This window comes from Callithrix jacchus, chromosome 5 (assembly GCF_049354715.1).
Source record: "Callithrix jacchus isolate 240 chromosome 5, calJac240_pri, whole genome shotgun sequence".
Taxonomy (NCBI): Eukaryota; Metazoa; Chordata; class Mammalia; order Primates; family Cebidae; genus Callithrix; species Callithrix jacchus.
In genome coordinates, this window is record NC_133506.1 from 33119779 (window position 1) to 33408136 (window position 288358).

Sequence of the window (288358 nt, forward strand, 5' to 3'; positions counted from 1 at the left end):
CAAAGGTGCTTTCTCTCAGCACTCCCTCTTCTTCTGGGCCCATGGACAGACTACATCTCCTAACCTTGCTTGTATTTAGGATTGCTTTCTGGGTAACAGGATGAGAGCGAGAGTAAAATATACCACTTGCAGGCTATATACCTCTTGGTGGTCTTCCATGCTCTTTTTCCCATCCACGGATTGGAAGCAAAAGTCTTCAAGGTCCTAGAGGATAGTGAAGCCAGAAAGTGGAAAGAAGCTGAATGAATGCCTGAGCCAACGTGTGGAAGGCCACATGCCAAGCATTCTACATCAGATTGTTGCATCAGGAAGAAATAAACATTGATATTGTTGTTTATTACAGTAAATGACTAATACAGTATTTTTATCCACATTTTACAGATGGCAGAAAAGAGACTCAGAAAGAAATTGGCTTTCCTAGGTTTGTACAGCTACAGCCTGCAGAGCTAGGATTCTGACTCCAGAATATATGCAAATTGTAGCTGAAGCTGCTTTTCATGTCATAGGCTTTCAATTAATACTTGTGAAATAAATGCAGTTAAAAGTCTTGATTCCCTAGCCTTTACATTGAGAACTTAGAGGGAAAGTAGTTCAAAAATAAATCACAGTGACAAAAAAAAAAAAAAAAAAAAGAAAGAAAAAAAATCAAGATGTTGTGATCTCCTGCATTAGATGGTAAGTTCCTAGAAGACATATGTTTTTTTTTTTGTACTCATTTTTAAAACTTTGCTATGCCTAGCACAATACTTGGTACACTGTGGGTGTGCAAACATGGCTGCTCAGTTGAATTCTCAGAGACAGCATGGACTGGGTGATCCTCAGCTTTTTCAGATGGTAGTCAAGAGTACTTTTTTTAGACGGAGTCTTACTCTGTTGCCCAGGCTGGAGAGTAATGACCCAATCTTGGCTCATTGCAACCTCTGCCTCCCAGTTCAAGTGATTCTCCTGCTTCAGCCTCCCCAAGTAGCTGGGATTACAAGTGCATGCCACCATGCCTGGCTAATTTCTATATTTTTAGTAGAGATGGGGTTTCACCATGTTGGCCAGACTGGTCTCAAACTCCTGGCCTCAAGTGATCCACCCACCTCAGCCTCTCAAAGTGCTGGGATTACAGGCATGAGCTGCCGTGCCTAGCCAAGAAGTACCTTGATGTCATTGTCTCTCTTGCAGATAACCATGAAATGGTGACAAATTAATGTTAAAACAAGTAAATATATAACCTTATGTGAAATCAACTGACATCTTGTACTGGGTTCCACCATAAAAAGTGGAAACAGGTATGAAAGTTGGGGAACGTGCACTGGAGAATAATCACAAATGAAGGCACTTCTTCCTTCCATCCTTCCCTCTGGTGAATTGCCCTAAGACCACCAGTCCTCTGCTACTGGATTTTAGTGGCTGGGTCTAGTTCACAGAAGTATTCTACAGGCACATAGTTTGAAAACCAATAGATGATCTGGTTGGAGTAGGGGGGATCAGTTAATTAATGGACAAAGTTCTGTTTTCATATTTGCTTATTAGCAGCTTAAAATCAACTCGTGACCTCCCCAGAGCGCACCAATAGAACTCCCTGCAAGCGCTTCTGTATTAGCTCTACTTTACTTCTGTCTCTGTTTTATGCTCTTCTCTGAGCTTTTCTTTTCTCTCTCTCTCTCTCTCTCTCTCTCTCTCTCTCTATATATATATATATATATATATATATACACACACACACACACACACATATATATGTATATACATATACGTGTATATATATACGTATATATATATATAATTTATTTTTTTCTTTTTTTGAGACAGAATCTCGCTCTGTTGCCCAGGCTGGAGTGCAGTGGTGCATGCCACCATGTGGCTGCACCCTTGCCCACATCCCCTGACCCTCACACTTTAGTGTGTACTGGGTAGACTTCCAGGCTCACTGCAACCTCTACCTCCCGGGTTCAAGCAATTTTCCTGCCTCAGCCTCCCGAGTAGCTGGGATTACAGGCACCTGACACCACACCTGGCTAATTTTTTGGTATTTTCAGTAGAGACGGGTTTGCAACATGTTGGCCAGGCTGGTCTTGAACTCCTGACCTCAGGTGATCTACCCGTTTGGCCTCCCAAAGTGCTGGGATTATAGGCATTGAGCCGCCGCACCCCCTTTTTTTCTTTTTTGATATGATGCCTCGCTCTGTCACCCAGGCTGGAGTGCAGTGAGTGGCACAATCTCGGCTCACCACAACCTCTGCCTCCTGGGTTCACATGATTCTCCTGCCTCAGCCTCCAGAGTAGCTGGGATTACAGGCACTCGCCACCACGCCTGGCTAATTTTTGTATTTTTAGTAGAGATGAGGTTTCACCATATAAGCCAGTCTGGTCTTGAACTCCTGGCCTCAGGTGATCCACCCGCCTTGGCCTCCCAAAATGCTGGGATTACAGGTGTGAGGCACTGCGCCCGACCAGCTTTTCTTTTTCTATCTTGTTTTCATTTATGCCATCTTGTTGTGCTGTATGTATCTTTGTCAGCAATCTTCAATCCTTTCTGGAATAATGTGGTGGTATAAATAAAAACATACAACATAAGTATAAATAAATATAAAATGTAACAAACTCTATAAAAACCTGTTCCTGAAATATCAATAGTGGTTGTGGTTTTTTGCAGAAAGAAGTAAGATGATTAGAGATGTGTTGGGGGAACGTGCATCCTGTGAGGGCTGATGTGTGTGATTTTACAAAGTCCAAACATATGCATTACAGATCACTTTAAGAAATACCATGGAGATTAAATATATATATATTTTTCCTGGTTTTTAAATTTTATTTATTTATTTATTTATTTATTTTGAGGAGTCTCGCTCTGTCGCCCAGGCTGGAGTGCAGCAGCGCGATCTTGGCTCATTGCAACCTCTGCCTCCCGGGTTCAAGTGAGTCTCCTGCCTCAGCCTCCTGAGTAGCTGGGATTGCAGACATGTGCCACCATGCCTGGCTAATTTTTGCATTTTTAGTAGAGATGGGATTTCACCATGTTGGTGAGGCTGGTCTCGAATTCCTGACCTCGTGATCTGCCCATCTCAGCTTCCCAAAGTGCTGGGATTACAGGCATGAGCCACCGTACCCAGCCCAGTTTTTTTCATTTTTTATTTTTTTGAGGCAGGGTCTCACACCCGTCAGTCTGGCTGGAGTGTAGTGGTGCGATCACAGGTCACTACAGCCTCAACTTCCTGGGCTCAGGTGATCCTCCCACCTCAGCCTCCCCAGTAGCTGGGACTACTGGTGCATGCCATGACACCCACTTAATTTTTTTTTTGTTTTTAGTAGAGACAGGGTTTTGCCATGTTGCCCAGCCTGGTGTGGAACTCCTGGGCTCAAGCAATCCACCCGCCTCGGCCTCCCAAAGTGTTGGGATTACAGGCATAAGCTACCACACCTGGCCAAAAATTGTTTTCATTATTTACTTTTATAGGTATAGATTTAATATATTTCTTTTATTATTTAATTCTCTCATACTTGTTCATGGTAGAAGTTGAGGAAATACAAATAAGCAAAAATGAAAATAATGAAAGCCACCCGTATCTCACTGGTCAGAGATCACCACCATTAACTTCTTTAGGTAAAATTTGGATGGGGGTAAAATTTTTGTATTTTTTGTAGAGGTGGGGTTTTGCCATGTTGCCCAGGATGGTCTTGAACTCCTGAGCTCAAGCGATCCTCCTGTCTCAGCCTCCAAAAATGCCAGGATTACAGGCATGAGCCATTGCACCTGATCTTTTCACTTTCTTTACACAAGATTTGGAGAGAGGTTCCCAGCAGGGCTTGGAGCAGGGCTTGGAGTCTGATGGATTAATGCTTCCCCACCAGGTAATGGGGATGATGATGAAGAGGAGGAGAAGGAAAATGAGTACTGGAGGAAGAGGAGAAGGAGGAGGGAGAAGGCGATGATGGGAAAGGAAAGAATCTTTGAGGCTTGTGTGTGTGCCTTTGAGGCATCTGAAGGTAAATTGGGAATTGAGAGGACAAGACAGTATCTGCTGCCTGGTCTGATTCAGGGATGAACTTTAACCCTCATAGAGTGAGATGCTGTGGACAGAAGAGGTGAGAAACAGGTATAAAGAGAACTGCCTTGGTGCCCAGACAAATGTAACTCAGCACTGAGGATGGCTGCCCCTACCCCATGTTTCTACAGGGTGCAGTATGGCTCTGCAGCTGCAGTGGGCACCCAAGCAGAAGGCCAGGCCCCTTCAGGGTCCTGCAGCTACTGGAGTGCCTGGGAGCAGTGCCCTAGGTAGGGCAGCAGTGGCAGGGGTGAGGCCCCCTTTCAAGTGACATGGGGGCTGCAGATGCCAAAGCAGAGCCTGAGCAGAGGACCCCTAGAGAGGAGTATACATGAGCCAGGAGTATACATGAGCTTAAGCACATGAAGAAAGAGCATGGTTGTTCATGACAGCTGGGCTCAATTCTTTTCCTGGTGCATGTGGAAGCTCTTGAGTGAGAGAAAGTTAATGAACATCAATGTAGCATCATTTATCTGCTCAGAATGTCAGGCTAGGAAAAATTTAGGTCTTTTAAATATCTACATAGGCATTTAACTGATTACTTTAGAGACAAGGTCTCACTCTGTTGCCCAGGCTGGAGTGAAGTGACACTGCTAGCTGTAGCCTCTAACTTTCAGGCTCAAGCCATCCTCCTACCTCAGCCTCCCGAGGAGCTGGCACTCCTCGGGAGTGTGTGCACCACCATGCCTGGCTAATTTTTTTCTAAACAAAAACTTGTGATTTCTATGTTTTCAATGTCAGGTTTATTTTTAAGAAAATGAAAGAACAAGAAAAAAATGTGCAATTTTCTGAAACTTCTGAGGTTGAGGTGGATCCATTTTTGTTTAGGTGTGTCTTTCATAACACTAGTGCTACAGGATGCTATTAGGTGTTACATGAAAAATGGCTTCTGTTGTCAAATGAGCTTGGGTGAAACAGCTAAAACAGTTTTCTTCCTGCAAGACTGCACAGAACTTGTCATATACTCATGTGTATTATGAGTCTCCATGAGAAGAGGTGAGTTGAACAGCTGCCCCTCTTGCCAATCTGGGGTGTGGAAACATTTATTGCTTTCATTGTGGCTGGTGTTAATTTCATTGGTAGCTGCTGGGATTGGTTCAGGGCATCTAACTGGTGTCCATCAATTGCTCTATCTATGAATAGGTCACAGCAGCCACCAAGGATAGAAATGTTGGCCAGGCACAGTGGCTCGTGCCTGTAATCCCAGCACTTTGGGAGGCTGACAAGGCAGATAACGAGAACAGGAGATTGAGACCATCCTGGCCAATACAGTGAAACCCCATCTCTACTAAAAATACAAAAATTAGCTGGGCGTGGTGGTGCATGCCTGTAGCCCCAGCTACTTGAGAGGCTGAGGCAGGAGAATCGCTTAAACCCAGGAGCCGGAGGTTGGAGTGAGCCGATGTTGCACCATTACACTCCAGCCTGGTAACAGAGACTCCCTTTCAAAAAAAGAGAAATGTCTTTTTTTGGCACCTAACCTGTTGGACTTTGTATATCTATTGCTGCACAATAAATTACCTAAAAACTTAAGAAGTTAAAGCAACAAAAAGCATTTATTATCTCACTGTTTCTGTGGATTAAGGATTTAGGGTCGGCATAGATGGGTGATTCTGGTTTCATGTGTCTCATGAGGTTGCAGTCGTCTGAAGGCTTGACTGGAGTTGAAGGCTCCACTTCCGGGATGGTCCCAGTGAGTCTCACCTCCTGGTATTTGTGCCCTTGTGTAGTTCCCTCCCATAATGAATAAGCCTGAACTGTCTACCCTGTAGGATATCATAGAAATGATGGACTGTGAATTCTGAGGCTAGATCGCAAAAGTCACTGTAACTTCTGGCCTGTTCTCTCTTTGATCGTCTTGCTCTGGAGGAAATCAGCCACCATGTGAAAACACTCAGCCACCCTGGTAAGGAGACCTAGGCGTCAAGGAATTGAGGTCTCCGGCCAACAACCAGTATAACTTGCTTTTCATGTAAGTGAGCTATCCTGGAAGTGACCGACATCTTTTTTTGTTGTTTTTTTTCGTTTTTTGTTTTCTTGTGACTGGCATCTTGACTACAATTTTATGAGAGACCGTGAGCCAGGACTATTCTGCTAAGCTGCTTCTAAATTCCTGATTCACCAAAACTGCATGACATAATACATGTTCTTAGTTATTTTAAGCCACTAAGTTTTGGGATAACTTGTTACAGAGCAATAGATAGCTAATATGCATACTCAGCACCAAGGCTGTGCAATAGACAGCCGATTCAGCTCACCAGCTAAGGAATCTTCTTACTTTCCAAGCCAAAAGTGGTCTTGACCAATATGCTTTGACTGGCCCCAACAGAGAGAACTACTGGTGATAGCACAAATAGTTCTCCCTATCCTTTCATACTAAAGCATCTCTGAATGATATGACTCATGAGGGTCATTGGTGTGAGCATTGATGAGTGCTACTTCTCAGAATTAGGGGTTTATGAAATTTGTTTGATTCTTATGAGTCATTGTGAGTCTGGTTTCATGGTTTTTCCAGCCCATCTTTTTTTGTTTATTTCTTTTTTCAAATTGACTTCCTTAGGTTGACAGCCCACTTTTTTTTTTTTTTTTTTTTTTTTTTGAGAAAGGGTCTCTATCGCCCAGGCTGCAGTGCAGTGGTACAATCACGGCTTACTGCAGCCTCCACCTCCCAGGCTCAAGCGATCCTCCTACTCAGCCTCCCAAATAGCTGGAACTACAGGTGTATACCACCACATCCAGCTAATTTTGGTAGAGATGGGGTTGTGTTATGCTGCTCAGGCTGCTCTAAAGCTCAGCATTCTTGGCCACGGAACACTTCCTTTGAGCATTCCTTCTCCCTTCTTTCTAAGAGACAGCCCCAGGAAAAGATGATCTTTCTTATTCTTCTTGCTGTTTTTCTTGGAATTGCTGCTGTCATCCTATTTCCAGAAGAATAGTAAAATGAGCTCCCATGTATCTGTCACCCACCTTTGACGGTTACAACTCATCAATAATTCTCTCATCTCTACTTCCACTCAAATCCATACCTCTCCCACCTCTGATAATTCTGAAACAAATTCTAGTCATCACATTATTTCATACATAAATGTTGGCATGTATCTTTAAAAGATGAGGACTCTTAGCACGATCACAATTCCTTTATCATACCTCAGACTCCCTTGCCCTCCCACACCAAATAATTCCTTCTCATTGCATATCCCTGATTACTGAGTTTGTACTTGGCTCACAGTCTGTCTAGGAACATAAATTCTCCTTGTGTCTAATCGAGACCTGTGCCTGCTGGGAGAGATAATTACTCGTTAGCAGTCAATAATCTCCTGTGCCTGGATCATAAGTATCAGTACTATTTGAAAGGTTAACTGAGCCCAAATCCCTACTGTGAAATGTGTAGTCAGACAGACTTGGATTGGAGTCTTGCCAGTTACTATGACTGTGGGCAAGTAGATTATCTGCAAATCTCAGTTTTCACAATTATTTAAAAATATCACAGTACAGAGGATCCATGGACCTGGATATTGGGAATAAGAGAAAACGGGAACAGATTCCTCCTGAGTCCCAGAAATTGCATTCTGCTCCCCAGAAAACAGGTTCCCCTTTCCATTGCCCATTCTGTAACTCTTCCCCACCCATTCAGTGCCTGAATGGAGGAGTCAGGATTTCCTCGGTAGTGTTGTATGTTTCAAATCAACCCAAGATTGCAGGGTAGGAGCTTGATATTGATCAAAAATATATTTTGTGAGGTTTTTTTTGAGAATATTTTCTTAAAGGTTGTTCCAATAAATAATTTATTGGGGCAATGAAAAATGGAGAAGGTGACTCCAGTTACACTTTGGAGCATCTAAAGCATGACGTTTAAGGAACCTAGGCAGCCTATGGCTATTTTAAAACTTTCTGGAAGGGATAATTCTTCCCCATTTCTTTAAAAGGTTACAGCCCAGCAGTTGGTCTCTTGAATGGTGCTCTTCTCCCAGCTCCCTCCTGGATGCCACTCTGAAATCATTATCGTCACGATTTCATTCTGCTTGGTGCATAGCACATAGCTCTTCTGAGCATTCTTTTTTTATCTTTAACATTGGAATAGTCACATTGTTAGGATTTGGGGTGAAGATTCAAAAATATATATATATTTTTGATACAGGGTCTCGCTCTGTTGTCCGGGCTGGAGTGCAGTGGTGTGATCTTGGCTCACTCCAGCCCCAACATCATGGGTTCAAGCGATCCTCCCACCTCAGCCTCCTGAGTAGCTGGGATTCCAGGCACATGCCACCACATCCAGCTAATATTTGTATATATTTTTGTAGAGACGGGATCTTACTTTATTGCTCAGGCTGGTCTCAAGCTCCTGGCCTCAAGTGATCCTCTTGTCTTGGTCTCCCACCGTGCTGGGACTATAGGCAGGAGACATTACACCCAGCCCTTGGGTGAGAATTTGAAGGAATTTGAGATTATTATGACCAGGAATTAATCAATCGTAGATTCAGTGGTTCATTTATTAAATCAACAACTATTTAGTGAGTACCAATTAAGCACCAGGTACTGTGTTAGGTTCTGAGGTTACTGTGGTGGTAAATGAAACTGCAATGTTTGACCTTCTGGAGCTTAGAATCTGGAAATGAAAGCAGTCCCCAAATGAGTAAAAAGCAAACAAATATAAAACAAAAACGATACATGTTCTGAAGATAATAATGGTCAGGAATGCTGATAGAGAATCTTGAAGGGGAGGAACTGTCTTAAGTCTTGTGGTCAGGAAAGATTCCTCTGATGTGTGCTGTTAAGCTGAGACCTGAAGAGTGAGTGCCCCATGTCTCATCCCTGGGAGGCTCTCAAAGAATTATTAATGGACACTCTCATCAAGATAAAATGAAAACATCTTAATCTGTCATTCAAATTCCTCCAAGATTAGGGCTGCCGGATAAAATAAATAACACCCAGTTAAATCTGAATTTCAGATAGGCAACAAAAAATTTTTAGTGTGTTATTAAATATTGCATGAGACAAATTTATTAAAAATTCATTGTTTGTCTGAAATTCAGATTTCACTGGGTGTCCTGTATTTTTATTTGCTGAATCTGTTAACCCTCTTCATGATCTTTCTCAGCCAACTTCTCTTGCCTACTCTCCACCATTTCTTCCACACATTTTAAGCTCTGTCTATAAGAGCGTAAAATGTGTGGAAGATCTTTCCCAGCCAACCTAATCTTTCCTAGCCAACCTCTCTTGCCTGCTCTCCACCATTTCCTCCACAAACTTAAGCTCTGTCTATAAGACCTTTGCCTTGTCTTTGCTCATGCTGTTCCCTCTGCCTGGGTCACCATTACACACCATATCTTCTTGGTAAACTCTTCTTCCTCTTTAAAGCCCAGTCCAGATGATACTTCCTCAGGTAAACGTTCTCTAGCAGAACACATTATCCCCAGTCCAGGGTGCTCACCAAACCCGGTTCTCATAGGAGATTGCCTTGTAATTCTATGTTTTAGAACTGGCCTCTACAAAAACACTTTAACAACTGGCTTGGCTGGGTGCAGTGGCTCATGCCTGTAATCCCAGCACTTTGGGAGGCCAAGGTAGGTGGATTGCTTGAGCTCATGAGTTTGAGACCAGCCTGGGTAGCATGGTGAAACTCCATTTCTACAACAACAAAATTAGCCAGGCATGGTGGCGTGCACCTATAGTCCCAGCTATTTGAGAAGCTGAGGTTGGAGGATGGCTTGAGCCACGGAGGGGGAGGTTGCAGTGAGCTGAGATCCTGCCACTGCACTCTAGCCTGGGTGATAGAGCCAGACTTTGTCTCAAAAGCAAACAAAGAAACAAAAAACCTTACAGATGGCTCTCTGGAAAAATAACAACAGTAACAACCCTGATTTGTAGTATTTGCTGATTTACATTGTGTAAATACTCCCAGCATGGCTGATTTCAAGCTATCAACCTGGTGTCAATCAGCTTGCAAGTTTCCTGCAAATTTAACCATGGGCTTTTGTAAGTCTGTCTATACAAGCTGACATCAACATACCATGAACTAGATCACAGGGGTCTGTGTCCAAAGGGTACACCCTCACCATTACTCTCTCCCGTCTTACTGAACAAGGCACAGTCTATATATTCTTGTAGAATATAAGCAGGAGGGGAAAAGACACCCAAATAAACTGAATTCCATGCAGATTGCATAGGTGATTCTTTAAACAATAAGGATCAAACAAAATCACAAAACTACCTTGTTAAAACTTTCCTTATGCTGTTAGCATAAAATCTAATCTCTCTCTCTCTCTTTTTTTTTTTTTTTGAGATAGAGTCTTGCTCTGTCACTCAGGCTGGAGTACAGTGGTGTAATCTCACCTCACTACAGCCTCTGTCTCCTGGGTTCAAGGGATTCTCCCGCCTCAGCTTCCCAAATAGCTAGGATTAGAGGCTAACCATGCCTGGCTAATTTTTGTATTTTTTAGTAGAGATGGGGTTTCACCACGTTGGCCAGGCTGGTCTCAAACTCCTGACCTCAAGTGATCTGCCCGCCTTGGCCTCCTAAAGTGCTGGGATTATAGGCGTGAGCCACCACGCCCAGCCACGCCTGGCCAAAATCCAATCTCTTTACCTTGGCACACAAGGCCCATTATGAAACCTCTCCCTCTAGTAGGCATTGTACTAGGCTTGGAGGATACAGTAGTGAACATGACATACACACATCCTGCTTGCATGGAGCTTGCAGTCTAGTAAATAAGGCTGTCAAGAAACAAATAGTCAACCATTAAACACAAAATTACAGATTGAGATATATACACAGTAAAGAATAATGAGGAGAGAGTTTGCTTACTTTGACTGAGGGTGAGTTGAAGAAGCCATTCTAAGAAAGTGACATTTGAGACCGGAAAGATGAGAGAGTTGGATGAGATGTGGGGCTGATAGCTAGACAGAAGGGGAGAGGATTTGTCACTTTGAGGAATAAGAATAATTTCTGTATAGTTGGAGACAGTGGAGTTAGGATGGGGACCAAAATTATAACTATGAAGGGCATATAAATATAATACAACATATAAATATAAATATAAAGGGCAGGGCTTATGGAGAAAGGTTTAATTTCCTTTGAAGATGGAGCCTTACATCCCAGGAGATTAAGATGCACAATTTGAATGATACTCTTCCAATTATGGGCAACTTTCTCCTCCAGAAACCTTTTTATATCGCCTGGGTAGCACCAGGTTCATCTAGTTACTGTCAGACTTTGCATAGATGAATAGACAGATGTCTAGAGAGGGACATGTGATCCAACAGTTTCTCAGCCAGTAATAGTTGTACAGCCTTGGGACAAGTCACATTTTGAGCCAGCCCTGTCTGATAGAAATTAGTGGAAACCACAAATGAGAGCCACATGTGTAATTTAAAATTTTCTACTAACCACATTTAAGAAGTAAAAGGAAACAGGTAAAATTCATTTTATAATATATTTATTTGACCCAATCTGGTGTGTATTTTATTTACACTTACAGCACATCTCACTTTGGAGTAGCCATATGTCAAGCTCTCGGTAACACGTGGCTACTGGGTTAAAGTATTGGATGGTGCAGTTGGGAGCATCAGTTTCCTTTTCTGTGAAATGAGGACAAGTCACTTCAAATACTACGGAGAGCGCACACTAAGCACCCAGCGCTCCGCTCTGGACACGGGGGGCGCGGAATCAAGTTTGGTTTCTTTCGGTTTCTGCTCTTCTCCTCCAGTCCCTCCTCTAAGTCTCCGCCCCTTTCCCCGCCCCCTCAGGTTATAGGCGGAAGCAGCCAGGTTCCAAATACAGCACACTTTACGGCGGCGCGGCCTTTTACCGCGGTGTGGCCTGCTCGCTTGTCGCGCGCGCTTCTGCTCTATTGGCTCTGAGGCCCCGCTCGCTGCACTTTACGGCAGTGTGGCTGGAGCCGCGGCAGACGGGCCCGTGGTCTGGCCGTGAGTGGAGGGGACCGGATTTGCTGGGTCGGGTACCATGGACGTGGGCGAACTTCTGAGCTACCAGGTATGAGGGGCAGGGAGGGCCGAGCGACCGCCTTCTCACTTGGGCAAGGGTCGCAGGGGCCAGAGCCCCTTCATCTCACCTCCTTTCGCCTAGCTCCCGGGCCCCCTAACTTCTCAAGTCACCTGGAGTCCTAGCCCCTCGTTTTACTTTCCTCCCGAGGCCCTCCTGGGCCCTTTCGATTCGTCCCTTCTCAAGACCTGAGCCTCTCACCTCCTCTTCCTCACCCCGGGGCCTGGTTCCCTGAAACTCCTCTGAAACCCCAGACTATCCCGTTTTCCCAGCCATGTCCACTCAGCTCTCATGTCCCCCCAGTCATTGAGGTGATGGTGGTGGTCATGGTGGGAGCGCACTTGGATCTCTCTTGGGTTTGAGCTCCAGCTTCTCCACTGACTGGCTGTGTGGATTTTGGACAAGTCATATCCCCCTCTTTGAAACAGGTTTTTGTGTCTATGTGGTGGAGACACTAATAGCTGCCTTAGTAGGGTTGTTTGAGGACTGTACCAACTGATGGATATGAAAGCTGGTTTTAAAGTGTGGAAAGCTGTGCTTGTGTTTACTGCGATTTGGAGGAGATGTTGGGAATTCTAGGAATGGAACTGAGTTTCTAGGAATCTTGCTCAGGGCCCCCCGTTGCATAGGATACTTGTGGGGAAACTGTGAGGGACCTAGAGAGCAAAAAGGATTTGTCCGGTCACTCAGAAACAAGGAGCTGGAATTTGAGCTCAGGTGTCTTGACTTCCACCCCAAAGGGTCCCCCCGGTCCCCCGCTTTGATTCCACAGTAGGCTCATTGTGAGGGGCAATAGAGCTGCACTGCCCAGTGTGGTAGCTACCACATAGGCTGTTGAATGCTTGAAATGTGACTAGTCTGAATTGAGAAGTACTGTAAGTGTAAAGTTACATTTAGGTTGGAGACTAGTATGAAAAAGTAACATTTTTGTATTGATTACATGATCGTACTGATTATATTAATTACATTGGTTATTGGTCATATTGATTAAATGATCATATTTTGGATAATGGGTGAAATAAAATATACTTAATTTTTAATTTATTTTATTGTTATCTAGAGACAGGATATTGCTCTGTCGCCCAGGCTGGAGTGCAGTGGCACAATCATTGCTCACAGTAGCCTTAAACTCCTAGGTCTAAGGTATCCTTCCCAGTAGCTAGGACTGCAGGCGGGCATTACTATGTTTGGCTGATTTTTAAATTTTTTGTAGAGACAGGGTCTTGCTATGTTGCCCAAGCTGGTCTCAAACTCCTGGCGTTAAGTGATCTTCCCATTTGGCCTCCTAAAGTGCTGGGATTACAGGTGTGAGTCACCACACACCACACCCAGCAAATAAAATATGCTTAAAACCAATTTTTTTTTTTAGTGCAGTGGCACAATCACTGCAACCCCCGCCTCCCGGGTTCAGGCATTTCTCCTGCCTCAGCCTCCTGAGTAGCTGGGATTGCAGGCCTGCGCCACTACACCCAGCTAAGTTTCGTATTTTTAGTAGAGACGAGGTTTCACCATGTTGGCTAGGCTGGTCTTGAACTCCTGACCTCAGGTGATCTGCTTGCCTCGGCCTCCTAAAGTGCTGGGATTACAGGCGCGAGCCACCATGCCCGGCCTTCAAACCAATTTTAACTGCTCCCCTTGACGTGTTAATGTGTTTACTAGAAAATTCAAAATCACGTAGGTAGTTCAGCTTACATTTTTGTTGGACAGCTCTGCAGTCACGAATAGGTGATTAAGAGCCATGAGTCTGGACCCCTAGGTTGCTGGCAGTCTCTGGTTTGCTACTAACTGGCTGCTATAAATTTGAACAAAATACTTAACTTCTCTATGCCTTGGTTTCCTCATCTTAAATGGGGGGAAATGACAGTAGCTGCCTCACAGGGCTGTTGTGAAGCTGTTGAGAAATGTAAAGTGCTTAGGCAATGCTTGCCAAAAAGTAAACATTCAGTAAATATAAGCAGTTATTTTCCCACCACTCCCTCAGCCAACATACGAGAAATTGACCCCGGACACTTAAGACATCATGGGAAAGAACAATTAAGCAATGGAGAGCTGTAGAGCCAAGAGAATTTTCTTTTAAAGACAGTTTAATTGATAGTGAAAGACAAAGGGAATTAGGCATGTTGTTGAATGAGTGATTGTATGCTTGCTTGGAATTTCTAGAAGGGCTAGCCCATTAAAGCTAGAAAAGGCTGGGCTTGGTGGCTCACGCCTGTAATCCCAGGACTTTAGGAGACCAAGGTGGGTGGATCATGAGGTCAGGTGATCAAGACCATCCTGGCCGATGTGGTGAAACCCCGTGTTTACTAAAATATACAAAATTAGCTGGGTGTGGTGGTCCACACCTGTAGTCCCAGCTACTCGGAAGGCTGAGGCAGGGGAATCTCACTTGAAGCCAGGAGGTGGAGATTGCAGTGAGCTGAGATTAGGCCACTGCACTCCAGCCTGGTGACAGAGCAAGACTCCGTCTCAAAAAAGAAAAAAATTCATTTGCTTAACACCTACTATGTTGCTCAACAAATATATATTGAACACCTACTGTGTGCAAGGCAGTCTATCCACTGGGTATATAACACTGAATAAAAGGCAAGATTCTTGCTTTTGTGGAGCATCTGGTGGGAAGTTACAAGATACTAAGTAAACAAGACGTTCAGATTGTGGTAAGTGCTAGGAGGGAATATAGTAGAGTATGATATAAAATTGCACTGCTTGGTATAGTAGCCTTTAGGCACGTGTGATTATTGAACACTTAAAAATGTGACTCGTTTCTAACTTAGATCTGCTGCATGTGTAAAATACACACTGGATTTCAAAGATTTAGTATGAAAATAATGTAAAATATCTTACCTTTTATGCTGATTACACATTGAATAAATGTCAACACTTAGGATATATTGGATTAAAGAAAATATATTATTAAAATTAATGTTACCTTTTAAAAAAACTTTTAAAATGTGGCTACTAGAAAATGTAAAGTTAGATAGGTGTTTTGCTTGTGGCTTTTTTTTGTGTTTTTGTTGGACAGCACTCCTGTAGAGAATAACCCCTGGGAGTTGAATATATATTGGACCTTTTACTTTATGTAATGTGGTCGAGGAAGGACAGTAAAGGACTGGAGGTTGAGAGGGAGCCAGTCATGTGAAGGGAGCAGAATGATGGAGGCACAGAGAATAGCAAGTGCAGACATAGGCTATCGGTAGAAGCTGGTGCAGCCTCTTAGAGGACCAGAAAGAGGATCGATGTTGCTGCAGCATGGGAAGTGAGCAGAGGAATGGTAAGTGACAAAGCTGAAGATGTAGGCACATGACAAGACTATGTAGGCCTTCCTTGGGGGCCATGATAAAGACCTGGCCTTTTATTTTGAGAAATACTGTAGGTAACTTCATTCAACCCACTTGTTTATGGATGAAAAGTGAACCTTAGTCTGATAAAAGGACTCACCTGATGTTGTGGGCCAAGATGGTGGCCAGAGTTGAAACCAGAATCTTGGTCTCATTATTTTTAATGTTTACACATCTTATCACATTTAATCTTTTTTTTTTTTTTTTTTTTTTTTTTTTTTTTTTTTTGAGGCAGAGTCTCGCTCTGTCTCCCAGGCTGGAGTGCAGTGGTGCAATCTCAGTTCACTACAACCTCTGCCTCCTGGGTTGAAGTGATTCTGCTGCCTCAATCTCCCGAGTAGCTGGGACTACAGGTGTGTGCCACCATGCCTGGCTAATTTTTTGTATTTTTAGTAGAGACGGGGTTTCTCCATGTTGGCCAGGAGATCTCCATCTCCTGACCTCGTGATCCACCCACCTTGGCCTCCCAAAGTGCTGGGATTATAGGCATGAGCCACCACATCCGGCACCACATTTAATCTTAATGACATATAATATGTTATATGACAATCTTAATGACAATAATATATTAATATGTTAATATAGGAACCTTCATTTTAAAGATGAGGAAACAGGTATAGAGAATAAAAAAGTGTCCAGATTCACACAAGTGAAACGTACCTCAAGGATTCCAATCTAGGGAGCTTTGTTTCATGATCATAAACATTTGTTTATTGTGTTATTCCAAAAGTATTTTGCTGTGTCAGTCTGACCCCTTCCCCCTCACCAAGAGCACATGTGCCTAGCCGGTCTACAGGTAGATTGGGGTCTCCACAGGTCAATTTTCCTGAACTACAAAATATTACTTGCCTTCCTTATCCTGGAACTTGGCCTTTACATTTTCTATTGTATCTGAGGGTTCAGCCTAAGAGTTTTGAAATGCAAATATGTTGGTTGCACAATAAGGAACTACCATAGTAGATCTTATTTAATTCAGGTTGACAACACTGAACTGAACCTGGTGATAGGGCTGAAGCCTCCTAAAGCTGCTACTGGAGAGCACCTTCATTTTGCCAGCCTAGGGTTGGCGTGCTTCTGTCCAGCTGGCCTGCCAGGAGCATCTTCCCCATTGCAGGTCCCCCGCTTTGGCTAATTGACTGGCCAGAGCCATTCGAGAGGTGAGAGGCCCACTCCTTAGGCACCGAAAACCAGTTCTAGGCCCTTGCTTGGTGAAATATGCTCAATTCAATGCTGAGTTTCAGAACGCAAATTCTGAATCATGGTCTAAGGCTTGGAAAGCAGCACTGTTTCCAAAATCCACTTCTGGACCTTATTCAGGCCCTGGCTTCCTTACACCACCTGGCTTGTAGCTCAGAATTCTGGTCTTCTTATTTCCAGCCCTGTTCATTTCCTACATGTGCCATCCATTCAGTTTCCTTTTTGTAAGACCCAGGACCACTCTTCCTGTTCCTAAAAGATGGTATAGTCTGCAATCTAGTTCATAATCAGCCACACCCATCCTTTTGTAGAAAGTCATGAGTTTATGGATGCAAAAGCTCTTTGAGGCCAGGTGTGGTCATTCACTCCTGTAATCCCAGCACTTTGAGAGGCCGAGGTAGGCAGATTGCTTAAGTCCAGGAGTTCTAGACCAGCCTGGGCAACATGGTGAAAACCTGTCTCTACAAAAAGTTCACAAATTAGCTGGGCGTGGTGGTGTGTGTCTGTAGAGGCTGAGGAGTGAGGATCGCTTGAGCCTGGGAAACAGAGGTTGCCCTGAGCCGAGATTATGCCACTGTGTAAGACCCTGTCTTCAAAAAAAAAAAAAAACCCACCTTGAAAACAGTAACATTGTATAGACATGAAAGGTGCTTTACTTACCAGCATGATCTATCTAAATCCTCTTAACAATCCTGTGAGGAAGGTACTGTTTTCCTGAACTACAAAATACTACTTGTCTTCCTTATCCTCGATCTTGGCAGCTAGATCATAGTCCCTACTGTATAGATGAGGAAACTGAGGTACAGAAAAAGCACCTAACCTACCTTAAGGTATCTAGCCAGGTAATGGCAAGGCCAGGGTACCCAGACCGTCTCATTTCATGGTTAGAGCTCCTAACCACTGTGCTTTACTGCCTGCCTGCTGTACGCCAGATGCAGAACCAAAGTGTTTTCAGACAAATTATCACATTTAATTCTCAACGTGCCCTCTGAGGTAGGCAGCATGCCTGTATTCTAGGAAAGGAAACTCAAGCTAGAGTCGTCAAGCTGCCAGACAGGCAGTAAGGGGCAGGGCCAGAACTGAAACCTACTGAACAACCAGAGGTAGTTTTCCATTTTGTTTTCAGATTTGAACATTTTAAAAATTGAGGTATAGTCCACATGTAGAGGAATGCATACATCTTATGAGCCTTTGTTTATGATTATCATTGACAGAGTAGACTCAGTGTGATCACTGAAGTTTGCTCCTTGGGGACATAAGGGAACAAAATTGAACATCCCCATCCCTAGAGTTTGATTCAGTCTCCTGTGGGACTTTAGATTCGGCGTTTCTAACCAGATCGCAGGTGATGCTGACGCTGAGCTTTGTGACTCCCTGGTCTAAAATGGTCCACCTTCCTTTAAAAATTTCCCCCAGCCAAGACATTCTCCTCCCCTCTTGTGGGCCTTGGTTTGCAGATTTGGGAGCTTAAGTTGTATTTTTTCCCTGCCATTCAAGATATTGAGAGCCTATCACTTAATCTTTCTGGGCCTCAATTTCTTCATAAGGGATTAAGTAACTTACGACTCTCTCTGAGGCCCCTTCTAGCTTTAAAATTATGTGGTACTAATTATTTAGACCAGGGGCTCCAGAGGTTTCAAGGGATAAAAAAACGCTTCATGTGGTAGACTGAGTGGGGCTGAGAATCTGGGAGATTTGTGTTTTAATCCCACTTTTATTGTTACTTATCTGGGTTACTCAGGACAAGTCACTTTCCCACTCTATACATTGTTTTTGTTTTTCAGTCACTTGTAAAATGAGGAAACTGGTCAATATGACTTCTGGTTCTTTTCATTTCCAAAATTCAGAAACTAAGATGTATGCCGTTTCTAAAATTTAGAAACTAAACCAGGAAAAATAGCAGGCAGTGTCAAGAAATGTTTATTAAAAGTATTTAACATTTTTTTGAGTACTTGCTGCCTACCTCAGAGGGCACGTTAGGCAACTTGGTGGGAAGATTCCAATTTTCTGCTGAGATTCGTTCTTCTACAAGTAATAGAGATAGGCACTGAGTGCCTCAGTGTATGCCATCTATCCTTGACATATGTTAACTATTCATTTGAGAAGACAGGAGAATTACAATATGGGCAGGAGGTGGTGGAAAAAGTCTTCAAGAGGAAACCAGTTATGTTCCCAATATGGAAATGTACTTTTTTGATGCCTTCAGGCTGAGACATCTCATCAAGAAGTGTGCCCAGCAGTGCCTTGGCTGAGAAGTTTCTGCTGCCATAGGTGCATCTATGAACTCCAGGGCACTCTCATTAATTCTGATTCCACAGATGTGTGGAAAAAGTTCTTGCCTCTGAAGTTTTTCAATAAAGAATTCACATTTAGTGCAGTTTGTGACATGAGAGGTATTCTTTTTGAGACAAATTGGGGTCAAGGACCCATGGTTTTGGTGATATTGCAGACACCCCCTCCTCTTGCCATCTGTCAGTAATATCTTAGCATATCTCTTGGATTGCAAGGGCTTACAGAAATATCTAAACTTGCTCCTTTCCCCCCTCTTATTTTTTTCTTTCGAAATAAAAATTTAAATGATAATAAATGAAGAAACAGTGTTAAAGAAAATGCTTGAGAAGAGGAAAACTATATCACCCTAATTCAGTCAATGCTTTTCTCTTTTCACAGTCCTTATGTATTTTGCGAGGCTGAAACTATTGCATATATGCTATTTTATATTCTATGTTTTTAATTTAACATTGCCAGGAGTATTTTCTGTGCTTCTACATAGCCTTCATGTTATTTTTAGAATTTGCATACTTTTTGCTTGAGTGATAGACCATTTTCCCTAAATTGTTCTTCTATAATTGGATATTTAGGTGATTTTCAGGTTTTTGCTCTTGGAGATAACATTGTAGTGAAGTTCTTTGTTCATGTAGCATTTTTTTTTCTTTCCCATCTGTCATTAGTAATTACCATGTGCCATCTCCTATGCTAAGTATTACATGTACTAAAATTATTATGACATGGACCATGGACCTTAAAGAAGAATTCATAATGTAAGGAGCGAGACAGACATTTAAACAACTGACTGTATGAATAAAAGTATTATGGGAGCACAGTGGAAGGAACGATTAGATAGGGAAAGGGGATGTATTGATGGGGATGGATTTGGTTTGGTCATTGAAGAAAAGGGAGATAACACTGGAATCCTAGCCTTGATGAATGGGTGGGAATTCTGTGGGTGGTAAAGGACACTGGGATACTGGTTCTTGACTGGGATTATTAAGAACAAAAGCAAGGGAGTTAAACGTTCAGGGCATTGGGTAAATGCAGCAATGAGTAAAAAGTAGGGAGTGGCTGGAGAGCATGGGGTTATCTCAGCTGTAGATGTGTAAACACAATACGTAGTACCCACATGAAATGAATTCTTGATCAGCTCATAGTGCTAACAGTATGTGTGTATTCCAATTTTATTACAATCTTTTTCTTTTTTTGCTTTTTTTAAATAGAACCAGGGTCTCCCTGTGTTGTCCAGGCTGGTCTTGAACTCTTGGACTCAGGTTATCCTCTTGCCTCAGTCTCCCAAAGTATTGGGATTACAAGTGTGAGCCACCATGCCTGGCCCCAGTTTTATTACAATCTTGATAGTACTAGTTGTCATACTTTATTTTTTACACGAATCTAGTAGGTATATAAAAGACTAGTTCAAGGTTGCTTTAATAAGCATTATTTTTTCTTGTGTGAGTTTATCATTTGTATTATATGCTTCATAAGGTAGTAGTTGTAATTTTGTAATTGAGCTTTTCTGTTTTTTGGGTTTTTGTTGTTGTTGCTGTGTGTATATGAAACATTACAAAAATCTGAACACCGATGGTCAAATGCCTCCATTCTGTGAAGGCCTCTTCCCTGTAGCCCTAAGAATATGATTCTAATCATGAAGTCATTTTATATAGGCTCTATTTTTGCATGTCTGTTTAGTACATTTTGAAGTTACTTTTTGTTAGCAGTGGACTATAACAGATAAGGAGGACCAGAACAGATACAGAGCTATTCGCATTGATAACATTTCAGACTGTTTTTCTCTTTCATCTCCTGAGTGATTTTTTTCAAGTCTGCTTCCTCTCTTTGCATTCTTCTCATCATCTCTTTCTTCTGGCCCATTCTTCTCACACTTATGAAACACATTATATTTATATGCCTCTGTAGACTTAGAGGCGAGGACCAGTGCCTAGCAGAGCATTTCAGCTGTAGTTAATGTCTAGTACATGGTTGTTAATGATTGAATGAACCGGGTCGTGCCTTCAAACATGCCCTGGTTGTTTCCCTTATCTGGAAAGCCCTTGCTCTACTACCTTGTTAGCTTGTTGGCCTACATCTCCATGCTTTCGTGTCAGACTTCAAGAAAATTGTTCACACCTGATTCTTCAGTTTCTTAATCATTTTTCTCTTATTATTATGTCTTGCCACCCTTGCTACAAAACCTGTGTTCTTTGCTTTTTAACTTTTTATTTTGAATTAGTTTTAAACTTAGAGAAAATTATCAAAATAGTACTTTCCATATATTCCTCATCCAGCTTCCCCTAAAGTTAACATATAACCATTATATAAAGATCAAAACTAGGAAATCAACATTCATGTAATACTGGTAACTGCATACTTACTTTAGATGTCTTCAGAGTTTTCACTACTGGTCCTTTTTCCGTTTCAGGTTGCTATCCAGGATCCCACATATCGTTTGTCATATTTCCTTAGTCTTCCCTTGTCTTTCATTTTTGAAGAGTACTGGTCAGTTATTTTGTAGAATGTCCAAAACCTATATTCTTGGAGCTGTCAGTGCTGTCTTTTGCCAGGGATTTTCTTGGGCCTCATTATTCTTGACTCTTTACTAGAATTTGACTCTGTAACCTCTTCTTCATCATTTTAGAAGAACTCATTCATTCTTCTCCTTTCAGCATCTTTTTGCAGACAGCTCTAAGTTCACTATCCCTGATTAATGTTTCATGTGTCTACTGAACATTCTGGCCAGATGTTCAGATATCACTTAATTCTCTGCTTCCTCCCCTGCCTGTCCTCATGGTGTACTTTGCATTTTAGTCAGGGGTGTCGACGTTCAGCAGACTTAAAAGGAGCCTTGGAGCTGTTTCTCAAAGATAAAAGGGCTCAAAGATGAAAGACAAGGTTCTTTTCTTTTTTTTTCTGAGATGGAGTTTTGCTCTTACTGCCCAGGCTGGAGCGCAGTGGTGCGATCTTGGCTCACTGCAGCCTCCGCCTCCTGGGTTCAAGCGATTGTCCTGCCTCAGCCTCCCAAGTAGTTGGGATTACAGGCATGCAGCACCATGCTTGGGTAATTTTGTATTTTTCATGGAGACAGAGTTTCTCCATGTTGGTCAGGTAGGTTTCAGACTCTTAACCTCAGTTGATCTGCCTGCCTTGGCCTCCCGAAGTGCTGGGATTACAGGTGTGAGGCACTGTGCCCAGCCATGGTTCTTTTCTTCATGGATTGTACAAGCTCATGAGCACAGAGCCCGCTTCTCTGTCGGGAAAAAGAAGGTGTTAGGATATGAAAATGATCAAATCACAATTTTTGCTCTCTTGGAGCTTGCAGTCTAATGGGGGTATAACCCAGATTTGAAATCCAGGTACAGAGTGTCAGTGCTGTTATGGAGCCATGAACAAGATGTGGTGGCACAAAGGCGCAAGCAGCTCTGCCGTTGGGAAGTTGGGAAAGGCTTTATGGGGGAAGGGCTGCATCTTCAGGAGGCTTTTCTCCGTCCCTTCCCTTCTGTTTCAACCACTGCCACCTTAGTTTAGACTCTTAAGAATTTGTTGACAGGGCGTAGCGGCTCACACCTGTAATCCCAGCACTTGGGAGGCTGAGGTGGGAGGATCTCTTGAGCTCAGGAGTTGGAGACCAGCCTGGGCAACACAGTAAGACCTTGTCTCTTAATAATAAAAATAATAATTAGCTGGGCTTGGAGGTGCATGCCTGTAATTCCAGCTACTTGGGGATGCTGAAGTGGGAGGATTGCTTAGACCAGGAGGTTGATGTTGCAGTGAGCGGTGATCACACCACTGCACTCCAGCCTGGGTGACAGAGCTAGATTCTGTCTCAAAAAAAAGAGACTTTGTAAAAAGTAGCCTCCTGGGTGGTCTTACTTTCATTATAGTGGATCTTGTGTTGGCATCGTGAATGTGGGTTTATTTCCTTTATTACGCCAACAGAGAACACTCTTGTTTAGTCACAGACTTCAGTCCCACCTATTTCAGCTTCCTTGGAGATAGCTTCCTTGGTCTTCTTACTAAGTTGCCTTGCTAAGTTTGAAGGTGAACTTGATGAAGACAGCCATACCTTTCTGCAGTCTCTCACTAGTTATCATTGTTTAAATTGAGGGATTGAATGTATAAAGTTTAACCCAACAGAAAAGTTTTCCTGTATAAAAACGACTTCATTGGAAAATGTGGACGGTTCACAATAGCTTGTCAGCACTGTTGGAGAAAATACTTCAAAGCACTTGCCCTTCTGAGTTTGCCTGGTAGGCATCCTTTAATGTTTAGTGTAGAGCATGAGCACGAACTCTGGGTCAGACTGCCTGAGTTGGAATCCCAGCTCTGCCACTTGCTAGCTGTGGGATCTCGGGCCAGTTAATTAACCTCTTTAAGCCGCAGGTCTTCATCTTTAAAATAGAGATAGTATAATAGTGTCTGTCTCTGTGTAACCATCTTTTAAAATATTTCTGCTTTACCATCTTTTTTAAAGATAAAGAATTCAATGAGGCAATTTGGATAGTTCTAAGTAGTACAGTGCCTGACAGTAAGGAAGTGTCAAGCATTAATTTTCGTTATTTATGTCATTACTAATAACACATGTGCTACAGTAACATGGCAGATTTAAAAAAAAAAAAATTCTACAAAGTTGCCTCAGTATTCCTAAAGTCATGGGTCCCTTGGAGATTAAGGTTTAGAATCCTGTACAAAGAAGTGAGAACAGTTTGTTACCCACACATGCCACAGTATAGAAATGTTCACAGTAGGTTAAAATACAACCTTAGTCCCCCACAGTTAGCAGTCATTGATATCGAGAATTATGTCATCACCACAGTAATTCTTTTCCCCTGGTCTCTTTAATATTACTGCAATGTCTCAGTTTTCCTATTTTCTAGCACCAGCAAATCTCATTTACAAATTACTCCTTCCTTTGTCTTTTTTCCCCTCATTAAGCGTCCTAAAGGAAGTGGTTGGGTTTGGTCTGAGTCTTGTATAGCTGTAGAGAAATTGGAATTAGGAGAAGATGTAGTAGGAATTCTGATACTCCTTTTACCTTCTCCAAGGTCAGCCATTTAGCTCTTTAGTATTTCAGCTGAATATCAGCATCCCTTGGAGACATTGAGGATATGGTTCCAGACCACTCCAGTAAAGCAAGTCATACGAATTTTTTGGTTTCCTAATGCATATTGAAGTTCTGTTTACACTATACTGCAGTCTAATAAGTGTGCAATGTATTATGTCTAAACAGTGTACATACTTTAACTAAAAATGCCTTTTTAAAATTCTTTTTATTTATTTATTTATTTATTTATTTATTTATTAATCTACCATGCAGCTTGGTATAAAAATACTTTGTCGTTAAAAAATGCTAACCATCATCTGAGCCTTCAGCAAGTTGTCATCTTTTTGCTGGTAAATGGAGGGTCTTGCCTCCTTTTGATGGCTGCTGACTAATTAGGGTAGTGGTTGCTGAAGGTTGGGGTGACTGGCAATTTCTTAAGACAGCAATGAAGTTTGCTTCCTCTGTTGACTCTTCCTTTCATGAAAGATTTCTCTGTAGCAAGCTGTGCTGTTTCATAGCGTTTTACCCACAGTAGAACTTCTTTCAGAATTAGAGTCAGTTCTCTTAAACCGTGCTGCTTTTTTATCTAAGTTCATGTAATAGTCTAAATCGTTTGTTGTCATTTCAACAATGTCCACAGCATCTTCACTAGGAATAGAGTTTATCACTAGAAGCCACGTTCTTTGCTCATCCATGAGAAACAACTCCTTATCCATTCAAGTCTGATCATGAGATTGCAGCAATTCAGTCACATCTTCAGGCTCTGTCTGTAATTCTAGTTTTCTTGCTGTTTCCACCGCATCTGCAGTTACTTCTTCCACTGAAATCTTGAACCCCTCAGACATTCAGGGGGATTGGAATCAACTTCTTCTGAACAACTGTTAATGTTAATGTATTGCCCTCCTCCCATGAATCATGAATGTTTTTGATGGCATCTAGAATGATAAATTCATTTCCAGAAAGTTTTCCATTTATTTTGCCCAGATCCATTAGAAGAATCACTATCCATGGCAGCTATAGGCTTATGAATGCATTTCTTAAATATTAAGTAATAAGAATTGAAAGTTGACATTATTCTCTGATCCATGGGCTGCAGAATGGATGCTGTGTTTGCAGGCATATAATTAACATTAATCTTCTTGTACATCTTTGTCAGAGCTCTTGGGTGACCAGATGCATTGGCAATGAGCAGTAATATTTTGGAAGAAACCCTTTTTTTCTGAGCAGTAGGTCTTAACAATGGGCTTAAAATATTCAGTAAACAATGCTGTAAACAGATGTGCTGTCATTCAGGCTTTGTTCTATTTCTAGAACACAGGCAGGGTAGATTTAGCATAATTCCCAAGGGCCCTAGGATTTTCAAAATGGTAAATGAGGATTGGCTTCAATTTAAAAGTCACCAGCTGCATTAGCCCCTAACAAGAGCATCAGCCTGTCCTTTGAGACTTTGAGGCCAGGCATTGACTCTCCAGCTGTGGAAATCCTAGATGGCCTCTTCTACCAGCAGAAGGCCGTTTCGTCTGCATTGAAAAATCTGTTGTTTAGTGTAGCCACCTTCATCAATGATCTTAGCTAGTTCTTCTGATTAACTTGCTGCAGCTTCTATGTCAGCACTTCTGGGTTCACCTTGTACTTTCATGTTATGGAAGTGGCTTCTTTCCTTAAGCCTTAAATAAGCCTCTGCTAGCTTCAAAATTTTTTGTGCAGCTTCCTCACCTCTCTTAGCCTTTATAGAATTGAAGAGAGTTAGGGTCTTACACTGGATTAGGCTTGGCTCAAGTGAATGTTGTGACTGGTTTGATCTTCTGTCCAGAGCACTAAGATTCTCCATATAAGCAGTAAGTCTCTTTAGCTTTTTTAGAATGATAAGTCTTTTCCTATTTATCATTTCCTAAGACTTTACCAAGCAAAGTATCATGATGCTTTCCTCTGAATATATCTGACTTTATTCTGAAAGCAGGCATGATTAATTAGTGAACAGTTTTTTTGGCATTATTATTTTTATTGCAGATTCTAGCTTCATGTTTGGTGTTATTCATGTGCTCATTCTGTTAATACATAAAATTGAGGGTTGATTACATTTCTTTATTTGAATCCCCTCTTTCTAGTTAAGAGCATCTGAGTTTAAAAGTTCTTTTGCGATCTTTGATAGTTAAACATTAGCAGCACATCAGTCCTCTCCTGTTATATAATGTTGGAATGTGATTTTCTTTGCAGCTTTGCATAAAAAGAGACAAATTGTGTTTTGCTCTCAACATCAGTGCTTCTGTAATAGGATTAATGATGAGGGGAACTTTTGAGCATCTCATGGTTACATGGTTATTCACAGAGAAGCTGAAACATGAAACGTGGGCTCTGGCCAGGAGTCCCTCTGTTGAGCAAGGGAAGGTAGAGATGCCAGAGGACTAACAGAATGCTGAAACTTGCAATAAAGGAGGACAAGAAAAAGACATTAGGATTGTTTGAGGGTTGTAGCTGAAAGAAACCCATAATGAGGTTCCTTTTTTAAAAAGGTGGCGCAGGTTGTATTGAATTGTACTAACTCCTTATTTTTCTGGTGTCTTTGGAAAATGTGGTGCTCTTCAGAAGCAGACTTTCTAGGTAACTGAAGCTTTTAAGTGGTGTCAGAGAGCTAGAACAGGTTGCATCCTAGAGATGATCTATTCCAGCTTCCTCTTTGTATACATAGGTAAACCAGAGAGCCCAGAGAGGGAAGTAACTGTAGGACCCCAACTACTTGGTGACAAAATGGGATCCAGGGCAGTGCTTTGTTCATGTTGAAGCTTCCTCTTTCCCATGTGCAAAACATGTATTTGTCATCATTATGTATGGAGATCTTTCTAAAACATAAACGTTCTTGCATTTCTCAGTAGGACACACTGGGTCATAGGAGCATCAGTATGAGTACAGCATAGTTGTGCCTGGATTCTCTGATGACCTTTTGAAGTGTGGAAAGCTTTTACTCCTGCACTCTGGAATAGTAGGGATTTCGAATTCTTGCACCTACTTTGTGTAGTTTGCATTCTCTTCCTTGGTGTCAGTTGTCACTCCTTAGTGCTTGTTTGAAAAGATATCTAACCTCTGAGGCCTTTCTTGCCCATTCTTTTAATGGTGTTTTGAAAAGTTGAGGTGGTTGAATGAATGAAGCATTACTATTTTTGGTCATTTTTGGATGAACTGCAGAACTTTAGAGCTCTGCTGCTAGATACCCAAAGTCTGTGAGATACTAGAAATCGTTTTAGCCTGAGTTGTCTTTATTTTCCATGTAGCTTTTCCTCCAGCATCTCTTTGCCCCCCACTGCCATCTTGGGGACTAGAGAACATCTGAGCAATTACTGTCATTCACTAATCATGAGTCTTTTAAGAGAAACTAGCACTCACAAATAGGGGCTTACCCTGGCCTTCTGTGAAGTGCCCCTTTCTTTCATGGTTGCTTATCTTTCTGTAAAGTAGCCATTTACCTGTCTGATTGCCTTAACCCGGTATCTTTTAGTCAGCCTTATATCCAAATACATACACCCACAGGCCCATGGAAGCTAACTGTATCAGTCACCTGAGACCCTGTCTGCTTGTTCACCAGTTTATGCCTCTGCTCACTTCTTGTCTTGTTCCTGACTCTTGACTCTATCATATCCTACCTTTCCTTTCCTATCCCTCCAACTTACCCACCAGTTTCTTTAGGCTTGGTATTTATATGTGCTCTCCGAGTCCAACCCAGAGTCCATTATTAAGGACTGCATTGTTGGGACTGGAGCTGCCACATACAGTATGGCTCGTACGGTGTACCCTACCCTAGCTGGACCTTTAAGACCCAGTCTTTGGCCCTAGACCATTATCTGGCCCATCAGATCCTCCTGTGAAAGGACAGTTTGAGCAAAACCCTGCCCAAGAAGCTTACAGATTTTCCAGATCTGTAGCTTTGACAGTCTGTGAGTTCTCCATCTCGGTCTTATCTCTCTTTGCCATAGTTTCCTCGTCATTCACCAGGGGTTGATGAGGAAATAGAATGTTGTTTACCATTGTTTCTAGGGCATTGAGACATATGCTCCTAGTCAGGCTGTGAGACAATCCAGATTTTGGGGGGTTAGCAAATTTCATTTGGATTAGTGCTCCATATTGAACCTGTCGTTCTTTAATCATTCTGCACATATTTGTTAAATGCCTACTAAATGTAAGGTATTATACTAGACACTGGGAATAGAGTGCTAAACAAGACAGTTGTAGCCCCTGTCTTTATGGAACTTAGATCCGGGGACACAAGACAGACAATAAACGACAATACCTAAACAAGCAAGCACATACTAGATAAACAAGAATGAGGGAATTTTAAATAGGATCATGAAGGAAAAAAATAGGCTCATGTAATAGAGTGATGGGGGAGCAGTGGCTGTTTATTTTGGAAGGTTCTAGAAGGCCTCTTTGAGAGGTGGACATTTGAGCTGTGAACTAAACAATGAGAAAGATCCAGACATATAAAAAGCTGTGGGGCTAGCAGTGAAGATCAAGGGAAAAATCAAAACAAAAACTCTGAGGTGGGAACAGACTTGTCATGTACGGAGCTTGGTGAGTGAAGAGGGGACAGCTGAGATAATGACAGAGGGGTCAACTGCAGGGAGGAGGGAGAATCCTAGCGTTTTTGAACTTTATTCCTAGCACAATAGGAAGCCATTAGGGGTTTAAAGCTGTGGAGTGACACAATTTGGTTTATGTTTTAAAAGATCGCTGCATCTGCAGAATGAAGAATTGTAGAGAAGCATTCTGGCCAACTTAGCTGTTTAAGGGTGTGGAATTCACTTTTGTGCTGCAGAGGGCCACAGTTGAAGCTGTGCTGTCCCTGGGATAATTGCTTTCCCGCCTAGGTTGTTTTCAGAATCTCCACTTCTAAACATTTAATCTGTGTTTTGGCTTAATCAAGAAGCAGCTCTCTCCTAGTGCCAGGCTTGGCTCAGAAAATGTGGGCATGGTGCCTTTTGTTGAGCACCCTGGCCTGGAGAGAATGAAGAAAGCAGCCCCTCGTGGCCTGAGGACAATACAGCTGACCCTCAGCACCTGGTAACTTGTAGGAAGCTTTGGAACCTGTAAACTTGATGTGCTGCTGCAAAACAGTTGCAGATGGTCTGAAGTGATGATTAAATATCGCTGCCGCTTTGCCCAGATCTGCTGTGGCCATCCCCTCCATGTCTGGTTTTACATTACAGTGAGTAATTAAGGGGACAATAACCATTTCTGGTTACTTCCAGCACATCTTTTTCAGTTGGCTTATGGGGAGATGACAGTTTCTGTCAGTTGTGTAAGTGACTGTCTTGAGCAGCGATTGTGAATGGCTACTTTTTGTGTTCAAAATAATACTAATAAATACAAAACACCCAAACTTAAAAAGAACTCTCCCTAATGAAAGGGAATAATTGCCTGGCTCTGCTGTCTCTGCTGGGTCTCCGGTGGGGGTTCTGCCATCAAACTTGTCAGAGTTGGTTGGCAGGGACTTTTTCTCCTGAGTTAGCACTTAGAGGTCTGAACAGCCAGAGATAACACAAATTAGCGAAGATGCAAGCGTATCTGCAGAGGAACAGATTTCCTTCTGACCAGAAGTGCCATTGGTGGACATCACCCTAATTTTCAATGCATCTCTTAGGGCTGATGACAGGACTTTTCAGCAAATTTTAAAAAATGGCTTAAGCACCACCTGAGCTGGGCAGTTTTTATAAGATTTTAGAGTTTCAAAGGGCCTCAGGCTGCTAAGCCTGCCAATGTAAAGTCACTGAATATTATCTCCCTGGCTCCTCACTGGGGATCCTTATACCTCACTCAGCATGATGAACTTGGAGACAGAAATTCGTATGCTTCTACCTCTTTTTTTTTTTTTTTTTTGACTGAAGAGTTCTTCCATTCCCGCAGAACTTGCAAGGACACAGAAGGCTCAGTGGGGGAAAAAGATGGCATGTGCCTCTGGCTAACATGACTTGTGCCAGTGGTTGCATGGGGATTCCATAATGAAGATTGCAAATCATTTCTCATCCTCTTGGAGCGTGTCCCATAATTAGAAGATTAAACATTTTGTTTAAATTGGTAATTTTTCCCCCTCCCTTCTCCAAGTGCTTGAAACTACCATTAGAGCAGGATGGAGACTGGTTAACTGTCTGATTCTGGGCTCCATGTTCTACTTGTGATTGTCAGCAGGCGGTTTAGGAAGTCTTATTTTAATTAAAAAAGCAATTCTTAGCTGTGTGAGGCAGAGGCACCTCTGACCATGTGAACTTTCTGATTGCTGAATGTAGTGAGCATAGTTTTTCTCAGGAGCATGACACCAAGCCTAGTCAGATAATAGCATGAGGTAGGTGTGCAGCTGGCCTTAAGGTATTGCCTCTGCATTAATGGCAGATTTGCCCTTCATTTGACAGGTTGACTTTGTGTTTATGGGAAGGGCACCACTTACAGGGATGACATGCTCCTGAATTGAAGTGAGTGCAAAGCAGCTTATAGAGGAGCATGGAAATTTTCCTACTTTTTTTTTTTTTGAGACAGAGTTTCACTCTTGTTGCCCAGGCTGGATGCAATGGTGCAATCTCAGCTCACTGCAACCTCCACCTCCCGGGTTCAAGTGACTCTCCTGCCTCAGCCTCCTGAGTAACTGGGATTACAGGCATGCGCCATCATACCTGGCTAATTTTGTATTTTTTGTAGAGATGGGGTTTCTCCATGTTGGTCAGGCTGGTCTTGAGCTCCCTGCCTCAGATGATCTGCCCTCCTTGGCCTCCCAAAGTGATGGGATTCCAGGCGTTAGCCACTGCACCCAGCCTTGAAAATTTTCCTACTTTTAGTGAAATAAAAGAATATATGTTTTCTCCTTCCCATGAAACCCAGCCAAAAAAACAAAACAAAGGGGCTGGGGTCTACTCCGTATCAAAGCCCACTGAGAGCCAGGCTTCATGCTGTTCCATTTTTGTATGTCATTCCATCTCATCCTAAAGGCAACCCTGGGAAGTCAATATTCTTAGTTCCATTTTGCGGATGAGGAAAGGAAGCTCACAGAGGTTTAGTCACTTGCTCAAAAATACCCAGTAAGTAGATGGTGGAGACTTCTTCCTAGAAGAGGGCTCCAATGGATGAAAGTAGGTGAAAGTAGAGAAGAACAAGAACAAGGAGAAAGGAGGAAGAAGGAAGAAAAAAGTAAGAGGGGGTGAGGGGGGAAGGGGGAGAAAAAAGAAGAAAGGACCTTCAAGAATAAACTGCAGCAGAATCCTACAATTACTGTACCTTGTACTTGCCTCCAAGTCTACTCTGCCTGTCATTCTCTGTTGGAATTACTTGATTACGTACCTTTCTTCTCGCTGGACTGTGAGTTGCTCAGGGACAGTGACCAGACCAGTGCCTGCTATGAGTTAATGTGCAATGTATATCTCTTGACTAAAGAAAGGAAAGGATAAGGGATGAGTGAATGAAGCAGTGAATCAATGATTAAGTGACCGAATTTGAGTCTTCTCTAGGTATCTTTTTACATTGAGGCTTAGCACCTCCCCAGTTGCCTTTTTTCTTGCCTTTTCCTTTATGGGAGCAGATTAAGGTGTGTTTTGAATGATAGTAGCCCTAGTCATAGATAACTCGACGTTGAGTGAATCTTGTTTAAGGTAATAGTAGATGATCCTCTTAAAAGGCTGATTCTATTGTGTGATCTGAGAGTTGATTGGCATTTCTTTTAAAGGCTGCTGTTGTCTCTGACTCTAAAGCAAGAGCTTGATTGATTCATTCATTTATTTGCCAAAGATTTGCTGCAAGTCTACTGTGGGCCATGATTTCTGTTTTCTCTTTACCCAGCTATAGGCAAAAAATAAGGAGTCATACAGAACAACAAAATTAGTTTGTATTTTGTGTTGGTTGGATCTGGTATATCCATTTCCATTTGATATTTTTCTTTCTTTCTTTAAACATTTATTGAGTGCTTTTTCTGGGTTAGGTACTTCCACAACACTACTACCTCACAACAGTGGGGTGGCTTTTTCCAAGGATGAAACTAAGGCTGAAATGGTGGTTATTTATCCAGGGTCCCACTCTAGTAACAACAAACCCAGGTGTTTTTACTACCAAAGTCCATTCTCTTTTCACTGCACCACATGCCCCTATTCAGGGGACTAGTTTAACGTCAATTTCTTATATGTTTTATGTTTCTTATAGACTAGGACAAACGGGTTTCTAAAGCAGAAAGTACTAAAGCTGCTAACAGTTCACTTGAGTTAAAGGAACCTCAGGAAACAGATCTATAGTAAACACAGAAACCAGTTACGGCAAGGGGATTTCTCAGTCTCATTGTGGTAGCATCATGTCATAGAAGGAACTCTAGGCTTAGACTGACAGGCAGCCTTTGAATCCCATCTCCACTATTTTCTAACTCTTTGATCTTTGGCAGTTCGCTAAGCAAGCCATGCACTTTGGCATCCTCACTTGTAGAAATGAGGAATGGTGCCACCCATCTAGAAGAGTTGTGTGAAGGTTGAAAAGATAATGAAATGTTAAGTTCCTGGTACAGAGTAGGCCCATAGATAATAGTAACTGTTGCATAGTTTGGATGATCGTTTGGTGAAGAAGCTGTAGGAGGAATTCTTTATGGTTTCCGTAAAGCCCACAGTGCTGTGATCTTGGTGCCTCCTAAGAAGTTACTTGTGAGATTTATGTCTGACTTTGCCTTTTGAGGCGATTCTGGCCACTTATGCAGCTTTATTTAAAAGAAGTGGCCAAATTCCCTTGTGTACAGGGTTTTTCAGGCCATGCATCTTTGTGTTTTTTGGTGTGTTTACTGGAATTCTCAGGTTTCTAAGTAATTTCAGTCTGAGACAAGTGAATAGAATTGATGTCAGGCTGCTTTAACACAGGTGTTATAAACAAGATTAAGAGGTTGTTGAAAAGATATCAGTGGAGCTCTGGGGCTAGCTCTCTGAAGTCATTCTAAATTGACAGCTAATGGGTAGTTTACCTTGATGGCTCTCTTTGAGTTGGTTGTAACTGACTGGAGATTCACCCACAGAGGAAACTTGATTATGAAAATTCACTTTACATTCCTTTATCAGAAAGTAAAGCTATAGTAATATGTACTTCTGTCTGTGTAATATATTTGGATACATTTTTTAAAGGCAACCAGTTTTTAAGTATTTTTGATACCTTAAGCCTGCCAAGCTTCAAAGAACACTTTAAATAGGGGAAGATGGATCAAAATAATTATTTTATTCCACTATGTATTTGTTTATTTTATATATAAGACACTTACTTTCTTAGTTATGTTACCCTTGATAGAGTTTCTTCCTGCCCAGCAAGGTATGCATTTTGCCTATTTGGTCCACTGATGTGCTTGCTAGGAAATTGAGTATCTTAAAATGTTATTGAAGTGAGCAAGTATTAATTTAAGATCACTTTGAAATCAACCTTATAGGCTCCCTGAGAGAAAGTTGTGATGGTGTGGATAGAGCTGGTAAGGAGAATTCGTAGGTGGCCAAGATGCATTTGCCCAGGCTGCCAGAGAATTCTTTTGGTCACCCACATGGCCAGGAAAGCAGGGTTCTCTTTGTTGTTTTCCAGGTGGGGAAGTATTTCTGACACTGGATTGTCTTACCTAAGAATAACTCATTTACCATCCTTGTCTTTATTGGGAATGGAGGTATTTTGCTAACTTTAGTGGTTTGTAAAGCTTCTAGAAATAGTAAAACCTTTGAGTTGAGTAAAATAAAGTGCATCTTACACAAAAGCAGACGTGAAACCATATCTTTTCCTTGTCTTTGATGGACTCATCAGCAGGCATGTATTGAGGCCATAACACCGGATACTTCATTCAAGCTGAGAGGGATAGGTAAATCAGCGCTCAAGTGCTGGAAAGTATATTATATAATCTTGCTACATTTTCAGACTCGAAAGTATTGCCCATAATGTTGAAAAATATTCTTCTTTAACAAGATACTCAAAGGGAAGTTCCATGTGCATTCTGTCTTCCTTGAAATAAATGTGGCAGCTATTGAATAACAGACTTATATGGGTAAGTTTTAAGCTTTTGAAGAAACAGTGGCAATGTCTAAGGTCCTAAGGCTTCTGAGACCAAAACCGTATAAGAAGTCTTAAGGAATGAATGAGCAGGTGTTTGTAGGTGAATAAAATGGTTAGTTTCTCACACATGATCTGGTTCTCACTCATTCAGTCCTGAATCATTCATTCCCCACTTCCTATTTTCTCAAAACATCTTTTCTTCTTTTTTCTGTCTCTGCTCCTTTCCCCCCAACCATTCCTGTTTGCAAAAGTATCTTGGCAGTGACCTCAGAGACAGCTTATAGAAAAATAATTAAATATTTCTTTGCCCCACTTAAGTCTTAATAAAATCATGCATTGCTAGAGGCGGTATTCCACTGGCTGGTGACTTCTCTGTTAGCAAGTATGTCTTGTAACTTGCAGAACCATTGTGTGAGTTTGCTGGTTGCAGAATGCATACTCCACCCTCCTCCCTTAGAAACTTCTAAAATATCTAGCATTTGTGTCATCCTAAATAGTAAATTTGTTGTATCTGAGTCTTGGTTTAAACGTATAAATAATTTTAAATAGCTTTCCCATATTAATTTGTTATTTAATGTTTAAAGGTTCAGAGTGAACTAGTGTCCATGGTAGGTGACCCAGTGCTCAGTGTGGGTTCTTCCAAGTGGTATGGGGGAGGAGTTCTTACTGCAATCTCCATTTAGACAGATGATACTAATCTCTTCTGGGTAGCAAAATTGCATATAGGCAAGAACAACTGCAGAAAGAACTCACCTGACTAAAAGCATGGGCAGAAAAGCAGCAAAGGGGTTTTGGTGTTGGCTGAAAGATGGTAGCAGGGAATGCTGACGCCAAGTATGCGTTGAAGATGAACATTTCTGAGGTCTTGGCTGAGGAATGGAGTCTGGGGGTTGTGTAATACTGCTCCTAGTTAGATGAGAGTTAGATTCCAGGCCCAGTGCTACAGCTTCAGGCTCAAGTATTGTCACTAATTTGAGTCTCAGTTTACTCATCTGTAAATTACAGGGTTAGACTAATATTCTTAGTCTGAATCTGAGTTTTACTATACTTAGCCTCTGAATATCACTTGATGCCAGCATTGGAAAATTTGCCAGATGATAGAGATAGCCCTGTGTAGTATAAAGTAAGTAAACATGTAGATGCAGAAGAGATGTATTCTGCTTGGAGAATTCTGCGTAATGGCCCAAGGAACTTGGATGAATTCTGCTTGACTACAGTCACCCCAGTAGCCCAAGGAACTTGGAGAATTTGCATGTATTTGCTAATAGTAAATTATTCCTGGTGAGTTCATTGGTTTAACTTGCACTCTCCGCTTGAATTGTGCCACCTTCCATGATCTCCAGTCTGATACACATATACCCCATCCATGATCCCTTTGTTCTCTGTGCACACTCAGCCACAGCACTAACCAGAAGGTTCAGTAATCCTCCGTTGACTTGTCAGTGTTGCAGTTGGTTCTCAGAAGATTGAAAGCGCCTTGAAGAAAAGAACGTGCCTGTTTTGTTCTTTGTTTCCTAAGCCTTGTACTCCTGGCATGGAGCTGTGTAGGTGCTTAGTAAGGGTGCTCTGTAAGCTCAATGAAGACAGTTCCTTTCTCATCTCCCCTTCATGTTCACAAGGGCTCATATAAATTACACTCATTGGTTATCAAGTGGGATTTGTCTTACTTTATTTTTTTTTTTAGACAGAATTTCACTCTTGTTGCCTAGGCTGGAGTGCAGTGGTGCAATCTCAGCTCACCACAACCTCTGCCTCCTGGGTTCCGGTGATTCTCCTGCCTCAGCCTTCTGAGTAGCTGGGATTACAGGCATGTGCCACGACACCCAGCTTTTGTATTTTTAGTAGAGATGGGGTTTCTCTATGTTGGTCAGGCTGGTCTCAAACTCCTGACCTCAGGTGATCTGCCCATCTCAGCCTCCCAAAGTGGTGGGATTACAGGCATGAGCCACTGAGCCCAGCCTGTCTTACTTTTTAAATGTAATAACCTTAGAAATGTTAGAAGATATAATCTGTAGACAGAAAGATTTTGTTTTGTTTTTATCCTGTATTTGTTCATGGCTGGTATTATACAACTTGTTTTTCTTCATTTTCTTTTTTCTTTTTCTTTCTTTCTCTCCTCTTTCTTTCTTTCTTTCTTTCTTTCTTTTCTTTTCTTTTCTTTTTTTGAGGCAGGGTCTTGCTCTGTTGCCCAGGCTAGAGTACAGTGGAGTAATCTTGGTTCACTGCTGGGCTCAGGCAGTCCTTCCATGTCAGCCTGCTGAGTAGCTAGCTGGGACTACAGGTATATGTGTGTACCACTGTGCCTGGCTAACTTTTTTTTAAGTTTGTTTTTTGTAGACATAAGATCTCACTGTTTCCCAGTCTGGTCTTGAACTCCTGGGCTGAAGCAGTCCCCTTGCTTTGGCCTCCCAGGTTACTGGTGTGAGCCACCATGCATGGCCTATACAACTTAAAAACATTTTCAACAGGATGGATAAAATAAATTATTTTAAATTTTAAAAAAGGCTGTGGTAAATTACTGCTTTGAAAAACAAAACAAAACAAAAATAGTTTTCATTTAAGTTGGGTTAAGGCTCAGACATTGAGTACAAGAATCTTAGAGTTCTAGAGTCCATCCAGGTGAGCCTGTGGACAGCAGCATGACATATAATTCGGACTCTGTTGGGACCCTTTCAGTGAATGTGTCTATTTTTGTCTTTTTCACGTTAGTAGGTATATGTATATGCTAATATATATGGAGCCAAAAATCTGTCTCTCATTGATTTAGCAGCATAGGTTAAGTGCCTGCTATGAACAAGGTACTCTTAGGTGCCAAGATATTTGTTAGGAGCAAGGGTCATATCCTAGGATCCCAACTCTTGAAAACCTAGTTCATGATTTAGTAGAGGAAATAGACACTTATTAATACATATATTGTGTGCTGGCAGAGCTCTGATACACTGCTGAGGAAGCTCACAAGTCTTAGTGGAGTATGTCAAGGACTCTCAAGGGAGGTGACATTTTAGCAGGGTCTCAAGACTGAGTGGGACTTGTCTAGCTGCAGTGAAGGGGTATGGAAGGCGATCTGCCATTTTTTGTAGCACTGTTTGCATTTACTCTATTCCAAGGCATCCGTTTAAATAACTGATGGTGATTCACTCTTGGGTCCCTCCCTGAATCTTCTTGGATTCCTTTATTGATTTTTCCTGTAGCAAGATTTCCAGACCCTCTGCTATCCTGCTCATACATTCTCCAGTTTGTAATGTCTCTTTTAACGCCCAGAAGCTAACTCACTGCTGCCGAGCTAGGTTGAATTGGTTTTATGCTTCTAAACGTGCACCCTCAATATGCATTAGCTTTAAAAATAATTAAAGTTGGTCATCCTGTTGACTCATTGAATAACTCTGTGAGAGGTCTTGTTGACTGTAAGGTCCCCTGTGAGCATTGTAAATCCTTAATCAACAGTAACCACAATAAAGAAGCACAGCTAGTTGGGCATGACTTGGTCTGCCTGATCCCTGTTAGCTTCTGATGGTACCCCCACAACCGTCTTTCTCTTCCAGGTGTGCATAATCATCACATTTGGCCAAATTTACTTTGGCTCTCTAAGAAATAAAACATTATAAATACAGATAAAGTCTCTTTTGCACCCTTCCCCAGTCTCATTTTGCCGAATAGCCCTCCCTAATCCAGTTTCTCTTTTGGCATCCTTTAGAAGCAATCACTGTCCTGAATGTGGTGATTATTATCCTCATGTATTTTTTTCTTATGGTTACTATTTATGCATGCATCCATGGATCATTTAACTGTGTTTCTTATTGTCCAGTGATCATTCTTTAAATAACTCCTTGTGCATATGTGTGAGCATTTCTCTAATGTCTAAGTCCTTAGGAATAGAACTACTGGGCTAGTCATAGAATACATGCATCAGTGGTATTAGGCCTCACCAATTCACGTGTGCTCATTTATACTTTACTATCAGCAGGTATTAACAGTTCTCGTTTCCCCATATCCTCACCAACACTTGGTGTTACCAGATTTTTAATTTTTTCATTTTTGTCAATCTGATGATAAACAATGGTTGTTTTTTCTTTTTCTTTCTTTCTTTTTTTTTTTTTTTTTAAGGGTTTCACCATGTTGGTCAGGCTGGTCTTGAACTCTCGACCTCACATGATCCACCCACCTTGGCCTCCGAAGTGCTTGGATTACAGTCATGAGCTACCACGCCTGGCCTAAATAATGGTTTTAATATGCATTTCCCTGATTTCTAATGAGGTTGGGCTACTTTTTATATGTTTATGGGCTACTCAGTATTTTTTCTTCTATGATCATATACTTATGTTCTTTGTCAGAAGCTGTCTTTAAGTAATCTTTAAAGTCTAGCCAGGCATGGTGGCTCATGCCTGTAATCCCAGCACTTTGGGAGCTAAGGCAGGTGTATCATTTGAGGTCAGGAGTTTGAGACAGCCTGGCCAACCTGGTGAAACCCCATCTCTACTAAAAATACAAAAATTAGCTAGGCATGGTGGTGCACGCCTGTAGTCCCTGCTAAGGGAGGCTGAGGCAGGAGAATTGCTTGAAAACGGGACATGGAGGTTGCAGTGAGCCAAGATTGCGCCGCTGCACTCCTCCTGAGAGACTGGGCGAGACTCTGTCTCAAAATAAATAAATAAAGTCTGTCATATATACAGGACTTTGCAGTTTGCAATCATTAAGAGAAATTGAATTCTGTGCTTGCTTTCTTTCAAAGTCCTGTATTTTTATCTAATTTAATCTTCCTATCCTTTAGCTTACTAAAGTTAGTGCTGTGAGGTAGCAAAGCGAGGACTGAGCATTTTTATAAATGCAGCATTGATAAGTCTAATGACTTATCCAAACTCACGTGGCTCTTAAGTGATTTGCCACTAGAACCCAGATTTTTCTGATTATTGGTTTGCTGTTGTTTGCACTGTACCACAATACTTCTTTTAGATCAGTGCTGTTTTGTTGTTAAATTGATGTCTAATAGTCCCTCCAGCACCTAATAGAGTGATGTTCAGGTTCTTTTAGCTCAGTAAATACTTCCTTAATGAATGAATAGATGCTCATGGTTCTGGTGTAGCTGACAAAACATATTCATAAGTGTGCTAAAATGGAGACAGCTTGCCTTCCAATAACTTTACAAGTAACCTGCTTATGTTAGTTTTGATAAAGAAACTGAATCAACATTCAGTTTTCTGATGTAGCTGTAGAATCAATCAGAGCAGATGTCAAAGTCAGTCATGGACATTAAAGTGTAGCTCGTAGTTCTAAAAAAGAAATCTATACATCCTTTGGCAGTGAGATGAATATATATTCAGGCTTTAACAAGGAATAACAATTTTTTGGTAGGAAAAACGGATTAAGTAGTCTTCATGACTAGTGATTTAAATCATAAATCACATCCATCTTAGCTGTCAGCCAATCAAATTACAGGTCATAAGTGAGGCTGTTTGTAATTTTGATTTTGGATACATTGATATTTTCCCCTTCATTATGAGCATTGATAAAGACCATATTCTCCAGTAAATACTGTGGTCTTGTAGCCTGTAATTTTTTTAAATTGGGAATAAATGGTGGTTCTGTTTTATATTTTGCATAGACTCTGCTTTAGGATTTTGAGGAGCTCTTGATACCTATTTTTTTCCTCCAGAAGAAAAGGTAGTAGGTGGACATAATTCATTGTTCTTTTTTTGAAGCTAGTCTTGCAAATTTGCAGAGGTGTAATATATATTTATATGTGACTATCTGGAATTTTCACTTAGACATTTCCTAAAAATACGATAACACCTTTCATTGGTATAGCGATTTACAGTTTACCTAGGGCACCTTTATAAGGTGTATTGTTTAATCATCACAACAACGCGTTGAGGTGGGTGGAATTTTCTGTCTCTGATTACTTTGATCTCTAATTACGAACTTTGGCTGATGATAGTTGCAGCATTAGAGATTGTGAGCTTTTTCATTTGTGGTGCCTTAAGCAAATTTGCAAGGGAGCCCTGATGTTAACTTTGGCAGATTTCATGCCTGCAAATATTGATTGAGCCAGAAGTCCTAGTTATAAAATGTCACCAGTGAATGTGCAGCCAGTAAAGGCAAGGGAAAACTCATTACTGCATCTCCTCTGTAACTTCTGGGTCAGGCCACTGACTACCATCTGGTAGAAATGAATGTTTGAAAACTCCCTTTTATTCTGACAAAAGGTAATCAGAAGAGGTTAACAGCAGATGATTTCTGAATATTTCAAATAGGTTAGACCAATCCATCCACAAGCTTGGATTTGCAACATTCATATGTCTAATTATTACGAGAGGTATTAGAAAGCTTTCAAATTATGAAATTCCAAAATAATGGTAGGAAGGAATGTAATTATGTGTGTACCCCCGTCCTCTATTCAGTTGCCCCCTGCCCAACCTTCTTATTGAAAGTATTTATTCTGAAAAAGTAAAGGCAATTGGAAAGGAAGAAATGAGTCAGATTGCTATCTTGAAAAATGTATTTTTTTTTTTTTTAATGTGAGCAAGACTTGACATGTTTTACATTTCCTTAAGGAGAAGGATTAAGAACCACAGGAGAGTGTAAGTTGAAAGGTTTCTCCTCAATTAAATGAGCTTCCTAACCGAGTGATTCAGAGGCGGTGGGGGCACAGTTTAGGGAGGACTGGAGGTGTTAAGAAAGCCCTGGCATATGCCTGGCCAGAGATGTTAAAAAGGATTCTAACCTAAGATAGATGATTGGGTGAGATCAAGGGTGCCTGAAGCCTGAACTGTCTCTAGATCCTCAGAATTATTGCAAGAAGTTGTGGATCCAGATGTACACAAGCATTTTCTGAGAAATGAATACATAACCTCTCTCCCTCCTTTCTTTTTTGTCAATGTGGATATTAAAAACACAAATTCACCAGGTGCGGTGGCTCATGCCTGTAATCCCAGCACTTTGGGAGGCTGAAGCAGCTGGATCACCTGAGGTCAGGAGTTCAAGACCAGTCTGACCAACATAGAGAAATCTGTCTCTACTAAAATTACAAAATTAGACAGGTTCAGTGGTGCATACCTGTAATCCCAGCTACTCGGGAGGCTGAGGCAGGAGAATCACTTGAACCTGGGAGGCAGAGGTTGCAGTGAGCTGAGATTGCACCATTGTATTCCAGCCTGTGCAACAAGGGTGAGACTGTCTCAAAATAATAATAATAAGTAAACCCAGCACTTTGGGAGGCCGAGGCGGGTGGATCACAAGGTCAACAGATCGAGACCATCCTGGTCAACATGGTGAAACCCCGTCTCTACTAAAAATTACAAAAAATTAGCTGGGCACGGTGGCATGTGCCTGTAATCCCAGCTACTCAGGAGGCTGAGGCAGGAGAATTGCCTGAACCCAGGAGGCGGAGGTTGCGGTGAGCCGAGATTGCACCATTGCACTCCAGCCTGGGTAACGAGCGAAACTCCGTCTCAAAAAAAAAAAAAAAAAAAAAAAAAATGGAGGTCAGGGGCGAGTGGTCCTGTCAATTTTTTGTTTGTTTTTTGAGACAGGGTCTCTATGTGTCACCCAGACTGGAGTGTGGTGGTATGAACTTGGCTCACTGCAGCCTTCTGGGTTCAAGTGATTCTCTCACCTCAGCCTCCTGAGTAGTTGGAACTACAGGTGTGTGCCATTATGCTTGTCTAATTTTTTAAGTTTTTTGTAGAAGTGGTTCTCACTATGTTGCTCAGGCTGGTCTTGAACTCCTGGGCTCAAGTGAGCCTCCCACGTCTGCCTCCCAAATTGTTGAGATTACAGTCATGCACCACTGCACTTGGTCGGTCTTGTCAAATATTTTGACATTAAAAAGGGATCCACATTGAAAAACCTAACTATTAATGATCAGAGTTCTTTCTAACCTTGAGCCTCTTTGATTTTTTAATCAAATATGTCAGAGAGAGATCGTGAGCTCAGTGTGTTGTTTTCTATGGGCCAAACTGCTCTGTACTTTAGAAACGCAGGCCTTTGGGCTGGGCACAGTGGCTCACGCCTGCAATCCCAGCACTTTGGGAGGCTGAGGCAGGCTGATCATTTGAGGTCAGGCATTGGTGAAACCCTGTCCCTACCAGAAATACAAAAATGAGCTGGATGTGCTGGCACATGCCTGTAGTCCCAGCTACTCAGGAGGTTGGGCCAGGAGAATTGCTGGAACCCGGGAGATGGAGAATGTGGTGAGCTGAGATCGCACCACTGCATTCCAAACCTGGGTGACAGAGCAAGGCTCCATCTCAAAAAAAGAAAAGAAAAGAAACATAGGTCTTTATGTACATACATACATATATGCATAAATGTCTGTGTGAAAGTGGTTATTGTTCCTAGTTAATAGACAGAGAAAACTGAAGCATAGAGGGAGTAACTTACTTTCCAGGACTGCTGAGTAGAGGTGCCAGGTTTTGAATTTAGGAAAAATTGACTCAAAACTCATTCCCCATGCGGGATATCACCATTGCAAACAGGTTAGGCATCATTAGCTCTAGCAATGATGGATTGAAAGCAAAGCCTTTTTCTGTTGATGGTGGTTTCTAGTTTAGCCTGTCTAAAATAGCCCCAGTCTGTGTTCTTATATTTTAATAGTAGCTTTGTTTATTTACTAGTGACTTCTTCACAGTCCTCTTATTTTCTTTCCAACCAGTCTTAAGTTAATATAGAGAAAAAAGAAAAGCACAGTGTTGGGATTTAGAAACCTTATAGTCTTGCTCACCATAAGCAAGTTGCTTAAACTCACTGGGCTCAGATTTCCCTATTCTATTAATATAAAGAGAGACAGAGACTAGATTGTCTCTTTCTTCCAGCTCAAATTACTGAGTCTTTCCTGTTGTTGATATCTAGGAAACTGTACTTCATGCCCCACTTGGAAGATCCTTTTCTGAAGTTAGCCGAGCTGCTAAGTTCTAGGTGAACAATTCTTGGTTTATTACAAGGTTTAGAAGGTTTCCTTTGATTTTTCCCATTTTCTTACTAGAATTGGACATCTTTCTTCATAAAAGTACCTTTTATGAATTATCCCCTTTCTTAGCAAGGTAACTTGGAATGTTGAGCTATATTTAGACACACATGCACACATTTACACTCTTGTATTCTGATATGAATGCGCTCTTCACATTAATAATTGCATTGTGTGTTTTCATAATTTATCATAATGATACTATTATTGCTCATTATAGAAGTTCTCTTTTTCCCCCCACCCCCAAGCCTAATTGAGGTCGAGACAGCCCATAAATGTGATAATATAGATTGCATGCTCAGAGGAAATGGAGTTGGTTTCATACTGGAGTTTTAATTTAGGATTCGTTCTGGTGATGTAGCCTCTTCCTATGGTACATTACTTTGAGCTCAATATAACTGCATGTTCCCACAGCCCCTCATTATAGCTATGGCTTCTCACTGCTTTTTAATTAAAAAAAAAAAAAAAGAGGGAAAAATGAAACCCAAAGCTTAGGTTGGATATTGTCTGGGTACGCAGGGAGTATCCTAGGCAGATTGCTTATTTAATTTTTTAACTCCTTCAAAGCTTTCATGAAGATGTCTTGATTTCTGTTTTCAGGTGCATGGATGGAGACATACACATACATGCAGTAGGCCTCAAGATTATTGGCAAATAAAGGCATCTCTTTATTACCGTGAAGCCTACTCTGAGCTTTGAATGAATGGGAATCCTTTATCCTAGAAAGGCTACCAGCTGTGTGGTTGGATGGTGGGAAATGCTTAGTGAGCTTTTATACCACTCACCGCCTATTGGGAGTAAGGCAGGGAATTGTAGAAGATTGTAAAAACCCTTCAAGGCTGGTGTTCAGAAGTTAAGAGTTAATCATTTTTTCTCTAGTCCTGTGGGCAGCAGAAGCAGAGAAATGACTTTATTAAGAAGAGTTGCTTTTGTCATTCCTTCATCTTGAGGGATTCCAAACACCTTTCAGATACCAAAACAAATTAATCTCCAAAGGTGACTGGTAAGAATGGCTTAAGCCTCTTGGGATTGGTTGTGTAAGACACAGGGAGAGCTCGGCCTGAGCTGTTGAGCTCTGTGACAGGCTGTGAGTGTTACATTCTTTTTGTGGATCAAGAGCCCTTTGGCTTCCCTTTAGTGAAATCAGTTTGACAGCTCTGAGCTGCTTCCTTGCTTACAATTCTTGTTTTGTTTTATATAACTAGTCACTCTCTCAGTGGTGAATATTGGGTAAATATAAATTAGGAAGTTTATTTCTTGGTCAGGGTATTGAGTTACCTTCATAATTTTTAGTGTGACTCTTTCACAAGCAGTCAGGACTTCAACTTCTTGAGTCCATATTTCATTCAATGTTGCTGGAAAGGCAAGTCCATTTTGACTTGTATCAGGGAGCTGGAACCCTTCAGGTGGAAGTCCCCTAGGCCTTTGCTGTTCAGTACTATAGCCACTGGCCTCATGTGGCTGTTGAGCACATGAAATTGGGCCAGTCTGTATTGAGATACACCATCAGTGTAAAATACATACCGGATTCCAAGGACCTAGTGTGAAAAACATAATGTAAAATAACAAATTAGTGAATTTAAAAATATAGATTACATGTTGAAATGATAATATTTATGATATGTTAGATTAAATAAATATATTATTACCTGTTTCTTTTTAAATGTGGCTACTAAAAAAATTAAATTACGTCTATGGCTTGTACTATATTTCAGTTGAACACTGTTCTAGATTGTTAAGCTCTGATAACAAGGCAGTGTTGTCTTGTTCACACTCACATCCCCAGTATGCATCACAAAGTTGGCACTTTGTTGAAGAAATGAATCCTAACTCTTACTATTCAGAGTAGTCAAATCTCAGGAATGATTGAAAGTGTCTCTTTTTGCAGTGTTAGTGTTTGAAAAAGAGACTCTTGAGGGTTAAGAAGAGAAATGAAGTTCTTAAAATTTTTGCCTTTTGGGCCAGGCGCGGTGGCTCATGCCTATAATCCCAGCACTTTGGGAGGCCGAGGCTGGTGGATCACGAGGTCAAGAGATCGAGACCATCCTGGTCAACAAGGTGAAACCCCATCTCTAATAAAAATACAAAAAAAAAAAAAAATTAGCTGGGCATGGTGGTGTGCGCCTGTAGTCCCAGCTACTTGGGAGGCTGAGGCAGGAGAATTGCTTGAAGCCAGAAGGCAGAGGTTGCAGTAAGCTGAGATCATGCCATTGCACTACAGTCTGGGTAACAACAGCGAAACTCCGTCTTAAAAAAAAAAAAAAAAAAAATTTTTGCCTTTTGAAGAGAAGTGTGGACGTAAACCACATCAGGGCCTTTGCATGGCTTACCGTCTATTGGAGAGGGAGGTGGGAGCTGCTGTGTTGCTGAAGGAGTTGTAGCAGAGCATCGTCATGGTACGGCTCTGCCACAGAGTTTTTAGGAGGAGCAAAAGCTAAAGCTGAGTACCTTGTGTGAGGGAGAAGGTTGGAGAAGCGGTTGGTGAATTTAAAGGTAGCCCTCTTAGGGATGGCATACTTAGACTGTTGATAAAAGCTAACAGAGTTATTCTTGTCTCAAGAATCCACACTGGCCCTACTTATCCAACTGTGTCCCTATTTATACATGACCCTTTTGGAAGCCTGGGTCTGGCAGCTGATTACGTGAAGACCCTTCAAGCCTTAGAATTCTTTAATATTTGTGGGATTGTTTAACAAGTGTTGTTTTAACTTAAGGTCTTACATGACATATTTATAGGTAAATGTTTTTGCCTGAAAGTTTGTCAGATCTGTCTCAGTCAAGGTCCTGGAATCTTGGTAGATGAGCAGTTTTCCAGAGATCAGATTCAACTCTGAGAAGGGACCAGATTGTCTTTGCACAAGTTTATTAAAAGACCTTAGGCATCTTGTTTTCCTGCTTATAAAACAGAACTGGTAAGTACTTCTCATTGTGGGAGATGTGGTAAAGATTGAAGTTCTGCAGAAGGAAAGTACTATTTTTTTTTTTTTTTTGAGTCGGAGTTTTGCTCTTGTTACCCAGGCTGGAGTGCAATGGTGCAATCTCGGCTCACTGCAACCTCTGCCTCCTGAGTTCAGGCAATTCTCCTGCTTCAGCCTCCTGAGTAGCTGGAATTACAGGCATGTGCCACCATGCCCAGCTAGTTTTTTCTGTGTTTAGTAGAGATGGGGTTTCACCATGTTGACCAGGATAGTCTTGATCTGTTGACCTCGTAATCCACCTGCCTCGGCCTCCCAAAGTGCTGGGATTTCAGGCGTGAGCCACCGCGCCCGGCCCAGGAAAGTACTATTTTAATGGGAATTTAATAAATGAAACTTCTCCCCTGACTTCTGAAATGTTTGTTTTAAAGAGGAGGATTGGAAGATGTGTTCAAAAGAGACCTTGCTGGTGTTTTTTTTTTTTTTTTTCTTTTCTGTTTTGCATTTCTTAACTGTGGCAATATTTAGCTTTCTCCTTTTAATTGTGGCCCACTGCCTTTTCTTTCTCTCCTCAGAGATACAATCTCGAAATCTTCTTTCCATGGAGAACTATGGCGCTCATGCCTTGACTTGGCTGCTGCAGTAGGTTCACGCTAATCAGAATCACAGCAGGGCTTATTTTATGAGCTTGAAAGAATTAGTGTTCCCAGAGGGCTGAAGTTCCTTACCTGCTGAGGAGCTACAGATTTCCATTTGGAAGGCTGCCCTCCTTTAGGATGAAGCTACCTTCCCTATCTCTTCTTTCATGAAAACCACCACCTCCTTTTTTATTGTAGTCTGTCTGTGGGTACTGGCATGTTGCTTTCTTTTTTACTTTTCTTTTTAGGGTAGAGCAGTAATGATGATAGCAGATCCTTATAATTTTTGTCCTTATGGAAAGTAGAATGTGTTCATATGAAATTCTAATCTATCTTAGAGAGACTAGGAAGAGAGTGAAAAATAGCAGGTGGTACCCTACAGACTAAATTGTCAAATGTGAGTTTTCTAAACAATGTCATATGCTCAAACCTACTAAAGCACCTGGTATGTGGAACAAACAGGAAACATGAATAAAGAGGAATGGCTTTCTACCACTGGCAAAGTACAGTTCGATAAAAGTCAAAAGGTGAGAGGTGAGAGGTATAACATCTATAATAGAAATTGTTGTGTTATTACCAAACAACTTGGCAGGCTGGCAGTGAAAGTGGCATTTTCTTCTGTTTGGTAGTAACACACCACATTGCACCCAGCATATTGCTGGTGGGTGTGATTACTATATCAGATAAAGAAAATCTCGTTGAAGAATCTACATAAATGTTTTGTTGGAGAAGAGCGAATCTTGTGGATTACTTCATAGTGACGATTTTATTTGTTTAGTACCATTATGGTTTGGAGTTCTTTCACTTGAAGTTCCTCATTTGCAGATGAGGAAAGGTTTAGAGAGGTAGGTGATGGACCCAAAGTCCAACCAGGAGTAAGTTGAGCTGAATGGAGACCCTGGGCTGTTTGGTGTCTGGGCAGGGCCATGTCTCCAGCTCCAAAAACCCTGTCACTACTCCTCTGTTTTATTCTAATTTAATGGAAAACAACAGTAAGAACGTCTTCATGGATTGCATTGTAAAAGGCAAAAATGAGTCGGTTGCAGTGGCACATACCTGTAGTCTCAGCTACTCGGTAGGCTGAGGCAGGAAGATTGCTGGAGCACAGAAATTCAGGCCCAGCCTAGGCAACGCAGTGAAACCTCATCTCTGAAAAGTAAACAACAACAGCAAAAGGCAAGATGAGGTCTCATCAGAGTCTGGTAGAAAGGGCCTTGGACTCGGAGTCTGGAAATGCCGGTTCTATTTTCAGTGGTGCACTGATGGTTTTGTGATCTTACGTAATACTTTGTTTCTGGGCCTTTGTTATTACTTTTGATTTTAAAAACTTTTATTTTTAATTAGCAAATAATAATTGTATATATTTATGGGGTATAAGGTGACATTTTGATATATGTTTACAGTGTGGAATGATTACATGAGGCTAATTAACAAATCTAACACCTTAAATAATTTTTTTTGTGGTGAAAGTATTTAAAATCTGTTTTATCAGTTTTTAAATGTACAATGCATTGTTACTTATTATATTCAGCATTCGGTGCAATAGATCACTAAAGCTTATCTTCATGTTTCACTGAAACTTTCGACTCTTTAGTCAGCATTTCCCTTCATCTCCCTTCCTCCCCAGCCTCTGGTCGCAATCATTCTACTCTTCTACTTCTGTGAGTTCAGCTTTTTTAGAATCCACGTGCAAGTGAGATTACAAGGTGTTTGTCTTTCTGTGCCTGGCTTATTTCACTTAGCTTAATGTTTTCCGGGTTTATTCAGGTTGTCTCAAATGACAGAATTTCCCCACTTTTTAGGGCTGAGTAGAATTCTATTGCGTATGTATTCATTTTCTTTATCCATTCATCTAATGGCAGACACATAGGTTGATTCCGTATCTTAGCTATTGTGAATAATGCTACAATGAACAGGGCAGATATCTCCCCAGCTTACTGAAATCATTTCTGTTGGTTACATACCCAGAAGTGGGATTGCTGGATCATATGGTAATTCTGTTTTTAATTTTTTGAGGAACTTCCATATTGTTTTCCATTATGACTGTATTAATTTGTATTTCCACCAATAGGACACAGGGTTCTCTTTTCTCCGTACCCTCAATAATACTTTCTCTTCTTTTTCATGATAGCCATTCTGATAGGTGTGACATGATAACTCATTGTGGTTTTTATTTGCATCTCCCTGATGATTAGTGATGGTAAGCACTTTTTTTTTTTTTTCCATAAATCTGGCCATTTGTATGTCTTCTTTTGAGAAGTATCTGTTTAGGTCCTTTGCCCAGGCTCTGGGCCTTACTCAGCTCCTCTGTGAAATAAAATTGGGAGTGCAGTGGACATTCAGAAGTTACATATGTAACATTTTATTGTTTGGACTACTTGTGAGTAACTGTAACTTTTTTATTAGACATTCAGAAGTTATATATGTAACATTTTATGTTTGGACTACTTGTGAGTAACTGTAACTTTTTTGGAGTGTAAAAAAGTTACAGTTACAAGTAGTCCAAAAAGTTACATGTAATGTGAAGACATTCAGAAATTACAGATGTAACATTTTATGTCTGGACCACTTGTAGGTTTTTAATCTTTTGTAGATGGGAAGTAAAACTAGGTGCTAAGAGGTTGGCACTGGGAGTTACATCTTGACTGGTACGTGAGCCTAACCCAGTGTCCCTATCTCAAGGTGGCCTTGTTGCTATTTCTGTATACATAGGAAGTTTTGTGAAGTGGCAAAACTGCATATAAAAGAATTCCCACTGACTTTCATGGTATATTTATAGAATCATTAAGGATCTGAAAAATGACCACCTAGAGCTTTACTCCATGTGGTGGGTAAAATTGTATTCTAGGTGCTTTTCAGTCAGAGAATTCTTAAAACCTTTTAGGATATTTGTTGTCTATACCTTGCTAAGTCTTTTTTTTTTTTCCATATTTTTTGTAGAGTCAGGGTTTCACCATGTTGCCCAGGCTGGTCTCAAACTCCTAGGCTCAAGCAATCTACCCACCTTGGCTTCCCAAAGTGCTGGGATAATAGACGTGAGCCACCGTGCCTGGCTTCTATGTCGTGTCCAGCTCTAAAATCCTGTGTTTCTTTTTTCTCAGCCCAATAGAGGCACAAAACGTCCCCGGGATGATGAAGAGGAGGAGCAGAAGATGCGTCGGAAGCAAACTGGTACTCGGGAACGTGGCCGCTATCGAGAAGAAGAAATGACTGTGGTGGAAGAAGCAGATGATGACAAAAAAAGGCTGCTTCAGATTATTGACAGAGATGGGGAAGAGGAAGAGGAAGAGGTAACACGGCAGCGCTGGGTGGGAGCTGAGATGGCTGGCCCTGCAGAATATAATTTTGGGCCAAATACTCAGCTTGTCTGAGCTTCCCATCTTCATCTGTAAAATGGGGTTAATAATTCTTATTTCATCGTGTTAATGTAAAGGTTAAGTGGGCTAATGCAGTTGGGAAAGCATCTTGCGAAGTGTAAAGAACATGACAGATAGAATTTTAAAATTATTCCGTATTATGTCCTGTGGGGGGGGTCAGGGCAGGTTTCCTGGTTCTTACTGAGGACACATAGAAGGCACTTGCATTCTTAGCTTTGAAAGAGGGCCCAAATTTTATCACGTGGAAGGAAGGGCTTCTTGGGCAGAGAAAATGGTATTAGCAAAGCAACAAAAGTGGAGAGGTTGAAGGGGTGCCACAGTATCGGGTATTTAGGTATGACTGCAGAACTACAGTTTAAGGAAGGAGATACCTCAGGGCCTCTCTCTTTGCTGTTCTTCAAGACGCCTTGGGACCTTCGCGCTCATTCTTGCCTCTGGACCTTCAGACTTCTGTGCCCTCTGTTGGAATGCCCTTCTTCCTTAATGCTTTGTATGGCTGGTTTCTTCACACTCAGGTCTCAGTTCAGATGTTCCTCTTCCAAGAAGTCTTTCCTGTGTAGCCCTGCAAGCTGCTGTCTCATTCCCCTATCACTTTATTCTGTATATTGTTTGCATAGCACATACCATGATTTGAAATTCTAGTTTGTTCGTTTTACTCATTGCTGTCCTCCTTCCAACCTCCCATGAAAATAGAGACTGGCTCTGTTCTGTTCATAGCTATATTTTGGCAGCCAGAGCAATACCTAGCTCTTGATAGACCCTTAGTAAATATTTATTGAATGAATAAATGAATGAAGCTGGGAAGAGGAGAGGTAAAATATCAGTGATTAAAAGCAAAATGCCCTTACCTCTGTGTCTTTTTAAATCTTTAAGTGTTAACTTGTATGTTATTTCACTCTGGCATTTTGTTCAATATGAATTATGGAAATAGAGTCTTAAGAGCCAGCTGTTTTTTTGGTTCTCTCAAAGACACGATGCTAAGTTTGGATTTAAAAAATGAGACTGGTGTGTGAATCTGAGAAGAAAAAACAGATTCCTATTCTGAAAAGGTCATTACTGTGTGTGACAATAGCTCTCTCCTCATTAGGATTTGTACTAGTGCTAATCTGGGGGTTTGCCCCTAAAAGACAATGGCACTTTGGAAATCTGTGGTGAGAGACAGTCCTGAATTTCTGAATTTCCTCTCTGAGGGCAGCAGCCTTGCCAGGGCTTCGACAAACGGTGTGTGTAGCACATCCTCCCTCCCTCCCTTCCCTCCTCACCAGCTTCTGCTCAATCTGTTAGCCCTGCAGCAGCAGTTAATTGGCAGGTATAATTCCCATGTAGGGCAAGGCTGGTACTGGAGGATTAGGTTAGTAGCTGTCATGGGTAAGTGGTTTCTAGCCTGGGAGACAGAAATGTAATGTGGGACCAGCCCTTCTGTTAAGGGACAGGGAAAAAGAGATCACTTTGTAAAAATGACACATGGAAGGCTACAAGTCCAGGAGTTATTTTCTCACTGCCACCAAAGTCCCATCTGATGAAAAACAAGTGATGTTTGCCCCTGTAAAGTCACGTGAACTTGTAAAATATTGTTGTCCTTTTTGTGCTACCTCACCAGCATTCATCTTTCTGAAATCTCCCTCTGGTTTCTGACGTTGAGCTATTGGAGATACTGCTGTGGCTGATGACTAAGACTGATAATTCAGTTTCCCCGCCCCCCAGTGCTGGAGAGAAATTAAAGGAGGGAAGGCCAAACCCTGGAGAGGCTAGGACTTCAGAAATCCCATGAGAGCTGTGCTAATACTAATACGGTTTTTCTCCAGTGTGGGGCAAGATGTTAGCTAAGAAGAAGAAAAGTAGCAGATATTGAGCTTGCTTGAAAGTCATTTAACCCTTTCCTAGAAATATTCGATTATTTTAGTTAAATTCTAGTGGTATGGTGGGTATATTGTGCCTGTTGCTAATAATAACCATAACAGCTTGCATTCATGTGGTTTACAAATCAGTTTTATGTACATCCTTTCTTTAGGTCATCTCTATGACCTTGAGAGATACAAGTAACATTTTCCTCCCCCACCTCCCCTCCTCAGATCTTCACTGAGTAACTGCTGTGTGCCAGACACTGGAGAGTCTACTTGTGCCAGAGAAGAAGTAGACATGGGCTAGCAATGGGGGTCTTTGCCCTGGTTTGGGGTTGGAGAGATTATCTGGGCAGATCCTGTCAGACCCTTATATAGATCATGTGAGGAATTTGGGGTTTTATTCTAAGTGTGTAGTGGATGAATTCAGGAAAGACTTAGGAGATAGAATTAGCTGCACTTGGTGAGGCTTTGAGGAATATATTCAGCAAAGTAACATTGTCACACAGCTAGTAAGTAGTGGAAGTAGGCTCTGAGTCTTGACCGAGGCAGTTTTTATCGTGTCAGGGAACCTCTCTTTAAGCTGTAGACCCCGGGGAGGAGGTAGGGGTTCAATAGAGAACCTTGGGATCTAGGAGTCATTGGTATAATCTGAGAAATGTGTCACGCCAAAAATGAATTTATAGTTAGCTCCCACTTAAAGCCCAGTATGTGGAAATAGAAATTTAATAATAGAATAATAGCTAACATTTTTGAGAACTTATAAAATTATGGTATGATTCAGTGCTTTCCAAAAGGATCTATTTCAGGTTCTTAATAGCAGTTTCTTTATTGCTTTTAGGTGTGAGTTGTGGTCAGTGACTACAGAGCTGTGAAGCTCTGAGTTGGGATAGTATTAAGAGAAGAGGGCGCATCGCAGCGCATTAAACCGGGAAGTAAACTGAAGATAAAACGTGTGAAATTTTAGTGTAGATTTTTTGGAGAAAAATGATTTAATTTTCAAATATTCATTTTATTTACTTTCATAGGTATGATTCCAATGTATGAAGCCAGAAATTCTCTGTCGTCTTCTAGTTTTTTTCTGCATTCTGTAAGCAAGGTTACTAAATTCTTGATGAGACTTCAGGATTCAAAGTACCTGTCTGAATTCCTTCTTAGCATCTAGTAAGGATCAGGCAAAGTAATACATAAGAAATGTTGACTGGTTGTGGTGGCTCACACCTGTAACCCCAGCACTTTGAGAGGCTGAGGCAGGTGGATCACGCGGTCAGCAGATCAAGACCATTCTGGCTAACATGGTGAAACCCCATCTCTACTAAAAATACAAATAGTAGCCAGGCATGGTGGCAGGGCCCTGTAGTCCCAGCTATTCGGGAGGCTGAGGCAGGAAAATCGCTTGAACCTGGGAGGGGGAGGTTGCAGTGAGCTGAGATCTCACCACTGCATTCCCACCTGGGTGACAGAGCAAGACTCCATCTCAAAAAAAAAAAAAAGAAAAAAAAAAAGAAATGCTAAGCAGTGACTAAAGCTAATTAACAACCATTCTTAGTTTATGCAGTGTGCAAAAACAGGCAGTAGGTTGGATTTGGCTCATGGACTGCAGTTTGCCAACTTCTGCCGTAGGAAAAGATTGAAGGGTCACTGTCACTGACTCGGTTTGACTTTAAACAATTCTTTTAAACCTTTCAGTCTTATTTTACATGTACAGCAAAGGAGGACAAGGTAAATGTAAAGTAATATTATCTAATATTGTTGCTTATTCTGTGCCATACAGTGTGCTCAAGAAATATTTGTTGAATGAGTAAGTCTTTAACATCTTGTCTTTTTTTTTCTTTGAGACAGTCTCCCTCTGTCAGCCAGGCTGGAGTGCAGTGGCATGATATTGGCTCACTGCAACCCCTGCTTCTCAGGTTCAAGTGATTCTCATGCCTCAACCTCCCGCATAGCTGGGACTATAGGTGTGTGCCTGTATTTTTATTAGAGATGGGATTTCACCATATTGGCCAGGCTGGTCTTTAACTCCTGACCTCAAGTGATCCACACATCTTGGCCTCCTGAAGTGCTGGAATTACAGGCATGAGCCACCATGCTTCGTCAGTCTTTAACACCTTAAACTGAATTTTCTGTTACAGATAGTAGGCATTATGTAAGACACCCAAAGTGATATACTCAAAAAGAAGCATGTGATTACAGGCCCTTAATCCTCATTGTAATTGGGGAGATAAAGTATGTACTGTGGCTGGGTGCAGTGGCTCATGCCTGTGATCCCAGCACTTAGGGAGGCTGAGGTGGGTGGATCACGAGATCAGGAGATCAAGACCATCCTGGCCAACACAGTGAAACCCCATCTGTACTAAAAATACAAAAAATTAGCCGGGCATGGTGGCATGTACCTGTAATCCCAGCTACTCTGGAGGCTGAGACAGGAGAGTCACTTGAACCTGGGAGTCGGAGGTTGCAGTGAACTGAGATTACACCTCTGCACTCCAGCCTGGTGACAGAGCAAGACTTTGTCTCAAAAAAAAAAAACCACAAAGTGCGTACTATACATTTAACCTAGAAAGGTCAATGGCAGAGTGAGGTGGGGTGTAAGAGCCACAGGAAAGTAGTGGGCAGTGAATGTGAAATCCCTGTGGACTAAAGTTGTTGTATTTGTCTCTTTGTACCAGGAAGAGCCATTGGATGAAAGCTCTGTGAAGAAAATGATCCTCACATTTGAAAAGAGATCATATAAAAACCAAGAATTGCGGATTAAGTTTCCAGACAATCCAGAGAAGTAAGGTTCTGCTCTACTGATATCCTGTTTCCTCTGTGGCATGTTGTTGGCTAATTTTGTTTTGGTTTTGGTTTGTTTTGGCTTTTGTGATTTGGGCCAGGAGTCCCAGGATGATCTCCATGTTCGGGAATTCACTAGAAGGACTCCTTGGACTGCCAGTGATACTCAGGGCTGTGGTTTATTACACAGGGTGCACAACAGGATCAGCAAGGGAAAAAGACACATCAGGTGGCACCTGGAGAAATTCAGATACAGGTTTCTTATGTTTTCTCCTTCCTGGTGGGTGGGGTCACACAGACATGCTGCTTTTCTTTACCAATGAAATGCATCAAAATGTGTCCATTGATGCTGTCCAGGGGAGTCCATTTGAGACTCTTGAGTTCAGAGTTTTTATGGAGGGCTGGTCATGTAGGCATTCTCTGCCAGTAACCACTACCAAAATTGTAGACTCCTGGAAGGAAAGCAGCTGTTAAGTGCCCTGGGCTGGCAAAGCAGCAACCTTATCACTTAGGGAACATTTCCAAAGCCAAGTTCCCAGCTGCCAGCCTCGTAAGCCAGCCCTTTTCAAGATCAGCCCTGCTATGTTAACTCTCTCCTGCATTATTCTTTTCAATGCCCAAAGAAGACTGATCATGCCTACCATTAGTGATAGCTTTACTGTGGAGATATGTCTGAGGCTCTGAAGTTAGATAAATATTGGTGTGATATGCACATGCCTTTGAGTAAGTCACTTCCCCTTTCCTAGCCTTGCGTGTCCCATCTGTATAAGGAAATAATACCTTCCTCACAGAGTTATATGAGGATTAAAGGAGAATAATGTAAGTGTTTAGCTTAGTACCTGGCACATAGTAGGTGCCCATGATATGATAGTTAATGTGATTTTTACTACACTGGCACCTCAGTGCACTCTGAAGTGCTACATGAGGAATCTGGCATCTTTTAGTCAGTCTTGAATCCTAACCAAGGGGACTCTCACATTTATACGATTTTAATGTTCTAAACCTCTTTCTCTCCCTGTCTTTGTCCCTCCCAGGGCATACAATTTTAATGAATCTTAATGTGCCCAAGGTCCCCAGGCAATTAACAGTTGAATAGTACAGTCTTTGCACTCAAGTTTATGGGTTACTAGGGAGACTAATTATAAAGGCAAGGTAGAAGGAAGCAGGCACTTTAAAAGAGATATAAGCAGAGTTCTGTGGGAACATAGGAGAAGAAACAGTAAATACCAAGTTGGGGGCTACTAAGGGCTTCACAGAAAAGAAAGTAGTTGAGCTGGGGATTGAGGCATTTTTTTTAGGCAAAAAGAACAAAGAAAGGCATGCCAGGCAATATGAGGAGCATGAACAAATGCACAGAGGTGTCAGGGGGCACAGAGTCTTCACAGCAATCTAGTGACAGCAGCATGGTCAACTATGTTGTACCTGTGCCGTGGATGAGAAGGCAAAGTGGGGACAATGTGGTTAGTGGGCCTAGGGCCACAGTCCTCTTTGATAGTAGGAGTAGTTTATCAATATATCAGGGCCCAGCTTGCCTAGCACCAGAGTCCTATCAGGGTTTTGTACTGATCTCTACCATACAGAATCACTGTGTGTGTGTGTGTGTGTGTGTGTGTGTGTGTGTGTGTAATTACACAAGTAATGCATGAATAGACTGTCATTCTGAAAAATACCAGGGGTGCCTGAGTAGACTGAAAAATGAAAGTTCTTTCCATTTCTCTGCCTAGAGCAACCTTGTGAACATTTAATTATGCAAATGTATTTGTTTCTGCATCAATCATATTGTTCATATGCTGCACCTTGGTTTTTTTGGGTCATCTAACAGATCTGTCCATGGTAGTACATGCCTATCTACCTTGTGTTTTTTTAACTGGTATATAGTATTTCATGGTTTGGAAATACTATGGCTTATTTAATTATTTTTCTATTGATGGACATTTGATTATTTTAAATATTGGCTTTTATGAAAAATGCTATAGTGAACCCACTTGTACATGTGTCTTTATGTACATGTGTTTCCATAGGATAGATACCTAAATTTTGAATTCCAGATTGAAGGGTATGTACATTTTAATGATAGCGACTGCCAGTTTTTTTCACTGTATTTTAAAATTCTCCCTCCAGCAGCATCTCTTTTCTTGTGTTTTTGCCCACAGTGCATGTGATCAGTCTTTAGCTCTTTGCCATTTGTTTTGTTGTTATTTCTGTGCTCAGTGGTTTCTGCATTAGACTCTATTCTTTTTAGGAGATACACTGGGTCTTGTTCCTGTCTAGTGCCTGCCACAGTACTTGCTGTGCTGTAGGTGCTCAGTAAACATGAGAGAGCTTATGTAGTCCCTGTCATCTTTATTACGTCCCCATTGCTTCAACCTAAGGATACAGTATGAGGAAGCTGTGCTGCAGACTAATGACACTGGAAATTTAAGAAATTCAGTTTACTTTTTTGAATACCAGTATTTCCTTTGCCCACTTGGTAGATACACACCTCTCAATTTGGAGCAGTTTCTGCAGATTATGTTCACCATGTACATCTTAGGTACCTTAGAGTTAAAGTTCATCAACTGGTTTTAAGACAATGTGATTTTATTTTAAAAAGTCAGTAGTGTTTTCCATTCAGACAAAATGTGTATACCATTTCAGTTTTAAAATCTGAACAGAATTGAAATTATGCATAAAGAAACTTTTTTTTTTCATGTCAAAAAGCAGTTAGGAAACTACATTGTGTTTTAACCTTGAGTTCTTGCATTCTTACTGGTGCAGTGTCTTTCATAATTCTCTAGACCAGCGAGGTGCAATTAAGATGAAAATTGCTAGAGCGTATTCAGATGAAACTTTGCAGTTGAGATCAGAAACATTCAAATTTATTTTCCCATATATCCAATTGTCATTTTGATCGCATACCCAAAATGCCTCACTTCCTTTGACTGCATTTCAGATTCAGTTGACAATTCACCTGATGCAGCCCCCACTTCGCACTGTGTGCTCTTTCTCCCAAACACCACGTTGACTAGAGTGTGCTGTCTCTCTAGTAAGTCTTTAACAGTTTTTCTCTTCATTTTTGCAGGGACAGAGTTACTTAGTTTACTGATTTTCAGCCTTTTTGGTCTCAAGATCTCCTTGTACTCTTAAATTATTGAATATCCCAAAGTGCTTAGAAAATTCGGAGTACACAAGCACACATTCATTTATCATCAGGGCAATGATATCATCGTGTTATGTCGCCCTTTGGAAAACCCCACTGCACACTCCTGAGAGAATGAGAGTGAAAAAGGCAAATGATGTCTTAGTTTTATTATAAAACAGTTTGATCTTATAGTTCCCTGAAAGGATCTCCAACCAGTCCCCTAACCCCATCCTGGGGTCCTAGGACCACACTTTAAGAACTGCTGATTTATTTGGAGGGAGGGTAATGTTCCCTCAGCAGTGATTGCATTTAGGACTCATCAATTTCTGTTGCTTTCCCGGTGTTTTTGAGCTTTGCTGGTCATTTGCTGATACTCACCCTTGTGGTTGAAGGAGAATATCCTGCTGGTCTGAAGCAAATGCATATGGGCAGGCTAGGAGAATATTCTGTCATATCAGATGGAATCGATGACCCTATCTCAGCTTGGGTTACTGTTTTAATATGTTGCTCTATTGCTTTCCCGTCACCTCTAACTTGATCCTTTCCCCCAGCTGTGAGTCATCTATTGCCGAAGGTATGCCTAATTCCTAAAGACAGTTCTCCGCAAATCTTAGTGTGTGCTTTAAATGAGTAGGCTCATGAGCAGGCTGTGCTGTGTCAGGCCAAGCAGAAGAGGATTGTTATGGTATAACAAACTTGAGGGTACACAGATTCATTGATTACTTACTATGTGCCCACTATTACTAGGCACTGTGTATTTATTATCTCCTTTAATCCTCACTGAGGAGAGGATTCTAAACTTTTTAAGTTTAGAAAGATAAGGAAATCAGGGTTTAGAGATAAGTTAGTTAACACTCTGTGTCTTCCTTCATCAGGTTGGGACACTGCACTCTGTGTTCCAGTGACACTTCTCTTGGGTAGTACCAGGCACCTTTATCATTAATTGTTTGTAATAGATTGTGCATATTTAATGGAGGCCCGAAACTGGGATTGTTTTATCTGTTGTGTCCTCAGTGTCTAGCACAATGACTGGCACCTAGTATGTTCCCAGCAAATATTTGTCAATTCACTGTTCATGGCCACACATCTAGTAAACGGCGTGCCTGGGAGTATGACCCAGGTCAGTCTCATTCCCTAGTCCAGTATTTCTCACTATACCTTGTTACTCATGTAACACTGGACTGAGTATATTTTTGTAATATTTCCCTGCTTGCAATTTTATTCTCTGCTTGTTTGTTTTGTTTTGATAATTTTCTGACTTTCTAAACTTAAAAGCCTTGGGTTAAGACCATATTTGAAAGAACAGTCTCAAAGTTGGAAGAAACTGAGAGGTACCATCTAACTCTTGTTTTTGTTTTGTTTTGTTTTGTTTTTTACTGTCACCCATTTATTAACTATCCCAGTGAGAAGGATCTAACTTTCCAAAGAAAGCCATTCCATCATTTGGCAGCTTGGACTGTTAAAATTTCAACTCAGAATGAGAAAGCATTTCAGCAAATTCTCCTAGGAAATGAATGTAGACTCCTTAGAATCTTGGTTGTTTCCCTGAATTGGTTTCCACATCCCTCCTAGAAGTTGGTTTCTCTAACAGGTGTCACAAAGTTTTAGGGTCACAATACAGGATAACTCTGTATTGTTCTCTTTTAAGTACCCCAGAACCACCGTACCACTTATGGCAGCTGTTTTCATCTGTGCCCCCATTTACAGGGATCTCCCAAGTTTCTTTGTTGGACCAAGGCCTGTGTCAGGTGCCGGATGACCAGAGATGAATAAGAAGTTGTCTCTGGCAGAACTGTCTCATGTTCTGGTTTCTAGTTATGGTTCAGTAAAGCCATCGAGTTCAGGAAGAAACACAGTACCTTTATGAAACTGTGTCTCTCCCAGCCCTCACATTTGTACTTGACTTTTTGTTTCACTGCAATTTTCTCTGTGGATTCCAGGTAATTTTCCTTTGGTTAGATTTGGTACATCATTATTGCCTGTCAGGAATTTTTGAATTGATTCTGTCAGCTGGTATACTTACTGTTTCTTTAAGCTTTGTGTCATGAAACATTTTTTTCATCTTGCCTTTTATATATCTTTGGTCATGATATTGATCAAAAAAAATAATAAAATACTTGATCTAAACAGGCCTAAGGGACAGAGCCCTGCAGGTGACTGGCATTCATTCACTGTTTTTTTTTTTCTTGTTTTTTTTTTTTTTTTTTGAGACAGTCTTGCCACATCGCCCAGGCCAGAGTGCAATGGCATGGTCTTAGCTCACTGCCACCTCTGCCTTCTGATTTTAAGCAGTTCTCTTGCATCAGCCTCTCAAGTAGCTGGGATTACAAGTGTGCACCACCACACCTGGCTAATTTTTGTATTTTTAGTAGAGACAGGGTTTCACTGTGTTGGCCAGGCTGGTCTCGAACTCCTGACCTCAAGTGACCTGCCCGCCTTGGCCTCCCAAAGTGCTGGGGTTATAGGTGTGAGCCACCACATTTCGCTGTTGATCACCCAACTCACCAGATCTTATTTTGCACTCAGCATGGTATTGTTTCTTACTGTTTAGTGCCCAGTCTCCCTTGCCAGTTCTTCCAAGTGAACCAGAAAAATCTTTTGTCAGGTTATTCTCCAGAAATCTTGTATATACACACTCACATGGGGCAAATAAGCCTTAGAGGTTGAGGCCTTTGGGTTCAGGGATTATATAGCTCTCCTGGCCCATGGAATATTTGAATCCTTCTGCACTAGCCCTATTGAGTCATGATTCTGATTTAGCTTCCACACTTCAGGTGATCTAAAAAAGTAACCTATTTGCAAGCAGAGAAGGGAGCGTTTAAAAAAAAGGTATTGGAAAATCTTCTAAAATAATTATGAAGTTTACTTGGAATAATAAACAAGTGAGAATAGGCAAGGAAACACTGAAAAATAAAAACAAGGGAGTGTTTTGCAGGAACAGACATAAAACATACTATAAAGCTATAACTGTGTGAAAGTGTGGTCCTGACTCAGGAATTTACAGATGAATCAAGGAAATGGAGTGAAAAGCCCAGAAACGGATTAAATTACACATGAAAATTTAGTTTATGATAGCGGATATTTCTTTAAATCTGTGGGGAAAGGATAGATTATGGTATTGGAGCGCTTGGCCAAACATTTGCAGAAAATAAAGTTAGATCTGTGCCCTATAACAATACACTAAAATAAATTTCAGATGGATTGAACATTTAAATATATATAAACATAAAAGTACACCATAAAATATGTCTTCTTTTAGCATAGAAAATATTTTGCTCAGGATTCATGTAGAATAGAGTTCCTAAAGGCAAAGGTTTTGCTACTTGAACTTTTCAAAACCTTTATGTCAAAAAGCACAATGTACAAATTAAAGGGCAAACACTTTTCTCTGATTTATTTTTTTTTTGCAGCATAGGATAGAGATGAATTTCCTTAATACACGGTGTTTATAAATCTATAAACAAAATGAGCATCTTAATAGGTGTGGGCAAAGAAGAAATACAAATAGTAAACATTAGAAGAATGTTAACCATCTTCCTATCAGAAATGCAAAATACAAAATGAATTGTCTTTTCTATCTTAAATTGGAGGAAATACTTTGTGTGAAGAGGGTAAGGGGAAACAGGTACTTCATGCACTATTGGTACTTTCCTGGCAAAATGTATCAAAGTCTGTTTTAAGTCATGCATACTCTTTGACTTGGCCCTTTCCTTCCTGGGAATTTATTCTGACACAGTAATCAGGAATGCATACATCTTGGTGTCATTGTTAAAGGCAAAGAAATTGGAAATCATCTGAATGCCTGACAAAGGGGGATTGGTTAATTAAATCACAGTATGTCTACTCAAGGGAATACTATGTGGCCATTAATCTATTATTAAAACAGGGATTGTAAATAAGCTTAATCTGCCATACCCAGCCTATGACTGATTCATAGTCTTCCTGAAACACTGTGTGGAGAAGGATTCTGAGGCCAGCCATGTGGGCTTAGCAGGGTAGAGTGCTGCCGTGAGTGAGGGATTTTACCATGGGAGAGGGAGAAGGACCTATAGCAGTTTGTCAGGTATTGGCTTCTCCTATTGTAGAAGAATAATGATAAGGGGAATTATTTAACCTACATTAACAACAGCAGCAAAAATGGAATATAGAACTATATACTCTAGGCTTCTTCTTTGCGGGGGAAATGTCCGTGAGTTCAGAAAAATGACTTAAACATACCGGCAAACATACATGGTATTGGAGCAGTTGGTCAAACATTCACAGAAAATAAAGTTAGATCTTTGCCTAAGATAGAATTTAAAAGTCTGTGAGTTGAGAAAAAGGTTTAAACAATACAGAGTATAATCAATGGTTATTTTCGGTTAGTAGGTTTATGGATGCTTTGTTTAGTTTTCTGAGGGCTTGTTTTTCTCCCCTGGTTTTCTACAAAAAGTATATTGTGACTGGGAAAAAGTGTCTAAGCCTTAGAATTAAAAACAGTAATGGGGAAAAACTACTAAGAGATGTTGTCTAAAATGTGGGCATGTTTTAAAGAACGTTAAGTCCCTAGATTTTCTTTCTTACCAACTCCAGATTTCCAGAGAGGCTGTATCTACCCAGCCCCACAGCATCTGGAAGTTGATGAATCTTGTGTGACTTCAAGAGTCCCTGCTTGTGTTCCTTTTCTTTGTGCCCTCAATTTAATTAAGTAGGCATCTGTGGATATAAGAGACAAAGATATAGTTCCTGTCTTTAAGAAGCTTACTTTCTAGAAGAGAAGATAGACATATTACAGTAATAGTGGAGCACTTACATAGTACTTTTTATATGCTAGACATTGTTCATTGTGCTTATATGTCTTTATCATTTACTCCATACAGCTGCCCTGTGAGACAGGTAACATTATTATTCCTATTTACAGAAGAAACTGAGGCAGAGAGAGACTAAGTAGGTGGCTAAGCCAGGTTCAAACCCAGATAGTCTGGTTCCAGAGTCAATTTAACCACTGTTTCCTCTCAGTCACTCTCAGTCAGGTGTTGTTCAGTTGCCTTATACCAGATTAGCTCATTTCCATCTCAGAACAAACCTTCCTGGTCTTGTTCATCTAAGGCGTAATCAGCATTTCTTATATGTCAAACATCAGGGGAGGGCATGCAGAGTGAATGCAAAGTAGTTCTGTTCTTAGTGCCTGGGTATAGGTTTGTTGAAAGGTTCGGGTGTGGAAATGTGAGTAAAGTATTATGCTGCGTAAAGTATAGTGGTGATTGTAGGATGCCAGAGACTAGGTCTGCTTTTCTTTGGGATCTGCTTCTAAATCAGCTCCAAAGAGGAGGGAGAAGGAGGGTATTTTTGGATACAGAAAATCTTCTCTTCCTTTGGGTAAGGGGGATAACTGGCCCTTGATCTGACGTAGGAAGAGAACCCCTTTTTTGGATGGGTAGTAGGATAACTATGTATGGGGCAGCAGAGCGAACTGCCACACCAAGATGTCTTGGTAGCTAATCTGTAGAACTGGTGGGCAGATCGTTTAGTGCTGCAAAATGCTTTGGGAGCTTCTGAGAGGCAGCTTGTGACTGTAAGATTAAGGGAACTCTGTAATGAGATCTGAATCCAAGATTGATTTTTGTAATGAGGAAATCGATTTCCCAAGGAAATTGTGTGACAGTATGATGTTTGGATGAGTGTACTTCTTGGTTGGTCTGTTGTAGACACTTTGACAGATTGTCTTGTTCTCTAGATTGTTGCTGTTGGCTCCTCATTGCTGATAGTGCCCCTTTCCTTCTAATGATGTCTTGTTTTCCCTCCTAGGTTCATGGAATCTGAGCTGGACCTAAATGACATCATTCAGGAGATGCATGTGGTGGCCACTATGCCAGACCTGTACCACCTTCTGGTGGAGCTGAATGCTGTACAGTCACTTCTCGGGTTGCTTGGACATGATAATACAGATATCCTTTCAGATCTGTGCTCAGTAGGAAAGCTGACATGGTGGGGAAGTACAGTTTACTCTCTCTCCTGTCTCTCTGTAGATGTGTGCTGTAAAACCTGATGTTCTACTTCCATTCTAATTATCTTCTCTCTTGAAACACACAATGCTTTTTACTCATTTGAAAATCTGGTTTTTCTCTGTTAACAAATCGTGCAATTCTTGGGCAATCATTAATTGTCGTGTTTCCTCTTATTAGTACTAGAATTAATCATGATATATTTCTTCATACATTAACAGCTTTACTTTTCAGGATCTGAGTTGGGCAAGGCCAGACAGATTTGTGTCTGTTAGTCTAGACATCTTTCTGCTAACTGATGGCCCAGTGTAGTTGAGACTAGAGGAGGTAGTGAACCATAAAGCACATTTGGATGTCCAGGAGGTCAAGAGCTATTCTATTTTGTTCATTCCTATATTTCTAGTTACTAAAAACCAGGCTGGGTGCGATGGCTTGCATCTGTAATCCCAACTCTTTGGGAGGCCAAGGTGAGTGGATAGTAGTTCAGGAGTTTGAGACTACCCTGGTCAACATGGCAAAACCCCATCTTTCTACTAAAAATATAAAAATTAGCCGGATGTGGTGGTACATGCCTATAGTTCCAGCCACCTGGGTGGCTGAGGCAGGAAAGGCTCTTGAATCCGGAAGGCAGAGGTTGCCGTGAGCTGAGATCACACCACTGTACACCCCCAGGCAACAGAGTGAGTGAGACTCCGTCTCAAAAAATAAATAAATAGCACTTAATATTAAATGAATAAATAGCATTTATATAATAAATAATCACATTTATGCAAAATAAAGAGCATATATACAAAAATAAATAAATAGCATTTAATATTTGTTGAGTGCATGTTAGATCTAAAACAGACAATATAGGTTTGACTTCCAGCCTTATTTTTGTGTGAAAGGCAGTGCCCCTCCATAGCTTAGTATTCTTATTAGCAGGTTGGTAGAGTTAATAGCTTTTGTCTTTCAGTGTTATTTTTATTTTTATTTGTTTTTAGAGATAGGGTCTCGCTTTGTCACCATGACAGAAGTGCAGTGGCATAATCATAGCTCATTACAGCCCCAAACTCCTAGGCTTAAGTGATCCTACTCCTCAGCGTTCTGAGGGACGACAGGCGCATGCCACCATGCCTAATTTTTTTTAATTAATTTTTTTTTTTTTTTGGAGATGGATCTTGCAGTGTTCCCCAATCTAGTCTCAAACTTCTGGCCTCAAGTGATTTTGCCTCAGCCTGTGGAATAGCTTTCTGTGTTATTGAGAGGATCAAAGGAGTGGATAAGTGCTAAGCACAGTTCCTGATACATAGTAGGCACTTAGCAAATGTTCCTTGTAACCGAATCTGAATCGTGACTTCCAAAATCATTTTATACTTTGTCTTGGCTATCAGATGTGCAGTAGCTTTATTGCAAAGGCTTTTGATGTGCCTGTGAACAGGGTTATGTTCATTAAACCAAATTCTCTCCTAGTAGTTGTTCTGTTTGAATCCAGATTTCCAAAGGTAAGAGACAAATGTAGTTAGGCTGCTTGAGTGATATTCACAAGGAATCTGCCACTGCTTCATGTTATTTTCATCTTTCTGGTAATCTCTCTCCTGAGAGCCTGTCTGCCTAAGTTCTTGCCTGGCCAATAATTCTCATAGAAATAAATCAGCGGATAATTTTAATGCAGGCTTCTTGAAGGGCAGTCTTAAGACATTTCTGATGCTTCATGTAATGTTAGATAGCATCAGGAATTGATCTGTTAGCTCCCAGATTTATGACTTTGTTCACCAGCGTTTGCTGTGGGGTTCTGGGTTGTACAAGAACCCTAGTTAGTTAGCTTGTTGCTGGGTGAGCTCAGTTTATGGTCTCATGAAATTCATTCAGTAGACCTGCTGTGAGTGTTCATGATGTACCAGGCACTGTGCTAGGCCCTTAGGAACCATAAGCTGTGCTGGTTGCTCAAGCAGCATCAGTCAATAAGCATATGTTGGGTATTTTCTTGGTCTGTTTGGGCTGCTATAACAAAATACCATAAACTAGGTGGCTCATAAACAACAAAAATTTATTTCTTACAATTCTAGAGGCTGGGAAGTTCAAGATCAAGGCACCAGCAGTTTTGGAGTCTGGTGAGGGTCTGCTTCCAGGTTCGTAGATGGTTGTTTCTTCACTGTGTCCTCACATAGTGGAAGGAGCAAGGGAGCTCACTGGGTCTCTTTTAGAAGGGCATTAAGCCCAGTGGTCCCACCTCCAGGTACCATCACATTGGGGATTAGGCTTCAACATATGAATCTGTGGGAGGATATAAACATTTTGCCTTTGGCAGGTAACTGCCATACGCCTATCTCTATTCAGGGCACGAATAGTCTTCACAGATTTAGTGACTAAGAGTTCTAGTTGTTACTTCATATTTCAGTTCACCTACAGAAGGTAGATTTCAGAATCTGATCAGACCTTAGAGATGACTTGGCACTCCAAGCCTGTGCTTTGCAGTCCAGTGTTCTTCCAGTGCACCTCGAGTCTTCTGTGGGATTTATGGCATTGCTGACAGAGTTGCATGGTCGCCTGTTACCCTGTATATTAGTGCAGAAATTACTTATTTTCTTTCTGGAAACACCACTCTTTCTTTTTTCTATTGCTGCTAACTCTAAATAATAGTAGCAGCTTTTGGAAGATACTGACATTTTGCTGATTCACCAGCCTGGCTCCTGCTGGGGAGAAGACTGACACGAGACGTGCTGCTCGACATGGGCATATTTGGGAAAGGCAAGGGCACAGATGTTCCAAGTTGTTAAGTTCTGGTCTTTAAAAAGGGAAAAAACACATCCCCCTCTAATAACTGACAGATTGCCATTTCCCTCCTGTTTTCTGAGAGTTAAACTGTTTTTTTTCCCTCTTGTATGCCAACCTTCACCCTACTGCCCTAATGATATTTTTTAAAATCTGATTTTTAATTATGTCTTACATCAAATTCAAAGTGCATTTGAAATTTTTTTAATCATGTTAATTTTAATTATAGGCAGTAATTAGGGTAAATGTCATCCTCCTGGAAGTGTGACTCTTCTTGAAAGCGATTTCAGGAAAGGGTAGGTCCTCTTGACTCGCATCTACCATGTCCTCTATCGGTTGGAACAAGAAACGTTCCCTGCAACATTGCGCTCTGCTCCTTGTCTTATCTGTGATCTATAATGGAAATTTTTCTTCAGGAAATGGTTGTTAACAATTTACTGTTGTACAGCTGTAACTGCCCAAAACACCTTACCATGAATAAACAATTTCATGGCAGTCATGACTTAAATTTTTAATCTTTTTTAACTCTTCATTTATCAACCAAGACCATACATGGCTGGTTATGTTCCCAGCAAGTACGGGTCATCTTTGCTTTGTCCTCCCTCTGAGAAAACATAAACTGTAGGGGTTTTAATTGGATCAGAGGCTGGTTTGTTGTAACCTTAAGAGGCAGAGGATGTGAGAAAACAGCTTGTGCCTCATCCTTTCAACCGTGAGAAGCTGCTTCAGAGTTTATTCTGGCGCTCCGCATCACTGCTGCTGGTGAGGGCTTGTCAGCGCTTCTGTGCCTCATCTGCCCCCTCGAGAGGCTGGAGCCCAGCCATCGGTTGGCTGCAGAATGGATTCTGATCTGCGGAGAACATATCCTGGGGGTGGGGAGCACACACCTCACATGGTTTTGGAGAGTTACTCTAAATGCAGTTGGAGGGAGCAGAAAGTGGAATCCAGCAGCTGCTGCCTTTTCAGAATAATGCTTTTAAAACACTTTTTCCTTTAAATCTTTAAACATGTTTAGAGCTCCTTGCTTGTGAACCTTTTAGAGTGTTTCTACAGAAAAATAAAACCAAAGGAACATTTAAATGTATTTTCTTAAGGTATTGCTAAAAAATCCATTTTTGTGGATTGCCTTAAGCCAGATTTACTCAATTGGCCCAAAGGAACAAGGAGGAATAAAACAAGAGGAAGATAAACCCCAGATGGTGGCTGATCGCCCCTTCTGCTACAAAAAAGGAAAAAAAGAAAAAGAAAAAAACAGACCAACCACAACAACAGTCACACGGCACCAAATTCATAAATATTCTGTTTTTATATGTCATTTGCCATGTTCTTAATTTGAGTGGTCAGTGGAGTGCCTTCTAAAGTTTTTTTTGGTAGGTCACTGTTATTTACTGGGTTTCTCCTTTGTATGATAAATGTATTGGATGCTAATAAGAAATAATAAGTCCAGTTTAGAGCAAAACCACTCAAATTACTCCCCATACGGTGTATGTGGAAAGTGCCTTCGGAGAAGTATGCTTAGGAAATACCACTGATTGGAACTCTGAGAAGGTAGGGGTCATCTCTGGCTTGGGGGTGTGGGAAGTGGAGATGGGCAAACTTTTGATAGACGTGGAGATTAGCGTGCATTGTAGGTTGATTTTTGTAGTCTCTCCCTTTGCAATGGAAATTGCCATTTCTCATGCTCCGAATGGAAGCTGATGTGGTCTTGCTGGCTGCTCATGTAGTCACTACAAATTTATCAAGATAGCAGGTCCATGGCTTAATTAAAAAAAAATCATGACTACTGCTTCCCAGCTAAATGCCTTATTCTATAATAATAATAATAATAATAATAATAATAATAATAAATATAGTGTCTAAACCCAGTTTATTCAAAGTCTGCTTTCCCTCCATCCCTTTGTGAGTCAGCATGTTAACTTAAGGCACCAGTACATGGGCTGCATGTAGAAATTTCAGTTGCAGAGTAGATCATTGTGCTAATGGGGCAGCTCTTTTTGGTGTGGAATAATTTTAGGGAGTGATCATTAGCACCATTCTTTTCCAAATGACCGTTTAGTTTTCTTCTGATTCTAGAAAGCCAGGAGAGCTTACAGAGTGGTCAAGTGAGTTTTATGAAGAATTCCTGTGGGAAATTGGAAAATAAGGAGCAGACAGGTTTTTTAGACCAACGGGGATCAACTGCGCAGTTTGGGTCTGAGAATGCTGAAGTGGAGCAGACTGAGACTCGCCATGTTATCTCAGAGGGTGTGTACAGTAGTCAAGGGTGTCTTGTGTTACAGACCCAGTGCTAACAAGCAAGAATAAGGCTTGGAAGCGTTTGAGCCTCCTAAGGGGCTTTCTTCTAATTGGACTGGGAGGGAGTTGGTATTTGCTCCATTGCTTTTCTGCAAGCACTGTCTAACAAGACTTACATATCTTGAGCTGTTCTTTTGCTAGAAGCTTTTTCGGCTTGATATTTCCAGAATTAAAATTACATCTAGAAGTAAATTTACATTTCCTTTTTTTCTCATCTGTCATTTGCCTTCCTTGATAATATGTATTGATTAGCCACTTATTTTTTGGAGCCAGTTAAATATGCTCTGAAGATAAACACATTAGGTTAGAGGTGCCAAAATTGCAATGTAGAAGGACCTTTTCATGTAACTTGAAACAAACAAAAACCTGGTGCCAGATTAATGTAACTTTTGGTCTTGTTTATGGGTTTTAGGTGAAATCTATGTCCCTGGAAGGGTAGGGTGGTTGTAGCCTGCTTTGGACATTTTCCCTGTGGCATATTACTCCCCACTGGCATTTAATAAGGACTTAATAAATGTTGAATGAGTACATTTTCTTTCATATTAGTTTGATCTAGGATTTGGATAAGAGACAGGTTCGTTCTAGGTAGCTTTGTGCCAGCTGATTTAAAAGGAGAAAAAGACCATTTTGTCTGTTTTGAAATTCATCTGCATAAATTGAGCTATATCTAATTACTGTCCTAGTATAGAAATTAAAGAAAAGAGTTTTTTTTTCTTTTAACTCACATTTATTGCATTAATCAGTTAAATTCTCTGAATCTAGACTGGTTTATTTGTCTTAGGAAGGCCTTTTTGAAATGACTTTTAAAAAACCATCTGCCTAATATATCTTATTTCTCGCTCTTTGTGGTTGTTTTTTTTTTTTTTTTTTAATAATAACTTTGTTCCTGTGGACTCATCTCATTGGAGATTAGTAAGATTAATGCTTAGTTTCTGTACCAAGACTCTGAGTGGGATATGGACCCCAAACAAATATCCAGAGCCAGAAAATAGAAGTAAACACCACTCTTTTTTTCTAAGAGCCATTGTGTTATGGACCATTTCGTGCCCAGCTGGTCTTTTCTGCTTTACCTATTATTACACTAACTTATTGCCCCAGTAGTGGACAGGTACAGAGGGAGTGCGTGGGTAGCCTTTCTACTCGACATGACAAAATAGGCTATCAAAAACTGTGTTTTAGTAATTCACGGTGAGACAGGCTCTCTCTTTTCCTATTATACTTGGACAGAAGAGCCTTTTACCTTGTGAAATGAAATTGTAACTACAGTGGAAAAACCTATCACCCATGCCCAGAGTCTGCTTGTGAAGAAATGCTGGAGGGATGGCCAACCATGCTGAATTTTCTCATCAAGATGGAGAGTTTGTCTGTCTTTAGTTTTGATTCTCATTCCTCTTTCTGGTCTTCAAATGACCCATGTCTTCTGTTTCATATTATATTACCCAGGAGTTGATGGTGACAATTACAGACTTATTACTGCCTTGCTGAAGTGCTATTTTGTGAGAGTTGGGAATTTATATAAAATCAGTTAGTGGTGGGATTGATGAGATGTTTACCAGACCTGGTAGGTAGCTGATTTCTTGTTTGAATTCTCAACTGAGGCAGGAAAGTAGGCAAGGAGCTATCCACTGAAACCTGATAAGAAACAAATTTTCCGGGAAAAGCCATTTATGCTCTTTTATAAAATCACTTTTATCTAAAATGTTTCTTATTTTTTTTAAGTTTCTAGGTTTCACACAACACCTTGGTGAGCATGGTATAAGACTAATCAAAGAAAAATGTGATATCTGGCCCACAAGACCTTAGAGGCTGAAAAAGGACTTGATCAGTCTGAATCTCTGTGGCAAAGCTGAAATACAAAATTAGATTTTCCAACCCACTGTGACCCAGAAAGGCAGGACCATGCGGTTGTTAGCTTAAACTTTAGATTTTAGAGGCTTTTGGAAAAATGAAGGCAATAGTAGGGCTTTGGGCATTCTGTGGGAAGACTTGGCTAACAACCTGTATTATAGTGCTTTTATATTTCTTGAGTATTTTAACTTCCTTGGCCTTAGACATACCTGATCTCATTTATTCCTTATAGCTACTGAGTGGAGGAGGCTGGGCAGAGACTATTAGCCCAGTTTTACAGATGAGGAAATTAAGCTGTAAGGAAATAAAGGGGCTCGCACAAGATTACATGGCTAGTGATAATTTGGGGACCATTTAGATCACTAAAGATGTGAAGCAAAGATGAATATGACATGACCCTTGTCCTCAAGCTTGCTTTGACTCTTCATCTGTTGGTCTTTCTGATATACTCCATTTGTCTTTTTGAGGCTATTGTTTAATTAATAATCATCACATGCTAGTTAATAAGTATTTAATCATGCATGGTGTTAAGAGATAGAATGACAACACTACTTACTGCATGCCTGATTTAGATCCTTGTTCTGTAGACAGCTTATCATTTATTTATTTGCTTATTTATTTATTTAATTTTTTGTAGAGACAAGGTCTCCCTATGTTGCCCAGGCTGGTTTTAAACTCCTGGACTCAAGCAATCTGCCCGCCTTGGCCTTCCAAAGTGCTGGGATTACAGGTGTGGGCCACCATGCCCAGCCCACTTGTCCTGTAGACATCTGACTCCACAGTGGATGGAGGGCTGGATGGCTGGATGGATGTTAGGTGAATGTTGACATGCATATTAAATAAGTGTTTGAATGCATTATGAACTTTTCAGGAGAATAAATACGGGAGTTTCTTGGAAGAACAGGGAGGTGTTAACATTTTGTTCTTTTCCCTGAGTCTTTTACTAATTTATGGTAGAATTAAATGATAGTTCTTTTCTCTGGGGTTACAGGAGGGTCAGTAGCTAGAATTTATCTGAATGTAGCCTTATTTAAACTGAGTATATATCCCCCTGTGCGTTAAGATGAAGTATAGTTGGAAATAGCATTGTTGTTGAAATCAGATGGAACTAGCATTCTCCCTTACTGTTGCAGTGACCTTTAGATCACTTCTGTTTTTTTTCGAGACAGGGTCTCACTCTGTTACTTAGGTGGTAGTGCAGTGGCACAATCTCAACTCATTGCAGCCTCCACCTCCCAGGTTCAAACAATTCTGCTGCCTCAGCCTCCTGAGGGATTACAGGCGTGTGCCACCATACCCAGCGAATTTTTGTATTTTTAGTAGAGACAGGGTTTCACCATATTGGGCAGGCTGGTCTTGAATTCCTGACCTCAAGTGATCTGCCCACCTTGGCCTCCCAAAGTGCTGGGATTACAAGCATGAGCCACCATGGGCCAGAGAAGTTAACCACTACTAGCTTTACCTTTCTTATCTGTTAAATAATGCTTATACCAAAAGAATTTCAGTAGCATGGCACCAAATATGGTGCTGTGACTTTTAAAAATGACAGTTATTATGATGATGACTATTTTAGTTTTAGAGAACTGCTAATTCCTACTAGTCAAGGGTAGCTCTAGGGTTTCTAGGAGTTAGTTTGGTAGCCTGGTTAGTTTTGCTGTTATTTATTCTGTTTGATTCCAATAATTTGTGTGTTTTGGTTTACCATATATCAGGCATATGTTGACTCTGTCAACAGCTTTCTGATTATTTTTTAGATGAAGATGTTAAGCATGAAGGATTTTTGTCCAAAGAACTTTAAGCTCTTTACTCATATTAAGTGTTTGGTAAATATCACCTTCAAGAGTGAAGGAGTAAGACACAGAAAGCTTCATTGCTTATTTATGATGGTCAGCTGGTCAGAAATGAGTAAAGCAAACCTTCAAGTAATTTTTCTTTCAGCAGAAGACCTTCATGTAATACCCAGAACATCGGTCATCAGCTAGCAAGTCCTGTCATTCTTGTTAATATGTTCTGCATCTTTTATTTATTTATTTATTTTTAGTGAAACCGCCCTGATTCCGACCTTTGTTGAATCTTCTTTCTGTTGTATGTAGTTGCTTTGGAATAGGTCTTTCTCTCAGGCCTGGCTCCCACAGCTGCACACACATGCTGTCCACATGGTGGCTCCTGTGTGCCACCACCATCCCTTGTGCCCACACATGGTGGCTCCTGTGTGCCACCCCCATCCCTCGTGCCCACACATGGTGGCTCCTGTGTGCCACCACCATCCCTCGTGCCCACACATGGTGGCTCCTGTGTGCCACTCCCATCCCTCGTGCCCACACATGGTGGCTCCTGTGTGCCACCCCCATCCCTCGTGCCCACACATGGTGGCTCCTGTGTGCCACCCCATCCCTCGTGCCCACACATGGTGGCTCCTGTGTGCCACTCCCATCCCTCGTGCCCACACATGGTGGCTCCTGTGTGCCACCCCCATCCCTCGTGCCTACAGTGTTTTAGTGCATCCTGCACACAGCTTTTAACTTAGTCTTTCAAAATAGTATTTTCTTCAGCTAGTTACAATTTTCTCTCCCCTTTCTACTTCCTTCCCCTCTCCCCCAATCCTTTCTTCTCTTCAAATGCCTTTGTACATTCCATTCTCTTTGCTTTTATTCTGGTGATTTTGCTTTCTAGTCAGCCTGTCCTCGTGTTTGTAATTGCCCGTTTTCTGAGCAGTCTTCCTCTAGCCAGTTGTTACTAATTCCCCAGCTCCATCTGATTGCTCCCTTCCACGATGTGTGCAGTTCATACTGTCTGTGTGTATTCTTCATTTGTTTACATGTTGGTTATTGCCTGTGGTGTATGGTTTTTAAAATTGTTTTAGATTATCTGGCTTTCTCATTTTACAGATGAGGAAACTGAGGCCCAGAATGACGAGAATGGATTGGCCTTTATCATGTTCAGTGCTTTAGTCATCTTGGGCATTCAGTAAATGCAGTTTGCTGGAGCAAGGTGGCTTGCGTTCGTTCGTTCTTTCTTTCTTTCTTTCTTTCTTTCTTTCTTTCTTTCTTTCTTTCTTTCTTTCTTTCGTCTCTCTCTCTCACATTCCGTGTGTGTGTGTGTGTGTGTGTGCGTGTGCGCGTGCACAAATGTGTTTGTGTGTGAGAAAGTATGTGTGTTTTCAGGGGAGGGAAAGGAAGCTTAGTTATAAGTATAGTTCTGCCATCCAGTTTCCAAATATAACTCTCCATCATGTTACCTTTTCTTTATACTTCCCTTTCTTTTCTTTCTCTGTCTTTCTTTTTTTTGAGACTTTCACTCTGTTGCCCGGGCTGGAGTGCAGTGACGCGATCATAGCTCACTGTAGCCTTGATCTCCTGAGGTCAAGCAAGCCTTGCACCTTAGCCTCCCAAGAAGCTGGGACCTCAGGCATGTGCCACCACACCTGGCTGATTTTTTTTTTTTTTTTTTTTTTTAATTTCTAGTAGAGACAAGGTCTCACTATGTTGCCCGAGCTGGTTTCAAACTCCTGAGCTCAAGCAGTCCTCCTGCCTTGGCCTCCCAAAGTGCTGAGATTGTGGGCATGAGCCACTGTACCTGGCTCTGTACTTCCCTTCCTTTTCCCTATTTTTGCTCGATTTTAAATTCTCAATTCTTCTTTTTATATTCATAGCAGTGTGACATTTGCGGGGACAGAGGTTGGTGGGGACTAGCCCAATTCCATATAAATCTTTCCCTTTGTTGTCAAGCAATTATGTCATGTCCTGATCTTTGAAGACTCCTTGGTGAACATTGGCTGCCTCTTCTCAGAAATTATTACTGCCTTCGATGGTGAACTGTACAAGGTAGTTAAGATTATACTGAGTTTCAAGAATTTAAATTATGAGATGAAGTTGAGGGTGTTGGCCTAATTCTCACTGGAAAAGTGACTTCCCAAGTGATCTATTTAAAATTTTGAAATCTGTGAAAATTCAGTGAACCTACAGAGTAAGCATCCAGGAAGGCAGCATAAGGAAGGAGACCGAGTGAGTCAGTTAACATTTAATGAACACCCACTGTGGGTGGAATCTTACTGAAGAGATGTTAATAAAAGCAGAGTCTATTACACGTAAATGCCAATAAAGCAATTGATGAGGAAAAGGAAGGGAACCAAGGATTTTAATAAATATGTCAGTTGCGTTTCACTGTGTATGTTACACCCTTAACATTTTTCACATGTGTCGATAGCCGTGGTCGATTTGCTTCAGGAATTAACAGATATAGACACCCTCCATGAGAGTGAAGAGGGAGCAGAAGTGCTCATTGATGCTCTGGTAAGTTGCACATCCTCTGGGGTTTTGCAGGTTTGTACAAGTTGTTGGCATCACCACCGCCATCTCTGAACGTGGGAACCAGGTGGAATTCCACGGTGATGCTGGAAGGTGGTGAGGCCAGAGTGAATGAGGAGAGTCAAAAAGTAGGGATGTGACCAGGGCAGTGCTTTATACTTTGGAACTGTGTCAGGTGAGGGGTGAGAGTCCTTGCCCTTATTAAGTCTCTGCTGTGGGCAGGCCATTTCTCATTTTTCTCACCCCATCAAATCCTCACCACATCCTCTCACATGGGTATTATTGCCGTTATTCCCACTTACGCCCGTGAAGCTGTGGCTTAGAGAGGCAAAACAAGTAGCCCACGGTCCTGCAGCGGGGATTTGAACCTGTGGTCTCCTAGACTTTATGTTTTCTGCCCCTTTCTTTCCTCCTCTCTTTCGTTGCTACTGACCTTTTTGCAAAGAGCTTTCACAGATGTGTTTCTCTTCTGGACTCTCTAATCCCAAGTGCCAGTGAGAACAGGTATTATTATTATTATTACTTATTTTACAGATAGATCATCAGAGAGAAATTGGAGAAGGTTAAAAATGAGAACAAACCTAACAGCTCATTGGGGCCAGAATGGCATTTCCTGCCTGTAGAAGACAGGGCATTTGATTTCTGCAGTCTTTTGAGGAGCCTAGGCAAGCCTTCAGAATCTTCCTCAGCTATTGATCCATGCAGCAGCCAACCCAGAGGAGTTGGTCTGTGAGGCACAGCTGTGGCCTGGTGCCAGCTAGTCAAACCGCCTTACATGCAAGGAAACCCAGATGCAGAAGTGAAGCCTCCCACTGGGCTGCTCAGCCAGTCTATGACAGTCTATGATAAAAGAGCCTGCATGTTCTGATCTCCACCACAGTTCTGTTTCCACCACTCCAGATTCCCTAGTTTGCTGGTGATCAGAGAGGGCCACAAAGCTGAAAAGGCACCCCAGGTGGCCAGTGGCCGAGGTGGACCTGGTCCACTTCCCCCTAATACCACCTGGGAGCTCTGTTCACCTGCAGAGCTCTGTCCCTCCTCAAGGATCTGTTGACTTTTCTTCCTTCTGTTGTCTTGTCTTTTCTCTCTGGTAAGAATGTTAGTATTGGTTTTGATTCAGTTAGCAGTTTATCAGAGATCACTACAGCCACTTATATTAGAAGGACCTGGGGTGCTTGTGTGGCTCCTTCTAGTCCTACCCAAGACGCACTGAATCAGAATGGCTGGGCCTGGGGCTCCAAATGATCCTGAAACCCCACAGCTACAGTGCCCACCCCCTCCTCACCTTTTCTCATAATGTTCTCAACACTAGAAATTTCCCATGTGCAGTGTGCGCTGCTGGCATTTGGTGTGAATGAAGGGGTTGTGAACCCACTGGTTATGAAGAACTGGCTCTTAAAGAGAGTGAGGCTGGAGTCCAGCAGGGCCATTTATGACTGAGCATAATGAAAATTTCTATGGCCATTTTTCTTTCAAGCTCCTTTAGAGAGCAAACTGCTACTTTTGTAGAATTCAGGGCCTTTATTTTTCCTTTGAACCACTGTGCAGAAAGAAAAGGATGTTGTTGGGGTGTCCTTTTGTTTTGAGAAGCATCTGAAGAAAGACTCTGCGTCCCCACAGTGTCATTTGTGCAGTCTTACCTTCCAAAGGTTGATTACGTGGCCCTGAATGAGCCTTCCTGCCTGGTTCCTGGGCTGATTTTAATTACCATCCTTTGCCTGTGTGAATAGGGAAGACGAGAGAGGAACAGCTAGCCTGGCTGTTGCATGTAAAATGTACCCAGAAACAGCAGTTCACACAAAAGCCCCCTTTGTTTTTTCCATGTTGCCAAGCCCACCGACAAAAGCTGCATCTTGGCAGATTTCATTGTTTGTTTGGAAAGGAACAGTTCACCCTCAGTCTGGGGAGCCATTAGGTAGCTGCTGTACGGGATGTTCTTCCTGTGTGTTTAGTTTAGCTTTAATTTTTATTATTATTATATTAGTTTAAGATTTTTACTCTTACAGGTTTATCCTTGTGGGGCTGGTAGGAATCACAAACATTGAGCATTCCTGGACTCCAGTATATTATTTGCCTGTCTGCAACTAGTCAGAAGTCATCAGTAAATATCAGAGCACAAAACCGGCAGTGGGCTTCCACTTACTTTGTTTTACTCTTGTGCTGCATTCAGGAAGAAGTTTGATAAGTACTCTCATATTACAAGGGTTGGGTTGTCTTTGTAGTTTTAATTTGGGGCCAATATCTGAGGCCTGGAATTGCGTGAGCAGAGGCTAGAGGGCACGCGGCGGCATTTATTGTGTGTGCAGTTTGCAGTTATTGCTTTGGTCTCTTTCTCAGTCGGAAGTCCTAAGCAATAGGTTAACACATTTGTGGGAAAAGAACACTGTCCTGGCATTCTCAGGGATCTTTGGGGTTTTAAAATTTGGTTCATATCCACCACTGTCAAAAGGCGAATATTTGTGCTTTCTAACAAGTCGATTTGGTAGCCTGGAAAATGGGCTTTTTTCTGAAGAGTGGTAAATGAGAGCGTATATTGCTTTGATGGCAATTCTCTGGCTTACCTCTCTACAGATGACTTTAGACTTCTTGAGAATGATGATTAAATTACAGTCATTTTTCTACTTGCCAGTCCCAGAACTTACCATGTGGTAGGTAGTCCCATGCCTTTGCTCGTGTTCTGCCTTCCACTTGCCTCACCTTGCTTCTCTGGGGCTACCTGGAATACTCCCCCTCATCCTGCAAGCCTGACTTAAACTTGATCTCTTCCCATTTGAGTTTTTTCCAGACTCATCACCGCAGTAGGATGTGTTGTCCTGGCACTTTGCACATCCTGGTACTTGTCACATTGGATTATAGACGCCTGTTTATAAGTTTCTCCTTCCTGAGGTGTGATCCCCATCAGGGGAGTGGTCAGAGCGGTGGCTTTGTCACTTACCACTTCTGTCCTTGGGAAAGTTACTAACCTCTCCGTAATGCTCTTCTGTAAAATGGAGATAGCAGTAGTGCCTATTATAGTTCCAAAGTGAGGAACAAGTGCGATATTTAGTAAGCCTTTTGAACAGTATGGCACCGAGTAAACAGCCAGTAAAAAAATACCCATTACCATTATAAAGGTACTGTGCCTGGCAGATATTAAGAACTTAGCAAATGTCAAGTTAAAATTGTATGTATCATCTACCACACAGTGAGGTGTCTGTGAATACTGAGTTCAACAAACATTTTTTTCAGTTCAAACAATATTTCAAAAACATTTTGAACAAACACTCAGTAAAACCACATTTGAATGGTGTGGGCCTAAATAAGACACGAGAGGATAGAGCTTTAGTTTAAAAAATAAAATAGAGGCCGGGTGCAGTTGCTCACACCTGTAATCCCAGCACTTTGGGAGGCTGAGGCGGGTGGATCACAAGGTCAGGAGACTGAGACCATCCTGGTCAACATGGTGAAACCCCATCTCTACTAAAAATACAAAAAATTAGCTGGGCGTGGTGGCGCGTGCCTGTAATCCCAGCTCCCAGGAGGCTGAGGCAGGAGAATTGCCTGGAGGTGGAGGTTGCAGTGAGCCGATATCGCGCCATTGCACTCCAGCCCGGGTAACAAGAGCGAAACTCCGTCTCAAAATAAAAATAATAATAAAATAGGAAGAAGAAAGAAATGATAATACAAGGCAGAACGCTGAGAATAGCTGTGAGAGAGGTGCACTTCTGTGGACGCTAAGGGGAGGGAGCGCTCACTTCTGATGGGAATAATCGGGAAGGGCTGCACAGCTGCAGGTGTTGGTGTTGGCCTCTGAAGGGAGGCTTTCATAGGAGAGAATGTGGAGGTGTCCCAGCTGGCAGAGATGGAAGTGTGGCTGGGTGGTGGAGCTGGCCAGTGTCTAGGAGCCAGCATTTGCTTTATAGAGTTACACAAAAGTGGCTTTGATGTGGACTGCCAAGGAGCTACCCTTCATACCCATTCCTGCACTCAGTTAACCCTACTGAAATGTTAAACTTTGAAGCCCCAGCTTGGTTTGGCTTGGACTTGGTTGGCGCTGTATTTGTGCTGCCCAGGTGAGGCTGAGGTTGGCAAGGTTTGTGTTGCTGTAAGGGCACTTATACAAAAATTTCTGGATCCTATTCCTTCCCGTTTCCATTCATGTTCTCACCTTCATCTGTATTTGTTCCAAAGCAAAATTCATGTGTTCATTCATTCACTAAATGTTGGTTGAGCACTCTATGTGTTCCTGATTGTAGGAATCAGGTATATAGCTGTGAGCAAGCCTGACAAAGCCTCTGTCTTTGTGGAGCTCATATGGTATGAGTGTAGGGAGAAACAGTAGATAAATACACAAGAAAACTATCAGAGAGTGGTTCTCTGTTAAACAGAATTAAAAGAGAGTGATGTGCTATAGAGTGGCTGGGAAGTCAGGTTGGATTAAATAGTCAGGTGAGGCCTGAGTTCCAGATGACAAGAAACCAGCCATTCAGAATGATCAGCAGCAGGATGGGAAAGGGACAAAAGACCTAAGGTAGGACGGAGCTTGACATATTCACGGAACAGAGACGGGGCCAGTCTTGTTAATGTGCAGCTGGGGTGAGGGGAGAAAGCAGAGTCAGGGCCAGACCACGTTGGGCTCTGTAGGCCTTGGTGAAGAGGTTGGGTGGCATTGCCAGGGTGAAGGGAACTGATTGGAGGATGTAAGCACGGGAGTGGTAATGTAGCCTGACCAGCGTTTTAAACAGAGCATGCTGTCATGTGAATAATGGACTGGAGGGTCAAGAATGGAAGCTAAAAAATTAGATAGGATACAACAGGCCTGAGTTTTGCATTATGACCATGTTACCATGTGTATTCTCAAAATTTGTTTGATCAAGATTCAGTGGGTGTGGGGTTTTATTGTTATTATTGTTTATTAATATGAAATTTCTGAAACTCCTAATAGGCAGAAAAGTTCAACCTAACTCTTGAGAAAGCTTATTGGCACATCATACTAGATAGAAAAAGAATCCTTCAAACCCTCTCATCTGTCTCTTTTTCATTTCCTCCTCTTCTCTTATATCCATCCTCTTAGGTCAAGTGGAAGATGATGTCTGATCATGCCCCTGAACTTCTCTCAGTAGGACTTCCCAGAATATTGTTTGGGAAGCCTGCTAACAATCAGAAATAACAAATGACTTATCAGAAAACATCACGCCCAAGACAGTCCTCATTTCCAAGGCAAGGGTTGGTTGATCTTGCTGATGCTTTAATCCCTAAGCAGGATTTGTTTTTAGTTTCAGACTTTGTCACAGGTCCAGAAAATTGGAGCTAGACCCAAGGGGTTAGAGGGAGTAGAACAGAATGCTAATTTGTACTTTTTACTGAGCGATATCCAGAGCTATGCATAATATAAATATTTTTCGAAGGGTTTTCTAAGCTAAATTTATTTCTACTGCTTTTGGCCTTGCTGCAATCAGATAAAATTGCATTTAACCCAACTAAACATAAAGTTTCACACTTTGCAAGCTTAAAAAGGCTGCCTGTTAGGTGTTGAATTTCCATAGTAAGCAAAAAGATTTTCCTCTAGCCCAATGCCCATTAGCCATAACCATTCAGCTCTAGGAGTTAAACGCATTGCTCACTGACAGTATCCCCACCACCTTCCAGACAGCAGCGAGGGAAACATAACTAAGAATCAAGGAAAGGGGAAAAAAATGATGCAGATAAAACAGCAATAAGCAATTGAAACTGGAGAAGCAGTTTGCAGAACTGACAAGCCGTGTGATACCCAGCAGAGCTGCGGTGTCTGCTGCTTTAGGATTCAGGGAGATTATAAGTCAATCAGGGTGATTTAGGGAAAAACATACTGTGACATGGTTCATATTTTTCCCCCAGATGTTTTTCTGTTTTCTCTCACATACTCAAATTGTCCAATTAATTAAGGAAAACATTGTGGTGGCTTTCTTTAGTGACGCTTTTTGCTGGCTGTGAGATTTGAGAGCAAGATTGTATAGCTCTTGGCACAAGATGGGAAAACAGTACTCTCTGTATTTACAGGCTCCCAAATCTAGCATCAGTGTTCTGTCAAATAGTATCTCCTCCTTGTTTCTCACACCAGAACATAAAGGAGAGCCTAGAAGAATCTAACTCATTTGTGATTCAGGTATCACAAATTAGTGCATAATTTCACCTTTCCCATGTTCATCCATTTCCCTTACGTCTCACCCAGACACAGTAAAGAGTCCATGTTTCAAGATCTATGCTACCTGCCATTGCTTGCCTCCTCAGGCTCGTTTTGAATTGTGTCTATAGGATACCTTACACGCAACTGCTCTGGAAGTATCGGTTGGATGAGATCATTTCCTTCTTTTTTTCTCCCTCCATTCTTTCCCCTCATTGAAACAGTAGGGGATTATGGGAAAAAATAGAGTTTTGGAGTTGGGCACTTCTGCCACCAGCTTCGTGACTTTGGTCAGGCTAATTAAGCTCTCAGAACCTTTGCTTTCTCGCCTGTGAAAGATGTACATGAGGATAAATGGAGCAATTACAGTGCACAAACTATGTGTTCCATCAGTTTATTTAAATCTAGCAAGGTTTACTGAGTGTCTGCTGTATACAGCATTGTAGTAGACCTTGAAGGGTATGCAAAGATGAATGAGGTGAGGTGCCTGACTTCCAGGAAGTTGGCTTTTTCTTAGCCAATGAGAGAAAGGAACAGTGAATAATCAGGTATCAGCGGGGTAAACAGCTAGATTCAAACTTTATACTTGATTCTTCGAGCAGCTGCCATGGACTAGACCTAGGGTAAGGCCTGTCACATATTTTCATTTACTCTTTACAACTTACCACATTTCATAAGTGAGGAAACCAAAACGCTGAGAGGGAGGATAACGCAAATATGCCGTAGACCATGTCTTCAGATGGGACTTTACTTATTGGCTGTGCTTAAGAATCTGTTACCAGATGGATCATCCCTTCTTGAGGATAGAAAACTAGGTGATTCCTTAGTTATCTTCTCCGGTGTGCCTCAGGAATACCTAAGGGCAGTCTCCCAAGAACACACATTGTGCACAGGAGGTAGCATGAGGTAGTAAAAGCATTATTTCACCCAAGGAGAAGGAAGCCTGGTTTTTGCCTTCACCTCCACTGCTCAGTAGCTGTGTGGTCTTGGCTGTGTCACTAACATCTTGAACATCAGCTTTATGGTATGGCTACTGAAAGTTTCCTATCTGTCTCAACATGTATGACTCCAGTAAGAGAAATACAGTATCTCTCTATGCGTTCACTGTCATACTAATAGAAGATATTTTATTGTGTTGATTATTCTTTTTAAGAGAGAACTATAAACTCTTCATAAGTAGTAGTTTCATAAAAGCTTAGCAAGAAAACTTAGGAATGTTTTGAGGTCAGTGTAAAATGTGGCTAGTGAAGGTTCCAGCGAAGCATCTGGTGCATTGGCCTAGAAACGTGTTTTGGCTTGAATGAACTGTTGAACTGACTTAAGATGGCATTATGTAAGGTGTTTAAGTACGACAGAGAAGGAGAAAGAGCACAGGGCCTGGTTTCAAATGGTCTGTGTTCGAGTGCGAACACTGTCACCAGCTTCTTAACCTTGAATTTTACTTTGTCTCCTTAAGCTCCAGTGGACTTATCTGAAGTTAGAGATAATGATGCCTGCCCTTTACTTGCCTCAGGGTCACTTTAAGACCCAAAAGAGATTATGGGATGGGAGAGCACCTTGGAAACCATAGACGGTGCTTATTTGCTTACTCTGTTCATTCAAAGAGTGGAGAAGTAAGTATGGGAATGGGAATATTTTGGGGACCATTTTGTGACATCCCTCTCTCCTTTTGCTTTGCCGTTCCTGCAGGTGGATGGGCAGGTGGTAGCGCTGCTGGTACAGAATCTGGAGCGCCTGGATGAGTCTGTGAAAGAGGAGGCAGATGGCGTCCACAACACTCTGGGTGAGAGGAAGGGTACTTGCCATTGCCTGAGTTGCTTTGTGTTTGTTTTGGGACTTTGTGCTCATTTCCCTTCCTCCTTCATAATAGAGTCAATAGCAGGCGTGTTTTCCTTCCTTCTGCTCCCAAACTGCCTTTTCAGAGATGAAGACCTTTGTGTAAATTTCATATAACTGCAGCTTTGGTTTGGCTTGTAGGTAATAAAAGCAGAAATCCACTAAGTAGGTAAACTTCCTAGACAAAAGCAACTGGCTCTGTTTAGCAGGCCTTCGCGTCCAAAAGTTAGGACGAAATTGATGCTGGTTAATTTTGTTTCCTTTGGAATATGTATATTTAAACATTTTAAATCATTTTAAGTTGGTTTTTCTTATCACTTTCCATCAGTGGAACTGTAAACTTTTGGACCACTGTATACCTTTGTAGGACATTTTATTTGAAAAAGAGTTTTTCTTTCTCTTCTTAGGTATAGACTACCATGTAAACTGAGTTGAAATATTGCTACTACTTGGCTGCCTGTACATCAGATTTTTATATAAGTGGATTCCTTTGTAGTGTTTTCCTCTTCCTTCTTCTCCTTGAATCTCCCCAGTCTTTCCTTTTGTAAAGTTGTTGAACCAATATCCTATTTAAAATTGGGTTTTGGGGTACCCCTCTTTATTACTGGTCTCTGTCTTATAAAACCAGAAGTGACATATCTGCAAGCAGAGCTTGAAAAATGGACGAGGCCAAGTGGAAGCAGAAAATTTGATGAGATTAGATTTTCCTCTTAGCTCCTTCATGTACCACGGATTTCTCATGTAGTTCTGGACTCTCTTCCATGAGGATTATCATAAAGAAGGGGAAAGAAGGGCTCGGTGCGGGGGAAGAGGAGGAACCCAGCACTCCGTAATTTGGGTTGGCTGTAGTCTAGAGCCAGAATTTAGCATTGCCATTTGTTAGCCAAGTGCTGGATTTTGCGGTATCAGAAGTTTGTTGATTGACTGCTAACTGTTTGTTAATAAAAAGTATCAGCCTGCCAGTCTGCAGAGATCTGTTTGCAGCCCGGTGAGCTACTGACAGCTCAGGAGATCTTCCCTCTCTCTCCTAGTGTTTTTCAGGCACTGTGCTAGGTACTAGGGTGGATTATGGTGAAGTAGGCATGGTTCTGCTCCTGACAGAGCAGATGAATAGGTGAGTCTCAAAAAAAAAGGAAAGACAGTGCCGGGTGACAAATGGTATCATAGGAGTCAGTGAAAAGCACTGTGGCAATGAAGAGGAAGGGCCTCCAAATACTAGATAGGAGCAGCGAGCTCCTGTGCATGACCGTGGCTGTTTATGAAGACAGCTGCCTTTTGACAGATGGAGGAGTGGGAGAAGGGCCCTCAGGCAGGGGAGTATCATTTGCAAAGTCATAAATGGGGCTAGGATTTGAGGAAGACTAGAAATGCCTCATGACAGTCAGAGGCAGGAGATGGAACTGGAGGAGTAAGTTTGTCCAGATAATGGAAGACTTTGTAAACCATAGCAGGATGTTTGGATTTTGTTTGAGCGAACAATAGGAAGCCATCTAAAATAGAAGCAGAATAAGATAAAGGCATGGAAGATTAAAATGAATGAGTTGATTTTTGTAGAAAATGTCAGAAAGTAATTCAGAGTGTTGTAGTGCTCTTCATCTCACAGGGTTTCATTGCTGCTCTGCTCCAACAGCGTCGTACTTCCCCTACCTGGTCATCCTTTAACTTGCCATTGGGGAGGCTGTTGGGCAAAGGCGTGAGGAAGAAGGTAGGAGGTGTGGTGACCTCTTCAGCCCTTTCTCCTTCAAAATTCACACCCAGTGTGTTCTGGGTATTGTGCTTAGGGAACACAGAACTATTATTTGTTTCATGATAGTAGTATGTTCCAGGATATGGGAAGGGGGGCTGAAAGAAATGAAAGTATTTGATATTGAGGACTCTAGGTAATTAAAAGAAAAAAAATTCTCCTTTTTAGTATCATAGTCATGCAATGACTTTTTTTTCCCTCCTAATTTTTGATTTTTCTATTAAGCAGCACTTTGGCTGTTGTAGGAGATAGCAGGGCCAATTATATTTGCTTCCTAGTACCTGGGAGTTACCTCGCCAGCATGGCCTTTCCCCTCTGTGCATGTTGTTTTGTTCAATTAAAAAGACCATACTTTCCTGCTTTGCAGTATTCTTGCTTCCACCTGATGCAGGGAAATAGAAGTGCAAATGAATGAATCAGGAAAGGAAGAGACTCCGAATTCACCAGCCCCTGATTTTTCCCTAAGGCTTCTGCCTACCTCCCTGTCTCTTTGGTTATGGGTTTCTGGGACTCTGGTACAATCAGGACTGAGTGGGCCTTTTGTGTTCTGCTCTAGTTTTGTTCCCTATTAGCATAGAAAATCTGTCACTTACTCCTTTTGTGAGTTCCACCATTTTCAGTCATGAGTTTCACTTGTAGCATAACTGGAAGAAGAAAACCACAACAACTCCCTGGTTAATCTAAAAATGACAACCCAGTATCTGGCAGGGAGGAATGCAGGGAAGTGGGAAAAGGAATAACATACCTGTCATGGGAAGCAAGCTTGTTGCAGATGCAAACCAAGGTGTCCTCTCAAATGACTAGTGTCTGTCTTCCTTCAGCTATTGTGGAAAACATGGCTGAGTTCCGGCCTGAGATGTGTACAGAGGGTGCACAGCAAGGTCTTCTGCAGTGGCTGTTGAAGAGGCTGAAGGTGAGTTTGGCTGTGGGGAACTGCAGCTCACACCTTTCTTTGCTCTGGGCATGATTGATGCTGGGTTATTGGCATAAACGATGCTGCTGGGCCATATGATCTAGTTTGGGAAGCTTCTTGTACATCTTGCTTCTTTCTTCTCCTTTTTGTTTGTTTTAAAAGGAAAGGCTTTTTTTTCTTTTGAGACGGAGGTTTGCTCTTGTTACCCAGGCTGGAGTGCAATGGCGTGATCTCGGCTCACCGCAACCTCTGCCTCCTGGGTTCAGGCAATTCTCCTGCCTCAGCTTCCTGAGTAGCTGGGATTACACCATGCCCAGCTAATTTTTTATATTTTTAGTAGAGACGGGGTTTCACCGTGTTGACCCTCTCAAAGTGCTGGGATTACAAGGAAAAGGCTTTAAAAAGAGTCTTTAGTACCTCTGAAAGACAAACATGTTATACATACAAATTCATGGGATACAGAAGGTATAAAACTGAAAACCTCCCCTCTGCTGATCCTTTGCAGTTCCACTTCCCAGAGACAGTCACTTTAACATTATTATATCCATTCTCCCAGAAATTTTCCATGTATATGAGAGAGTGTGTTTCAAAACAGAATTATATATTTTCTTAGGCAAGTTGATTTTCTCACTGAACTGTCTGTTGCCTGGTTAGTATTCCACCACACTGATGCACCAAAATTAATCTAATCATTCCCACTTGTAAGTTTGTGCTGTTGTAAACAGTGCTACTGCGAATACAGTAGTCCCCTCTTATCTGTGGTTTTGTTTTCTGAATTTTATTTACTCACAATTAACCACGGTCTGAAAACAGGTAAATATAAGGTATTTGAAAGAGAGACCACATTTACAAAACTTCTTATACAGTATATTGTTATAGTAGTTCTAGTTTATTATTATTATTATTAATCTCTTACTGTGCCTATTTTATAAATTAAAACTTCTTTTTACTTTTTTTTTTAAACAGTCTCACTCTGTTACCTAGGGGTGGAGTACAGTGGCATGATCTCTGCTTACTGTAACTTCTGCCTCCTAGGTTGCTGGGATTATAGGTGTGTGCCACCCTACCTGGCTAATTTTTGTATTTTTTAGTAGAGACAGTTTCACCATGTTGGCCAGGCTAGTCTCAAACTCCTGACCTCAAGTGATCCACCTGTCTTGGCCTTCCAAAGTGCTGGAATTACAGGCATGAGCCACTGTGCCTGGCCTATAAATTAAACTTCATTATAGGTACATACAGGGGAAACAAACATAGTAAATATAGAATTGATCTGTGGTTTCCAGCATCCACTGGGGGTCTTGTATCCTATCCACCACAGATAAGGGGAGGACTGCATATACAAGCTTCTTAAAATACCCATTTTTTTTAAGTTCTATACAAACTTCTTAAAATACACATTTGTCTCAGTTTATCTGTACGGTAAGTTCATAGAAGTAGAATTGATAGGCCAGGGGGTATGCACATTATTCGTAGTTTTGCAAAATTATTCCCACTGATTTATCATATCCTACTGATAAATCAGCTGTCCTACTGATTTAGAGTTATCGGTTTGCCTCTGCTTCTAGTTAATCTGATAGTGAAAACTGATATTGTTTTAATTTGTAATTTTAAAATCAAACTGAGTGTACTGGCTTCTTGTTGATATAGCCATTTGTATTCATGTCTTTCAGCTTCATATTCGTATTTGTATTTCAGCTTCATATTTATATTTTCATATTTATATTCTTTGTCCATATTTCTTTTTTTTTTTTTTTTGAGACGGAGTTTCACTCTTGTTACCCAGGCTGGAGTGCAATGGCGCAATCTCGGCTCACCGCAACCTCCACCTCCTGGGTTCAGGCAATTCTCCTGCCTCAGCCTCCTGAGTAGCTAGGACTACAGGCGTGCGCCACCATGCCCAGCTAATTCTTGTATTTTTAGTAGAGACGGGGTTTCACCTTGTTGACCAGGATGGTCTCGATCTCTTGACCTCGTGATCCTGCCTCGGCCTCCCAAAGTGCTGGGATTATAGGCGTGAGCCACCACGCCAAGCCCACTTTGTCCATATTTCTATTGGGTTGTTCATTCTCTTTCCTTCATAGCATAGTCCTTGTGACTGTCTTTTTAACAGTTAGAACTGTCCGATAGAGTAAATGAGGAAAAGAAAGGCAAGAGCTCCTCTCAGAATAGTTTTAACCAAAGGTGTGATTGGAAGCAGTTTGGAACTGCTTATATGCTACTGAAATCGTCCTCAGGCAGGCAAGGATCCCAACTTTTTGGTGAGAAGGAGGCACTTTTTTGTAGCTAGAGTGATGCTCTAAGTAGTTAATGGCCTTGCTCTGCTTCAGAATGTCATAAACATCCAGAAAGTCTGGGGTGTATCAGGTCAGATTTGTCCTCCACTGTCTTGGCAAAGCTAAAGGAGAAAGTTCTGCCTAAGATATCATATGCCACGTGGTTTTCTCCCTTTCTGACAGTATAGTCTTCTCCAATCCTACTTATTCAACCATTTGTTCCTATTAAATCTGTAACCTTGATTTATGTAACATATTGGCTCAAGGATGCTCAGCTAGCCCAGCTGCTACCATCAGTGGGTAAGGGCACATTTGCCCAGCAGGGGTCAGTAAACTGTAACTCCCTCCAGACCCCACCCCTCTTTCCTTTCAGTCTTGCATTCAGCAAGTAGTTAATTCGTGCATTGCCATTTGCAACTTTCCCTTTGACCTCCTCTCTTGAGTCTAAATATCCTTTGGTTTTAGAACTTGACTTGTTTCTCATTTAATTTCCTTTACATCTCTGTAAACTCAGTTACTTCTCTTCTTGATATTCACCACATTTTTGTTCTCCAAAGCCTTGAGACATTTTGGGAGCAACGAGTGGTGGAGAGGAAAGTAGAGCACCCAGTTTTAAGGGGACAGCATAGTGTCAGGGGCCAGAGCTGTTGGCAGGGCAGCCGCCAGCTGGGGACCCAACCTTGAAATAGACCAAGTAATTCCAGAGTTGTTTGTCTCTGTTATGCCAGGACAAATCTTTCCAAGTTACTTGAGACCTAATACTGATTCAGGGATCTTCATTAAACTAGAATGTCAGACCTTTTGCCATTTGAAAGTTGTTAAAACTCGCCAGTCTTTTTTTTTTTTTTAAATTGGTAACATAGGAAGGGAAATTGACATTTGAGTGTTTGGCTTGGATGCCGTTACCCTTCTGATAGTAATGAAGGGGCCCATTTGATAGTTTAGGAAGCTGTTGACTCTTGCCACATAGGCCCTACACTGGTGTTATCCTTGGGGCATAAATAGCCGTGTTGCTGTCTCTTAAGCAGTTTTCACGCTTTTAGGGATATTTAAACATCAAAATGCGATTTGGGTTTTTTTACTGGTAAGCAAGTGCCTTTAGAAGAATACTGTGCTGCCCAGGCTTAATTAATTAGTTAATGAAATAAAGTCCTGCTTAAGGGTGAGGCCAGCAAGAGGGCTTGTCTTTAGCAGCAATGCCTTGCTCTTATTTCTCATAATCTAGGGAAATACTTGTTATAATCTTCATTCTCTTCAACATCATGATGACTCTTACTGAGTACTGGATCCAGATTCTGACTTGCCCTTACTAGCTGTGTGATTGTGGCTAATGGCCTCTTAACAGTTTTCTCCTTTGAAAAATGGGGATCATACTCCCTGCCCTTCCAGTCTCACAGGGTGTCGTGAAATCAAATATGACAATGCTTTTAGACTGTAAAGATGTTACAGCACTGGGTTTCAGCTGAGGGTTTGAATTAAGATCACCAGTGGAACTTAAAAAATACAGATTCCCACACTGCACCCTAGACTATCTATCTCAGTCTGTCCTTGGGATATTTTAGAAAGGTTTCACATGTGATTCTGACGTAAAACTCTCCCGAGATCCACTCCCTCTGGAAATGTAAACTTTCTTGTTAACCATTTTACTCTGGAGACTAAGTTAAAACTCCATTTTCACTATGCCATTCCCTGTTCAGAAACTTACCTGGAGTGATGCTGTGCCTTCTACATCAGATCTCACCTTCTCTAAGCCTCTTCCCCTGGCCCAATTTGACCTTTTCATTTTTCAGTTTTGAAACATTGGCTTTTATTACCTTTTCGATACCTTTTTTTTTTCTTTTAACCTATCCTCTGCTCTGCAAAGGTCTAAATTATGTTGACCTCTGTATCTGGCTTTTCTCATGCTCCTGACTCTGCCAGAATGACTGACTCCTGATTGTATTTCTAAATTCTATACACCCTTCATGAAACAGCTTAAATCCCTAATCTTCTGCATAGCCTCCATCACTTTCAGAACTGAAAGGAAATCTGTAAGTTCTGTTGTAGATAAAAAATTTAAAATTGAGACCTATCGATATTAAATGCCTTGCCCAAATCCCTGTAGCTAGAGATAGAGCCAGGATTAAGACCCAAGCCTCCGGAATTTTCTTCATACCCCCTTTCCATAGTACTTTGTCCCCAGCCTATACTGCTCACTTTCTTTTATAAAAAAATCAACCCCTTCATTTTTATCAATGGGTTCTCTTGTGAGAGTTAGCCTATCTGGGTTCCAGCATCTCCCCATAACGACGTGACCCAGCATTTCTCTCCATCTGTAAAGTGGACATGACTCCATCATCTGGCCGACTTTAATATTCTTATGTGTGCTGATTTTCTTTCTCCAAATACCCCTACATTTTATAATTAAAAGGACTATGTCTTTGCCATATCTGTATCTCCTCCCAGTTGTCCTCAAGCTGTGGTTCCCAGCCAGGAGCATCTGTATCACCTAGCACCTTGTTAGAAACGCAAATTCTTGAGTCCACCCAGACCCACCAAGTCTGCGAAGTTGGAGTGGAGCCTGGCAGTCTGTGTTTTAATAAGCCCTCCAGGTGATTCTGATATAAGCTAAAGTCTGAGAACCGAGGTCCTAGAGTACTTATGTCTAGATTGCTTGATAAAACCTTATGATTTGACTGATCATCCCATATTTATTCAGTAATCCTTGAGTAATTCTTAAGTGGGTGACACATGGGTGACAGCATTCTAGTGTTGGATTTCTCCTTTTTGAACTGGTAGCCTAGCAGTATATAGAGATATTCATGGATCTCTTCAACAAATCCAAACCTCACTAATTTATTCTGATGAGGATAAAAACCCATTGCAGATGATTGTATTAAATGGATTAGCAGGTAAGTAGGTAACAGTAGTGTGAGAGGTGCTGCATCACAATTAATGTTTTTAATGGGGAATACAAGCTTATTAGTATGTTTTGTACTGTTGAAAATAACAGCAAAACCTAAAGAAACAAAATTAAGATTCCCTCGTTACCCAGTTAAATCAGTGCTTCAGAAACAGCTGCAACATTCAACTAAGTTATATTACAGGTACAACTGGTTGATGCTAAAGTCCTTAGCCTCTATGACCGGAGGTTGGGATTTTGCAGGGCACAATCTGCTTTGACAATTGTACAGGGCTGTAGCTGTGTCTGAACCTGCTCCATGTGTTCAGGTACCAGAGGTGAGCTGCAGATATAACCTGCAGCTTCTGGCTGTGGGTGGTAGCATAATTGTTTTGTACTTTCCAGAAAAGCAGCAGCTCCCAAAAAGGTGAAGTTTAATTTTATTCAAAGCTGGTACATGCTGAGTACAAACCTATGCATGACTCTAATTACTCTGACAGCTGAAAGATTTAAGGGAGCCAGGCTCCTGGATAGAAGAGAGCCCTACAAGTTCCAAGTCCCACTGATTAACTTTGCAAAATCCAAGAGACTGTATCTGCTAAATAAAATCTCCTTTCTCCTGATTTTGATCAAATGTCGTTGTAATTTGGCAGTTTGGTATTGTGCAATCTCTGGCTAAGATTTAAACAGAAAGAAAATATCCTCTGTAAGTTTTGTCTTTGGCTAGACATGAAAGAATCCTTTTCTTTTTTCCCACCCGGCCTGATTTCTTCTATTTCTTTTCTACCAGATTAAAACATTTGGTTGTTAACATCATGATCATCATCACTAAGTTTTCACCGTCTGATAGGAGTTTTATGTATTGACTGCCCACTACATGCTAAAGTGTTGTTCTAGAACCTTCTTTCCTTCCTTCCTTTCTTCCTTTCTTTTTCTTCTTTTCCTTGCTTTCTGTCTTGTTTTTTTTTTTTTTTTCCAAGGCCAGATCTCACGCTGTTGCCCAGGCTAGAGTGCACTAGTGATTGGTGTGATCACAGCACACTGCAGCCTCAACCTCCCAGGCTCAAGTGATTCTCCAGCCTCAGCCTCTCATAGCTGGGATTTCAGGTGCATGCCACCACATCTGGCTAATGTTTGAGTTTTTTTCTCTAGAGATGAGATTTCACTATGTTGCCCAGGCTGGTCTTGAACTCCTGGGCTCAAGTGATCCTTCTGCCTCAGCTTCCCAAAATGCTGGTATTACAGGTGTGAGCCACTGCACCTGGCCATGTAGATTATTTCTAATCCTCACAAACAACTCCGCCAAGAAGATATAGCCATCCCTAGTTTACAGATAAAGAATCCCAGGGCCAGGCGCGGTGGCTCACGCTTATTATCCCAGCACTTTGGGAGGCCAAGGCGGGTGGATCACGAGGTCAAGAGATCGAGACCATCCTGGTCAACAAGGTGAAACCCCATCTCTACTAAAAATACAAAAATTAGCTGGGCATGGTGGAGCGTGCCTGTAATCCCAGCTACTCAGGAGGCTGAGGCAGGAGAATTGCTTGAACCCAGGAGGTGGAGGTTGCGGTGAGCCGGGATCACGCCATTGCACTCCAGCCTGGGTAACAATAGCGAAACTCCATCTCAAAAAAAAAAATCCCAGAGAGAGGAAACGGTGTTGCCCAAACCACATGGGAACCACGTGGGAGAGCCTGTGAGTGTTGGGCCTTGACATCTCTGAAGCCATCTCCTCTTGCCAAGCTGCTTCCCAACTGGCACTACTTTTAGGTTCTGAAGCATTGCAGAGCTCTGCTTTGGGGAGTTATTGGGCCTCATCATTTTGGTTTCCTGATTAAATTCTCCTGTCATGCCAATTTCTCAATCAGATAACTTATATTTTAATTTAAAAATGATGAAGTTATCAGTCTGATTTTTTAAAAACTTACTTTGGATAAATTGGAAACTCTTAGTAGTGTCTTACAGTAAAAGGTGGAGATTTCCTGCAGGAACCAAGAATTCTCAATAGCAAGAAACTCAACTGGTGGGTGCCTGTTATGTACACATCAGTTCCTTTAGCACAGCCACTTCATGAGGAAGATACTAATCTGGCCAGTCGCATAGCTGGTAACTAACTTTTAGAGCTGAGATTCTAATGCAGATGTTTCTGGTTATGGTTATCAGAAAAACTTGGGTTTTCTGTATACCTACTGTATGTTAGGTACTTTCATACTATGTTTTTAAATTCTCATAGTAACTCTCCAAATAATTGTGTTGTTTTCTATTTTTTTCATGTTAATGCTTTTAATTTAAAAAGTGTTATTTTTTATTTCCATTTTGCAGATGAGAAAACTGAGACCAAGAATGTTTCTTCGGTCATATTTTCCCATTGTCAGTTCACGGCACTCTTAGTGTCTCAGTAATTTTGTTTTTATAGCAGCCCTATGTTCAAAAGTACCTCATAGTCTCATTTATTAAGTAGTTATGTCCAAACTATTTAATATGTATTTATATCCAGACAATTTATTAGCTATTTGAGAATATAATACAAATTGAAAGAAAAATATTTTTATTTCATTCTTAAATATGATCGTTACTTCCTAATGTTATGTGTGCCTTTTGGTACTGCATGAATCCTCAGACCTTAGAATCAGATTGAATGCCACCATCATTCTGATTTCACACTGATTTTCACAGTTATTTTTGTCAGAGCAGCTATCCAAACGCAGCTCCACAAAGCTATGATGTCACCAGAAAAAATGTACCTCGAGCTACTAGTTAATGCGGTGTTTAAGAGATGTCACATTCCACTGTGTTCTCCTTGAAAATTTAAAATATCTTGTGGCAAATTCAATATGGCGCCCTGGTTGCCACAGCACAAGGTTGGAGAACTGCAGACTTGTTGACATAGGTAGTGGTGTGCTCATGAGTCAGCCTTACGTGTGTCTGATCCACATCCATGTTTGGTTTTTTCTATTTTAAACTTGACTGTACTAAAAAATTAACTTTAATTTAGTGTAAGGTTTTTAAATGCCACAGCAGTAGATAGGGTTCATGTCTAAGTCACCCCTGTTTGTTTTCTTGCTCAATTCTGTGTCTTCCATATAGCAGATGCCCAATAAATATTTATTGAAAGGAAGAAAAACTCTCCCCAACTTGAAAACAGGAGCTTACAAAATTGAATAAAGGACAGGAAGTATTAGATCCACAAAAAGGGCCATGGCCCTAGTGACCTACTGTCTTTTGGCTTTTTTCCATTAAGTATCTTGTTTCAAGCAAGAACCATGGCCCTTGCAAAGCTAAAATATAAGTTGGTGTGACTTAAATCTTTTAAAATATAATAGCAAGACTTGGAACTTAAATAATTTGAGTGGGAAATTTTATTAGCGAAGCCTTGATTTTGATAGAGATGATTACTCCTTGGCTTTTCACCTTATGTTTTGATTTTTATTAATATAAAACCGTTTTTCTTAAAGTGAAACACACCACAGTTTGCATTAAGCCCTGACTATTATGCTGAATTTCTTGAAACAAGGCTTCAAGCTTGCCCACGGAGCATACCTTTCAGTGAGCACATGTAAGACCTTGCATTTATAGATCTTTTAACCTCAGATGGTCATACTTGGTCGACCTCCTGAAACCCTGTGGGGTGCACTTAGCTTGATGAGGAAGACGTGCCCAGAAAACTGAAATGATGCTGGATATTGCTTGATTAGGCACAACTCTTCCTCCTTAAGTACTAAACCAGTGTCTAAACACATCCGTGAATCTGTGGCAGTAAGGTGACTGAAGTGTTAGTTCCAAGATAAACACTCCCCTTGTCTTTTCCAAGTACAGAAATTCTTTGTCATTTCAAAAACACAGATAGGTAGAAAAGGTTGCTGCTGATTAATAGTCATTGTTTACATGCCTGCATTTTAAGGATCATGAGCACCATAAATAAAAACACATCATTGAGACTCCCTCCTCTCTGTACACCTTTATCCAAGGGGCAGTGATAATGGCAAGATATTTAAGTCTCTTAAATATTTAAGATATTTAAGTCTACCGAAGCAATAGTGTGGCCAGCCATGAAAGATAGTCTGTGCAGTAGTTGTGCCCCCTCTGAAACTCCTAAGGAGCAGAGCATGCAGCGGGGAAAGAATTGTGGGTAGTAATTTGGGTTTTAAAATATTAACACATTTTTGCATATTTAATGTGGTTTCCTTTTTAAATAGTGGGCAGATTATAGCATGCAAGCAGATAGGTTTATGATTTCAAATTAAATTTTAAGCATTAAAAAAATCCAGAAGGAACTACTCTGTGATAAATACATTCAACTAATCAAGAATTGCTTTCTTTTCAACTTCTGATCATATATAAAGTAATTTATAGCCTAATTTTATGATTGTAACTTGTGAATTAAGCTTCATGGTGAGTTTTAGTCTTAAAAGTTCAAAACTCTCATTCATCTAGTTCACATTGAGTACTATGGGCTAAATATATATATATAATCCCTGGACTCAAAATGGGAAATCTTGCAGCCTTCACCAAGGAGGTAACATGAATACCTGGGCATGAAGAGAGTGAGAGCCATTGTTTCAATCTGTCGCTTCTGTCTTGACTCCATGGTACTTGGTTGTGGACTCTTGAGAGCAGAGGCAGATGTTTTTACCCTTTACCTGCCTTTTCCCTCTCTAACTTCTGCTTCTAACTCAGATCACTCACAAATTTATGAAAAATTTGTCCTGGGGAAGGAATCAAGACCCCTTAACATTTTTCTCATTTCTCCTATTTCTCCATAGGCAAAGATGCCTTTCGATGCCAACAAACTGTATTGCAGTGAAGTGCTGGCCATATTGCTCCAGGACAATGATGGTGAGGCGCCCTCTCAGTATTGATATTCTGTTAGGATAGGAGCCAGGCTTGTTTCAGATCATGACAGCAAGCTCTCTTGCCTTTGGCATCCCCTTGCTCTCCCTCTCGCTCCCTGTGCTGCTTTTGTACTCTGTCAAGCTGTATTGATTTTGTTTGCTGATGTATCAGTGTTAGACGGCTGTAAAATCTGACAGTTAGGTTCATTTTTTTTCTTCCTCTGTTTTTTTCCCCCCTTTTAGAAAACAGGGAATTGCTTGGGGAGCTGGATGGAATCGATGTGCTTCTTCAGCAGTTATCCGTGAGTAATTCTTATGCTTCCTGTCTGCTGCAAGATATATGGCCTGCTTTGAATGGGAGGTGGAGCTGGAAATTGTGGGAAGGAATAAGCCATGTGCTGCAAGCCATATGGAGCATGTTGGCAGGTTTGAGGGTTATATGGAGGGATGTGGTTCGCCTCCTTTCCTTAGTCATTTGCTCTTTATGACCAGACATCACTGTGTACTGGATATGGACTCTCTTTGTCTTCTGATATGATATTGTCAATTCAAAAAAGATGTGCCTCCTGCTTAAGTGTGTGTGTTCTGGGCCAAGCATACCAAATTATTTTCATTTGACCCACTCCCAAGATTATTCACCAACTTTCCTTGCAATCTGCTGTGAAAACGGAGTATGTTCATTTAGGATCCAAATGAGCTCAAGGAGTACAAGTTCCACTGCAGTAGGGTGGGGGTCCAGGGGAGGATATAGGAGAGGATGTGATGCTGAAGGCTGGTGTGAGAACTTGGAAACTGCCATTTTCCAACTGTAAGAAATGTAAATCCAGTTGAAATGTTATTCTGCTGGCATTCTGAAAATACCATTAAGATTTCCTCTTACAAACTTCATCTGTGTTATTCTAAAAACAGGATCGAAAATAGATCACTTGGATAAAATCTTAAGAGTGTTGGGAGAGTCTGAGATGTCAGTTTGCATACAGCTTCCATCTTGGTGCCAGCAGCCTGAGTGGCTTGGCCTCCACCCCAAAAATAGAGCTTTGAAATGTGAATTTGTTTCCAATTCTGGGAATGTGCTTAGTCCTTTTCCTGTGAGATGATTGATCTTCTCATAGTAGATTGTATGGATATGCATCTATGGTTCAAAGGCTTCTGTTAACATGCCTTACATCTCTGGCAAAAGGAAAACTTCTGTAAGCCTTTCCCATGAATTAAAGCCCCAGCTCCCATGTAAGGGAATTGAATAGCCTTGATTGTCAGGAAATGCCTTCTTATATTGAGCCACAATTCACCCCTCTGGATTATGGTTGCTTCTAGAAGGGAAAAATATGAGACATGGTTGGGTTGGGCAAGTGGAGGGCTTTGAGGGTAGTTGGCAAAGTTATTTCTCATCCTGGATAATGGTTTTCGGGGTGTCCACTTTATTCATTTAGTTCTATATGTACTTTATGGATTTTTTCTGTATCTGTATTATATTTTACAATAAAAAGGTTTTGGGTTTTTTTTTGGTTTTGGTTTTTTAAAAAATCTGCTTGCCTGGAGCTGTCAATTACTGATGGACCCGGTGGTCAGTTGAGTGTTTTGGTGGGTTTTTTGCATTTATTTATTATATGTGAATCATTTCATTTCTCTAAAATGGAAACTGATGAGAATTTTGTTTGCTGAGCTTCTGTTTCCTCAACCATAGAGTTATGACCCACAGGTTTTAGAAATGGTTGGGTGGCGGCTCATGAAAAGACATTCTCTTACAGCTCTGTGCTTTGTGGTGTTTTGCTTGACAGGTGTTTAAAAGACACAATCCCAGCACAGCCGAGGAGCAGGAGATGATGGAGAATCTGTTTGATTCCCTTTGCTCCTGTCTAATGCTTAGTTCCAATCGTGAGCGCTTCCTGAAGGGCGAGGGTCTTCAGCTGATGAATCTCATGCTCAGGTATGTTTCGAATACCCTATTTCTCCCAATTTTTTTGCCTCACTTTAGCCTGAATTCAAGAGCATGTAGCTATGGTCATTTATTCTGTTGAGTTTCCTCGACTAAATCCTGAAGAGTAAAGACTTCAGGCATGGGGATGTGTTTATGTATGTATGTGGTCTTTCCTAAATGGGTTTTTTTTTTTAATCCTTCCCATAACGTGTTAGTTTTTGGGAAATCTAGCCATTACTTCTAAACTTGGAGCAATTTTCTGTATATATCACATAGACCTATCTATGCCATATGTTTGTCTGTATTTTTATTGAAAGCAATATATCCTTCATGTTTTTCATTCCTCATTCAGTAATGAGTTGTACATGTGCTGTATGCCTAGCATAGGAAATATGAAAATGTTTAAGATAGTTCTAGAACTTTCATTTATAGTACTTTCCTTATACATCTTATTATTTATAGGCTAATGCCTGAAAGTGGATATCATATTAGTTTCACAGTTATTTTATAGAATCCTAAAGTCAGAAGCAAAAAGGGGAGAGGAAGCTTATATTGATAACTCCTGAGACTCTGTCTAGGAAAGGGAGTAGAGAAGTGTATGGGGGAGGGCTGAGGGGATAACCAGAGTGTGGTGTAGGGTCAAGGGACTTTTTTTAAAAAAAATTGAGCATGTTTATATGGTTGGAAGATTCTAGTTATTATGAAATGGTGCCCTACAGAAGGAGCAGGACTGAGATTTAAAAAAAACAAGAAAGAAGTTGAGCCAGAGTCTGCTGTCTTAAAACTTCAAGCACACTGAGAGTTCTGTTGAACTAAGATATTTATTTGAAAAGGTTTTTCAGAAATGTGACATATATTTTCTAAACAGAATTTGGAATACAAACATACAAAACTTCTATGAAAACATCGATAAGGTACTTGCTAAGGGCTGGGCCTACACAGAAATATGTAAGACAGAATTTCTGTCTCCATGAAGTTAGAAAAACAGTTCTGTGACCCAAACACAGCCTGTCTTTGGGTATATGTTTTCTTCTAGTCTTTTTTCTATAATTTCTACCAATTTTTTAAGCCTGCCACACATACAATTTTCTATATGGCTATTTTGTAAACATCACATGCTGTTTCCCATGCTGTATATAATCTTCATGAATTTTCAGTAACTCCATAATGGCCTTTAAAGGGACTGTAGCTTAGTATTCTTCTGTTGTTGGCATTGAGGATATTTCCAATGTTTTGACGTTATAACAAATTCTACGACCATTTTTATGTTTAATGTTAGGGTTATCCAGGTATAGTAAGTCCTCACTTAACATCATTGATAACATTCTTGGAATCCACACCTTTAAGTGAAATGATATATAATGAAACCAATTTTTCTCATCAATGTTATCACGGTGTTATTTGAGGATCTGACCTGCTGTATCTTGTTTCACTTAAAATTGCAGTTTCTAAGTCTGTCTGTGATGTTAAGTGATGACTTACTGTGTATGTTTCTAAAATATCTTATATTTAAAAGGCTTCTGGAGGGCTGGAGGCACAATAGATCTCTTCATTTGTCCGGTGTGTACCAGACCTTGCATTGACCAAAAGTCTTCCTTTGAGTAGTTGCTTTTAAAAACATTTTTTTTTAAGTGCTAGAGGGACATGAGAAATTACTCAGAGGGCTTTTGTGTTTAGCTGATTTGTGCTAGCTTTGCTCTCTTGAGTCTTCTGTTTGTTTATCTCCCTTGCCCTTCTAATTGCTTGTCCTTTTATTGAAATGACCCACCTTCTCTTAAGTAAATAGCATAAATAGAAGATGCATTTGGCTTCTTCAGTCTTCTAACCTTAACACAATGTTCTGAAGGGACTTTTTCTTAAGCTTCTTAAAGGTCTGAATTGCCAGTGTCTTTGGATGGTTAAGTGCAAACATGAAGTGATATATTCCTGCAGCATATGGTTTGGTATTGCATAGCAGTGGGGAGCTGAATAAATAACCAGAAATATGGATTATTCAAACAGGAATGCTGAGATTCAGGGAGGCTAATTAAAGGAGAGCTCCAAAGGACTTAGAAACTGTACCTCTCTAAATCTCCTAACTTTTCATTTTTCAATGCTGAAGTTGCTGTTATATTCATTCTTTTGCATTAATTAGCTATATTAGCAGATTCAGCATTTCCTTTTTTCTCTTTTCTGTACTCTTTGTTCTATGTTATTTCTCTTCTTCAGCCTCCCAAATGGAAAGTTTAATTGGGGATGGAATATTTTTTCCCTACTGTAGTCACCCTTTCTGATCTTCTAGTAAGAGCTGCCAGGTGGCTCGCTGTCTAGAGAGAGCCTATTCCAGACAAAGAAGCTATAACACTAGGAGTTCAGGAAAATTGCTGTGGTTCCATTGCCCCTAAATACAAATCTTTACTTTGACTCAGTCATTCATCAGACAGTTGTGAGATGCACATGTGGAGAGGGGGCAGTATGGAGCAGGTGGAAGAATGGGCCCGGGACTTGTAAGTGTGGGTTTGGAATATGCTCTTTTCATTTACAGTTCAGCATATCTGGTGAGTTACTGTAACCTTTGTGACCTTCTCACCCTGTTTTTCATCTGAAAAATGGGACTGATAATACCAAATTTACAGGGATTTTGACAGAATTAAATGATATAAAGTATCTGGGAAAATTCTACAGTTGCAAAACACTGATAAGGTACTATGTTAAATTTCTATGTTAAGTGCTAGGTTTATACAGATGAACAAAATCAGGGTTCCTGCCTTCAGGAAGCTCAAAGGCTGGTGAGGGTTGCACACATTAAATAACTATGTTATTTAATGTGGTAGCTATTCAGAAGAAAAGTTACTTTTGCATTTTTATACTCAGTGAATTTTATTCCTTTCTGATTATTGATAAGGAAAGATCACAAACAAGGTACTCATTGAAACACCCTCCCTCTTTCCTGCATATGCCCTCCTTCTCACGCCTATGTGGACACACTCACAAGCATATATTCACTACCAATTTAACATTTTTATCTACTTTATTGAGGCATGATTTTTATACAACAAAATGTACGCATTTTAAGTGTAGTTTTGACAGATGTTTCCACCACCACAGTGAAGGTGTAGAACAGTACTCTCCAGTTGCAATGTAATGTGAGATAGGTAATTTTATATTTTGTAGTAGCTACCACATTTAAAGGGTTAAAAGAAACAAAATTAATTTTAATAATGTATTTCATTTAACATAATAAATCAACAGTTATCTCAACATGTAATCAATATAACAATATTAGTGAGCCATTTCACATTCATTTTTTTGAGACTAAGTTTTCAAAATCTGGTGAGCATTTTACATTTACATCCCAATTCAGTTGCTAAATTTTCATCAGAATACTTGATTTGTATTTAGATCAGAGTTGAAAATATAAATTCTCATACCTAAGTTTGTCCAAAGAAACTTAAATGTTTTCCATTAGGTGTCAGTTTTTAAATTTTAAACTTAAATTTATTTGAATCATAATTAACATTTAGTTTCTCAGTTACAGTAGTCACATTTCAGATGCTCAGTAGCTATATATAGCTAGCGGCTACCATATTGGATGATGTATATACAGATCCTTTTCATCACTCCCAGAAGTTCCCTTGCATGCCACCAGGCCCGGCTAATTTTTAAAAAATATTTTTGGCAAACACAGGATTTCACCATGTTGCCCAGGCTGATCTTGAACTCCTGAGCTCAAACGATCTGCCTGTCTTGGCACCTCAAGGTGCTGTGATTACAGGTGTGAGCCATTGCACCTGGCCAAATGCTTCCTTTTTCATTTTTGATTTTATTTATTTGGTCTCCTCTCTTTTTTTCTTAGTGCGGCTAAAGATTTGTGGATTTTGTTTATCTTTTTGAAACCTAACTTTTCATTCTGTTAATCTTTTGTCTTTGTTTTGTTTTCATTTATTTCTGGTCTGATCGTTATTATTTCTCTTCACTACTAATTATGTGTTTGGTTTGCTCTTGCTTTTCTAGTTATTTAAAATGTATTGTTAGGTTCTTTATTTGAAGTTTTTCTACTTTTTTGATGTAGGTGTTTGTTGCTATAAACTTTCCTCTTAATACTGCTTTTGCTTTTTCGCATAAATTTTGGTATGTGTGTTTCCATTTTCATTTGCTTCAAGAACTGTTTCCTTTGTCAATTTCTTAACTGACCCACTGGTTATTCAAGAGCATATCGTTTAATTTCTGTGTTTGAATAGTTTCAAAAATTCCTCTTGTTACTGATTTCTAGTTTTATTCCATTGTCATCAGAGAAGATACTTGATATAATTTCAGTTTTCTTGAATTTTTAAAGACTTGTTTTGTGGCCTAAAATATGATCTATTCTTGAGAATGATCCATTTGCTAAGGAGAAGAATGTGTGTTCTGCAGCTTTTGGATGATATGGTTTGTCAATATCCATTAGGTCCATTTAGTCTATAGTGCAGATTAAATTTGGTATATCTTTGTTGACTTTTTGTCTGGATGATTAGTCCAGTGCTGAGTGTGGTGTTGAAGTCTCCAGCTTTTATTGCATTGGAATCTATCTCTCTCTTTAGCTCTAATAGTATTTGCTTTAGGTATCTGGATGCTCCAGTGTTGGGTGCATATATCTTTACAGTTGTTATATTCTCTTGCTGAATTGGCCCCTTTACCATTATCTTTGTCTCTTTGTCTAATTTTTGTCTTGCTATTTTGTCTGATTTAAGTCTAGTTCTTCTTGCTCTTTTTTGGTTTTCATTTGCATAGAATATCTTTTTCATCCTTTTATTTTCAGCCTATATGTGTCTTTATAGGTGAAGTGTGTTTCTTGTAGGCAATGGATTGTTGAGTCCTGTTTTTTAAATCCATGCTATACGTTGTGATTGGAGAGTTTAGTCCATTTATATTCAATATTGTTATTGATAAGTAAGAACTTACTCCTGCCATTTTGTTACTTGTTTTCTGCTTGTCTTGTGGTCTTTCCTTCTCTTCATGAAGGCGATTTTCTCAGATGGTATGTTTTAATTTCTTGCTTTTTATTTTTTGTGTATCTGTTGCATGACTCTTGACATTACCATGAGGCTTGCAAATATTATTTTATAACCCATTATTTTAAACTGATGACAGGCTTAACACTGATTGCAGAGACAAACTGACAAGCAAAGAGAAAACTAATAAAAACTCTACACTTTAACATTACCCCTCTACTTTTTAACTTTTTCTTGTTTCTATGTATATCTTGTTATATGCTCTGTGACTTGAAAAGTTGTAGTTATTTTAATAGGTTCATCTATTAGTTTTTCTACTCAAGGTATGAGTAGTTTATACACTGCAATTACAGTGTTATAATATTCTGTGTTTTTCTGTGTACTTATGGTTACCAGTGAGTTTTGTACCTTCAGATGATTTCTTATTTCTCATTGGCATCCTTTTCTTTCAGGTTGAAGAACCGCCTTTAGCATTTCTTGTAGGATGAGTCTGGTGTTGATGAGATCACTCAGCTTTTGTTTGTCTGGGAAAGTCTTTATTTCTCCCTCATGTTTGAAGGACATTTTCACTGGATATACTATTCCAGGGTAAAAGGTAGTTTCTTCAGCACTTGAAATATGTCATGCCACTCTTCCCTGGCCTATAAGGTTTCTACCGAGAAGTCTGCTGCCAGACATAACATATTGGAACTCCTCTGTATATATTATTTCTTTTCTCTTGCTGATTTTAGGATCCTTTGTTTATCCTTGACATTTGGGAGTTTGGTTGTTAAATGCCTTGAGGTAGTCTTCTTTGGGTTAAATCTGCTTGGTGGTGTTCTGTGACCTTTTGTACTTGAATATTGATATCTTTCTCTAGGTTTGGGAAGTTCTCTGTGATTATCCCTTGGAATAGACTTTCTACCCCAATGTCTCTATCTCCTCTTTAAGGCCAATAACTATTAGATTTGCCCTTTTGAGGCTATTTTCTAGATCTTGTAGGTGTGCTTCATTCTTTCTTATCTTTTTTTCTTTTGTCTTTGTGTATTTTCAAATAGGCTGTCTTCAAGCTTACCAGTTCTTTCTTCTTCTTCATCAACTCTGTTGTATGTCAGTTGCATTTTTCTGCTTGATTCTTTTTAACTATTTCAACATCTGTTAAATTTATTTAATACAATTCTGTGTTATCTCAAATTTCATAGAGCTTCCTCAAAACTATTTTGAATTTTTTATCTGAAAGCTCACATGTCTGTCTTCCTGGCATTGTTCACTGGTGCCTTATTTAGTTCATTTGGTGAGGTCATGTTTTTGTGGACGGTCTTGATGCTTATGGATGTTTGTTGGTGTCTGGGCATTGAAGAGTTAGGTATTTATTGTAGTCTTTGCAGTCTGGGCTTGTTTGTATTCATCCTTCTTGGGAAGGCTTTCCAGGTATTTAGAGGGTCTTGGGTGTTGTAATCTAAGTCTTTTGTCACTGCAGCTGTGTCTGCATTAGGGAGCACCCCAAGCCCAGTAACACTGTGGCTCTTGTAGACTTGTAGAGGTACCATCTTGGTGGTGTTGGGTAAAATGGAGAATTCCCTGGATTAATAGGCAGAAACTCTTGTTCTCTTTCCTGACTTTTCCCCAAACACATGAAGTTTCTTTGTGCTGAGCTGCCTGGAGCTGGGGGAGGGGTGACATAAGCACCACTGTGGCCACCACTAGGACTGTGCTGGGTCATTCCTGAAGCCAGCACAGCACTTGATTTCACCCCAGGCTCACACTGACCACTGCCTGGCTACCGCCTGTGTTCATTCTTGGCCCAAAGGCTCTGCAATCAACAGATGGCAAACCAGCCAGGCTTGTGTCCTTCCCTTCAGGCCAGCAAGCTCCCCACAGCCCCAGGCTGTTCTAGAGATGCCATCTGAGAGCCAGAGCCTGGAGTTGGGAACCTTAGAAATCTACCTGATGCTTTATTCTATTTTGACTGAGCTGGTTCCAATTGGATTCATTTTTTGGAGGGCATCTTTTCTTAGAGAACCAGCTCTTGATTTTGATATAAATATGTATATGTGTATGTGTGTGTGTGTGTGTGTGTGTGTGTGTGTGTGTGTGTATGTGTGTGTGTGTGTGTATATGTGAGATATAAATATGCATATGTGTGTGTACATATATATTTATTAAAGTATAGTTGACAGAATTGTATATATTTATGGTCTACAATCCTTATAGCATTTTATGTATTTGTATACTTTCCCCTGCCTTTAATTCTTTTTTTCTACTTTTTCATGTATTTTGTTGTCCATTTTCCAAGTTTCTGAGTTAAACACTTAATGCTTTAAAAAATAATTCTCATATTTAAAAATAAAAACATTTCAGGTTAAAAATTTCCTTTTACTATTGCTTAATTTTATTCTCGGTTCCCAAGTAATTAAGTCTTATTTTCTTTTTTTCTTTTTTTTTTTTTTTTTTTTTTTGAGATGGAGTTTCACTCTTGTTACCCAGGCTGGAGTGCAATGGCGCAATCTCGGCTCACTGCAACCTCCGCCTCCTGGGTTCAGGCACTTCTCCTGCCTCAGCTTCCTGAGTAGCTGGGATTACAGGCACACGCCACCATGCCCAGCTAATTTTTTGTATTTTTAGTAGAGACAGGGTTTCACCATGTTGACCAGGATGGTCTCGATCTCTTGACCTCGTGATCCACCCGCCTCGGCCTCCCAAAGCGCTGGGGTTACAGGCTTGAGCCACGGCGCCGCGCCTTAGGTTTTCAATTCTAATCACCTTTCTTCTCAAGGTTCAAAGAAGTCCTTCAGGCAGATTTGTGGTCTCTGAGTTTTCGTTTTCGGGAGCTGTTTGTGAAGCGCTAGTACCTACTCGCCCTTACCTCCCAGCCCCTTTCTTCTGTAGTTTAGTTTACCCTGTCACCCAGATGACTTTTCTCCATTCCTGTGTTCAGACTGTCTGGATTTCACAGTGCTTGACAGAATCAATAAGAAGGAAAGCTTTTTTGTTTTTCCCTCTTTGCCAAAGGACAGATGAAGACATCTTGGAAAAGAAGAGAAGATTGTTGAGGTGATGTTTAAAAGTGGAACTCATGCTGTGAAAAAAGCAGCAGGCAGCCATCCTAGAGTATAGGAACCAAAAAAAGAAAAGGGATTTCTCATTTGTCACATCACTGTTTTGATAAATGAAAAGAAAAGATGAAGTAGGGGTGGAAGACACAGAATGTCTGAAACAGTGGAGAACTGTGTGTTGAAAGGCAGAGAGGACCAGAGTCTCTGATGTAGAAGCAAATGCTCCTTTGTGCATCAGGCAGCTCAGCCTCATTCTTTGGGTTTGATAGTCAAGAGTTAGGTTATATGAAGGATATTTGGATGCTTTGGTGAGCAGCAGAAGAATTAACACGTGATCATGAACCAAGTGGTAGTTTCATAGTCTGGGATGTTTGAGAGTAAAATAAAATTCAGTAAAGTCATAGTTTATTGTGCTATTTAACAAAGTGATCAGATTCAGAGGGTTCTAATCCACAAAAAATAAGACAAAATTATACTTATTTGGGGATGGAGCTCTAACAGTGCCCTCATTGTCCCTGGAGGGAGACTGGTTTGCCATTTCCGTTTCTTCATTACAGATACCGCTCTTTGGTGAGATGGTTGCTACAAATAGAAGATTCCAGTATATCAGGTTTAATTATAGCCTGCACTCTAAATCGTTTGCTTCTTGCCATCACAAAGCACTTTTTAACAGTACATTCTTGTATCAGAATACTTCAGTGTTCTTTAAGGAGCAGCAGAGCCAGTGGGAGACAAAAGAATTATATTGTCAGTTTCCTTGAAAATGTTGACATGAAGCTTATTACTTCTGCTGTAAAACCCTGTTCCGGTTAGAAAGAGAAGAGACCACCGTGATCCCAGGGGATGTGTACAAATGCAGCTTTGGGTTATGTAGCATAAATACAGTGAACCCATCTTGGTTATTAACTGTAAAGGCAAAAAAAAAGAAAAAGGAGATACACAGCCACATCTGTTCCAGCAACCACCAGGTTTTTTTTTTCCAAAGGTTTTTCAGTAAGATTTTCCTTAACCTGAAGAAAAATGTCTCTGATAAAGAAAACAAATAAAATGGCAATGCTATAATATGTGCAGAGTAAGTTTTTGCAGGCCCAATTCTGAACTCTGAGCTTATGGCAAAGCATATAGATAGGCCAGCCTGGGGAAATTTAGATTTTTATTCCCTTCTTCTTTTTTTTTTTTAAATTTTTTATTGGATTTTAGGTTTTGGGGTACATGAGCAGAGCATGCAAGACAGTTGCGTAGGTACACACATGGCAGTGTGCTTTGCTTTCCTTCTCCCCTTCACCCACATTTGGCATTTCTCCCCAGCCTATCCCTCCCCACCTCCCCCTCCCACTGGCCCTCCCCTTTTCCCCCTAATAGACCCCAGTGTTCAGTACTCCCCTTTCTGTGTCCATGTGTTCTCATTTTTCATCACCCGCCTATGAGTGAGAATATGCGGTGTTTCATTTTCTGTTCTTGTGTCAGTTTGCTGAGGATGATGTTTTCCAGATTCATCCATGTCCCTACAAACGACAAGAACTCATCATTTCTGATTGCTGCATAATATTCCATGGTGTATATGTGCCACATTTTTCCAATCCAGTCTATTATCAATGGGCATTTGGGTTGATTCCAGGTCTTTGCCATTGTAAACAGTGCTGCAATGAACATTCGTGTACATGTGTCCTTATAGTAGAACGATTTATAGTCTTTTGGATATATACCCAGTAATGGGATTGCTGGGTCAAATGGAATTTCTATTTCTAAGGCCTTGAGGAATCACCACACTGTCTTCCACAATGCTTGAACTAATTTACACTCCCACCAACAGTGTAAAAGTGTTCCTTTTTCTCCACATCCTCTCCAGCATCTGTTGTCTCCAGATTTTTTAATGATCGCCATTCTAACTGGCGTGAGATGGTATCTCAATGTGGTTTTGATTTGTATCTCTCTGATGACCAGTGACGATGAGCATTTTTTCATATGATTGTTGGCCTCATATATGTCTTCTTTCGTAAAGTGTCTGTTCATATCCTTTGCCCACTTTTGAATGGGCTTGTTTGTTTTTTTCCTGTAAATCTGTTTGAGTTCTTTGTAAATTCTGGATATCAGCCCTTTGTCAGATGGGTAAACTGCAAACATTTTTTCCCATTCTGTTGGTTGCCGATTCACTCTAGTGACCGTTTCTTTTGCCGTGCAGAAGCTGTGGAGTTTCATTAGGTCCCATTTGTCTATTTTGGCTTTTGTTGCCAATGCTTTTGGTGTTTTGTTCATGAAGTCCTTGCCTACTCCTATGTCCTGGATAGTTTTGCCTAGATTTCCTTCTAGGGTTTTTATGGTGCCAGGTCTTATGTTTAAGTCTTTAATCCATCTGGAGTTAATTTTAGTGTAAGGTGGTTTCTTGGTTTCTCGTTTTATTTCATTGAGTTGGTCTTTGACTTCAGATATTCTTTCTTCTGCTTGGTCAATTCGGCTATTGAAACTTGTGCATGCTTCGCGAAGTTCTCGTATTGTGTTTTCAGCTCCTTTAATTTATTCATATTCCTCTCTAAGTTATCCATTCTTGTTATCATTTCCTCAAATCTTTTTTCATATCTGTTTTCAAGTTCCTTAGTTTCTTTGCATTGATTTAATATATGTTCTTTTAGCTCACAAAAGTTTCTCATTATCCACCTTCTGAAATCTAATTCCGTCATTTCGTCACAGTCATTCTCCGTCCAGCTTTGTTCCCTTGCTGGTGAGGAGTTTTGGTCCTTTCTAGGAGGCGAGGTGTTCTGGTTTCGGGTGTTTTCCTCCTTTTTGCGCTGGTTTCTTCCCACCTTTGTGGATTTATCCACCTGTCGTCTGTGTAGTTGCTGACTTTTCGATTGGGTCTCTGAGTGGACGCCCAGATTGTTGATGATGAAGTATTTCTGTTACTTGGTTTTCCTTCTACCAGTCTAGCCCCTTCACTGTATGACTGCTGAGGTCCACTCCAGGCCCTGCTTGTCTGGAGTGCACCTATAGCAGCTGTGGCACAGTGAGGGATGCTACCAGTTTCTTTTTCTGCTATCTTTGTCCCAGGATGATGCCTGCCAAATGGGAGCTGCTTGAGGAGACAGTTTGTACTTTTTAGGAGCTCAATTGCTGAGCTGTGAGCTCTGTTGTTCATTCAGGGCTGTTAGGCTGCTACGTTTGATTCTGTTGCAACAGAGCTCATTAAAAAAACCCTTTTTTTCTCAAATGCTCTGTGTTGGGGTATTCGGGCTTTATTTTTGGATGTCCGTTGAGGTGTCCTGCCCAGCTAGGAGGCAGACTAGCCACTGTTTGCCTGCCAAGGCTCCGCCCTGCTGTTGTGTGGTTCGCCCTGTTGCTGCAGGCTCTGCTGTTCTGCTGTGGTCTCCGCCACGCCCTGCGGCGGAGTCTCTCTGTTGTAGCGGGTTGCCTTGGCAACGGCAGGCTGCATCAGCAGTGGGCGTGTATCTCAGTAGGGACGGGTTGCCTCGGCAATGGCTGGCTGCGTCAGCAGTGGGCGTGTATCTCAGTTGGGGCGGGTTGCCTCGGGAATGGTGGACGCCCCTCCCCCACAGAGGGTCTCGGACCGTCTGCACGGGGAGCATTTGAAATCGTGGTTTTGTTCGTCCCACTCTGTCCCTGCAATCCCCTGGGTTGGCCCACTGTCCAAGTCTGGTTCAGTCTCAAGTCCAGCCCTCTCAAGTCTCAGGTTGCCGGTTCAACAGGGCACCCGGACAAGCGCGCCCTCTAGGGAGCGCTGGGTAGGGCCAGCTGCCGCCACCCCGGCTGCCGGCTTCACCAGGCAGAGATACTGCCTGGCGTCCCGCGTCTCCTGTATACTTGGGAATTTCCACGTTCTGTGGGCAACAAAGATCAGTCTGGAAATGCAGCTCCGACGCACCTCTCCGCGGATTCAACGAGCCTTTTTTTTTTTTTAAGACTGACTTTCACTCTGTTGCCCAGGCTGGAGTGCAATGGCATGATCTCGGCTTACCACAACCTCTGCCTTCCAGGTTCAAGAGATTCTCCTGCCTCAGCCTCCTAGCTGGGACTACAGGTATGAGCCACCACATTCAGCTAATTTTGTCTTTTTAGTAGAGACAAGATTTCACCACAGTGGTCAGACTGGTCTCAAACTCCCGACCTCAGATGATCTGCCTGCCTTGGCCTCCCAAAGTGCTGGGATTACAGGCATGAGCCACTGCTCCTGGCCTCTTACTCTACTTTGCTTTTCTTCCAAATGAACATCTGAAGGTCCAGACTACTATATTATATTATTCTGTCGTCCTTTACAGTTTTTTTTCTTTTTCTTTTCTTTTTTTTTTTTTTTTGAGACGGAGTTTCGCTCTTGTTACCCAGGCTGGAGTGCAATGGTGCGATCTCGGCTCACCGCAACCTCCACCTCCTGGGTTCAAGCAATTCTCCTGCCTCAGCCTCCTGAGTAGCTGGGATTACAGGCACGCACCACAATGCCCAGCTAATTTTCTTTGTATTTTTAGTAGAGACGGGGTTTCACCATGTTGACCAGGATGGTCTCGATCTCTTGACCTCATGATCCACCCGCCTCGGTCTCCCAAAGTGCTGGGATTACAGGCATGAGCCACCACGCCCGGCCTTGACAGTTTTTCTTTTCTTTTTTTTTTTTTTTTTAATTTTTTATTTTTTATTGCATTTTAGGTTTGGGGGTACATGTGCAGAACATGCAAGACAGTTACATAGGTACACACATGGCAGTGTGTTTTGCTTCCTTTCTCCCTTTCACCCACATTTGGCATTTCTCCCCAGGCTATCCCTCCCCAGCTCCCCCTCCCACTGGCCCTCCCCTTTCCCCACCAGTAGACCCCAGTGTTTAGTACTCCCCTCCCTGTGTCCATGTGTTCTCATTTTTCATCACCCGCCTATAAGTGAGAATATGTGGTATTTCATTTTCTGTTCTTGTGTCAGTTTGCTGAGAATGATGTTCTCCAGATTGATCCATGTCCCTACAAACGACAAGAACTCATTATTTCTGATTGCTGCATAATATTCCATGGTGTATATGTGCCACATTTTCCCAATCCAGTCTATCATCAATGGGCATTTGGGTTGATTCCAGGTCTTTGCTTTTGTAACAGTGCTGCAATGAACATTCGTGTGCATGTGTCCTTATAGTAGAACGATTTATAGTCCTTTGGATATATACCCAGTAATGGGATTGCTGGGTCAAATGGAATTTCTATTTCTAAGGCCCTGAGGAATCGTCACACCGTCTTCCACAATGGTTGAACTAATTTACACTCCCACCAACAGTGTAAAAGTGTTCCTTTTTCTCCACATCCTCTCCAGCATCTGTTGTCTCCAGATTTTTTAATGATCGCCATTCTAACTGGCGTGAGATGGTATCTCAATGTGGTTTTGATTTGCATCTCTCTGATGACCAGTGACGATGAGCATATTTTCATATGATTGTTGGCCTCATATATGTCTTCTTTCGTAAAGTGTCTGTTCATATCCTTTGCCCACTTTTGAATGGGCTTGTTTGTTTTTTTCCTGTAAATCTGTTTGAGTTCTTTGTAGATTCTGGATATCAGCCCTTTGTCAGATGGGTAAACTACAAACATTTTTTCCCATTCTGTTGGTTGCCGATCCACTCTAGTGACCGTTTCTTTTGCCATGCAGAAGCTGTGGAATTTCATTAGGTCCCATTTGTCTATTTTGGCTTTTGTTGCCAATGCTTTTGGTGTTTTGTTCATGAAGTCCTTGCCTACTCCTATGTCCTGGATGGTTTTGCCTAGATTTCCTTCTAGGGTTTTTATGGTGCCAGGTCTTATGTTTAAGTCTTTAATCCATCTGGAGTTAATTTTAGTGTAAGGTGTCAGGAAGGGGTCCAGTTTCTGCTTTCTGCACATGGCTAGCCAGTTTTCCCAACACCATTTGTTAAATAGGGAGTCCTTTCCCCATTGCTTGTTTTTGTCAGGTTTATCAAAGATTGTATGGTTGTAGATATGTTGTGTTGCCTCCGATGCCTCTGTTCTGTTCCATTGGTCTATATTTCTGTTTTGGTACCAGTACCATGCTGTTTTGATTACTGTAGCCTTGTAGTATAGTTTGAAATCCGGTAGTGTGATGCCTCCCGCTGTGTTCTTTTTGCTTAGACTTGACTTGGCTATGCAGGCTCTCTTTTGGTTCCATATGAAGTTCATGGTGGTTTTTTCCAGTTCTGTGAAGAAAGTCAATGGTAGCTTGATGGGGATAGCGTTGATTCTGTAAATTACTTTGGGCAGTATAGCCATTTTCACAATATTAATTCTTCCTAACCATGAACATGGAATGTTTCTCCATCTGTTTGTGTCCTCTCTGATTTCGTTGAGCAGTGGTTTGTAGTTCTCCTTGAAGAGGTCCCTTACGTTCCTTGTGAGTTGTATTCCTAGGTATTTTATTCTTTTTGTGGCAATTGTGAATGGCAGTTTGTTCTTGATGTGGTTTTCTTTAAGTCTGTTATTGGTGTAGATGAATGCTTGTGATTTTTGCACATTGATTTTCTATCCTGAGACTTTGCTGAAGTTGCTTATCAGTTTCAGGAGTTTTTGGGCTGAGGCGATGGGGTCTTCTAGGTATACTATCATGTCGTCTGCAAATAGAGACAATTTGGCTTCCACCTTTCCTATTTGAATACCCTTTATTTCTTTTTCTTGCCTGATTGCTCTGGCTAGAACTTCCAGTACTGTATTGAATAGGAGTGGTGAAAGAGGGCATCCTTGTCTAGTGCCGGATTTCAAAGGGAATGCTTCTAGTTTTTGCCCATTCAGTATATTTGCTGTTGGTTTGTCATAAATAGCTTTTATTACTTTGAGATACGTTCCATCGATACCGAGTTTATTGAGGGTTTTTAGCATAAAGGGCTGTTGAATTTCATCGAATGCCTTCTCTGCGTCAATTGAGATAATCATGTGGTTTTTGTTTTTGGTTCTGTTTATGTGGTGAATTATGTTGATAGACTTGCGTATGTTGAACCAGCCTTGCATCCCCGGGATAAATCCTACTTGATCATGATGGATAAGTTTTTTGATTTGCTGTTGCAATCGGCTTGCCAATATTTTATTGAAGATTTTTGCATCTATGTTCATCATGGATATTGGCCTGAAGTTTTCTTTTCTTGTTGGGTCTCTGCCAGGTTTTGGTATCAGAATGATGTTGGTCTCGTAAAATGATTTGGGAAGGATTCCCTCTTTTTGGATTGTTTGGAATAGTTTTAGAAGGAATGGTACCAGCTCCTCTTTGTGTGTCTGGTAGAATTCGGCTGTGAACCCTTCTGGACCTGGGCTTTTTTTGTGTGGTAGGCTCTTAATTGCTGCCTCTACTTCTGACCTTGTTATTGGTCTATTCATAGTTTCAGCTTCCTCCTGGTTTAGGCTTGGGAGGACACAGGAGTCCAGGAATTTATCCATTTCTTCCAGGTTTACTAGTTTATGTGCATAGAGTTGTTTGTAATATTCTCTGATGATGGTTTGAATTTCTGTGGAATCTGTGGTGATTTCCCCTTTATCATTTTTTATTGCATCTATTTGGTTGTTCTCTCTTTTCTTTTTAATCAATCTGGCTAGTGGTCTGTCTATTTTGTTGATCTTTTCAAAAAACCAGCTCTTGGATTTATTGATTTTTTGAAGGGTTTTTCATGTCTCTGTCTCCTTCAGTTCAGCTCTGATCTTAGTTATTTCTTGTCTTCTGCTGGGTTTTGAGTTTTTTTGATCTTGCTCCTCTAGCTCTTTCAATTTTGACGATAGGGTGTCAATTTTGGATCTCTCCAGTCTCCTCATATGGGCACTTATTGCTATATATTTTCCTCTAGAGACTGCTTTAAATGTGTCCCAGAGATTCTGGCATGTTGTGTCTTCGTTGTCATTGGTTTCAAAGAATTTCTTTATTTCTGCCTTCATTTCATTGTTTATCCAGTCAACATTCCAGAGCCAGTTGTTCAGTTTCCATGAAGCTGTGCGGTTTTGGGTCGGTTTCTGTATTCTGAGTTCTAACTTGATTGCACTATGGTCTGAGAGACCGTTTGTTATGATTTCAGTTGTTTTGCATTTGCTGAGGAGTGCTTTACTTCCAATTATGTGGTCAATTTTAGAGTAGGTGTAATGTGGTGCTGAGAAGAATGTATATTCTGTGGATTTGGGGTGGAGAGTTCTGTAAATGTCTATCAGGTTTGCTTGCTCCAGGTCTGAGTTCAAGCCCTGGATATCCTTGTTGATTTTCTGTCTGGTTGATCTGTCTAATATTGACAGTGGAGTGTTAAAGTCTCCCACTATTATTGTGTGGGAGTCTAAGTCTCTTTGTAAGTCATTAAGAACTTGCCTTATGTATCTGGATGCTCCTATATTGGGTCCATATATGTTTAGGATCGTTAGCTCTTCTTGTTGTATCGATCCTTTTACCATTATGTAATGGCCTTCTTTGTCTGTTTTGACCTTTGTTCCTTTAAACTCTATTTTATCAGAGATGAGAATTGCAACTCCTGCTTTTTTTTTTTTTTGCTCTCCATTGGCTTGGTAAATCTTCCTCCATCCCTTTATTTTGAGCCTTTGTGTATCCTTGCATGTGAGATGGGTTTCCTGGATACAGCACACTAATGGGTTTTGGATTTTTATCCAATTTGCCAGTCTGTGTCTTTTGATTGGTGCATTTAGTCCATTTACATTTAGGGTTATATTGTTAAGTGTGAATTTGATACTGCCATTTTGATGCTAGCTGGCTGATTTGCCCGTTAGTTGTTGTAGATTCTTCATTATGTTGATGTTCTTTAGCATTTAGTGTGATTTTGGAATGGCTGGTACTGGTTGTTCCTTTCTATGTGTAGTGCCTCTTTCAGGAGCTCTTGTAAAGCAGGCCTGGTGGTGACAAAATCTCTGAGTACTTGCTTGTTCGCAAAGGATTTTATTTTTCCTTCACTTCTGAAGCTCAGTTTGGCTGGATATGAAATTCTGGGTTGAAAGTTCTTTTCTTTAAGGATGTTGAATATTGGCCCCCACTCTCTTCTGGCTTGTAGTGTTTCTGCCGAGAGATCTGCTGTGAGTCTGATGGGCTTCCCTTTGTGGGTGACCCGACCTTTCTCTCTGGCTGCCCTTAGTATTTTCTCCTTTATTTCAACCTTGTTGAATCTGACAATTATGTGCCTTGGGGTTGCTCTTTTTGCGGAATATCTTTGTGGTGTTCTCTGTATTTCCTGCATTTGAGTGTTGGCCTGTCTTGCTAGGTGGGGGAAATTTTCCTGGATAATGTCCTGAAGAGTATTTTCCAGCTTGGATTCATTCTCTTCGTCACATTCTGGTACACCTATCAAACGTAGATTAGGTCTCTTCCCATAGTCCCACATTTCTTGGAGACTTTGTTCATTCCTTTTTGTGCTTTTTTCTCTAATCTTGGTTTCTCATTTTATTTCATTGGGTTGATCTTCGACTTCAGATATTCTTTCTTCTGCTTGCTCACTTCAGCTGTTGAAACTTGTGCATGCTTCGTGAAGTTCTCGTATTGTGTTTTTCATCTCCTTTAATTCATTCATATTCCTCTCTAAGTTATCCATTCTTTTTATCATTTCCTCAAATCTTTTTTCAAATCTTTTTTTAAGGTTCTTAGTTTTTTTGCATTGATTTAAAATATGTTCTTTTAGCTCACAAAAGTTTCTCATTATCCATCTTCTGAAGTCTAATTCTGTCATTTCGTCACAGTCATTCTCCGTCCAGCTTTGTTCCCTTGCTGGTGAGGAGTTTTGGTCCTTTCTAGGAGGCGAGGTGTTCTGGTTTCGGGTGTTTTCCTCCTTTTTGCGCTGGTTTCTTCCCATCTTTGTGGATTTATCCACCTGTCGTCTGTGTAGTTGCTGACTTTTCGATTGGGTCTCTGAGTGGACGCCCGGATTGTTGATGATGAAGTATTTCTGTTACTTGGTTTTTCTTCTACCAGTCTAGCCCCTCCACTGTACGACTGCTGAGGTCCACTCCAGGCCCTGCTTGTCTGGGGTGCACCTATAGCAGCTGTGGAACAGTGAGGGATGCTACCAGTTTCTTATTCTGCTCTCTTTCTCCCAGAATGATGCCTGCCAAATGTCAGTCTTTTGGATATAGAGGGGTCAGGGAACTGCTTGAGGAGACAGTCTGTACTTTATAGGAGCTCAAGTACTGAGCTGTGAGCTCTGTTGTTCATTCAGGGCTGTTAGGCTGCTACGTTTAATTCTGCTGCAGCAGAATTAAACTCATAAAAAAAAAACCTTTTTTTCTCAGATGCTCTGTCTCGGGGGGGTTGGGGCTTTCTTTGTGAGTGTCCGTTGTGCTGTCCTGCCCAGCTAGGAGGCAGTCTAGTCACTATTTTCCTGCCGAGGCTCCGCCCTGCTGGTGTGAGGTTCGCCCTGTTGCTGCAGGCTCTGCCCTGCTGCTGCAGTCTCCACCCTGCTGCCACAGGCTATGCCCTGCGGCGGAGTCTTTCTGTTGTGGTGGGTTGCCTTGGCAACGGCAGGCTGCATCAGCAATGGGCGTGTACCTCAGTAACGGCGGATTGCCTCGGCAATGGCAGGCTGCGTCAGCAATGGGCGTGTACCTCAGTAGGGGCGGATTGCCTCTGTAATGGTGGACGCCCCTCCCCCACGGAGCTGCACCATCCTGGGTTCAGCTGTGCCCTCAGGGAACCTCTTCACTCAGAGCATTTGGAATCACCATTTTGTTTGTCCCAAACGCTGTTTGCCTGGAATCTCCTGGGCTGGCTCACTGTCCAAGTCCCATTCAGTCTCAAGTTCAGCCCTCTCAAGTCTCAGATTGCCGGTTCAACAGGGCACCCGGACCAGTGCGCTTTGTGCGGAGCGCTGTGGAGCGCCGCTGTGCTACAGCGCCAGCCGCCGGCTGCACCAGCCAAAGCCTCTGCCTGACGTCCCACGTCTCTTTTATACCTGGGAATTTCCCTGTGGGCAACAAAGATCCGTCTGGAAATGCGGCCCTGACTCACCCTCTCCGCACCTTTACCGAGAGCTTCAATCCTGGGTTGTTCTCACCGTGCCATCTTGAGTCCCCTCCAGTTTTTCAAGAAATAGTCTTTTGTTCTAACCTCCAGTCTCCCAGGATTCAAGTGCAAAAGCAAAATAATAATGGAAATCTTTTAGAAGTCAGCTGTGCTTCTTGATGGGGCCATATACAGGTTGTGTTCCGAGCTGTACCCTCCTTTGTCTAACAAGGAGCGTTCTCTTCCTGCTTCAAGCTTAATATTACCATTCTCCCTTAGATGGATAACAGTAGTTTGCACTTGTTCTCTAGGAACCAGAAAAATACTCCAAAACCACAAAGTAATCCTTCTAACAGTCCTCCAGGCTGGCATTACCTTTTAATAAATGGGAAAGTGCTGTGGTGAAGAAGGCAGATAAACTGAATCAAGATTACCTGGCAGGAAGTGGTGTAAGGGCTGTCTGAACTCTTCCATCAGACCTGATAGCTGTTCATCATTCCAGGGTAGTTTATATTGTACATAGTTAAAGTATACGATTTGGTGAGTTTTGCAATATGTATAGACCTATCCATCATACCCTAGTGCAAGCATGAGAGTGAACATATGTCACACCTGAATGTTTCTTTGTGCCCCTTTGTAATCCTCTCCCCCTACCTCAGTGTCTTCAGGCCACCATTGATTTGCTTTCTGTCCATTATATATTAGTTTGCATTTTATAGTATTTTATGTAAATTGAATCATATAGTATGTTCTTTTTTTGGTCTGACCTATTTTGCTCACTAATTATTTTGAGATTTGTCCATGTTGTGTATCAGTAATTAGTTCCTTTTCCACTGCTGAGTAGCATTACATTATATGGATATATCACAGTTTGTTTATTCACTTGTTGAAGGACATTTGGGTTTTCAGTTTTTTGCTCTTATGAATGGTTCTGCAATGAGCTTTCATGTGCAAATCTTTGGGCAGACATTTTTAATAGCTCTTAGGTAAATACTTAGTTAAACTGCTGGGTCGTATGTTGGGTATACAGTTAACTTTTTAAGACACTGCCAAAGTGTTTACAAAATGGTTGTAGCATTTTAAAATTCCGCAGCAGTGTGTGGCAGTTCCAGTTGCTCCACGTGGAGCAGTACAGTCAGTCTTTTTTGTTTTAACCATTGTTTTAATTTGCTTTTCCCTCATGACTAATGATGCAGGTGTCCTTTCAGGTCCAAATTTGCCATCCATATGTCTTTTTTGGTGGTGTTTCTTCAAATATTTTGCCCATTTTGGGGGTAAGGGCTTATTTGTCTTACTGAATTTTAATAGTTCTTTACATATTATATGATTTATATCAGAGGTTACCCCCTGACCACCCAGACTGCACAGCAGAAAGTGAGCAGCAGGTGGATGAGCATTACTGCCTGAGCTCTGCCTCCTGTCAGGTCAGCAGTGGCATTAGATTCTCATAGGAGTGCAAATCCTATTGTGAACTGTGCATGTGAGGGATTGAAGTTGTGCGTTCTGATGAGAATCTAATATCTGATGACCTGAGGTAGAGCAGTTTCATCCCGAAATCATCCCCTGCCCCTGGGAAAAATTGTCTTCCATGAAACTGGTCCCTGTTACCAAAAAGGTTGGGGAACACTATATCATATAAGACCTTTTGTCAGATACATGTTTTATAGATAGTTTCTCCCAGTTCATGGCTTGCTTTTCATAACAGTGTTTTGAACATTTTTCAATTTTCATGAAGTATAATTTTTCATTTGTTCCATAACCTTTTTCTATTGGTGTCATTCAAGACATTTTTTTTTTTAATTTATTATTGGATTATAGGTTTTGGGGTACATGAGCAGAGCATGCAAGACAGTTGCGTAGGTACACACATGGCAGTGTGCTTTCTTTTCTTCTCCCCTTCACCCACATTTGGCATTTCTCCCCAGGCTATCCCTCCCCACTTCCCCCTCCCACTGGCCCTCCCCTTTTCCCCCTAATAGACCCCAGTGTTTAGTACTCCCCTTTCTGTGTCCATGTGTTCTCATTTTTCATCACCCGCCTATGAGTGAGAATATGCGGTGTTTCATTTTCTGTTCTTGTGTCAGTTTGCTGAGGATGATGTTCTCCAGATTCATCCATGTCCCTACAAACGACACAAACTCATCATTTCTGATTGCTGCATAATATTCCATGGTGTATATGTGCCACATTTTTCCAATCCAGTCTGTTATCAATGGGCATTTGGGTTGATTCCAGGTCTTTGCTATTGTAAACAGTGCTGCAATGAACATTCGTGTACATGTGACCTTATAGTAGAACGATTTATAGTCTTTTGGATATATACCCAGTAATGGGATTGCTGGGTCAAATGGGATTTCTGTTTCTAAGGCCTTGAGGAATCGCCACACCGTCTTCCACAATGGTTGAACTAATTTACACTCCCACCAACAGTGTAAAAGTGTTCCTTTTTCTCCACATCCTCTCCAGCATCTGTTGTCTCCAGATTTTTTAATGATCGCCATTCTAACTGGCGTGAGATGGTATCTCAATGTGGTTTTGATTTGCATCTCTCTGATGATCAGTGATGATGAGCATTTTTTCATATGATTGTTGGCCTCATATATGTCTTCTTTCGTAAAGTATCTGTTCATATCCTTTGCCCACTTTTGAATGGGCTTGTTTGTTTTTTTCCTGTAAATCTGTTTGAGTTCTTTGTAAATTCTGGATATCAGCCCTTTGTCAGATGGGTAAACTGCAAACATTTTTTCCCATTCTGTTGGTTGCCGATCCACTCTAGTGACTGTTTCTTTTGCCGTACAGAAGCTGTGGAGTTTCATTAGGTCCCATTTGTCTATTTTGGCTTTTGTTGCCAATGCTTTTGGTGTTTTGGTCATGAAGTCCTTGCCTACTCCTATGTCCTGGATAGTTTTGCCTAGATTTTCTTCTAGGGTTTTTATGGTGCCAGGTCTTATGTTTAAGTCTTTAATCCATCTGGAGTTAATTTTAGTGTAAGGTGTCAAGAAGGGGTCCAGTTTCTGCTTTCTGCACATGGCTAGCCAGTTTTCCCAACACCATTTGTTAAACATGGAATCCTTTCCCCATTGCTTGTTTTTGTCAGGTTTATCAAAGATTGTATAGTTGTATGTATGTTGTGTTGCCTCCGGTGCCTCTGTTTTGTTCCATTGGTCTATATCTCTGTTTTGGTACCAGTACCATGCTGTTTTGATTACTGTAGCCTTGTAGTATAGTTTGAAATCCGGTAGTGTGATGCCCCCCGCTGTGTTCTTTTTGCTTAGAATTGACTTGGCTATGCGGGCTCTCTTTTGGTTCCATATGAAGTTCATGGTGGTTTTTTCCAGTTCTGTGAAGAAAGTCGATGGTAGCTTGATGGGGATGGCGTTGATTCTGTAAATTACTTTGGGCAGTATAGCCATTTTCATGATATTAATTCTTCCTAACCATGAACATGGAATGTTTCTCCATCTGTTTGTGTCCTCTCTGATTTCGTTGAGCAGTGGTTTGTAGTTCTCCTTGAAGAGGTCTCTTACGTTCCTTGTGAGTTGTATTCCAAGGTATTTTATTCTTTTTGTAGCAATTGCGAATGGCAGTTCGCTCTTGATTTGGCTTTCTTTAAGTCTGTTATTGGTGTAGATGAATGCTTGTGATTTTTGCACATTGATTTTCTATCCTGAGACTTTGCTGAAGTTGCTTATCAGTTTCAGGAGTTTTTGGGCTGAGGCAATGGGGTCTTCTAGGTATACTATTATGTCCATTTTGTCTGTTGTCAAACTTATTGGCAAAAAGGTGTTCATAAATATTTTCATATTATCCTTTTAAAATTGGTAGAATCTTTAGTGATGTGCTGTTTCTTATTTTTGATGGTAATCTCTGTCTTTTTTTTCTGATCAGTGTGGTTAAAGGTTTATCAGTTTTACTGATCTCAAAACAGTTTTTGTTTTCATTGTTTTTCTGTTTCCTATTTCAGTAATTTCTGCTCGGATCTGTATTTTTTTCTGCGTGTGTGTATGTGTGTGTGTGTGTGTGTGTGTGTGTGTGTGTGTGATGTGGGGTGTGTGTGTATGATGGGTTCTTGCTATATTGCCCAGGCTGACCTCTGACTGCTGTGCTCAAAAGGTCCTCCTGCCTCAGCCTCCTAAGTAGCTGGGTCTATAGGAACATACCATATTGCTGGACGTTTAATCTCATTATTTCTTATCTTTACTTAGTGTTTAATTTGCTATTCTTTTTCTTACAAACTTCTCCAAAAATCTGAAACTGTTTGAATATCAACATGATATTCAAAGGAAATGCTTATTGGAGCATTTTTAATTTTAGATTTTCTGATTAGGAATGCTCAACCCGTATAATGCAAATTATTGCAAAACTGGGGAAAAAAAACAAAATTTGGAACACTTCTTGTTCCAAGCATGTCGGACAAAGGATACTCAACCTTGTAGGTATTTACTGCTATAAATTTCCCTCTAATTGCTGCTTTAGCTGTGCCATATGCATTTTGATATGTTGTATTTTTATCTTTGTTCAGTTCAAAATACTAATTTATCTTCTGATTTCATCTTTGACCAGTGAGTTATTTACAAGTATATTGTTTATTTTCCAAGAATTTGGGAATTTTCTGAATTTCTTTCTGTTATTGATTTCTACTTTCATGCCATTCATTGTGGTCAGAGAACATACTTTGTCTGATTGGAACCTTTCAAAATTTGTTAAGACTTGTTTTTGGCCCAGAATACACTCTTATGTTACTAAATAATCCTTGTATACTTGAAGAGAATGTGTATTCTGCTGCTGTTGGGTGGAATGCTTAATAAATGTCAAAATGTCAAGTCATCTGTATTCTTACAGATTTTCTGTCTTACTCTATCAATTATTAAACCTCTGACTATAGTTCTGGATATGTCTGTTTTTCCTTTCAGTTCTATCACCTTTTGCTTCATGTATTTTGAGTTCTTTTAGTTACTTAAACTTTTAGGATTATATATTCTTTTGTTTAATTAACCCTTTTATTATTATGCAATAACTTTCTTGATCCCTGGTAATGTTCTTTGATCTAAAATCTACTTCATTTTATATTAATATAAACACCACAGCTTTCTTAATTAGTGCTAGCATGGTATCTTTTACCTTCTGTTATGAACTAATCTCTGACCCCTCTCTCCACTCAAATTCATTTGTTGAATTTGGAGATGGGACTTTTAAGAAGGTAATTAAGGTTAAATGAGGCCTCAAGAGTGGGACCCCAATCCAACAAGACAGGTATCCTTATAACAAGATGAGGCACCACAAGTGCATGCACACACCTCTGGGTAAAACCTTCCAGGAGTGAACTTCTATTTCTCTCTCAGGTTTTTATGCTTCTGTTGTCATACATTTTTATTTTAACATGTTATAAGCCCTGTTATTCATTGTTGTTATTTGTTTAAATGGTCAGTTATCTTTTTAAAAGAGATTTTGGAAAATAAAGAGAAAAAGTCTTTTATATTCACCCACTTATTTGCCATTTTCTATACTGTTCATTGTTTTGTGTAGATTCACATTTTCATCTGGGGTCAGTTTCCTTCTGCCTACCTGACTTCCTTTAACATCTCTGGTAGTTGCTGGTCTATTGGTGATGACTTCTGTCAGTTGTGGTATGACTGAAAAAAGATTTGCCTTCATCTTTTTCTTTTCTTTTCTTTTGAGACACAGTCTTGCTCTGTCACCCAGGCTGGAGTGCAGTGGCACAATCTCAGCTCACTGCAACTTCCACCTCCTGAATGCAAGCAATTCCTATGCCTCAGCCTCCTGAGTACCTGAGATTATAGGCATGCACCACTAGGCCTGGCTGTTGTTTTGGGGGGTTTCTTTGTTTGTTTGTTTGTTTGTTTTTGAGGCAGTCACACTCTGTCACCTGGGCTGCAGTGCAGTGGCGCATTCTTGGCTCACTACAACCTCTACCTCCTGGGTTCAAGCGATTCTCCTGCCTGAGCCTCCCGAGTAGCCAGAATTACAGGTGCCCACCACCATACCTGGCTAATTTTTTTTGCATTTTAAGTAGAGACAGGGGTCTGGCCATGTTGGCCAGGCCAGTCTTGAACTCCTGGCCTCAAGTGATCCTCCTGCCTTGGCCTCCCAAAGTGCTGGGATTACAGGCATGAGCCACCATGCCTGGCTGCCTTCATCTTTGAAATCTATTTTTACCAGGTTATAGCATTCTAGGTTGATAGGGTTTTTCTGGTTTTGTTTGTTTCCTTTCAATACTCTCAGTTGTTCACTGCCTTTTGGCTTTCTTGGTTTTCAGTAAGAAGTCTCCTGTCATTCATATATATGTTATTCTATATGTAATTTGTCCTCCTGCCTTTTTTCTGGCTGTTTTTAGGATATCCTCTTTATCGTTGGTTTTGAGTTTGTGATGTGCCTTGGTGTCGTTTTTTTTCTTGTCTTTGGTGTTTGAGGTTTGTTGAGCTTCTTGGATCTGTTTTCATCACAGGTGGAAATTTTTCGGTTATAATTTTTTTTTTTTTTTTTTAGACAAGGTCCCACTCTGTTGCCCAGGCTGGTGTGCAGTGGTGCAGTCTCAGCTTACTGAAGCCTCTGCCTCCTCCTCTGCCTCTTGGGCTCAAGTGATCCTCCCACCTCAGCCTTCCAATTAGCTGGGACTACACAGGCATGCACCACTGTGCCCAGCTAATTGTAAAAAATATTTTCAGTAGAGATAGAGTTTTGTCATGTTGCCCAGATTGGACAGTTCCATTTTTCAAACATTTTTCTTGCCCCCATCTGCCTTTCAGGGAATATAATTATATGTATATGGTACAGTTATATAATTATAAATTGTGTTACAAAATATAATTACATGTATATTAAGCTATTTGAATATTCCCAACCACAGTTCACTGATCATTTGTTCATTGTTTCCTGTCTTCTTTTCTCTGTGTTTTATTTTGGACAATTTCTATCATGTTCTTGAGTTCAGTCTTCCTTTTCTTCTGCAGTATTAATCTCATCTACTATATTTCTCCTTTGTAGTTGCTCAGTTTGGTCTTTTCTTTCATGTTTCTAGTTAACATGCTGAAGTTTTTCTCAACCTTCATTTTGCATATCAATTGTAGTTAAATTACACTTTTACTGTCTTTGTTTTCTAATTCTGCCACCTGTGTTACTTTTAGTGATTTTTTTTCCTCCTCCCTGTAAGTCATATGGTCCTTTGAGTCCCTAGTAATTTTTTATGGAAATTCAAATATTGTGAATTTTAACTTGTTAGCTGTTGGATTTTTTTTTTTTTTTTTTTTTTGGAGAGATATTTCTATAAATATTATGGAGCTTGGTTCTAAGATAGAAAGTTACTTGGAAATAGTTTGGCCCTTTTGAGACTTACTTTTAAGCTCTGTTAAGCAGGACCAGATTAGTCTGTGGCTAATAATGCCCTGCTGCTGAAGCACACTACCCATCTTAATGCTCCACCTGGTGCACCGTGAATTAATCAGGTTTTTCTACCGTAATTGGTGGGAATACAAACTGTTCCTGGCCCTCTGTGAGTTCTGGGATCGCCTTCTCTTCCTTCTAGGCATCTTCTTTCTGCAGCTGTGGTTAGTTTCCTCACATGTTTGTGGTTGTCAGTACTGGAGACTGGAAGGGGGCCCTCTGTAGATCTCTGTGCAGCTAAAGCTCCGCTGTGGTCCTCTGCGGTGGCCCTGTGAACTAGCTGCATTGGTCTGCCTGGACTCCAGCTCTGTCTCTTCCCTTCTCTGAGGCCTGGAAACTCTCCAAGGAGTTAGATGGGCTCATTGCATGTGTTGCCCTCCCACAGGGATCACTGTCTTGTGCTGCCTGACGTCAGGTGTCTAAAAACCATTGTTTTGTTCTTTTTTTTTTTTTTTTTTAACTTTCAGGGTTAGGGAGGATGTAAATCCAGTTCGTTTTACCCCATTTTGGCCCAGAGTACAAGTCCAGCAGTATATGACACTTTTTAAACTATATTTCCTTATTCTTTATTCCTGTGGATAGTAATGCCATTAGCATTTGTGTATTGATCTTATATTTAACAACTTTACTCTATCATGTATCAGACATCAGTCAGAGCATTGTTAATTGTTGCAATAACAAACCTAAAATTTCAAGGACTTTCAATGACAAATGTTTATTTTTCACTCATGGTTCATTCATCACCGGCCATCAGAAGCTCAGTTCTACACCTTCATTTCAGGACTTAGGCTGAAGGAGCAGTGCTTCATGGTACATGCCTGTCTCATGGGACAGAAAAGAGACCACATAATGCAGTAAATCCTAAAACTTCTCCTCTGAGGTGTACATGTTACTTGCATTCACAGTTTATTGGCCACACACAGTCATGTGGCCAAGCGCGAGGCCTGTGGTGGGCGGAGGGGTGAGATGAGCAGTGATGTGTTGGAGCTGGCTCATATAGGTTCATGGGCACTGATGGTGCACATCTCTTCCTGTCACTGCATTTAGTGGCATCCTCTTGACCATAACAAATGCTCAGTATGCCTATGGTCATATTTACTATTTATTTATTTTTTGTTTCTGTTTCTCTTTTTCCACCCATCCCAGCTTCTAGCTGTGGTCGTATTGATCTTACCGTCTAATTCATAGAAATCCTGGATTCTGTAACGTGATCTTATATTTTAGGTTCTGTAATGTAAGTGAACTTTGTCATGCACATTGTAAAGCAAACAAAATATAATCTCCTATGGTGTTATCCAGATTTTTTGCCAGGGCCAGTTTATGGTTCACAGAATCTTTTAAAGAACACCTTGCTGCTTTTTTTTTTTTTTTTTTTAATTATTCAGTCTCCTTTGTCCAAGAAAGGAGAGAATTTTACCTCTTTCACTTGTCCTCCAAATAAGTTTCCTTCAAGGTCCTAGTCTTCTGTTCTGAATATCTTCTGTACCCTCCCAGGGTAATCTCATTCACACCACGGATTAATTACTGCACATAGATTTGATGACTCTCTTTTGAAATTTTCCCTGTTGCTAACTTTGTTACTGGACTTCAGACATGTAGTTCAAGCTGGACATCACTGCCGTGTCCCACAGGCATCTCAGATTCAATCAGAACTCAGCCCTTTGCACCTCACCTCTTACCAGTCTTTCTGCCTCTAATATTGTTTCTGTCTTCCTTCTGCTCCCCCATCCCCATTATTATCCAACACACTGTGGCAAGAGTAATCTTTCTGATACTCAAAAATCAGCCTGTCTTATGTTTTGCTGCTGCCTGTCCCCTTACTCTTTATATTCTAGCAGTATCATGCTTCCCTGAATGTTCCATGCTTACCCATGCCTTTGCATGTGCTCTTATAGAAGGAATACCCTCTCCCTCTCTGACTATGCAAGGAAAACATCCCCCGAGGCTTGGTTCAGGCATCGTCTCCTTTGTGAGTCCTCCCTCCCTGACTCAGACATGGTCAGCCCTCCTTCCTGTGTTCACTCTGCTTTGCATATACTGCTACCGTAGTACTTAGCTTTTCTCAGTCTGCCCATTCTCTGCATGTCTGTCTCCCCTGTGGACCAGACTCCTCTGGAGCAATGAGCTATGCCTTGTCTCTGCATCCTGGACTTAATATCTGGCACCTGCTAGGTACCTCATACATATTTGATGAGGGAACAAATGAACAAAGAAAATCATACTCAGAATCTATGTTCATAGCAAAAGTATTTTTGCATAATAAAGAAGAAGAAGCTAATTAAAACTACAACAGAAAACATTTCTCCCACATCAGAAGGCTCACTGTGAGCAGAATAGGGAGCAGTGGATGACTCTCAGCCATTTCCCACTACCCCCCGGTTTTATAGAGGCTAGCATTCACATTGGTCCTGGCATGATCGACAGCCTGATGAACCCAGACAAGACTAAGATAAACTACTTGTCCTCCAGTAGAATAAATATTTCAAATAAAGTCAACCCAAGAAAGTCAGGCCAAACAGCTATTGATTGCTAAAAGCCTGAACTCAAGCCCAATGAATATTCCAAAGTTCACCTCCATGCTGCTTGCCTAAATGGTGATCAATATGCAATTACTGCCCCCTCTAAACGTGTCTTACACTGCCTACCTGAAGAAGGGTTTTGCTTTTAAAATCTTTTGTTTGTTGAATTTGCTTAGACAGGAAAAAAAGAGAGGCTTGGCTAAGCCAGAGTCTTTTGAATTGTATTTCAATCAGTTCTGTGTTATTTGTGAAATGGTTTGAGCGTATGCTGAGTAGTAACTGAAGGTGCCCTATTTTATGACGGCCATTCATTTCCAGAGGCCTTTTCCTGAGTGACTAAACAATGCAGATATTATATCTCAATTTCCTAAATTTTGCTCTAAATCTGCCCTAGTCATGACCTTTATAAATTCAAGCTTGTAAGATGCTAAAGTCCAGCTACAGTGAAAACAAGTTTCTGTTAGAATTTTCATCTTAATACAAAAGTCCCTTCCTCCTGAGTTTGGAGGCTTGTTTACCTGGCTCCTAATATTTAAGATTTCATATTTCTCTCAAATAGGCCTTTTTCATACCATTGCTGTAGTTAAAATCTCTGGACATTTCTCATTTTTGTTGTTGCCAGAATCTCCTAACTGTCCTCCCTTACCCCCAAGTGATGTCATTCCCATCCCTTCTTCACACTGCTGCCAGATTAAGCCTTCCAGAGCCCTCCCTTGTCTGAAATTCTCATGCCCTCTCATCATCTACAGGATGGAGCCTGGGTTCCCTGTGGAGCCTGTCATAACCATGTTCCTCCCAGCCTCTCCTCAGTCATCTTCCACCATTGGCCATTCAGAACTACCTCTCGTTCCCTGGCTGGCCCGCTCCTACACTCTGCACACACCTTTGCACGTGCTGTACACACACCACTGCCACCAGTGTCATCACTCTTCCATCTCTGCCTGGCAATACTCATTCCTTAGACTCAATACAGAAGTCACCTGCCATTTGACACCTTCAGGACTTCTCCCAGATAAGGCAAATTATCTCCTCTTCTCACCTCCTTGGACTTGATTTCCATTGTTCAGGCTTTTGAAATCATCATTTTTGTTTACCTTTTCTTAAATTGCTTAAAGAAGAGGACCATATAATTCCTAGCTGCTAGTATAATGCCAGCTGCATGAAGACATATGTTCAATAGTATATGCCTTTTTTTCTTTGAAACTCAGTAGTTGGATTGAAGGTCATTTGTAAGTATCTTTGGATTGTTTTGATTGAGCCACAAGGGAAGTGAAGATAGGAATAGGTTAGCACGAAGTAGGGTGGCAGCTCTCTCTGTTTGCCCAGGATTGAGGAGTCCTGGGGATGAAGCTGCTCTCCTTTCCTCCACTACTGGGACCCAGTCCTGGCTGGCTAGTCTGACCCAGGATAGCACTCTTTGTGACCAGTAGCACTTTAATAGTGCAGTGTTTTAATAGTGTTGTGTCTACAAAAGACTGTCCAAAGGGTATATTATTTCTGATTCCTCTTCTTTGGCTTTCACACGGAAAATTGCATGAAAGGCTCCAGGTTGTTGCCCCATTTTTTTTTTTTTTTGAGACAGAATCTCACTCTGTCACCCAGGCTGGAGTACAATAGCACTGTCTCAGCTCACTCCAACCTCCACCTCACAGTTCAAGCAATTTTCCTGCCTCAGCCTCCCAAGTAGCTGGGATTACAGGCACCCACCACCACATCTGGCTAATTTTTGTACTACCCCACTTTTTATGAGTCTTGCTTTCTCTTGCAAGACCAGTCACCTCCCTCCAGCTGTTTAATTCTCCCTTATCTTTGATCTCCTCATCACCATTGGCTTTTCTTAAAAATAGTACTTGAATTTTTAGTAGAGACGGGGTTTCACGCATGGTGGCGTACGCTTGTAATCCCAGCTACTCAGGAGGCTGAGGCAGGAGAATTGTCTGAACCCAGAAGGCAGAGGTTGTGGTGAGCCGAGATCGCCCCATTGCACTCCAGCCTGGGTAACAAGAGTGAAACTCCGTCTCAAAAAAAAAGTAGTAATTGAAAAAAATCTTGACCTGGCTTCCCTCTCAAGCTGATGGGGTTCCTCCTCCAGGCTTGACTAAGGCGTGACCCACACTCACCCCTCTTACTTTCTCACCTCCTTTTACTTTTCAACCCACTTCTGCCCTACCTCTGCTTTCCTGATAGTGGAATCTGGTGGTCTTTTCTTTTTTTTATATTTACTTTTATTTTTTTAGAGACAGGTTTCACTATGTTGGCCAGGCTGGTCTCGAACTCCTGACCTCAAGTGTGATCTGCCCACCTCAGCCTCCCAAAGTGCTGGGATTACAGGCGTGAGCTACCACACCCGGCCAGCCTTGTTTTATTTCTTTGACACTAACTATTATCAGGTGTCTCGATTTCTCTTTGTCTCCCGCAGTGAGAATGTAAACTGCTTGAAAACTGGGACCCAGTCTTTCCCAATCACGTGAGAGGTATCCAGTAAATGTTTGTAGACTAAACACGTGGGAAAAAATTATATGCTGATTTATACTTTTCTCTTATCCTTTCATATTTCTTTGGTCTCCCCAGATTTAGCTTTTTGTTTTTGGAAGCAGAACCCATTTTTTACAGTTTTCTCTTGTGCCTACCACAATACTAAGTAGGTGCTCAGTAAATATTGCCTATTGGTTTGGTTGGTTTATTTACCAGCTGTAGCAAAATAGGAAATGACGGACTTGCTCCTCTCTACTTCAGAGTATTTTTAAAAATAATTGAAGATTATAGAAAAATTATACTCCCTAGGGAAGTATCTGCAAGAACAGCAGCCAGTGGCACTATTATTCTATGACCTTTCACTTCAAGAGGGAAAAATTATCTTTTTTTTTTTCATGATAATACTTTATCTTTTTTAATTCTACATGTTCATTATGGAAAAACGAGATACTGAAAAATAGAAAAAGGGGAAATAAGATGCAGAAAAAGCATTTGACAAAATCCAACGTTGTTTTATACCAGTAGTTCAACTAGGAATCAAAGAGAACTTCTTCAACCATTGATAAAGATCTTCTACAAAAAAACCCATAGCTAACATCATACTTGATGGTGAAAGAGTAGATGCTTTCCCCTAAGATCAGCAACAGGACAAGGATGTTCGCCCTCCTCACTGCTGTTGGGCCTTGTACTGGAGGTTCTAGCCAGGATAATTAGGCGATACAATGAAATAAAAGACATCTGGATTAGAAAGGAAGAAGTAAACTGTCTGTTTGCAGATAGCATAATGCATAGAGAAAATCCTAAGGAATCTACTAAAAGATTATTAGAACTAGCAAACAAGTTTAGCAAGGTTGCAAGAAATAAAACCAGTTGTATTTCTGTACACTTGCAGTGAGCAATCCCAAAACCAAACTAAGGAAGCAGTGTTTATAGAAGCATTGTTCATAATAGCCAAAGGGTGGAAACAAGCCAAGTGTCCCTCAACTGGTAAATGGACAGACTGTGGTACATGTTACTCAGCAATAAGAAGGAATAAAGTACTGACACATGCTGCAACGTGGATGAACCTTGAAAACATTATGCCAAGTGAAAGAGGCCAGTCATAGAGAACACATACTATGTGGTAAACACTTACATGAAGAGTCTAGGACAGGCAAATCTATAAGACAGAATGGAGCTCAGTGGTTGCTTAGGGCTGGGATGGGTTGAAGAAGGCAGTGGGTGATAGCTAAAGAGTATGTGGTTTCTTCTTTGGATAATGAAAATGTTTAATAGTTGTGATGGTAGCTGACATATCTGTGAATATACTAAAACCCATTGAGTTGTACCTTTTAAATGGTGGGAATTGTATAGTATGTGAATTGTCTCAATAAATCTGTTAAAGAAAAAAGAATAACAAAATGTCTATAATCTCAATACCCTGAATTAATCTCTTAGAATTCTAATGTCTTTCTTTCCAGTTATTTTTAGTGTATGTTTTTCATGTGTAATTGTGGTAATGCTTCATAAAGAATGTTGAGTATTGCCTTCTGTGTTTATCATTCTGAGCATAAGAATCTGTCCACCCTATTATAGGCATCTTGCCCTAATTGTTAACAAGTATGTTATATTTTCATTTAGATATATAATGAGTACTGTAGTAAATACACTTTTTTTTAAAGCACTGGAACTTCCCTATGAAATACCTTATCTGAAACCTCTTTTGTTCACAGAGAAAAGAAGATCTCCCGGAGCAGTGCCCTGAAAGTGCTGGACCATGCCATGATTGGCCCCGAAGGCACAGACAACTGCCATAAGTTTGTTGACATTCTTGGCTTACGAACCATCTTTCCCCTCTTTATGAAATCTCCCAGGAAGATCAAGAAAGTGGGAACCACTGAGAAGGAACACGAAGGTAGGATTCATTGGAGGAGTCAGCCTAATTTAGGCACATTGGGAGTAACAGGGAAACGCAAACTACTTTGAAAGGCTCTGATGTGTTAGGGAGTAGAAAGAAAGAGTGCTGCCTTTTTTTCTCTTCTATCTTCTTATTTTTCATGAACGAGAAAGAGACCCCAGGTCACTGATAGCCTTTGTTGCAGCAGTTCTCTGCATGTTTGAATCCTGGTGGTTCCATTTCCTTCTGGACTGTTAATAAGTCTGTGTGTGAGGGTTTTGTTTTCTTCACTATAATTTGTAGCGAGGTGTTTCTCTGATGGAAGACCCTTTTGAAAAGAGTAATGAGGTGGCAACACATGTCACCTCCAGAGTGGTGCTTTCATGTATTTCTGTACTAAAGTATGATTCAGCCAACATCAGGAATTGCCGAAATAAACTATTTACAGCCTGGATTCCCCTTTTTATGTTTCTCCTCCCTGATGGTGTGTACTCCCAGCAAAACGCTGCCATGAATTGTGACGCTGTAACCAGAGTAGTTACTGCTAGGCCAGTCTCTTCTGCTATTGTCTAGTGGCCTGCTGCAGCCCTCCCCCCAATAAATAGCCACAGTGCAATCTGGAAGGCTAGGGATTTATGAGCATTGACAGTTGTGCTGGAGGCTGGCAGACGCTTGCACCAGGGAATTTACATGGTTGGATGGTGATTTTAAAGTGTGGGTGGCAGGCAGCGGGGAGTGAGGAGGTAGTGTGTGGAGGGAGGAGGAAGGCTGAGCTGACTGGCTCATTTGGTTGTCTTCTCAGAAGCAGCATTCGTCCCATGGTTCAGGTGGCTTTTTGTGTCAGTGCTTGGTAGAATTGGCATGGGTATCTGCAGGGTCTTTTGCATTCCTCACCCTCATAGATGAAAGCTTGGGAACTCCCACCGCTCTCTCTTCCAATTGACTTGGCTTAGTCTCTCCCAACTTGGAGTGGCGACAGGGAAGGTGGTGTGACCTGTCTTCAGTGGCTACCTTCAGTGATATCTTCTCCGATCAAATCAACTCTCCAGAGACAACAGGAAATCTGACTGGAGCAGAGGAGGAACTGACCTTGCAAATACTGTGGCCTAGAGACCTGAGAACAAGTAGAGACTCCAGTTTAACTCACTTTGACCAGACACTTCTGTAAATATGTTAACCCCATGCTAGATTTTCCCCACTGAAAATTCGGCAGCATGAGTCCCTGGGAGAGGGAATGGGGGCAGGTCTTAGGGATCTAGGAGATAAACTTCAGACAGTCGCCATTCATTGAAAGCCTGCCACTCTCCTGGCTGGCTGCACTATTTGCTATCATATTTAAAACTCATTACCTATGAAGTATTGGTGGCATCCTTACTTTTTTTTGTTTTTAGGGGAGATTAACTGAGAAAGCAACCAAGCTGTGGCTTCTACAACTAACTAGCTGTGTGACTTTGGCACTTTTGCTTAGCTTCCCTGCACTGCATTTTCCTTTCTGGTCTGTAAGATGAGGGAAGTAGACTCGTGAATTAGAAGCTGTGATATCTGCGCCTTCAGATTCTGAGGCACAGGCCCTGGTTGTCAAGGTTGCCTGTGATCCAGGAAGCTCCTCAGGGTCTCTGCTGTGGCTGACCTGCTGGGTTCCACTGAAAAACCCAAGGCTGCATGTTGAGTGTGCTGGAAGAGAGTGTGAAGGAAAACAGCCCTTAGCAGGCTCCTGCTCTGTGTGCATGGCACTGAGAAGAGGAGGAAGTGACAGATTCAGTGAGCAGCTGCTTTTCTTCTGAAAAATGTGCCCGGTGGCGGGCTTACCAGTACATTTGCTTTGGAGTACCCGCATTAGGAATTTGATGACATTATGCTAGTGAGGGCAATGGCTTGGTAAGACATCTCCTAGAAGGCATGTTTGGGCTGTAATGCTGGGGAGGATGAGCTCTGCATCCTGAGTGGACCAGCACACAGAGAGCAGAGGTGAACCCCAAGTAGAAAGCACAGCCCTATACTCCTGCCCCCACCCCTACAAGCTGCTGCCATGCCACAAACCAGCCTTCAGCCAGGAATGGCAGAGTAAGAATGGAGGCAGAGCAGAGCAGTGAACATGGTGCAAGGTTTCTTTGTCCTGTCCTCTGGGTAAGACTGTGCTCTTGGTTGCCCTCTGTGTGCAGCCCTTCTCACGTAAGTGTGCCAGATTTGTGTGCCAAACTAGAGCACAGTGGCCCCAGACCATCAGGAATACTGGTGAGCATGCCCAACTCATTCCTACCCCCGGGCTTCCACCATGCTCTTCCTTCCATGAGCAATGATTTTCTCTGAGCTGTCTGCCTGGCTATCTTTTAGTCATCCTTGGTCCTTAGTTTTTCTTTCTTTTTTTTTTTTTGAGACAGAGTCTCACTCTGTTGCCCAGGCTGGAGTGCAGTGGTGCGATCTCAGCTCACTGCAGCCTCCGCTTCCCAGGTTCAAGCGATTCTCCTGCCTCAGCTTCCAGAGTAGCTGGGACTACAGGCACCCACCACCACACCTGGTTAATTTTTGTATTTTTAGTAGAGATGGGGTTTCGCCATGTTGGCCAAGCTGGTCTCAAACTCCTGACCTCAAGTGATCCGCCCACCTTGGCCTCCCAAAGTGCTGGGATTATAGACATGAGCCACTGTGCCTGGCCTGGTCATTAGTTTTGATGTCACTTTCTCAGGGAAGCAGGTCATGAACCGCTAGACTAGGATAGAAGCTTCTGTTCAGTGGACCCCTGGTCTCAGGATTCTGTCTTCATAGCCCTTGAAATTATGGAACCAATGGACTTGTCACCTCTAGGCCCCATTGCCTGGTTCTGTGGTGCTTGGCATGTGGTAGATGCACAGTAAATGTTTCTTGACTGTGTGAATGAACAGCCATTTCCCTGAAAGACTGCTTGCTCATTGAGGACAAACATGGGTTTGGGCTTTCCTCAGAAACCTACAAGGTTGAAGTCAATCCAGTTGATTTTGACTCAGATTGGTGGTTGTCAGTCTGTCATACACCTGGAGTGAATGGGCTTTCACCCAGCTTGTTTGGAAGCTAAAATAAGTGTGTTGTCAGCCCTAAGTTTTACTCTGTCACATTGGCTTGGAGATTATGGCAGAAGCCCCACTTTAGAGCCACACCCTTAAGAGCTTTGCTGTACACAGACCTTCCTTATAGGCAAGGCCACCCTATGACAAGCACCTGGGGTAGCCCAGCTCCCAGGTAAGCACTGAGGTCTGGGAATCAGCTCACCAGTCCGGAAGCTCTAGAGAGCTACCCCACACTCTTCCCTTCCTTTCTTGTCAAGCTGCAGGGGCTTGTCACTGTTGTCCACAAGAGCACCAGGATGGCTAACTAGTAGAAAGAAGAGTTCTGTTGACAATATGAGTTTGTGAACTAGGAAGAGACAGTCTGTGGCATGTACCAAAGGTGCTCTGTCTTCAAAAAGTAAAAGGGCGGCTTGGGTTTTAGGCCTCACAAGTTCTGTATTAGACAGTAGAGTCATGCACATTCAGCAGTTTTGGGGGGAAAGCTATACATATTTGTGAGGGGAGGCATGTGCAATGGGCAAATATATATAACACATCCCGTGTTCACTCTGGGGCAGGGTTTTAGCATTAAAATGAGATAGGATTTGGCTCTTTATGCCAAAAGGTGAACTGTAAGACACAAGTTTGTGTACAGTCTCCCTGAGCTGCTTGTAACTGTCTGGAAGTCTGCAGTTGCTTGTCAGAAAAGAATGTTTGCAGGGCCAGTCCTCTCTCCAATCAGACTTAAGAGGGGTCTGATAATTTGCTTGATATTCTTAGGGAGTTTCTCAAGAGTATGTTTTTTTGTGTGTGTAGCCATGGGAATTCAGGAAGTTGCTATGCCAGCTGAGCCCTGAACCCTCCACCTGTAGGAAACCTTAGGGTCCATCTTAGTTGATAAAGGGGTATCTGTTTTGGTGTCTCAGATGGTATCACACATCCTGGTTTGCCTCTTTAAGTCCATCCTGGTCCAGTCTTAGCCCCTGTCACCTCTTAGGGCCTTCCCCTGACTCCCAAAGTCGCAGAACAGCCTGATGTGGTACAGATGGATCTGCTGCTTATCAACTGTGCCATCTTGGGCAAATTCCTAAGCTCTCTGGACCACACTTGCCACATCTATAAAATAATGAGGCTAGAATCCACCATGAAGGGTGTTCGCGGAGTCAGATGAGATGACATGTACATGCTTAGCATAGGCCCCAGAATAAAGCAGGCACTAAGAGACCTTAAACTGCCTCCACTTCTGCCCACCCTGGCTTTAGTCACACATACCCATGGGGATGGCCAGGCAGAGAGAATTCCCAACACCTCTACTGTGGGAGGGCCAGGAGAGGGTAGGTTAGTTTTACTGGCCTGCAGTCTAATTGCTTCATGATAACTGTGGGCAAATGGGCAAATTCATTCTTGATGGGAATGTCAGGAGTCATGCTTTGCTAAATAGTGAGTGGCATAAAAACAGTTGTGTTCCCAAGCCAGCAGAAGGGCTTGAAAGAAGGGAACTTCTAGATTAAGGTGACTCTAAAGGAAGAGAGTAAAAGCAAAACTGCCCTTATAACCTAGAATGCTGGTAATTTAGTTCCTCTTTTGTGACTTGGGGTGGGGAAGGGAAAGAATTATTATAGTTGAAATCCATTCAGGTTTGCATAATAAAACCTTCAGAAATAGATCAGGGGAGGCACTAAGCTTGGGGGATGGATTGGAAAGAAATGATTTGCCCTTGGGTTCAATAGCGTGATTGGCCGCCTCCTTGGTTTCAAAAGAATAGCACAGTATATATTGTCTCCTTGGTATTAGCTGCTTCAGAATAGGAGGGAAGAAGAAAAGAGGTGGGATCCAGAAATGGCATCTGACCTTTACTTCTTGTCTCTTTTTAAAATTCTTATTAAAATAGGTCCAGTTTTCCTTGTATTGCTTCATTAGGTATGTGAGTTATTGAGCTTGTAGCAGTTCTAGTTAATTGCGCTGTTTTAACACAGTTCCCCTGGAGGCTGTTAAAAGCTTTAAGCGGGTGAGCTACTGCGCAGCGTGTAGGTGTGTGGTGTGCATGCTAGGTATCTACACGCATTTTTACCTTTTCAGCAGTGACAGCAGTTGATAACAGGTCAGTGCTTTAAAGAATACTTTTCTGTCATCAGCAAAGAATTGTAAGTGATTCAGCTGGCCTCCACATGTCAGGAAGCATACAGCTGCCATGTGTATCTTCCTAACAACGAGGAAGTCAGATCAGAGCTCCCACGCCACCTCCTAGGGTTAGAAGAAGGAAATGGCAAAACCTTTCCTGCAGTCAGAAAAGAAGAGAATTTAGCCAACATAGACAAAAAGAAACATTTTTACAAGTCTTCGTGGTGGGCTGTAATGACATGGCATTGTTTGAGGCCAACTTTTACTGGGGCTCCTGCTAGGTTCAAAGTATAACAAAGAGTTAGTATGTGACAGGTCCAGTGGAGACAAGGAATAGAACACAGTGCTGGTCCTGGGCGAGGCTGCTCTCCCTAGTATTCAGTCTCCCGATCCCTTTCCTCTGCCTGTCCCTCGGGCATTCGTTTTTGAATGGATTGGCAGTGTCTTCCCCTATTTCTCTCTTTTTTCTTCCATGCATTCTCCTTGGGTAATCTCATCTACTCCTGCAGCTTTACCCTTCATCTATCTGCCATTAACTCACAGATCAACTTGCTCCCAAGCTCTGGGTTAATAATCAGCAGATAGCACCAGATCTTCAAACTCAGCTTGTTCAAAACCATATGCATTCCTTCACTGCTGCCATCTTTTCTGCTTTCCTGTCGTGGTAAATGGCACCAGCCTCCTCCCCACCACCCACTGTAGAAATCAACATACCATCCTTAACTCTAATATTCCACACATGAAACTGATCATCAGTCCTATGAATTCACCTTAGAAAATCTCTTGAACCAGTCTTTTTTTGTTGCTGCTGTCTTGACCTCATCACCTCTCCTGAACTTGACTGCAACCTTAGTAAGTCTCTCCTTTAGTCTTCCAATTCTCATGTCCTCTCAAAGTTACCACCCAGGTGGAAGAGACATTCCCAGCCCTCAACAAATTTACAGTTTGAAGAAGGAGGAAAATAGACATGGGGGGAAAAGCAATTTTATAGATATTTACCACAAAACTTTATTGCAATTACAGAGACATACTAGACAAGAATATTTCATTGTTAAAGGGAACCTAAGAACAGAAATGCTTACAGAGGAAGACATTTCTGATGGGAGGGAGATGATGGTACAGACTGAAACAAAGGGCATTAGAATTTCACTCAACACGGTGGTTTGTTATTCCCCGTATTCAGCACCTGTGGGAGTGTCTTTACACATCTGATCATGTTTGAGCCTTACAACAGCCCCCTAAGCTTGGTGTTATTTCTCATTCTGAAGATGGGGTAATTGTGAGACTCACTGAAATCATGGCTTCAGGTCTTACAGTGGGTAAGTGGCTACACTGGGAGTCAGACTCTTCCTCCACTTCTGATCACAAATGTCGTGCTCATTTCACAAAGTCATTGTTATTGGTATTTGCTGTCATGGGTCCAGTCTAGCCTCCTCTTCTCTGAATTGCTGATAGTCAAGAGTTCTTGATTAGAAGACCTTGGTGCTTTGACAAGTCATCATAGTGGTAGGGACTCTTATCTTTTCAAATTATAGACGTTATTGGGGCGGATGGCAAAATAACTTGATTAAATTGTTGTTTGGAAGTTCTACTGCCTAACTAATTGTACCTGTCATAGTGCCTGGTGCATGGTAGATGCTCAGTAAATATTGAGTGAATGAATAAATGAATTTATTTAACACGTTTGTAAATAAACAAATTCTCTTCTGACTGGCTGTAATCAACATGAGACACATGGTGGTACTTAAGGGCACTGTGGAAGTCAGAGTGTTGTTAATGAGTATACCAATTTATGGTTCTACCATCAGGTTGCTTAGCATCTGTCCTGTAGTAATTTTCAATACATTTTTTTTTATCTTTAAGATCAGAATTAATACGTACCTTCTTGGGTTAAAATTAAGTGAAGTGACTTACGCAAATCTAACACAATGTCGGGGGTGTCTTAGTCTATTTTGTGTTGCTATAACAGAATACCCAAGACTGAGTAATGTATAAAGAAAAGTAGTTCATTTGGCTCACAATTCTGGAGGCTGGGAAGTCCAAGATCAGGCAGCCCATCTGGTGAGGGCCTCGTGTTGCATCAGCTCACAGTGGAAGGCAAAAAGGGAAATGATCATGTGCAAAGAGCAAGCACAAGAGACAGCCTTGCTCTATACCAACCTTCTCACAGTAGCTGATCTAGTCCAGCAAGAGCAAGAACTCATTCATTCCCAGCAGACTACATTAATCCCTTTGTGAGGGTGGATCCCGCATGACCCAGATGCCTTGTAAAGGTCTCACCACCTCTCAACACCATTACATTGACAGTTAAATTTCAACATGAGTCTTGGTGAGGATAAACCACATGCAGACCATAACAGGTGGATTGATAAATATTTGTTTAGATCATTTATTACTGACTCCAGATATCACACTATAATAAATGTTCCATTAGTGGTTGAAGAACCACAGAGAAAGGAGTATCCATAGGGCTTCTGGGAAGGCTTAAGAGATGAGATAATATTTGAGTACTCTTTGAAGGATGAATAGTATTTCATTCTTGTGCCAGTGAAGGAAATGGCAGAGGAGACAGTGGGCACAAGGCATTTATACGTAGTTATTGTGATATGGATGATGAAGAACATGGGCTTTGGATTAAGACAGGACTTAGTTGGTGTCCTGGTTCTGTCATTTACTGGCTGTGCAACTTTGGGAAAGTTGCTTAACCTCTCTGAGCCTGTAATTTCTTCTGTTGTAAAATTCAGATATTCTTAGGATCTATCTCATAAGGATGACAAGTGAAGATTAAATGAAATAATATAGATCAAGTGCTTAGCACAGAACCTGTTTCATTAGTATTAGTGCCTGAGTGAGGATGGGTTTCCAGTTCATATTCCTTCTCCTTCTATGTTGGTAATGTTAAAAGTATTTGCCAGAAGAAATTCTTTTCCTTCCTGAATCTACCAGTCCTAGAGGTAGACTGTAAATGTGCCAGTTCTGTGTGGAATACAAGATAAAAACCTTCCCAGAGAGGATATGCCAAGGAATCTCGGGTCCATATTTCTCCTCTGTCTAACGGATTAAACAGAGGATTCAGAGTCTGCTCCCACCACCCCGTGCCCGTATTTGTATTCTCCAAGCTTGACAATCAGAGTTGGTTATAGTGGTCAGAACAACGAGCCAGTGAAGAGTGAACAGTATTTAATTTTAAGAATGGCATTAAGCCATGTACTAGCAGCAGTTTATGTTAAATAAGGATGAAAATGTCTTGCTGTTATTTTTTGTTGCTATTTGAAAACCTTATAATTGAATAGTTTCTGGATCAATTCCTTTTCTTTCCCTCCAGCTGCTTGTCTTATTCCTGACCACGGATGACAAAATGCAGGGATGCTGAAATAAACAATGTGTTTGGATTTGGGGTTCCTTTCATCAGGCTTGAGGGGATGATTTTGAGTGGTGCACATCTGGTTTGTTAACTGGTTCAAGTCGTATTAAGGATTTACCCACCGGTCTTTCCCAAGTAGAGCACAGCATAGCTGTTTGCCATTGAGGAAGACAGTGAGACTGGATGAATTTGCCATTCTGGAAGCAACTCTTCTCTTTCAAGGGAGTGGGGAAAACGTTAATGGTCAGCTCACATTTATTGGGTATCTATCTACTAAGCCTCGGGCCTTTACAGTTGCTCATCAGTACCTTTATGAAGTAGGCATTTCTGTCTTCTTTTTACAAGTGAGTTTCAGAGAGTGTCAGTTACCAAAATACCACATTAGTAACAGAGCAAAATTTGAGCGTAGGTCTACTTCTAAAGCTTCTTCCAACACCAGGGTGGCTCCAGTGGTCTTTTTGAATGGTAATCCAGAGGTAGCACAGAGTCATGGAAGGCAGATTGCATTTGTAGGCAGATAGGCCCGATTTCAAACCCAGCTTGATCTGCAAGCTAGCTGGTGGCCTTGGGCAAGTTATTTCTTCTCCCTGGACCTTGAATTCCTCTTCAGTCAAATAAGCCTGATAAAATCTTTCTTAGAATGTTTTGTGACGAATAATGATTATGAGTGCCTGACATAGTCTCTAGCAGATCAGCATTCAATATGGTAATATGGTTATTGCATGTTTGCCTTCTTTCAAAAATAGAATGGGTTCCTACCTCTTCCAGTTTTCATGTTTACATGTAAGATGCAAACCTCTTGCCTTTTGTGGGTGTGAAGCCCAGCTATGACCCAGGACTTTATATGTGGACAGGCTGGGTCATAACAGGAACTTCCCGGGAAATGGGACAGCCACTGTTTTTCATGATGGCATGTTACCCTGAACCCTCAGTCATGACCCTGGTTATGCTAAACCTTTTAAAATCCATTGCTTCTTCAAATAGGTACCAGACTCTTTTCAGTTTGAAGCTCCCATTCTAGACTGCCCTTGCAGAGGGTCTATTTCTATGGATAGATGCCCTGAAGGTAGGTCAGTGAGGCTTTATTCATTCCTGTATTAAACAAACCACTAGTCCCTGCTTTGTGTCAGGCTTGCTGCTGTAGGTAGACAGTGAACAGGCTCACACAGCCCAGCTAGGGAGACATGGAAACCTGCATTTCTATTGTGAGGTAAAAATGTAAGGTGAATGAGCTGACAGCTCAGCTAGGGAGACAGACACAGAAACCTGCATTTATGTTACAAGGTAAAGATGTGGAAGTAGGAGGCACTGTGAGAACACAGAGGAGGGGCTCCCCATGGTAGTGAGAGAACTGGTGATTAGAAACAGCCCTACCCGAGGAACGTGGCCCCCTGAGCCAAACCTTTGGTAAAAGTTAGCCAGGTAAAGGAATGTCAATGGAAGAAGCAGCATGTATTTTTAAAAAGTTTGGAGAGACAAACTGCAGTGAGCCTTAAACCTAGCTGACCATCAGAATCATCTGGCATCTCATTGAAAATGGTGGGGACGTGTTCTCAGTTTCTGATTCCAGCAGTCTGCATAAGGTCAATGAATCTGTATTTTTACCAAGTTCCACAGGAGCATCCTCTGAGACCAGTCTGGTACTAGTCCTTGCTGAGGAGAGTATGAAGATTAGATAGTCAGGTAGAAACTTAGCTCTTTAGGGGCTGCATTACCAGGATTCTTCTTTTAGAAATAGAATTTTCCATTGATGCTTTGTTATTGTGTCAGTATGACTCTGTTTTTATTTATAATCTTGATGAAATTTTATAGAAATAGTTTAGGGTGTAGTATATCTCTTTTATAGATAAAAACAAATGCTAGCAATGTGGAAACACAAGTAGAGAAATAGCCACATGTCTTTAGTTATTTCTCCATTTGTAGGTGGTGCCAAATTTGGGAAATAACTTAGGAACCAGCTAGTAATTAACTATGGGCTCTGGTTTGTTAAAATTGAACACTTAATCTTTACTGGGATATGCTTCCTAATGTTGCCATTTGGGGTCCTTTTTTGTTCATAGTCTGCTAATAGGCTTTTAAATATATTAGCTCATTTCACCTAATCCTCACAATAACCCTGTGAGCAGTGTATTATTACCCAGGCTTTGTCGATAAGAACACAAAGGCCCAGATAACTTGTCCTTTTCTGAAGGTCACACAGCTAGTACCTGGCCTTCCTAGGAACTGAACCTAGGATTTTCCTGCAGCTTCCAAAAACTGAATCATAAGGAGTGCTCTTCTGTTTTTGGTTTTAGTTTTTTAAATCATCAATTAAGGTTGCTAACCTGGAGTGGGACTAATTTAAACTGTTTGGTGTCTTTCTCTTCAGTTTCTTTAAGCTGTCTGTAGTCCTGGCTCCAGTACTGCATGAATAACCTTCATCTCTCAATCCCAAACGTGTTGCCCTCCCTCACTGTTTGCTTCTTCTTGGCCTTCAGACCTTAAGATATCTCTGCCCGCTATGTCCACTCTCCTCACTGCCTTCCGTACCTGATGCCCAGCACTGCTCAACCTTCAGTTTCTGTTCCTAACCATTCCCTGCCTGGTTACCTTGCAAAGTTGCGTGCCTTTAGGTGAACGTTTCCCTTAGCATTCCGGCCTTTCTCCCTATTGGCCCCATCTTCAGAATGAGACATAAATCTGTAGTTTCCACCCTGACTGATCAGTATCACCTGAAGAGCTTTGACAAAATACATGTCCCTCCTCCAGCAATTCTGAGGACTGGGGCTCCAGGCATGTATATTTTTTAAAAGCTCCAGATCCTTCTATAAAATAAGAATAATGAAAGGAAAAAGGGTGGGGAGGGCGGCAGCTCTTGATTCTGTTGCCCAGCTAGTGTTGAGAGCCACTGGCGAGAATTCTTACAGCACAAGCCTTGGTAAGCACCCCTTTTACTTTCTCTCTGTGCCACTAGAAGTTTTTTGACATGGTGGGTCTTTGGGGAAGGCTTGTTAAACACAGCTTCATTGCTTTCTCTGAGTATGAATAAAATAAACTAATGTAGAAAGTTTTTAAATTATGAAAAAAGATGAAAGGAAAATAAAAATCACCCCCAGTCCTACCACCCAGAGTAAATTGCTGAAAACATCATGGACGCCATCTATTCAAACACCATGTTAGGGACAGAGTGTGTGTGTGCATGTAATTTTGTATAAAGGGAATCAGTTATTTCTCACTGTACCTGGGGCATTTTTTAGCAGGGGTGAGCCTTTTATTACAGTTACGAGCTAGACTCTATATTTTTAGAAGGCAGGATAAATTTCAGGTAAAATGATTAGGCTGTGGAGGTGATAGCAGTTTGGAGAGGTGAGCTAAGCTGGGCTGGGCTTAGATGGTGACATTGGCTCTTCTTTTTTTTTTTTTTTTTTTTTGAGATGGAGTTCTGCTGTTGCAATGGCGCCATCTCTGCCCACTGCAACCTCTACCTCCCAGGTTCAAGCGATTCTTCTGCCTCAGCCTCCCAAGTAGCTGGGACTACAGCCATGTACCACTATGCCCTGATAATTTTTGTATTTTAATAGAGGCGGTGTTTCACTATGTTGGTCAGGCTGGTCTTGAACTCCTGACCTTAGATGATCCGCCCAGCTTGGCCTCCCAAAGTACTGGGATTACAAGCGTGAGCCACCACACCTGACCAACATTGGCTCTTCTAAGTGTTGTGAATGTGTTGGTACTTCAGGGTAGTAAGGCAATGAGTTGTAGACTGAAGCCTAATGCATCCAGTTTCATTTGGTTATAGCATAAGAGGGGAAGTGAAGATGCCTTTCAAATGATATATATTTTTTAATGTGTGAATACTTGAATGTGTTAGACATGTTGGCACCTAACAGAAGATATAATGTGGAAGGGAGTAAACTGAAAATAAACTTGTATACATTTCACTGCTCATAAAGAATACAATTGCGTGTGTGAGATGTTTGTTAGTGTCTACCTTCCTGGACTCTTGTAATATTGGATGTGATTTTTATATGCAGCAGCCTGCAGGTTGCTGGGGAAATGCTCTGTGTATTTAATCATCTTTCAGTGTTACTTGTTTGTTTTTTTTATGGTAAGAAAATGTTGTTGGCTTGCTTTTGTAGCCAGATTGATTTTGCTTGTGGGTGTCCAGATGCTGATGAGCTGTAATTAGCATAAGAAGGAGGTTGAAAGGATGTTGAACATTGTTTCCAGGTAGCCAAACAAAGGATCCCCAAACAGAAATTATTCTCAAGTATCAGATTCAGGAGAAGCAGCCCTTTTCCCTTTGAGGAGCAGTCTATTAAAGGATGCGTATGTTAGGCTGGGTAGGTCACCACTGCGGATGGCGCCGTAGAAAACTTGCCGGGAACTGGTCCTGGGGGTGATTTTCTGCTGCAGAACATCTCTCTTTGTGAGAGGAGTAAATTTAAATCACTTGGGTAGTCTAGTAGAAAGTAGCCCTGGGCTGGCTTCAGAGGACTTGGGTTTGTGTTTCTGCTCTGACTCTTGTGCTTAGGCTCTGTGACTAGAGTGTCATTTGCTCTCTCTGACCCTTAGTTTCCTCACCTTAAGATGGAGACAGTACTTCACAGTATGTGAGACTTGGATAAGATAACGTATGAGAAAGTGCTTGGTGCACTATAAAATTACGCACACGAATGACAGGGTCATGTTGTTATGCGTATTACGTTCATTGTTTTTTCTCTGTTACTTCTACATTCCTTACACTTTTTCTAAGTAACACTTTTCTTCCTTGTCCCTGGCTCCAAAGTGGAAAGAAAATCGTGGTAAATTTGCTCCCTATTTGCTGCAGGGTTATCATAAAATAAATTAAGCATCATTTTGATAATCACTAAAAAAAAAGCCTTCGACTTTCTTAAATGTATTGATTACTAATAAATCATTTCCATGTTAAGTATGCCTGCTGGCTGGCAAACTTGTGGAATAACAGTGTTTGCTAGCCTAGTTAACAGGCTGATTTTCCTGATGACGTGTCATCTGGTCTGAGGCTGCTATAGATACTGATGATGGCAATAGTGTGATAGTGTCTCACATTATTGAGTATTTGCTGTGTTTCAGTGTATACATGATGCCATTATCTCTAACATCAGATCCGTGTGGGTTATCATTAGCCTGCTTTATTACTGAGAAAACAGCCCCAGAGAAGTTAAGTACTTTTTCAAATGGTGCAGACAGTTTAATGTCTGCTAGGACCCCCTCAAAGCCCATGTTCTCGAGGAGGCATCGGAGAACTAAGAAGTTAGATGAGGCCAGATGCAGTGGCTCATGTTGTAATCCCAGCACTTTGGAAGGCCGAGGCGGGCAGATCACGAGGTCAAGAGATCGAGACCGTCCTAGCCAACGTAGTGAAACCCCATCTCTACTAAAAATACAAAAATTAGCTGGTCATGGTGGCACATGCATGTAGTCCCAGCTACTCGGGAGGCTGAGGCAGGAGAATTGTTTGAACCCGGGAGGCAGAGGTTGCAGTTAGCCGAGATCACGCCACTGCACTCCAGCCTGGTGCCTGGCTACAGGGCGAGAATATTTCTCAAAAAAAAAAAGAAAAAAAGAAGAAGAAGATGATGATGAGGTTTAATCGCCAAGCCAATAATCCAGTACCTTTTAGAAATAAACTAAAAAGATTTATAATTCTGGCGTGGCAAGGCAGGAAACCTCTATTACTAGGATTTTTTGTGTTTGGTCATGTGGGCTTTGAATTTTTTTAAATGACTTTATTCTTAAATTTTGAAATAATGAACCATGCTATAATAAAGTTTTAAAAACATATTTTATACAGAGTCAGATGTGTTTTTCTAAACTACAAGCTTGGCATGAATCTCAGTAGCAGTGTGGTGTGAAAAACAGCCTTTTAGAAAATGCAGACGTGAGTTCAAATCCCAACTCACACCAGCTGTGTAACCTTTGGCATGTTAATTACCTTCATTGATCCCAGATTCCTCTCTATAACTGAGCTTCTTAAAGTTTATATCACAGACGAATCACCTGGAGATCTTGTTAAGCTTCAGATGGTGCTTCAGTAGGTCTGGGGTGAGGCCTAACATTGTGTATTTCTAACCAGCCCCCAGGTAATGCCGAGGCTCCTGCTCCTCCTCCGGTCACACTTTAAGTAGCAAGAATCTAAAATGGAATATTGATGCCTGCCTCACAAGTTTATTGTGGCATGTAGTAGATGCTTAGCAAATGTAAGTCCTCTTCCTTTCTCCTCCCATACCTGGGAATCTCTTGGGAATGGCCTTTATTTAAGAAGTGGATCTGGAAGTAGTATCTATTCCTAGCATGTCTTATCTCTGTCGAAAGTCCCAGATGACAAAAGGCATTTTGTGAGCTCAGGATTAAGCTTTATGATGGAAGAAGCCCGCATCTGAATCAGAGGCTCATCTTAAAGAGTTAGCCCAGAACTGGAGTCATTTAGGAAGTATCTGTGCAAACCTTTGTAAGGTGGCTCAAAGGAAACCTCAACTGACTTCTCCCATGAGTTTATCATTCTTCAGTTCTTCACACGATATATGTTGAACACTTAATGATTCCAGGCAAGGGTTAGACCCTAGGAGACACAGTGACCCACCTGAGGCCCACCCTGAGGCACTTACCTTTCTGTGGGGAGGCAACATGCAAGTAATGATCACAACACATACATTAGAGGTTATGCAGTTGTAATTGGAAGCCGTGAAGGAAGAAGTGGACTCCCGGTCAACTTTGGGAGATTCTCCAGTCTCGAAAGTAGGTAGGAATTTCCCAAGTGGACAAGAAAAGGAAAAGCTTTTAGGCCAGGGAATAGTGTATACAAAGGCACACAGAATGTGTAGGGACTCTGTAAAGGCAAGCATTCCAGCCTTGCAGTCTTGGGGTTTGACCATAAGCTCAGTGAGCCAGACCGCTGTCTTTGTCAAGACTTAACAGGCGTAACCTGGCAAGGAGAGGACCTGGACCAGGACAGCCTTCTCCTAAATGGGTTAGATCATAATCCTGAAAGTTACAGTCCCAAATGCCATAATCCTGATTGTTGAAATCCCTGAACTCTCAAATCCTGAAAATCAGAATTGCAAGAATCATAGAATAATTTCAAAAAGAGCAGCACTGGAGAAAATGAATGTGAATATATTCTGAGGAGAGGTATGTCCTCAAAGAAAAAAGTAGAAATTTATTGTGATACAAGACTTGAAAATATAGTTAATGATCATGAAAGTAGACCACCTCTTATGGACCATCACTGTGCAATTGCCCATAATGTGTCTCTGTAATACACTTTTCATATGTCAAATTTTCTTTCTGTTTTTTTCCCTTTTTAGGCTCACCCCACCACTATTTTAAATTGTTACCATTATTTCTTACAATTCATTTTGCTGTGAATTTCATCTTTGCATCATTTCCAATAGTGCAGGTGTAAATAGCGTAGAGACTTCTAATTCATTTTATGCATTTTTTACAAATTTGACTCCACTGAAGTGCATTGTCACAACATCACCTTTATGTATGTATGCGTGTGTGTGTGTGTGTATGTAAAAATGTTGAAATTTCATAAATGAAGAGGTATCCTTTTTGTGTGTCTGCATTTGTTCAGGATAAAATTTCTCAAGATCTGGGTTCTTGGGGTGACTGCATGTATACAGTGGTGACCCATCATCGTTGTTGGTTGATCTCTTCAAGACTTAGGTTACTCATCACAGTATTTCAGATGACTGCAATTATAAAGCTGGGTGCACACAATCACCAACCCCAGTGCTATTCATCTGTGCATTTTCCCTTTTACTTGCCTATATCATTTTAAATAGGTTTTGTCTGCTCATAAATGTTATACCTGTACCACTGTCGTTGGTATACCTGAGTGTTTGTGCTTGCAAAACTACATATGTTATTATTGCCTATTTTAATGTGGAAAGTGAGCTGTGAAGTATTCTGTCATGTGTTTATATATTTCTCAAATAAGCCCCCTTTTAAAATGTAAATAAGTATCTTTTAAAGAATTTTTTTTAAGTATTTTTTCCAGAATTACATTTTTGGGATTTTAACATTCAGAATTATGATTGGCTTCCCTCCTATGCCAGCCTGAGCAGACACTCCTAGCCACAGTGTCATGGCTTTTGTATAAGCCTAAAACCTTCAGAACTGGAGAGTCAGGAAGGAGCCGCAGCCCACATATTGTTGTTCTCTTTGAGTGTCATCTGTAAATCTACTAAATTCATTTTATCTTTTAAGATCTTTTGTAGATTTTTCTGTGTTGATCCTGGTTTTGGTCTCCTTAAGGCAGACCTTTCCGTCTCTGCTTTGGAGTTCATGTAATGACATCAATCAGGAATAATGTAATCATATAAGTACCTCTTGAATTTAATCTTCTTGCAGTTCATACCATCTCCACGAGCCCTGCTCCCCTTAGTTCCTTTCTCAGATGACAACAACCTTCTTCTCCTATACCTGGTTTACTATTGGAATTGTTGCCCCTCTTCAGTTCATCCTCTGCTCCTTCCAGCATTCCAGAAGACAGAGATTGATATGGTTTGGCTCTGTGTCCCCACCCAAATTTCATCTCAAATTGCAATTCCCATGTATCCAGGAATGGACCTGGTGGGAGGTGATCGGATCGTGGGGCCAGTTTCCCCCAATCTGTTCTCGTGATAATGAGGGAGTTCCCACGAAATCTGATGGTTTGAAAGTGGCAGTTTCCCCTACTCGTTCTCTCTGTCTCTGCCTCTCTGTCTCTCCTGCAATGTTGTGAAGAAAGTGCTTGCTTCCCCTTCACCTTCTGCCATGATTGTAAGTTTCCTGAGGCCTCTCCAGCCAGGCAGAACTGTGAGTCAATTAAACGTCCTTTCTTTATAAATTACCCAGTATCAGGTAGTATCTTTATAGTAGTGTGAACCTGAACTGATTATGCAAATGAACTGCCTCTGGTGGCTCCAAAGTATGAATAAGATCATGTGATTCTGCTGCTTAATCCTTTCAGGTCTTAATACAGGTCTAGGATAAAATCTAGACTTTGACAGGACATAGAAGACCTGCCCATTTGGCATTCTCTTGCTGGCACCCCTTGCTCATCCCCTGCTCTGTTTCCACCTAGCTCAAGCTAGAGAACCCCTCCTAGTGTTCCCCTTTTCTCTCCTCCACGTCTTGACATTTGATGCTTCCCCTGACCGAGATGCTCTTTTACCATCTCTGTAAGACTGATTACTTGTTCTTTGAAATCTCCCTCATCCTTTTCGTCCTCAAAGCCTTTCCTGGTTTTCCATTTCTGTTCTGGAACTGCTCCCTCTCTTATGCTCCCAGCAGCATCAGTTTTGTACATGGGTGGTTGGCTTGCTTGCTTCCACTGAGCTGTGAGCTCTGGCAGGCAAGGACTGTGTCTTACATGTGGGGGTGAGGGGTGGATAGGAATCCCTTTTGTCCTTTATATCCCTTCAAGTAGACTTAATCAAAAGGGGAAAAAAAATAAACCTTTTTATTATGGAAAATCTCAGAAATATACAAAGGTAGAGAAGATTATATATTGAATCCTTACATACCCATCACTCAGCTTCAGTGAGTAACATGTTTCCAGTCTTGTTTATTCCCCTCCCCTTTTTTTTCCTGGAATATTTTAAGGCAGCCTTAGACATCATGTAATTTTACCATATGTGGAGTTTTTAATTTATAAAATCAATGACTGATATGAACAAGACCCTTGGATTTAGGCATTTTTCTAGCTGGCTGGAATATATATGTTATGTTAGCAATAGAATCTATTGATAATTCAGGTGTATAACATTAGATGCCAGAAATAACTTAGATCAGAGTTTCTCACCCTTGGCACTGTTGATAATTTTGTTTGGGTTGGGGGGGGGGGCTCTCCTTCGTATCATGGGTATCAGCAGTATCCCTGGGCTCTTGCCACAACTGGATGCCAATAGCCACCCCCGGTCAGTAACCACAAAACACATACATAAAAATTGTAGAATGTCTCAAACAGTGGAATCCTCCCACCCCTCCCCCTGTACCACCCCCCACTGAGAACCACTGTCGTAGAGAAAGGGAAGAATTGTATAGCTGTTGAGCTCTTCCAGCTCTCAGGACTGTTCAATAGAGAGTTGGGGAAACTGAGTCCCAGAAAGGAAGTGTGCCTTTCTGACTATTACTCTGCTTGTTAGTATCATGCTAGAGAATAAAATCTGCATTTTCTGCTTCCTGTGCCAGTCTGTGTCTCACTCTACCACATGTAGTTTCTAGGAGCTACCAGGGTGATGTCAGAGGCTTCCTAGGAGCAGGAAGAATTCTCGTGGCCCTGGTGCGGGTGTCTTCCCTGAACAGAGAAGATGACATGGCCAGGCTGAGGCGAGTTATGGAATACTGCTACCAGCAAGGACGCACTGCTGCTGATTTGCAGCCGTGCCTGGCATCTGCTGAGGTTGCCCGTCATTCCCTTTTACCAAATATTTATGATGAAGCAGGCTGGGGAGCTCTTTCCTTGGGAATGCATCTTGGATTCCATAGTGGCAGACAAGTAGAATTTGTTTCACTGAAATTACTTTGAAGTTAGTTTTTGCCAGAAACCATCTGTTTTATATAAAGCAAAGGACACTGGAATTTCAGTGTATAGCTTTGTTCAAAATGGACTCTCTGCTTTATTTCTCACAACTCATTCTGCTAAGCAGCGCCCTGGAAAGTTGGGTGCTAGTAAATCTAGTTTACCACTAGGAAGGCAGATTTAGGGTGGTAGAGAGAAAGCTGGCTCATGAAGTGAGATCAAAGAATCTCTGGCTCTCAGTAGCTCTGAAAACTTAGGTAAGACGCATAACCTCTCTCGGCCTTATTTTTTCACATCTGTTACAATGGGGAGAATAAAGGACTCCAAGGGTGATTGTGAATATTAACCGAGAAAGAGTATATGAAGCACCCAGCATGTTAATCCAGCACACAATACTAATAAATGTTTTTTCCCTCTTAAGAAAGACCTGTCTGGAAAGGCACACAGATTTTGCAGGCCCTTCGTTCTTATTTGTACAACTCTAAAATTGTCGCACTGGCTGTCTAGAAAGATTAACTTGGGAGACAGTGACGATGGCAATGAAGTACTTAATATACTTACCAGTATATATTGTTGGTTATACCCAGTTAATAGAACAGAGCATGCACTCATTCTTCACAAATGCAGTATGTGTTTTGGGATTAACTAGGCTCTTTCATCTCCTCCCTGTGATGAGTCTGATCCCTGTTAGAATGTGGTCCTTGAAGCATTTTCACTACAGAGATGACTACCTGTTTTTCCAGTAGTCTTTGAGTAGAAAGAGGATAGGATGGTTTCATTTGTTAGTCTGAGACTAGAAAAGAAAGAGCTGAGTTAGTGCAGCACTGAAATTCCTCCTGTCCTCTAACTCTGCTGCCTGGCTGGCTAAAGGAAGAGGGGTCAAGAAGTCAGACTTCAAGAAAATGAACATAAGGCCACCTTGGGTCTGCAGCAAGTTTTTCTGGTTTCTGTGGAAATCAGCTGAAGCCCTAGAGCCTGGAGGAAGTGTGAGTGTGTGTGGAGCTCAACAGTTGGTGAGGCTGCAGCAGCTTCAAGGAGGACTCTGCTGCTTAATGTGCTAAGAATAGGAGGAGGAGGGAGCCACTGTTTGAAGAGCAGAAAGGCAGGTCTGTGAGTAAGATGAAAGTAGTGAAGAGGTAGGTTCAGATCATTCCTGGAAGGCCCTGGAAACAGGCCCCCTCCCCCACCAACCGAATGTCTATCTAAAGCGGGCATCCAGGGAGGATTATCAGAGGCATGTGAACATCTTCTTTGCTTTGGGACGGTGGTGTTTGCTCTCTTGCCCCAGGGTAGGCTGGTTGAGAAGTGGGGATATGGAAGAGCAAAGACACTGCTGATGAGGGGAAAATGTGGGGAAAGTTCTGGCCTTCATGCTCAGCCTTGGGTGTGTGGATCCAGGCCTTGGCATGCTGTGCCCTGAATTCTGCTCCTCCAGCCATCCAGGGCTGGTTAAGAAGACAGCGAGCAAACCCCTGAAAAGGACTGCAAAAGACCGAAGACATTTTAGGATCTAAAGTTTTTTATGTGTTTAGTTGAGTAGGGGTAGGAAGAGGAGTGGTAACTATATAATATACTTTTCAAATCCTGAAAGAGCTTCCAGGGCACAAAGTTCATTTAAATTACTTGAGATGAGCTATTGCTAAAAGCGATGCACTGCAGGAAAGGAAAGTGAACCAGCCATGCTGATGTATAGCTGTCTTCATTAGCGGACTCAGGCTGAGGTTCAGAAGCCAGCCTCATAGCACTTCAGCACACTGCTCAGTGTAAGTGCTGCCGAGGTGAGTAAATATGGAATACAAAGATAAAATAAAGGTGCTGGCCGGGTGCCGTGGCTCACGCCTATAATCCCAGCACTTTGGGAGGCTGAGGCAGGTGAATCATGAGGTCAAGAGATCGAGACCATCCTGGCCAACATGGCGAAACCCCGTATCTACTGAAAACTATAAAAATTAGCTGGGGATGGTGGCGTACGCTGTGGTCCTCGCTACTTGGGAGGCTGAGACAGGAGAATTGCTTGAACCTGCAAGGAATAAATAGCAATGAGCCGAGATCACGCCACTGCACTCCAGCCTGGAGACAGTGAAACTCCATCTCAAAAAAATAAAATAAAGGTGCTGAAACTCCAGGCATTTATTCATATTTCTGCCATTACAAGGATGTGATGTGAGTTCCTAAGAAAAAACTGCCAGTGCTTCCAGCCAGGTTCCTCGGAGTCTATGTGTAATAATGGGAAAGTGTTCTGAGGAGACCCTTGAAAGGGAGGTGAAAAGAAGGGAATGCACCTTTTGACCAACAGTAGCGTTTGGCACTAGGACCTTCTCCACTGGAATGTGTGACTGCTTCCAGAAATGAGTGTAATTGTGCACTCGGCTTTGCTTGGGGTAAACACGTGAGTTCTCAGGACTCTCCGCCTCTCCTTTGGCCCTGCTTAGGACTTCCTAGAAAAGAGCTTACTGGATTAGTGTATCAGGAATTGCAATTGATTGTTAGTAACAGAGACTAGAAGTAACAATGATTTAAGCAAAATAGATCACATAAAGGTTTATTTCTCTCTCAGGTGAAACAAGCCCAGAGGTCAGCAGGACTGGAATGGCAGCTTCATGGTGTCATTAGGAGCCCAGGTTTCTTCTGTCATTCTACTCTGCCATTTTTATCACAGGGCCAGGGATGTTTGTTTGCTTTTTAATGTGCCCCAAGCACCTATAAAAGTGCCTGGCTTCTATTTTCAAGATCGCCTCGTGGTCCCAGATGGCTACTAGAGCTCCAGTTATTATGTCTATATTCCAAACAGCAGGAAAGCCAGAAGGGGAGAAGGAAGGGCAGAAGGACACATGTCCCCTCCGGGAAGTCCCAAATACCAGCTCAACCTGAATCTCTGGCCTGACATTAATCACATGGTCATATCTAACTGTAAGGGAGGTTGTAATTGTTGTGTGTGTGCTTTTTAAGCTGGTCATAGTATCCCTTCAAATAAAATAGGTCCTATGACACAAAAAAATAAGAGAATGGGCTGGGCATGGTGGCTCACACCTGCAATCCCAGCACTTTTAGAGGCCAAGGCAGGCAGATCACCTGAGGTCAGGAGGTCGAGACCAGCCTGGTCAACATGGTGAAAACCCATCTCTACTAAAAATACAAAAATTAGTTGGGCATGGTGGTACATGCCTGTAATCCCAGCTACTCGGGAGGCTGAGGCAGGAGAATTGCTTGAACCCAGGAGGCAGAAGTTATAGCAAGCTGAGATCACATCATTGCACTCTAGCCTGGGTGGAAGAGTGAGACTCCATCTCAAAAAATAAAAAGAGAAACAGGCCAAGCATGGTGGCTCACACCTGTAATCCCAGCACTTGGGGAGGCCAAGGTGGGCAAATCACTTGAGGTCAGGAGTTCAACACAAGCCTGGCCAACATGGTGAAACCCCAACCCTACTAAAAATACAAAAATTAGCTGGGCGTGGTGGCGGGCACCTGTAATCCCAGCTGCTCAGGAGGCTGAGGCAGGAGAATCACTTGAACCCAGGAGACAGAGGTCACAGTGAGCCAAGATGGTGCCATTGCTCTTCAACCTGGGCGACAAGAGCAAAAATCTATCTCAAAAAAAAAAATAATAAAAAGGAGTAAGAAAGAAGAGAATGAGTATTAGGCAGCTGGCAGTCTCAGCCAGTCTGATTGCTGCCCTTGGTATATAGAGTATCTCTCTGGGGCAGAGTTTAGCCAGGCCTTCTCTGTGTTCCTCAAGTCACTGGTGCCCAGCTCATTCTTCATGGCGCTCCCTAGAATCAGCATTTTCCTTCAGTCCACACTGCTGTCACTGTAGCAATGGAGTTGGTTTCACTGACAAAGCACGTTGCAGGAGCCATTGAAAAGAAGATAGGAAACCACAGTCTGGAGTCTCCTCCGCAGGAGATGGTTGTGTACACACATGGCCAGCACTTAAGGCTTCATGGACCACCCATCTGAGGTATGGGCCTTCCCATATGAACTAGGAAACTTCATGCTCTCTCTCCGAGCTCTGAGAGGTGATGTCAGATGCCACATCATTCTAGTCTCTTCCCTCCGTGTTCTTAGAGAGAAGTAACATAGCACAGAGAAGTACTTCCTGAGCATACATGCTTACTTCTCGCTGCAAGGCGCATTTTCCCACAGGTACAGGGCTGTAAATTAGTTAAGGTAACACTTAAACATTTTAAAAATCCATAATGCGCTGGAATATTCTGAAAGAAGGAATGAAATCCCATGGGAACAGTGAAAACAAGTGAGTTAACCAAAGGCAGCACCCATCATATTGCTTCACATCCAGCAGGTGCTTAGACAATGCTTGTGGAGTTTCATCACAAGAGAATACCGAGTTAATTTTGGCAATATTTCACATTAAATGGATTTCAGTGGGCCTATTTCAATGGAAGAGGCATTCAAAATTTCAAACAACAGACATAAAACTGCTTTCTGGAAAAATCGCCTTTGGGTATATCATCATTCATATTCCAAGTGTACACTTTTTCTTGCCTCCTTCTCAACGTTTTTTTAAAGATAATTTTCAAAGATACAGAAAAGTTGGATGAACTATACAGCAAATACTCATGTACCTGCCACCCAGATTCTACAATTACCGTTTTGCTGTATTTGCCTCACCACATGTTTAGCCATGTCTCTCTCTGTCATCCATCCATGTTATTTTTTGATGCAGAAAGTAAGTTGCAGACAGCATTACACTTCATCCTTAGACACTTCAGCATGTGTATGATTAACTGAGTTTCATATGTATAATATATATTTTTAAGTAAAGTAACTGAGTAAAGGGCACAGATCTTGAGTGCACCATTTGAGTGGTAAGAAATACATGCTATGTCAAGATACAGAACATTTCTGCCACCCCAGAGTGTTCTCTCATGCTCCTTCCTGGGCAGATCTCTCCCCCTGCCTCATAGAGGTAACCACTGTTCTGAGTTTTCACTGTAGATTAAGTTAGCCTCATCTAGACCCTCCTATCAATGGGCTCATACAGTGTGTATTCTTTTTGGGTTTGGCTTTCACTCAGCATACTGTTTTTCAGATTCACCATAAGGTTGTGATCCATTTGGTAATTTGTTGCTTTTTACTGCTGAATAGTATTCCAGTGTGTGGATTTATTTATCTGTTCTTCCTATTGACAGGCCATTATGAACAGAGCTGCTATAAACATTTTTTGTACAAGTCTTATTGTGGCAATATGTTTTCATGATCTCTTAGGTAAATATCTAGGAGTGGAATTGCTAGGTCAGTGGGTAGCTGTTCACATCTTCTTTGATAACTAAGATCTTATAATTGAATGGAGAGAGGACTTTATAAATCATCTAGGCCACCTGATTTTATAGACAAAGATGTTGAGACCCAGAGAATAGCTGGAAAAGAGACCTGTTCAAACTCACAGAGAAGATTTTTCTCAAAGTATGGTCCTGAAATCCAAGTCTCCTAACTCTAGTGTTCTTTATAGCAGACTTCTCTTCTTCCCCTGAGAAAGAAGGAAATCAGGATTCTTTCCAGAAGATCATTAACTATTTCCATTGTTGCTTAGGGAGGATTAACTGTTAGATATACCTGGGTGCAGGAGATTGCTCTTGATACTGTGCTTCTGTAGAATCCGGACCTGACCCTGCTTCTCCAACGTACATCCCTGCAGCTGTTCCAGGAACACAGACCTGGTCATGTGGCTTATCTCCATCTTCCATCCTATAGGGCCTGTGGGAGAAAGTCCAGACTCTGTAGTCGAGTGTGCAGGCTCCTGCTTCTCTTGCCTCAGCTTCCATCTTATTGTCCCTGCCAACCCCCCACCCTTGCAGCCTACCCCATGCCATGTTCTGACATATCTCCAGGCCTCTAAACCTCTTGTATTTGGTCTGGAATGGCTTTCCCCCTTTGTTTCCCTGATAAATTCCTTACTCTTTCTAGAGGATTTGGTTCACCCAGACCTGCTCAGGGAGTCACTTTCTTTTTATGCATATGTACCTCTTAAAGCTAACTTGCCATGGTGTTTTGTTATGATATCACATTCAGCATCAGTTGAATTCATGGCACTGAAGGTACAGATACGACTGAGACACAGGCCTGGCCTTTGAGAAGTTTACCATCTGTTGAGATTTCTTTAACGGGGTGGTTCGAGTGTGAGCAGTGAACACTTGTGTGCTGCGGACAATGAGAGCTCATCTACATATGTCCTTCCAGGCATTAGATGTTTTGAAAGCTTCACCATTCGAAACTATCTCATGATTTTACTTGCATTACTAGTGAGGTTGAATGCCTTTTTTAAAAAAGATGCCTGTTGGGTGTATTTTAACTCTTGAGGAAAACAATCAAGTTGTGTTATAGTGGAATTAACTACCTCACTTCCTAGCTGTGAGACCCTGGGAGGCAAATTTCTTTTCCCAACCGAGTCTCTCGTTTCTTGTCTGTAAAATGGGGAGACTAATAAAATGTGTTTCATAGGATTGCTGTGAGAATTAAATGAGGTAACATGTGTAAAGCACACACAGGTACATAGTAGGTTTGTGAGGAATGTGGCCTCTTTAAGTTCCCAGCCTCTAGCCCAGTGCCTGCCACTTATGTAATATTCAGTGTTTGTGAAGAATAGGACTATATGTACACTGTGTATGTGTTAAAAGGGGCTATATATAGATGCTCACACAGATCCATCTGTCTTGAGAAGGGTGTTTGATTTGACTTGCATCAATATTCAACCAGAGTGGCTGGGCACACATGCGTGACTCTTCTTGGGTTGCCACATCCCCTGCTAGGCAGATGTCCATTATAATGAAATGTAAGAAGGGAAAAAATAATAATAAAGGCAGAGGAGTGTAATGTTACGGCTTGATTTGACAGGGCCTCCTGCTACTTCAGCTGCCAGTGCCAGGCATGGAACAGATTAATCTGTATTCCAACACACCGCTGCTGAAGTCAAGATCGATCTAATTAGGGTCTTTTAAACATCCTGTTTGCATCTAGAGTCTTATCAGAAACCAAGATATCTGTCCATCTGGGGGGCAGGGGGCAGATGGGCAGCAAGGTTCAGCAATAAAACAGACATAGGCTGTGATTTGGGGAGTGAGAGAAGAATACTGCTGTTTGATTTCCTTAAAACAAAAGCGCTAATGGCCTTAGATGTTCTATGGAAACAGGCAGCTCTGCAGCAGAGCCTTGAATTTCAAAGTGGCCCTGCAAGGTCTTGCCAAGAAATGGGCCTGGTGGTTGAAGTACAGGGACCATTTCCACCCTAAGAATAGAACTCTAGCTGACCCATATGTGTCTTTTTTTATTTCTTTTCTTTTTTTTTTTTTTTTTAAAGACGGGGGTCAAGCTGGTCTTGAACTCCCGACCTCAGGTGATCCTCCTGCCTTGGCCTCCAAAGTGCTTGGATTACAGGCATGAGCCACTATGCCCGGCCTTTTTCTTTCTTTCTTTTTTTTTTTTTTTTCATATGTGTCTTTTTTAACCATTTGGGCTGTGGAAGGCAGGTACAGGCTATGAAGCTGGGTGAGCAGACTGACCAACCAGGCTGGGCCAGTAGGTAAATGCCAGGCCATCGGGACAATGCTGAGGGTCTGCTTTTCATAGTCCAACATTCATATTTATCTGTGATGTGCACCCCGTCTTTCCAACCTCATTACTTCTCAACCTTTCTTTCCTCCTGCCACATTGATCTCTTTCCAGGTCTTTGTCCCTATCCTGCACTTTCTGATTTAATTCTTTACTTCATGTTGGTCTATCCGCTTGGAATATCATTGCTGTCATTGCCCCTCTTCCCTGTACCTGTCCTTCAAGTCTCAACTCTGATGCTGTCTTTCCTCCCATTCTTCTTAGCTCCTCTGGCTGGGAGAGCATTTTCTCCGTCAGTAGTTTCTACCTGTGTCCCATTTGCTGTCATTTTCTATAATATAATTGTATTTACTTATTTAGGAAACAGGGTCACTCTGTCACCCAGGCTGGAGTACAGTGGTACAATCATGGCTCACTGCAGCCTTAACCTCCTGGGCTCACACTTTAGCCGCCCCCCACCACCACCAAGTACTTGGGACCCCAGGAGCTTACCACCATGCCCAGCTAATTTTGGCATTTTTAGTAGAGACAGAGCTTCACTGTGTTGCCCACACTGGTCTCAAACTCCTAGGCTCAAGCAATCCAACCAGCCTTGGCCTCCCAAAGTGCTGGGATTACAAGTGTGAGCCCAATTGTAATTTTATTTTATAAAAACGAGTTATCATTGACATATGAAAAGTTTGTGTATTTAAGGCATACCACTTTTAGTTTTGATATATGAATAGTATACATCGTAAAACGACCACGATCAAACAAACATAGCCATCATCTCACAGAGCATTTTCTGTCATGAATTTTAACACACTGTCAATTCTTATACCTATTTTTGATGAGCAAATGAATGAGTCCTGTGCCAAAGATTCCTAAAAGCCTCCTCCTGGGGCCCAGCTTTGTTTGCCAGGGCCTCCTCTTCCTTTCTAGTGAACGGAGCCTTTCCCTGCCCCGCCATGCTAAAACTTCACAAAGGTTCCAGTAGGATCCCTCTGGAATCTGGAGGCACCTCTCCTGGCACAGAAGGTTGGCAAAGTCAAATTTAGGGATTGTTACTGTGCACCTTGTCACTTTTTTCCTTCTGTTCTCCCACTCCCACCTTGGGAGACTTGTTAATATAAATAGGACTCATGCTCCTCAACTTACCATGGGGCTCTGTCCCAAAAAACCCATTGTGAGTTGAAAATATGGTAAGGTCAAAAATGGATTTAACACACCTAACCTACCAAACATCATAGCTCAGCCTCGCCTACCTTAAACATGCACAGAATGCTTATGGTAGCCCACAGCTGGGCAAAATTATTTAACACAAAACCTTTTATTTAAAAAAAAAAGTGTTGAATATTTCACATAATTTATTGAATATTGTACTGAAAGTGAAAAACAAAGCGATTGCGTGGGTACTTGATGTATGGTTTCTGCTGATGCATGTTGCATTTGCACCATCGTGAACACAAAAGACGAGTCCAGCCAGCATAAATCATGTACCATCTGTATTCCATTTATTCCTGACTTCAAGAATATGGTCCAGTTCTGGGCTCCAAAAACTAAATATGCCCATATAACCCCAAATCCTGGTTTCTGTCCACCACCTTTAGCACTGAAAACATGAAGCTGCTAGCACACGGCCACTCACCTGTCAGTGTAATACCTCCAGCTCTGCGTCTCTCCCAGAAGGCTCTGAGAAAAGTATTTTCCTTCTGCCTCAGTTCTGAACTCTTAAATTCCATGTGTGTAGCCACTCTTACTCTGGCCCTCCTCTTTCCCACCCAGCTGAATTAGGGGCCCTTCACATATGGGCAGAGTATTTTCCATGCATGCCAGCTAATTGTGTACTCTGTTGCAGTTGTTTCTCTCTTAGCCTTAATCGCAAAACGATGAGCTTCTCTAGAGCGGGCTATCTTTCATTGCTGTCATCTTAGTACTTGCTATATTACCTGGCACATAGTAGGCACTCAGAATTTTGAGTAAAGGAAGGGCTGGTGATGTACCACTTCATACCCTGTAATTATCCTAAGATTATAAAACTCCAGAAGCAGCAGCTAATCTTTATTTCTTTACAGATCACACGTTATATTTTCAGTTCTGAAGGAAAACCAAAAGGCAAATGATTATTATGGCCAAGTACATTTCATTCAAAGGAAGGACCATCTCTGCTTAGATGTGCTGTGTCCTTCGTCTTACTAGTAAATAGTCACTACCCGCCTTAGGGCTGTCTGCAGGTCTCCCAGAATCTTGTATTATTTGCTTTATAGCCAGCCACATGCAAGCACTTTAATTTATTGTGGGATTAGAGAGTCTGCGCGAAGTTGGTCTTGCTCCATTTTAGGGTTAGAACAAATCTTGAGTTAGAGAAAACAGCCCTACCAGCTGAGAAAGCCAAGGAATCCAGGTTTCTGTTTTTCTCAGCAGGAGCTAGTTAGGATGACCCAGGCTGACTAACACATGTTCAGTGGCAGACATGTGATCAGGTTGCAGTATGGAAGGCATTAGCTGTTGATCTATGACAGGTGCACAGGTGAGCAAATCCCTTGTGATTCTCTTTTTCAGTACAACAGATCTCAAACTTCTGTCTGTCGAGTGTCTGCTATACACTTATCTCATTTGAAAGCATGGATTTAATAGATGGGAGGGACAGCCCCATCTTACAAATAAGAAAACTGAAACCCAGAGGCTAAGCTCCGTGCTTGTGCCTTAACCACCTAGTGAGTGCCAGAGACAAGGTTTGGATCCATGTCTCTCTGATCCTAAAGCCCCACATAAGGTTAACTAATTCAGTTGTCGGTGTGTCTGGAGCAGATCTCAGGAGGTAGTGTTCTCTATGTACCTGTGTGTCTTTCTCAGCAATGGAACCATAATAGGCCTACTCATAAACAGGCCTGTCTATGGATAAATAGCTCTTCTCATAGAGAATGGCTAGTGTTAACCAAACACCTACTGGAATGTGGACCATACTTTTTTTTTTTTTTAAGAGTAAGGATGAGAAATGCCAGCCCATCCCATTCTTTACAAAAATGGTACACACTATAAATGGCTGGTTGGAGTGACTGCCACAGTCTGTGCTGTTCTGGAAAGACCTCTGATTGGGGTGTGCTCGATCAAGGGTTCTTAACTAAGGAGCCACCACTGAGAGATGTGAATGCTCTGAAACACCACGGGAAACGTTCCATTTGTGTATGTGTTTGGGGAGGGATAGCATGCCCCCGTGCTTATCTGCTCTCAAATGCCAGTCGTGATCTGGAGGGAAAAAATTGCCGATCTAGATCCCAGTGGCCCACAAGGTACTTTGGACCTGAGGCGAATCACATTCCTTCTCACAGCTGTTGTTTCCATACTCAGAACCCCAGAATCAGATCCGAGATTTCTAACCCTCCTTCCAGCTCTGAAAATTCTAAAACTCTAACTGCCCCCTGGAAAATCAAACTTTTAGCCCTCTCACATAGACACAGGCATCTAACCCTTTGCTAATCACCCTTGAGAAGCCCCGAAGAGAGCTGAGCTGGGGGAAGGGTGGGCCAGAGCCTCCCTCCAGGCGGTTTCAGTAATTAGTGTCTGTCTGAGGCAGCCAGTTGTCTGACTATTGAGCAGGGAGCCCAGCAGGCAGGGACTCTCACTGGCACAATTTCAATACTGGCTCTCTAACATTCCACCTAGATGCCTGGCTGCCTACCTGCCTACCTAGTGATTTGAAAATGTAGATTTGCCTGGCCTTCCCTTTGGTGGAGCCTTGTTGCTTTGTTGCTTCCGTGTTTGTGTGTGTATGTGTGTGTGTGTGCGTGTGTGTGTGTGTGTGTGTGTGTGTGTGTTTTCTGCACTTCCTGCGCCCTCCCTTACAGGCTATTCTCTGCAGTGGGAACCACCACATCCACCCGTCTGCATTGACAGCTCCATAACCATCCTTCACCTCCATTTTATCCTGTCGAAATGACGGAGCAGCTGAGCAGTGTTGGCCAGCAGATAAACCTGTTATCTCCCCTGCTCCCTGTGCCAGCAGCTCTCCCCATCTCCTTGGTGCATGAAAAATTGACACCACCTTGGGCTGAAATCTGTTCTTAGGGAAGCTACATTTATTAGTAGCTAATGAAACTCTGTGTGTGTGTGTATATATATGTGTAAACTTGGGATGGCCAAAGTGTTTTCCTCTCTGACAGGCACCAGTAACCTATGGCACGCCCCAGCATCCAGATAGAGAGGTGGAAGGGCATAGGCATCAATTGGCAACCTATTCTTTACTTAAAATCTCAAACAAATAGGTAAATGTCATTTATTCTTCGTAGACCACTACAATTGATCAAGGTGTCTCTTGCTCCAGGCTGGGGTGAGCTGTGGAAATGCATGCCAATGTCATCTGCTGCCAAAGAAGATGATTGTTCTGTTTATTACATTTTTCTCTTTGAAAATTACAGTCCCTGGTACACTCTTTGTGCCACCAGCACCCAGCCCTCCCTTCCCCATCTTGTTGAGGTATATAAAGAACATTCTCTTGCAACTCTTTCTCATCCATCTTAATCAGCAAGATTAAAAGGGAAAATTATTGAGAAGTTCTGGTTCAGTATTTTTGTGGAGCTGCCTGAAACCCCAAGTCTCTTCTTTATTTAGACTCTGGTGGAAATTGCTTCTGCAAAGACTAATTCAGTAAAATAGAGAAAGAGGGGTTGTTATTCATGTCTTGCTCCATATGGCCTTTTACTTCATTTTACTCTTGTAAAAACTGTTAACTTTTTTTAATCCACATTTACATAGTGCCTCTCTTTTGGGCGCAGTGAGCCCAAATATGAAGCATATTTTCAGGCTTTGCATGGTCTCGTTTATCTTCCTTCTTAAGATATAACATGGTCGGGAAACCTTGCAGTTTGGAATCAGGTGACTTTGATTCAGATCTGAGACCCAGCCACCTACTCAAGCACATGACCTTAAGTCAGTTAATCTTGCTGAGCTGTGGGTTCCACATTTGCAAAAGGGAGATGAGGATAGTGCTTTTTCCACAGCTTAGTTGTGAGAATTCAGTGAAGAAATTGTGTACAGACTCAAGCCTACTGGCATAGATAAACAATAAAAATGATGACAGTTATTATTAGACCCTGCCTACGTTCAAATAGGAATTTAAAGTAGCTTACAGCAAAACAATATGGTGGCACTAAATCTTAGCTTTGAATAAGAATTTGTCAAAACACAAATGTTAAATTAGGGAAAATATTTGCAACATATATGGAAAAGGGGAATATCCTTAATTTACAAAGAGTTCATAGGAATCAAAATTAAGCAAAGGATAAGGCCGGGCAGTTTACAGAAAAAGCAATACAAGTGGTCAGTAAATGTAATGTGACGGTTAATTTTATGTTAAGTTGCCTGGGCTGTGGGTTACCCAAACATTCTTTTGGGCTTGGGTTGGAATCACTTCATCAGCTTTCCTGGGCCTTCAGCCTGCAGAGAACAGATCATGGGCCTTCTCAGCCTTCATAATTGCACAAGCCCATCCCTCATAACAAATCTTGTTCTGTATATTTTTATATATCCTGTTGATTCTGTTTCTCTGGAGAACCCTAATACACATAGGAAAAGATGTTTAACCTCATTCATAACAAGAACAAAAACATGCTAATCAAAACATGATCTCATTTTTCACCTACTGGGTTGTCACAATTACTAAGTTGGATAATATGCAATCTGAATGAGGATATGGGAAGACAGATGTTCATATATATACTAATAGTGGGTATGTCATTGGTACAGCCATTTTGGAAGACAGTTTGTCAGTGTCTTTCAACGTTTCATGTGTAAATTTCTTTTGATGCTCTAATTCCACTGCTAGGAATATGCCTTAAGAATATTTGTGCAAAAGCAGCCCAAACTACTTGGACGTATATACTCACTGCAGCATTGCTTCTAATAGCAAGAATAAAATAATGCAAAACTGGAAACTACCTAAAATGTCCATGAATGGGCACTAGTTAATTTGTAATAAACAAGCCCAGTGGAATTCTAGATAGCCAGTTTTTAAAAATGAAGTGTAGGTGCTGATATGGAAAGATATATTAGGGAATATGTATAGATATGAAATGCAAAATTGTCCTCCTGAAAATGTACACAAGGTACTTTGTAGTTTTTCTTGGGAGAGAAGAATGAGTTAGTAGAAGGAGTATGGGAAAAGAAATATATTAGTACAGATGCTTAATAAATATCAAGTACACATTATACCTTTTCACGTAGTTTGATTATTTACTTCTTACATTCATTGTTTTTATTTTTAACTCCATTGGTAGGGGGTGAAGGGAATCAGTAACAGCAAAACAATAAAAGAAATTGCTTTCTGTAGTTGAGTATAAATTTATCTTTGAGCTTCCTAATAGCCCAGGCAAAGAAGGGACCATGGTAAGGAAATACAAAAATTCGTCAGGAAAGAAAAACATGTTCTTGATCTTGATCTCTGAAAGGACTGTAGCTGCTGAGGAGATTGGTGTAAACTCAGATCCAGTGTAAAATTCACTGGTAGGTCCTAGCCCCTGTTCTCTATGGTCAGCCTTTGCCCACCTCACTGGCCTCCCACATGGACGTGGCACTCCATTCAAACCACCCTTTGCAGATATTGTTCCTTCTGCATGGAATGTGCTCTCCTTTTCTCTACCTTGTTGTTGGCTGTGGTTCTTCTTTTTGTTTTTTGAGATTTGCAGTTGCTTGTTACGTCCAGTGGGGATCCTTGGAAGTCAGTTGTCCCTCCTCTGTGTTCCCCACGTCCTATTTGCCTCCCTCAGTAATGGAACTTGTTACACGGTGCTATAATTGTTTGGTTTTCTTCCCTAAATGAGGAGCTCCTTCAGGTTAGGGAGACTGTGTTGTTTGTTTTTGGCCCTGAACACTCAGCACTTGCTAGGCACAGAGGTAAACTGGTCAGTGAATGAGGGAGTGAGTCATCCAAGCTTGAGTTCCACCTCTTCCACCAGTGAGCTGTGTGGACAAGTCACTTCTTTCTGGGCCTCGGTTTTTCCATCATACAGTGAGAAATTTGGCTCAAATAATCAATGAGAACTTTGGCTCGGATTTTTTTTTCTTTCCTCTGTGGTTGTCAGATTGTCGTATATATAATACTAGGATGTTGTCACCAGCTGTCATACTAAGTAATTTCAAAGTTTCAGAGCTGAGCTTGTTAGAATTTACTGCATTTATTATGGCCTGTCCCATACCTGCTCACCATCTGAAGAGATTACAGCTACTTCCAGCTTGGTTGGCACAAGATTACAGAGTTGATTCTGTCCTTCACTCTTCCTGCCCCTACCCTTCTCTCCTTGGCATACACTAAGGTCAGAGCACTTTCCCTGAAGTGTTCCTTCACTGACATTCCTTTCTTATCCTACTTTCTCACCCTGAGCTGAGCTGTCTTGGGTCACTGCCCTTACCCTGGGTTCATGGTGGTTTTTTGCCTTCCTGTAGAGGCAGGGCTCATTCTCTCCACTGCTTTCTACCCTCACCCTACCCCTGTGAGTGACCATGGCAGGGCAGACAGAGGTTATACCGTCTCAATCCCAGCTTTACATAAAAGTTGAAAGGAAGATGGTGGGGAAGCCTGTGGTCTCAAGAAGGTATATTGTACCTCTGTCCCCAGCGTATTTTAAGAAAAATGTTATATTTTTATATTTTCAATATCTTAAAAAAAAAATTCTACCAATTAGAAATATGTTACTGAAATTGATGGATCCCTCAGAAAAGAACCATTCACCTACTCTCATGTGCAAAAACTTTTTAAGGACCATTTTGTAACTGAACAGTTTGAGGGCGTATTAACAGTGAAAGGTAGTGTTGCTCTGAATTTGGGATAGGCACTGTATAGAGAAGTGTGGAAGCTGTTTGAAGGCATTTGAAACATATCCAGAATTCAAAAGTTTGCCCTCACACCCACCTCCACCACGGAGAAGTTTTATGTTGATAGCCTGCTTTCTTCCCATTCATTCAGCAACTATTCCCAAAACAGCTACCATGTGCCAGATATTGTTTCAGAACCGGGGATATGGCAATGAACAGAGCTGGCTTAAAATATCTGCCTTTGGGAATTTATATTCCAATTGAGGGGAGATGGGGAACAAAAGAAAGAAAGAAATTATACAGTATTTTGGAAAGTAACACATGACGAAGAGAAAAATAGAGCAGATGAGACTTGAGAATAGCAGTGTGTTGCATTGCCTCTTTCAATAGGGTGGTCAAAGGAAAGCCTCGCCGAGAGGATGACAGTGGACTAAAACCAGATTTAAAGAGTTAGCCATGCAGATAATCTGCCAAGGAACATTTCAGGCGGAGGAAACAGCAAGTGCAGAAGCCCCGAGGCAGGAACAGCCTGACGTTCACAGCATTTAGTCTGAGTTGGGGAGTCACCGGAGTGTTTTAAACAGACCCGACTTTAGGTGTTAACCTAAGGAATCATGCTGGCTGCTCTATGGAGATTAGGCTAAAGGGACACAAGGGTGGAAGCAGAGAGACTCACTAGGAGGCTATTGACTGTTCCAAGCAAGAAATGGTGGTGAAGTGGACCAGGATTGTGTAGTAGCAGTGGTAGCAGTCATCAGAAGAGGTGGGATACTGGGTATCATTTGAAGGTAAAGCTGCTGAGGTTTCTCGTGGGACATGTGAGAAAGAAGAGAATCCAGGGCATTTTCACTGGTTTTGGCTGGAGAAACTGTAGAATCTGGTTGCCGTTAATTAGATGGAAACAACTATAGGAAACAGGTTTAGGGAGGAAGATCAGGAGCTTGTTTTGGACATGTTAAGTTGAAAGGAACCAGCCAGTCACAGAGGCTCACACCTGTAATCCCAGCACTTTGGGAGGCCAAGGTAGGTGGATTGCTTGAGGCCAAGAGTTTGAGACCAGCCTGGGTAAGATGGCTAAACCCCATCTCTGCAGAAAATACAAAATTAGTCAGGCATGGTATTGTACGCCTGTAGTCCCAGCTACTCAAGAGGCTGAGGCAGGAGGATTGATTGAGCCTCAGAGGTCCAGGCTGCAGTGAGCTCTGATCGTGCCACTGCACTCCAGTTTGAGTGACAGAATGAGACCCTGTCTCAAAATAAAAATTTAGAAAAAAAGTTGATAGGATGTTAGGCAGCCAAGTGGAGAGGGCAGGTAGACAGTTGAATATATGAGTCAGCATTCAGAGGACAGGACTGACCTATAGGTTCAAATTTGTGGGTTGTCAGCGTGTAAATGGTTTTCAAAGCCATAGGACGAGATGAGATCACCAGGTAAGTGATTATAGAGAGAAAATAGAAGTCTAAGGAATGACTAACTCCGACATTAAGAAATTAGGGAAATGAGGGGGTTGGGAATGCCTATAAGTGAAGAAGAGCACACCGGAACAAAATTGTATGTGTGCTACAATCAGAGAGGTAAGAATGCTTCCTTGTGGCCTCAGTAGTCAAGTGACATTTTGGGGAACCCAAGATACCTTTGGCATAGGAAGATGCTCCTCAGTTTTTAAATAGAGAATTTGTTGTTCACACTGTGAGCATTTTATTTCAAAACAGACTTTGTTCTGCCATTTCTCCATGAGTAGACTTGGTCACCTCCTTTTCAAGGTCATTATTCTTGATTTTTTGAAAGTCCTTTTTAAAGAAAAGAATGTCTTTACACCTGAAGCCTATAATATACCCTTCAATTACCCTCTTCTTCCAAGAGTGGAAGAATAGTATTTCATAATAGAAGCCACTGTGTTGTTGGACTCAGAAAGCACTGTTAACTGTTTTGAAGTGCTAACAGTCCAGCCACCTTTAAACTTGAAGCAGGGGTGTTAGCTGCACCAAAATGGAAGTGATAGCACTGGGTCCCTATCATATTTCATATTTAATTCCAGGCTGTTTGCTTGGAAAAGTTATAGGGTAATTTGAGAATTTGATAGGATGTGTCTTACCCATTATTTGTTCATGTCATGGCTGGTGTCCATAGTCTATTCAGAGGTTTTTTCTGTAAAGGTGGGATTAGTTTGAGATTCTGTTGTGGACAATAAAAATCAATTAATTCCAGACAGAAAAGGAATTCTAACTTAGTTTTTATGCACTTGCTCAAGTTGTCCTTGAGGATATCATCTCTTTTGAATATGTTTTTTGTGCAGTGTGAAGATCAGTTCAGTTTTTTAGTGACACAATTTAGGTTCTTGTCTTATTAATCAATAGCAGCAGTCAGAGAAGCCTACTTATTCCCCCTTGGTAGAACCAGACGAGGCTTGAAGAGAGGTAATAATTACTGCTCTGATCTCAGCATGTTCTCTTTTCTCTTTCCCAACCCAGAGCATGTCTGTTCGATCCTGGCTTCCCTCCTGCGGAATCTGAGAGGGCAGCAGCGAACCCGGCTTCTGAATAAATTCACTGAAAATGACAGTGAGAAGGTGGGTGATTGTTGGACTGTAAGGATGGGACCAGGACTGATAGAAATGTTCTTTACCTGACATGGTCTGAGGGATACTGGGTTGAGTGTTCCCACCCTAAAAATCTCTTTTCTAGCATGTGGGCTCTGTTGCTTTGCATGTCAAAGGCTTTTCTGGTTATTCTGCTTTCATTTCCAAAGGCATTCTCCTGGGAGTAGTAACACTTGAGAGTGATACCACTAGTACTTGAGGGGGATTTTTAGACCCAGCTGGGAACACAGTTACATGAGATTAGATGGAATGGGCTAAGGAAGCTGAGAACACAATTACATGGGATTAGATGGAATGGGCTAAGGAAGCTGGGAACACAATTACATGGGATTAGATGGAATGGGCTAAGGAAGCTGGGAACACAATTACATGGGATTAGATGGAATGGGGTATGGAAGCTGGGAACACAGTTACATGAGATTAGATGGAATGGGCTATGGAAGCTGGGAACACAGTTACATGAGATTAGATGGAATGGGCTATGGAAGCTGGGAACACAGTTTCATGAGATTAGATGGAATGGCCTATGGAAGCTGGGAACACAGTTACATGAGATTAGATGGAATGGGCTATGGAAGCTGGGAACACAGTTACATGAGATTAGATGGAATGGGCTATGGAAGCTGGGAACACAATTACATGAGATTAGATGGAATGGGCTAAGGCAGCTGAGAACACAGTTACATGAGATTAGATGGAATGGGGTATGGAAGCTGGGAACACAGTTACATGGGATTAGATGGAATGGGCTAAGGCAGCTGAGAACACAGTTACATGGGATTAGATGGAATGGGCTATGGAAGCTGGGAACACAGTTACATGAGATTAGATGGAATGGGGTATGGAAGCTGGGAACACAGTTACATGAGATTAGATGGAATGGGGTATGGAAGCTGGGAACACAGTTACATGAGATTAGATGGAATGGGCTATGGAAGCTGGGAACACAGTTACATGAGATTAGATGGAATGGGCTATGGAAGCTGGGAACACAGTTACATGGGATTAGATGGAATGGGGTATGGAAGCTGGGAACACAGTTACATGAGATTAGATGGAATGGGCTATGGAAGCTGGGAATGCAATTACATGGGATTAGATGGAATGGGGTATGGAAGCTGGGAACACAGTTACATGAGATTAGATGGAATGGGCTATGGAAGCTGGGAACGCAGTTACATGAGATTAGATGGAATGGGGTATGGAAGCTGGGAACGCAATTACATGGGATTAGATGGAATGGGGTATGGAAGCTGGGAACACAGTTACATGAGATTAGATGGAATGGGCTATGGAAGCTGGGAACACAGTTACATGAGATTAGATGGAATGGGCTATGGAAGCTGGGAACACAGTTTCATGAGATTAGATGGAATGGGCTATGGAAGCTGGGAACACAGTTACATGAGATCAGATGGAATGGGCTATGGAAGCTGGGAACACAGTTACATGAGATTAGATGGAATGGGCTAAGGCAGCTGAGAACACAGTTACATGAGATCAGATGGAATGGGGTATGGAAGCTGGGAACACAGTTACATGGGATTAGATGGAATGGGCTAAGGCAGCTGAGAACACAGTTACATGGGATTAGATGGAATGGGCTATGGAAGCTGGGAACACAATTACATGAGATTAGTTGGATATTTTATATCTTTATCTAGTATGCCAGACCATAGGATTTTTAACAGTTATAAAAGCTACCATTTATTGAGTGACTACTATGGATTGGATAATAGAGCAGATGACTTTCATCGTTGCGTATATTCTCACAACACTGTGGTTTATCCTTATATAGCTATTATTCACATTGCCAGGCAAGGCCGTTAGAGCTGAGAGACATTACGTAACTTACCCAAGAAAGGTTTAAGACCATCTCTTTGAGCTACCTCTGACCATTTTTTCTGCCCTCACCAGGAGTATAGTATGATGAAGAGGCCATCAAGTTAGGACACAGGCATCTTAGCAGTTCTGTCACCCTGGTGATATCACTTAACATCTGTGCTTCAATTTTCTCATTTTTAAAATGGGGTTTGCTGCCTGTCTTCCCTGCATACCTTGTCAGGGTTTTTTTAAGGTTTAAGGAAATAATGGTCATGAAAATACTTGATAAGCTGAAATATTAAGGTCTTAGGGTCATTGGCTAAAGAAGGTTTGACCACAGTCTTCCCAGGCTGTCTGATGGCAGGTTGCAGCAACATCTCCTATTAACCAACCAGCGGCTCGGGTAAATGGATGCCAGAGTTGCCAAGGGCTGTGGTGGTACCAACCGATAGAAAGATAAGTCAGGATTCTGGGCTGGCTTCACTGTGTTCCTTTTGGAGTCTTGGGGAAAAAGCAAAACTTTTTCAGGCTCACTGAATGCTCCTCAAGCCATGTTTGAAGGATGACTTTGCTAAACTTAAAACTGATTTTTAAGTTACTGCCAAGCAAAAGTCAGGGCCTTTTTTAAAGTTGCTGAAGGAGATTTTCTTGCTCTCTCTTCTGACTCAAATGCAACTAAAAAGATTTTACTCAGGCATTTTTTTAAAAAAAAAAGATCAGCTCTGGGGCAGAATCTGAACATGAAAGGTTTCAGTTTGAAAAAAAAATTCTGTAAAGTTCTAAGTGAATATCAAGTATGTAACTTCAAGCTCCTCTTTGCAAGAAGGGACTTGAATTTTTATTTATTTATTTATTTGTTTTTAACAACTTGCATTCCTGGAGTCCTAGAAGGGCTGAGAATGCGTAGTCTCCTCTCGGGGAATGGGCCTGGTTCAAACTGCATTCATCCTAAGTGTTTGCTTTGTTCTGCCCCAGCCCTTTGATCCACTCCTGACGTGTCCCTAGCAAAGCTTCTCTCATCGGATGTAAGGAGCCGGAGCAGGTCTCCCTTTGTAAGAAGTGGCAGTGAGATGAATAGGAGTGCCACTGTTCTCTTGCCTTACGTTGTCTTTCCTTCTCACTCAGGCCTGTGAAATCTCTCTCTTTCAGGTTGACAGACTAATGGAGTTGCATTTTAAATATCTGGGTGCAATGCAGGTGGCGGACAAGAAGATTGAAGGGGAAAAGCACGTACGTATCCCTGCCTCTCTTTTGCCAGCTATTGAGTTGCATCCATTTGGGTCCCTTGTGTTCCTCATCTCTCCCCATAGGATAGGTAAGGGCCAGGGCACCAACTAACATGTAAAAGTAAAGCAGACAATGGTCTGCCAAATGGATCTGACTGCTGTTCTAACAAGAGTGACAGTTTTTCAGGAGGAAATGTGTAGCATCCATCCAGGTCGGACCTGGGAGTCTGGGTGGACAGCACAGGCACCCTTGACAAGAGCTTCTCTTCGAAAATCTGGCCCAAGTCCAGTGCTGGGACCTGGTACCATGTTAGCAGAGCATGTCTTAATCTTACATTTGCTGGCTTCTGAAATCCGGAGGGAGGCATGCTGAGGAAGGGTGATCACAAGGTAGAAGAGCTGGAAGGAAACTGAATGGTCATGGAATCCAGTTACCCCATTTACAGACGGAAAACCAGAGACCTGGAGAAGGGTAGCTCGGAAGCATTGTAGCCAGGCCAAACACCAGGTTCCCAAGGGCTGACGCTTGCTTTCTCATGTTGATGGTTGCTGAGGGAAGTGACACCTGCTGGATGTTTTTTCTTGAGAGGCTGTGCTAACAACTATGGTGTTATCCCAGCCTCTGTGTTTTTCACCTCCTTTCATTTTGTTCTCCGTCATCTCTGGCCACTGCAGCTTTCCATCTGTATTTCTTAATCAGGGTAAATTTTCCTGTTGCTGCTTAATGCCCCATTTGTATTCACTCCCTGCAAGACACTTTCAAGTCTTCAGTCACATGTAAAATGACCCATTGCTTGCTTTTTTCCAAGTCTACAGGAGACCTCATTGTCCTTGTGATCTTGTGGTTGTTGTGTCACTCCATCCTTCTTTTCAGTCTTGTCTTAAAGATAACTTGAGGCTTTTGAACTAGGCAACTCTGAGTATTGGGAATTCCACCAGCATTTTCCCTCAGGGCATGCCTCAGGCCAGAGTGAGAAGCAAGAGCTGGGGACCGTGGTGAGAGAGGGACCTTGTTATCTGTGTCCTGTTTCTCTTTGCCACTTCTTATCCACCTTTCCCCTTTCATAAAATGTATCTTCATTTATGAAAACCAGCAGATAGGTAGCTGTGGTTTTCATTCTTGTGATTTCCCTATGATCCCTAAACTTAGTAAGTCCTCAGAAGTTTGCGGATTGATTGAATTGATTAACTGGGGCTTTGTTCTTTTATACAGTGATACTACTGCAAGATAAAAGGCAAAGACTCTAAATTCTGAGGCTGGACTTTAGTTACTAGCATGTTCTACCACAATTCTTTCATTCCAATTCACGCCAACCCCTTTGTTCTTTAATTAAACTTTCCTTTTCCATCTTTTCTTCCCTATACAATAACTTGGACCTGAAGGACACTTAGTACTGTTAAATTGCCAGAGTAATGTACTCCTTCTCTTTGTCTGAATGATAATTAGAAACAACTTGAAATTCCCCTGGACTTTTTTAAGGAAACAGCCATGAGACCATTAGAACTCCAACCCTGACAGAAACCCTGATGTCATCTGCTGGAGAGATCTTGAGGGGTGGTAGAAGAAAGACCTGGGAATCAGGGGACCTAGGCACTTAAGAGCAAGCACCACCTTTAAATCACTGCCAGCTATGGCTTGTCACTATGCCTCATGTAGCCTCAGTTTCTGGGCTATAAAGTGATATTAGCCAAGGTGATCCAACCCCTCAAGCTTAATGTTTTCCCTCATTCCCTCAGGTTAAGTTAAACATCTTTTGGGAACTCTGCCATTTTTGGACGATGGAATGAATTGAAAGTGCAGTGAGATAGGTTGATCAGTGACTGATTGGTCGTCTAGATAGAGGTGCAGCAGTCTAGTAGAAAAGGTAATCTTGCCACTTCTAGCTCTGAGATCTTGGACCATCGAGGTGACCTTCCTAAGCTTTATTTTCTCATCTGTAAAATGAGAATAAAAACAACCTCCCTTTTGGGCCAGATGTGGTGCCTCATGCCTATAATCCCAGCACTTTAGGAGGCCGAGGTGGGCAGATCGCTTGAAGTCAGAAATTTGAGACCAGACTGGCTGACAAAGCAAAACCCCCATCTCTACTAAAAATACAAAAATTAGCTGGGCATGATGGCGCACGTCTGTAATCCCAGCTGCTCAGGAGACTGAGGCGCAAGAGTCACTTGAACCTGAGAGGTGGGAGCTGCAGCAAGCCAGGATTGTGCCACTGCACTCCAGCCTGGATAACAGAGTGAGACCCTGTCTCAAAAAATAAAAACAAAACACCTCCCTTTAAAGGTTATTATGAAGACTAAGCATAAAGCTTAGAAAGTACTTTGCTCAGTAAGTAGAAGCTGCTGCTGCTAGAATTTCCTAGCTTCCTTTGGAATTTTTGTGTAACTTTTTAGTAAGCCAGGCAGTCCTTTTCCTGACAGCATTCTCCTTGCCAGATGTCCCAGAAGGAGTCGCCTCACAGAACAGAGTATTGGCACCATCAGATGCTTTATGTGAGGTGCAGCTTAGACTTTTGTGGGAGACCAAGTAAGTGGCTGGGCGTCAGGGAGCAGCTTACACCTAGCTGTTAGGAAACTTGGCCTGCTTCCCAACAGATTATCTATTATCAGCATTGAAGAGGGTGTGAAATTGATTAGCACTGACGAGAGTAATCGCTGCAGCCACTCTCCCGGCATTCACAGAGCTGCTATGTGCCACAGGCACCAGGGCCCTGCTGCTCCCTGACAAACATCTGTCTCCTTGATGCCAAGGCCATTTTGCTGGGCACTGGCAAACATTCCAAGGCCATTAGTGCTCAGCAGCCTCAGTGTTACACAGAAAGCCAGGGCGGGTAGGGGTGAGGGATGCATTTGTGAGCAGTGTTTGCTGCCAGCACTCAGGTGCCATCCTAGCAGATGAAGCCGCCTCACCGGTGTAAAGTGACTTAGAAAACATGACCTCCTTTTCACCTCTCCCTCATGCCGTCGTCTCTCTTAAATTGCAGACAATTTGTCTCCTTGTCCCCATTAAATTTGAATGTCCTACACCAATTGGGAGCTCAGCAAGTATTTGTTAACTTGAATTGAATGCTTATTTTTCAGGCATTTTTATGACATTGACTATCAGATCAGTAATGTCTCACATACTTTACCATGTCTGCAACCAAAAAACCTGAGGTAACAGGCTGAAGTCTTGGCATTTTTATTGTCTCAGAGCCATCACCTTCCCTGTGAACTTCGGACTTCTCTGGGTATTGCGCAAGTGCCCACGGTTTGCAATTGACCAGGATTCACTAGAGAGAAGCTAGTCATTTGGCAAACATTGATGAGGTGCCTGCTCTGGGAAGGTACTAGGCCAGGCACTGGCTGGGGTTGAAAGGCAGAAGTGCCAGGAAAAGAATGGGCCCTAGAGATGATGCTGTAGACAAGAGCTGGAGGATTCAGGGGGTGGGGAGAGGTCATCTAAGGCTAGAGTCACCCTAACTCTAGGGGGCGCTAGTTTTGTGGCCGAGCATTCCTGCTGAACCTAAAAAGGTAGGGATGTCTAGGGCATTTCCTGTCTGGGGTGAAACAACAAAGGAGCAGCAGTGGGAAGCCAAGTGAAGGGGGAGAGGAGAATGTACCTTCCACAAGTGGCGGGTGTGAAAGGGAGAGCATGGGCTTCATAGCCAGACTTTTTCCTGGTTCTCCGACTGTGGGTGAACAATTTAGCTGTCCTATCCTTATTTTCTTCCTTGATAGTATTTGTTTTGTGTTTAAGGTGTATGTCCCAATATGTGTACTTTGAGAAGTTATGTAGGTAGGGATATGGTGTTGGTGAACATATTATTCATGAAAGCTGTTTGCACAGGGCCTGGCACTCAGAAGGTGGTCAGAGAACCTTTAGCTTTCTTTTTTTTTTTAAAGACAGTGTCTCGCTCTGTCTCCCAGGCTGGAGTGCAGTGGCACCATCTTGGCTCACTGCAACCTCCGTCTCCTGGGTTCAAGCAATTCTCCTGCTTCAGCCTCCTAATTTTTGTATTTTTAGCAGATACAGGGTTTCACCATGTTGGCGAGGCTGGTCTCGAGATCCTGACCTCGTGTGCTGGGATTGCAGGCATGAACCATTGCGCCTGGCTGAACCTTTAGCTTTCTTTTCTCTATAAAGACTGTTTGTGCCCCGTCCCCCAACCCCAGACATACACACCCACTGTCCTGATTCCCCAGTATTGCAAAATTTACTCTTCCCCACTTCTCCAACCCCCTTCTCCTTCCACTAGGCCCCTCCTGCCACACAGCCTTTCTTTCCTTCTTTGCATTTGCCATTCCCGTCTGCCCTGAGCCTCCTCTCTCTGTGATTCCTTCCACTATCAGGTCTCAGTAAAATGTTGCCTCCTCAGAGAGGCTTTCATGATTACCATATGTGAGAGAGCCCTCTCCCCCCAGTTGCCTCAGAACCTGTAATTATTTCATTTATTTGTTTACTCTGTATCTCTGGGACTGTAATCTCTCTTGTTCATCATTTCTCAGGACATCGTGCCTGACATTCAGAAAATGAAAGACCACTGCTCATTAGGTGAAATTAATATCTGTCTGTGAGTATTAGGGAAGATAGGGCGAGTCACCTTGGGCTTTCCACATTATTCCTTAACACTAATTTTTAACCCTAATTTTTGGTTTCTCTATGATTAGTCCTGTCACCAAAAATATTAAAGTACAATTATGTGGCATCTGTGGCATAGCAGTAGCAATATTTAATAAGAAAAAATACTCCTACTTTGAAGAATCAACAGGGCTAACAGATAATTGTACACACATTCAGTTCAAATCACATATTACAGTAACCTGTAACTAGCAAAGACTTCATGTCTTGGGTAGTGACCCTCTGCTTTTATGTTGTATTCAGAGTCTGTGAGATTCCAGGGTCATAATGTCTCTGGACATACCGTAGGGGTTTCTAGTGAACAAGATGTGACCTGAGCTTTTCAAGGGCATGTAATTCTTAAGACCCATCTAGTGAGCAGCAGTTCTTGTGATCTGTAAATATCCAGGGTTCTTGTCTCAGCAGATTTTACCTGCTCCCCAAACGACTTGAAGCCCAGAAAATACCAATAAGATGCCCATTGTGGGAAAGGCATCCTGACTTCTTATAGATTCCTTCCTGTTTCCATTGGCTAAATGCACAGAGCATGCCTGGCTTTTGATTGTCAGAAAGAAGACCTAATTATATAGGTACTAACAGAGATTTTTCTAAAAGAGGGAAGAGAGCCTTGGAGAGAAGTTTTCTCTTTTTTAGTTTCTGGGAAAATTATACACAGCAGGTTTGTTCAATAAAGTGTTCCTACCACATTCTTTGCACCGTAATGACTTACAAATTGCATGCTAATTTTGTCACAGTTAAATCATTCTAGGCTTTACCTGAAAAGAAAAAGATGGACTCCTTGTAATGAAACAGTATCCACAGGACTTGATGTCTTAAACAGACTTCATCCTTCGAATTCGAAACTCATTTAAAGATATGTATGAAAGGGGGTGAAGTGCAGGATTGAATGTGTGGGGTACGTGAGCCTAACACATTGGGTGAGATTGTAGACAGTGAGAGTGTGAGGCTGCCATCGATTCTTCTGCTAACTTGCTGAAAGATTCTAGGGCAAGGTTTGAAAGAGAATCCTGCTGAGAGTTCCTCCCAGCTCCCCTCCCACCGCCACTTTTTTTTTTTTTGAGACAGGATCTCATTCTGTTGCCCAGATTAGAGTTCAGTGGCGTAGCGTGATCACAGCTCACTGCACCCTCAAACACCTGGGCTCAAGTAATCCTCCCGCCCCAGCCTCCCGAGTAGCTGAGACTTCAGGTACATGCCACCACACTCAGCTAATGTTTGCATTTTTTTTTCTTTTTTTCTTTTTTTTTTGTAGAGACGAGGTCTAGCTATGTTATCCAGGGTGTTCTCAAACTCTTGTGCTCAAGCAAACCTCGTGCCTCAGCCTCCCAAAGTTACAGACCTGAGCCCCTGCACCTAGCCTAGCTCTTCTTTAAACCTGTGGTTCCCAAACTTTCTCAGTCCATAGATTTGCCAAAACACAGCTTACAGCCAGTAAAAGCTACTGACAGAGGGCTAGGGGCGGAGGACATGGTGCTTTCACCTCTCTCATGCCCAGTTTCTACCATTTTGCTCGTTCATCCTCTACCACCTCCCCGCCTGCCCCCTTGCCAATCACAAGCATCCTTTTCACTTTTGTAAGACAAGTCAGAGGACCTGAATTCTGGCCCTACACCTCTGCCACTTATCTTGCAGTATGACCTTGAGCATGTTTTGCCTTTCTGATCCTCTCCATCCTCCTCATTCAGTGGTGCTAATAGGCTCTCACTCTACCAAGCTCATAGGTTTGTTACAAGTTCTGATGAGATCAGGGCTAGGTGCCAGGGCCTCCCGAATCTCTGCAGACTCATGTAGCCAGCTGCCACCTGGATATCATCCATAGGCTCTTCTGACTTAGCGAGTCCAAAACCAGGCTTGTGGCCCTAACCCTGTATAATCTCTTCCCCGACTCCCCACATTAGGGCCGTTCACCAGTTTCACCAGGTCAAAAACCTAGGGACCATCTGTTTACTCCTCTCTCTCCACCTCCCACCGCTCATAGTCTGGTAAACTTTACCTCTGATGTCTCTGCAACCTATCCACTTTTTTTTTTTTTTTTTTTTTTGAGTTGGAGTCTCACTCTGTCACCAGGCTGGAGTGCAGTAGTGCAATCTTAACTCACTGCAACCTCCACCTCCTGGGTTTAAGCAATTCTCCTGCCTCAGCCTCCTGAGTAACCAGGACTACAGGCGCATGCCACCATGCCTGACTACTTTTTGTATTTTTAGTAGAGACGTGGTTTTACCATATTGGCCAGAATGGTCTTGATCTCTTGACCTCATGATCTGCCCATCTTGGCCTCCCAAAGTGCAGGGATTACAGGCGTGAGCCACCGTGCCCTGCCCCACTTTCTGTCTCTTTACTACCAATACTTAAATTCAGGCTACCATCATTTTTTTCTTCCATTAGTCCAGCACCCTCCTAACTAACTAGTCTGCCTTTTCTCTAGGTTTGGGCCCTCCGGTTCATTTTCTACATAGCAGCCAGAGATTTTTCTAAAATGAAAATTCATTAATGCACTTCCCCACCCAAATACAGTAAACAGTGGCCTTGCATTGCCCTCGGGATGCAGTCTAACCTCCTGCTCTGGCCTCATAGTACCTCCCCTAACCCCTGCTGGCTGCTCCAGCTGCATCTCTCACCCTCATGATGTGCAAAAGCCGTTCTGCACCACTTGCGCTTCCCTGAGCTTGTGCTTTCTCAGACCTTCTACACATGGGCCCATTGCTCTGCACCCTGCCTAGAATACCTGTCTGTGCCATCTTTTCCACATCGCTTTCATGAAGCTGGCTAATTTATACTCCATATCCTTCAGGATTTTGGCAAACAAATTAGTCCATAAACATGTATTGAGTGTGTGTCATGTACTAAGCATTCTTCTTAGTGTTTCCCTGCAGAAAGTCTTCCCTGAGACCACCTGGAGCCCCTCCTGTGTGCCCCACGTGCACCCTTGCACTGCAACCTCAGGCTGAAGATCAGGGACTCTGGAGCCAGACTGTAGACATAAATCATGGCTCTGACTCCTACCAGTGGGGTGATTACAAGCAAGTTACTTAAACTCTCTGCTTCAGTTTCTTCGTCAGTGAAAGGATGAGAATAATAGTACCTATCATGTAGGATTGTGGGGAGGATTTGGTCAATGTAGTATATGTAAGTCACTTGAATATTTTCTGGCACAGGGAAGTATGCCCTAAGTGGTAGCTATTATTACAAGTATTTGGACCACATGCTTTTCTGTCTCTCCCTCTAAGTCTTCATAAATATGGACCTATCTTATTTACTTTCTCCATTTCTCCAATAGGATTGTTGTTTTTGGCCTTGTATTATTGTATCTGCTGTCACAGAAGTACTGATTCTCTCAAGATTGGAGTATATGTTATCAAAATTCAAATGAGCAGTCTGGGTTTTCTTTTTTTTTTCCCCCCAGGGGGATGTAAATTTAGAAATTGACTGAATTTAAGTAAATTTAGAATTTGCACCACACTTGTGATGGCAGCATCATGGTAATATGGAAGGAACATGAGTGTGGTGTCACACAAGCCCAAGGTTGAATCCCAGCTCTGCCACACGTGATCCCTGTTCACTTGGGAAATGCCTTGCCCTGTTTGTGTCCACTTCCATGGTAGCTTTATTATAGGGTCATTTTGAAGATTAATGATATTGTTTGTAAAAGCCTGGCCCAGGCTTATGTGCTAAGACAGAACTAACATGTAGCCAGCCTCTTGTTTGTGGGCAGAGCTGTGGCCTGAGAGCCTTGGATTCTTATCAAAGCTGCCATCAGTTAGCTGTGCATTTTTTAAAGAATTTTCTTTTACTGATTCTCCAGCCTCAGTTTTCCCAGCTGAAAGACTTGCAGTTTCTAGGATTCTTGTCTCATAGTCTGCCCTATTTTAGAAGCTTTTGGAGGAAAATTTGTTTTTCTGGTGTTTGTGCTTCTCCCATCTCCAATTACTTCCCTCTCCCATGGTTCAAGTTTCTCCCTGTGCTTTGGAAGAAAAAAAGCAACTAGCGTTTTCTGAATGGTGAGGCAATTCCCACCCATGACTAGAGACCAAGTGGAGACTTCAGGTTTCGGCTCTGAGTCATGTCCCATGTTATTAAGGCAAGAGAGGTTCATATTGGCTTCATAGCAGCCTCTTTTATGACTGTCTCCTTTTATCAGCAAGGGGCAGCTCACTGCCTGTCAGGGGCAGATTAGAAATGACATCCGCATGCTTATTTGGAGGGCTTGCGACTTGACTGCTGAAAGAGACGGAGGCGTGTGGAAAGATGGTGATTTGGTAGTGCTCCCGAGGACAGATTAACATTTAAAGTGAGGATGTGGCTGAAAGAGGGGGAAACACACACTGCAGAAATGGCACCTTGGCGCTACACATACCACCTCCCTGTGTGTCTTTGGAGATGAATCTGTTTATTTAGCAACCCCCAAACAGGCTTATGCTGCCGTGAATTGCAATCTGTTCTACTTAATGCGCCATTCACTGAATTACCATCTAAGTTTTTATTCTAGCCCTCTCTCACGGAATGAACAAAACAAAACCTATCAGAGGATCTCTCTCTCTCTCTCTCTCTCTCTTTTTTTTCCTAGCTGTCTCAAATTGCATGTGGAATTTGCTGGTGTAGCTATAGATTCTTGTTTCCCTTTTAAAAGTTTCTTCAATTTATGGGGAAACTACAGGCCAAGAAGCGAGGTGACCTTACATTTTAATGCTACTGGCTTGCATTAGTCCCCAGATATGGCATAAGGAAAAATGTCCCATCTATTTGTTTATATGCCAATACTGGGAAAAGTCCATAAAACAAAGACTTTTTCCTTTTTGAACTATGAAAGTGAACATAGCCTTGGAGCCAGATTTGCATGGGTTTCTGTCCTGTTTCTGTTCTGTTTCCTGTTCATCATGGGCCTTGTGACCTTAGGAGAGATTCATCTCTTTAAGCCTCAGTTTCCCATTTGAAAAGTGGAAATAGGACTAGTTTTTACCTCTTGGGGTTCTTGTGAGGAAAAATGAGAAATCCATGAAAGTGCTTAGCACGGTGCCTGGCACTCAGTAAGGACTCAAGAAATTTCCCTCTTGTTAGGATTCAGACTTTGCTATCCATCCCTTGCCAGCATGAAAGGACTAATAGAGAAGCCTGGGCCTATGGAATCACATTCCACTCAGGTCTCCAACTGAAACGCAATGGTAGTCATTTGACATCTGTCTCCGTTTTTCCGTCTGTGAAATCTAAAAATGGTATTTATTGTACGGACCCAACACAGGGCATGTACAGCAAGTAAAATTAATGCAGGTGCCCTGCTTTGCAAAGTAAAAAATGCTGCATGGATGCTGAGTTGTCATTGCTTCACAAAGAAGGCAGTCACCTTCAGTCTCTTCAAAGGTGAGAGTTGAGTGAATTGATTCGTGGAATCACAAATCAATTCACTTTAAAACTTAACTCTCCTGTCTTGTTCAGATACGGACTAACTTACATACAGATTTTTACTCTGAAGTTTCATAAAGTGAGAAATGTTTATAACACTTAAAGAAGTGACTGGATTCTTGGAATGTCCCTTTAATCTCTGTTCATCATATTCCTATTTGAAGGGTACTTGATTTGCATGCCCATATTGTCTTAAAATGGCCTGTCCTTGCAGCCATATAAAAGGATGAGTTCATTTCCTTTGCAGGGACATGGATGAAGCTGAAAACCATCATTCTCAGCAAACTAACACAGGAACAGAAAACCAAATACCACATGTTCTCACTCAGAAGTGGGAGTTGAACAATGAGAACACATAGACACAGGGAGGGGAAGGAACATCACATAGTGGGGCCTGTCGAGGAGTTGGGGGCTAGGGGAGGGACAGCATTAGGAGAAATACCTAATGTAGAGGATGGGTGCAGCAAACCACGTTGGCACGTGTATACCTGTGTAACAGACCTGCACGTTCTGTACATGTATCCCAGAACTTAAAGTATAACAACAACAACAATAATAATAATCAGAAGAAAAAATGGCCTGTCTAATGTCACAGCAGATCCAGGAGTTGTTTCTCCTCCATGTACCAAGGAGGAAGATGAGTTTATTGTTGAAAGGATGAGCTGATGGTCAGCGTTGGCCATTGTGTCCTGTTGAGGTGGTGATATGCGTCTCCAGGGAGGCATTTCTCATGGCAGCTCCTCTCTCTGGGAGTACTGTCAGCCAACATCCTAAATCCACCCACATATCCATATTCAGGTAGAAACCCTTTACAGCTGGTTATTGAAAGTGCTTTGTTCCCAGGTGTGCCACAGATTATCAAAGCCAAAAGGAACCTTCAGGAGCACCAGATCAGGGAAACGGGTGAGGCACACTGCCACTCTCCCCTCCTGCAGTCAGGGTGGGCATCGCTAATGCTTTCAGGGCTGTTTCCCGCTGAGCTTTGCCATGGCCTCGCGATGGTTGTTTGGATCATACTCTGCACTCACTGCAGTGGGTTGAGTTGGCACTTGGGATGAACCCTGTTTGCCTTCCCTGATCTAGTGCAGGCTCCCTGTTTCCAAGCAAAGAAGCTGAGACCAAGAAAAGTTACGTGCCTCGCCTAGGGACACTAGTAAATCAGTATTTGAGCTAGAATCTGATCACATTTTCTTAGTACTCTGTTCCTCCTTGACAGAGGAACTTATTTGTAGAATTTATAATATATATCATAGTTCAGAGGAGTTTCTCTATTTAATTTGAATGCTTCTGGCACTCACACAAGGTCTCTTGAGAGGGAAAGGAGGCAAGGGGAAGCTGCATACCTTCTTTAGAATGGGATATTTGTGACCTGTTAGTTCAGTCTCCATGTACAAAGGAGCTTGGGATACAGGTGCGATCTCGGTATGGGCCAGCTAGCTTCCCTCTGTTCTTTGTCTAGCCATTTTTAAACCATGTCTCATTGGTCAGTTGGGCATAATTCGGGTTTTCCCACCACTAGAGAAACAAGGCTACTTGTGTGTCTTTAGTGCATAACCATCAGAGTATTATAGATCAGACTCCTTCAGTTCTTCTAGAACGTTTTACAAGGGAAGGTATAAGGTATGGTGAAGCTCGTAATGATAATTTTTTTCTAGAACTTTTACATTGCTTCTCCAGAGACTGAATCCTAGCCAGCTGATCATGGGTGCCCTTCAGAGTTCTTTCAGATGGCCAGTTCCACCTCATCACACACAGCCAAGGAATCATATCAAGTCCTTATCTCAAGATCAGTTTTATATGCGGCATCTTAGGGACCCATAATAGGAGTGAGAAGTGTATTAATCCATTTATAAGTTGACGCCGTCTGTATGGAATAAGACGGGCAGAGAATAAAGGGGACGCCATTTTCGTTTTGAAACAGACCAAACCCTGAGAAGATATACTAAGAACTCTGCCCGCACTTTCTCACTTTCTGATTTTCCATAATCATTCTGCTTATTTTATTTCCCTTTAAACAGTGAGTACACATCTATGCCTGACTTCCCTGAATCCATTCAGCAGTAAATATTCCATGCCACAGAGTTGTAACTGGCTAGATAGGGTGCTATTCTGACAACAGTCAACCTCACTGCGTGCTGGTTTCTATGGTGCTTCTAAAACTGTCAGGGCAGAACTTCGTCTTCAGAAGCCAATCTCTGTTTCATCTCTGTGCATGTTCAGTGCAGCAGTGGTGATGCCTTTCTTGGAGATGAGCTATAGTCGTATCTCAGATCTACATTTGAGAATTTCACTTTTAAACCATGTGGCCAGATGGCTAAAAGTAGAATGTCGAATTGAACATCGTCAGAGTCTTGAAGTTCCTCGGAAAGAGGAGAAAATGAAGTTTTGCATTGCTCTCTTGAGTTTGTCCTTTCTAAAAGACAATATAAAGAAACTAGAGGGTGCAGTGTATACCTGCCTGGTTAAAAGAAGATCCGATTATGGAGAAAAGTATGAAAAAGAAAAACATCACCAGGGGTACTTCTGACCTGATTAGAGAGACTTAATTTTGCTAAGCTCCATTCTTGAGCCTCCCATCACTCTAACATTTAACATCTTCCTTTGTTCTCCAGAAAGCTCTGAAATCTATACCCACACAAATATGGTAGCATGAAAAGAGCATGGAATGGTGTTTGAGTCCCAGTTCTGCTACCCACTAGCCTTGAGGAGCTTGTTCTGCCTGAGCCAGCTTCCTCATCTAAAATGGGGGTAAGATTCCTTGCCTCTCAATATTTCCTTTTTTTTTTTTCTTGAGGTAGTTTTGCTCTGTCGCCCAGGCCGAGTGCAGTGGCGCAATCTTGGCTCACTACAACCTCCGCCTCCCAGGTTCAAGTGATTCTCCTGCCTCAACCTCCCTACAGCTGGAATTACAGGTGTGCACCACCACTCCTGGCTAATTTTTTTATTTTTAGCAGAGACAGGGTTTCACTGTGTTGGCCAGGCTGCTCTCAAACTCCTGGCCTCGAGTGATTTGCCTGTCTCAGCCTCCCAAAGTGCTAGGATTACACATGTGAGCCACAGCACCTGGCCCCTGCCTCTCAATATTTCTGAGAAGTAAAGGAGTTAATATTCAGAAAGCCCTTAGCACTATCCTGATACATAATAAGCCCCCAGTAACACTAGCTGCTCCTCTCTGGTAGATGGGTAATGATAGCAGTACTTAACTATCCAGACTGCCTCACACAATGCCTGGTATGCAGTAATCAATCAGAAATGATAAGACCTACCAAAAGCTGTGATCTAATAAACAAACCAAAAAACCTCCCCTTACCCCTTTCTAATGATTCTATTAGTGATACTAATGTCCCACTGTTGTTCTCTCTTAAGCTCTCCAAGTTGACTTTATTTTTGTTTTGTTTTGTTTTGTTTGTTTGGAGACAGAGTTTCACTCTTGCTGCCCAGGCCAGAGTGCAATGGCACGATATCGGCTCACCACACTCTCCGCCTCCTGGGTTCAAGCGATTCTCCTGCCTCAGCCTCCCGAGTAGCTGGGATTGCGGGCAGGCGCCACCACACCTGGCTAATTTTGTATTTTTAGTAGAGACGAGATTTCTCCATGTTGGTCAGGCTGGTCTCGAGCTCCTGACCTCAGGTGATCTGCCCACCTCCCAAAAGTGCTGAGATTACAGGCGTGAGCCACCATACTCAGCCCCAAGTTGACTTTTCTGTGCCTTTATGCATGCTATTATTTCCACTGCTTGGAATGTCCTTTTCAGCTTGTCAAACTCCTTCAAAATCCAGCTCAGATGTTGCATTTTCTTTATGCACTCCTGACCCCACTCTCCAAATAGACTTAGTCCAGCCTTCTGCTGGGTTCCCACAGCACTCAGTACCATTTGAAAGGTCCTTTATAATCGTCATTATTACATTTTTCAAAAATAATTTCATATTAATTAACCTCATTAGAGTATAAGCATCTCCATTATGTGGACTGTTTTATCTTTCTGTCCCAGCACAGCACCTGGCACAGTTAGCTGTTCAAGACATCTCTGTCGGGTGGGTAAATGAATGAGTTCCACTCCAGTGCCTCTGTGGTGCAGTTCATTAGAACATTCTGCTGTTAATGGAAAGTTGGTGGTTCGAGTTCCACTCCAGCTTCCCGTGCTTGTGACTCCAAGAGTCTCCTCTTCTCACCCTTCCCTTTCCCTTTCTCACAGAGGCTCATGTCCTGGTTTTCCAGCTGTGCACTCTACCTGCTTCTCAATACTCTAAGCCGAAGTGTCCATCATTTGGCTGTTTGCATATTCTGATTCATGACATTTCCCTGCACAGTGCTGGCTGACACTCTGTAACCCATCATATCTGACTTCTCTGGCCAGCCTGCATGCCCCATCAGCTCACCCTCCAAGGCACAGTCCTTCCCCATTTCCTGATGTTTCCACTTCTGCCCCAGCCATACAAGTCTCAGCACACACAGCTCATCAAATAGCTTTGAACGTCTCCCTTCACTGTTTTCAATCCTGTTTGGCAAATGCTTTCCAAGAGCCTACTAAGGGCTGGGCACAGTGGCTCATGCCTGTAATCCCAGCACTTTGCGAGGCCGAGGCGGGTAGATCACCTGAGGTCAGAGGTTGGAGACCAGCCTGGCCAACATGGTGAAATCACGTCTCTACTAAAAATACAAAAAGTAGCTGAGTGTGGTGGCAGGCGCCTATAATCCCAGCTACTCAGGAGGCTAGGGCAGGAGAATTGCTTGAATCCAGCACTCCAGCCTGGGTGACAAGAGCAAAACTCCATCTCAAAAAAAAAAAAAAAAAAGCCTACTAAGCAAAAAGTGCTGTTCAGGGTGCTTCCTAGGGTGCAAAGATAACTAGAGTGTAGCCCTTCCTTACAAGGAATGCACACGAGGAAGAGGCACAGATCCGAATGGCTAGTTCAAGGCAGGCCATGGGAGGTACCAACCACAACAGAGGTTTAAATCCAGGGTGTGGGGGTTTGAAGGGCTGAAAAATCATATCTGCTTGGGGATCTCGGGGAACATTTTGGAGGAACATCACACTTTAGACTTTGAATATATGATGATAGAGGCTGGGGAGTCGGCGTTACCAACATGAGGAACAAGTTAAGGAGACCAGGAAGGAACGCAGGCCTGCTTGCTGGGCTGGGGTGAGGGATGGTGAGCAGAAAGTATGGGCAGCACAAGGCATTTCTTGTAGGGCCTCACACAACGAAAAGACCATACCTCTAAGGCGTTCGTTCTGCTGTCTCTGCCCATCATGTGCCCTGAAACCTTACCCAAGACTCACTTCTTCCAGGACACCCTTACATTTCACCCAACCCGAATCAGCACCTATCACTTACAATTATTTTAACACGTGGGCACACTACATCCCCTTACTTCTGGCCATTTCCTATAAGTTTGTGACTTCCACAGACTTCTTCAGTGGTTAAGACCAGGGCTTCCCTTACCTTCATTTTCCTTCTTTTTCTGCATTAATTCAGTGCTTAGGGTAGTGTTCCTGCAATTAAGCACTTAGTAGGGCCAGAGATCTCAACACTGTACCACGTTACTCATTTCCACATCAAAAATAAATCAGACATGATTCCTATCCCTGGAGAATCCATTTTCTAGCAACTGGTAATTATGAGCAACTTAACCTCTGTGTGCTTTGGTTTCTAATTCATACAGTGGGATTAATAATCCCTGCCCTGCCTTTTTAAAATTTGGTGGTTCTGGAGCAGGAAGTCATGATTATGAGTAAATGAGAAACTAAAGCGAACCTTCTATTGTTAAACTCGTTGGACATCAGTCCAGTGCTCCATGACTACCTCGTGAACATTAATGCTATTACCAGATTACCAATGAATTTGCTACTAAATGAAGCTAGGAATTAGTGTTACTGATTCGCCAGGCAGTGCAGGGCCTAGCAGTCTGCAGCCCTCTTTGGTCTCATTGAGGCCTCATAGGAGTGAGATGAAAAGTAGCCTTGTGTTGCTACAGGCTGGCACCCCGGGGCAAATAAAGAAGTGCATTATCTGTGTCTAAATAGTCTCTGAAGGATTCTTGGTGGAGATTGATGAACACAGTGGTGAGTTCTTCGAATTTGGAAGAGTGGAAAGCAGGATCCCAAGGGCTTCCGTCAGTGACAGGAGCCCCAGTTGTCAGAAGGAATGCTGGCCATAAAGCTACTGACAGAATTATGAAATGAATTGTTGCCATCAGAAGCATGTATTAAGCACCTGCCATCTTAGGCCCATGTGCTTGTCTCACAGAACAAGTCCCCACACCCAGTTCTCACTCCTGAGAGTTCATAGCCCAAACCAGATGTCTGGCTGGATGGTGGCTCACACCTGTAATCCCAGCACTTTGGGAGGCCAAGGCGGGAGTATCACTTGAGCCTAATAGCTCAAAGACTAACCTGGCAACGTAGTAAGACCCTGTCTCTACCAAAAAAAAAAAAAAAGAATTAGCTGAATGTGCCTATAGTCCTAGCTTTTTAAGAGGCTAAGGTGAAAGGATCGCTGGAGCCCAGGAAGTTGAGGCTGCAGTGAGCTGTCATAACGCCAGTGCACGCCAGACTGGACAACAGTAAGACCCTGTCTCAAACAAACAAAACAAAACAAAAAATCAGAGATGTCTTTTTTTCTCTCATTGGCTGCATAGTTGCGTACTCAGCTAGGGATATGAAGACAGACAAATTTCGGGCCCTACCTTCATGGAGTTCACAGTCCATTCATGAAGTTAAGACTGCAGACAGAGATAGCTGGTGGTGACTGAAGTCATTGTGAAGATGGTGGGCAGGAGGGGGTCATTTGCGGAGTGGCTTGTCAAGGTGCTCTCATTAATTTTAGAAAGGAGTAGCTGTTAGCCTTAAATAGTCAGGAAAGCCTTTGTGATAGAGATGGCTTAAAAATGATGTGAGCTTGAGTCATGCTCCAGAATCCCAAGGAGGGAAAGCAGTAGGGCCCTGAGCTGTCTTGGCAGAAGTGTTTACAGCACATAAGATGAGGAGTGGAAGGATTGGGATTGGGGGATAGTAAAGATGTTAACAATTGATTGCACAACTCTGAGTACATAAAAGCTGTTAAATTGTACACTTTCGATGGATGAATTGTATAGTATGTGAATTATATCTCATAAAGCTGGTTTAAAAAGAAAAAAAGGAATCTACTAGGGAGGACTAGATATGAGGACAATAAGTCTGAGAGGTCTAGGCTTACAAAGGAGACTCCTATGACTTCCTAGGGCATTGGCCTGGGGGGTGTCGGACATGTGAAATGTAGCATGTGCCCCTGACAGGACGTAAGCCAGAGGGCACACAGACACAACTTAGGTGCCTGTGCCATTGGTTTCAGAGTTGTGTAGAAAGGGCACCTCTCTTCCCTGTGTTTAACTTGATTTGGAAGGGAGATTTATGTATACAGATGCTCCTAGACTTATAATAACATTGCATCCTGATAAACCCACCATAGATTGAAAATAACATGAGTTGAAAATGCATGGCAGCTGGGCACAGTGGCTCACATCTGTAATCCTAGCACTTTGGGAGGCCAAGGTGGGTGGATCACTTGAGGTCAGGAGTTCGAGACCAGCATGGCCAACATGGTAAAACACAGTCTCTACTAAAAATACTAGCCGGGTGTGGTGGCACGTGCCTGTAATCCCAGCTACTCAGGAAGCTGAGGCAGGAGAATCACGTGAACCCACGAGGTGGAGGTTGCAGTGAGCCAAGATCGCGCCATTGCACTCTAGCCTGGGGGACAAGAGCAAAACTCCATCTCAAAAAAAAAAAAAGAGAGAAAGAAAATGAATGGCTGACTGGGAGCTGAAGCTGATTGCCACTACCAGCCTTGCAGGAGAAGCACAGTTTCTACTGCGTGCCTGTCACTCTTACCCCATCATAAAGTCAATCCATGGTAGGTCAAGGACCAACTGTATCTTACAGAGAGACTGTTCATGAAGGCCCAACCCAAAGAGTAAAGAACAAGTGGGAGCAGATAAATAGCCTAGATTTGTGTCCCTTCGGCTTTTTTTTAAGCCTTTTTTATATGTGGATGAGATCATTTTGGCCCTGATTCATCAGACAGGAAAAAGTAGGCTTTAAGCTTGCCTCCTGGGGCCTCTGTCGTCCATTAAAAATGAGGAGTATGTGAAAGATGCTTTAGAGTAGTGGGAGATACAGACAAATCGCAAAGATGACATGGTTTTCTTTTGCTCTTGTTGTAATTGCTGTCCTTTTGTATATTATGGCCAGACTAGGAGTCCATTATTTCCTTCCATTCACTGTCCAGCTTTTATTCTTAAATGTTCATTTGTTTCTAGGACATGGTCCGGCGAGGCGAGATCATCGACAGTGATATCGAGGAGGAGTTTTACCTCCGGCGCTTGGATGCAGGGCTCTTTGTTCTCCAGCATATCTGCTACATCATGGCTGAGATCTGCAATGCCAACGTCCCCCAGGTAGGAGGGTCTTCCCCTGGATGGGTCCATCCATCCCTGCCTCCTTCCTCACCAGCTGCTTAGGTAGACTCTCAGGGAAAGAAGGGGATCACACTCTCCTTGAATTCCTTTACTCTACCTCAGCCTTCTTTTTCAGGGATGGGGTGAGGTAAATAATTTCAAGGTGATGCATTCTGGTGTGTCAAGACAAATGGTGGTCTTTGTTTCTCTACCCATTTTTCCCATATTAGATTCGCCAGAGGGTTCACCAGATCCTAAACATGCGAGGAAGCTCCATCAAAATTGTCAGGCATATCATCAAGGGTGAGTTGGCCCCTACTCATGCCTAGAGCTTCAGAGGATTAGATGATGCTGACTTTGAGCCTGTCAGTATCTCTGGTGTTTGTTGTGGAGCATTTTCTGTACCGATAGCTTAAGTGTGTTGTCCATTTCACTGTGTGTCCAAGTCATCTTTGTTAGAATACTAAAGACTAACCTCATTGTTCTCTGCCTCTGACCCTCCAGTTCCAGAACTTACACACATAAACAAGAGGCACAGGGGCTTAAAACAGTTCTTAAATTTTTTTAAAAAGCAAAACAAAGAATTCAATTCCAAACTACACATAGTGGAAGGAAATTGCTTTCTTAGGGAAAAAAGCAAGGAAATGACAAGAAATACAACAGTCCTCTCTTATCCACAGTTTTGCTTTCAGTTATACACAGTAACTGTCCAGAAATAGATAAGTATGGTACAGTAAGATATTTTGAGAGAAGCTACATTCATATAAATTTTTATAGTATATTGTTATAATTGTTCTATTTTATTTTATTATTGTTGTTAATCTCTTACTGTGCCTAATTTATAAATTAACCTTTTCATAGTTGTATATTTATCATAGATGTGTATCTATAGGAAAAAACAAGTATACATAGGGTTCAGTACTGTGTGCAGTTTCAGGCATCCATCGGGGGTCTTGGAACACCCCTCAGGGTGTGGGGGACTGCTATAACTTCAATTCGGCAGTGAATTGAGGCAATATGGAGTGGTGGAAAGAGTATGCCTGCCTCCCACACCTAGCTTTGCCTCTGCTAGCTGCGATCATGATCACAGTTGTATATTTACCTAGGAGAAATTTTGCAAAGGTTACAGGAGGAACTACAGCATCCAGTCATGTACCTGACACACAGTGGGGGCTCAGTCAGTGTGAGTTTCCCTCCTTCCCTCACCCACCCCATCGAGTTCCCCAAATGCTATTTGATCTTTGACTGGACCTGACTCAGCTGGAGAGGCCTCCAGCCAGTGAGCAACCCCCTGCCACAAGACAGGGCCCCTGCTCTGAGCTCTGGATGCATGCCCGCCCTCAGCCACCTAGGGACTAACTGGGGAGCACGGGCTAGCACGTGTGGTGCTGGAGGCCCATGTTGGAATTTCCAGTACTGATGATGTCAGAGTTCAGGGAGTGTCAGATGGACTGGGTAACCACAGACTAATCAGTGTTCCCCTCGGGCCCTCATTCTGCCTATTTCTAAGATGAAGGATTAGGCTACGTTTACTCAGAGAGCTTGCCTTTAGGTTGCTTCTAGCTCCCATTCCAGGTGGCAGGTGAAAAGTGAGGATAAACGGAGTCCACACAATGAAGTAAAGAGAGCTTAAGAGCGGGGGTGCTAGAGTCAGCGGCTTCTGGATCCAAATCTTGGCTCTGTTGTTTACTCTCTTACCTCAGGCAAGATACCTGGAATGGTATGTGACCCCCTGGAATGGACAAGGGGATTGACTGAGGTAACACAAGTTAACAGTGAACGTTAGTGTGAGTATTACAAATTCCACGAATATCATTGTCATCACTGTTTGAAGTGAGCCATGGCCAAAACCCTGTGGGAAGCCTTGTGAGAGAAGTGGCATTGAGCTGGTCTGAGAGGCCAAGACAGAGACAGTCTAAAACGAAAGAGCAGAGCGAGTCAAGGCACAGGGGCTGGGAGTCTCGTCTACTCTGCCCTCCCCATCGGAGGACAGTAAATCCATTGTGTCCATGTTGTGGATGGAGAGTATGAGGCATTGGAATCTGTTGTTTTATCCTCAGATAAAAAGAGAGTAAAGGGGGACCCGTGGACACACTCAGCCCTCTCATGCCTTCCGGAGTGGCGCCTGGGGGGCTCCTTCTCAGTCTCAGTGTCAGATTCACGTGAATTACTGCTCAGAGTGTCACTTCGCCTCCCCACTAAGGTGTAGCTGTGGTGATTTGCAACTCCAGCCTTTAAGTGGCATTTATTCTAACGCCCACACGTTCAATTCGAGCTTCTTATGACTCTCAGCTCTGCTATCTTGCATTGAGGCTTCTCCCTGCACCTCCATCCTTGTAATCAAAACAGTGATCTTCCAAGAAAGGAAAAGTATTTTTAACAGGTGCTGACATGTAGTAGTTGGATGTTTTTCTTTCTCAAACCCTGCCACACACACCCTAAGTTATTCACAATTTGCTGTTGTTGTGAGCCCCAGCCTCCGTCTCCCTCGGATCCTGATTCATTTCCCAGTGCCTTTTAAGGCGCCACTCCATGCTGGATCCTGGGTGGATGATTGTTAAGTGAATGAGAGGACAAGCAAGCAGGTGAGCGAACTGGCGAAAGGTCCACACAGGCGCTGTCTGCATTCCCACCCCTCTGTTCTTCTCTCCCCTCCACCTCCCCCTCCTCCATGCAGACCCTCACACCCATTCTTCCAGGCCCAGGCTCTGCCTTTCAGTTCTCTCTCCATCACCCCCACAGCCAGTTCCGTAGTCCATCCCACCTCTCCTACCTCCAAACTCAGCCTTGAATCCATCCACTTCTCTGCATCTGTGATTCCCATCATAGCACCCCGTTTCTTTCCTTCCGAGCCCTTATCACAGTCTGTGATTGTTTTTATTTATGTGTTTGTGTGCTTGTGTTGTCTGTCTCATACATTAAAATATAAGTGCCGTGACGTGGGGACGCTGTCTGCCTCGTTCACTGTGTCTCCCCCACACCCGGAACAATGCCAGGCACATAATGGGAACCCAGTAACAATATCAGACATTGTGGAATTAAACCCTGCTCTTGTATGAATTTAGTGTGGCAAACATTGACTGCGACTCTCCTCAGGGCTAGCTGGGCACTGTGCTGAGTGCTGGGCTACAGAGGTGTCACACGGCAGCTGCCCTTGTGGAGTTTATGGCCTTCGGGGTGTAGAGGATACATGACTGACCATAATCCAAGCCCAGTGAAATGCAGGCTCCAGGAGCTACTCAGCTGGCCCTGCTCCCTGCTCGGTGCCAGGCTCTACGTCCTGTCCTAGAGATACTGAAGGGATAAGTGAAATCCGTATCCCTGAGGCATTCGCAGTCTAGGGGGAGAGGCTAAAAACTAATTAGAACGTGCTAAGCACTGTGTCAAGTTGTGAACAGTGTGCTGGAGGCGTGGCATGGAGGCAGTTACGGAAGCAGGGAAGGGGCCACTTCTCCTTCCCAGAACTAGGACTGGTGCCCAAAGCAGGCAGAGGGAGCAAGGCTTGGAGGCAGGACAGAGTAGGATGCAGTTACCTTGGGGAGGACTGTAGTCCCGTTAGGGGAGGCCAAGCAGAGGTGCAAGAGGCTGGAGCATTGGGTAGGATGGGGTGGGGTATGGCTGGGCAGGGCTCCTGAGTTCTGCTAGGTGCACGGAGAGTTTGGGGTACAAGGGTTGACTACATCCCTTGATTGGCCAGCAGACAGCAGACATTCTCATTCCCAAACTAGCCCCAGGGAATAGTTTGGGAAATTTGAGGTTGTCCATGTGGAGGTGATATTTAGAGCCTGGGAACTGAATGCCATTGCTCAGGTTGAAGAGGCTCTGGACATCACGCTGACTATTGAAAGAGGGTCTCTCTAGATGGAAGGCTGTAATAAAGGGTGCCCAGCCCTCCCACTGGGTGCTCCTGTCCTGCACCACCCACAGCAGGGGAAGCCGCTCTGCAGTAGGGCGTGGAGCCTGTGCAGTGTGGGCTGCCTCTGGGACCACTCCCTGAACAGGGTGCTGCAAGGACCCTCAGGAGCCCTCACTTGGGTGGAGAGGGTGGTGCTGAGCTTGAAAGGGGTGAGGCTCCCATGGAGGTGGGAGGGGTGGAAGGCTGGGCTCTGCTGGGACCCCCTGTCCGAAAAGCCCATCTGGTTCTCCTTTTCATACCACCCCTCTCCCTCCTCCACCCTTCCTTCAATCAAAAGCCCAGGAAAACAAAGCCTCATAAAGAAAACCAGCTCATCAGTCTGTCCTCTTTGATTTTAATTTTGTTTTTCAGTTTGGGTTGCTTCCTTTTTTTCTTTAACATACTAATTAGATGCAAGCTTTTTTCTTTGATTTTATGGCCTACATATTTCCTAAGTTTTGCTGGCAGGATGACAGCTGATGTATCCCTTGAGGTCTCAGGAAACCGCTGATGAGGCAAGCCCAGCGGGGGACTTTTCCCGTTATTTTTCAGCCCCCATTCTCACAATTTTCTCCCTCCTTTGTTGGGGGTGCCAAGAGCGCAGGGAGTAATTGATGGCTCATTAAAGCCCCTCTCTCTGCACACTGCTTACTCGGTGCTCCCACATCTAGCCTTCCCCAGAAGCAGCAGCAACTCTGGCCTGAGGACTGTGGGCCCTCCTAGGGAACAGTGGTCTGAGGACAGAGATGCCCACGAAGAGAAGGGCAGGTGGGGTGTGTGCTCCATGAGGACAGCACGGGACTTCCTGCCATTTAGCTCTCTGGTGCTCAGCACCCGGACTGGCAGAGACGAGGCAGTTACTGCCGACTAGGGTGCGTGCTGAGGTGGTGCTGTAGGCTTCTTTGTGCTATTCCAGAAATCCAGGACCACGGTAGGTAGAGCGGTCACTTACCAAGCTCCTACCTCCTCTGGGTCAGACCTTTGGGGTACAGCATCTTTATCTCTCGTCCTCACAAGGGACCTAGAAAGTGGGATAACAAGGACACTGAGACTCACTGAGCTTAGTGGGGGTACCTGGGTCCCTAGTGATAGAAATTGGATCCAGACTCAGAATGAACTATGCAGAGTGGTAAGGAATGTTTCAACTGCTGATTGGCTCATATGCTCCTCTGGGCTTTTAAGAGAGAAGAATGTAGGGCACCCACCTTTAGAGAGCACCCATTTGGCATCACAGGGTGTTAGGCAGGGTTCTAAGATAAGTGAGACGCTCAGGAGGCCCTGTCCCCCACAGGCATACCTCCCCTCACCAGGGAGGTAACTGAGCACAGCACAGAGCAGAGCAGAGCCAGCGCTGGGATTCAGAGGTACTCGGGGAGTGCAGAGGGTGCAGTAAACTCACAGTTAATTCACTGGATGTGAAAAGGAGCCCAAAGATCCGGGGAGGCTGTACGGAGGGCCTGGCTTCTTTTTTATTTTTAATTATTGTAATAATAATTTATCATTTTGACCATTGCTGCCATCATTACCGTCTAACCACAGGCCTTTTCTTTCATCTTGCAAAACTGGAACTCCCCGTTCCTCCCTCCCCGAAGCCCCTGGCAGCCACCATTCAGCGTCCTGTCTCTGTGGCTGCCTGCAGGGGAAGGTAGGCAGCTGTGTGTGTGCATCACGGAGCAGTCATCGCCTTGGGTGTGGTATAGGAGCTGTGGCCTGAGAATGCTTCGAAATAGAAATATTTGTGCCAAGGGTTGCAGTGGAAGCCCCTGGCCAGTCTTGTCGGTGTTTTAGTCTCCTGGTGAAAGTTGTTGGAAGACCACACATGTGCCCGGGAGCAGCCGCGGCTACTGCACAGCAGTGGCTGGTTTGCAGAGGAACGCTTAGAGGATTACTGACTCAAAACTCTTTCACTGCTGGGCAGAAAGAATGAGCCAGAAACTTAAATGCTTTTAGAATTTGGCCCATGGCCCTTTCTTTGATTTGCATATATTCTTTATGGCTTAAAATCTCCTCCTAGAAGCCCATAAACATGTATTTCCATATTGATTTGGGCTCTTGGTAACCCAGTTTGTCTGTGTGATTTTAAAGCTGCAGAAGCTGATAGGATTTATCTCTTGATGACATGCTGGAGTGCGTGTGACTTGCACCTGGTCACAGCTACCGTGTCCCCCAGGGTATTTGGAGACAGGAAAGGATCGGGAGAGAGCCCTGTAGCCAGCGGCCTTGACAGGGCTCAGAGGCATCTTAGGGACACCTAGAGCTTTTCAACAAAGATGTCACATTTGCCTTAGGATTGCTGCCCCCAGGCCTCATACCCAGTTCACCCCAGAGGGCTCTCAGGAAGCGCTGCCTCGGGTAGTGTGGTGGTGGTATGTGCAGAGGGAGAGGGAACCACTCTTTGAGAATCAACTGTGCTAAGACTGTGGAGTCCGCAGTGAGCTCCCCAGGTTCACAAGCAAGCTCTGTCACTTTCTAGTGCCTGACCCTAGGCAGCTACTTACCCTCTCCAAGCCACAGTTTCTGCACCTGTTACATGGGGAGAAGCCGTCTCAGAAGACTGCTGTGAGAACTGGGCGCGGTGCTGTATGTAGAGCGCTCACTCGTTGGCTGCCACCTAGCAAGTGCCTGTTACGTGTTAGCTGCCTTTACTGTTGTCAGTAGTGTCCAAGCTCACCCAGGAATGGAGATGCCCAGACCAGCATAAAATCTGGATCTGTATGTAACTCTGGGTAAGTTAGTAGGTGACATATTTCAGTCTTGATTTCCTACTCTGTAAAAAACACAAATAGGCCTGTAGTCCCAGCACTTTGGGAAGCTAAGGTGGGCGGATCATGAGGTCAAGAGATCAAAACCATCCTGGCCAACAGGGTGAAACCCCATCTCTACTGAAAAATGCAAAAATTAGCCGGGCATAGTGGCAGGTGCCTGTAGTCCCAACTGCTTGGGAGGCTGAGGCAGGAGAATCACTTGAACCCGGGAAGGTGGAGGTTGCGGTGAGCCGAGATCACGCCACTGCACTCTGGCCTGGCAACAGAGCAAGACTCTGTCTCAAAAAAAGAAAAGAAAAACCTGAAATAAATATTGCCTCTCTCAGGAAGGCTCCGAGGTTGAAATGCAGTTTGGTGCCTGGGACCAAGTTATGTACTCAGTAAATGGAACTTCCTTCCTTCCTTGACCTAATCCTTTCACCTGGAGTTGGCAGCAGCTTGGACTGTGCCACTAGGAAAGGCTGGGACCAGCACACAGGCTCGACTTCCCGGGGCCTTGTGGGAGTGGGTAGGTGTCAGTGGGTGCTTTTCCAACCAGGTTAAATATCTATGGGACTCTGAGAACGTGACCATTAGCATTGTAAGCAAAGGGCAGGGGTCTTTCTCTGCAAGTGGGTTTCATTTGAATGACATCCCTGATGAAATTAAAACCTATAGCCTAGCAAAATGTTCTACTCCTAGAGAAGTGCAGCCTTTCAGCCTTCCAAGTTCATCATTGTTGTCAAGGAATCTGTTAGACCTGAAGGATTTTCCTTTCCCGGTTTCTATTTTGTGGTTATGTGTATGTCTACAAGGGTTTTCAGTATGAAAATACTGGCACTCCTCCTCTCTCCTCCCCCTTCCTCCTGCATTTTTAAAAAGGTGAACACTTAAGGCTTAGGTTCAGGAATCTGAACCAGGCTTGTGGATCCTGGTCCAGGTCTCTGCCCTGGAAGGCGGCTTTTCCCCATCCACCAGCCTCGGCGCCCCTCCCTCACCCTCTCAACATAAACAGAACAGCTTGTATTCCATGTCTGAATAGTAAACCTGCTGTCTAAAGTTTGCTTTAATATTTATGCGTTCAGCACTGCTGCCTGTTTCTGAGCTCCATCAAAGCCTTTATTGTAAGAGCATTTGAAAATGTGGGGGAAGTAAGAACGGAGTTGACGTGTGTGCCGTCCTTCTCACTCTCTACCGACTTAGCCTCCTCCCTCTCTCTTCCTCTCTCTCAGCTTTCTCTCCCTCTCCCCTCACCCTGCATTCTCTTTTCCTCTTACACACACACACATGCATGCATGCACGCACACACACGTGCAGCAGAGAGAACCCTTTCCCAAGACCACTGGGAGGACTCTGTTCAATATTTATGAACTGCTGCAGCAGCTGGAATAACCTGAGGTAGCTGGAACCACCGCAGTTTGCTCCGAATAGGGCTCTGCCACAGAAACAAAGAGTGAGCAAGGGCAAAGGGTGAGGGTTAAGGTGAGGTGCCTGGGGCGTGGGTGAGCACTGGGCCAGGTCATTGGACCGGGTTCTGGGCCTGTCTCCGTGGCTGGCTTGCTGTGGGACCCTGGCCACTCACCTGCCCCCTAAGGGCTGCAATAAATTTCTGAGAACCCTACCAGCTCTGAGATTGGTAACTTGGCATAAGAGAGTGTGACCCCAGCCAGTCCACCCCAATCTGTCCCAGCCACCGAGGCCCCTGTACCAGGAGACATTCCTGTTTTGGAATGCTCACAGAGCAGTTTTTTTTTCCCCAAAGGCCAGGGGCCAGGCAGGGTAGTCTGTTGCTTAGGTAACAGGATGGTGCTCTGAGGACCAGCCCACCCGCAGTGGCTTTTTAGGGGCTTTTTTTTTTTTCTTTTTCCTTTTTTTTTTGCTATCCATACATTTCAAGATTTGAATTCCAGCTCCTCTACGTCCTAGACTTGGGCAGGTTGCTTCAGTTCTCTGATAGCCTCTGTTTCCTCCTGGGTAAAGAGGGATAGCGTTCTTTACGTTGTAAGATTGCTGCAAAGGTTGCATGTGAGACGACATAGATACCATAGCAGTACACAGCACATGTGAGTTCTGTTCCGCTCTGTGTGAGACAGGCCCTCTTCCAGGTGACACTAAGCCATGCACTGCCTGTGGCCAGTCAGATCCAGAGAATGGGTGCTATGACTGTTTGCTTCCTAGCACAGCTGGAGTGACAGAGGGGACTTGCGCCTGGGGTGGGTGCTCTGTGTACCATCGGCAGGTGCAAGCAAGGCCTTGGCAGAGGTGACTCGGCAGAGGGATTGATGCAGGTATGGGTCCCTCCACTTCGTATGTCCCTAGAAAGAACTCATGGAAGCTGGCTTTACTGTTGGAAAATCACTGCCCCAAAGCATCAGCCTGTTTCTCTGCTTCCCTCCCTCCTGGGTCTGAGAAGACATTAGGAAAGCAAAGTGTTAGCTCAATCCATTAGGACTCCTGCTTCCAGACCATGCCTCCGGGGACAGTTGATGCCATCATGGTCATTCCTCTCTCTCCTGGGGCAGCAACTGTATCATTCACGTGTGCGTAAGAGATACAACTTACTGGCAGCCCCAGCGCCTTCTCCCGAGGCTCAGTTCCTGTCTCCGTCCCCCCGGCCCTCTCTCTAAGGGGCCTTAATAGGAGGCATCACAACCATTTGCCGTTGGAGGTGATGGATGGGCCTAACAGAAGGGATGATTTCCGGAGAGAGACACACAGTTGGCACATGTCCGAATCCAAATCCCATCTTCCAGCACATGTCCAAAGTAATAAAGACGAACGGGGCAAAGTAAACCGGCAGCGGGAGCAAAATTATTTCCCCAGGATTGGCTGGGGTACGGCTGGCGGGGGAGGAGTGAGAGGTCGCGCGATTTGTTCTCTCTCCCCAGTCCTTGTCTGGTTTGGATCAGCAGGTGTTTTATTACGCAAAAGCCTCTTACCAGAGAGTTCTTTCTGTTTTCTTCCTCAAGCCAGGCCCCAGTAAGGACCCAGGGACAGAAGTGCAAGCAGCCATCTTAGTCACCCACTCCAGGAGACTCTTCACCGCGCCACTCTGCTGGGTGGCCTCAGCCAGGCTTACACTGCTCTCCATCTAGGGAGAGAGGAAGAGAGGGGCTCATGAAGGACGATCTAGCAGCCAGGCCTGCATGTGCCAGAGGCAGTAGCCTGGGGCTCGGGTCCAGGGTGACCAGGCGGGCTTTCACAGAGAAGACATCCCAGGAGGGAACCCAGAGCGGGTGTGGGACTTCCCCAGTTTCATTGCTGGCCTGAGCAAAGGAAGCTTAGGGAAGGAACTAAGGTTCCCTGGACATTTGTTATTTGTACATTTTCGGAGGGGACCACCCAAGGTCACAGCTGTGAGTCAGAGCTAGGATCCAATCACAGCCGGACGTTGTACCTTTTCCTTTCTGGCTGTGGGCAGGGGGCAGTCATTGCAGTGAGGGATTGGACCACCCCATCCCCTCCCCACTAGGTCCCCTATACTTGCTCTAGGAGCTACCGCAGAGTCCAGAGTCACCAGCTCCCCCTCACCATCTCCTAAAACCAGGGTAACAAGGACACTTTTGAAAATGAAACGGAGTCTTAAGGATCACAATGCTGGAACAACAGGGGAGATGAGACACGAGCCTGTCCACCTGCCACTCCGATGGCATCCTCTGCCGATCTGTTGCCATAACCATGCCCAGAGCCTCACCCTCCTCAGGAGTGTTTCCTTTCTCTTCCTGATCTCCCTGAAACCTGGCGCTCCCGCACCCCTCCTACCACTGGAGACACAGGAGGGGTCTTCCATGCCCCAGTACTTCTAGACTATTCTCTCTCCCTCCTTTCCCCAAATATACACAGCTATTGAATCTTGTGTTTGGGACTGTACCCCTCATAGCCCCTCCCTGTTGCTGCCACCACACCTGTGCCCACCAGCCCCTGAGGGGATTCTGGGCTCACTGTCAGCTTCCCCACTGCTCCTGTCATATTTCTTGGTGGTTGCAACAGCCACGTCTCTTTCTTACACCCCATTTCCGGTCTATCCGTAAATCCTGCTGGAGCCACCCTCAGAAAGCATCAAGAAGCTGAAGACCTTGCCTCACCTCCGCAGTTGCCAGCCTGAAACAGGCCAATGTCGCGTTGCATCTCCTTGCCCTGCCCTTGCCACCCCAAGGGTATCCCCCACGAAGCATCGATAGGGATCTGGCAAGTTAAACCACGTCACTCCTCTGCTCAGGACCCTCTTAGGGACCTCCACCCCACAGAAAGGCCACAGTCCTTACTGTGACTCACAGCCCACACCATCTGGGCATGGCCCCCCCCTGTGGCTCCAGGCTGTGGCCACGCTGACCTCTTCGCTGACCCTCAGATAAACCAAGGAAGCACCCTCACCCCCGCTCTTAGACCCTCTGTCCTGGCTGCCCTGCCAGTCACTCCCAGACCTTTCCACACTCATCTCCTTCTGACCTTTAAGCAGACACTTCCTGCTGACACCCTCCTGTGTATTTTTTTTACTTTTTGGTTTGTGACCCTCACTGGGAAGTAGGCTCCACACTAACAGAGATTTGCATCTGTTTCCATCACTCCTTCATTCCCGTTCCCAAGAAGAGGTTCTCAAACTGGACCATGCATCAGTATCACTCAGAGACCAGTAAAACCCAGATCGCTGGGCCCCACCCCAGTTTCCTGTTAAGTGGGTCTAGGATGGTCCCAAGAATTTGTGTTTCTAGTAAGTTTCCACACAATGCTGCTGCTGCTGCTGCTGCTGCTGCTGCTGCTGCTGCTGCTGCTGCTGCTGCTGCTGCTGATCAGGTCCACACTCAGAACCACTAGCCTAGAGCAGTGCCTGCCCAGTGGCGTCTGTCTTAGTCTGTTCCTTCTGCTGTAACAAAATCCCTGAGACTGGGTAATTTATGGAGAACAGAAATGTACTTCCTCACAGTTCTGGAGGTGGGGGGTCCACGAGCACCTTGACAGCCCTTGGTGTCTGCTGAGGGCCTTCCTGTTGCATCCTCACATTGCAGAAGGGAGAAGGGCAGAGGGGCTTGAGAGTTACCTGGAGTCCTTTTGCAAGGGTCTAGTCCCCCTAGATTAGATCTAATCTAGACCTACTGTAATCTTACAACTAGACAGTAGGAGTTTAATCACCCCTAAAGCCCTTTGCTGTGTTGGGGATGAGGTTTCAGCATGAATTTTGGAGGGGACACAAACATTCCGACCATCGTGGCATCCACACCATGTGTGTTGAATGAATAAACAAATAAGGGAGGGAGTGAAGGGCGTGGCTAGGAGAGGATTCTGAGCACGGAAATGTAAGTTGGGCCCTTTCCACTGAAGGCCTCAAAGGCAAGACCCCAACAAATTTGGCTACGGTGGGGGCATTAGAGCAACCGGCGCCTCTGTGGAAGCTGGGGTTCTGGAAATGGTATGAAGCGTCGCAGCCACAGCGGCCCCCGTGCCTGGGATCCACTCCTGACTCTATCTCTGTCCCCCTAGAGTATGCGGAGAACATCGGGGACGGCCGGAGCCCGGAGTTCCGGGAGAACGAGCAAAAGCGCATCCTGGGCTTGCTGGAGAACTTCTAGAGGCACCTCGGCCTGCGCATCATGGACTCTCAGCCTCCCTCCCAGGAATAGTTTCTAGACAGCTCTGTGTGGCTTTTGCACAAATTAAAGCTAGTTTTGGTATCCTTGGGCCAATTTTCTTTGTAGTGAAGCTTCGCCTGCTGACCCCCCCTTTCCCCCACCCCACAGCAGCTACTTCAAGACTCCTCCAGGGAAGGCCCAGGGCAGCCTTACTCCACCTGTGAGAAGGCTGAGGCTCAGAGGGCGTAGCAGTGACCACTTGGCCACCATGGCTACACAGGTGGTGCTGCTGTGAGGCTGGACTGGGGACCCATCTAGAGTCTAGATGTGGGACCCAAGGCCCCAGCTTCATGCTCCAGCTCCCTGGGGAGACCAGCCACATGGCACAGACCTCAGAGCAGCAAGCAGAGCCTGGCCATGTGTCAGACCACTCAGGTAGGGGCTGCATGAGGGATTACCAGATCCCGACGCCGGCTGCACTGCAACAATAGCATCCGAACCTCAGTGAGGCCCGGGCACTGGGGCTGTTCAGAGCTGATTCCATGCACCAGGGCGAGAGCCACTGCTTGAGAGCAGGCACGTTGGGGCCATATCCCCACTGCAGCATTCCCAGCTGTGCGTTTGGTTTTGGTTTTGGGGTTTTCTTTAGACACGGGGTCTTACTCTGTGGCCCAGGCTGCAGTGCACTGGTGGGACGGCTCACCGCAGCTTTGACCTCCTGGGCTCAGGTGATCCTCCCACCTCAGCCTCCTGAGTAGCTGAGAGGGAGGTGCCACCATATCTGGCTGATTGAGCTGTACATTTGGGTAAGTGACTTTCACCTTTCTGAATCTCACTGCTTCAACTGCAGAGTGAGGCCAGTAGTGGCCTTCGCTGCTGAGGACGGCATGCTCAAAGCCTGCAGCACAGTCATGAGGGCACAGTGGTGGCCTTCACTGCTGAGGACGGCATGCTCAGAGCCTGCAGCACAGCAATGAAGGCGCAGTGGTGGCCTTCGCTGCTGAGGACGGCATGCTCAGAGCCTGCAGCACAGCAATGAAGGCGCAGTGGTGGCCTTCGCTGCTGAGGACGGCATGCTCAGAGCCTGCAGCACAGCAATGAAGGCGCAGTGGTGGCCTTCGCTGCTGAGGACGGCATGCTCAGAGCCTGCAGCACAGCAATGAAGGCGCAGTGGTGGCCTTCGCTGCTGAGGACGGCATGCTCAGAGCCTGCAGCACAGTCATGAAGGCGCGGTGGTGGCCTTCACTGCTGAGGACGGCATGCTCAGAGCCTGCAGCACAGCAATGAAGGTGCAGTGGTGGCCGTCGCTGCTGAGGACAGCATGCTCAGAGCCTGCAGCAGTCATGAGGGCGCAGTGGTGGCCTTCACTGCTGAGGACGGCATGCTCAGAGCCTGCAGCACAGTCATGAGGGTGCAGCGATGGCCTTCGCTGCTGAGGACGGAATGCTCAGAGCCTGCAGCACAGTCATGAGGGTGCAGTGGTGGCATCGTAGGTGCTGCTTCCTCTTGTTCTTCCCCTGCACATTTGTGACTTCAGAACTGTGATTTCAGGCCGGTGTGGTGGCTCATGCCTATAATCCCAGCACTTTGGGAGGCCAAGGTGGGGAGGATCTTTGAACTCAGAAGTTCAAGACCAGCCTGGGAAACATGGTGAAACCCATTCTCTACAAAAAATAGAAAAACTGGCCAGGCATGGTGACCCTGTGATCTCAGCTACATGGGAGGCTGAGGTGGGAGGAGTCCCTAAGCCCAGGAGGTCAGGGCTGCAGTGAGCTGTGATCATTCCACTATACTGCAGCCTGGGCAACACAGCAAGACCCTGTCTCAAAAAATGAAAAAGCATTGTGATTCTACTCACTGACATAGGTGATGAGAAGTTTGGTTTACCCTCAGAAGTTAGCAGTGCTTTACATGTTTTTAATCAGTCCTCAAAGAACACAGTCCCCATGAGTGAGGAGGCAGAAGAGCATCCAGAGGTAGAAAAGCCACATTTCATACCAGTGCAGTGTGTGGCCCAGGGTCAAGACAGGCTGCCGGGATGCCACACGCCTCGTACTATGTCCCTGCTGCTCTTGCTGCTCCTTAGACCCTGAGGGACAGGGCTCCAAGCGGCCACTGCCATCTAGCCAGAGTTGACCTACTGCTGGGCAAAACCTGTTTGCCATCCCAGGAAGCCACCAAGAGGTCCCTGAAGAAGATGGCACCTGCTCTGTGTCCAGCCTTGGGCCAGGGATAGAACAGTGAGTAAGGCAGGCCCTGCCCGCTGGTGCTCGCTCTCAGCTTGGTCAACTGTGCAATAGGTATCCCTGCAGAGAGGGGCAGGAGAGCGTGACAGGGCCTGTCCCAGGATCAGATGGCGGCGCCATCACATTGGGTCTAGCTCTTCCTTGACTTTCCTGTAACTGTAGTAGCTGGCACCACTGGCATTGTCATCCCCGATTTATGCAAGCTGAGGCTGAGGTCTCGGAGGGGTAAGTGGCTGCACAAGGCCCTGTGGCCAGCAAGCCACAGAACCCGCATTCCAGCCAGGCCTGTCCGACTGCACAGTCCACAACCTCCTGCACCGAGCTCCTCTACCTGGAGGAGTCACACTGTACCGCTCCCACCATTCTCCGATCCACTCATCTGTTGTGTGGTTTAATAAATTCACAAAAAATAGAGCATGTCCAGGTAACCTAGAGAAGCAGACTTTTAGAGCTAAGATTGGTACTTAGAAATCCTGGTCCTTCACCTTTATTTTCTTTTTAATTTTAATTTTAACCAGGTAATGCTTGCAAATGGTATAGGAGTTCAAAATTTAACAAAAAGTTAGGCAGTGAGGAGTCCTCCCGCTTATCTCCCATCCCCGATGCCTTCCTGCCCCTGGAGGCAGCCACTCCCCTCGGATCCTCCTCCAGAGTTCTGGCCAGCGTTTTGCCAGCCGTGTTCCGAAGCCCTGGCCTCCCCACCAGCTCCCAGAGGCCAATGTAGGAAGGGAGGGCCAGGTGGCTCTGGGACTCCCAATCCAGCATGGTCGCCGCGCCTTGCCCTGCTTCGCATGTGGCAGCCTCCTAAGATTCTGTCCCTTGGCTAAAAGCAAGTTGGAACTCTTCCCTTGACAAATGAGGACACAGTCCCCTTTTCCATCAGTTTTGTGTGGGGAGGGTTGGGGGCAATGTGAGGTGTAGTCCCTTGGGATGCAGCAGGGGAATACAGTTCCAGGGGCCGAGGAAAGGAGACGGTAAGGAGAAAGCAGCAGCCACCACTCCCCGATTTCAGCGACCCAAGACCCCACAGAGCTCTTCAGGGTGAGGTAGAGCTCCTTGTTGCTCACCCAGGCTCTTGGGGCCTGGTCCCAGCTCTCAAGCAGCTTGCTTGCTGCCTGCCTAAGAAACAGCTTGCCTCGGATGGACACGGTGCCTCACGCCTGCAACTCCAGCACTTTGGGAGGCCGAGGTGGGCGGATCACCTGAGGTTGGGAGTTTGAAACCAGCCTGACCAACATGAAGAAACACCATCTCTACTTAAAAAAATACAAAGTTAGCTAGGCATGGTGGCACATGCCCATAATCCCAGCTACTTGGCACACTGTGGCAGGAGAATCATTTGAACCCAGGAGGCAGAGATTGCTGTGAGCTGAGATTCCACCATTGCACTCCAGCCTGGGCAACGAGAGCAAAACTCTGTCAAAAAAAGAACAAAAGAAACGGTCTGCCTCACAAAGCAGCACCTCCCTTCTGGGGGTACTTCTTGGGCTTCCAGGGAAGGCTGCCCTTGGCCTGTGGCCCTGAACCTGACCTCTTTGCCCACTGTACGGGTTCAGTCTAAACTTGCCCCTTCAAACAAAGCTTCTTCCTGTTCATCCTCACATGCATGGCTGAGTCGGACCAGACCATGGCATCCAGAGAGACAATATTCCTCTTCCAGCCCACATGTGGCAATCACGTTGCCTTTTAGCAAGACTAGCCAGGGTTTCTTCACAGGGAAAACGGGATTCCACCCTCGTCTTCCATTGCAGTTTGCTGCTCCGTTTGTGGTGGTCACACGCCTGGATTCAGCAGCAGCAAGATGGGCTGTGTCTAATTCACAGAGATTTGCATGCAGGGTGCGTGCCTTCCTTATCTGGGGAAATGCATCGTCAGGGCCACTGGAAGGCATCCTTCAGTCACCCCCACGGTAGCACCAGTGCGCAGGTGGCATCTTCTGCCATTACTGAGGGCGTCAATTTAGTGTCAACAGGGAGACGAGCTTCGCTTTCCTAAAGGCAAGGCTTCTTGATTATATTTCCTTACCCAACAGTAGAGGTAAAAGCAGACCCGCATTTTTCAATCTGTCTTGCTCTTTGGCACACATGGAAAGTGGCTGGCAGCACAGCGGCGGGCCTTCGTTATCTGTACTGGGGAAAATGGCAGGCCTTTCCCAGCCACCTTCTTGATTAGGTAACACGTGCCCTTGGTGTAAACCTCAGAAGGTGCATAATGACACAGGGCAGGCGTCTCCCTGCCAGGTGTGTCTCCCGGCCACCCAGCACCCCTCCGCAGAAGCCACCACGGCTAATGAGCGGAAGTACCCTTTCAGAGAATCTTAATCGTTTTCAAGTGAATAAAAACATTTTTAACACAAATGGTGGGATAATTGTGTTCCCTGTTCTGCACCTTGCTTCTCATTCCCCGTCACCACACACACAGCTGCCCACACTCCTTTCATAGAGCTGCACCATGATTTAGTTAATTTCGGTAATGGACATTCGGATTGTTTCCGATCTTGGGCTATTACAATGCTGCAGTGAACATCCTTGTATGGGGCGCCGTTTCACACGTGTGTGAGTTTAAACTCCCAAGTGGCATTGCCAAGTCAAAGACAGTGTGCCTTTTTCATTGTGATATGTATTGCCACGCTGCCCTTCTTTTGTCAACTGCGGGCATGAGTGTCCTCTGCCCGCACACACCCTCACCAGCTCGCTGTTAGCAGGCTTGGCGCTTTGCCTCTGTGGGTGAACCGTGCTGCCTGCTTGTTGTTTTAATCTGCGTTTCTCTTATAAGTGAGGTCATTTAGTGCGCTAGAAAAATAGAATTATACCGTGTGCACCATATTAGCTAATACTCATCAAGCTCTTGACTCGAGCCAAGTACTTTCCTTGCATTAGCTCTTTTAACCCTCCTTTCTGAAGTGTAGGTACCTCCTTTTGTTGTTGTTACCCAGGCTGGTCTCAAATTCCTGGGCTCAAGTAGTCCTCCTGCCTCAGCCTCCTAAGGTGCTAGGATTACAGGCATGAGCGCCCGGCTTAATGTGTAGGTGCTTTCCTCATCAAGTCCATTCCACAGATGACACCAGACTGAGAGGGGTGGTGGTTTAGAGTGACAGCGGGGAATGGAACCTAAGCAGACTCTTGCTCCTAATCTCTGAACCACACTGTCTTCCAGCTGGTTGTTAGAGAGGGCCTGGGGAGGCTGAAGAAGGTGCACAGAACACATTGGGAGCAGAAGCCCCAGAAAGGCAGCCCTTCCCCACCCCATGACTGAAACCCGTGCGGCTCTGCAGAGGCCCAGCTCCCCTCAGCCTATCCCCACCACATCTCAGTGCCTGGCTGCCATCCTCATCAGCATGGAGGCCCTGGGCCGGGTTTCCTGGCGAGGGAGGGGCAGTCACACAAACATGGCCCTGGCTGATCTCCTGTGGGAAGGGAGAAAATCTGAGAAACATCTGGAAGGTGGGGCTTTCCATCTGCAGCAGTGAGGAGAGCCACCTTTGGGCATGGCTGCAGTGAGGATTGTTGCCTGACCCCCACCCTTCCACCCGCCCCCCGCCTGTGCACAAAGCCCAGATTCCTTCTCGTCCAGATGATCCCACCAGCCTGCTCTCCTCACCCATGTGCCTCCTTCCGTGCACCTCCTAGTAAGCACTTGCTGAGCACCTACTGTGTGCCAGGCCCAGACTGGGCGCTGAAGGGTGCACTGAAGGTTGAGATGCGCTTTGAGCTCTCAGCATAGTCAAACAGGACATCACCATAGAGCGATAATGGGCTTCAGAGAGGTGAGCAAAGTCTGTGAGACAGAAGAGGGCCCCCTGCCTGGAGGACTATGCACCCTGTATCTTTAGCAACATTCACCAGAGTCTTAATGATGGCCATGAGCCTCGAAAGCAAGACGTGGAAAGTGTTTTGAGGCAAAGGGAGCTGCCCAGGCAGAGGGTTGGGATACAGTAAAACAGGGGCCCTGGGGACTTCCGTGCTTTCAGCTGCCTCATTGGAGGCCCCAACTACCTTGATGTTGTCACAGCAGGCGGGGTTTAATGAGCTCTCGGCCATGGCAGAAGCTGACAGCCTCTGGGTTGTGCTTGTCCAGAGTCACAGAGCTTGTTCCAGGACAAGTCCTGTGTCCACTTCCCCGAGGTTCTTTCAGTTCCTGAATGAGGGGGAAGCAGATTCCATCACAGGGTGACAAGCGGAGCTATCCAGGCAGTGCCGAGCAGCCCCAGGAAGTCCATGGCCCCTGGGGAGCAGCTGGGGAAAAGCCACCGGGGGGATGGACTTAACAGAGGCCAGGGCCAGGGAAAAGGCTGAGAAAGGACCCAGTCTGGCTGCAGCTCCTGGGGCCTGCGTGAGCCAGCCCCATCTAGGAAGCCCCCAGGAGCACAGGGGCGGGCACCTGCCCTCAGCCCAGCCACTGTAAGCCATTGCATGACCCTCACACTCGGAGTCTCAGTTCTCCTTCACTCAAGGACAGTGAGTGACTGGCCTGGGGAGTCCCAGGTAGACTGGTACCTGTGGCCGGGTCACGGTACCCAGCTGATCCTCTACCACCCATGGCTCCATCACTTACTGAACACCCCTCATAAGCCATGTAGGAAACTAAACAGACTGTGCCTGCACTCTGGGAGCACGCAAACCCAAGGGGCAGACCAAAAGACAGACATGCAAACAGATACATCGAGTGATGACTCAGTGTGACTGACGAAGGGGCAACCAGGGTGCAGTGGGATGTGCCCAGGAGTGGGGGGACCTCTGGCTGAGTGGCCTGGAAAGCCCTCTTTGATGAGTGGCTTTGAGGTTGAGCTAAGCTCCGAATTATGTCAAGGAACCGGGTAGCCAAAGAGGCAGGGGATATGCGGGGGAGTCTAAGCAGAGGCACAGGTGCAAAGGTCCTGAGCAAAGGGAGAGCATCATCATCCGGAAAAGAGCCCAAGGTGGCTGGACCCAAGAGTGAGGCAGGGGACGGATCTTACAGGGCCTTGAGGGCCTCGGGGGAGTTTTGAGCCTGGAACGGGCATGATTTGATTTTGGAAAGATGCCTGTGGCTGCTCTGTAGAGGACACTGTGGAGACCAGCATGGAAGCAGAGATCTGAGAAGCGGCTGGTGCACCCTGGACGAGGAGGAGATGCTGGTGCTTTGGGCTGGGAATGGGCAGTGGGTTGGAGATAGCAGATTTGGGATATATTGAGGAGGAGCCAACCAGACACTGCAGAGTGGGGCCCCGGTCCTGGGAGCCTTCCCCCAGCACCGAGAACTGGGAGCAACTTCACTGGCCCCGCAGGAGTCGGGTGGGGCCAGCGGAGAGAGCTGCTCAGTATATAAATATCTTTAATGAATAAATAGAAGTGCTTTTAGGGCTGGCGGAGTCATATCATTTCCACCTGCCGTAAAATTTCATTAGAAGCAGGCGCTGCAGGGGAGAGGAATGGCTGCAATAAATCTGCCCGCCCACCCTCAGCCCTGCCTCCACTCTGAGTCGACTCAGCCCCACTCGCTGGAGGGGCCAGACCCAGGCCCTTCTCCCCAGGCCTTCCTGGGGCCCAGGAGAGCCTGGGCCTTCCCTGCCCCACCCCCTCATTGAACAGGCAAGAGACGGCAGAGAGCTGCGTCTTATCACTGAAAACCAGGGGCCTCACTCTACTCAGCTGGGAAATGGGTATGACAGTTTCTGCCTCCATCTAATGCAGATGAGTTTCAGGGGAAGTGGTGTCCAAAACTGAGGATTCCTGGAAGAGCAGAGCTGGGGCAAAGCATACCTTGCGAGTATCCAGTTTTACAAATGAACAGAGGCCCCAAGAAAGTAGATGATTGTCCGCGGCCAGGCGCAGTGGCTCACACCTGTAATCCCAGCACTTTGGGAGGCCAAGGGGGGTGAATCACTTCAGGTAAAAAGTCCTAAACCAACCTGGCTAACATGGTGAAAACCTGTCTCTACTAAAAATACAAAATTAGCTAGGTGTGGTGATGGGCGCCTGTAATCCCAGCTACTCGGGAGGCTGAGGCTTGAATCTGGGAGACTGAGGTTCCAGATTGCAGTAAGCCGAGATCCTGCCATTGCACTCCAGCCTAGACCCCACCTCAAAAAAAAAGGAAAGTTCACCAAGTGCCTACTGTGTGCAGACAGCCTCTGAACTGAGTGAAGACTGCTGTCCCTAGCACCGCATTATATCCCTGTAGCTTCTTCCAAGGTGGCCATGCTCACTTCCATCTTACAAATAAGAAAAGGAAGCACAGAGAAATCAAGGAATTTGCCCATGGTTATATAATTCTGCCTCTGACCTTGGCTATAGCTGCTGGTACGCAAAGAAGTGTGGATACTTAGACCCTGCACTTGGCTCCACTGGCTACCTCCCCCATTATACTTCAGTGGGTATGAGGCCAGGAACACTGGCCAAATGGACAGGCCCAGCTGGCAATGTGCCAGGGCCCCTGGTTGTCGGTTAAGCTCATTAAGTAGCTGTGACAGGACATGGCCTGGGCCAGCTGCCTTTCCTCTCCACCTTGCGCCAGCCCTCCTGGGAAGAGGGCCTGATGACAGGCACCTGCTTTTAGCAGCTGTAAGCAGAAGTCTGTCTGTTGTGGAGGAAGATCCAAAGATGCACAGACTGAGCTTCCCCAGGCTGGCCTCTGGGCCCACCTGCTGCCTGACCTTCTCAAGGCTGGGCCTGTGGACCCATGTGGGGAGTGCGCACAGGATGTGGACGCTGGAGCCGGGCTGCCTCGGCCCAAATCCCAGCCTTGCTACTCCCCAGTTATGTGCCCTGGGTGAGTCACTTTACTCCCTGAGCCTTGGTCTCCTCATCTGTCATACGGGGGGATGGTGCTACAGAAGACCCCTCACTGTGGAGACCTGCCACAAGCTGATGCACACAAAGGGCTTGACCAACTGTAAAGTGCTTATCCAGGCTCACATAGTCATTACTGATATTCCTGAAATACTGTAAGATGAGACTAGACTCTTCCCCACCGGACTGCAAGGTGATTCATCATTACTTATACCAGAACAACTGAACAAACCCGTAAAACATCAATCATCAGTAACCACCCAAGGCGAAGTCCTTTAGGAGCAGAGTGAGCAGCATACCTGTCTACTGTAAGGATGCAAGTGCTCTTTCAGCCAAAGTGCTGTGGGCCTGAGCCACTGGGGGAGTCCAGCCATGGCTTCCAGCCCCCACGGGTGCTCCCTCATCTGTCGGCTCACCAGGGCATCCTCCTCTGTTCCTGCTCCCTGGCCCTGCCACCTCCCATTTCCCCTTGGCCAATTCTGTTTCTTGCTCAGGACTAGCTCTGGGCTGGATGCAGCCCTCTCTGGGAGGCAGGACCACAAATCCTGCCCTGGCGAGGGAGACGGATGCAGATGTAACCCGCCATCAGCCAGGCCACAATGAGCACAGGTCCTGCCGCCCGAGGACAGGGCTGATTTTCATCCGTTTCTGCACTTGGTGCCCAGCACAGGGCACCCCACCCTGGAGGCGTGCCTCCAACACGCCTGCAGCAGGTCGCTTCTGAGCACTTAGCATGAGCCAGCCCTGGGCAGGGCCATGGGGATTTCACGGCAAACGAGGCAGAACGCTCCCAGCCCTGCCACCTTCGAGGAGCGGGAGACCCAGAGTAAACAGGCAGGCAGACACACAGCAGGGCAGCTTGAAAATAACAGTGACTGGAAGTGAGGGTGGCCCCTCGGGCTGGATGGTCAGGGGAGGCCCTCGAAGGAGACGATGTCGGATTGAGATTGGATTGATGAGCGCAGCCGCAGCCAGGGGAGGTTGGGAATCATATTCTAGGCAGAGGAAATAGTAATGCAAAGGCCTCAAGTGTGCCTCACATATTCGAGGAGAAGCCAGATGTGTGTGTGTGTGTGACGTGGAGGTGAGGGGGCTCAAAGCAAAGGTGGGGTCCTCGAGATGGTCAGCTTAGTCACCTCACCTGGCCAGAGACCAAGGCCATTCCTGAATTCATTTACCCACCTCTCCCACCAGCCTTTGTCCAGCCATTCATCCATCCACCCACCTGTCCACTTAGCCGTCCCCCATCCAGCATGTACTGGTCCCCTCTCGAGGCAGCTCCTCCCTGGTTTGGAGGATGTGAGAATATCTGAACTGGCCCCTGGCTCTCTGGAGCAGCTCATGGTCTCATGGGAGAGATCATCATGCGAAGAGGCGATTGCCACCCAGAGATGCTCCCACGTGACCAGGGACACAGAGTCGGGAGGGAGGAAGAGCAGGAGTGGGGGGAGGGAGGGGTCAGCACAGCCCGGCTGTACCTCGGGACACTGGGTCTGCAATGTCATCCTCCCAGACAAAGGACAGTACATTATTAGTGTTATTAATTATCATTAATCTAATTAAATGGCAATTACAATTAACACAGCGACAAAAAGCCACCTTGGATTTAAATGCCTCTTCTCTGGCACCGGAGTCAGTGATTTTTCCCAAGCTCAGCCCCACACTCCGCCACAGCACAACACATGCAGCAGGTGCTCGACCAACCTTTAAGATCAAAGTCACAGCTCAGGTTTCACAAGGCCCAGCTCCCCCATCTTACAGATGGGCAAACTGAGGCCCCAGAAGGGGAAGGGACAGGCACCAGGTCACCTGCAAGTCTATGGTAAAGGTGGAGTCAAGCCAAGAAGCCCGATTCCCAAATGCATCCCAACTCACTCCATCTCTCTCTGCCTTTATTTTTTTCCAAGAAAAAACAGCTGTCAGAGGCAGCCACCCTGTTACCAATTAAACAAGGCAAATTCTATCGGAACAGAATCAGAGGCACCCCGGACACCTAATTACACAGTCTGGATGAAAAACTCAGGCAGGGAAATAGAAATCTGAACAAGCAGCACCACCAGACAGCAGGGGAACCCTCCCCATCACCAGAGCTGCTGCCCCTCCCCACCAAGCCTTGGGACAAGACATGTCTCCCAGTCCTCAAATAAGATCCCTGCTCCCCAGGTGGAGGCTCAGACCTCCCCTTTCCCCACAGCACTGAGCCAGGGCTCCCAGAGACAAATGGGGAGGCGTAGAAGTGGCAGTGGGCATCTGGGCTGGCACAGGGCATCCTCCCAGAGCCTTCCCAAGAACCCTGTGGAAAACAGGTGTCATTTCAGGTTGACAGCCAGGGCAGCCCAGTTGGGGACCAGCGAGATTGGGCAGAGCTGGGCTTGAGCCCACATCTGCTGACCCTGGAGACAGGGCTCTACCTGGGGCACCTCCTGTGGGTGCTGCCTCTCTTCTGGCCAGTGCACCTGGAGGTCTGTCCCCAGGAGGGTTAGTCCCATCCAGTAGCATCACAGGCAGGAGGCTTGACTTGGCTGTCCCTGCCTGACATGAGATTCTGTGATTCAATCTTGGGAGGATGCGAGCAGGTGAAGGCAGAGCCCCTGTCTGATTCCATTTCCGTGTTCCCCATACTGGCCGGCACCAGGGCAGACAGGAAGGCATGTGCCACACACAATGTTGGGCTCTAGGGAGACAGAAATGAGCACAACAGACAAAGATCTCTGCTTTCAAAGAACTCGTGAAGAGGAGATGGACAATAAAAAACCTAACCAGCCAACCAAAGGGAGGGAATTCAATGATATGTTTTCTGATAGAAATAAATGGTAGGGCTGGACGCAGCGGCTCATGCCTGTAATCCCAGCACTGGGAAGCCAAGGCGGGCAGACTGCTTGAGCCCAGCAGTTCAAGACCAGCCTGGGCAACAAAGCAAGACCTCATCTCGACAAAAATTTAAAAATTAGCCGGGCATGACGGTGCATGCCTCTGGTCCCAGCTACTCAGGAGGCTGAGGCAAGAGGATCGCTTGAGCCGAGGAGTTCGAGGCTGCAGTGACCACAATGATGCCACTGCACTCTGGCCTGGGCAAGAGAGTGAGACCCTGTCTCCTACAAAAAGTAATTAATAAATAAATAATAGGAAGGCAGGTGTGGTGGCTCTCGCCTGCGATCCCAACACTTTGGGAAGCCGAGGCAGGTGGATTACGAGGGTCAGGAGTTCGAGATCAGCCTGGCCAACATGGTGAAGCCCTGTCTCTACTAAAGATACAAAAATTAGTCCAGTGTGGTGGCACATGCCTGTAATTCCAGTTACTCAGGAGGCTGAGGGAGGAGAATCACTTGAATCCAGGAGTCGGAGGTTGCAATGAGCCAAGATTGCACCACTGCACTCCAGCCTGGGTGACAGAACAAAACTCCATCTCAAAAAAAAAAAAAAAAAGGCTGTATATGGTGGCTCATGCCTGTAATCCCAGCACTTTGGGAGGCTGAAGCAGGCAGATCACCTGAGGTCAGGAGTTCGAGACCAAACTGCCCAATGTTTCTACTAAAAATAAAAAATTAGCCGGGCGTGGTGGTGTGTGCCTATAATCCCAGCTACTTGGGAGTCTGAGGCAGGAGAATTGCTTGAACCCAGGAGGTGGAGGTTGTAGTGAGCCGAGATCACACCATTGCACTCCAGCCTGGGAAATAAGGAGCAAATCTCCACCTCAAAAATAAATAAATAAATTAGTTAAATGATAGGAAGAAAATGCACAAGCTAATGAGATAGAGCAAATTGGAGTGTGGGTGTAGGAAGGTCTATGCAAGGCCAGATGGTCCTGGATGGCCTCTCTGAGGAGGTGAGGTGTGAACTGAGACCTGAATGGTGAGTGGGAACAGCCGTGGGAGGAGCTGGAGGAATGTACCAGAAACGGGAGGAGTGTGTGCAAACCAAATGAGCCAGTGAACAGATGTATCAGCCAGAGAGTAGGTAGACAGAAATGCGGGCAGAAGGGGTCTGCTTAGGAAGACAGGCCAGGTTCTCAGCCAAGCTGGCAGCCCCCTGCTACCCTCTGCAGGGACCCCTCCCCTTGGTGGGTCATAGGCCCCTCTGAGGGTCCCCAGCGTTGGGGGTGTCCTCTTCCACCCCTCCACGAGTGGCTTCCTCTGAGGTGGCTGTGCCCATTCCCTCCTCCTGGTGTTATTGGTGCATCATGAATAATCTTTATCCTCCTTCCTCAGAGCTTTGTGCCTTCCTACCACCTGCTGACTCCCTCCTCGTAGGCTGAGGCAGAGAAAAAAGTCCATGGGCTTTCCGAGCCTGGATTCCCCATCTCTGAATGGAGAATGTGCCTTCTATGCCCCCAGGTTCTGCCTTTTTCAGGCTATGGGCTCTGACTCCAGCCTTCATGTGTGTGACCTGCCACAAGGGGCCCCTTTCCCTGAGACCCTGGTTTTTCGTGTTTGCTTTTTTGAGATGGAGTTTCACTCTGTTCACCCAGGCTAAAGTGCTATGGCACAATCTCAGCTCACTGCAACCTCTGCCACCCGGGTTCAAGCAATTCACCTTCCTCTCAGCCTCCCAAGTAGCCGGGACTTGGGGACTACTACTGGGCACGCACCACCATGCCCAGCTAATGTTTGCATTTTTAGTAGAGACAGGGTTTCACCATGTTGGCCAGGCTGGTCCCGAACTCCTGACCTCAGGTGATCTGCCCACCTCAGATTCCCTAAGTGCTGGGATTACAGGCGTGAGCCACCATGCTTGGCCCTGAGCCTCTGTTTCTGCACCTAAGAGGGAGAGAGTAACAGTTCCCCCCACCCCATGCTGCTTCCCAGGCGTTGGCTCACAGTTCTCTGTTCCCTGCTGATGGAGCATTACCTCGACCACCCTTCATAGATGCGAAGCCCAGGCCTAGGAGGGATGCTGTGGCTTGGCAAAGGTCACATGTCCAGCAAGTGGTGCCATGGGATTTAAAATGATTCAGGCGTTTGCTGGGTTAGACGCTAGTGCTATTTCAACACAAATTTCCCAGTTCTGGCGGTTGTCTTCTGGTTATGTAAGAATATGTCTTTGTTGTAGAAAATACACAGTAAAATATTCAGGGATCAGAATGTATCATGAACTGTACCTGCAACTTTTCTATAGGTTTGAGATTCGTTGGAAATGTCAAAAAATTAAAACATCCAAAATATAAAAGTAAACAAAGACCAGCGCTCAGCCCATGCCGGGTCAGTGCCCACACCAGGCATGGCGCTGGCCAGGCTGCAGATGGACACATGTTCTGTATTCACTGGCTTCTGCGGGGCAGGTGATGTGATTTTACTCTTCACTTTGTCAACCAGGAAACAAAAGCTTAGAGTTGTTCAGCCATTTTCTTAGGCCACACAGCCAGTGAGAGACAGGGTGCATGTTCCTGAGGAGCTTTCTCTAGAGGGGAGGGCCAGGAGAGAAAAAACACGAAGGAGCTGGGGAGGGCAGGGTCCAGCGACTTGGTGCTGGGGGGCTGGGCAGGGGAGGCCTCTGGGCTGGGAGGCAGGATGGAGATGCTGGCTGCCGGGCTGCCGGGGCCCAGGGCACTGAGCCACGTGGACCCCCTCCCCTGCCCTATAGTGCCTCCAACCCTCACTGGGAAGGGAGGGGAGCCCGTGACTCCCACCTCGGTCAAGGGCTGATTGATCCTCCGCAGTCCCCGGAGCTGGTCCCTCTGCCGAACCTTGGGCTGCTGCGTGTTTTCTTGTCTCTGATTGTAAACAGATTTGACTAAAGAGGTAAATTAGAAGTTAATTAGAGAGAACATGATTGATGAGGCAGTTTGCTGTGATTGGGAGGCGTGGAAAGGATGGGGCTCCCTGCATGGAGGTGGGGAATGACAGAAAGGGGGATAGAATTCATAGGCTGGTGGATCTGCAGGGGTGCCCAGCACCTCGAGGGGCCAACACAAGGCCGCCCTTTCTTCTGGGCTCCATGGTCAAGGCCGCCAGGCAGGAAGCCCCAGGTGGAGCACTCATGAACCCTCATAATTGGCAAATAGGCCACTGCTGGACTCTGGGGACGAAGCATCCACCTGTCCCTGGTATGGCCAGAAACTTCATCTTAGAGCTGCGGGCTGGGCTGGGGAAGGTGCTGGTTCTTATTAAACATTGATGCTGCTCTGGGCCCTGTGTATTTTCTCAAAACCCTGCAAGGCTGATGCTGTATCACCATTTTCCAGATTAGGCAATCAGGATTCAGAGAGCTGAACCAGCTTACCAAGGTCACACAGCTAACAGGGACAGAGTGAGAACTGGCCTCTAGAGCAAAGCCTCTGCCTTTCTGAGTTCCAGGCTGTGTGCCAGGTCAGGTGGTCCAAGCTCAGGCGCTGTCTCTCCAGCATCCCTGCTTACATACCTCCAGCAATGGTGAGCTCACTTCTGCCCAGAGAGGCAAGACAGCTCATTATGGGAGCTTTGTCCTTGTCCTTGGACCTAGTCTACCTCCCTTCAGAGCCACCTCCAGGGCCCCTGCTTTGCCACTCCCCTGCCTCCCTCACAACTCAGAACACAGACCTCCAGGGTGAGGAGGAGCCTCGGGGGTCATCCTACCCAAGTATCTCATTCTCCTGGGGAATTGAGGCTGAGAGGGATACAAAACGCCAGGGGGACACAGTGTGCCAGTGTCACTGATGGGTGGGCCTTCCCTATGGCTGGGGTGCAGGCATCAGCCTCATTGTGCATCACGTCTCCCCCCAGGGCTGAAGGTGCTGCTCTCCATTACTTCCCACCATTCATTCTGCAAGATTTACTGAGACCCGACTGTGCACCAGGCCTTGAGAGGACAGAAGGAGAAGAGCAGAAGGACCACTTTCAGTGCTCACAGGTCAGTTGGGGGCAGGCAGGTAGGATGGCCAGGCCTGCCAAGGAGGAGGCCAAGGGTTAGGAGACTTGTGAGAGGGAGAGACGGTCCCTCCAGGCAGCGGCACTGAAGCCAACTCTGGAGGAGATGCGAGGGTGTTTCTGGCAGAGGAAACTGTGGTGGGAGGGAAGATGGAACATTCTAGAAACTGCCAGAAGCCTAAGTGGCTGGAAGAGAGCATGGGGGGAGCAGGTGGGAGGTGAGGTCACAGAAGGAAGCCCAGATCATCATGGAAGAGTTGTTTGGATTTTATTCTACACCATGAGAGAGAGTTATTGAGAATTTGCAGCAAGGGAGGGCGGTAGGTTTTGCATCTGCAGAAGACCCTCTGGCTTTGGAGCAGAAGGACCATGGGGTGTAGGTGCCTACGCAGAGGACAGGCAGGAGTTTCCTGCAGTTGCTGAGAGCTAGGACTGCACACCGAGAAGTGCCCGATGAGGGAGAAATTCCTGGTTTAACAGGCAGGGCTTGGAGGCATTAGATCTGGGGGTGTGAGTGAGTGATGGATGGGGGCCCCTTGTGAGGTGGGAGACATCGGGACTTTGGTTTGGGGCATATCAGGAGAGGATGTGCAGTAGACAGGGTGGTGCGTGGGTCAAGGCTGATAAGAGTGCGACACAGCCTTGTGCTTCTCTGCAACCCCAGCTGCTAATGCACTGACCAGGTGAACGCGCCTGGTCTGCGGTCCCCTCCCAGCCTGGTGCCACCTTCCCAGGTCAGCAAGGCAGTGTCTGTCCCTCTTAAATGGGCAGACAGAATGGAGCAGAGCAGAAGAGACCCTTCCCCTGTTCCAGGCTGTGTGCTCCTGCCAGTGCCACCAGGGTCCACGTGTGTTGGCCAGGGCCTCATCCCCACTGTCAGTGGAGCTGGAGTCCTCCTGAGGGCCCCAAGGCCCAGCATCACAGCTTCCCTCACTCCTCGAACGCCTCCACCCCTGAGCTGGAGCCCAACTGGAGAATGTCCACCGAATCAGGCCTGTGGCACAGGAAGCCAGGTTCTGATCAGGCCTGGCTGGTGGTGGCCACTGCTCCGGTTTACTGAGCTGGCTGCTGGAGTAAGTGATGGATGTTTAACGTTTTCAGTAACTCTCTGCAATAAGCACTGTTATTATTCCCATTCTACAGATGAAGCAATAGATGCTCAGAGAGGGCAGGAGCCCGAAGTCATACAGCCTGGATGAGGCAGTCAGCGGCCAACCCTGCACACACTGGGGCAGTCTTTCAGCCACCTCTTGAGGACCCGATGGGCCTTTCCAGCCTCACTGGGGTAGGGGTGAGGAGTGGAAGAGAGCCCCTGCTCTGGGGCCCATGGGGCCTCACACGTCTCACCCAGTGGAGGGGGACAGGAGAAGAGAGAAATGGTGACCTTAGGAACTGCCCAGCTGGCTCCTGCTCTGGACACACCAGGGACAAGAAGAGCACAGGTGCGGTGACTGAATGGTGGATGCAGGACACGCTGAGGCAAGGGCCAAGCTCAGGCTCAAAGGATGCACACTGGACCTTTGGCCAGAGGTGGCCTCCATGGGGACACAGGCCTTCCAGCCTCTTCCCCTGGCCAGCACTGGGGCTTCCAGTTCCTTTGGCTGCCAGTGGCATAGAATGGAGGACTATGGTGGGGTGGAGTAGAGCCCCAGGATCCAGGCCCGTCTCTGCCCATTTAGGGGACATGTGACCTCAGAAATCCCTGCCCTTCCCTGGGCCTCAGTTACCCCTCCTGCACAATGAGAAGGTGCCTTAGAATGCGTGCTTCTCGTGTGGATCTCATTTAATTTTCATGAAACTGGCCAGTGCTGCGGCTCATGCCTGTAATCCCAGTACTTTAGGAGGCTGAGGCAGGTGGATCACTTGAGGCCAGCTGTTCAATATCAGCCTGGCCAACATGGTGGAACCCCATCTCTACTAAAAATACAAAAATTAGCCAGGTGTGGTGGCTCATGCTCATGCTTATAATCCCAGATACTCAGGAGGCTGAGGCAGGAGAATTGCTTGAACTCAGGAGGCAGAGGTTGCAGTGAGCTGAGATCGCACCACTGCACTCCAGCCTGGGTGACGGAGCAAGACTGTTTCTCAAAAAAAAAGAGAGAAAGAGAAAAAGAAAGAAAGAAGGAAGGAAGGGAGGAAAGAAAGAAGAAAGAGAAGAAAGAAAGGAAGGAAAAAGAAAAGAATAATGTTCATGAAACAGTAAAATATACTTATTTTTACTTCACTTTAGAGATGAGGAAACTCAGGCTTAGAAAGGACAAGTCACTGTCTCTGGATCACACAGCTGGGGTGCAGTGAAGCTGGACTCATACCCCCTCTCCCTGGCTTCAAATGAGGCCATCCACAGCTCACTGCACATGTGTGTGGCTGTGTGTATGCCCGGTCAGAGCTGCACCCTGCAAGGTGTGTGAGGAGTGGGGCTTGGGGGAAAAGCATGCACCAGCGCATGGGAGGAACAGCGCAGTGAATGTGGGTGGGTGGAAGGAAGCGAGAATAAGCAAACATGCAACTCTGGCCAAGTTTATCACCTCCAGTCTTAGTTTGTCCATCAATAAAATGGGGATAATCACAGTCCCCAATTCAGGGCCGTTTAAATGAGATGAGAGTCATGGGCAAAGGGCCCGTTTGCTAAATAGGTGTGAAAGTTCTATCTCATCTGCTCTTTGCAACAGTCCTGGAGTTGGGGAAGAGGAGGCGCACATCTCTCAGATGGGGAAACTGAGGCTCAGAGAGAGGTGAGCTGCACGAGGCCACACAGGATTGGGGTTTGAACACTACACCACACTAGCAAAGAGCAGATATCGGACAGATTGTCAATATTGGCTAGCTGGATGGGTGAATGGATGGCCAGAAAAATGAGAATGTGCACACAGTCCCAGGGACTCTCTTCCCACCAAAGCTGCTTTGGGGGTCTCTACCTGGTTTCTTGTGGCGGGAGGGCACAGAGGATGGGAGGCCTGCAGCTCCAGGTGCCTGGGCCTGTTGCCACCTGCTCGCCCACCTTGGCTTGCCCACTTCTGCACCTGGAAGGCTGATGTACCCGGGCAGGTGAAGAAGTTCGGAAGGCTCCCATGCTGCGCTGCATTTGGGCTCACAGCTGGAGATGCTCCCGGATTGGAGGGGAATTGATCCCCTCCGTGAGCCACTGTGGCATGATTTACAGGCCTTGGCAAGTTCCCGGAAAGACCAGAGCAGGTTCTAGCCATTTAAATATAATTACCCAGCGCTTCCATCCTGATTCTGCCAGTAGATCATGAATACAGGGGATGCGGGATGCCCATTGAAGCCTCAGAAGACAGCGCGACCCACACCCAGGTCCACCAGTCTGGGTCAAGTGGGTCAAGCCTCGTCCCAACCCCCACCCCTGCCTGAACTTTCACCATTAGAATGTCATTCCTTTGGTGTCATGCCCCAGCCCTGGGTTTAAAGGGCCTTTGCTTCAGCGGGAGAATATTGGCCTGGGTTTCTGAAGACCATGTGGGAAATCTAGGGCACTTTGGTCAAGTCGCTACCCCTCTTCTCCTTCATGCCTTAGAGCATGAGCTGGAAATGGTCCTGGAGAGGGCGAAGCTGTGCCCTCCCATTCTAGAGATGGAGAAGTGGCCGCATAAAGAGGATGCCACCAGAGGTGACTTGAAACACAGAGGAAGCAGGGATGGGGTAGAGCTCGGTGTGCCCAGTTCCCAGCCCACTTGATGAAGGGAACTGAGTCCCAGTATCAGAAGTTGGCCAGGCCGGGTGTGTTGGCTCACATGTGTTATCTCAGCACCTAGGAAGGCTGAGGTGGGAGGATAGCTTGGGCCCAGGAGGTTGAGACTGCAGTGAGCTATGATCATGCCACTGCACTCCAGCCTGGGTGACAGAGCCAGCCCCAGAAAAAGAAAAAGAAAAAGAAAGAAAGAAAGAGAGAAACAAAGAAAAGAAAGAAGGAAAGGAAAGAAAGAAGAAAAAGAAAAGAAAGAAAGACAAAAGAAAGAAAAAGAAGAAAGAAAAGAAAGAAAGAGAGAGAAAGAAAGAAAGAAAAGGAAAGGAAGGAAAGGAAAGGAAAGGAAAAAGAAAAGAAAGAGAGAGGTGGCCTGCCCAAACCTTTCCCCTCCACTCAGCCCCAAACAATGTCCTTGGAACCGAAGTGGCCTCCTTCTTGTGGTTTGAAGCTCAAGCTCTCCAGACTGGAGGCTGGGGCCACCAGCAGCGCCACCTCTGCACCCACTGAGTCTCAGGCTCCTCATGTGCAAAGAGCGGTGCTAGCAGGGCATGCTCACAGAATCACTCTAAGGCTTCAAGAAGAAATGTGAACAAGAGTCCAGCCCAGGGACCAGCCTGTGGCCAATGCAGGAAGTGTGGGTTATGATTTGGAATCAGAAAGATCCAAACTGGGTACTGAATCTGCCACGTGCCGGTTGTCAGACCTTGGGCACCTCTCTGGGCCTCAGTCTCCTCATCTGTAAAATGACAGATTCAAATCTGTCAGTGCTGTGAGCATTGAATGGAAAAACAGGTTGTGCACTTGGCACATGGCCTGATACACTCTAGGCCTTCAGCAAATGATGGCGGCAGCTCATGGCAATGAGGAAGTAATAACCCCTGCCAGGATGTGAGTGTCCGGCTTCACCCGGTCAGCCATAGCTGAGTGCCTACCATGTGCCGCGCTCTGCCATGGCAAAGTGACAAGCAAAATCCACTCAGTCCCTCCTCATCAAAATTGAGATGTGCCTTAAGTGTAAAATACACACACCAGATTCTGATGGCTTGGTATGGAAAAAGGAATGTAAAATATCTCATTAATAATGCTTTATTAATTGATTCCATATTATTGATTCCATATTGAAATGATAATATTTTTGATATACTGGGTTATATAAAACAGATTATAAAAGTGAAATTCACCTGTTTCTTTTTACTTTTTTAAAATGTGGCTACTAGAAAATTTAAAATTACACAGGCGGCTTGCATTTTACTTCTGTTGGACAGCATTGGTCTAGCTAATTACTCACAACCATGGAATATTTAGACTGGCATTAACCACGCCATTAAAGTCAGTTCAGGATTTTAAAAACACTCCTACAAGCAGGGCCTTGTAATTGGCAGAGACCTGCTGTCCTGCCGTGTTTAATAAGCACTCGGTTTGCAGGCTGATGGGCCCTAGGAGCCCCTCCCTGGTGCAATTAATTGCCTTTGATGGGGATTGTCATTAGACTTCTTGCTGTGACAACACAGATACATGCCACGTGTACTTACTGGCCTTGATATAGTGCAATTTGGGGGTTTAGTTTCAAATCTGAGGGCCAAAGCCTGGAGGGATACTATGAGCTAGATGTGTCCCCTAAATTCATATGTCGAAGCCCTAACTCCCAACGGGGCTGTATAGTATTTGGGGTAAGGAAGTAAATACGGTTAAGTGAAGTTGTAAGGGTGGAGCTTTGATCTGATAGGACTAGTATTCTTAGAAGAGACACCAGATATTAGGCCAGGTGCGGTGGCTCACACCTGTAATCCCAGCAATTAGGGAGGCTGAGGCGGGCAGAACACTTGAGGTCAGGAGTTCAAAGCCAGCCTGGCCAACAAGGTGAAACCCTGTCTCTACTGAAAATACAAAACTTAGCCAGGCTTGGTGGCAGGCGCCTGTAATCCCAGCTACACAGAAGGCTGAGATAGGCGAATCGCCTGAACCTGGGAGGCAGAGGCTGCAGTGAGCCAAGATCCAACTATTGCACTCCAACCTGAGCAACAGAGCTGGACTCTGTCTCAAAAAAAGTGCATAAATAAATAATACGAAGAGACACCAGAGAACTCTCCTTCTCCCTTCCTTCTTCCCTCTCCCACCCTCTTCCTCTGCACATACAAAGAAGAGGTCTTGTGAGCACACAGCCAGAGAGCAACCACCCCCAAGCCAGGAGAAGAGGCCTCGGAGTAAAACCTCCCTTTCTGGCACCTTCATTTTGGACTTTTCAGCCTCCAGACCTGTGAGAAAGAGATTCCTGCTCATTTCTGCTTCACCACCCGGTCTGCAGTGTTTTGCTACAGCAGCCTGAGCAGACTAGGACAAAAGGTTCTTTGGGCCTCTGAGAAGTGCTGTCTTCAAGAAGCCACAGAGTTGGATGTTTTTTGAGGAGCTGCTTGGCTGCAAAGGTGATGACGAATCCTGTCTGACTTCCTCAGGCAAGTGGCATGGAGAAGAAAGACCCCGGGCTAGAGTGGGAGACCTGGGTCCTGGGCATGGTTCTGCCATTCCCTCACTGAGATCCGAGGCTTCCCTCCACGCCTTTCTAGACCTCAATTCCTCCATCTACACAAAGCGGACATGATGGTTGATCTTTCCCTTTTTATTTTTTATATTTTTATTTTTATTTTTAAAGACAGAGCTTTGCTTTTGTCGCTTAGGCTGGAGTGCAATGGTGCAATCTCCGCTCATTGCAACCTCTGCCTCCTGGGTTCAAGCAATTCTACTGCCTCAGCCTCCCAAGTAACTGGCATTACAGGCATGTGCCACCATGCCCAGCAATTTGGGTATTTTTAGTAGAGATGGAATTTCTTCATGTTGGCCAGGCTGGTCTCAAATTTCCAACCTCAGGTGATCTGCCCACCTCGACCTCCCAAAGCACTGGGATTACAGGTGTGAGCCACTGCGCCCGGCTGATGGTTGATCTTTAATGACCTTCTCTGTTAAAAATTAGAGATGCTGGCTGGGCATGGTGGTTCACGTTTGTAATTCCAGTGCTCTGGGACACCAACGTGGGAGGATCTCTTGAGGCTAGGAGTTGAAGACCAGCCTGGGCAACATGGTAAGACTCTTATCTCTACAAAATATTTTTTAAATTATCTGGGTATGGTGGTGCACGCCTGTAGTCCCAGCTCTTCTGGGGCTGAGGCAGGAGGATTGCTTGAGCCCAGGAGTTTGAAGCTGCAGTGAACTATGGTAGCGCCTGCCACTTTACTCCAGCCCAGGCAGTAGAGTGAGACCTTGTCTTAAAATAAATAAATAAACAAATAAATGAGATGCCTTAAATTTAAATTTTAGGTTTTAGATTATGTCTTCACTCTGTGTGGTCTACTCAGACTGGAATCCGGAAGAAAAATGTCAGGGACGCTCTCTAGGACTTCATGGAGATACAAGCCTGGCAAAGGCAGGAGCCAGAATGGATTAATTCCCTGCCCCTAGACCCCCTGCTGTCCCCGGCTCCTAGACCTTGGCCCAAGCATGGCTCTCAGCCTTGATAAGGCCTTCCTAGGAGGCCCAGGAGCCCTGCAGGAGGCAGAGTGCAGAAAAGGGCTCAGAGCCCATCCAGGTGGAGAACATGGGTCTGCGTTGATCATGAACCAAATGGACAGAGGGGCCAGACCTGGGGCGCCTACAATGGGAAGGTGATGTGACTGTGGAGGCCAGTCAAGGCTCCTGCCCTGTGGTGAGGGGAACAGATAAAGAAATACGTCAGCAAAGGAGAGAATTAACTCAGACCAGGGTGGGAGGTCACATATCGGCCCCCTGTGCTCACCTCCAGAGGGGAGCTGGCACAGAGGGGCTTCCTCATTCCAGAAGGCTTGTTGGGCTCAATTCAGGGAACCCCTGTCTTCCCACCTCTGTTGGAATCCTTACTGTAGCCTACTGGATCCCTGCATGAGACACACCTGGGGTTCTTAGTGAGTAGGCAGATCCCCAGATACCTACCCCGAAAAGCCAGACTGAAAGAGAACCCCCAGGGGTGGGGCCTGGGCATAGCCAGTCTCCCCAGAGATTCTCAAGTTCACTAATATCTCATAAATCTCTGTCTAGACCAATGGTGTTCAATCCTGGCAGTGTACTGAGATCACCTGGGGAATTTTTTTAAAGCCCAATACTCAGATCTCACCTAAGACCAATTATGTCAGAATCTCTGGGGTGTGCCCTGGACATTCATATATTTTTAAAGCTCCCCAGTCATCCCAGTGTGCATCCAAGGACTGCACTAGCTACAAATCAATTCTAAGAGCCTCAATATGAACATCTGGGGAAAAGGAGAAGTTGTGGGTCTCAGATAAGAGAACTAACTTGCCCAAGGTCACAGAAGGAGGTGATGGCAAAGCCCATCCTGAAACCCAGACCTGTTTCCTGACCATGGGCCAATTTCTTCCTGACACTGCATCTCTTTTTAAAAACCAGAGCCCAGGCAGGCAGTGCCCACAGTATTTCACTTTAATAATGTTGGAAACCAGTACAGTCAGGGCCACTATAGTGATGGGGCGGGAGCCTCGATGGCGATTAGTGGAGCCGTAAGTCTTTCGCTTTATCCAAATCTTGGGCAGTAATTTAGGAAATTTAATTAAAGGGGGAGAAATGGGGACACCTCGAGCTCCCTGCCTCCTGTTATAATGAGTGAAATACACCGGGCTGTAAAAGGAAATGCTGTCTGAGACGCAGCTCTGATGTTTTATTGCCAAGTTTTATTCGCTGATGTTAACGTAATCGCTGGAAACCGGAGCTCTTATTAACACACATATTTTCACAATGCAGGGCCCCTCCTGCTCCCCCCTCTCCCTCTGAGCTTGTTCACCCACCTCCTAGGGTCAGCCCTGCTGCTTTCTGGGCATGTCTATGCCAAGCCTGAATTTCCCCGCCGGTTTCATACCCTCCCATGGCAGATAAGACTTTAATAGAATTCCATTGCTCCTCGGAGCTCAGTAATGCATTCTGGAAATTAGGTGGCTACATACTAAAGCCATTGTTCCCGCTTATAAATGGGCTTTCTCAAGGCCAGTGACCATGGGGGTTCTGATAAGTCTCATGAAGACTTGCTCCACATGTTATTGGTGTGTTAAAAGGTGCAACTCTGGGCTTACATTGCTCATTGTTAGGGGCTGATACATTTAAGTAGTTTCTCCATGAATCAGGCAGCCTAGGTATTTTCCCTCTCTTGGCATTGATAGATGAGCAAAAGGAAGCCATTTAGACGGTGCTATATAGGGCCCCAGCCCACATGGTGAATGATTTCCAATGCCTGGTTTAATTTATTTTTAAATGAAATTTGTTATTGATTCTGGATTAAAAGGACAAATCTTACGGCTGTTACCACTGACAGAGCCACAGTGCTCAAGTGACACCTCTCAAGGAGGAAGGGAGGGTGGCCTCTCTGAGTCAAGGGGAGGATATGGAGACTCTCCAGGGAGCTTGGCTCAGCACTAAGGGGCCGTGCAAGATCCCATGCTTAGAGGGAAGTTTAAAAATATCATCTTTCCCAATTGAAATACTTGATGTGACGCTCACTTCTGAGCCTCATTTGTGTAATGGGAATAGCAGTGATATTTGCCTCATGGCATCCACACGACCAGTAGATGCTTGTTTAGTAGCCTCCAGGGATGTGAGGCTTTCCATCTCCTGCAGCATTCCCAGAATGAAATAACTGACAGGCGCCACCCACCTTGTGAATTCCTAGACTGTTTCCTGGGCTAGTCTTTGCTTCCCTTTTGCCTCCACTAGGCTCTTGGCTTCCACGGCGCCCAGAGATTGCACTTGCATTGGGAAGCAGACAAGAGGTGCAATTGATTGCACAGGGGAGGAGGATGAGCTGGGCATGTGTCCTTTCACACCTGGCCTCTGCCCCACCTCACTGTGCAACCTTGTGCAGGTTATGTCATCTTTCTGAGCTTCTGTTCCCTGTCAGTAAAAGAAGGAAGGGAATAATAGCAGCCTCAGGGGTTGTTGTATGAATTATAGGAGATCATGGGTGTGAATGTGATTTGTAAACTGTAAAGTGCAGTTTAGGTGCTACAGGAAATACAAGTGGGGCATTATGGTGTACAGGGAGATCCCTGAGCTGGGAGATGGAGGACCTGGATCCAGTTCTGTCATGAGTGGCTGTGACTCTCAGAAAGTGAATTACTTTCTCTGGGTCTTAGTTTCTTAAGGTGCCACGAGGGTAGGTTGAACTAGATGTGCCCAGGCCTGAAAGCATAATACCTAGGCACATCTAGTTTAACCTATCCCTCTTGGGTAGGTTGAAATCAAACATGGAATTTTTTATTGGTTCTGGAATCAAACACATCACGGCCTTGCTATTTCACTTTGGGTTAAATACCTAATTTTTCTGAACCGATGTCCTCATCTGTAGATAACAAGAACACTAGTCAACATGTATTATGTATTTGCTATGTGCCTGGCATTGTTCTAAGTGCTTTCCATGTAGCAACTCATTTGATCCCCACCATCCTGCTGTGAAGGAGTTATTATTACCCTTATTTTAAAGATGAGAAAATTGAGGAACAGAGAGGCTAAGCAACTTATCTAAGGTTAAAAAGCTACCAAATGACAGGATTCAAAACAGAGAATATGGCTCTAGAGCCCACGCTTCTAACCACACCATCCTACCCTATACGGCCTGGTGGTTCTGAGGATTAAGTGGAATAATGAAAGTTCTTAGGGCCATTCTGGGCATACAGTGATGAGCCAACAGAGGTTTGGGGACTGGGAGAAGGCAGCAGGCATTTCTTCCCATGGGGACTCAGGCTGAACCTTGGCCAACTGGGAACTTAGCTAGATAGAGGGTAAGGCATACAAGCACAGGGGAAGGTCTGGAAAGGGTAAGGATGTAATGAGGCCAAGGCATGCCCAAGAGAGCACAGGATATGTGCAGGAGGTGAGGCCAGGACCCTGATTGCAAACTAGAGAAGTCAGGTTCTCACATAAACAGGCCATCAGAGGGTTTTTAGCAGAACTATGACATCACGAACATTTTCAAAGGGATACAATCCCTGGATGTCTGTCCTTGAAGGAACCTTGGTCTTGTTCCAGGCTTCAAGGAGAAAGGACTTCTGAAGGTCAGCCAGTGGACTAGGGGCACGGCAGCAATGTGCTGCCATGCCCCCAGACCCCTTCCTCTGTAGCCCTGAAACAATCTCTTGTTTACTCCTCTGTCTTCTCCTCTCCCTCTCTGTCCTCTTTCCTGTGTCTGCTCCCTCCAATCTGTGGTATAAGAGGAGAAAGCCCGTGTTTGAGTCCCAGTTCTGTCACCACAGTCTCCTTGCGAGCCCTCAGGCTGAGGTTGAAGGAGTCCTGGGTTTTAGTTCTACTAACATGGTGGCTGCTATGTGATCTGGAGGATTCCCAGTTTCCACATCTTTATGATAGAAGCAGTAGTCCATTTCACTGGGAGCGAGGTTCAGGGGATTTAATGAATGACAAAACGCATGTGTAAAGTCCATGACACCTGAGCAGCCCAGGATAACCTAAACACCACCTCTGTGTGGGAAGAAAGTGAGAAGTGAGAGAATCAGGCAAACACGGTCCCTTCCTTCAGGGCGTGTTGGCCCAAAGGTGAGGCGTCGACTCCTGGGACCTGTCCTCGGTGCTGAAGGGAGCGCTGGACTTTGGATGGTGCCGGAACACAGTGCTTGTAAGTGTAGGACATCGTGGGGGAGGTGTCCTTAGTTTGGAAGGAGCAGGATTGTTGCTGACTACCACGGGTCCTATCCGGTGTGCCACCCCCAAAAATACTGGAAGGGGAGGTGCTAAGACGGAGGGAAGATAGTGAGGGGTTATGTGCCTCAGGCTCTAACCTCGTTTTCAAGCTTGGACGGCGCTGTCCACAGTGCTGGACGCGGGATCCACCTGTGTTCTGGAGTGGGGGGTGGGCTGTCGGAAGTGTTGACCCTGTTTGGCGGGGACGGGGGAGAAAATCCGAGGGCCTGTCCACTGTGTGAACCCTAGCATCAAAGGGCTAGCTGAGACGCTGTCCGCGGTGCGAAAAGGATAGGCGCTGAGGGCTGGCGCTATCCTCCTCCGTGGTGCTGAAGCCGGGAGGACCAGGCCGTGTGAGCCGCGAGGCCTGGGGAAGGGCGAGGGATGAGAGCAGGAGGGACCCCGCCCGGGAGTCAGCGGCCTCGGCCGACTCGCCGTGGGACCTCAGAGAAGCCAATTCTCTAGTTTCAGGTGCTTCCTCATGTTTTAAATGGGACCAGTGGTCCGCCCTCCAGTCTGTACTGAGGGTCTGTCTCATCAGCCCCAGTAACACGGGTTGGGCAGGTATTGGAGGACTTTGTTGGAATTCTTGCTCTTGGGAATGGAAATGGTGCTCTGTCCCCCTCCCCTGCCACACGTATACACACACACACAAACCCCATTGAGGCTCATTGGTCTAGGGAAGGAGCCTACAGTCCAGAAGGGGGCGATCCCATCCACTACATAAGGCCCAGTATCTTCAGAGCCAGGAGCTGCAGCAACTGGCCTGCCTCACTCCCATTACAAAGACTCGAAAACTGAGTCCCAGAGAGGGGAACACCGACAGTAATCACTACTGAGCTCCTACCACGCCTGTGGCATTATGCTAAGCACTTTGCATGCACGATTCCGCAAATCCTCACCAGGACCCCCGCAGACAGCTATTTCCCTGCTTTCTCAGATGAAAACCTCGAGGCTCGGTAGACACCCGAACGCGATCACACAACAAGGGCGGCGGCAGAGCTATCACCAGGTCCCCTGTGTCTCAGCACAGGCTCCCACCCGACCTCGCCCTCACCCCCAGCCCACTGGCCCTCGACCCCGACCCCGCCCTGCCGGTAAAGTTAGGATCCTCTGAGCTCGGTGGCTGGCGGCGGCTGCCCTGGCTTTTCTCCCTCTCCCCGATGGATGGTGTGTCTGTGGCTGAAGCCCGTTGGGTCATGCTTTGCGGGAACCGCGTCCCTGGGGTGGCTCTCTCCGCCCCATCCCGGCCCCGCCCCCGCTCTCGGGCGGGGGAAAGTTGCGGGTACCGCTTTAAAAATCCCAGCCTGGACAAAACTTTGATGATAAATCAAGCAGCAGATCCCTCCGCCGCCTGCTCCAGGCGGGAGGAGGGAGGGGAGGAGGAAAGGGAGGAGGGAGGCGGGAGGAGGGAGGAAGGTGCGGCGGCGGCGCGGCGTGGCCTTCCGCGGAAGGGAAGAGTCCCGCAGTCGGAGGCGGCCGGCTGAGCGTGCGCTCGCTCCCCGCAGCCTGGGCTGGGCCAGAGCCGGGCGAAGGCTGGGAGCCGGGCGGGGCCGGGGACAGCAGGCGAGGGGCAGCGGCCAGAGCCGGGGAGCCAGGCCGCGCAGGGCAGAGGACGGCGGACACGGGGTCTGCGGTCTCTGGGGCCCCGATGTGAGGCGGCGGCGCCCCCAGCCCGAGCGCGCAGCATGGGGGCCCCGCTCGCCGTGGCGCTGGGCGCCCTCCACTACCTGGCACTTTTCCTGCAACTCGGCGGCGCCACGCGGCCCGCCGGCCACGCGCCCTGGGACAACCATGTCTCCGGCCACGGTGAGTTCGGTCGCCTCCCCCGCGGACTTCCCCACCAAACCCCACCCCGGGCCGCGCCACTCCAACTTGGCCGCCCCAGGGCTCGAACCGGCGGCGGTAGTGGCGGGAATCCCGGGACGCCCCCTGCCGGCACGGTTGACCCGCCCTGGCACCCCAGCCGGCTCTGTGGAGGAGGGGGCGCACCCCCGAACCTCCTGCCCCCCACACTCACGGATAAGCACACCTCCATGGCCACGCCGATATGCACCGCCGTGGACACCCAGGCACAGTCGCTGCTTTCTCACACTCACAACTCCTACTCTGCACATCTCCACACGCGCCTCAGGTCCCCCTCCTCACTGCAAGCCCTTACACTTATGCCCACTATACAAGCACATCAGGCACTGCGCTGGTGGGCTCACTCTGCCAGCTGGCGCACACGCTTTGCCACAACTCTTGCCTGCCCACCTGCAGACACCCTGGTGCGCGCGCACACACAGACACACATACACACAGAGAGAGAGAGACACACACACACACACACAATGAACACACTTTGCTCACCCACTTCTCTCTGCCCATCTGCCTTTACTCTCCATGGGTTTAACCCTGCAGAGGCCCTTGTCTCCTCCCTTTCCACACCTGCTCCTTATACCACTGGCAGGTCCTGGGGGGCAGAAGACCCTGTTTCTTGAGAACTGTTTGCCTGGGGCCGAAGTCTCCCTGTTGGGCAGGTGTAGCTTGGTGGAAGCCCTCAGAGACAACGGAGTAGTTGGGGTTGCTGCTTGCAGCTAGAGGCATGCGAGTGGGAGTGGAATGCCTGGTGCTTCTGTCTGCCTCTTGGGGTGAGCCGATGCTATCCTTCCATAGGGTACCCCATCCTCATCCTCAGCCCCAGAGGACTGAAATGTGGGAATTCTCAACTCCAGCCGCTGTGGGAGCCAGGGAGCAGACAAACATTCCCAGCACTGGCTGGCTGAGTGTCAGAAGCTCCTGCTAGCCCCGAAGGAGCCCAAGTTGGCAGCAGAGTTGGACCGTATGGGCCTGGCAGCTGTGGGGGCTCCCCTGGCCCCTGTGAGCCTGGCTCTGGGATAGGGGCTCAAGCATAAATGAAACCAAAGGAGACCCTTCTCCCGTGCCACCCTTCCCTAGACGGGCTCCCAGCTTTGTGGGGGAGGCTGCTGCCCCAGTGCTGGGCACTGTTGGCCCAGGGCTGCGGGGAGGTTTGCACAAAGGCCAGAGAATTGGATGATTTATTCTGACAGGAATGATTGAGGGGTAAGAGGGGTAGATAATCAGGGAAGGCTTTGCTGGGGTGTGGCGCATGAGTGGGTTTGCTCCAGTGGAGAGGGGGGCTTCAAAGCCATCCTCAGGGTCTCTGATTTTTGGGAACCAGGACTCCCTGCCCCCCTCTGCCTCACCATGTTTGGTAGTAACTGCTGTGTGCGTCATTTATGTACCCTTCCTACCCCTCACCTATTTTCTACCCACCTGGCTAGAGCTGTGGTGAATAAGGAAAGGGTTCTTTTGATCCTCAACTTACAGATAGGGAAACCAAGGCTCAGAGAAGTGAAGGAAGTTGCCCAAGGTCACACAGTAAGAGAGTGAGTGAACCAGGACAGGCCCCAGGGTCTGTCAGGCAAAGACAGCGCTTTTTTTCCAGGACATTTATCTCCCTGTCAGATTCCCTCCCATTCAAGGGAAACTGGGAATTCCTCCCTCCCCACCCCTCCCCTCCCCACTCCACTCAGTTCCTTGGCATGATTGGAATTTCCACCAGGAGGGGTTTCCATGGAAGGGCTTCCCTGAGTTTGCAGTCCTGAGAGTTAAGGGGAATGGGACTCTGAGGCTGATGGTCATTCTGTTCCTAGAGCACCAGACCCCTGGGAATTAGGTGCCACTCTGTCATTCCTGAGGCCCCACGGTGGCCCCCCATAGATAAGCAGGGTCTGTCTGCCCTTTGTGTGACAGTCTCTACCTGCCCTCTGGTGCCAGGTAAGCTGAGAGGACAGCTCTGCCTAACCAGCTGTAATCTCCCCTCTGCACCCTGAAGGGTCAAGCTAAGGCCCAGGGCAGGGCCAGATGAGAAGGAGGCACCCCTGGCTGCTGGCGAACCTGGCTTCTCTCCTGACCCTCCAGTGTGGCTCTGGGCAAGTGAGCCACCCCTCTGGGTCTCCCTGTGTCCCTAAAGAAACAAGGAGGCCAGCCTGCTTTGCAGGAGCCAGGCTGCCTTCTCCCGACATTGCTAGGTTCAAAGTCACCAAGTATTGGCTGCCGAAGAGCCCCCACAGCTGCCCCTCTGCCGGGCCAAGCGCCCGCCACCACAGGAAGGGTTTGGAGCCACTCACTTAATCACAAAAAGAAACTGTTATTAATGATAGTGAGACGCGGCGAATAAGTGGGTCATGTCTAATAAGCCATTTGTGTTCAGGAGGAGAATACCAATTTGATAAAAGCTGTGTGTGCTGAAAAAGCTCAGAAATTGCTGTTTAGCAGATTGGAGCCTGATCGTTTCATTATTCCTGGGCTCCGTGTGTCCTCAGCTGATTCAGGAAATGTGGCCCAGTCGGAAAGGTGTCTGTGTCTGGGGGTGGGGGGTGGAACTAGAAGCAGGGGATCCTGGGGAGGGGCAAGTTGACCGCAAGTGCTTGGTGGCTGCTCACTCCTCCAGCTCCATCTGACCCCAGCCTGGCCACTGGGCTCCTGCCTTCCACTTGCCTGCCCTGGAGCTTGTCACAAAGAGAGCCTGCAGTCAGACTGGTCAGAAAGGACATCTGTTTTGCTTCCCATCTCCCACCTCCACTCAACCCACTTGGAAGAGCGCTTTTTAGAGGTGTGAGGAATGAATGGGGAGCATGTCTCTCAAGGAGACATCAGGCATAGGGAGGTGGGATGGTGATGGTCAGTATCTGCACCTAGTAGGTGCTCAATAAACTGGAGTGACTTTGATTTTTTCTTATCAGAAAATGTTAACTCATTGCCATGGGCACAGCAGGGATGGGAGGAAAAGGTGCAAACATCGACAAAATGCCTAATGTATGCCCTGTGCTGCCAAGCCCTTGCCAGTGTTAACTCACTCAGGCTGACCATTCATGCAAGGCTGGTGTTGGAGATAGGAGGAAACTGAGGCTCAGAGAGGGCCAGTGACCTGCCCGAGGGTGCTGAGTCTGTACAGAGAGCTGGAAAGCTGTGTTTAGAATGAAGGTGTGTCTGGCAGTTCTGGGCCTGTCTCCTCCAGGACAGCCTCGAGGCAGGCTTAGCCATGGCTTCTTCCTTTGTGTTGCTGTGGCTCAAGCTTGCTGCCTTTCAGCTTCTCAGAGAACCAGGAAAGCAGTGGGTTCCACCAAGAGGAACCAGCCACTCAGAAAGGTGGCAGGATCTTGCCGGGGATACCTCTAGGTTAGAAACAGGCAGCTGGGCTGGACTCCAGGATCTTTCCAGATCTTGTCCAGGGTAGGGATCCCGCAGGCAGGGTCTTTGTGAGGATTTCTGTAGACCCCCCGCCAGCTTGCAGAGGACCCAGGAAGCCTCACATGGCAGAGTGCTGCAGGGAATTGTTACAATCCAGATCCCCCTAAACCCACTGCCAGAATGGTTATTTGTTGGGATCTTGGAATGTGCATTTTATTTTATTTTTTTTTAATTTCTCTTGAGACAAGGTCTTGCTCTATCGACCAGGCTTGAGTGCAGTGGCACAATCTCAGCTTACTGCAACCTCTGCCTCCTGGGTTCAAGCGATCCTGTCACCTCAGCCTCTGAGTAGCTGGGACTACAGGCACACGCTACCACCCTTAGCTAATTTTTTTGTAGAGACAAGATCTCACTATATTGCCTAGGCTAGTCTCGAACTCCTGGGCTCAAGCCATCCTCACTCCTTGGCCTTCCAAAGTGCTGGGATTATAGGCGTAAACCACGTGTCTGTGGAATCTGCATTTTAATAGGTTCCCCAGAGGATTCTCATGCAGCCTTGCGTTTGGAAGCCACTACCTTAAGTATTTACCCATACCTGACAGGAGATGTAGGGACCAGAACTGTCTGATGCTAGGGGCTGTCTTGGTTTGGTTTTGCAGGGGAGGGAGAGGTCCAGATGCTGGCAGGTGGATGGTCCCTAAAAGGAGCCTCAAGAAGCCTCACACTGCAGCGAACAACCCTACTCCTGCCCCCACCCTGCCACACACACACACACACACACACACACACACACACACACACACTCCTAGGCCTGCACCTTCAATTATTCATATACCCCAATGCAGACAAAGATCCTGGGTTGGCCCGGGGCTTCATCCATTGAGTGATTCACTGTCCTGAGATTCTCTCTGTTGCCAGGAGGGACCAGCAGGGGCTGGGGGAAGGAGGGGGCACCGGGCCATTTGGCAAGCAGCCTGTGCACTGAAAAATGACTCTGGCTTCCTTGCGTTCCTTACTGAACTGTTGGTATCTCACCATCAATAAGCCAGCTAGTTTGGTGGCTGGAAGATGGAGAAAATTGAGTCCTGTCTTCCGAAGGTTATGATGTTAAAAATGTGTTCGTCTTTGTCTAGGGCGTTGGTGATTATTCTATCAATTACGCCTGTAAACACTCTGCCTTGGGCTGAGGGTTTCCCGGCCTCCTGTGGGGAATTGGCCCTCACAAGCGGTTTTTCCCAAGTCCTTCACACCAATTGGTTTTGACACCTTGCCCATCAGCAGCTCCCACAGCCTTTTCCCCAAACAAGAGGAGCCGCAGGTGGCCAGCAGGACGCAGGGAATTCGGTTCCTTGTCATGGTGACAGCAAGGGTGGTGGGCAAAGTCTCCTGTGAAAAACAAGTGGGCAGGGTGAGGGAAGTCGGGTAAGTGGCCTCTTCTGACCCACTGTGGGAGCAAGAGATGGAGCTTTTGGAATGAATCATTGAGGCTCTTTGGGATCATCATCCCCAAGCTTCTCTCTTAGATGGGAAGACGGAGACTCAGGGGCAAGGGAGAATTTGCCTGAAATTGCCCTGGAGGGTACTTCTTGGCTTTCGGGATCACCTCATCCAGCTCTGTACAAATGAAGAGATTGGCTGGTTCATGCCTGTAATCCCAGCACGTTGGGAGGCTGAGGTGAGTGGATGAATTGAGCCCAGGAGTTTGAGACCAGCCTGGACCACATAGTGAGAACTTATCTCTACAAAAAAATAGCCAGGCATGGGTACACACCTATAGTCCCAGCTACTCAGGAGGCTGAGGCAGGAGGATCGCCTGAGCCCAGGAGACAGAGATTGCAGTGAACGAGATTGTGCCACTGTACTCCAGTCTGGGTGATAAAGTGAGACCTGTCTCAAAAAAAAAAAAAAAAAAATTAAAAACAGGAGAGATAAACATATGGAAACAAATGTGTGTTGAGTGCCATGCCAGGGCCTTGAATGGTATCATCTCAATCAGTTCTCACAAGAACTCCAAAAGGAAGGACTGTCTTGGGCCCACAGTTTAGATGGAGAAAATTACTCAGGGAGGTTAAGTAGCTTCCCCAAGGTCACACACCTGCCAAATGTCTGAGGCTGGACTTGAACTGAAGAATCTGGCTCCAGGGCTGGGAGTCCTAGGAAAGAGGAGGAAGAGGCCCGGGTCACACAGCGGGGAAGGGCAGGGCTGGGCCTTGAGGTTTGGCTCCGGGGTGGAAGGAGTGCAATGGCCTCCGCATTCCAAACCCAGGAGGGCAAACAGCAGTAAAGCTGCAACTCTGGCAGCAGAATGCCATCCCAGGGACCCTCCAACCTCCCTCGAGTTTTGAAAGTGTGGGGAGAATATGTAGTGTGAACAGCGGCACAGGTGCCCATTGAGAGTGTTTGGTCATCACCTTGAACTTTGGGGATCAAACCAGCCTGTTCATGGGACTGTGGGAAGACTCTCTCAGTCCTGAAAGGAGTTTGGGGCCCGCTGGGCAAACAGGGGTCAGATTCCCTTGTGTCCTGGGACCCAGGACAATGCCTGGCCCAGGGAGGTGGCAGGGAATGAATGAATGAATGAGGAGGAGGATGAAGCAGGGGATGAGGTCTGAATTCTTAAAGCTTTGCTCATTCCGAGTCAATATATTTTTAAACATTTAAATAACTTTAGTTTCATAAGGAATCCATGTTTGTAAGGGGAAAAAAAATCACAGAATTGGAGTACCTCCTCATCCCTGCTGAGCACAGATCAAGGACACCCTGGAGTGGGCAAGGATGATGGTACCTTCAGATGTGATGTTGCAGCCATGAGGATGGTGGGGATCCAAGGGCCGTGCCCTCCTCCCCTGACCCCATGAGATGCCTGCTTCAGAAAAACAGGCAGGGGGCCATCTGGGGACAAAATCCACTCCTTCTAGCTACAGGTTCTGGGGTCCAGAGCCCACCCAACTGGCTCCCATGGTTCCTGCTGCTCCAGAGAAATGAGGTGGGGGTGGGGAGGCAGAGAGGGGGCTGCTGCTCCTCCAGGTCCGCTTCTCACAGCCAGGCCTCCCTTCCCTTTCTTGAAGCCATCAGGAAGTCTCTGGGACTCAGCTCCACCCCCCAACCCCCAGTTCCAACCCTCTTCAAAACCTCCCGGGGCCCACAAGAAGATTGGGTCCTATCTGAGAGATGATTTTAGGCAGAACCTAGAGAAACCTCTTACATTTTAGTAGTTATGCATTTATTTTAATGTGTACTGAAAAAATATAACCAGCACATCAAAACTGTGATTTCATAGATATGATTGCTTAGGATGAGCCTAACGGGGGTATTAAAAAATAGTGGGTTAGTTTATAGAACAACATTAAGGACATAATAGTGCAGGCGGCGAGTGGGCATGTCTGTGGGGATCCACGGTTCGGAAATGCCTGGGGGCATGACCTGGGGGCGTCAGACGGGCTGCTCCAGGACACTGCATGCCCATACTCTTCATACTGGGAGCTACTGGCCTCATGGGGCTGCTGCCATGTGTGGGAAGCTTGGTCATTTATTCCTTCTTTCATTCATTCTACAAATATCAGCTGGCACCCATCATGTGCTGTTTTAGCCACTGGGGACTTACCAGTGAAGAAGACAGTCAAGGTTCTTGCTCTCTTAGAATCCTTAGTCTAGTGGGGGAGACAGAAACCTGAACCTGTAAAGAATATATAAGTATAGAGCTGGGCATGGTGGCTCATGCCTCTAATTCTGGTGACTCAGGAGCCTGGGGCGGGAGGGTCGTTTGAACCTAGGAGTCAGAGACCAGCCTGGACAACATAGGAAGGCCCTGTCTCTAAAACAAAAAAGTACAAAATATTAGCCAGGTGTAGTCCCAGCTACTTGGGAGGCTGGGTGGAAGGATCACTTGAGCCCAAGAGTTCAAGGCTGCAGTGAGCTGTGATTGCACCACTGCACTCCAGCCTGGGTGACAGAGCAAGACCCTGTCTCCAAAATAAAGAAGAAAAAATATATATATACTTACTGTGATAAGATTTAAGAGGCTGGGATGATGTTAAACACGGAGAAGGGCAGTCACCCGTGGGGCAGTGAGGGTACCCAGTAATGAGCTCCCTGGCACAAGAGGTATGCAAGCTGAGCCCAACCCGTTATTAGCTGGGGATATTAGTGAGGAGATTTCTACCTTATTTCCCAAAGGAGCAAAGACTGTTGAAGTAGGCAGAGCAGCTGGAACACAGTGGGCAGCTACTAAAGCTGTGTCACACAGCAATTTAGTAATGGTACCGGCACAAGGGCCCAGGTGGGTGGAGCTCCCAACGCCGGGGATGCCCTGGCCCCACCCAGGGGTCATGGCAGGGATGAGGCCTTCTCTGCCCTGTGTTGAGGCATGGGGACAGTGGCTTTTCGGTGACTTCACTTCAGCTCTTAAAGTGCCAGGGTAAGGAGAGGGGCTGGTGGATGCTGGCTTTCTGTCTACCATGCTCCGCTCTCCCACACCGTGTCTGCCTTGCTGGGTGACTTGGCATATCCCTGCCCCTCTCTAGGCCTCAATTTCCCCACTGAACAATGATGAGTTTGCCTGAGCTCCAAGCCTGTATAATGCTTCCATCTGTATACTTAGAAATCACATCATTTGTCAACCTGCATGTACGTGCATGTGTGTGTGTGCACGCATGTGTGTGTGTGTGTGTGTGTGTGCGTGCGGATGAGGATGGAGCTGGTGGGAGTGGTAGGATTCCATCAGCACTGTAACTGTCAGTGGCCTGCAGGCCTCTGTGGCAGCCAGCATTCACCAAGCACTCTCTGTGTTTCCGCCACTTCCCCTGCCTCCTCTCATTTACTCCTCACCATGCTAGGAGGCGGCATGCCCATTTTACAGAGGAGGACACTGAGGCAGGCGTGGTGCGACTTGCCTGAGGACACACATGCTGAACAGCAAAGCCGGGCTTGAGCCCAGCTTGTGGGATGACAGAGCCAGAGTTCGTAACCTGCCCATCTGTCCTGTTCCCAGCTGCTGAGCTGGGTGTGTGGGCAGGTGCTTTGTTCCGGAGCAATGCTCCTGGCTTAGTCAGATTCCCACAGGGGCCATCAATGCCAAAATGCTGAGAATGCCCTGTTCTGGCTACAAGCACATGGCTCCAAAAGTCTGGACTCCTGTGTCTAAGTCTAGTGCTGTCAGTGGGAAGCAGTGGGGCCCTGGGGGCATGCATGGAACCCTGTGTGTTCCTGCCTGGAATTTCTAGTAGAGGGAGTGGTGTTTTTGTCTGGCTGTAGGGAGAGTGTGTGGGGGTGACTGTGTGTGGTTGGAGTGGAGTGCAGGCTGAAGGGGAGCCTGGGGGCAGGTCAGGACTGGGCTGCTGCCCTCTGCCCTGTGCCTGTTTGCCTCAGTACCAGCCTTCCCTGGCCCCTGCAATATGGGAGCGTCTGGAAGGTTACAGCAGGAGTCAGAACCGAGAGAGGGGCCTTGCTCAGAGCTACCAGCGAGCGGGGCAGCAGCAGTGCCCACCTATGCCTGGGAAGTGCTCTCTGCTGGCCCTCACTCTGCATCTCTCTCTCCTGGTCTGCTGCTGTCTCTGGGTCTCTCTCTTTCTCTCTCCCTCCCTCTCTCTGGGTCTCTCTGATCTTGTTCTATCTCTTTCCCTCTCTCTTTGTTCCTTTCTGTGTCCATTGGATCCATCCTGCCCTCTCTTCTCACCGCCCCCACCCGTTCCTTCCTTCCTTTCTGACACACACACATCTCTCTTTGATGACATGTCAGGATTACACCTACATATATTTTGTATATCATGGTGACACCCACACAGAGCAGGCACTCCGTAAATGTCAGGTGAATGAATGAAGGAATGAATGACCAAATGGCAAAGCTGGAGGAAACACAGACGCTTGTCTGCACTGGTGGTTCCTAATTTGTTTGGAAGTCACATTCCTCTTGAGAAGCTCATGAAAACTATGGATCGGTTCCTCAAAAAATGTCACAGAGTTTTGCCCACAAGCTTCAAAGGGTTTTTTGGGGCCCTCCAAAGCTTGTCTCTGACCTCAAGCAGAAAGAGTCTTCGTTTCGTGGATGAGGAAACTGAGGCCCAGAGCAATCAGGGCTGGCCTTGGGACATGGGACAAGTCTGCGGCAGGGCCGGGCTTAGACCCTGGCATCCTTTCTCTCTCCCTGCAGCCCTCTCACGCTAGCTGGGGGGAACAAACTTCATTCACTTTCTCTAAGTCTTTGGTGAGCATACTTGGAGACTTGGGGTCGGGAAGAGATCATGGGGGACTGGAAAACAGAGACTGGAGCCCAGGGAGCAGGGCTTAGGCAGGTGGGCCAAGAGAGGGAGGTCTCTATGCCTGGTGCAGTCAGGGAAGACTTCCTGGGGGAGGCAGACTTCTTCTGGGCCTGTATCCAAGGACCACTGGGACTGAGAGGAGGACTCCAGAGGCCAGCATGGAGCTGTGCCTGGCTGCCTGGGTCTGGAAGAGGCTTCCTATGGAGAACCATGCACTTGTGTTTAGAAAAGCAGGCTGCAGCTAGAACCTCCAGGAATCAGCTGCAGAGTTTGGTCTTATCCCCTGGAGAAGTGGGCAGCCCTGAGAGCCTTCTGAGTGGGGAGGGTGCATGGTTGGCGTTGGGGTGGGTTGGCCATGGTGAGTGGAGAGGGGCAGCTGAAGCAGGACTTGGGGCTGGAGGGGCTGTGCACGGACAGGAGAGGCCACTCCTGGGAAGGTGCTGAGTTTGGTGTGAGCCTGGCTGAGCTCGTGGTTCATGGGATTCTGGGGCTGGCCAGGTATCCAGGGAAGGTGGGAACATGGGCTCAGAAAAAGAGGGAATCGGCTGTGTGTCTGTATATGTGTGCATGTCTGTGTGTCTGTATATGTGTGTCTGTGTCTGAATGTGTGATATATGTATGCGTGTGTGTGCATGCATGTGTATGTGTGATGTATGTGTGGTGTGTGCATGTATGTGCATTGTGGTGTGTGCATGTATGTGTATGCATGTATTTTGTGGTGTGCATGTATGGGTCTATGTGTGTATGGTGTGTGTGTGTATGTGTATGTGTGTGTATGTATATGTGTATGTGTGGTGTCTGTGTGTGTATCTGTGTATGTGTGTGTATTATGTGTATTGTTTTTTGTGTATTGTGTGCATGTGTATTGCATGTATGTGTGTATGTGTATTGTATGTGTATGTGTGCATGTGTATGTGTGCATGTGTGTGGGTGTGTATGTCTATGTGTGTATGTGTGTTTATTGTGTGCGTATGCGTGTTTATTGTGTGTATTGTGTGTATGCGTACATATTGTGTGTACTGTGTGTATGCAGTGTGTGTGTACTGTGTGTATGCGTGTTTATTGTGTTTATTGTGTGTGTATTGTGTGTATGTGTACGTATTGTGTGTACTGTGTGTATGCAGTGTGTGTGTGTACTGTGTGTATGCGTGTGTAGCGTGTGTGTAGTGTGTATGCGTGGATTGTGTGTGTATCGTGTGTATGCGTGTGTATAGTGTGTGTTGTGTGTGTGTGTATACACTGGCCTCCTTTCTAGTCCTTGCAGACACTAGGCTTCTTCACTCCTCCAGAGCTGAGCTTTTCTCTCCCGGGCTGTTCCCTCTGCCCCTCGTGCTCTCTTCCCGCCTCCCGGCTCCTGGCTCCCCTGTGCTCCGTGGACCGACCCCTTAGAGAAGCCAGAGGCCCATGACCTGAGAGAGCCACTGCGGGGTCCGGGCTCCCAGGCTCCCAGGCTCCCATTCAACACGCCCGCCTTCCGGAGGGGAAAACTGCGGCTTAGGGAGGTGCAGTGAGCTGGGGCCCCACACCTCGTTCAAAGCAAGGGAGCAGAGCCCAGCCCTAATTTCCCCCAGCCCGGCATTTTAAGGGTGTCTCTTGGGGTGGGGGTGAGCTCTTGACTGACCCCTCCTTCCTCAGAGCCCCCAGGCTCAGTTCTCAGCCCACCGAGGTGGGGAAGGTGGAATGCTGACGGCAGGGTGTCTGTTTTGCTTTGTGAGGTTTTAAAAAAATCATTTCCGGCATTGGAGGCGGCGGCAATTAGGGCCTGCTCGCTGGGGAGCCGTTTGCCGCCTGTCATCGGTCCGGGAAAGGGTCCCTAATGGAGGCCCGGCGGCCAGAGCGCAGGGTAGTGGAAACAGTGCTCAAAACAAAGCTGCACTAATGGTCTCCCGGCAGGCAGAGGCAGGAGGAGGGGGAGGCGCGGGCTGCCAGCGGCTGAGGGCCCCTGGGACAGGGCCCAGATCCACCAGCTCTCCGTGGCCCTCAGACACCCTCCAGCTAGTGCAGGAAGCCCCAGGCCCCCGCCCCGCTACTGTCTTCTGGTTCTATGCTCTTGGCCTGTGAAATTCCCTCCCAGGCCGTGGGAACAGTAAGTGCAAAGGCCCTGGGGTGGGGCCCAACCCCTTCAGCCAGGGATTCTCTGGTTCTAGAACAGCCCTGGGGTTTGATAAGTTCAAGGGGCCAGGGGCCTTGGAGAGGGAGGAGCTAGAGCCAGACCACGTGGGGAAGTGACATGACAACAGCCTGATCCTGTGCAGGAGCCCACTGTGTACCTGTGCGGTCTCACTGCGGCCCCGCCCACAGTCCCCATTTTACAGAAGAGGAAACCACGCTAGCAGCTCCAAGGTTCGCTCACCTTGGGGAGGTGCAGTTGGGGTTGAAATCCAGGTCAGCCTGACTCCAGAGCCCATATGTTTACTGCTGTGGCCTTGCATTTCCCAGACACGATCCGGTAGGGGTGGCAGGGGCGGCAGGGGCGGCAGGGCCAGCAGGGGCAGGGGCTGGGGCAGGGCACATAGCCCTGGTGCACATAGCACTAGGTCCTGAGTCGGGGTCAGGTTTGACCCAGGCCAGGTTCTGGCCAGAGGGTACTGCCACCCTGCCCACTGGGCACCCCCAGAACCTTTGCTCTGAAACATCCTGAGTGCCTGCCTCCACCTGTCCCCATCCTTGGTCTCTGCCTCCCTTTCTGCCCCATCCTTCATGTTCCTGGCCCTCCTGGCTCCACCCTCAGCGCCCCCCACAGCCCTCATTCTTCTTTCTCCTTCTCAGTGGCTCTGAGGCTGCTCCTTTCTCGGGTTCTGGGGCAAACCCATTCCTGTGGCTGATGCAGCCTCCTTTGCTTCCTCTACTTCCTCCCTCTCAGCCCCTCCTGGCAGCAGGGACCGCTCTATGCCTTGGCTTTGGGGTCTGACACTGAGGCTCAAGTCCTGCCCCACTCCAGCCTCTCTGAGCCTCGTTATACATCAGTGCAATGGGCTCACTAGCTTTGCAGGATGTGCTGGGAAGGCGGAAGATAAATGGTATCAGTAGAGTCTGGACGCCTGTGTGCCCGCTCCCGGCTCCTGGCTCTCTGTCCCGGCCCCTGCCCTATCTCTGGCTTCCCGCACACTCCCACACTTGCCTCTCTCCCTCCCACTCGCTCTCACTCCCTGTGCCTCTCACTCCCTGTGGCCCAGACATGTGGGAAGAGGAGGCGGGAATTCCACTGGGGAAACCTGCTCAACTCCCACAATCCTGCAAGTGCCAGAATATTTTAGTTCTCCTTAAATCTCCCTAGATTTGTAATTCCACTGCTGTCTCCCTCAATATGTGCTGGTGGCCTTGGGAGGTGCCCTGCTTCCAGCTGCTGGCTCCAGCACTTCCTGCCTGGCTATGTCAGGGGGGCCTGGCAGGGGACCTAGGCAAGTCCCCACCCCCTCTGTGCCTCAGTTTCCCCATCTGTAAGAAGAGGACAATGAGAGTGGCCACTTCCCAGGTTGATCTGGGGATTAGGTAAGATATTTCATTGTATTAAAGAAACACCTCTATAAAAAGTAATAAATTACAGATATGTGCCACAATGGTAGATGAACCTCAAAAACTCTGCTAAATGAAGGAAGCCAGTCACAAAAGACTGCAGTTTACATGAAATATCCAGAATAGGCAAATGTGAGAATGCAGCTTTGAGGCTGCCGGGGTTGGGGGAATGTGGGGAGTGAGGAGTTTCCTTTTTGGGGGAGACAGTATTTGGGACTAGTTATACCACATTGTGAATGCACTCAATGCTACTCAATTGTTCACTTTAAAATGGTTCATTTTGGCCAGGTGCGGTGGCTCACACCTGTAATCCCAGCACTTTGGGAGGCTGTGCTGGGTGGATCACCTGGGGACGGGAGATTGAGTCTAGCCTGGCCAACACGGTGAAACCCCATCTCTACTAAAAATACAAAATGAGCCTGGCATGGTGGCACATGTCTGTAATCCCAGTTACATGGGAGGCTGAGGCAGCAGGATCGCTTGAACCCGGGAGGTGGAGGTTGTGGTGAACCGAGATCATGCCACTGCACTCTGAGTGACAAGAGCAAAACCTCATCTCAAAAAAATAAAAGACAATACCAATACTAATAATTAAAAATATATTTTTAAGTGGTTAATTTTATGTTATGTGACTTTCACTTTAATTAAAAATAAATGAATAGGAAACATTTCTGTGGCATGTGCCAGGCAGCCTAGCTTATAAATATTAAATGTGCTTAACGCATTTAAGTCTTACAACACCGCTATGAGGTCATTGCTATTATTAGCCCCATTTTACAGATGAGGAAACAGAGACCCAGTATCTCCAGGCACTTAGCATGTAGTAAGGACTGAAAAATGTAGGCTATTTCAATTTTTACTAGATAGGGCACCCCCTCCTCCATCAGCTAGGGACAGGCAAGGACCCACCTGGGTGAATGTGCTTGTGTGTGTCTAAGACTCAGCAAGGAGTGGGCTTCACCAGAGAACAGCAGCTGTTGTGGACCTGCTGGTGCTACACATGGAAACAGGCTCTTCCCTTGCATTTGTGCATTTAATCCTCAAAATAAGCCTGTAATCAATGACACAGTGGGAAGCCAGCTCAGAGTAGTGAAGCAGCTTTTACAGTGCTACCCAGCAAGTCAGGGGAGCTGCGGCTTGCATCCTCACTGTAAAACCTGGGCTTCCCCTCGTCCTAGCCCCTGGCCGTCCTTCTGGCCCCTTCCCCTGTTAACTGCCACACCAGCACTTCCTGTGGGCAGAGCACAGTCTGAGCTCTGTGGAGCCTGAGGTTGCAGAGAAGAAGGAGGCTTTGGACTGGATGGGACAAGAGGCCCTTGACGGCGTGCAGCCCACGAAGGAGAGTAACAGCTCCCACAAGGGACAACATCTCTTTGATGTCTTCTATTTCATTCAAAATTTATGACTTCTATATTCTATTCCATAATATATTCATGTTTGTTTTAATACAAAAATAATGTTCTTGAACCATGTTTCTGGACTGAAGTCAGTGCCTGAGGAAGTTGCTTTTCTGGTTTGAGCAGCACAGACTATAAAGGAGTCATCCATTCATTTCTTTGTTCATTCATTCTCCAAGTATGCATTCGGGTCTCTTCATTCCTTAAATGGGTGTTAGTTCTCACTATACGCAAGGATGCTGTCCTGAGAGCCACACTGGAAGAATCAGCAGGGTTGGGATAGGGAAGTGGCAGGCAAGGTTTCCAGGTGTGTGGTCCAGCTGGAGCAAGGCTTGGGGGTGGGAACCAGTGATGGATTGTGGGATTGGGTCATGGCCATCAGAAGCCAGGGCCGGTGACAGTGCTGGGTGCCTGCTGGTGTCCACACTTGAGCAGGACCTGTGTCCCAAGCCCCTTGTGATTAAGAAAAGAGTCTCTGCTTTGTGATGCTCCGACTTCAACACCTAACCCTTGCCAGTCTCCCTTGTTAATGAGAAAAAATGGAGATTGAGGCTCATAGCCTTCAGCAGGAGAGCTTCTTTGGCTGGAATTTACGAATGCTGTTTGGTTTTCATAGCGCTTATTTTTACAGTTATCCTCTATTTATGGCAAGTGATGCTGATTTTTCATTTATGGTGGTAATAAAAGTCTTCTTTTAACCTGAATTTATTTAAGTAAAAAGGGAAAGATGCTTTGAAAATAAATATTAAGTAAATAATGGTGCATGTGGTACACGGATCCTGTAGCAATGGTGATGGCAGCTAAAAGGCTGGACTTGGGAGGCCTCTCTCTGGTATGCCCTTTCTCGTTCTGAGTCCCTCCCTGACTGTGCAAACCTTAGTCAGCCGTCAGGTCCAAGCATGTCCCCTCTTCCTGGTAGCCTTCCCTGACTCTCTAGGCAGTCATGAGCCTATTTTTCTCCCAGGATCTTCTAGAACCTTCTAGAACCTCCTTCCATAGCTCCAACATACAGTTTGCCCTGCATAACCCTGGGCAGCACTATGATTCATGGCCATACGAGCAGTGCACATTCTGAACAACTGTACGTGGCAGTCCAGGTTCAATTCCAACCATTGTTCCTGTAACAGTCTCTGGCATGTGTGTGTCTCCTGGGGACTGCAGGCTCCCCGAGGGCAGGGGCTTGATCTGTGGCATCCTGGGAAAGCTGGCACAGGGCCTGGCTTAGGGTAGGGGTTCCATCAAAGCTGATCTCTTCTATTCCTTCTGAGGGAGGACTTCAGCTCCTACTGCACGCCCAGGCAGACATCGCCCACCAAGGCTGCAGTTCCCTAAGCTTTCTTACAAAATGCCTTCTCCTCAGCCTCTTAGGAAGAAAGCCATACACATTGGCTTGCCTGTGGCAAGGTAAAACAAACTTCATCAACTCACGCCTCCATCCCTCCTGCTGCAGGCACCTGTCAGGGGCCACGGGCTGCCCAGAAAGAAACAAAGAGAACCCTTGGGCTCCTCCCTGGGGAGGAGAGGGCCCTGGACGCAGCCAGTCTTCTCTGTTCCTGGAGGGATTTTTTCCATCCTGTTTATCTGGGTTTTCTTCTTATGGGGGTTGTCTCCTGATTCTAGAAGCCAGCTGAGATTTACAGGTGGTTGGGCTGGGACCTCATTAAATCCTCCCTCTCCAGCCCTTTCCCCTGGAGAGCCCTTATTCGGCCTCCCAGCTGGAAGGTAAGGTGGCCAGAGGCCTTCCTGAACCTGGAGCACACACCCTTGTGGCCCTGCCACCCAGCTGAGCTGGGCATAGAGCAGGCTTCCTGGAAATGGCCCCAGAGAATCACACTTTTTCTAGCTGAAAAGGATGGGGCTTAGATAAGATTCAGGCTTTGGTGGGGAAATTTTGCTGCCAGCTTGAAGTCAGGCTGAAATCTAACTTTGTCCCTTGATGCTGTGTTATCTCAGGCACCGACTCTCCCTCTCAGCCTTGTCACTCCCTCTGTGAAATGGGGCTGATAATAGTACCATCTCATTAAGTCTGAGAGGATGAAAGTGGTCCTGGGTACAATGTCTGGCATAAAGGAGGGGCTTCCTTCCTTCAACCCTGGGGCAGGGGACTGGCTCCAATGGCCCCCAGGTTCTCTGAGCTTCCGTTTTCTCATGCTGCTGGAAAAGGCCGGGTATGGAAGTGGGCAGCGGCTGTGGATGCCCCTCACTTGGTCTTCATCACTGCAACAATGGTGCCAGCAGAAACAGGGCAGGTTTGAATTCTAGAGCCCCAAGTCTGGGTTCTATTCCCAGCTCCTGGTCCTGACTTGTAGTGTGACCTTGTGACACATGTCTCCAAGCCTCAGTTTCCCTGCCTGTCATAAAGGGACAATGATCCCTGGCCAGCAGGATGGCTGTGAGCATCATATAGGATCAGGCACATCACCCTCCTGTCACATCGTGGGCTCCAGTCAAAAAGATGATGCCACAGGGTTGCTGGGCTGGCCTATAGCCAGCAAGGGTGGGGGAGCCACTGGCAAAGCAGCCACCTTCTCCTGGCACTGTTAGCCTTTATTTATTGCCCTGTTTCATTCTTGGTTGCATTTCACAAGATGACTTTATGGGCCATCTCAGGGGAGCCTTCAGCCTGCCTGTCAGTCTGGCTGTGTGGCCCTTCGGCTGGGCCAGGTGGGCCAGGCTGGCCTTGGGCAGCCTGTGGTCACAAGGACCAGGAGGAGGGGCAGTGGGGAGGGGGCTGGCCTGCTGAGCCTCACTCAGAACTTCTCTGGTTGCACATGTGCATATTGTCCACAGGTACAGTCCCCCCAGAAACTCCAGTCTGGCACAAGCGAATAATGGTGCATGAGTAGGTACCCAATAAATGTTGAGTGAATGAATGAACTGGATGAATGAATGAATGAATGAATGATCTCTATGCCTCTTGGTTTTTTTCCTTAGAACTTCAGTCCTCTGGGCTTTTGTCTGACCTTTTTTTCTCATTTGATTCATTCATTGATTCATTGATTCATTCACTCATGTGTTTAGCACATGCCTAGCCACCTCCCTTGTGCCTGATCTGTGCTGGGCAATGCAGGGTTCCTGCACTGGGGGAGCTCCCAGCTTGCAGCAGACCCAGACACCTCAGCATCTGTCATGTAACACACTCCAGGACAGGGAGAGGCAGCCTCAGAGACCACTGGGGGCACCAAGCAGGGCTTCCTGAGGAGGGAGGGCACCTCCAGGCAGTGGACTACCTGTGAGTCAGGATTCCAGGGACAGTGTGCAGGCTGTGTCCTTTAGGGGGACATATGTAAGTGGCTGGGAGGGGCTGCAGTTGGGGTCCAGGCAGAGCCAGAGCCTGCAGACTTTGGATGCTGAACCTGGGTGCTTGACCTTGACCCTGAGGGCTGGTAGTTTCCCAATAAGGCTGAAGTACGGGAGCTTCCTGAAGGCCCCAGACAGCCCAGAGCAGGGAAAATGGGATCCTTTCCCTGCCTGCCACCAGAGCTACTACAGCGGAGTGTTCCCTGACACCTACTATGTGCATGGCCTTGCTCTGGCTGCTGGGACACAGCAGTGAACAGACTAGAGTCTGCTGCCTTTATCTAGAATCTCCATCTTTAACTCTAGTTGGAGTACAGATGATACACAAACATAAAATAGCCGGGCGCGGTGGCTCACACCTGTAATCCCAGCACTTTGGGAGGCCAAGGCAAGTGAATCACGAGGTCAGGAGTTCGAGACCAGCCTGGCCAACATGGTGAAATTCCATCTCTACTAAAAATACAAAAAAATTAGCTGGGCATGGTGGCACGCACCTCTAATCCCAGCTACTTGGGAGGCCAAGGCAGGAGAATCCCTTGAACCCAGGAGATGGAGGTTGCAGTGAGCTGAGATTGTGCCACTGCACTCCAGCCCTGGTGACAGAGTGAGACTGTCTCAAAAATAAAAATAAAAAATAAAAGTAAATAAAATAAAAAATAAGCAACATATAATAGGAGAGTGATGGGTGGTAACGAGAAAGATGAAGTTGGGAAAAGGGGGACCAGGAGAGGGAGGGGAAGTAGGGAGGGCCTCAGTGAGGAGGTGACATTGGAGCTGAGGCTTGAAGGAGTTGAGGATGTGGGGAGGGACATTCTGGGAACAAGTCCAGGGTATTTTTGTTTTCTTTCTCTCTTTCTTTCTTTCTTTTTTAGATGAGGTCTCGCTCTGTTGCCCAGGCTGGAGTGCAGTGGCATGATCATAGCTCACTGCAGCCTTGAACTCCTGGGCCCCAGCGATCCACCCACTCTAGGGAATTTTTGTTGTAAATCTATTGCTGCAGTGAGCCCAGGGAAGCCAGCAGAGGCTTTACCAAAATTATGGTGAAATATACATAACATACAGTTTCCCATTTTCCCCATTTGTAAGTATATGGCTCAGCAGCATCAAGAACATCGCTACCATCCAGTCCAGAAACTGTCCATCATCCAAAACAGAAACTCTGCCTGGTCCGTAGCAACTCCCCCCACACGCCCCCCAGCCCCTGACAACCCCCATTCTGCTTTCTGTCTCTGTGAGTTTGAATCACACCATGTTTGTCTTTCTGTGACTGACCTGTTTCACTCAGTGCAATGTCCTCAAGGTTCATCTATGTTGTGGCATGTGCCAGAATTTCCTTCCTTTTTAAGGCTGAATACTACTCCATTACATGGACAGACTCGATTGTGTTCCTCCATTCACCCCTGAAGGTTTTTGTGTAGGGAGTCACTGTGTTATCTAGTGAGAGATGGGGCTGGGCTGACCAGTGGGGCCACGTTGGTTCACTATGCCTCTCTCTAACCCCAGCTCTGCCTTGGTTTTCATGAATAGAGCTGCCCCTGCCACCAGTCCCCAAGAGGAGTCCTGCTGTCACTCAGGCAGAGGCTGATGGGTGTGCTGAGGACCAATCTCTGCAGGCTTCCTGGAAGAGGCAGCCTCCCCCCAGAGACTTAAAGGTTGAAAGGGCATGGAGAGGGAGACAGGAGACTTGGGGCTGGACCAGAGGGTCTGGGATGGGGAATCTGGGCTCAGAGATGGAGGGAGCTGGGGGCTGCCTGTGCTGGACAAGCCCTTTTGGCTTGCATGAGTCCCACTGGCTCCCGGAGCACCAGAGCAAATAAGCAGAGAGAAGAGCTGGAGGACTGATAGGTGAGGTATTGCAGGGCTCACATGTGAGTCCAATACAGATGCACCCAATGCATAATCTGAAGCAGCAACAAGGAAGCATCTTTAGCCATCGTTCTGGAGATGATGGGATGTTTGAGCTAGGAGGTGAGAAAGGAGTGCTGTTTATTGAGCACCTACCATGTGCCAGCCACGAGGCACATGTCTTATGTAATCCTCTTATCGGCTCTTTCATTCTCCCCTTTTTTCAGATAAAGGAACTGAGGGTCTGAGAAGCAAAGTGATTTGCCCAGGTCATACAACTAGGGCGTAGGGGAAATCAAATTTGAACCCAGGCCTGAAGGCAAAGCTCTAAGCAGTTCATACTGAACCAGGGCCTGGGAGGTTAAGGAGGTCAGGGCCCTGGTCACCAAGGGCCAGCCAGCTCCTCCAGGGCATCTCCTGCCTTTCCCAGAAGCAAAACCCAGTGATTCCGGCCAGAGCCACAGAGCCATTTCCTGCAGCTGATGTGACGATAACCAAGCCTGGGGTTAATTAATACATTGCTCCCCCAATTAAAAGCAGAAAGAAAGAAGATGTTGCATTCAATCAAGTCCGGTTCTCCTTCCCCTGCAGAATCCCAATTTGTGGACACCAGTTTTAATTGTCTTCCCAGCAAGCCCAGCCCAGCTCAGGCCCTGAGGCTGGAGAAGACAGTTGCATCCTTCTCACAAATCTATCACTATACCCGCCTCCCTGGGGACTGGCTGCAAGGCGTTTCCTGAGGAGGGAGTGTGGCTCAGGGACAGGGCAAGTGAAAGAGGAGAGATGGATTCAATGTCCCAGACTCAGCAGTGATGCTCACAAGGGAATCAGGCTCTGGGCAGCGGAAGGGAAAGAGTATGGCTAGGGGGCAGGGTTACAGGCTTCCGCTTAGAGCCCTCTAGAACTGGGTTCAGTTTAACCATTTACTCAACTTGTGGCCTTGGGCAAGTCATTGAACCTCTCTGAGCTTTAGCCTCCCCATCTGAAAATGGGGATAATAGACCAGAGGCTGTGGCTCATGTCTGTAATCCTAGCACTTTGGGAGGCCAAGGTGGGCAAATCACAAGGTTGGGAGTTCGAAACCAGCCTGGCCAATATGGTGAAACCCTGTCTCTACTAAAAATACAAAAATATTAGCTGGATGTGGTAGCACACACCTGTAATCTCAGCTACTCAGGAGGAGAATTGCTTGAACCTGGGAGACGGAGGTTGCAGTGAGCAGAGATCGTGCCATTACACACCAGCCTGGTGACAAAGCGAGACTCCGTCTCAAAAAAAGAAAGGAAAATGGAGATAATACCACTCCATAGCATCATGGTGAGAACATGAGAAAATGTATATAGAGAGTTTTCACCTGGGTGCAGTGGCTCACACCTGTAATTCCGGTGCTTTGGGAGGCTGAGTCAGAAGGATTGCTTGAGCCAGGAGTTTGAGACAAGCCTGGGCAACATAGCAAGACCCTGTCTCTACAAAAATTTTAAAAATTAGTTTGTTGTAGTGGCATGCACCTGTTGTCCCAGACTTTGGAGGCAGAAACAAGGGATCACTTGAGCACAGGAATTCACGGCTGCAATGAGCTGTGTTCAGCTCACTGCTGCATTCATGCCACCGTGCTCCAGCCCGGATGACAGAGTGAGGCCCTGTCTCAAAAAACAAATAAACATGGCCAGGTGCAGTGGCTCACACCTGTAATCCTAATACTTTGGGAGGCCGAGGTGGGCAGATCACCTGAGGTCAGCAGTTCGAGACTAGCCTGCCCAACATGGCAAAACCCTGTCTCTACTAAAAACACAAAAATTAGCTGTGCTGTGCCAGGTGTGTGTAATCCCAGCTACTCGGGAGGCTGAGGCAGGAGAATCACTTGAACCTGGGAAGCAGAGGTTGCAGTGAGCCGAGATCACACCACGGCTCTCCAGCCTGGGTGACAAGAGCAAGTATCAATAAATAAATAAATAAGTACAACAAAGAGCTTGGCACAGTGCCTGGCACAAAACAAGTAGTCTCTATTTTTAGATATTATCATTACATCATCATCATCAGCCACAGCAGCAGCATCAAAATACGCATCAATCACCTTCCTGTTTCTGGTGCTGGTGAGAGCGGAAGGAAGCCCCTGTTGCTGATTGAGCTGCCTGCTTTCAGTGGGGCTGAGAGGAACTGAGCTCCCCATCTCTGGAGGTGTGCAAGTGGAATGTGGAAGTGTGGAGCCTAGCGGCTGCATTTTACCTGATAACTCAGACCAAACCCTGGTTGAGGCTGACAGACGCATGGATCTTGATCACAACCACCAGTCAGACCAACATCTAAATCCAGCTCTGTGTGAATCTTGGGCAAATCATGTTACTTTTCTCAGCCTCACTTTCCTAATCTGTCAAGTGGGAGTGGAGAGTGTTAGAGACAGTGTCTGTGTGGTGTTAGGCACACAGTAGATGCTCAGGAAAGGAAATGGATGTTTTTTTCTTTTTTTTTAAAGACCATATTGGTCAGGCTGATCTTGAACTCCCGACCTCAGGTGATCTGCCCACCTTGTCCTCCAAAGTGCTTAGATTACAGGCGCGGACCACCATGCCTGGCCTTTTTTTTAGGAAATGAATGTTTTTAAACAAAGCTTTCTTTCCTGCCCCTCTACCTTTGCTCCAGGGTTCCTGCTACCTGACACTTTCAGGCGTGCCTCTGCTTGTCAGTATCCACCCATCCTTCAAGGCCTGGCTTAGGTGCCACCTCCTTTCTGAAGCCTTCCCAGATTCCCCTCTTCCCCTGCATGGAAGTGACCCTTCCCTTCTCAACGCCCAAGGCTCTGCCCTTAGGACATCTATCCCTTTCTCCTTCTGATGATCTGAGCTGGTGGGGCTCTCCGGACCATCAGGGCTAACCAGAATCGTACAGGGGAGCAGAGACTCAGAGAAGGGAGAGTCTCTGGAGGTCACACAGCAAGTCTGTTGGCAGAAAAAGGCTCCATCCTCCACCCCTGGCTCCCAGTCCAATGCTCCCGGCACTTACCTGCATCCACAGCAGGCTTCTCCCTCTGGAGCAGCTTGGATTGGGGACCGGGACAGGCCTTGGTGCTGCTAACTGTGAACAGGGAGGCCCAGATTCGTCGTCAGATGCCCAGAGCCTTGGTTTTCCCACTTGTCCTATGGACACACTGGCCCCTTCACTAATGAGGTTGGAGTCAAAGGGTCCCTGAGGGGGCCTCCCCCAGTCTACCCTCTGTAGGCAGCTCCTGGCCAGCTCTGGAGATCAGATAGGCCCTGGGACCACAGCCCCGCTGTGGGGTGGGAGAGTGGGTGGCCGCACCCACAGCTAACTCACTTGTCTCCCATGAGTTGAGCCTGCTTTTTTCCTCATCCTCCCACCTGAAGCCCCTCCCTGCTCCCGGCTCCACTACTGGGCCCACTGGGGCTAAGGCGGGGGCAATATCTCCTCCAGGAAGCCTTTCCTGATTGCCTCCAGCTGCGTAAAATGCCTTCACTGTTCTTGTGTACGCACCTGTAGTCCCAGCTCAGGAGACTGAGGCAGGAGAATTGCTTGAACTTGGGAGGCAGAGGTTGCAGTGAGCCGAGATCACGCCATTGCACTCCAGCCTGGCAACAGAGAGACTCCATATCAAATTAAATAAATAAATAAATAAATAAATAAATAAACTAATTGGTCATGGTGGCTTGACCATGGCTTTGCACTCGGAATGAAACAGACTCTCCACCCTGCCCCCCAGGACTCTGCAAGGTTGGCCAGTTGGGACTGAGCCTTTTTTTTTTTTTTTTTGCGACAGAATTTCACTCTTGTTGCCCAGCCTAATGGCACAATCTCAGCTAACTGCAACCTATGCCTCCCAGATTCAAGCGATTCTCTTGCCTCAGCCTCCCAAGTAGCTGAGACTACAGGTGCCCTCCACTTTAGTAGAGATAGGGTTTCACCATGTTGGCCAGGCTGTTCTTGAACTCCCGACCTTAGGTGATCCACCCGCCTGGGCCTCCCAACATGCTGGGATTACAGGCACCAGCCCATGCCCAGCTTCATTAGTAATTTTCATTACATGGTGAAGTAATATTTTTTGATGTCTTGGCTTAAATAAAATACATTATTAAAATTAATTAATTTCACGTGTTGGTTTTTTTTTTACTTTTTTTCATGTGGCTCCTGGAAGATGGAGTATTCCATGTGCGCCTTGCAGTGTGGCTTGCATTCTGTTTCTGTTGGACAGCAAGGCCCTAGATGGCCACTACCAGGGTCTTGGTGGAGAGGTGCCATGTGGCGGGGTTCTCCACTGCGCTCCTGCCCACCCCAGGCTGCCCACCCCAGGAGGTGTCTGTTTCGGGGTGAGAGTGTCTCTCCTGGCTGAACCTCAGCTGCTGAGTCACCCCAGATTAGACCCCGCCCTCTCTGAGCCTTGCTTTCTGCATCAGTATGAAGAGCTGGTGGTCCAGGGTCACGGTTTTCTGTTAGTTGTTGGAGGGGGGTGTGGGCAGGGGGAAACTAAGTGGAGATGAATTGGAGGCCCAGCCCTTCCCAAGGAGACCCCAGCGGAGCCTCTGCCCAAGGGCGGCCTGCTCTCTTCTCCTCCCACTCATGAGACCCACGCACTTGTCTCCCATGCCCCTGTCCACCACACATGGTTCCCGCCTCACCTGTGTCTGGGAGGAGGAGGCATGCAGTGGCCGAGTCACACCAGCTGGGTCCGAGGGCGGCTTCAGCCTTTCTTGCTCTGTGTTCTGCATCAAGCAAGTTCCCTGCTAGCTCTGGAGCCATCTCCCCACTGGAAGAGGGGCAGTGGAGGCACCTTCTGATGTCCGTGGCTCAGGCAGTGGCAACTGGAGAAGCCACAGCCATGTCTCTCCACTGTCTTTTGGCCAGCCAGGGTCACACTGGTGGTCATCCCAGACCCTCCAGGGTCCTCACCCCTCTCCTCCTGTTGGCAAAGGCCCCTGGTGCCCTGGTGCTGGGTGGGAGGTACATGAATCAAGGCAGAATCCGCCATCCTGGGTGAGGGACCAGCAACCCACAAGAGGGTCACCTCTTGTCCCCTTCCCATGCAGGCTCCCTAGCATCTCCTTGTGCTCTGCTCGAGGTGGCAATTGGGAGTCAGGGAAGACTCCTAGGGCAAGACCTGGCCCAGGACTCTCAGGGCAGGGTACCCTTGCTCTGGACCCTGCTCCACCACTGCCCAGCCAAGGCTGTTTATTCATTCATTCAAAAAGCATGTATTGGCCAGGCACAGTGGCTCATACCTATAATCCCAGCACTTTGGGAGGCCGAGGCGGATGGATCATGAGGTCAAGAGATTGAGACCATCCTGGCCACCATGGTGGAACCCCATCTCTACTAAAAATACAAAACTTAGCTGGGCGAGGTGGCATGCTCCTATAGTCCCAGCTACTCGGGAGGCTGAGTCAGGAGAATCGCTTGAACCCAGGAGGCAGAGGTTGCAGTGAGCTCACACCACTGCACTCCAGCCTGGTGACAAAGTGAGACTCTGTCTCAAAAAAAAAAAAGTTAAAAAAACTAGTTGGGTGTGGTGGCTCGAGCCTGTAATTCCACCATCTCAGGGGGCTGAGGGGAGAGGATTGCTTGTGCCCAGGTCAAGGCTGCAGCAAGCTTTGAATGCACCACTGCACTCCAACCTAGACAACAGAGCGAGACCCTGCCTCAAAAAAAATAATAAAATGTATTTATTGAGCACCTGCTATGTGCCAGGCACTGCTCTAGCGGCAGGGAGGGAAGGCTGACAATAAACATACACAAAATAGGCATATTAGCTGTGCTGTCCAACACATTTATGTTTAAATGAGTTAAAATTAAATAACATTTGAAATTCAGGCCCTCAGTCACATTTCAAGTGCTCAGGTGACTGCTGGCTACGGTACTGGCTCAGGTACAGAACACCCTCCTCATGGCAGAAAGTCCTGTTGGCCAGTGCTGGTGGCGTTGGAAGGAAGGGTGAAGTGCTGGGTTTAAATGAGGTGGTCAGGGCAGGCCTCCCTGATGAAGCGGCCTTGGAGCAGGGTCCTGCGGGAGCGGGGGAGGGAGTCATGTGGGGGATGGCTGCTCCAGAGGAATCTGAGGAAAGGATGCTTCAGGCAGAGGAATCTGCTGGTGCAAAGGTTTTGAGGTGGAATCTCAACTGGGATGCCCGGGGAAGGAGCTGAACAGAGGCTGCTGTGGCAGGAATAGGAGCCGGGAGTCAGGCAGAGGCCAACACAGGAGGGGAAGGGCCTCCCACGAGGGCCCCGTCAGCCACCTGGAATGCAGTGGTGCGTTCAAGGCTTGCTGCAGCCTTGACCTCCTGGGCACGAGCAATCATCTCGGCTGGGCGCGGTGGCTTATACCTGTAATCTCAGCACTTTGAGAGGCTGAGGCAGTGAGGACTGTGGCTTTTTTTTTTTTTTTTTGAGACAGAGTCTCACTTTGTCACCCAGGCTGGAGTGCAATGGCCAGACCTTGGCTCACTGCAACCTCTACCTCCTGGGCTCAGGCAATTCTCTTGCCTCAGCCTCCCGAATAACTGGAATTACAGGCACCCACCACCGTGCCTGGCTAATTTTGGTATTTTTAGTAGAGATGGTGTTTCGCTATATTGGCCAGGCTGGTTTCAAACCTCTAACCTCAGGTGATCTGCCCACCTGAGCCTCTCAAAGTGCTGGAATTACAGGTGTGAGCCACTGCGCCTGCCTGGACTGTGGGTTTTACTGTGGGTAGGAGGACAGCCTGGGACAGTTGTGAGTAGAGCAGGGACAGGGACTGATTTATGTTTTGCCAAGGTACATCTGGCCGCTGTGTTGAAAATAGCTTGTCAGAGAGGAAGAGTGGAAGCGGGAGGCCAGTGAGGTTTCCCCACTGTTGCAGGTGAGCCAGGATGGCAGCTCAGCCCCGGGAAGACAGCAGAGATGGGGGAAGGGGCCAGATTCTGGAGGCGTCAGGAGTAAGACTGAATGGGGAGGGAAGTGAGGAGGGAGGGAGCCCAGGGTGACAAAAATGTCTGGGTTGATCCCCTGGAAGGATGCGGTAGCCCTCACGGTAATGTGGGGGAGGGACCTTCCCTCCAGGTGCCCGCATTGTCTCTTACTTAGTGGGGATAAGAATGGTCACAGCAGGCCAGGCACAGTGGCTCACGCTGGTAATCCCAGCACTTTGGGAGGCCAAGGTGGGCGGATCACCTGAGGTCAGGAGTTCGAGGCCAGCCTGACCAACATGGAGAAACCCTGTCTCTACTAAAAACACAAAAGTAGCAAGGCATGGTGGTACATGCCTGTAATCCAGCTACTCAGGAGGCTGAGGCAGGAGAAGCGCTTGAATCTGGGAGGTGGAGGTTTCAGTGAGCTGAAATTGCACTATTGCACTCTAGCCTGGGCAACAAGAGTGAAACTCTGTCTTCAAAAAAGAAAAAAACCAGAATGGTCACAGCTTTCAGGGGGGCTGCATGTGATGGCACCCCACACCATCTCTGGCACATGTTCAGGAACTCAGGCCTTGATTCCTATTAACCACAGTGCAGCAGATGGGATTTCCAAGACTCAGGGGAGCCTCCATGAGCTGCTTTCTAAACCCTTGACCTTGAGGATTAGGGTCATTTCAAACTTTCAGCCCAGAAACCCACTTCTCAAGTAGAGCTGCACATGGAAACCCCATGTACAGAGCAGAAATGGCAGAAGCTTCCAGATACAGTCTTTTGTCAATTAGCATCACCCTCTGTCTCCTGGGACAAGGGGACAAGGGAGGTGGCCCCAGAGCAGGGGCCTGAATCTAGGATTTCACCTCCTAGCCTAGGACTCCCTCTCCCTCCTGCCCTAAGCTGAGCTGGGTTGCGGGGCACTCCTGGGGCTGGGAGTCCTCCCCTCTGGGCCAGGGGCACCTGTTAGGTTGCAGTAGTGAGGAGGAGCAGGGTGGCTGAGGGATTGACAGCCACAGCGATCCTGGGTGACCTGCACGTTGCCAGGCGTCTTTCCAGGGTGGGATAATCTCTCCTGAGAAGAGGAGATAATTCTAATTACGTCTCAGGACAATATTTGTTTGGGGAGATGGGAGACAGAACATATGGTGGGGAGGGGCATGGGGGCCGCATGAAGTAGGGATGCATTTTCTCATTTACTTGGTGGGATGGAGGATGGCGATGGGGCAGGGCTCCTGCTGGGTCGGGGAACTGTGTGCCCTGGGCTGTGGTGGAGAGCTAGGCCCTTCTGGGGGGAAGGAGGCAAGAGTGGCTCATCACCCTGGGTGCTCTAAGAAGGTGGAGGATTCTGCACCCATTCCAACCACCAAGCAGCTACTCTGCCCCAGCAAATGCCAGCTGTGGGAGCTCCATGTTACAGGCAACAGGGCAGGGCAGGAGGTGGGGGACCTTCTCGGGGTCCTCAAGGAGAACCTTTCAGAGGGTGACATTTGAACTGAGCTTTGACAGATCTGAAGGAGCCAGGTGGGCAAAGAGAGGGGGAGGGAAGGGCATTCCTGAAGGGGAACAGCCAGAGCAAGAGTGAGGCTAGAAAGGGAGGTGCATCCACAGGACAGGGAGGAAGCCAGGGGAACAGGTGCTGACCCCCAGACCTGGGGTCCCAGGGGAGGCTTCTAAGCAGGGGAGAGGCCACCTCTGCTTTGGTTTTGCAACAATGGTGCTGGCCACTGTACATGGTCGCTGGAGTAACTGGGGGGGAACCGAGCGGGGTGAAGAACCTGGAAGAGCTGATGGAAGTGGCAGTTCCTCCCTGGCCTTCTTGCTGTCAGCATCCAGCCCATCCCTTCTCCCATCCTCGGCATGCCCTCCCACAGCGCTGGCTGCTGGCGCGGCCTCTGGGGCAGCACCTACTCCCTCATCCACATCTCCCGTCAGCTGCCACGTGCACCCCTGGCCGGCATCGCTGAGCTCTTGAGTGCCCACCCAGAGCCAGGCCACTCCCACCAGCAGGCTTTCGGGCCAACCCCACCTCCTCCACCCCGCTGTGCAGGGCCAGCGGCTCCTACGTTCTCCACCTCCCTCACCCAGCAGCCCTTGGCCCTGCGGTTTCCTGAGCCCCGCCACTCTTCCCCGTGTCTTGCACAGCCTTGTTCACAGAGACACCCCATGACATGACGGCACGGACGGGCGAGGACGTGGAGATGGCCTGCTCCTTCCGCGGCAGTGGCTCCCCCTCATACTCACTGGAGATCCAGTGGTGGTACGTACGAAGCCACCGGGACTGGACAGACAAGCAGGCGTGGGCCTCCAACCAGGTAATGCCCCTGGGGAGATGCCCAGGCTAGGCTGGGGAAATCCTGGTTTCTGGAGTAGGGGTATCCCCCTGCCCCTCTTCTCCTCTGACCGATACAGGTTCCAGCACTGTTCTCCACACCACACAGCTGTCTCCCTCTTCTTCCTCCTGGAGTGGGGGTTTTATGTGATCATGGAGACTTATTTGGGGGAACAGGCAGGAGACAGGGCTAGGAGGCACTTGAAATGGCCACAGCAAGAAGGGCCCTCCAGAGCACAGAGTCCCTCCCTTCAGGGTATGGGGGGAAAACTGAGGCCAGAGGGGCAAGCTGGCTCCAGGATATGGAGCAAGATGGGTCTTGTGACACTTTCCACCACTTCTCTAGGCCACATCGGCAGCCTTTTTGTAAAGAGCCCTGCAAATGCTGAGTTCATTCACAGGCACACACGCATGCATGCACCAGGCTCCCAGCACACCCATGGCTGCACACGAGCTTGCCCCTCTACCCATGCATGCTTGCATGTACACATGGGCAGATGCCGTGGGTGCTCTGCCCCATGCCCAATATGCAGCATACCCCGGCACCACCCCACTGCAAACTGCCGGCTTCTCCAGCTCTGCCTGAGGCTTTTCTCTGGACACCAGAGTCTGCCGGCCATCGAGGCAAACAAGAGGAGCAGGGGGTTCCATCGGCAGGAGCAGCCCCCATCAATGACCCGCAGAGTTGGAGGATGAATGCCCAGCTCCCTCGCCCTCAGCTGGGGTGACCGAAGCATGTTTTTCACTGTCTCCCAAGTGCCCAGTGCGATGAGCTCCAGTTGCCTGCAGTGGTAACTAGCTGCCAACATCCTCCATTATTAACTTTCTTCCTTGTTGGTTTCACTCACCTTCTCCCCTACTTGTGCTTCCTGGGATCACCTCCCAAATCAACTACTTATCTTAACCTCGAGGTCAGCTCTTGGAGGAACTCCATCTGAATCACTTGCACGCTCACACATAGCTCTGCACTAATGAACCCATTCTTATACTCACACATGTATTTGCACACATTCACAAACACGCACTGGCACGCTCATACACTCCCAAGTACATACCAAACTCTGTCTTGCTCCTGGGAGTGTCAGCTCCCCAAGACTTCCAGCCCTACCACATGCAGGCTTAGAGAAAACGGCCAGAGAAAACCCTTAGGCAAAGAGTGACAGGTGTCTGCAGTTGGAAGCCTTTGGGGTCAGCTTGCAAAGGTGGGGAATGTGGGCAGGGTTCACACAGCATCTGCACACACATTCATGTGGGTGACATGCTTGAAGGTACAAACACACTCCCAGATAGAGTGACTCAAGGGTACAAACACACTCCTAGCAACATAACAAACTGACACTTAGATTTCTGCCTATTCACACCCACCCGATGTATACGAAGTACCCTTGTGTGTGTCTAAATGCACAAATGTGGTCAGTTTTCTATGTACCTCCATTATCTTCTTTGCCTCTGACCTCTCCTCCGTCCCCTGAGTGGATACAGAGAGCTGAGGGACCCCAGCTCCAGACCCCATGGCCCCTGAGCCTCATCTGCTGTAGTGAGTGTCTTAGCTGTTGTCTGCATCCCTGTAAAGTGTCTCCCCTCACTGCCACCCCACCCCCACCCCGTGCTAACACGTTGTCTCTGCTCTCTCCACCCCTCCCCGCTCCCAACAGCTAAAAGCATCTCAGCAGGAAGACGCAGGGAAGGAGGCGACCAAAATAAGTGTGAGTTTTGATAATGACTTCTCGAAAGGGCTCTAATGGAGGGCACAGCTGTGACTTAAAAAAAAAATTGGGGTCCAGTTCAGCAGGGAGCTTCGGTGAGAAGAAGGAAGAGAAGAAAAAGAGAAGGGGGAAAAATGGCCCCGCTCTGTTTTTTAAAAGCTGGAGATTTTTCAAGTTCATTGAATGAAGGGCACAAAAAATGACAGGGGAGAGAAGATGCATTCCCTCCTGTTGGGGCCAAGGCTGTGTGCATCCCAGTGCCTCTGTGCTTGTCTCAGCAGCATTTTTTATTTGGGGAACCAACAAGCTCTAATGAGACTGAGCCAGCTTTTTTTGGCCTATGATGACTGCATGTTACAGCATCTCAGGGTCACTCAGTGATCTGGCCCTGGGGACGGGGTGGGGGCCCTCTAGCCAGAGGATTTCAGGACTGCCCAGGCCTTCTTATTTACTGACTCATTCGTTAGTAGCCATGCTCTATAAGAAGGGCCAGGCATTCACCCATTTTGCAGGTAGGGCAGCTGAGGCTCCGGGGGTCAAGGACTTGCTGGAGGTCATGCCAGGGGTGACTGGTGTTGCTGAGCTACGTGGCTGCAGGGCTCCAGCTCTTTGTCAGCAGGCTGTGCTGCAGCCCAGTGCAACTGGGCTCCTGGGGAGTTCAGGAAGTGACGGCTTTTATGAAGGAGGGGGCACCCCAAAGCCAGTCCTGGGAGAGGCAGATAGGAGGGAGAAAGGAGAGGTGGTTGGGGGAGGGAGAATAGAGTGGAGGGGTCCTGCCCAGGGACGCATGTGGCCATGCAACGAGGCAAGATTTGTGCACGGGGCGTGAGGTCAGCCTGGCAGGAGGCTAGTCATCTACCAGCAACACACTCAGAAAATGCAGGTGCTCTGGGGTAGGAATGTGCGTGTGTGCGTGTGTATGTGCATGCGTGCATACGTGCGTGTGTGCCTATGTGCGTGCATGTGTGTGTGTGTGTGTGCTCTCGTATGTGCATAGTGGGAAACCTGTCTAAATTCACTGTTTTTTGCTTGATTCTTCCTCTACTTTTCAAGGACTTGTAGGGGAGCTCAGGACCCCAAGGCCAATTCGACAGGGATGTACAGAGGAGCCGCACTCCCAAACCGAGGTCACCATGTGGAGAGTGGGCACAGGGAGTCATTGGGGTGCCATGTTGGGCATCAGAGGTGGCAGCATGAAGGCAGAGAGGCCAGGGAGGAGGCTGCTGCAGCCCCTTCAGGTGGGAAGAGACAGCAAGGACCTTCAAAGCATCATTAGTGCCTCTGGCCCAGGCCGAAGGTGGGGTCTGAAAATTCAAACCATTTCCATCCAGCTCAGGGTGGCTGCAGGTCCACCCCCAACCCTCTGCCAAGAGTGCATCCATATTGGATGCCCGTTTCTGGCCCAAACACCCATCCATTAAGCCCTGGCAGGTAGAAATCTGTGTGCATATTAATACCCCGTTCATCGCAGCCCTCTCTCCTATAATTCTGCTTGGGTTTAAGGAGCAGCTCCAGCAAAGGAGAGAATAATCTAATTGACTTACAGGATTAGAATTTGAGGCTACTTGGTCCCACATGAGGGGAATGTGATGATGCTAATTAGTTAAATAAAATAAATGTGCTCAGCATAAATGTGCAATTACCCCCACCCGCCCAACTCCAGCCCCTGCAATTCCTGCACCAGCTGGGGCTCTGGGGGTCTGGTTAGGGAACACACAGACAGGCATGGGCCAGGCTCCTCGTGTAGACAGTGCCACAAGAATAACCATTTCTTTTTTTACTTTTCTTTTCTTTTTTTTGTTGTTGTTCATTTGTTTGTTTGTTTGTTTGTTTTTTGAGATGGAGTCTTGCTCTTGTTACCCAGGCTGAAGTGCAGTGGCATGATCTCGGCTCACTGCAACCTCCAATTCCCAGGTTCAAGGGATTCTGCTGCCTCCGCCTCCCAAATAGCTGGGATTACAGGCCCCTGACACCATGCCTGGCTAATTTTTGTACTTTTAGTAGAGATGGGGTTTCGCCATGTTGGCCAGGTTGCTCTCGAACTCCTGACCACAAGTGATCCGCCCACCTTGGCCTCCCAACGTGCTGGGATTACAGGCGTGAGCCACTACACTCCCTGGATTCCTGCAGCCAGAGGAGGCGGCCCAAACTTTTCTCTGTGGCCTTTAGAACTCTGCACGATTGCTCTGCCCACCCTCCAGCCTCACTCCTCTTGCTAACCTCACTCCCCTTCCCCTCCCAACCCTGGCAGCCTTTCCACCTTCCCATTGCTTCCCACCTCCAGGCCTTTGCACAGGCTGGCCCCTCTGCCTGCGAAGCTGTTCCTCTCTCTCTTCCTACAGAGCTCAGCTTGGGAAAATGTCCCTTGAATCTGTAACCCAGCTGGTGGCCCTCCCGTTTCCCTGCTGGCTGTATTTCTGGTTGTCATTATCCACTTGTGTGAGTTTTTGCTTCATGACTGTCTCCCCAGAGATGGGAGGTGCTGGGCCTGGGCCTGCCTGACTCACTGTTGCATTTCCAGAGTCTAGCGCAGAGCCTGGCATAGTAGGCACCTGAGAAATATCTGTTGAATAACTATCACAGACACAGACACACGCCCAGGCCAATGTATGTGTAAACCCCTACACAGATTTTGGGTTTTTTTTGAGATGGAGTTTCACTGTTGTCACCCAGGCTGGAGTGCCGTGGCATGATCTCGGCTCACTGCAACCTCCGCCTCCTGGGTTCAAGCTATTCTCCTGCCTCAGCCTCTCCAGTAGCTAGGACCACAGGCATGTGCTACCATGCCCGGCTAATTTTTTTGTGTGTGTGTATTTTTAGTAGAGATGGGGTTTCACCATGTTGGCCAGGCTGGTCTCAAACTCCTGACCTCAGGTGATCCTCCTGCTGCAGCCTCCCAAAGTGCTGGGATTACAGGCATGAGCCACCGCACCTGGCCAGATGTTTGTATGCAGACATGCCATCACGGTGTGGATCCCGTATCTGTTCACGTGTGCGTACCAGTGACATGACATGAACAAGTGAAGGAGCTCCTGTGGGAGCCTAAGAAACCCAGACCGTGTGTCTACAGGGCACAGCTGAGCCAGGCAGGGACCTAGGCCCCATATTCTCCTGACTTCTAAAAATCCCGATTTCAATGGAATCTTGCCGAGTTTTAACTATTGTTATCTAATTAGATTTTTTGAAAAACACCTTCTAAGGGCCAGGCACAGTGGCTCATGCCTGTAATCCCAGCACTTTGGGAGGCTGAGGCAGGCAGATCACAAGTTCAGGAATTCGAGACCAACCTGGCCAACATGGTGAAACCCCGTCTCTACTAAAAATACCAAAATTAGCTGGATGTAGTGGCACACGCCTGTAGTCCCAGCTATTTGGGAGGCTGAGGCAGGAGAATCACTTGAACCCAGAAGGCAGAGGTTGTAGTGAGCCAAGATTGTGCCATTGCACTCCAGCCTGGGAGACAGAGTGAGAAATAAATAAATAAATGAAAATACTGTCTAAGCCAAATAGTGCAGTCTACAGGCTGGTGGAATCTCAAGATCTCATAGGGAGATCGTTTATGTGGGAGGACAGGCATCTGTGATCAAAAAATAATGTTCCAAGTTTCAGGATAAGAAAGTGCTGTGAGCTTTGAGGGGCTTGGTGGCGGGAGGGCTTCGTGAACCTGTCGGGGTGGCCATGTTGGCCTTGTGAAGATTCAGACTCTTAGAGTTGGCTGTGGTGACTGCTGTGTGGGGACTGTGAGGACACAGTGGGGCCAGCACTTAGCGTCCCAGGAGCCGAGTCCTGGATCCAGGTCTGCCACCTCCTCAACTCTCCCTTTTCCTCAATGAGCTGTTGCGGAAGGCATATGTGAAAACACTTTGGAAATTGTCAAGCGCTATGGATTAGGCTATGTGGATGACAGTGGTTCCTAGGGTGGAAACTTGTTAACATGAATTTGTGCCTCATAAAACTCCTATTCCTAGCAAGAGAGCAGGATATAGGCAAGATAATAATAATAATAATAGTTAAAAAACAAAACTCAGATGCTGGGTGCAGTAGCTCACACCTGTAATCCCAGTGCTTTGGGAGGCCAAGGCGGGTAGATCATCTGAGGTCAGGAGTTCGAGACCAGCCTGGCCAACATGGTGAAACCCTGTCTGTACTAAAAATACAAAAATTAGCCAGGTGTGGTGGCACGTGCCTGTAAATCCCAGCTACTCAGGAGACGGAGGCGGGAGGATAGCAGGAACTTGAAAGGTGGAGGTTGCAGTGAGACAAGATCATACCACTGCACTCAGGCCTGGGCGACAGAGTGAGACTTTGTCTCAAAAATGAAAAATAAAAGCTCGGAATCTGATGGCTCACTCCTGTAATCCCAGCATGTTAGGAGGTTGAGGCAGGCAGATCATGAGGTCAGGAGTTCCAAGACCAGCCTGGCCAACATGGTAAAACCCTGTCTCTACTAAAAATACAAAAATTAGCTGGGTGTGGTGGTGTGCACCTGCAGCCCCAGATACCTGGGAGGCTGAAGTGGGAGAATCACTTCAACCTGGGAGGCAGAGGCTGCAGTGAGCCGAGATCGCACCACTGCTCTCATAAGGAGATCATTTATGTGGGAGGACAGGCATCTGTGATAAAATAATGATGACAGTAATAATATAGCAGCTAACATTTATTGAGTTCTTACCATATGTTAGGAACCAGGACGAGCACTTTACATGAATTACCTCGTTTAACTTGGGGCCCAGGAAGGACCCTGCCCTAAAAATATCTCCCTTGGCAGCTTACATCTGCTAAAGACTCCACCATTAGGTGGAATCATTTCTGTGGCTCAGGCAAACATTTCTGCTTATTGGCCATTTTCAAGTTCTGGAAGTTTTTCTTTCGATCTGACTAAAGTCCTTTGTGCTAGAATTGAGGTTAATTTCCCTTTAACCAGTTTTGCAAACATAGACAGTCCACAATTTCCTAATTTTAAGACAGGGTGAAATTCACACATACCCCCTTCCCAGGGGGACTTCATCACTGTAAATGGCTTGTGGTTGCAGGTGAGTTAAACAAAGATGACTCTGGAAAGATCATGGCCACAGCCCCTGCCCTCTGGGTGCTCCCAGTCCAATGTAGGAGAGGGGTGTTAATCCAATAATCATGCAGGATAAAAAATAAAATTACAGCTCTGACCAAAATGCAGAGAGCCGTGGAAACAGGGGATCTGATCTAGCCTGGGGGGCCAGGAGGGCTTCCTGGAGGAGGTGCTATTTGAAGTGAGCACTGAAGTGTGGAGGATTTGACAAGGGGTGGGGAACTTGGCTGGGTGTGTGCGTTGGAGGAATTGCTAGTGGCTGATGAGGCTGAGGGGCAGGCTGGGAGGGGACCTTGAAGGGCCTTGTCAGCCACCATGGGACCATCAAAGAGTTTAAGTTGAAATTTTTTGAAAAAATCGGTCTGGCTGTCATGGAAGAGGAGGTTGAAAGGTTGTGTAGACCCAGGAGGAGGCTGGGGTGATGGCCCAGATGGGAGAAGCAGGGACCTTGCTTAGGCCAGGGCTGGGGGATGTGGATTCTGGAGAGAAGGGAAAGGGGTCCAGTGATGGTCCAGTTAGAGGAGGTCAGTGGGTTCAGGAGTGGAGTGTGCGGAGCGCAGAAGGAAAACAGAAATGGCAACTGCAGAGTTTGGCTGGAACAGTAGGGCTTTCTGGGCCCAGGTCTGGGAACACCCTGAGTTGGGTTCTGAACATGCTGAGGGGCTGGTAGAGTGCAGGGTGGAGCTAATGGAGGCTGATTGTAGGGCCCAGCCTGGGGCAGAATCCACCAGACCCCCATTCCTCACCCCAGCACCTTCCCTGGGGCCACCACCTCTGCCAGGAGGCCATGTGAAGGCAAGGGCTGGCATCACGAGTACAAATCCATTCTTCCTGGTGTGGCTGGAAGATCCCAGCCTGCCCAATGTAAGCTGGCCTTGGAGTGTCTCTGACGTGCCCGGAAAAGCCTGGACCATGGGGCGAGCAGGGAGGAGGCTGAACTTGGCCCTGGCCAGGACTCGGCCTCGTCTGTTTCAGCGTAATTAGGTGCTTAATTGCACTGCTAAGGCCTGTCAATGTCTGCGCGGAGGTGATTATGATTTACAGCCGGACTGCCATGCGCGGGTCCTCTCTTTGGGGGCTCTCCCGTCGTCCTGGAGGGCTGGGCCGAAGGACTTTCTACACAATGTGCGATGGATGATATCTAACAGGCTGCTCCTGGAGGGGGATGTTGGGCCCCCTCCTGTGGGAGAGGCCTCTGATGAAGATTTGGGCTGGGCTTCCCCAAGACATGGAGTCTTGGGGGCCTCGGAAAGACATAAGAAGACCCACCTCTAGTTTACTGTTCAGAAGGCTCCCAGAGGGGCGGGTAAGATAGGGACTCTGTCACCAGCTGGGTGGCCTTGAGAAAATCACTTCACCTGTCTGAGTCTCAGTTTCTTCACCTGCATCATAGGGTCATTGTGAGGTTTAAATAAGATTGATGAAGCTTGGCTGGGTGCAGTGGCTCACACCTAGAATCCCAGCACTTTGGGAGGCCGAGGCAGGAGCATGGCTTGAGCCCAGGAGTTCGAGACCAGCCTTGGCAACATAGTGACCCCCATCTCTACAGAAAGATACAAAAATTGGCCAGGAGTGGTGGTGCGTACTTGTGGCCCCAGTTACTCAGGGGGTGGGAGGGGATGCTGAATTGGGAGGATTGCTTGAGCCCAGGAGGTTGAGGTTGCCATGAGTCATGATCACGCCACTGCACTCCAGCCTAAGGTGACAGTGCGAGACCCTGTCTCAAAAAAAAAAGAGATTGATGAAACTTATCACATCATCTCACAGGGATCAGGCACTTCATAAACATTAGCCGCCGGCACAACTGTTGCTGTTATTATTTTTGCTGAAAATATATTTGCCTTCTCCAGATTGTGCTTAGAGGCGTGGACCACAGGGACTGAGAGGGAGTCACATCTGACGTGTGTCCTCGCCCTTCGTCCTGTTGGATGTTCACTCGCTGAGTTGCTTGATTATGGGTTAGAAGTATAGGTTCTCCATTAGACTGTCAGCTTGTGCCAGCATTACTGGGATCTGGCTGGCTCACTGTGGTGTCCCCAGTGCCCAGCTCAGAGTAGGCACTCGCTAAATGCTTGTTGAATGAATGGACGAATCTAGCCCAAGAAAACCTAGGCCAGAGTGCTGGCGCCTTGTCAGGGTCAGCGCCTGGCCTCCCACTACTCCCTGCCCTCTTCCTCTCTGAGAGAGGAAGAGCTCATGCTTCTGAAGGCCACATCTGTCAGCTGGCAGAGAGGGGTGACAGGGAGGAGGAAGCTGGCTGCCTGGGGAGCCGTCCAGGCCTTCATGGCCCTGTCTGGGGGATGGGAGCGGGTGGGCTGAGGGCTGGGCCTCGCTTGGTGCTCTCTCCCTAGGAGTGAGTGCTCCCAGCTTTGCATTATTACTCCATTAGCGCCTTGTAGGGTTGACAAATGAAGGATAATTAATATCCGTGAGGGAAGCAGATGTTGAGGTAATTCACTCCCGCTGCGCATTTGCAACAGCATCTCCTAACTCACTGGAGAGAGCACGCAGGACCGCAGAGCCTCTTTGTGACCCTGGGCGGAGATGATGGAGTCAGAGGGATAGGGTTGGCTCCAGCAGAGCCTGGCACTAGGGAGGGGTGCCCCCATAGCCAGAGGGGCAGCTGGGAGGGTTTCCCACTGCTTGCCGTAGGGAAGTCCTGCCTGGGTGCCACCTCCATGCCTCTGCGGAAGGCTTTCCCCCATATAGGGGACAATAGACAGCCAGGAAGGCTCAGCATGAGGGAGGACGGCCAGTCCCTGTTGCTGGACACGCTCCTCTTTGCTTCCCTGTGGCCCTGCCAGTACTGGTGGCCCTTGGTGAGTCTGTCATACCACTGGGAGGGTGAGAGCACATAGAGCCTGCTCCCATTTCCGCCACTCACTGAGTCCGTGCCTCTGGGCGAATCTCTTCTTTCAGAGCCTCAGTTTCATCATCTGCAAAGTGGGCATTGTTATGTATATTCACCCTGCTATAAAAAACTACCAGAGGCCGGGCACAGTAGCTCATGCCTGTAATCCCAGCACTTTGGGAGGCTGAAGCAGGTGGATCACGAGGTCAGGAGTTCAAGATCAACCTGGCCAAGATGGTGAAACTCCGTCTCTACTAAAATTACAAAAAATTAGCCGGGCATGGTGATGGACGCCTGTAATCTCAGGTACTCGGGAGGCTGAGGCAGAGAATTGCTTGAGCCTGGGAGGTGGAGGTTGCAGTGAATTGAGATTGAACAACTACACTCCAGGCTGGGCAACAGAGCAAGACTCTGTCTCAAAAACAGAAAAAAGAAAAAAAAAGAAGAACTACCACCAGAGACTGGGTAATTCACAAAGGAAAGAGGTTTAATTAACTCATCGTTCTGCATGGCTGGGGAGGCCTAATGGCTGGGGAGGCCTCAAAACTTACAATCATGGCGTAAAGCTAAAGGGAAGCAAGGCATGTCTTACATGGTGGCAGGAGAAGAGGGAATGAAGGGGAAACTGCTACATTTAAACCATCAGATTTCATGAGAACTACTCACTATCACGAGAACAGCATGGAGAAAACTGCCCCCATAATCCAATCACCTCCCACCAGGTCCCACCCTCACAAGTCAGGGTGAGATTTGGGTGGGGACACAGAGCCAAACCCTATCATCATAAGCATGTGACTTAAAATTAGAAAGCATGACATCTGAGTACCACTTCACTTGGAGAAAGGAGGTCATGGGTGGGCCCATTCATTCAACACATGTTGATGATTATTTATGGAGTGCTGGCTCTGTGGTAACCACCCACATGGACAAAATAAAAGTTGTCCCTGCTCTCATGGAGGGTACAGTTTAGCTAGGGAGAGAACTCAAAATCAACTCAACAGACAAACACACGATTCAAAATGAGAAGATTGCTATGCAAGAAATAGGAGGGAGTGGTGACAAAGGGTCAGTTTTCTTGGAGAGGTGACATTTAGGATGAATGGGAACCCAGCTGGTGAAGATGAGCAGGGAACCCCACCCAGGCAGACGGCCCAGCACATGCAAAGGCCATGAGGTCAGCAAGAATTTCCCATTTGGGAGTTGATGAAAAAGGCCTCCTAGGGAGACCAGGGCAGATTGGTGAGATGATTAGAAGTCACACATGGGAGCACCTGGCACATGCTTAGAAATGTCTGCAGGCTGCGTGCAAAGGCTGTGCCTTTTCATCCTGGCACCTCACTGCAGGGGTGACCAGCAGGGGCATCCCACCTGGAGCCAGAAGCTGGGCTTCCCTCTCTAGGAGCTGGGGCTTGGCAGGAACAGGCCAGCTGGTGGTCTCTCCAGAATTGAGGGACCGGTAGGCCACAGGTCTGGGGCCTGCTCACCTGGGCCTGTGAAACTGTCTGGGAAGGGGGTCAGCGGCTGGCAGCTGGGAACTGATCTCCACTGTTGTGTCCAGGCAGGGCAGGGGCCACAGGCTAGGGGGCCTTTTTTTTTTTTGCTCCAAAAAGAAGGGGCCAGGGAAGGAAAGAAGCCCCCTCCCACCACCACCCCCTCCATAGGCCCAACACCTTCTTTTAAAAAAAAAAAAAAAAAAGACAAATATAACAAACACTGTTGCTCCCTGCAAGTGGAGTGAATAGTTACTAACATCCTGATATATTTGTAATCAGCCTTTATACTGTTTTGTTTTTTATTGTGTGATTTTATTTTATTTATTTAGTTTTTGAGATGGAGTCTCACTCTGTCACCCAGGCTGGAATACAGTGCTGTGATCTTGGCTCACTACAACCTCTGCCTCCTGGGTTCAAGTGATTTTTGCACCTCAGCCCCACAAGTAGCTGGGATTACAGGCATGCACCACCACGCATGCTCCTGGCTAGTTTTTGTATTTTTAATAGAGATGGAGTTTCCCATGTTGCCCAAGCTGGTCTCAAAATCCTGACCTCAAGTGGTCTGCCTGCCCTCCTCTGCCTCCCAAAGTGCTGGGATTCCAGGTGTGAGCCACCGCACCTGGCCTGTTTTTTGTTTGTTTGTTTGTTTTTGAGATGGAGTTTCGGAGTTTCGCTTTTGTTACCCAGGCTGGAGTGCAATGGTGTGATCATGGCTCACTGCAACCTCCGCCTCCTGGGTTCAAGCAATTATCCTGCCTCAGCCTCCCGAGTAGCTGGGATTACAGGCATGCGCCACCATGTCCAGCAAATTTTTTGTATTTTTAGTAGAGACGGGGTTTCACCATGTTGACCAGGATGGTCTTGATCTCTTGACCTTGTGATCCACCCACCATGGCCTCCCAAAGTTCTGGGATTGGTTTGGTTTTTAAAAGACTGGTCTTACTCTGTCACCTAGGCTGGAGTGCATTCGTCTGATCACGGCTCACTGCAAGCCTCAAACTCCTGGGCTCAAGCAGTCCTCCCACCTCAGCTTCCTGAGTAGCTGGGAGTGCAGGCCCCTCTATTTTTTTTTAAGGAAATGTAAACTTTCAGACTAAATGAAGACTTGGCTTTGCAGTCTACCCCAGATCTACTTCCTCCCCTGTGTTCTGCCCCAGAGTCCACCACTGCTGTGAGGAGGCCCTGGTGTTCACTCCCATCTATTGTGAACTTCCACACCTGGAAGACCCCAAACCATGTTAGAGTAGGTTTGCGTGTTTATTTACATAAATGGTATCCGCTGGGGGCAGGCAGCGGTGAGAGCTTCCCCCTGCTCTCTGCCACTAAGCTCACACACCTCGTTCCAAATCTGTCTTTTGGGCCACTCTGCAGTGCTTCACGCAGGGAACCGGCCACTGCTTAGTTATGCGCTCTGTTGATGGACATGTCAGTTGCTTTTACCTTTTTGCGATTTAACTCACTCTTGTGCAAACCTTGGTGGGCCCTTCCGGGCATGTTTCTGGGGCTCCAGCCCTAGATTGCGATCCTGGGACCCCCGCACTCTTCATCTCTCCCTCTGCCACCCGATGGACGGGTCACGGTCTCTCTGTCACCCCCAGGTGGTCAAGGTGGTGGGCAGCAACATCTCCCACAAGCTGCGCCTGTCCCGGGTGAAGCCCACGGACGAAGGCACCTATGAGTGCCGCGTCATCGACTTCAGCGACGGCAAGGCCCGGCACCACAAGGTCAAGGCCTACCTGCGAGTGCAGCCAGGGGAGAACTCCGTCCTGCACCTGCCCGAAGCCCCTCCCGCCGCGCCGGCCCCACCACCCCCCAAGCCGGGCAAGGAGCTTAGGAAGCGCTCGGTGGACCAGGAGGCCTGCAGCCTCTAGACTGATGGCCCTGTCCCTGCCCACCCGCCCCACGCTGTACAGAGTGCATGAGGAGCCGCCGGACCACTGGGGACGGACTGCCTACGTCCAGCCGTACCCCATCCCCGAGGCCGCCTGTGGCCACCACGTCGGCCCTCTTTCTGTCACCCCTTGCTCAGCATGTAAGCCTCACCTTCCCCTGCTCTTTCAGACCCCTGCGGTGACCTGACTCAGACAAGGTGGCCCTGGGCACCAAAGGGCCAGCTGACCTGAACACTGGGGCGGGGACCATGCTGGGGCCCGGGCCACCCCCTTCCTGTCACCAGCTTCTGTGGAGTCCAGTGTTTTGCTTTGCTTGCTTGTCCCCCATCCTGTCCTGCGCCGGGGACCCCCAGCCTCACCTCCCTCCTCCTACCATCCCTTGCTTGGACCTGGGGGTGTGGACAGTGACCCCTCCCTGAATTTGGACTTGACTCTTCTTAGCGGAACTAGGGCCTGGTGAAGACACAGGGGACAGAGTTCCCAGGAGGGCCTTTTTGGGACGGTGGCTCTGCAGGGTCACTCACGGAGCCCTGGGAGGACAGCGAGAAGCCCGACCCCCTCCTGGTGGGTCCTTCCTGTTCAGCTCCCTGTGCGACCCTCCAGGGATAGAGGGGATCCAGGACTCACTGCCTTGTCACACGGCAAGTCAGAAGGGAGGGGCCTTCCCCTCAGACCCATGGCCCCAGGCAGAGTTTTGCACCAGCAGGACCCCTTTGAGGGTCTTCAAGGCTCTCCCAAGAGACCCCCTCTGCCAGCTCCCAGTGCCCTAGCCACCTCTTGGGTCCTGTGCCAAGTCCACCCCAGGGCCTGGGGCAGTTGGGAGCCAAGGGCCCCTTGGTACCCAATTCCCTCACGATTCCCGGTCAGGGGCACACCTGCCCCCTGGTTATTTGTAAATATTTCTATTGGACCCAATTTTCCTCAGAATTGGCTCACACCTCTGGCTGCTGCTCAGCAATGATGTAGGGGAGGTGGGAGAGGCCGAGGGTTTGCCTAGGGGTGGGTTGCCCTCTATACATGATCCAGTCCATGACTACCAGCCAACCTGAATAAAGCGGTTTTAAAAAAAAAACCTCTGGGCAGTGTCTTTCAGGGGCATTTGTGCCTGGGGGCAGTGCATGGGGTGGAGGCGGGAGAGCAGGTGGCTAGCTCACACCCATGCCTCACTCAACATCTTCCTCCTGCTTTGCACCCAAGCAGGGCCTGGCTTCGAAGTGCAGAGCGCAGGACCGGTGGGGGCAGAGGGAGAGGGTGGGAGACAATCAGCTTTTGTTCAGCTCCAATCCTGTTACCAGGCACTCAAATTATTCTTTGTTTCTGAGATAATCACACACAGAGAACAGTGCATAAAACATGTTTACACAGTTTTGTGTATAACATAAAGTGAATATTTGTGTAGCCTCTACCTACCAAACATAGCATCCCAAAAGAGGACCTCTCCAATCCCGTGTGTCATCTCCATCTGTCCCTTCTCCTCCCTCTTAGAGGCGGCCACTGTCCTGACCTTTAAGGTAATCCCGTTCTTTTTTTTTTTTTTTTTTTTTTTGAGATGGAGTCTCGCTCTGTAGCCCAAGCAAGTGCAGTGGTGTGATCTTGGTTCATTGCAACCTCCGCCTCCAGGGTTCAAATGATTCTCTGCCTCAGCCTCCTCAGTATCATGTGCCACTATGCCTGGCTAATTTTTTGTATTTTTAGTAGAGCCTGGGTTTTGCCGTGTTGGTCAGTCTGGTGTCGAACTCCTCAAATGATCCTCCCACCTTGGCCTCCCAAAGTGCTGGGATTACAGGCGTAAGCCACTGTGCCCAGCAGGTGGTCCCATTTTTAATGTTCTTTTTGTAGTCTTACTACCTATGTGTATGTCATTTTATTTATGTATTTATTTATTTTTGAGACCAAGTCTCACTCTGTCACCAGGCTGGAGTGCAATGGCGTGATTTTGGCTCACTGCAACCTCCACCTTCCGGGTTCATGTGATTCTCCTGCCTCGGCCTCCCAAGTAGCTGGGACTACAGGTGGGTGCCACCAGGCTGAGCTAATTTTTTTGTATTTTTAGTAGAGACAGGGTTTCACCATGTTGGCCAGGATTATCTCTATCTCTGGACGTTGTGATCTGCCCACCTTGGCCCCCCGAAGTGCTGGGATTACAGGCGTGAGCCACCGCGCCTGGTCCCTATTTATCTTTTATTTTGGGGTGCAAAGTTCTGGGGTGCATGTACAGGATATGTAGGGTTGTTACACAGGTGAACCCATGCCATGGTGGCTTGCTAGGTATTAAGCTTGGCATGCATTAGCTATTTTCCCGCTGTTCTCCCCTGCACCCTCCCTGTGTATGTCATTGTAAACACTGTGAGTGAGTTTCCTCCATTGTCTGACCCACATATCCGTGGAATCATACTGTATTTCTCATGTCTTATATTTGTGAGCATCATCTGTGTTGCCGCATGTGTCTGTAATTTGTTCACCTTTATTGCTGTACAGAATTTCACTGTATGACTATCTCACCATCTGTCAACTTACTTATCGACTGTATTGCTGACAAGAACCTGGAGTGTGTTCCCGACTGGGTACTATGACTTACCAACACTGCTGTGAGCTCACTGGTCCTGATCTCCTGGTGCACCCGAGCCTGGGATTCTGCTAGTGGATTTATCAGTTCGGAGATTTAGGCCCTTTACTTTAGGATCTCATTTTCGCTTATAAGATATCAACACGGCTGGACGCAGTGGCTCACACCTGTAATCCCAGCACTTTGGGAAGCCGAGGTGGGTGGATCACAAGGTCAAGAGATCGAGACCATCCTGGTCAACATGGTGAAACCCCGTCTCTACTAAAAATACAAAAAATTAGCTGGGCATGGTGGCGCGTGCCTGTAGCCCCAGCTACTCAGGAGGCTGAGGCAGGAGAATTGCCTGAACCCAGAAGGCAGAGGTTGCAGTGAGCCGAGATCACGCCATTGCACTCCAGCCTAGGTAACAAGAGCGAAACTCCATCTCAAAAAAAAAAAAAAAAAAGGATATCAACAACCCCTTATTCCAGTTGCAGGACAGGCTGAGAGAGGTTAAGTAGCTTGCCCAAGGTCACACAGTGGCTCCCTTAGCCTTAAAGTGTGTTTGCTTGTATCTGCCAGGTCTGGACATCTCCCCGGCCCCTGCCATTCCATACTATACCCTGGGCTCTTGACTCCCCTTATTCCAGTTGAGGGTCCTGCCCACCATGGTCCTGCTGAGAATCTTCCTGAATATGTGTCCACCTGGGGCTCTCAGGTCAAGCCTTTATAGCCAGAGTGGCCTTCTGGTCCCTCCTCTGCAACTGCAGAAACCACAGGCACCCCTCAGGGACTGGGAATTGTTGAAATGACGATTGACATTGGTCCTGGGCCCCATGCCCTGGCCCTGTGCTGATCGCCACAGCAGCCCTGAAGCAGCCTTGCATCCTCCGCCTTCAGATGAGGACAATGAGGTTCAGAGAAGGGTGGGCTGGAGGATGGATGGATGATTGATGGTGGATGCATGCGGACATGAATAATAACCGGGCTGTGAAGCAGGCAGTTCTCTGCACCTGCAGCAGAATCCGGGTATGCCAGGGATGGATGGTCTATGACTGTGGTCCTTTCAGGCTACTGGCTAGCCTGTGCTCAATGAATATGGCCCCTTCCAGAAATCGCCATGTATAAGCCTGGCTCTGGAAGGCCCAGGTCCCTCTAGAAGGGGGTGGGAGGGTCTATATAATGTTAGAGAGATAACAGTACTCAGCAGCCCCAAGCACCTCCTATGCACCAGGCACTAGTGAAGGCTTTCCACAGGAAGTTCTGATATTCCAGAGCATGTCATCCAACCCTCCCAAGACCCTGTGTCCCATCCCTGGCCATCCTACTCCGATAGAGGGGTCCCTCCAATCTCATTAGAGGGATTTTCTGGGAAGGTAGATAAGGGAAGAGAAAGAATTTTGCTTCTGCCCATCTTTGCCCCACGGCTACAGACAGGGCTCTTCACCTCTCTGAACCTCAGTTCCCTGTTCTGCACCATGGGGATGCTCCCAAGGAAGTACAAATCAAAACCACAGTGGGTTACCACTTCATACACACGAGGACAGCTAGAATGAAAAAGACAGATACTAACAAGTACTGGCGAGGATGTGGAGAACTGGAACCCTCATATGCTGCTGGTGGGAATGTAAAAGGATGCAGCTGCTTTGGAAAACAGTCCAGCTGCTCCTCCCAAGGTTAGTCATAGAGTTATAAAATAACTGAGCAATTCCACTCCTAGGTATCAGCCCAGGAGGACTGAAAACACCTGACCACATAAAAACTCGTGCCTGAATGTTTACAGCAGCATTATCCATAAGAGCCAAAAAGTGGAAACAACCCCAGTGTCCATCAAATGATGATTGGCCAAATAAAATGTGGTATATCAGGCTGGGCATGGTGGCTCACATCTGTAATCCCAGTACTTTGGGAGGCTGAAACAGACAGATCACGAGGTCAGAAGATGGAGACCATCCTGGCCAACATGGTGAAACTCCATCTCTACTAACAATACAAACATTAGCTGGGTGTGGTGCCGCTTGCCTGTGATCCCAGCTATTCGGGAGGCTAGGTAGGAGAATCGCTTGAACCAGGGAGTTGGAGGTTGCAGTGAGCTGAGATCATGCCACTGCACTCCAGCCTGGCACAGAGCAAGACTCTGACTCAAAAAAAAAAAGTGGTATATCCATACAATGGAATGTTATCTGGCAATAAAAAGGAGTGACATTCCGACACTACACTGTGGATGAGCCTTGAAAACACTGTGCTAAGGCAAAGCAGCCAGACACAGAAGTCCACATACTGTGTGATTCCATTTATGAAATGCCCAGAATAGGCCGATCCACAGAGACATTGACCCTGGGCCGATGGTATTGCCTGGGACTAGGGGAGAGGAGAGTGGGGAGTGACTGCTAACAGGTATGAGTTTCTTTTGGAGGTGATGGAAATGTTCTAGAATTGTGTGATGGTTGCTCAACTGTGTGTATTTACAAAAAGCCATTGAACGCACACTCTAAATGGTGAACTGTGTGGTACATGAATGATATCCAAATAAAGCTGTGAAATGAAACAAGACACTCCTGACCACAGCGCCCAGGTGCCCACATCAGGCATGGGGAGGCGTTCAGGAAATTTTGGCTCCTATTAATATTGCTGTGATTTTTATGTGAAGCCAGAGCAAAGTTTTGCTTGCCTTTAAGGCATAGCTGGTGGGGGATGGAGACGGGAGCAGTAGAGAAACATGAGGCTGGGGGAGGGAATTTCTTTTTCTTTTTTTTTTTTTGAGACAGAGTCCAGGCTAGAGTGCAATGGCATGCTCTTGGCTCACTGCAACCTCTGCCTCCCAGGTTCAAGTGATTCATCTGTCTCAGCCTCCTGAGTAGATGGGACTACAGATACATGCCACCACATCCAGCTAAGTTTTGTATTTTTAGTAGAGATGGGGTTTCACCATGTTGGCCAGGCCAGTCTCAAACTCCTGACCTCAAGTGATCTGCCTGTATTGGCCTCCAAAAGTGCTGGCACGTCACGTGACAAGCACAGGAGCGAGAGAGTGGGGAGGCGCCACACATTTTTAAATACTCAGATCTCAGCTGGGCACGGTGACTCATGCCTGTAATCCCAGCACTTTGGGAGGCTGAGGCAGTGGATCACCTGAGGTTGGGAGTTCAAGACCAGCCTGACCAACATGGAGAAACTCCGTCTCTACTAAAAATACAAAATTACCTGGGCGTGGTGGCTCATGCCTGTAATCCCAGCTACTCGGTGGGGGCTGAGGCAGAATTGCTTGAATCTGGGAGGCACAGGTTTCAGTGAGCCGAGATCATGCCATTGTACTCCAGCCTGGGCAACAAGAGTGAAACTCCATTTCAAAACAAAACAAAAACAAACAAACAAAACCACCCAGATCTCATGGGAACTCACTCACTATTGTAAGGACAGCACCAAGCCATTCATAAGGGATCTGCTCCCATGACCCAAACACCTCCCACCAGGCCCCACCTCCCACATTGGGGATTATATTTCTTTCTTTTTTTTTTTTTTTGAGACGGAGTTTCGCTCTTGTTACCCAGGCTGGAGTGCAATGGCGCCATCTCAGCTCACCGCAACCTCCGCCTCCTGGGTTCAGGCAATTCTCCTGCCTCAGCTTCCCAAGTAGCTGGGATTATAGGCACGCGCCACCGCGCCCAGCTAATTTTTTGTATTTTTAGTAGAGATAGGGTTTCACCATGTTGACCAGGATGGTCTCGATCTCTTGACCTTGTGATCCACCCGCCTTGGCCTCCCAAAGTACAGGGATTACAGGCGTGAGCCACCGCGCCCGGCCAGGGATTATATTTCAACAAGAGATTTGGAGGGGTCAAACGTCCAAACTATATCACCCATTATGTAGATGAATGATGATCCATTTAGCCACTCCCCAGATAATGAACATTTAGGTTGTTTCCAATTTATCCCTATTATAGACAATGTTGCAGTGAATTTCCTGTATGATAAATCTGTTCATACATATGCAATATGTTTACAGGATAAATATCTAGAAGTTACACTGCTGAGTCAAAGAGCGGTGCATTTAATTTTTAATTTTTGCGGGGACAGGGTCTTCCTCTGTCACCCAGGCTGGAGTGCAGTGGTGTAATCACAGCTCAACGCAACCTCAATCTCCTGGGCTCAAGTAGTCCTCCCATCTCAGCCTCCTGAGTAGCTGAGACCATAGGCATGTGTCACCAAGCTACTTTTTTTATTTTTTATGGAGAAGGGGTCTTACTATGTTGCCCAGGCTGGTCTTTAGCAATTTGGCAATATTGACCAAGAGTAATTGGACAACATTACTCTTGTTACAAGAATAACTTGTTATGAGCTTGAGCCACTGCACCTGGCTGATGTGTACGTTTTTAATCTTGGTCAATATTGCCAAATTACTCTTTATGGAAGCAGGGCCATTTTACACTCCCACAAGATGTGTATGAGAATGTGCACTTAATCCCTGACTCTCCCAGTCTCTTCAACCCCAGAATCAAACGTGTTGGTGTAGTTCTCTATTGATTAAAATGGAATCTTTTTGTTGTTGTTATTGTTAGAGTTTCACTATTGTTGCCCAGGCCGGATGCAATGGCTCGATCTCAGTTCACCACAACCTCCACCTACCAGGTTCAAGCGATTCTCCTGCCTCTGCCTCCCAAATAGTTGGGATTATAGGCATGTGCCACCATGCCTGGCTAATTTTATATTTTTAGTAGAGACGGGGTTTCTCCACATTGCTGAGACTGGTCTCGAACTACTGACCTTAAGTGATCTGCCCACCTTGGCCTCCCAGTGTGTTGGGATTTCAGGCATGAGCCACCGTGCCCAGCCTTAAATGGAATCTTACAGTTTTGATTTACATTTCTCCTATGAGTGAGATTGGGCATCTTTTTGCTTGTTTAAGAACCAAACCATGTGTGCTCCATTATCTATGAACTGATACTTCATAATCTTTGACTGTTTTTTTTATTGGCTTGTTGATTGTTATCTTAATTTGTAGAAATTTCTTGTGAGATGAATTGCAAACTGTTGTTGTTTTTTTTTGTTTTGTTTTGTCTTTTGGCTTTGTTTACAGTGTCTTTTTATTTTTGTCAAGTAAATTTTTTAATTTTTATTTATTTTTATTTCTTAGCACCCCAACATCTGAAAGTCAAGTACATTTTTTAAATTGCTAAGTAATTTGTACATATTAATCTTCCATTTTCTCATTTCTGTGTTACCTTTTATTTATATAAATGTAAATTTGATCGTTCAGGAATTGAAATTTCTTTAAGGTCTGAGGAGGGACCCAGTTTTATTGTTTTCTAGATTTTAAACTTTTTCTGCTTCATCTCGGCACAATTTATTTTTTTCCCCACTGATTTCAAATGCCACCATTATTATATTCCAAACTCCCACATATATATGGACTACTCAACTTTCTTTCCTACTCCTTTGATCTCATTCTTAGGTCGGTACCACATTGTTTAAATTATTATAGTTTTATAACTTATTTTAATACATTTTAGCACTGTTTTTGACTTCACTTTATTTAATTTCCATTTCCACAACTTGCCTAGATTCATCTTTGCTTTTCCACGTGAACCAAAGTAATCTTATCTAGCTTTTTAAAAAAAACTGAATTGTCATTTTAGTTGGGATTATGGGAAAACTTATGTATTTATGACAATGTCATTTTTTTTTTTTTTTTTTTTTTGAGATGGAGACTCACCTGGTCACCCAGGCTGGAGTGCATTGGTGTGATCTCGGCTCATTGCAACCTCCATCTTCCAGGTTCAAGTCATTCTCCTGCCTCAGCCTCCTGAGTAGCTGGAATTACAGACACCTGCCACCACACCAGGTACTTTTTTAGTATTTTCTTTTTTTTTGAGACGGAGTCTTGCTCTTGTCCCCCAGGCTGCAGTGCAATGGCGCAGTCTCGGCTCACTGCACCCTTCGCCTCCCAGGTTCAAGTGATTTTCCTGCCTCAGCCTCCCGAGTAACTGGGATTACAGGCAGCTGCCACCATGCTGGGCTAATCTTTTTTGTATTTTTAGTAGAGACAGGGTTTCATCATGTTGGCCAGGCTGTTCTCAAATTTCTGACCTAAGGTGATCTGCCCACCTCAGCCTCCCAAAGTGCTGGGATTACAAGCGTGAGACACTGTGCCTGGCTATTTTTTTGTATTTTTAGTAGAGACAGCATTTCACCATGTTGACCAGGGTGGTCTCAAAATTCTGAGATCAAGTGGTCCCAAAGTGCTGGGATTATGGGTGTGAGCCACCATGCTCCTATGACAATGTCTTTCTATGTTGTCTCAACATTCTACTCCTTGGGACTCCCCCTTATTTTAAAGTTTCCTTTGTGCGCTTCTCCAAAGAGTATTTTTAAAATAAGATAAATTTTTGCATGACTAGAGGGCAGTAGATATGCATAGATATGTGATGGATGTATGGATTGATAATAGCATGTGTGGAATATAGAAAATGTTAATTTCAGAATCAAAATGGTGTGTATAAGAATGTTCTCTCTACCAAATTATTTCTACCTTTATGCATGTTTATAATTTTGTGTGAGATGATGCCGAGGAGGGAGCACCTAGAAGTTTCCTTCCTATCACCCTTTGTGATGAGCCTCTTCCTCAAGTAAGATGCACCCAAAGGTTAAGGAAACATTACTTATTACTTATGGGTTGAGGGTTCAGGGGCTGGCTGGCCTGGCAAATTTTTTCATTCCTATGGCTAAACTCCCTACCTGATAGGAGCGATCAGTTCTGATTTCTAGGCCAGACCGTGGCAACTCCGATTGGACAGAGGACCTGCTTTACAATCATTCTTTGGGTTTTTTTTGGAGATAGGGAGATAGGGTCTCACTGTGTTGCCCAGGCAGTGGCACAATCTCAACTCACTGCAACCTCCACCTCCCAGGTTCATGTGATTCTCCTGTCTCAGCCTCCTGAGTAGCTGGGATTACAGGCCCGTGCCACCAAGCCTGGCTAACTTTTGTATTTTTAGTAGAGATGGGGTTTCGCCATTTGACCAAGCTGGTTTCAAACTGCTGAGCTCAAGTGATCCACCCAACTTGTGCATTTTAAATCTTGGTCAATATTGCCAAATACTCTTTACACATACAGGGCCAATTTACACTCCTACAAGATGTATTCATATACATGCACCTAATGTGCACCTAATCCCTGACTCCCCGTCTCTTCAGCCCCAACCCCAGAAACAAATGTGTTGGTGTAGTTCTCTATTGGTTAAAATGGAATCTTTTTTTTGAGTCAGTTTCACTCTCGTTGCCCAGGCTGGAGTATAATGGCACAATCTCAGCTCACTGCAACCTCTGCCTTTCAGGTTCAAGTGATTCTCCTGCCTCAGCCTCCCGAGTAGCAAGGATTACAGGCGTGCTCCACCATGCCCAGCTAATTTTTGTATTTTAGTAGAGATGGGGTTTCACCATGTTAGGCAGGCTGGCCTCAAACTCCTGACCTTATGTGATTCACCCGCCTCAGCCTCCCAAAGTGCTGGGATTAAGGTGTGAGCCATTGGGCTGGCCCATTAATGATAAATTTTCTGCATGCTAAAGTTGATGAGGCATTGGAATATCACTTGTGCATAACAAATCATTGGAAAAGAGACCCCACACTAAGAGCTGTGGTCATTTCTGAGAAGTGGGATGGAAGAGATACATCCTAGTAGGCTGAGTATTTATAAAGGGCAAGGATTACATCTGTAACTTGAAACATCTATAAATATTTAAAGAGAACCAATTGGGAAACAAAAAGTAAATAAAATGGCGGAAATTAAAGAATGCCAAGGTTGGCAGGAATCCTAGTATGTGCACCATCTGCTGTCTGAGTCCCTTTGACAAGGTCTCTCCCCCCAAGGAGGAGATGCATTTTCCTTCTGAAAAAAAGCCCTTGCTGACCCAACCGAGAGCAGACCCTGCTTTGCCTCCAGTCCTCCCACCCTCTCGCCAATGATTTAGTCCTGTTAGTTTAGTTTTTTTTCACTCTTTTCCGACCACTTGTCTCAGAAAAGACTCGCCTAGTCTCAGACAGTGAATCTTGATTGGTCTAAGCCAGGGCCTCTTAACATGCAGTGCACAGACTACCTCAGCCAAAGGAGCTGTGGATGGAAGGTGTGGCATTCACAAACTTGAATGGGAGAAAAGAAAAAGAAGCTACACCTTTGTTGTCACTAACATTGAACTGAAATTTAGGATTTCCTTCTATTGTGAATGTAAGGAACAAATCATAGTGCGTTAGCAAGTGTCACCAAAAGAAGTGAAATATTTTTTCATATCACAAAACAGTTGTTGCAGGTCTTTTACAACATTGCTTACACTCATTGCTGCTTCAAAATTACAGTTGTTATTAGACCAGCTGCTAGATTTTATTTAACATGCTAATAGATATGCATATTTGTTCCTGTAACATACTTTGAAATATATATTTTGAAAACTGTGTTCAATATAATTGACTTTCTTTGCAATGCTATCATTTTATTTATTTTTCATTTTATTTTATGTAGTTAAAACAGTATTACGAGAAGGCATCCAGCCATAGGCTTCACCAGACCGCCAAAGAGGTCCACAAAACAGAAGAGGTTGATAAGCCTTTGTCTAAAGCAATCCTAGAATTTCATTTTCTTTGCCAAGGACTAGCTTAGAAGTGTTATGTGACATGAGATGAAGTGTGAGGGTACATGTTTTGGAAGGAAAAGGGAGTCCTTCTTGGAGAGGATTTCTTGTGATGTGAGGGGACATCTGCTGAAGGGAAGGAGGAGTTGCTCCTGGAAAAGGTTTCTTAACTTTTAAAAGAAGCACAAGGAAGACGTGCTTTCCTGCTCTGCTTCTTGGTGTCTGACCATTTTAGGCTGGGGGTTTCTTCCACTGCTAGGCACCTATGAGGAGAGCTGCTCACCTACTGAAGATGGCAGAGATGATGGATGGCAAAAGCCTGGGTCTTTGAGGACACAGTTGAGTTGGTGGCTAAGCCAGACAAAGAACTACTCTACCTCTGGACTCTTGCTATCAATTGATACATTCCCCCACCCCGCAACTTTTTTTTTAATTTTTTTATTTTTTTTGAGATGGAGTCTCGCTCTGTTACCCAGGCTGGAGTACAATGGTGCAATCTCGGCTCACAGCTCACTGCAATCTCTGCCTCCCAGGTTCAAGCAATTCTGCTGTCTCAGCCTAGCAGCTGGGATTACAGGTGTGCGCCACCACATCTGGCTAATTTTTGTATTTTTAGTAGAGACAAGGTTTCACCATGTTAGCCAGGCTGGTTTTGAACCCCTGACCTCAGGTGATCCACCCGCCTTGGCCTCCCAAAGTGTTGGGATTACAGGAATGAGTCATCTCGCCCAGCCAATACATCCCTTACAATCAAGAATATTTGGGTCCATTGTCTGCTACTTGCAGCCTAGAGCACCTTCTCTAATCTACCATGCTATTTTTGTTCCCCAGTGTTTTCCACTCTTGGTCCTAACTATTTTTGGGTTGACACAGGGAACAAAGCTGGCATCTTCCTTTATCTGACCCTGACTTGGATTGGTCAGATCTTTTTTTTCTTGAGGCTGAACATCTTCAGGTCCTTCAACTAGACTCAAGAGGCATGGTTTTGAGACCTTTATCCATCCCTACCACGGGTGTCTATCCAGGTCAGTGGTTTTAAAACTTTAGCATGCATCAGAATCATGCTGTTTGTTAAAGTCAGCTTGTTAAAATGCAAACTTCTGGGCTCCAGTGCAGAGTTTCTGATTCAGTAGAACTGGAGTAGTGTCCAGTAATTTTCATTTCTAACAAATTCCCATCTGATGCTGATGATGCTGGTCTTGGGGATGACAGTTTGAAAACCACTGGTCTGGATCCATATGAAAACATAGTTCCTCAAATAAAACCACTATGCCAGGTCAGCAGAGCAGAACTATAACCTCCCTCAATACTGATGGTATGCTCTTATTGTTGCAGCCCAAATTACAAGCTGCTTTCTTACACTGCTGAAGTCTGTCGACCACAGCTCTGAAACCCATTTTATATATGTGGCTTCTAGCCCTCTCTCTGTCCTATAAATAGGGGGTTATCACTTGTCAGTGCTTATGATGTGCTAATTATATCATTTGATTCTTACAATAACCTTTGAAACAGGCAATGATCTTTTTCTGGAGAGACCGATGACTATAAAAATAAAGAAAAAAAAAGACTTACCAAAGTCATCCAGCTGGTAAATATGTGACAGGACCAGGATTTGAATCTGGGTTATGGAACAATTGAGAACATTCCACCTGCTTAACAACATCTATTAATTAGCTGCCCTGCAGGGCTCAAGACAAATTTACCTAATTATGCCTCACCCAGCTCCTTTCTCTTTCTCTTCCACAAGGTCATCCCATGTGATTTTTGTCAAAAACCCCAGGTTTAGCCTTTATTATCTCCTTCAGTCTGCAACTCAGACCTTTCACTGCCTCCAGCCTTGCCCCCAAACAGAAGATGAGGCTTGCTGAGTTACCTTTGGAGCCACATGAATTTGGTAACTGAAACTGTTAACTGTGGGCACATTTTAATAAAGGCCATTTTCTAGGCTACATCCAAACAAGTGTTCCAATTTAATATGTAAATGTACCATTAAGTGATTTAGGGTGTGCTGGGCCTTTATGGTTCTAGCTGCAGTTATGTTGATTTAGCCTATAGCTCTATGGTTAATAATTTAGTAAGAAACTTTATTTTTTAATCTCCCTTTGTCCTCATGCCTCATCCTTTTCCACATTAAGGGACTTAGGCTTGCATTAAAATTCAGTTTAATGAATAATCAATCCTTGATTAAGTGTAGCTGCAGAAGAACTCCATCCAAATGCTAGGGAACACTGTAAGTTTATGATTTTTTTACCTTCTTTGTGGAATTCTTGCTTTTATCATAAATATAATGACCCACTTTATCCCTCCTACTGCTTTTCGCATTATGTTCTATTTTGCCTGACATTAACATTGTTAGACTAATTTTTTTTGGTTAGTATTTTCCTTTGATATCCTTTTCTGTCTATTTTCAACATTTCTGTATGATTATGTTAAGTATATCTCTGATACATCGCTTATAGCTGGATTTCGACTTTTAAAAACCTCATGGATAGTCTCTGTCTTTAATAGGTAAGTTTAATCCATTTACATTTATTGTGATTACTGATTTGTTTGAACCTATTTTCTAACATCTTTCTGAGTGTGTATGTATGTTTTCTATTACCATGATATATTGGTGGGTGGAGGGTGGGAAGCATATGTAGTTACTTTAATATTTTTCTTCCTTCTTTACTTTTGATGGATAGAGCTCCTATCACCCTATCCCTTTTCCTCCCCACTGATTTGAATGCTATACACCAGGGGTCTCCAACCCCTGGTACTGGTCCATGGCCTGTTAGAAAATGAGCTGAACAGGAGGAAGTGAATGGCAGGTGAGTGAGCATTACTACCTGAGCTCTGCCTCCCGTCACTTCAGCAGTGGCATTAGATTCTCATAGGAGTATAAACCCTATTGTAAATTGCATTGTGAGGAATCTAGGTTGTGTGCTTCTTATGGGAATCTAATGATAAATGTAATGCACTTGAGGCATCCAAAAACCATCCCCCCCAACACACCCACCCTACCAGTCCACAGAAAAATTGTCCTCCATGAAATCTGTCCCTGGTGCCAAAAAGGTTGGAGACTGCTGTTATATATCAATTTCTTTTAATGGTTTTATTTTATTTCATTTCATTTCATTTATTTATTTATTTTTGAGATGGAGTCTTGCCCTGTTGCCCAGACTGGAGGGCAATGGCATGATCTCACCTAACTGCAACTGCCGCCTCCCAGGTTCAAATGACTCTCTTGCCTCAGCCTCCCAAGCAGCTGGGACTACAGGAGCATGTCGTCACACCCAGCTAATTTTTGTATTTTTTGTAGAGATGGGGTTTCACCATATTGGCCAAGCTGTTCTCAAGCTCCTGACCTCATGATCCACCTGCCTCAGCCTCCCAAAGTGCTAAAATTACAGGTGTGAGCCACCATACCCAGCCTTCATTTTAATTTTTAACATAGTTACTTGGTTATATGTTTTCCCAACAGTGTAAAATTATTCAGCATCTGTATTTTTCTCCTGACAAGAGAATCCCTTGAACATAATGTTACTACCAATTGAATTTCCCTCAGTGTCTTCCTTGCTATTTATTTATTTACCTATTTATTTACTTAAAACAGAGTTTTGTTTTTATTGCCCACGCTGGAGTGCAGTGGCACAATCTTGGCTCATTGCAACCTCCACCTCCCAGGTTTAAGCAGTTCTCCTGCCTCAGCCTCCCAAGTAGCTGGGATTATAGACATGCACCACTGTACCCAGTTGATTTTTTGTATTTAGTAGAGACAGGGTTTCACCATGTTGGTCAGGCTGGTCTCAAACTCCTGACCTCAGGTAATCCACCTGCCTTGGCTTCCCAAAGTGCTGAGATTACAGGTGTGAGCCACCATGCCTGGCTGTCTTCCTTGTCATTGTCTAGAATTCTGGTTCCATTATTTATCACAAAATTGAATATATAATTAGAAATTAGGTTTGCACTAATTTAGATTCTGAACACTTTCTGTACTTAATGTTTTCCTTCTTTCACTTTTCTAACTGCCAAATACATGCTTTAGTAACCTTTCATGATGGTATGGGTAACTCAATTTATGAAAGTCTGAAAATGTCTGTAATTTGTTCTTCTTCAATGTTCTTTTAGCTTTGTATTGAAGTAGGTTGATAGTATTTTTCCCTCTGGATGTTCATATTACTTCTCTGTGTAAGTATGTCATCCTTGCTGCTAATGAAAAATGTGTTCAGTTCGAATGGCATTCCTCTGTATGCAATTGGTCTTTAATCTCTTGTAACTCTTGAGATTTATTTCCTTATCCTTGACTTCATCTTTGCAATGTTTTGGTTGAGATTTATTTCAACCATCCTCCTTAGCACATTTTCCATCTTAGGACTTTCTTTTTTATTTTGAAATAGTCTCAGCCATTATTTCATACATATTGCATCTCCATTTCATTCTTTATTCTATCTTTCTGGAATTTCTGTTATGTATATAGTGAAATATTTTAATCTGTTCACTATGTCTTAACTGCACTTTCGTGTGTTTCATTTCTTTTTCTCTCTATGCTGCCTTGGGTGAATTTCTCAGAAATATCTTTTACTTCACTAATTGTCTCTTCAACTGTGTCTTATACCATTTGAATTTACTTCAATGATAATCTTTTTCATTTTTAGGATTTCTTTTTTATGAAACTAAGTCTTGCTCTGTTGCCCAGGCTAGAGTACAGTGGCATGATTTCGGTGCAATCTGAGCCACTGCATGTGGCCCATTTTTGGGGGTTCTAATTGTTTCTTTTTCACATGAACAGTTAATTTTGCTGGGCATTGTGGCTCAAGCCTGTAATCCCAGCACTTTGGGAGGCCAAGGCAGGTGGAGCTCAGGAGTTGAAGACCAGCCTGGCAAACATGGCAAAACTCCATCTCTATTAAAAATACAAAAATCAGCAGGGTATGGTGGCAGGTATCTGTAATCCCAGCTGCCTTGGAGGCTGAGGCAGGAGACTTGCTTGAACCTGGGAGGTGGAGGTTGCAGT

At 45.1% G+C, this 288358-nt stretch overlaps 2 protein-coding genes and 1 long non-coding RNA gene across 3 annotated transcripts; all 3 read left to right on the plus strand.

Moving 5' to 3' along the window:
• The first annotated feature begins 11939 nt into the window (after window positions 1-11939).
• CTNNBL1 (catenin beta like 1) lies at window positions 11940-201269 on the plus strand. The gene is made up of 16 exons (XM_002747547.6): window positions 11940-12027; window positions 49520-49708; window positions 54306-54412; window positions 63320-63459; window positions 74608-74705; window positions 82552-82645; window positions 85264-85355; window positions 95273-95345; window positions 95585-95643; window positions 97120-97268; window positions 130310-130491; window positions 167326-167423; window positions 170427-170507; window positions 188824-188961; window positions 189192-189264; window positions 201079-201269. The coding sequence occupies exons 1-16, from the start codon at window positions 11998-12000 to the stop codon at window positions 201165-201167; spliced, it is 1692 nt and encodes a 563-aa protein (XP_002747593.2). The 5' UTR covers window positions 11940-11997; the 3' UTR covers window positions 201168-201269.
• A 15612-nt stretch (window positions 201270-216881) lies between these two features.
• On the plus strand, window positions 216882-219148 carry LOC144582468 (uncharacterized). The gene is made up of 2 exons (XR_013535154.1): window positions 216882-217008; window positions 218169-219148. It is a non-coding gene; the product is annotated as an uncharacterized LOC144582468 (long non-coding RNA).
• A 10770-nt stretch (window positions 219149-229918) lies between these two features.
• VSTM2L (V-set and transmembrane domain containing 2 like) lies at window positions 229919-273267 on the plus strand. The gene is made up of 4 exons (XM_035298571.3): window positions 229919-230262; window positions 258999-259168; window positions 260841-260891; window positions 271902-273267. The coding sequence occupies exons 1-4, from the start codon at window positions 230142-230144 to the stop codon at window positions 272172-272174; spliced, it is 615 nt and encodes a 204-aa protein (XP_035154462.2). The 5' UTR covers window positions 229919-230141; the 3' UTR covers window positions 272175-273267.
• The last annotated feature ends 15091 nt before the right edge of the window (window positions 273268-288358 follow it).

Bases quoted from the DNA above. Each gene is read 5' to 3' on its own strand.
- CTNNBL1 (XM_002747547.6), top strand. From the start codon at position 11,998: ATGGACGTGGGCGAACTTCTGAGCTACCAG. The intron at 49,709-54,305 runs GTAACACGGCAG...TCTTTGTACCAG, and splicing joins GGGAAGAGGAAGAGGAAGAG to GAAGAGCCATTGGATGAAAG. The intron at 97,269-130,309 runs GTATGTTTCGAA...TTTTGTTCACAG, and splicing joins CTGATGAATCTCATGCTCAG to AGAAAAGAAGATCTCCCGGA.
- VSTM2L (XM_035298571.3), top strand. From the start codon at position 230,142: ATGGGGGCCCCGCTCGCCGTGGCGCTGGGCGCCCTCCACTACCTGGCA. The intron at 230,263-258,998 runs GTGAGTTCGGTC...TGTCTTGCACAG, and splicing joins CAACCATGTCTCCGGCCACG to CCTTGTTCACAGAGACACCC. The intron at 260,892-271,901 runs GTGAGTTTTGAT...TGTCACCCCCAG, and splicing joins AGGAGGCGACCAAAATAAGT to GTGGTCAAGGTGGTGGGCAG.